Below are 264243 nucleotides of genomic sequence, written 5' to 3'. Positions count from 1 at the left end.
TAAAAATAATACAAAATAGGTTTAAATATTTTTAAAGTCAAATATTGCATTTAACTTGAAAGCAAGGTTAGGTCTTATCACTCTAATAATTTTAGTTCAATCTCTTTATTACTGTATTTGTAAAACATTTGATTGTGTTCGTGGTGTAGAAAATGTTAGTAAACATGCTTATGCTGTATGCTTGTACCTGCTCTACAGTCTTTTTTGACAAAAATTTCATTTTTTTATGCTGATGTCTCTAAGGTGTCACCAGTGTAACCGTAAAAGTGGAGTAAAGCTTCTTTGCTTTTTTTAAGCGTTAAGATAATAAATGTCTATGGTAGATAAAAGGTAAAATGCTGCTAAGGTATATTTAATTTAACTTAAATCTAAAAGGCTTTTAGACATTTTTCAGCTGGTTGGTCATAATTATTGTATTTGTAATGATGACTAAGAAACGCACGACTGTTGATGGTACTGAAAGTCATCCAAGAACAGAGTGAGGAAGAGAGAAAGAAAAGGAAGAAGGGAAGAACAGAACGGCATAGTTGGGCACTGGGTCAATCATACATGGTGTTTCTTTTCACAAAAACACATTGATGTGTGCAAATCTACTGCCGGCACACTTTTAATTTTGTGACTTAACTCAGTGTTTGCTTCTTGTGTTCACTCTTTTATGTGAACTAACCCATTTAAGGTGTTCTGATAAAAACACACAGATAAAGTGCTGCACCTTCTAATGTTTATTTCTGATAGTAAAATCAATAATAGAATTAGACTATCATGGTTACAAGCAGAATTGTGGTACCAACTCCCGGCTGATACAATGCAGTGACATAATTAAGGGTAATACAAAAATGTAAATCAAATAATAAGAGGCACAGTAACACAAACTAACACATTTAGAAGATCAATCACAACTGCTTTTTAGCCTGGACATTAACGAGGCTCAATGAGACCTTGCTACTCTCCAACTAGTTGTGCCGAAAAAAGAGAAAGAAATAAGTGGAAGTAAATGTCATAAGCATGTAAAAAAAAAAAACAGCACAACACTGAAACATAAATAGTAAAAACCACTGTCAAGATATTGTATTTGAACAAGCATATAAGTGAACTACAAATATAGACATGTCTAATAGGATCAAGTAACTGTTAGTTTCAGTAGGATACACTTTTGCAGAGTTTTGCTTATATCACCAAGAGATCTATGACAGAGCACTTAGCAATGAAATACAGCCTTTCTACTGTGACTAGGAAAACAAAAGATAGATTTTACACTTGGGGAGTACACACACAGTACTAGCTACTGAAGATTCCCATGCTAAATTATCAAGTAGAATACCATACAACATTAGAAGCACAAGTTTATGTATTGTGTAATTTTTTCGATTTTTAATTTTTTTTAAATGGGTGACCATTCCTCAATTGTTGTAAATTGAATGTTGCGTGTATTAACACGCAACATTCAAAAGAATAAATAAAGAACATAATCGAAATAAAAACCTTTTGGTGGCCCAGGTTTAATTTCGCAAAACGCTTCCAATGTTGAATGTCAATTTAATCATTGAATGTAAATTTGGCAAAGTTTGGAAGGAGGTGTAAATCATTGCAGTGTAATGATTGTGAATGAGTGCAGTGATAGGATAGATACAAGAGTTCGTTGTTGATGTTTTTGGTAGCATTGGTTGTAGAGTAGAGAATCGAGTGTGTCCACTGCACATCAGTGCAAACTAAAGAGATCTGGGCCCACCAGTCCAAGTGACCCTACTAGCTCGCCATGTCTTCCTTAACATAAAAAGAAAAACAAACAGACATACAAACAAACAATCAAAATTCGCTATCACCACTACATTTACACGCCCCTTTTTCCACCCGACCACTGGTTCAGTCCATGTCCAATATGACAACCCAGTATACAGGGCCATGTCTTGGCACAGGTGCTGCAGTGGCTTGAGCAGATGTCATAAGAGCAACGTTTCAGAATGGTTTCTAGCGCAAGATTGAGGTGGGAGGGGAGTTCATGACCCTGACAGCACATGCCAAGTCACAGCTCTCACGTCACTGAGGGCGTTCAAGTACATATTTTGAAATCAGCACCATGGGCGGCAAGACAGGACTCCTACCCAATGTCCGAGGTTTTATTAACCCAATAAAACGAAGAGCTTCTTTCCTCCATCGCCGTGAAAGGAGCCATGCAGCAGAAACCAACTAAAAAAGACTCTGAGGGAGTGACTGAGCGCAAGGTATGCATGTCCATCCCAAAAAACTGAAGAGGAACATCGCTGCTTTGTTTATCCTTTAGTGGTTTACTATGCCACCGCCAGATGGCTTCCCACCCTCCATGACCGCATTCCATCACAGAACGATCTTGAAGCTGAACAATGCACACGTCTGTTTGTGTCGTTTTCATGTGTTTTTGGAAAACCATGATTATGTTCATTGGAGAACAACTGCTGAAGGCCATTTCTGTTTGTTGGTGAGTGACTCTGCTCCAAGAAAAGTCATAGCCAGCAATCTGAGGAACAGTAGAACCAGAAGAATCAGGAGGCACAATAATCTTGAGCATTGGTGAGGGGACACAATATTGACAAGTTCGACATTGTCTTTGCAAAGCATCTTCTACTCTGAGGGCTTCTGTAGAAACTCCTTATGCACCACTAGGTATCAGTTATCTCAGATAAAGTTACAAAGCATCATGTTAAAATGGAATAACCTGCTTCTACTAATAAACATCACTGTTGGGGAACCAAGGAAAGGATGTATGGCAAGTACAAGGTAAAAACAAGGAACAAAGACAATTCAAAACATGTGCAAGAACCTACTGTTTAGAGCATAAATACAAAATAAATCTCAAGACAAAAAGAAAACAGTACACATATATTGATATAGATATTGATGAGATTAACATTTAAAAATGAGCCTATGATTGCAGCACTCTTTGGATAGTCTCTATGTTTTGACTTGTTTAATCATATTGAACTCCACTGAAGGAAGACTACATTCATCTTTAAATGAAAACTGTATGAGGACAAAGCAGCTACAGTTTTCATCTGAAGCAAGCTCAATGCTCGACACAGCAGAAAAAAAGAGAGGAAACTTGCGTTTTAATTTCTTGGCATATTGGGTGAAAATCTTGTTGCCATAAAAAAGGTCAATAGGTCAAGTTTGGATTTTCATGTTTGAATAAGGCACCTGATTCTGCAGGCATTGTTTCAAATATAACATTGGACATTTTGTAAAATCAAGTGCAATGCGTGTCATTTCAGCTTTTTGTACTAGCAGACAGTACGGAGTGTGATGGCGATTACATCAAAGTACGTGTACAACAAAGTTTTCACTTGTGCTCATTGGTTCGAATAAAGACAGTATGAATTCTTCTGCCTCAAAGTCCATCGCAGAAGCTCCGTGAATAGTCAGTTACACTTTAAAATATCAATTTAGCAAGGTTTAGCATGCACGATAGTCATGCCGTGTATATGCAAACTCCACAGTGCTCCATTATTGGATCCAAATATTACTACGAAAAGGGATCAAGTGAGGCATACAGATGTGTAAATGTAACATTTACAAGCAAAAGTTAAATTTAGAGTTATGACAAAGGAATGCATTTCTTAGTTCAACCTTAAAATCAAATCAATGTTATGCAAGATCTAAAGATTTCTCAGCTTAGTCACCACGTTGACTATATCCATCTATAAGAACAAATGTTAAAATCCACTTGTACAATACCAATCATTCAGGCACAATTGTTAAAAAAAAATAGCAGTGCTGTAAACTAAAGCAACATCCTGTCTTACTACAGAGTAAAACCTGCATAGTGCACCAATAAGAGTAATCTTTCTTATTTACATCGAACACATTTCTACACAAAGATGCATACTTTAACCATATAACAAGGAAAGGTATAAATGCTTGTTTGCCTCCTTTTGGATATATACTGTAATTTTTGCAAACTTTGAAAGTAAGTTACCCATTGAAATCTAACTCTATTGGATGAATTAGGGGTAAACAGATAGTGGCTTATCTATTATTTATCTTTTGATAAATAACAGTTCAAATAAGCATTGCTTGTAGCTTGTGAATTGTGTATGCATTTGCTAAAAATAACAGGGAATGGTATTTGAGTCTCTATACAATTTTACAAAGATTTAGCAGCTTTGCGTCCAAAATTATTGAATTTCAACAATATGCAAACAATAAAAACAATCAAAGAATGGATTAATAGCTAGCTTACTCTTTGTTTTTCCGTATAAATTGTATGTATTTTAAGAGAAATATTAAATCATGGTTTGAGTGTCTCTAAATAATAATGTGCAGAATCCATAATAATAATAAGCAAATGTAAGTGCACTAATCAAACCAAAAGAACACGCAAATATTTCAGAAATAGAAAGCTACATTATTTCCCTTCGAAAAAATTATTATGATATAATATGCTGGAATATGCAAAAACAACAGTGAACAATATTAGATGTTAAATAATATTTACATAACAGATTTGTACTTTTTGTGAACTTGTATTTGTAAATGTTCATTTTAAAAATGTCAGATTACACTAATGTGATGTTGAGAGCCTATTATGGATGTTAATGTCAAATCAAGCTATATTTAGCTAAACAAACACACCTTTATAAATGTGCGTGTACGTGTGGTTTTTTTTCTTATATATATTTATATAAAACATGATCAGCAAAAAAAGAAAAAGATAAAAAATACTGGCTTTAAATAGCAACCTTTTCCTTAACTGCTTAAATGCCACAGAGTCCCCTTGTTAAACACTACATTGCACAACTCACTACCATGTTGAATGTCAGAGCTTGCAACAGCATTCTACAATAACTAATAAATGCTCTAAATACAGCAGGCCACCAACAGAAGGACAACATGCATTTCCATCTCCATATGCTCATTGTCACCTGCCATTAAGTTATTATACAGAACAATGGTCACTTTAGGCTAATGCCACCAAAATGCTTTTGAAAGTTTAGATGGCACAAGAAAGGCCAGTCTTTGCTTTGTAGCATTGCTGTTGTTTTGAGAATGGATGGGTTTTAAAAGACGAAAACAGCTAAAATTAAAAATGAAAAAGAAAACCCTAGTCCAATTGATTCCCCACGGCATATGGAACTGCCTTACAGTACAGCGATATAGATATACATTTTTTTTCTGAGCTACTTCAGAAATACCTCAGAAGTATTTTTTTTTATTTTATTTTAAAATATCAATGACGACAATAACCATATCTCTAGCATGAGAGAATGTGTCAAACCTGTACATCGACCTGAAGAAAAATCCAAAGCAGAATTTGTATTTTTCCATAGGAAATGTCTACTGAAGGCAAATGAAGATTACAACGTCAGAGTCCTCACTACTCATAGACAAAGACTGTCTTCATTCAACGCCTCTCGGTCACACTGCCCAGGTCAAGATGGTAAAAGTCAAGTACACACCGCAGCATTCAAACAAGATCGGTTTAGCAGCAATTGGAAGTGGGGAAAATATTTTTTTATTTTTGTCTAGACAAAGTGCTTCTGCTTTTTTCCATGTAATATAGAACTTACTTTACATTTTTATAATAATATATATATATATATATATATATATATATATATATATATATATATATATATATATATATATATATATATATATATATATATATATTCAACATTTAAAATAAATCTAAATTTTTTTCTATGTAAAAAAACACACACAACAACTGAAATAACTACACATTGGACGGTATATAGGATCTTTACTATGCTACCAAAAGCAAATAAAGAAAAATATCTTTACAAAACTCTTTTGATGTTAAAGGAAAAAATATCCTCCCTTCTTTAATCAAAAATGATATTGGAACAAATTTCAGGATCAAGAATAAAGTCACTTTAACACACATTTAGCAAACTATACAACTGCACCAATAGGAGATTTTTCAGAATGACCCAAGTCATCGCAGCAGCCAGAAAAATATGTCGACAAGGTAAAGCTATCCCTTCAAGATGTTTACACTTGTTACCTGCGAAAGTAACTCCCCACTAACTTTAAGTTTTGGGGCTATAACTGTATTTCATTTTCGTAATAAAAACTTTTTGGGATGAGAATTTGAACTGACCATTCCTCTTTAAACAACAAAGAATTTTCTTTGAAGGGTAAGTGCTCTCAAAAATCTTCTTATTCCTACGGACAACGCAGAATGGAAAGATTAAGGCAATCTCAACAACAATATACAGAATTAAACTTTTTCTCTTTCAGTTTTTCAAGAATACTCAAAAGTAAGAGTAAGAAGACAGACCATATAAATGTTACATGCGAAGTAACATAATTTAAAAACGTGGCATATCTTAATATTGATGTGCACACGGATAAATGCGTATACAAATTATAAACAAGACAAGGACTCAATTTCATATATGCATTCTCCTCTACAAATGTAACTACTTAAAGAATGGTACACCGTTTGGTTTGTGATCAAGTCTTAAATGGGCAAAAAAGAAGCATCTCCTTTAACTTAATAGTTCATTTACTTTTTAAATTTGCAACAAATCTTCGTGGAGGGGAAACTGAACTGCCAGAACTAACTAGGTACTAACTTTTCCAAGCAAGATATCTGATAACACTAGAACAGTACAAAATTCTACAAGGATGCAAATCAATGCTTCTTTCTGAAGAGAATTGGACCCAAACAAATTTCACAGTTCGGTAAAAATCCCTGACCCTACCATTTGTCCTACATTCAATACGGTGTCAGGTAAGCTGTGCAAAACCTTACTTAGACTGGCTAGTTGCCATTTTAAGTTGCATGTGTCTTTGGTACAAAAACAAAACAATCAAAATATAGTGTGCAAATCTTGTTTCTTTTTTCTGTATTTTATAAGATAATATTTCCTCGCATCTTAAATGAAGTACCGAAAACCAAAGTAAATATTTGTCAGAGCCATCTTATGATACAAAGCACAGACTCTGTGGCATATTTCTATTTTTTCCATGTTCCTATGTACATTCAGAGTATCTTTAAAGAGCTGAAATACATTACAAACCCCCAAGTGCGACTTCCCCCTGTAATGACTCGACTTCTTGCCTTCTGCAAAATGGTCCATTTGCTTTCGATTGAGTTTTATTAACTCTGCAATTACAAGGCACAATGAATCTTACTTTTATACAGTACAAATATAAACAGAACCCAATCTAGGAATCAATTTTAAGCCCCTTTCACTGAATCTTTGCAAAATAACATCAAGGGTGATTTGATGCGAGGGCACTTCGACTAAAGCTTATAAAGGAAAAGGTTTCTTATGGTTATCTAGTTATTCTGTCTATTTACAATATGGGGTTGAACTGACCATCTGCTCTCTCTTTGTCTCTCAACCCTGAGACAATCACAAGACTATGGAAAAGGGTGCCCAAGGCCAATTTCCGCACCTAATACCCTCTTGACTCATCCATGTCCTACTTATATACACAGAACATCAGTAAATACAAGCTGTTCTTGGTTAAACATTGATATTTACGTAATTCATTATTTGCCTCGCCATTGTTATAGTTGCCGTGTAAAGGTCTATCTAGATTGATCCACAAAATGCCTCGGTACAACAGTAGGAAAAACAAAGCCTTACAGGAATTCCACCTGGACACTTCTGTCCTTGGTTGAGTGTTTAATAAGTGAAAAAGCTAGGCCGAACTAGGGTGAAATCGTACGTGCCGTGTTAAACAACTCAAAGTCTGCATTTGCACCTATTTTGACAGCTAAATCAAATGCCTCTATTATTTGTCAGCAGAGTTCGCCTCTGCTTTATACAACTCTAAAAGGGATAGTTCACCCAAAAATGAAAAATCTTGGTTTCAATGTTCACATTTTTGGCCGAACTATCCCTTTTAATGGGCATTTGAGAGATTTAGCTGAACTCAAAAGATAAATGACTACAGCAAGAACTGGTGCTCATCATTTTGCTTGTTTTCTCTCTCGTTTTTTGGAGGTATGTTGTATATTGGCTTTCATATTTGCAACATGGCGGCCTGTTGATGGAGATACCAGCCACATCCACACATGGTAGGAAACAGATTACTAAGTGCAGAGCTTAACTACTAGTTTCATTTCCATCGGTGTGCAAGAGGTGAGTATATGCATACGCATACACAATCGGGCATTATCGTATGCATGTATTCACTTAACATGAGAGGATTCGTCTCCAAGTGACAAGGACATGCAGAGATTTGGGCCGTTACAGTGTTGGACAAGAATGGCGCAGATGGCTTTGTGTGTGCTCCGAGGTCGGCCCGACTCTACACCTTCGATGTTGGCACACGCAACCCCACCAGGCCTCCGGTGGGATCCCCTTTGCCAGTGTTATCCAGGATCTGATTCACGAAGTCTGAAGTCTGGGTGGCCACTGGTGGCTGCACTGCATGAACAAAACAATTGAGAAGCCATTAGTTTTTTTAGTTTTCAAAACTCTTATTTTGCCAATTTGTTTGTATCAGACAAGAAGCTAAGTAGAGTGGCACAGCACAACACTGATCCCACTGTCAACAGTGTCTGTCAAAATGATTCTGAATGCATTTATTTGTTTTGCATGCTTGCTTGCTTGCTTCTTTACAATTTTGGAAAGTAACAATAACAGTATTACCATTTCAGAAAACTCTTCTAACCTCTTTAAGAGGTTTACTATAGTTTTGTTTTGCCTTTTAGTTTCAAGCCTTGGCAAACTATGCTGAACAATGGGTTTTCAATTTGTGTGGCTGCAGATATCTGTTTGGCCCTATTTTGAAGAGTGCTGACTCTAGGTATTTCCTTTTCTTTCCAAGCAGATGATGTATATAAGATGGCAATATGACGGTTAATAATGAATTGATTACTTTTGAATTAAACAACAAAATGCTGTTTCTAAGTCAAAATATGTCCTATTGATCTATTTCTGGCATGGTGGACTATGTGGTCGTTGCACGTTTTTACTCTTGAGAACTGCCCTTTGTAAAGCAATAATTTTTAACCCATTGCAAAATATAATTCAAATCTGTTTGAGTGAACTTAAAAAATGTTAGTCTTAAAACTCATTTGGGGACTAGTCTATTATGCTTGAATACACTATTATTAAGCATTGTTCATTAGTGTTTTTGTTTTTGTAATTTTAGTATGCTGGCATGCACAAAATGTGTAGTCACACTTTTTTACTTCAAATAAATAAATAAATGAATAAATAAATAGGATTAATTTCTTTCCATTGTCAAACAAGTTGTTATAACTTACATTTTAACTTAAATTCAGTAAGATCAAGGTAAACAATTTCAAGAGCAACCATGTGGTGAAGTATTGGTGATTTTCCCCAACAAGAATTACAAATATTTTCAATAGAACAAGGCTATGGCACAGAGTGAAACAAAGCTCTTAAAAATCTTGAAGACAAAAGGATAGCAGCTGTTGGAGAAGACACGGCTTGATCAAGCTTTTAAAACATTGAAGACTTCTTGCAACTCTGCTTGTAAGAGGCATCAAGTTGCTACTTGTGTCATAGAAGATGTGATTTCTGAATACATAAAAAAAAAAACACCTGAAATACTTTGTGAGAAACTTGTCAACTTGATGACAAACGTGTACAGCAGTGGTTCTCAAAAGCATGGGGCATACTGAAAGGGGGCACAGAAGACTGCACCATTCTCAAATTGTATTCACTTTCACAATCAAATGTTTCGCGAAAACGGAATAACAGTAGGATCAATGATCGCGTTTCCTTCGCCCTTTTCTCCTCATGCGGTGTCAGGTTCGCTCACTTAACTGTATGTAAACAATGATGTTAACGTGTGCGTGACATATTCGAATGGGTGAAAAGGAAGATTTGAGTGTATTTACACTTACATTTCGGTCTGTTCTTCACAAAACTCTATCGAATGGCTTCTGTAGACTTGAAAAATAGTGCCTATTAGCGTATGAGTGATATTATGGACAACCTTTATGGTGGTCTTATGTGCTTTTTGAATTTGACAGATACAATCTATTATCCTCTCATCCTTCAATCTTGTGTTTCACGGATTAAAAATGATTGGAACGAGAAGAGGGAGTAAATTACTTTACTACTTAAATTTTATTTTATGGTATGGTGTGGATTTTCAAAATATTAACATTGCTCCTGCAAACACATTTTGGGATGTTCAAAAAGTATATTAGTCTAGTTAAAATAATGTATTTATTTATATGACACAGACAGTAAACTGAAAATAATAGATGAAGGCCTAGTGACAAATTATATTATGATTTTTATATCAACATTTTTATTTATTTTTTAATTATGAGTGTTACTTTTTTAGATATTTTTTTCAATACATTTAAAGGGTGTTTCTGGTAGTGGGATGGGGAGTTTTCTAGTTTCCAAGGGGGGTGTGACAAAAACAAATTGAGAACCAGTGGTGTACAGGACCATTTTATACTAATACAAATCGCACTTCAAAATCTTAAAATTCAATCTTCAAAATGTCAAAAACTAGAAGACTCATTATTGATTTAAGTTTGTTTAAATTCTAATAAATTTGGTCAAATATGATCATGAAGCTATTTTACAGTAATTATATGTGGCCAGCCAACCATTTACAAAAATAAGCAAATAAAGATTTGCTTAATGGTTTAAGGTATCATTTTCATATTTTTGGTTTTATTTCCACTCATATACAAGTTATAGTTAGTTATAATAAGTTATATTAGGTGGCAGCACGGTGGCTCAGTGTGTAGCACTGTTGTCTCACAGCAAGAAGGTTCGAGTTTCGGCTAAACTGGGCTTTTCTGTATACAGTTTGCATGTTCTTCCCATGTTCGCGTGGGTTTCCCCCACAAGTCCAAAAACATGCAGGTTAAGTGAATTGGTGACTCTAAGTATTGCCCTGTAGGTGTGAGTGAGAGTCCCCCAGCCACTGGGGGATGCATCAGGAAGGGCATACAGTGTAAATCCCGTGCCAAGTCAAATATGCGGTTCACGGATGGTTCGCTGTGGCGACCCCTAATGGGAGCAGCCAAAACAAGAAGATAAGATATATTAAGTTATATATTATTCCTTCACAGAGCCTTCCAACAAAACATATTCAATAGTGACCTTGAACTTTATACCAACACGTTGCAGAACAAAAAACAAAAAAAAGACATTCTCTGGAAAACATCTGATGCAAGTTTGTCTGTACATTTTTGTTTAATAACTTGGTAGAATTACAACTTCCTATTTCCGCCTGTGATATTGCAAGACACGGCTGTGATGAACAAGGTGGCCCCCCGTGACAGAATAATGAAAAACAGAATAAATGGGGGGGGGGGGGGGGTCTTTAAATTCAAGTTGGTATGTTTTCATTATGAACAAGAAGAATTTTCCTACCTAGAGTTTCCTCAATGAGTTTGTCCAGCTTCTCGGTCATGCTTGTTCCTTTGTCATGTGAGATATCCTGAACTCTGTTGACTATTTCCTCTTTGATTGCATTGATCACAAACAACAATCGATCTGAAAAAAATCACAAGAGTCTCTTTTTCGGTAAATATGGACATTTGATCAGTTAACGCAATACATCATAAATCATGTTGTTTCAAAGACTCATAAAATAGTTTACGTCAGCTCTGTACGAGACTGTACCTGAGAGATTCTATCTACAACAAACAATCTCAAGCATGTGCTTTCATGTTTAGTTTACATTTCGAAACAATGTACCGTATTCAGTGCCAAGTCCCCATAACTTGACCTTGTTAGCCTCATACTGAGCTTTCTTCTTCAGTCTGCAGGCCCTGCAGGAGAAAACAAGCATGCAGAAGAATCAGGAATTGTGGTTTTTCTATTTTTCTGGAACAAGAACATTTTAAACTTCATTGATAAAGCTTTCACATTATCTAATGTTTTGTCCAACAAGATATGATCATTGTGATAAATGAACAAAGACCACAGATACATGACGTAAGGACATAATGGTAAGATGGTAATGATGATGGCAAGAATAAGTTGAGATGGTAAGTGTGCAATTACTACATTAGAAATGAAATGCCCAAAATCAAAAGAGCCAACCCCCATGTCCAGATGTTGGGGTGTTGAGTTTGAGAAATAAAAGCTGTTCAAGCAGGAAGTGATTCAGATATGGCCTAACCTGGATGCAAGCTTATTCTTCTCCTTTCGAGAGCGAGGGCGAGCAGTCAAGGGCAGCTCACTAACAGGCGTCAGGTCACTAATGACTTTATTGAGCTTCCGAAGTTCATTGCCAATCTGGAGCAGCTTTCGTGGGTTTGGAGTAAGATCTTCCACATCAGTCCGCCGTGATTTCTTCAATGCGTATTTTCCTAAATAAGTCATTCAAACATTGTTGTTAAACATCAGGTTTAAGAGGAGTCAAAAAGACATGTTACTTGTTAATGTAAAGATGAAAGCTATGATATAGACAGTAAATGTCTCACCATGGTGCAAGCCATTCTTTTGGTACATGTTGCTGGGCAGAGTGTCTCTATCCCACTCGGAGGGTTTGAGCATGCGCTCTTGTTTGCATGGAATCAGCTGCTCGCTGTACTCCCAAAAGTATCGACGCTTACCCCTTTTCCGGGAAATCCCAGGCGTAAGGCTTTTGACATCTTCTGCCATATCAGTATCACATCCTGTTTGAAGGAGAGGACAGTAACGAGATAAAGAAAAGAATAAACAATGAAATATTAACTGTCCTTAACCTGCATTGAAAGCATCACTAAATATTTTTTTTAATCTATCAAATTCTCAATTCAACCATATTTAGTCACAAGCTTGATCTAGATATACTATAGGCAGCTAAACAAATACACTTGTGTGCAACAGAAACAAAAGTTTTTCAACAGGGATGCACGCTAAAACAAATTTATAGGACTGAGTTCAAGTACTGATACTTCGGCTAAAAATATGTTTTAAAACAACATAATTTTCAGGTACAGTACAGCAAGACTGATTTTTACAAAAACAGTGTGTTATTAGCAAATATATACACCACTGGTCAAAAGTTTTAAAACACTCATTCTTTATTATAATATTTCTTCACATTTTAGAATAATAGTAGTCATCAAAACTATGGAATATCATAAATGAAACTATGGGAATTATGTTGTGAATAAACAAAATCCAAAATAAATCAAAACAGTGTTATATTTTAGCATCTTCAACGTAGTCACCCTTTTCCTATATATATATATATATATATATATATATATATATATATATATATACATATATATACATACATACACACACACACACACACACACACACACACACACACACACACACACACACACGTGTTGCATAGTGAGGATGTCTTCAAAATTAATACCATAAATAGTTTTCATTTATCAATTAATTTTATGCAAAGTCCAGTAAACATAAAAAAAAAAAGGCAAATCAATATTTGATGTGACCACCTTTGCCTTCAAAACAGCACCAATTCACCTAGGTGCTCCTGGACAGTTTTTCAAGCTTCTTGGATAATTTGCCACAGTTCTTCTGTTTAGGCTGTCTCAATTGCTTCTGTATCTTCATGTAATCCCAGACTGACTCGATGTTCAGTAGGGGGTCTGTGGGGAACATGCTATCTGTTGTAGGGCTCCCTGTTCTTCTATTCTATTTACAAAGTAATGTTTGTGAGTCTCAAATTTAAATTTCCTATTGACACACTAAAGCTGAAGATATACATAACAATCATAAGATAAATGTTTTTGTGAAAAACCTTATGTGCCTAAGACTTTAGCGCAGTACTGATATATATAATAGCTGAGCACTAACATATCATAACTTAAATTACAATGTTTGCAAACAAACCTTTTGCAACACATCTGGATTATTGAGACCAACCTGTTTCTGATTCACGCTTGATTCAAACTGAGCTGGCTAACTAAAAATAAGTATACATTAACCAAAATGTGTTGCTTCGGGCCCTTTTGAATTTGAAAGTAGTTTTATCATTAGTTTTGAAAATAACCTACATGTACTTTACACTATAAACAATTTGTTCACAAACTTTCAAAAAACTTCCAAAGGCACCAATTTGCTGAAATTAATTGAATTTGCCAATACTACTGGACAGCAATGGTCTTCTAGGAGTAAGTATATGATTTATTTGCTCAGATATAAACCTGTGTGCACTCTATGTACTTTGTGCACTTGCTTGGTGGCACTAAATTGTATACCTTCAAGCATCTGAAGTGTCTTAAAGCTAAAGTATGCTTTAGTTTTCCATTTGCTATTCCATCTCATGCCTAGTGCACATGGCGTTAATTGCATCATCAGCACAGTCTGTGCGGACTGTACGCGTACAGTTTTTATAAAACTGTGCCCATCTACGTGCCTGTGCTTGTCATCTGCACATGCATCTGGAGTTGACTGTACTAGGGATTATCAGACAGCAGTCAAAGCGCATATGCATTGACCACATCCATATGGGCTTGCAGTCAAGAGTATACTTTGAAAGCACTAGACTGTGTGTAATGGTTCATAGAAAAGGGAAGCACACCATAGCATATAGCACGGCGATGTTTAGGAAATTTGCGTACGGATGTCGCTTGGCATTATAAAATTGTTCAAAGCTACCAGTACTTGAACAAAGTATCAGACCTATACCTGTATCTGTGTTGCTGCATCCCTAGTTTTTAACCATTAAAAACATTAACTACATCAATCATTTTTTTTATAAATATTAAAATGTGTACTTTCGCACCTGGCTCTGAGAATGCATCGCTAACATAATCGTCTTTGTCACCCTCATAGTCCTCATCATCCTCATCCTCTTCCTCGTCATTTTCAGAGAGCTCACGTTCACTGCCGAACCCTTCATCATGGTCTTCATCATCAAGGTCCAGTGCCTCCTCTTCTTCCTCTTCTTCCTCATCTTCCCCTTCATCTTCCTCTTCTTCCATGTCAGCAGTTGCTTTCCCTGCCAGCCTGGCCCTGTTTAAGAATGAGTAGTTGTGCTCTTCCTCCTCCTTTTTGTCAGCAGCAGAAGCGTCGACTCCAAGGGCACTCATGGTGAGCAAGGTTTCACTGCCGACAGCTGCAGGAATGTGTAATTTGGGTGGCACTTCCCTTGGTGACCCTACCTCAGGGACAGGGACAGCGGGTTCCACTCTTTTAGGGGTCTCCAGTCTTTTTTCAGAAGCCAAGGAGCTGACGGAGGAAGCTGAGTTAGTGGTGGCGACCAGGTCCTCATGGACCAGTGAAGCAGTTGACTCGTGCTCCTGGACTAGAGGGGAGATTGCAGAAACACTAACCTTCCGGATAGAGCTCTCCATGAAAGGTTTGCGTGGTACGCTGATCCGAACCTTGGCTTTGCGTACATAATCTATATTGTCCAGCCCAGGCAGGGCTTTGCTAGGCCCCTGCATCTGGGCCATGGCCATTGTCTCAGTGCTGGAGGGAACAGGCCAGGTGGCTTTCTGGGATCCCTCGGCAAAGTCTGGCAGAGGGTTGCGACTCATTGAGGCGCTGGTTGTAGAGTTTGTGAGTCTGTTGCTCTTCTTGGCCATGTTAGAAGGTGGAAGCAAAAGCTGCTTTTGACCCACCAACAAATCTGGATGGTAAAGAGTTTCGCAAACAGGCTGCGAGTCCTCACTGTTGAGCTGGGCCAGGGTGGGGGTCTGTCCTATGACCTCCTCATCCTGATAAGGGCTGGAGAAATCATCAAGGCCCAGGAAATCTACTTCCTTGGTGCCCCAGATATCACAACTAGTGAGACGAGTGTACTTGGTCAAGTCTTCCCAGTATGTGTCCCACTGCTCAAAGTTTGAACTGTAGGCTGGGTCATTATCTGCCAGCTCAGGTAGATTATCCATGCTGTCCAAGTCTCCTCTTGGGCTCTGGCGACAATTAATATCCCTGTCCTGTGAACAATTAAAAAGATCACTACTTTTATATATAGTAGCCGACAAGAGAAATGAAAGAAATTGTTGACACATGGTTATTTTTATTCTTGTTCCATGGTTGACACTCAGTATATTTGCATGAAAGTTTGATTTCAGTCGCACTAGAACAATAATATATATATTTTTAAATGTCATGTAAAAACTTTACTCTGACTGAAATCATCCGATTTTTGCATCTAACTAAAAAATCTAGAAAATCTGATTTCAGCTCAGCTTCATCCAGAATGTATACAAATTATTTGGACCACAATTGGCCTTGGGCCAAGTCACTTTCAAGGCAAGTGAGTCCAATCAGCAGTCATCTTGAGAATGGTCCCAAGCAGCTGTTTTCTGAGGAAACAAGCGGCATAAAAGTACAGCTCCTATATATTGAAATGGGGAAAGCCCGAATCTCTCAAATGGTTGGTCAAGATTATGATCAAAGTACTGCTGATTTGATATTTCATATCAGCAGTAAAATCTGACTTCAATGGTATCATAAATTGTGCTTCTTTACACCAGATCAAACAAAAAATATATATATATATTATTCAAAACAATTTATTTTTCAGGCTGGTCTAGCTAATTCACATGCGCATTCTCAAATGTACAGTGTGAAATCTCAAAACCGGAGATGTTTTTATTTGTATTTTTTTGAGGAAAATGTGAAATGACAAATGTGAAATACAAAATTATACGTTTTTGTAGTTATTGCCAAACCAGGGTTTAAAGTGGCCTTAAACTGGAGTTTAAAAAGATGTTAGCCCAGGGTCAAGTGAAGTGTATAAAGCCTTTAGGTATGAATACAACCAACAGTAGTGTTCTGGCTATGAACTCACCGGTTCATACATGAAGTCTGGGTCAAAGCTGTTGGCCAACTGGTCTGTGCTGGTCAGTGCCTGGTCAGCAAATGTGCAGTTTTGAAAGGCATCCCCAAAGAGAGGGTCCATTCCGCTAATGCTGGGCTGTAAGAGGAACACAAGCAAAGTTGTACCACAAACCACCTACACCTATTCCACAATGTAATAAATTTGAGTGACAGGGCCCATACCTGAGGCATTGCCAAGCACAGATCTTCAGTTTGTTGATGGAAACGTTTCTGCCACTTCTCCTGTCTAAGCCGCCTGTTTTTTTCTGTCAATCTCTGGCAGATAATAGATTTTAAATATAAAGAATAAGAGAGTTTTCGTTTTCAATATGGAGGCTTCAGCAGCACATTTAAGTATGGTTGGGTTGTTCTCTTCTGTTGACTGTTGTTTGTGGATAGAAGGTAGAACAAAGGGGAAAGAGAGGTTAGCTAGCTGAAATGTTACATTAACCCACATTATCGGCACAAGCAGATCAGCAGACAAAAACACATGACTAAGCCTGCTCTGTCTGGTAAACTAGCTCTGTGTAAACAAACTGTCACTTACAAGCTGCGAACTGGCACAGACTATGAAACACTGAGAGGAAACAGCTGTCAAAAACAACTGTTTGCTGCCATTAGAACAGCAACGGGCAGGTTCAACACAGACATCAATGCTGTTTGCATCGGCAAACATCAACAGAAATAGTGCAGTGTTTTCCGGAAAGGCCCGAAAAAGTCCAGCCATGGACAAAAAAGTTGTCTCTGATCCATAGAAGAAGGGAAGGGAGCCCTAAATTGCATCAGTTTGATGGGCAGCAATAATGCAAGAGTGTCGAACACAGTCTGGAGCTATTTTTAAACAACCTCAGCAGCACCCTTTCCCCTCGGCTGACAGACAGCCATAGGAGGCGAGGCACGAACATTCAGACATGCTGGAGCATATGAGGCTTCCACTGGCCAGTTTCAACGCGGAGCAAAACAAGCCTACCTCACTTGTGCTTGATGAAATCATTTCCTCCTAGTGCACCAAGGTAGTCAACAAGCATCTTATCACCCTTTGGCTTTGTGCACGGCAGGGTTTGCATACAGCCCACAGACAGAGTGAGAAGAAAACACAGAGAAGCATTTCCCTTTAGCGCACCACTCTTTTACTGCTTACTCACTGATAGCTTACAAACCAAAATTATGTAAGTAGTTGACAGGGTGTTGTTATGCACTTCCTAAGTTGTTCTGAGTGTAATTTAGCAGTTGCTAGAATGTTCTGGTTGTTTTCACTCACCATTCACTTTCATTGCACATTTTTCCATAAAATTGAATGGTGATTGAAGCAGTCAGTCCCTTACGTTCCTAACGTCTTCATTTGTGTTCCACAAAATAAATATCATACAAAGTCTGGAATAACATTTGGAATGTATTTGATGACAATTTTCATTTTGAGTGAACAATACCTTTAAACAGTTCAATGTGAGAGAAATTACAAAATGTGTTTCTTTGCCGTTTTGTGCACGTGGATATTCCAGCTAGGTTATTCAATGCAACTATTATGTCAAAATCTGCTATCATATTTCTTGTGTATAGATCAATTACTTCCAGATCATGTTCACTTGCATACATGACAACAATGTTTGCTTGTTTACTACACATGAATATCAATATCACAGTCTTTTCATCTTTTTCTGTGTGGTATGTCTGGCTGTCTGTCTTTCTGTATTTTCACAGCTTGCATCATCCACTGCGATGCTATCAGGATAGAAAATCTCAGGCTCGCCAATCAAAATGTATAATTGTAAATAACATACACGTGAAAACTTAACATTTCAGAGTTATTGTCTTCCAGAGACATAAGTGTGTTAGATTGAGGTGTCACCCTATTCTTCTCCTCTAATTGCAGCCCTGCTGAGATGAGTTCACAACTTTCCATGGATATATTATAGCAGGATTGCTCATATTGAAAGCCCAGGTCTCTTTCTCATTCTAGTTGTCTGATGAGTCTTCCAGGCACAAATACAGAAATACAGCAGGTCATCCAAAGCATACTGAATTGCCCCTTACACAAGTGTCCTAACACTAACCAGACACAATCCAATGCAATGAATGATTCCAGTAGCAAAGAATTCAAAGTGTTCACACTGAACACAAAACAGCTGTGACATGGCACAACCACAGCCAATCAGAAAGAACGTGGCCGGATCTTTAACGTGTTTTGCCATTTTTGGTCTTTATTAGATAGGAAAGCGGAGAGGACAACAGAAAACAACAGGGGAAGAGGAGAAATGGGACCTCCAGCAGGAACTGAAACTTATGTAACCAGTTGCACTACTGCATCAAATGTTGGAACACTGCCCACAAGGCTACAGCTACGACAGAAGTGGGATTTTGGACCAATACGAGTTAACAGTGGGAGGGGCAACCTGAGAGTTAACAGTGGCTCAGTAACTTCCTGGCACTCATCACCTGTCCAGTAAAGGATGGAAACTTCACGCCATGCAAATATGGGACACGTGTGCATTTTGAAGTTTCCCTCTCAAGCGATTCGGCACTTAAATATGGGACATGAGGTTTTTGGGCATCTTCATTTCAGGCAAATTACGGGATGGCTGGGCTAATATGGGATGGTTGGCAACCCTAATTGCATGCAAAGCTGGTTAGGACAGAAAATCTGACTAACATTGAAGAGGTCACTTCTTTTGCTTGCCACTTTATCATGTTGCATCAGATTAGTACACTGTGTTAATGCAAATCAAGGCTAAATTAAGAATTGATCAGTGTGCTCATACTGAGGGTTAGGGATTTTAACAAACAAAAAAGAACTTTGGTGTGTAACTTATACACACCTAAAATACTGACGCCTATGAAAGAGCGTTTGTTTATGCCTGGCTGAGAAAAAACAAGGTGAAAAAACAATAGATTTACATTGAAGGAGCGACAAGTAAGCAACCACTAAGAAACCACAAAAAAAAACTCTAGTAATTACTTAGTAACTTAATAGAAAAACACATCGAAACACCCAAGTAATCACATAGCAATGCAATGAAATCCATTCTGAACACCTTAGCAACACCCTGGCAACAACCCACAACACTCTAGCACCGTGGCAGCGAATTTTGCATGAGCAAGCATCACTCACATTTTCTTCTTCTAAGGTAATAATTAACTGACAGCTACTGGTTAGTATTAACCTTTTTATGTGCATTAGGTTTTGGTCAATTATTATTTTGTACTTGGGTGATATTCAAGAAACCTGTCTTGGTATATTTAACACCAAATCAATTAAAATAAAATTGTATCTTGTATAAAGAAAATGAAGCCAACATTTTGGACCATAAGATTTTTTACATTGTGATATTATTTTCAGGACACTTAAGCACATTTTACCCCAAATTCTCATTACCGTCACACATCCAAATGTTTTACTTTTACTAGGCCTATTTCAACTGATTTTTGCATTGCGGTAAAGAGAACTGGGTTGTAAAAAAAAGTCAGCATGTACAAAAGTCTTAAAGGCCTCAAAAATAGGCTTCATTTACTATTTGCTAAATATAATTTCTTATTTTTTTGTCTTTATTTTGGGATCAAATAGGACAAGTTTTGTGAGAATCACCCAATTTTTTTCTGAATAATTACAGCTTTAAAAGCTTCAGCACACCCCATAAAACTATTTTGAATAAAATATTGACTGTGCTGACTAAAGGGGCTCAGCCTAAATTAATTTGTGCAAATATAACCAGCAATTTAGTAATAAATTCTGTAAAACACAAACCAGACTGATGTTAACCTTAGACTACAGAACACATAAAAACAGTTATGAGCTTGTAAAATGAATTATAAGCCTGTAGACTCACTTGAACAATTGGATTTTTTGTTGCATAAATGTTCAGATATTTCTTAATTAAATCGTGCTATGGTTGAATAAACTGCCAAAGACAGAAACCTTATAGGTCTTTATTTTAAAATAATAAAAATCAATGCACTTGGAAAAAACCTTGCTCTAAAAAGAGTCATGCTTGACCAAACTTGACCAAATTTTAGTCCTGATGAAGGCCTAAATGCCAAAGTGCATTGGCAAAATAAAGTTTGAATTATTCTCTGCTCCATAACTGCTTTTGGATTTGCTTTTCAATTGTCCTCTTCTTTCTTTTTCCAAGCACCTTGTTGGTTTTGTGAAGCTGCGCCAGAATCCACAAAAAAGCCTACATATTAATTAAAACGTATTGTCTCTCATTCTATTCACTAGAACTTCTCTTTGCCACATATTTGTTTTTTGCAATGTGCATAGATGCCACCCGTTTGTTATGCACAAGCTGAGGAATCTTAAGCGTAGGCGTGCCGTGATCAAATTGGTGGCTTTTGCGCTAACGCTACAAACACACTGTGGCTAATAGACAGGAAGTTTGAATGATGACAGAAGAGTGCTTATTTCATATTTAACTCTGGCTGCAGTTTAGACATGGCTTATTAGCTCCAAACCTTGTTTCCAAAACTGTTTGCCAGCACTGCAACCTCTTCACAGGACAGTCTGAGTTCATTACAAACGCGCTTGCATTCTGAAGTCCAGGCTTCAAATGCAGAGACTACACTGCAAATATCAAGGTATCTGCTTGCTTTTCCCTGCACTGATGCAAATGATCTAGCACTTTATGGAAACTGAAACTGTGACAACTAGGTTAATGGTTATAACTTAATGATCCTTTTTGAACACACATGCCCTCATTTAACAATAGGTAAGTGAGCAAATCAAGCCTTACAGGAATGTTCCGGGTTCAATACAAGTTTTAATCGACAGCATTTGTTGCATAGTGCAGATCCCTGCTTTATTAAAAAAAAAAAAAGTGGTTACAGTAAAGGAACTTACAATGGAAGTGAATGTGGCCTGTCCATAATCAATAAAATACACATAGTTTCAAAAGTATGCAGTTGAAGCCAGACGTATACATACACCTTAGCCAAATACATTTAAACTCAGTTTTTCACAATTCCTGACATTTAATCGTAGAAAACATTCCCTGTCTTAGGTCAGTTAGGATAACTACTTTATTGTGTAATGTCAGAATAGTAGAGGGAATTATTTACAGTTTGCTTATATTCAATCTGTGGAGTGGTTAAAAAATGAATTTGAATTACTTCAAACTAAGTGTATGTAAACGTCTGACTTCAACTGTAGCTACTACATGTAAACATTATACATAATAACAGGTTTTAGTGTGATTAAATCACAAACCTAACCTCTGTCAAGTTAGGCTATATCCAATATCAGGATTACAGGGTTTTGTTTTTTCTATAGCATCAAAGTTGTGATATTAGATACAACTTTACACAGATATGGTCAGAAAGCAATTTTATCACACTAAAATAATGTTAATACATATAATATTTACATATTGTTGCTATACTCTTGAAACAGTGTGTAGTTTAGCATTTATGGACAGGCCCCCTTCACTTCCATTTACATTTATGCATTTGGCAGATGCTTTTATCCAAAGCGACTTACAGTGCACTTATTACAGGGACAATCCCCCCGGAGCAACCTGGAGTTAAGTGCCTTGCTCAAGGACACAATGGTGGTGGCTGTGGTGATCCAACTGACAACCTTCTGATTAACAGTTATGTGCTTTAGCCCACAACGCCATCATCACTCCATTGTAAGTTCCATTGTAAGTACATTACTATAATCACAATTTATTTATTTTTTTAATAAATGAGAGGGGAGCCAAAATTGTGTGGAAAACAACATTATCCCACAATTGCTTTAAACTGATCAACTTGTACTGAACAAGGATTATTCCTTGTTTAGTTTGTTATAACATAACATAATTGTACACTTATTCAAACTAGGGTGAGATTACCAGTACTCCTTATAATACAAATAATTAAAGAAGAGCAGGTCCTCTATTAAAACCTTCATCTTTTATAAGACAAATATTAGATAAACCTTATGAGAGGGGAAGTCAAATCCACTGCATCCACAATCAGAGGCCCATAATTGAGTTCCCATACAAATCTGCTGTCATGTTCTTGTGCTCTCACAGTTGGTCTGTCTGTGCTGCAAGCTACATGCGCATTCATAATAGTAATGAATGAATAATAAGATCAAAGCCCTAAAGCTAACAGATGTAATGTTCTCCCTACAATAGGTGACCACCACCGCAATGTTTAAATGAAGACAGAATGACCTACTAAATACATGCATATTTCTGAGAATTTGCATATTAAAGAAATCCGGAGAAAATGTATTACACACACAAACTGATCGCTACTTTAAATATTAAAGTAGCATGTGATAAATGGGCGAGAACAAATTGCAGTCTGACCTACTAACACTTTACAACACCCTGAACTCAACATGGCCCCCTTCGAAAACAAATAGCGTCAATTGAAATGCTGCGACAAGCGCCAACGCCCACACTTTGTCTTTCTGTGGTTGGCTAAATGCAAATGCTTAGCCCGCCTCCGCGTAGAAAAGGTTGCTTACGCTCGCTGTCAATCAAGCACAATTTTCGCATGAACGCCCGACCAACGGCGTTCGGTTGAAGCGACAAGCAATAAACAACATTGAACACCTCCCCACGTTACGTAAACAGATGGAAAGCAAAACAGTATTCCATCATAAACTTTTAGTTTTCAGACACACACTCAATTCTTAACGGTACAAATTGCAAACGGACAACATATCGCATTTAACTGCCTCGGTCAATAGGCCCAAAGATCATTAAAAGAAAATCACATTTAAGGGTTCAGGTTCATATTGCTGCATAACTGAAACACACTCATTACAAACAGTTTGGATTGTTGTTGATGTGCCATAAGCATTCAGGATACAGCAGAAACTGACATGTTTGCTTCCAAATTCGCATCGAGGTGAAGGGGGCGTGTCCCTTCTAGAATTAATGGTGTTCATTCTAGTCAAACGCCGTAAAGTCATCATGTTAGAGAAAATAATTTACCAAAACAAAATGCCACAAATCACTTAGACTGACATATCGTTTGTGTTTTTGATAAACAGGTGGATTCAACTTTTAAACAACATTACAAGTGCGTATGTCTGTGATTTAAGCCTAATTTATTGCTGATAATTTCGCTTCATACATCAACCAAATGATTTTGTGGCTGTTCGATAAAACTAGCAAGCTTCTGTCTAAATCTTTATGTCTGATATATAAATTGTAGTTTCAACAGCAAATGTATTCTTCTATAAGTGAAAGCTAGCAACCAGCATGTGCTCCCCTTACTCAGCACTAGTGACTAGCTATCTAAACAACTGCAGGAAAATATATTGCTCCGCAATGACAAGCGGGCACCTAAAGCACAGATACCACACACAATATCGCTCTGTATGTGAAAGGAATCGCTAAGAATAGTTTAGTGTTGAAAGAGGAACTGGAGAGCTGCTTTCACACTATGGCCTCCGTGTCCCTCCCCTCTGCTAGCGAAACTTAGCCCAAGAGCTAACTAGAAGAGACAATGTTTTTATCATACTTAAACCACTATCTTTCCACACTCCACAACGCTGCTATATTTAAAAAGACAACTCACCTTTAAGTTACCCATATACTAGTAAAATAAAGATTGCAACTCCGAATTTATTCGTGTTTAGGAAAACTTGATGTAATTTCTTCTCTATCTACGCAGTCTTCCTCTTCGTTTTGTTTTGTTTATCTTCTTCCTGACGGGTTCCTGGAAAGCGCGTGACTCCCTAGTCACATGCTTTTCGGCTGGCCAATCAGGGCGAGCGCTCCGTTCTGCCCCAAAACATGTACATTTTATGATTGTACAGTATATCTTAAGATGTATGTATTTAAAAAGACTGGATGACAAAACAAATACAACGTACATAATTTAACTTCAAAATTCTGATTAACCCTCTAAGACTCACATTTTCGACATAAAATAGAACCAATAAGAAGATAGAAACAGTTTATTTAATAAAAAAAAAAGTGAAAACACTACCATGATGCAAAATATTATTCTATTAAAAATACATTTTAATAGAAAATAGAACTATTATTTGTAAGCTAAATTCCAAAACTTCTACTCAAACCAACTCAAAGTTGTTTAGTTCTTACTAAATGATGTGGTGCAATAATTTTACATTTCACCTTTTTTATTCTAATTTAATTAAATTTTACAAATTTGATTTAATTTTAAAAGCTAAAATTCTCAAACCAATTTTTTTTGGTTCTTACTACATATGATGCAATAAATTTACATATCACAAATATTTTTTTAAGTACATTTTTAATTAATTTTGAACATTTTAAAACTAAAATGCTAAACTTTTACTCAAACCAGCATTTATTAGTTCTTACAATATGATATGGTTCAATAATTTTACATTTCACAAATCAGTTTTTGATTTTTAATTTCAAATTAAATTTAAATTAAAATAGATTTTTAATACAAAACTTCTGCTCAAACCAATTTTTTTTTTACTATATGATATGGTGCAACAATTTTACATTTCAGAAACAATCTTTTTAATAAAAAAAATTATATTAATATTTTAAAGCTAAAATGCAAAACTTCTATTCAAACCAAAAAATGTTAGTTCTTACTATATGATATGGTGCAATAATTTCACATTTCATAAATACATTTTTAGATTTTTAATATAAAATTTATATACATTTTCAATATTAAGTTAAATTAATATCTAATTAAAATTTTTAATCTAAAATGCAAAACTTCTACTCAAACCAACATTTATTACTTCATACTATATGATGATAAGGTACAATAATTTTACATTTCACAATTTATTTTTATTAAAATATGAATTAATAAAAAAAATGTAATTAATATTTTATAGCTAAAATGCAAACCAATGTGTATATGTTCTTACTATATGATATGGTGCAACAATTTTAAATTTCACAAATCATTTTTTTATTTTTAATTAAAATTAATTAAAAAAATTAAGATATTTTAAAGCTAAAATGCAAAACTTAACTCAAACATTTATTGGTGCTTACTATAAGATATGGTGCAATAATTTTAAATTTCACAAATATTTGTTTTTAATTTCAATTTAAAATAATTTTGAAAAATGTAATTTATATTTTTACAAAACTTCTACTCAAACCAAATTATTTTACTTCTTACTATATGATATGGTCCAATGATTTCACATTTCACTAATACATTTTAACTTTTTAATATTACATTTCAATTAATTTCAAATATTAAAGTACTATTTAATTAATATTTTAAAGCTAAAATGCAAAACTTCTACTCAAACCAACATGTATTAGTTCATCCTATATGATATGGTGCAGTAATTTTACATTTCACAAATCAATCTTTTTATGAAAATGTAAATATTTTTTTTTTAATTAAATTAATATTTTAAAGCTAAAATGCAAAACTTAACTCAAACCAACATTTATTGGTGCTTACTATATGATATGGTGCAAATATTTGGCATTTTAATATTAAATTATAATCAGTTTTAAACATTAAATAAAAAATGTAAAGCTAAAATGCTTATTAACCTCTAATTAAACCAACAAGCATCAGTTCTTAATAAATTATATGGTGCAATAATTTCACAAATCAATTTTTAGCTCAAAACCAGTGTATTAGTATTATTGTCTAATACATAAAAAACATTTTACACAGCATATGTGTGCGTATATAGTATATATATATATATATATATATATATATATATATATATATATTCATATATAGGATAACAGATCTTTACATGACTCAAACCTTTAAGATGATCTTGAAAACACTTTTTGTTCATCAGTTAAACCTAGTATAAAATATAATACACTTTTTCTCTATTTAATATAAACTAGACAAGAATCCATTTGAAAAATCAATTTTAAAATATTGTAGTTCGAAAAAATGTCTGTGTTCAAAGACAAATATGCATAGGATTCCATGAGAAGGAAGGGCCTGATTGCTGGTTTAAGGCTGTGTGTGCATGGCCTTGGGTCCATCAGCTGGAATATGAGATGCACTGCAGCTCGGATCTTCCCAAGGCCCAGGCTGCTCGCCAAGCCTTTTAATAAATAAAAGCATCTATTCCAAGAAGGAAACAAAAGTAAATGCTTACAAGAAGATGAAAGAAGCTTTTTAGGACTTGAGCAATTGTTTTTAGTGACCTTGCACTCTGGAGGAACAGGACATGTAATGGGGTATACTAAAGTATATACAACACTTCTCATACAAGTGTTAGAATCAGTTCACTTTGATAGCACATGTCCTCTAAAAGTTTCTTGCTCTGTTGTTATCAACAGGTCTTGAAAATCTAACCAGCTGCATACTGAAAGTTTGCCTGTCTTCCTCATGCGCTTTTGTCATTGTCCTTATAGAGGGAATGAGCCATCCGCTAGAGCCAGCATTGCTGCAGGTACCAAATAGTGTTGTTGCTCAGAGTTGGTCCAAATAAGGGGTTCTGCTGTGAAGGAACAAGAACAATGATGTCAGAATACATGCCAAACTCTGCTTTCTTTGGGATTCCGAAAGACTGAATGGTCCATTTTGTCATGGCAACAGATTTCACACAAAAATGAAAGGACAAAATGTACAATGTGATTAGTATCAAGTATCAATGCGCAAACAAAAAGCAATCCTTCAGGGCATTTTGGTCAGTTACATAATAAAAGAAGGATCTCCAAAAAGTACTTGGAAATTTAAGCCACACATTAAAAAATAATAAATGTCTTTATATTATATACCATTACATAATGTCATACTAAATCCATGATATAATAAATGATCAAACCACGTGGCATTTACAATATACAAGTAACAATTTTAACGCTGATTTAAAATGATGAAAATTATATATTGTTTAATAAATTATAAAATATATATTGTTACAAATTAAAATAAAAGTATTGTGACGTTTTTTGATTGTCTAATCCTAGTGGATTTTTTTTTAAATTGCAGTTACAGTGAGGCCAGTCCATAAACATTAAAATACAGTACACACTGTTTCAAAAGTATAGCCACAAGACATACATTTTAACATGGTTTTATAGTGCTAGAATCTATGTTCTACATCATTTTTGTGTAATAAAATAGCTTATTAGCTTTACAGGCGTTCCGTCATCTTGACAACAAAGATGTAATATTGGTAATAGCTTTACACAGAAAAGGTAAGAGATTTTATCACACTAAATCATATTAACACATACAATGTTTGCATCTTGTGACTATACTTTTGTAACAATTTGTATTTTAATATTTATGGACCAGCCTCATTCACTTCCATTGTAAGTGCCACACTAACCACGATTTTTAGCAACATTAGACAAGTCATAATTGTGTTGTTTTTAAGTGCCAAAATACTTTTTGGGGCCACTGTTATGCAAAATGATAAATCACAAATGTAAATATACAGGTGTAAATTCAGGGAAAAAATTAAATAGCTTTACATGCTTTGGAAAATTGGTACAGAGTTTTCAAGAATGTCTACCTATCCCTTCACACAGTATGGTTGCACACTGAACATTTGTTAGAAATCTTCTATTCTTGCACCTCTCCTGGCTTTATAAAATAGATGAGGAGATACCCACCATTCAAACATCAAGTGTGACATTTAAACTGAGCCTATTTATAGAACACATTTCCCAAACGTATTCCTGCACAAAGGATATCTCTCTTTTCATGTCTGGACTCAGTCTGCCGAGGAGTTTGTGAACACTCAGATATGCTTTTGAAACGGGCTCAATATTTATGAACAGGTTGCTATGTAAATAGATTCTGCACACAAGTAAAGAGGGAAAAGAGTTTGTCCATGCTGTTTGTCCATGCCATTTCCTGGATCCGCTTGTGCAAGATGGGCTGTTCTTTAATCAGTTCAGCTGTCAGGGTCTGCAGGATATCTGCTTGCATTTGAAGTTTTGATGCATGGTTATCTATCTACCTCAATGCATGCAGAATATCAGCACAGTTCAAGATAGAAAAGAGCAGATGTGGTACAGAAAGTGCAGGGCAATGTGAACATGGAACGCAACAAAAGAATTACAACATATTTGAGAATAGTAGAATATTAAATGTATTAAACATATACACTGATCAGTCAAAACATTAAAACCACTGACCAATGAAGTGAATAACACTGATTATATCATTACAATGGCACCTGTCAAGGGGTGGGATATATTAGGCAGCAAGTGAACATGAACAGTCAGTTCATGAATTTCATGTGTTGAAAGCAGGAAAAATAGGCCAGCGTAAGGATCTGAATGACTATGACAAGGGCCAAATTGTTATGGCTAGACGACTGGATGAGAGCATCTTCAAAACGGCAGGTCTTGTGGGGTGCTCCCGGTATGCAGTGGTTAGTATCTACCAAAAGTGGTCCAAGGAAGGACAACAGGTGAACCAGCGACAGGGTCATGGCTCATTGATGCGCATGGAGCTAGCCGGTCTATTCCGATCCCACAGAAGAGATACTGTAGCACAAATTACTGTCAAACTTAATGCTGGCCATGATAGAAAGGTGTCAGAACATGCAGTGCATCGAAGCTTGCTGCGTATGGGGCTGAGTAGCCGCAGAACGGTCAGAGTGCTCATGCTGACCCCTGTCCACCACCGAAAGCACCTACAATGGGCACGTGAGGGTCAGAACTGGACCATGGAGCAATGGTAGAAGGTGGCCTGGTCTGATGAATCACGTTTTCTTTCAGATCTTGTGGACGGCCGGGTGCGTGTGCTTCGTTTACTGATGGCAGCAGGATGCACCATGAGAAGAGGGAGGCAATGTGATGCTATGGGCAATATTCTGCTGGGAAATCTTGAGTCTTGGCATTCATATGGATGTTAATTAGACACAAATCATATATCTAAAGATTGTTGCAGACCACATACACCCCTTCATAGCACAGTATTCACTGATGACAGTGGCCTCCTTTAGCGGGATAATGTGCCCTGCCACACTGCAAAATTTGTTCAGGAATGGTTTGAGGAACATGACAAAGAGTTCAAGGTGTTGACTTGGCCTCCAAATTCCCCAAATCTCAATCCAATTGAGCATCTATGGGACGTGCTGGGCCAACAATTCCGATCCATGGAGGCCGTACCTCGCAACTTACAGGACTTAATGGATCTGCTGCTAATGTCTTGGTGCCATATACCACAGGACACCTTCAGAGGTCTTGTGGAGTCCATGTCTCGACAGGTCAGAGCTGTTGTGGTGGTACCTACACAATATTAGGCAGGTGGTTTTAATGTTGTGGCTGATCGGTGTACTTATATATATATATATATATATATATATATACACACACACACATACACACATACACACGTTTGGTTTTTTTACACACAAATTAATACCATAAACCCATTAAATAACACCGAAATCATGCTGTTATTATTTTTCATAAAAAATAGAAGCACTGTGTAGCATCCTCCGAGTAAGAATTGTTAATGCTCCTGAGAATCACTGTCGTTTTTCACAGCACATTAACACAAAAGGCCTTCTTGTTTCCCAAGAGCTATAGGGAGGCTTCACGTTTTAAAACGGCACCCTCTTCTTTTCTTGATACATGAAAATTATGTAAGTATCTATTTCCATGCACCTTGCCTTCATCTCTTGTCATTTATTTTTTCACCCTTTCAAGTGTCCAAATTAGGAATGTAATCCCTCAAAGTATGAATGGAACAAGGGTACTATAATTTGGATTAAAGCAACAGTAAACACATTCAAACAATTATATGAAAACAGATAATGTAATGATGAAAATCTTCAAACTTTATTCTCTTAAGCAATTGGACACAAGATCTGCAGTGTTCCTCGTAACACAATGTTTGAATAGGTTTCTGCGAGGAGAAAGATTTTTAGGTCAAAGATATTCATCCTTACAACAAGTAGCAACAAACTGCCGTTAAGACAAGCATGGTTATGATGACACTGTGGGAGATAAACAAACACGTTCAGATCATTATGACTATAATGGTAAATTAATAAATTCATCTGTATAATATGGGTGCATAATATTGAACAGTGCATGCTCAATTCTTATATACACACAACAGCCAATAACAAGAAAAGGTAATTAGCATATATAGACTTTAATATTTAAGTGTATTTCAGTATAACTATATTTTATTATATTAATTATATTTAAGTACTTTAATGTAATTATATATATCAATTAACATTACTCCATACAACACATTACAATAAAAATTAATATTTCACATAATAATTGTGTCCATGTTGGCATTTACATTTATATTTTTAGCACATGAGCGCTCCATATACAACTCTGAATCTAAAATTCAACTTTCACTAAATATTTTGCAAGCATGATCTCTTTTGTGTGTACATTTGGCAAGTTATTATTTGGATTCAGTATTTTATATGGATGCATCCTGGCATCACAACAGGAATGTTCATGGAATTTAATGTTATGAAGTCACAGTGACGTAAAAATGCCTCAGACTCACCTGAAGGTCTGCTGGATATTTTAACACAAATTTGAAATTGTGTTTGTCATTGTACATCTTTCATGCTGACATGCGCAAGAAATTTAAGTTCAAATTACTTTATTTTTCATGGTTGAACTACTGAAATCCTCATGAACATGCTAGAATTAACCCTTGTGCATCAATATATAAAAGTTACTCAGAGGTGCTTAGAGGACAAAAATGTCTGCGTAAAAAAAACTGGCATAATAATTTTTTATATTAATATTATTTTCCACTTTCAATTATAATTTTTTTTTAAATCAACATCAGTCCTTATCATAACTACCAAATAATCATTCATTTTCAGGATTTTAACCTTTTAAATGCCAGTATGATAACATAATGCCACATTAGTTTTTTTTTACACACATACACAACACACCCACACAATTTTAGCTGCATCATTTATGCAATTGGCCTGCAGTGCTCTATAATAAAGCAAAACAGAAAATAGAAAAAAGTCATGTATTTGCTCGTCTAAACATGAGAAAAATGGCGCCATCTGGTGGAAAATATAAAAAATTAATATTTTGAAGCCAGGGCTCCGGAATGAAAGCATAATATCATAGAATTCATACTTTTATGCTTTAATGGCACTGGGATCAAATATCGCCGTTTTAATGGGGACATTTTTGTCCTTAAGTTCCTGAGTGTAACTATTTTGTGTTCACAGTGTATTATAGACGTAGCCTACTTTAGGAACGGAGTTTGACATATCAAACTCCTCCCAAAAATATCCACCTTTGGCAAAAATTATGCCGTTGCATTAACACAGCCACAATTATCTAAAAAACACAAATTAAAATGAAAAAAATACATAAAATAAAAATAAACGTCCTGAAGGTCGCACAAGGGTTAAGACAAGTTTATTCGGGAAATATGTTATAGTAGGCTATGCTAAATAGATTCCCTTTCCACATCATCTTTGAAATTACTATCAAACACTTTCAGTAATAGCTTTATTGTTATTCAAAAGCTATGAAAACAACTAGAAAACTTTTTAAAAAGAAATAGACAACTTTCACTAGAGATTCAACAACACATTCCCTCTGTTCGGCCCTTTCAGAATAAACTCCACCAACATATCCCCAAAACAGTGTGACAACAGCCATTGTGATTCCAAAGTATGCTGGTCCGTGTCGAATTGTTCACTGTTTGTCAAATGCAAAAGTTGAGTTATTGGTTGACGTATAGGCTATCCATGAGCAGCGATGAGGAAGAGAACGTCTCTGTTACGTACGTAACCTCTGTTCCCTGAGACGAAGGTAACGATATATATATATATATATAAATGCATACACACATGTATGGCCAATGAATAGCAAGTGCTCTAAACAGAGAGGACTTGTGAATCAAGAGACATTACGTCTAAGTTGTAAAACCTTGCGAACGCATTTTGCGAGGACCATCCTGCTGCAAAAGATATGTCTTGGAAGGACACACCATTCGTCCGTGCCCATGAGGAGGCCATGCCTCTAGTTGAGTGTGCTTTAACACCAATTGGGCAAGTCTGACCCTGCGATTCCTAAGCCAGTGTAATTGCATCGACAATCCAGTGAGAAAGTCTTTGCTTGGAGATGGACATTCCTTTTGTGCGTCCTCCATAGCATATAAAGATCTGATCAGACAGTCTGAACTGGCAAGTACGTTCAATGTATGCATGTAGCGCACAGGGCATAACAAATGCAATGATTGTTCCTCATCTGAATTAAATGGGGGAGGGAAGAATGCCTGGAGGTGAACCACTTGCACTTTGAAGGGTGTGGTCAGAACCTTGGGTACATAGCCTTTCCTGGGTTTGACAGTGGCTCTTGAAAGACAGGGGCCAAACTACAGACAAGAATTGTTGACTGATAACGCATGTAGGTCACCGACCTGTTTTACTGAGGCCAGAGCCAGCAGTAGTGTGGTCTTAACGGAAAGCATGCGTCCAAACAGATTCCAAAGGCTCGAAGGGGGCCCTGCGAGAGCTTTTAGGACTAAAGTTAGGTCCCAAGTCAGGATTGTAGCTGGCCGAGGCAGGTTTAGTCGTCTTGCTCCTTTTAGGAACGTTTTGATGAAATAATGCTTGCCTACAGAGGCGCTGGCTTCATGTGCGTGATACACAGCTATAGTTGCCGCACACTTGGAGCGTTGATGGGGAGAGTCCTGCGTGTAATCGCTCTTGATGAAATATTAGAATTTCATGTATGGGGCAGTTTACTGGGTCCTTACTACGTGAGAGACACCAGTCAGTGAAAACCTTCCATTTTAGTGCATAGAGGCGTCTTGTGGACGGTGCTCTGGCTTGTAATATGGTGTTCAAGACTGAACTCGTCAGTTCTGGTGCATGTAGTGCGTCCCGTTCAGTGGCCACACATGCAGGTTCCACAGCTGAGGCTGGAGGTGCCAGATTGTGCTGTGCGCCTGAGAGAGGAGATCCCTCCTCAGCGGTATTTCCCATGGTGGGCTGTACAGCATCTGTATCATTTCTGGAAACCATGGCTGGTTGGGCCATCTCGGCACAACTAATAAAACCGTTTCCTTGTCCTCCCGTACTTTGCATATGACAGAGTGGATCAGGCATAGCGGACGAAACGCGTATTTGCCTTTCGCCGGCCATTTGTGTGCCAATGCATCTGTTCCCAACGGGGCTTGGGACTTCGAATATGTCGATTACTGCTTTGCCAAATATTTCCCAAATTCTCAACACCGTCTGAGGATGAAGTCTCCAATCGCCCGGTATCACCCCTTGACAGTAGGTCCGTGCCTTAATTCAGGCAGCCTGGGATATATGTTGCTCGCAGTGAGAGGAGATGATGCTCGCTCCATAGGAGGAGGTGCCGTGTCAGTCTCAACAGTGGCGGTGAATGAATTCCACCTTGGCAGTTTATATATGCCACAACTGTCATGTTGTCTGAGCGAACCAGGACATGCCAGTTCGCTATTTCTGACTGAAAAGCCTTCAAGGCTAGAATTACAGCCGATAGTTCTAGGCGGTTGATATGCCACACCCTCCTCAGACCTGTCCAGGTGCCGAAAGTCGGGCACCTATCGCACACCGCCCCCCAACCTGTGTTGGAAGCATCCGCAGTCACCACTTTCCACCTGATAATTTGTCCCTGCGCCACACCTCGCTGGTAAAATACAGCGGCGGGATACAGTGATACGCATGCGCCAAGCATGTTGTGGCACACGGCGCTTCAGCCAGTACTGAAGTAGTCTCGTGTAAGAGACCTAATGGGATGACGGCCGATGCCGCCGCCATATATCCCAATGCTTTCTGAAACAGCTTCAGAGGAAGTGTTCTCCCCAGTTTGAACTGAGACAGACACTGTAGAATGGCCTGTTTGCGCTCGCTCGTTTGGTGTGCGCGCCCGCTCGTGGAGTAGAGGCAGACTCCCAAAAAGGAGATATTTCGGCTGGGAGAGAGCGTGCTCTTCGCCCAGTTGAGTGCCTTATGGCTTGTGACTGCTGCTGCTGAGTCGTGACGTAGTGCTCAGCAAACGTACTCACTGCACCAAAGAGGCCGGCTGGAGACACTGGGGCAGCCAATAGAGATGTCTTCTCTCTGTCACTCATCTCTGTGAGGGTCAGCCATACATGCCTTTCCAGAACGACTAGGTTACCCATGGACTTCCTGATGGCCTGCGGCGTGAATTTCGTGGCGCGCAGCACCAAGTCTGTAGTGGCCCGAAGCTCTTTAAAAGTCTCCGGATCAAAGCCTTGCTCATCGATTTATCTGAGGAGCTTCGCTTGGAACACCTGGAACTGCCACTGCATGGAGTGCTGATCCAGCTTGTCCTGCCATTGAGTAGGCTTTTCCCGCCAGTGTGGACGTCTGCATACATGGCTTAGAAGGATGAATGGGGCATGATTTCCATGCCCTGCTACTCGTTGGACTGAATCGTGAGAGGCTGAATCGTTCCTCAGACTGTCCTCACAGTGAGGACAGTCTGTCTCCATGAGAGCTGATTCTGCGTGGGCGCGGCCTAGACAGAAAACGCAGCTCTCATGCTTGTCTGACAGCGGGATGTGTCTCTTGTACAAGGAACATTTATGGAACAACATCTTGAAAAAGACGCGAACACGTAAGTGGCTCTTCTAGATATGTCAATATAAATATAGATTTATATAACTTATATTTATAAAACACAAGTATTTGCTTAAAAAGGATACTCTACACCTTCCGACGCGCTGCGGAGAATCAGGATGCTGAGGTCCGTTCACCAGTGAAGCGTCAAGCGGCGAGGCGGAGTGATGTTCGCCGGAGCACTGCAGGGGAGCGGAGATTTTTCTCGCTGCTGTGAAGATTCCGTCCGCTGACTGGTGTGAATTGACGGCGAAGACAGAGGGCTTCGAGACAAGAGGTGATCGCTGTCTTGAAGGAAGAAATTCTGAGGTGTGTGTGTACCTGTTTTATAGTGGTCAGTTTGCGCAGAACCGAGCGGTCAGTTTCGTGTCAAAACAGGTGGGGCTCAAACACCATAGCCAATATTAGAATATTGGCGTTATTGTAGAGAGGTTTCAAATAGGTTGTGTATGAAGGCACTCCCCGTATGCGTTAGTAAACGCAATGTCAAGTGGACTGAATTCGTAAGGGAACAAATTCATGTAGGCTTTAGTGAGGGCATGCCTATGTGACGTCACCGTTGACGTTTATGCTAATTATTCTTTATTAATCGATTGTGAAAGTTAAAAGGTTCTTAAACTTAGAATCAAATATGATTTCCTGTCTGACACAAATATAAAAATATATGTAATATAGATTGTCTCTTATCTACTATTCTTACTACACTTCACATACTATTGCACAGCAATCTGGTAATTTGAGTGTTAACAGATTTAAGAGATGTTGCAACTTTAACCTACATAAAGTTTCAATCTCTAAGAGTAAGATAAAGGGTACTAATGAATAATATTCCACGAGTCCATGTCTAAAAAAAGAATATTATCCAGTGCAGACCAATTCATTTGCTTTCAGTTATTAATTCTATATTTAAGGAAAAGGCACATAATAAGATTACGTATTTTTAAGGATCACACATTATTTACCAATTCATTTCCATGATTTATTTTTCAGTCATTCTGATTACTAGATAAGAATTGTTTAAAATGACAGAGGTGACAATCAGGAAGAGCGGTTTCTAGCCAATACAAATACTTCAGAGCATAACTAGAAAAATGTATATTCACTATAGAAGTGTCCATGACTTTCCCCATTTTAAAATTCCATGATATTTCCATGTTTTTCCTGTATTTTGTAATATAAAATTATTTTTTTAAAGCTCAATTTACATTCTCTATTCCACTTTCTGCTTCTAATTTAGTGCATTCAGCGCACCAGAATATTACATGTCATGTAATGGAAATATGATAACTTTTGTGGTGCGTTTCTTCCAAATTACAACAGGATTGTTGTGCACCATTATAGGCTCTATTATAAGAAATGGAACATGGAAAAAAGTAGAATCAGTAATAAGCAACTTCACTATCATTTCAAAAGACAAGAAATTGACTTTGGTGGCAATCAGCCATAATTTATTGAAATGAGAAAGTTAAGCAAGCCATCATAATTAATAAATACTTCATTTTAAGATTCATTGTCCAGTGTTGCAAAACACAGTGCTTGATTTGGTGTAAAGAGCTTTTCCATAATCAATGCTGTTACAAATAAAAAAGCATGTAAAAACAAATAATAATAATAATAATAATAAAGATAGAATTTGTGGAATTTTGAAAAACTTTTACAGCAAGCATTAAAATAAAAATCCACATTATCCAGAGTGTAGAAAAAGAATGGGCTATCACTTTCACATTTCTCCACAAGAGTGTTCCCTTGACCCACACATTTCTGCTGCCAGATCGCATTTGGCCTGAGACCACACTGCTGTCCGTTTTCTCCACATAAACACTTTGTTTTTAAATTTTCTAAATAATTTTAATAAATTGTAGATTTACTTGACAACCAAAATTACATGAGATTAAGTCTAATTTATCAGACTGATCTCACAGTGAAATCGCAAACATAAGGTTGAAATCACTCTGAGCAACTGAAATGCGAAACACTGCCCACAGTGGCCAAAGCCACAAGTGTCGTTGGGTGTATGGGTTCTATTTCCCGAGTGAAATGTCCACGGAGGTGTGCTTAAAGAGTTGTAAAGCGAACTGTTTTCAGCTGTACAGGATGCAATACAGTGAAGAGGAATGCAAATTGTAAAAACTGAACCCCCAAACCTAACCATCAGTGGAGTAAAAATTTATTGTTAGAGGGAAAAATGCAACCTCTGAATCACACTCGTCACCGATTATCCGAATGTGATTAGGGGAAGGTTAACACGGTGGAGCCAATGCAAACATGTCTGATAGGAGACGTTGCTTGTCGGTACGTCAGCATACTGTTGCCGATTCAGGGTTACCATAACTCTTTAAAAAAATATGCAGACTTTCCTTGTGATAATGTTGGGTTTTAAGAGAAATCGAACTAATTTTGTGATGTTAATGCTTAAAACAAGAAACACTATTTTAAAGTGGGATACCATTTTTTTTTTTTATTTCCTTCGTATGAAGTAAATTTTTCTTAACACATTGGCAAACAGCTTTTAATATCCTGTCATTTTGCTTCTCAAGTAAATGTCTCGTTTTAAGGATGTGAAAAAACATTCTATAAAACAAGACAAAAATGAAAATTAGGTCAGAAATTGATTTTTGCAGTGTACTAAGTATTTACGTGGCGTGGAATCACAGATGGAGAAACAACATGCTTTTGTAGAAATCCGTATACTTGATAAATCTGGCGTCAAACTGGTGTAGGCTGAGAAGCACATATAAAGCAACTGGTGGCATCACTCAGTCACTCACAGTTTTCTACTTCCGCTCACGCCGATCCAAAATCAGGCTAGCACATAAGAATTTCAACAATACAGTCCTCATAACACCGAAGAATGGGTCTATCACAGTTCTGTCTTCACCTTGTGCATGAGATCTTTCTGGTCAATCATTTCGAATTGTCTATTCCAACGGTGATAAGCCAACAGCGCTATGTTTTTAGCGGCCACAGAGCTCATCTCCATTGCACTCCCAGCCCATTCAATGCCATTAAGGTAGTACAAGCTTTCATGCAGTACCACCGGTGGCAACCCTTGTGTGCTTCCGTAGTGAGGGTATGCCAACCATTCTGTGACCTGCACAGAGTAGTAAGACTTAAAAAGTGTTTTCAGCTCATTCTTCTCCAGAGGTTTAGGAGAAAATACCTTGTATACTCCAGCCTCCTGAGGCTGTTTGCGGCGGAAACCAGAGGTTATGTTGACTGGACAGACACTTGCGGCGCTGTTGAAGAAGAGTCCAGGAGTATCTGTGGTAAGTATGCTAGCAAACGGGAAGAGCTTAGGGTCAGGGAAGCCAAAGTAAGAGCAATTCAGGTAGCCATGGATGATGGAGGCAACAGTTTGGTGATATGAGCCCGCCATTTCTGGCAGCTGAGGCTCAAAGCCATGGAATGAGATGCCGGAGTTAACATTATGTTGGAGAGGTGTAGCTAGTACTACGATGTCATAGAGCTCAGATGTCCTTTCATTTTGAGAGTTGTAGGTAATCTCATATTGGTGGTAATCTCCTGATAAAAAATACATAAAAAAACACTTAAGTATTGTTCCATGCCATTCAATAAGCTCAACTCTTATTTTAGATATTAAAGGTGCATTCATATTGGCAGAAATGTGCAGCAACAAAGTGACTAAACATCATTCATTTTAAATAAAATTGGTATTTTAGGAGACAGTAATCATTGCGACAAAGTTGAGCAGAGTTTAAATTCATGCAAATGAGCAGTCACATGATGTGGCGACTTCCAATGGGATTGAAGACAGTGGAGCTCACCTGATCTACCAACAGCATGCTTGAGCCCCATTTATCCCCATTGGCTTTAGCTCCAAATATTATTATTATTTTTTTTTTTTAACAGTGTTTTTTTGTTTGTTTTCCTAAACGAATAATGAAATTGGTTATTGGAGTACCTATAGATTGGAGGGCAATGGTTTTAACCTGACTCTGGATGAGATTAGCCTTTGCCAGTTTTAGCAGGCCTGAACAAACCAACTTGTTCCCTCCCTCCACAGCCCAGAGATTGGCCTGTGCACCAGCCAGAGACACAGCACCTGTCAAAGACAAGTAGATGCATCAGCACAGACATGAAACCAGGTGGTTAGAAGAACACTACTGGGTTTTAACATTGCCTTACTGAATGTGATCACTATACATTTTCACATAACAAAATAAAACAAGATACTTCACTTGTAGCCATCTCACAAGACACGGTGATTCTAAAAGGTTTTTGATCACTTTTGGACACTTAAATAGCCTAAAATGGCATCTGCAAACAAATATGTCCAGACCTTTTCTACACTTTGAGCCATTTTTAAATGACCTTTAACCAATCAAATTTTTGTGGATGTACAAATTCACAAAAAAACTATATTTTCTACCAACATTTGACAACCAGAAAATGTCCAAATCCATTTTGTCTTAATTTTGAACATTATACAGTAACATAATTAGAAACCTCAAACTTCTTTTTGATCCATTTTTAATAAAAATTCTAAAATTACATTTGGATTGACTGTTAAAAACCTTTTCAAGGATGTCAACAGAATAAAACTATTTTCTCCATGGAGTAAAAATACTACCCCCCCATAAAATTCGTTTGAGAGACAGTGAGGCCACGTCCACATTAGAAAATGTAAATTTTTCTCTAGATTTTGTCCTTCCACCACACTGAAACTGTGTTTTTGTCAGCAAAAACTGAGATTTTAGAAAACGCACTCCCAAGTGACTCGTTTCAGTGATGTCACTTTTCCCCCAAAGCTTCCATATTTGTGACCATCAGCAGGAGGAAACAATGGCGGTGAATGGAAAAACTCATGAAATATTATAACAAGAAAAACGTAAAAAATTGCTTTTGATCCATGCAAAGTCCTAGGAAAGGTTCATACAGGTCTGAAGACAGCACAAATGTAGCCAAATTGAACATTCGCAGACATTTAAAGATATTTTATCCACGATTCCTCTCCGTATGCAGCCGAGAAGTACACACACCCACCGGTACATCACCGTAAACAGGTCTCGTTTTGAAGATACAAATGTTTTTGTGTTGTTTTCTGGTCTGATTTAGTCACAGTATCTCAAAACGTCTGTGATGATCCCGTCTGTATGAATGTAGGAGCTTCTTTTAACTCCTGAATAAGGCTTTTGTCATGTACACAGCGAAGCACAATGAAGCTATATGGAATATTGGTCACAAACATGGCGGCGCAGTCATACAGCGACATCACATGAAACGTGTAAATAGTGGTGATGTTGTGCATGATATATGCTTTGATAGTGTTGTTAAAGTTAAATTTTACTTTGAAGGAATGCAATGTGAATGTTGTACAAAGGCGACGGGAAGTTAACCTGGAATTGTTGTTCGTTGATGGAACACAAGTTCAATTGCGTTATCAAACCATACATACAACTGCTATTTTTCGCATGTGTAGTAAGGGGATTTAAGCGTTTTCATAGGTTTCTGTGTGGACGAGCAACTTTTGGGAAGCTCTTGAAAACGTGCAGTGTGGACTGAAAGCGTTTCAAAAATGAAAACAGTTTTCATGTATCCGGATTAATGTAGAAATAGCCCGTTAAGACATGATGCACACATTGTAAAAACTTTCAGAACTTAAAACCTTACCAGGCCAAGAAGACCATTCATTGATCCTAAAGCCATGTACAGACTGTACGATTTTTTCGGTCCATTACGATTGTTGCTTGTCAGACTTAAATATATGATGCCAGGGAAATCTTGTGTAAAGGTCATGGCACACTGTCCAACATTTTAGACAGACTGTACGATACACATCCTATCAAAGACTTTGGTCCCAATCGTCCAGGTTGATAGAACAAAATGTCAAACACAGCCAGTGTCACTGGCTTGGATTTATTTCAAAGGCAATTAAACGGCCATTGGTGACGGCCAACAACAATCCCTGAAATTTGTCTTCTTGTAACATCACATGAATGGCTAGATTTACGCATGGCCACATTTAAAATACAACACTTATTTGTGTATTCAGAAACTTTGCTTGCCCATCACGGTGAGGTAATAAGGAGGAAGAGTATATAAGGGCTTGAGCAAGATCCCCCCCTGGGCAAGTTGACTAAAGCAAGGATTAGAGAATTAAGAAATACTAATTGATTTAGGAGATAATTTTCAAAATCACTGATATTTCCAGGATTCCATGACCGTGGGAACCCTGATTAATTTCCAACATCTATAAAAAAAATAAAATGTATTCATACCTACAAATTCTGGGATGCTGATGTTCTGGCCATAGTTGACCCTCATGATTGGTGCTATGACTTCATCTATGAAGCGCTGGGAGACGCCCAGTTCTAACAGAGACTCAGAAAGAGAGCGTTGGGTCATGTTGATAAATCCTGAACCCCCCAGAGAGTGAAGCAGCTCTTCTACTGAACTGAAGGCATAGCCATGGGCTTGGTATTTATAGATTCTGGCAAGAAAAAGAGAGCAAAACGTGTAAAGCGATAAAGCAAAGAGAGAGCGTGTGAGTGAGAAAAGGAGGATGATTGCGAGACAAAATATATATAAGATATTAGATAACAACAAGAGAATAAGATAATGCAAGCATCCTAATGTTGAAAAAGGAATAGTAATTCTGTGGAACAAAAAAATAACACATTTTGAAGAATTTCCTGGTCACTTTTACATTTATAAGAAGGATGCAAAAGATCCATAAAAGTATCATAAAATTGGTCCATGTGACTTGTGTACTACATTCCAAGTCATTTAATGTGGCATTGGTTTTAATGGGTCTCACTCACTAATAAATTGCATTCTTATGTGCACAGAAAAAGTTCCATGCGCTCTCTCTAAAGATGCACTCTCACCAGAAAGCACATGCTGCAACAAAAACTTGTCAAGTGTGACATTTTCATAGCCAGTTTAAACACTAAAACACCATTTACACAGGCCTACACTACACGTGATCAGCTGCATTTTTATGTCGAGCCAAACCCCGATCTAGTTATAATGCACATTTTGGCTCAAACACATCATATTTTTAGGGGCTTGTGATTCTGTGATTTATATGTGCGATCTCTGTTGGTTCTTAATTTTATCTAAATTTTAAAGCGCAAACTTATTGATGAATCGTAACTTGTGTGTGAAATCTTTCTCACACACGTTTTAAATACGTGCATAGGCACGGTTAGTAAATGAAACCTGGTGTTCCTAAAGTCATGCCCACACTACACAAATGTCAGACTACCTGAATCCCTGTACTGCTCACATTACACAACAAGGACTGTGTCTCATTTGGAAGGATGCGTTATCCAAAGGTCGCATTTCTCGGCCGCATATGTCATCGATGCTGTCTTGTTTCATAAAAGCAGTTAGGAAACTTCAAATGCAGCCTTCGAATGCAAACTTCTTTCACGTGAATTTGGAGGATTCATAAGGTGCTTCCTTCATGGGTAGTCACAACCCACAATGCTTTGCTTCAAACGGAAAGTCTAAAAAACTATAACGCCAATTTGCCCATAAACATGATGTTCAAACGCAAGTAATATTAATTCCCAGTTTAAAGTACCTCAGTAGACGGGTGCAGAGTATATAATATGTATTATTATATTAATATATTAGTATTAGACTAAAATTACAACTGTAAAAACTATTTTCTTTTCTCTTTACATCTTTATAACTCTCCTAAAATTTACCTCAAACATTGCCTTCCAAAGAGACTTTGTTACCTTCTCACTTGAACCCATCCCGCTTGTTAAAGAGTGCCATGCTGTCATAGCAACCATGTTACACTGCGTTTACGTTTGAACTATGAAGGCCGTCTCATTTAAACTAGGCTTTTTAAAGGAGGATGCTCAGTGTACTGCAGCCTTCAAAGGACGTGTCCTACCTAGCATTCAGCCTTCAAAACGAGACACAGCCAAGGTTTCTTGTCATCTCTAGTCGTCTTTTAGCAGCACTCATACTACACAACAGAACGCAGACAAGGTGCACAAATTACGGGATCATTGGCAAAGAGGCACGAACGTTTTCTCATAAATTCACACAAGAAATTAGAGTGATCACAATATTTTTCCAGGAATAGATGCTCAGGATCAGCTCACTGTGCAAAAGTTGTTTGTGTAGCCTACTGATTTTGTCTGAAAAACAAAACAGACTAAAAAACATGGCAGAAACAATAATTAGGAAGATGGGGGCAGGCTGTCTGTGTCTGTTTTGGAGAGAGTTGAAGGTAAATAAAACAGCACAATGTGAAGTAGAGTGCTCACACCACTTATTAATTTGTAAAAAAATAAAATAATAAGTTTCATAAGTTTATTACAATAAAACACAATTATGATTAAATTGTGGCTTTCATTTCCCATACATAAAGATGCATGATACAACGTCATTGGCTGGAGAAGTTTGTTGTTGTCACTGCATCTTACACAGTACAACATTATGTTGCAATAATATCAAACATGCTTGAAAATATTGCAGTCAGATCAAGAAAGACTCAGATTACATTGCCGACCGTAGCGAGCACCAATTTGGCTGTGATCATGGGTTGTCGAATACCTTGGAAAACAGTTAGCGACAGCAAAATCATACCAAAAATGTTGTAGTGGGAGTGTAATAGGAGCCAGCTGGTATGTGATAGCTGTGCAGTGTGTGTAAACCTCGCTCCCCTGGCCTCAAGAGGCGTGCTAGTGACTGACGCTAGAGGCTGTAGCCTTTAGCCTCCTCGTTAGCATGCTGGCCTCCCATGCGGGTTGAGCAGGAACGGTTACAAGAGAGTGGCTTAAATCTCCACCTTACCTCATGAACTTTTCCATGATCTCTTCCACCCACATCTGCAGACGGATGAAGCTGATCCCATAGCGCCACCACAAACGAAACAAATCCAACAGATACCAGTCGGTTTCCTCCAGAATGAACTCCTCTCCATTGAAAACTGACGTTTTCCCAGCCACACTTTTACGGTATTTCAGACCTACGGGTGGGGGATGTGTTATGCACTTAAGTTTTGGGACTTAGGGTTAGGGTTTTGTTCAAATCCTTAACAATTTGCTTCTCATAAAAGCATGAGCAATAGTAATTGTAATGCCTGAATTAGCTATCACAATTAAAGAAATAGTTCACCCTCTCATTCTTTACTCACCCTCATACCTTCCAAAATGTCTGAAATGTTTTGTTCTGCAGAACACAAATGACGACATTTAGTCATATGTATTACTTTTTGCTGCCTTAATGTGCTTTTTGGAGCGTCAAAGTTCTGGTTGTCATTCACTTGCATTGTTTGAACCAACAGAGATGAGATATTTATCTATAAATCTCAATTTGCGTTCAGCAGAGGAAAGAAACTTACACATTATTATTTATTTACAAAAAAAAATAAAAAATAATAAAACATCTGGGAGTAAATGATGAGAGAATTTTCATTTTTGGTTGAACTATTCCTTTAATGACTGAATTATAGATTTTATGCATTCATCTAACCCAGTTGTTGGACAAAGTCCTGCATGTGCAGGTTGAGGGAATGAATGATAGATCCACCAGACTCATAGTCTTGGTGGTTCACTGAGACAGTCGCCAGACGACCACCGACCGACCCCTTCTCAAACACATCAATTCTCACTTCTGGACCGAAATGCTGCCTCAGGAAATGAGCTGTAGCGGTTCCTCCAATTCCAGCCCCCACAACAGCTGGGAACAAACAACAACATTAGTGATTTTATACTGTATGCTGAATACATAACGTAAGTGGGCATACAGTATTAAAGTATAGACTGTATCATGAATAATCAATATCAGTGATCAGCTCTATAGATGTGTGAGCACACTGTATTATAGATTAACAACATCTATAATACTAATCAAAATAATAGATACAGATCATGAGTTCGAGTACTGTATCATGAATACACAACGTAAGAGATGCGCCACATGCATGATCACGAGTGGTCATATCAATGCATAATTCATAGCAATCATACCAATGCATGATTAATATGATAAACAAACATCAGGCCTACCTATTTTAGAGGGAGCGGCACCATCAAATTTAGCTAAATCCGAATCCGCCAATATGTGCACAAAAGCAAGAACAACGTATAAATACTGATGCATGTTTATAATAGCCGAAACGACATTAAAAGGTCAACGATAAACGGGATCATTCCACGATCAGAGAAAATCGCAGATGATGCGCCTGCGTTCACGCCAAATGAATGCCAAGTCTCAACGAATCTCTTCCCATCTCTTGAAGATAATGAATCACAAATAAACATATATTGATATATCAGAACTTAGATGATTTTGGTTAATTATGCTACAGTAATTGCGTATTTATTCCCTCGTGAACAATCTGGCAACAAGCGGCCATGAATCGTCACACACGCGCACGCCTCTGACCAATCAGAGAAGGAGAAGCGCTCCTCTGCCTCTGACCAATCAGACTCATAGAAACGCTATACTGAGCAATCAGACTCAGGCATCCCTCTCCTGACCAATCAGACTCATAGAAACGCTATACTGAGCAATCAGACTCAGGCATCCCTCTCCTGACCAATCAGACTCACAGAAACGCTATACTGAGCAATCAGACTCAGGCATCCCTCTCCTGACCAATCAGACTCACAGAAACGCTATACTGAGCAATCAGACTCAGGCATCCCTCTCCTGACCAATCAGACTCATAGAAACTTGAGCAGTAGACGTGTGAGCTGAGCTCATGGCTGAAGTGGGCTCATGGAAACAAACCGAGAAAATGTTATGATTGAGGATTAATTTTGTTTCTGAGATTACAAGTGTTTCTGATCATTGTTTTTATTGACTGGAGGTAAAAGGAAAATGCTAGTCATATTGCTGACTCTTTAAAAAATCTGGTAATTTATCATAATTTGTGCACTTGCAGAATAAGCATTCCCATAAACAATTATTTTTACTTCTACTCTTCATACACTCCATATACATCACTTGGAATGGAAAAGAACAATACATCAATCATTCAATTTGAGAAAAGAGAGAGGTAAATAAAAATATGGTTAAGAGAGACAAATCAAAAGATTTTATTGGAAGTGCAAGGAGGCAAACTACTCATCTTTTGGCTAAAGTCACCGTTTTGACGCCATTTTGCAAATATTTTGTATTTTTAGTTTTACATTTTAATTATCGAAAACAATTGAAAGAGGTATTTAAAGGGATAGTTCACCCAAAAAATTCAAATGTTCTCATAATTTACTCACCCTCATGGCATCCCAGATGTTTATGACTTTCTTTCTTCAGCAGAACACAAATGAAGATTTTTAGAAGAATATCTCAGCTCTGTAGCTTCATACAATGTCAGTGAATTTTGACCAAAACTTTGAAGCTCCAAAAAGCACAAAGGCAGCATAAAATAATACATATGATTCCAGTGTTTTAATCCATATCTTCAGAAGTGATATGATAGGTGTGGGTGAGGAACAGATCTGTGGACCCTTTTCACAGAGTGTGATGACGTGTTTTTGCTTTATTTAACAGCGTAAATCTAGCAAACGTATTATATTTGCACTTTAGAAAATATTTAGTGTAAATTTATAACCTTATATCACCCTGGAATTTGTTTTAAAAAACGAGTTGTCACAGATGCGGTGAGGTTTCTAATACAACTTCTGAGAGAGTGACAGTAAATTTGCAATCTTCTCTCTTCTGACTTTCGCAATCTCAATTTATTTCTTCGTTTGGAAAATTGTGGAAATGCAGTAGTGGAATCTTTATTTTGATGTTGGAGCAAATGGGTAATATATATATATATATATATATATATATATATATATATATATATATATATATATATATATGTATATTTGGCATGATCAACCATACTATTAAAGTTTGTGGTCGTTTCCTTCCGCATTCCAAAACCTGGAAGTGAGAAAAGGGTTAATATTTAAGTCATTCTTTCCTATAAATTCCTGCCCAGTATGTGGCAATATGCATGATGAATCGCCAAAAACAAAACATTTAGAGTAAGGACTTAAATACTCATCTGTTTCTCATCACATCACATCACTTCAGAAGACATGGATTTAACCAATGTCTTATGGATTATTTTAATACTTCCTTTATGTCCTTTTGGAGCTTCAAAGCTCTGGCCACTGTTCACTTGCATTGTGAGGACCAACAGAGTTGAGAAATTCTTGTAAAAATCTTTGTTTGTGTTCAGCAGAAGACAGAAAGTCATACCTAGCCTATCTGGGATGGCATGGTGTGAGTAAATGATGAGAGAATTTTCATTTGGATGAAGTAATCATTTAAGTTTAAACACTTAAATAAGCGTTAAATGCAATAAATAAAATAAAAATATAACCCTGGAACACCAGCACTGACTTTCTCACGTTTTCCACCTGCCATGAGTTTACATCCCTGGAAGTGGTGTGTCCTGCCAGTGTAATGCAGGTTAAATAGAGTGTTACCGAACTGATCTGGCAAATGTGTTAGTTTTAAGTCTAGGTCAGGCAGAAATTTCCCTTTTGCCACCTGTTTTGTTTGGATTTTTCCAAACACTGATTTATTTATAAAATTGCAATTGCCAGTGCCAGGAACAGATCTGATGTGTTTGTGAAAGCATACCACCAAGGGTTTTCAAAGATTACAAAAACCAATGAGGCACTTGAGAGTTTAATTGGACAAATAGTTTTCTTTCTAGGCCTATTTATAGTGCAGAGATTAACAGATAAAACACTTTACAAATACCTTTAAACTCATTAAGATTTTTTTGTCCTATGTCTGGCATTTAATACTTTTTAAAATACAATACATAAAGAGAAGAATTGTGTGTATTTTTAAAATTTTTTGATGGATAGTGAATAAACACGAAAAATACATACATACCATGCATGGTTCATTTGGCAATAATTAGTATAACTTTTTTGGACTACTGTAATATTTGATACACAATGCTTTAATTGAATATCAGCAATTTTTTTTTTTGTTTTTGGAAACATTAAACATTAACTTGTGATTTTGTAAATTCTAAAACATGATCACATTCATACGCTTATGCTTGCACTTTTAAAGGCCATTGATTAGAATTTGTATAGATTATTTTCTCCTCATGAGTGGTGACTTTAGGTCATCTGTAGCCTTTGAGAATCTGACTCACTTCCTCTGTCATGTGAGGAGAGAGAATACTGTGGCGCAAGATGGGGCTTCTGACATAAGATGTATAAGATATATATGATAGATACATTGTCAGACACACACACAGAAATGCAAATAAACCTTATTGAAACTCAGTGCACAATAGTTTTTGACAATAGTGCTTTTGTTTTTAGTTAAAAGTACAATGCAATACAAGATTGCCCTACTTTCAAAGAGAATGTACCTCTAGGTCAAATATATAACTCATTTGGGGAAATAATTGTACCCATATTGTGTACATTTAAATGTCCATTTATATATGTTTAGTTCCTCTTGGAACTTTCTGTATGCATGAAATGTGGCAATGGGCTTGAACATTAAGGAAGAGGGGAAGTAGATTCAGATAGCATATCATTATAATAAACACGTGTTAGGATGCACGCCAGTATAAAAACCTCCATTGATCTCCACATACTAGCTAAACCAGGTGATTGCTCGCGCACATGTCTGATCATTTGCACTGTTCTGCAAGTATTTAGCACTTTCGGAAACTAAGCAAGTACAAATGAATCTCTCATTAATAAGGAAAGCGAAAAGTATGTCTAACGACCATATCACAGTTAGCGAGGACGAGATCTCGCGCTGTTGATTGGCAAACCGAATAGGGTTAGGATTTCCCCGTCTCAGCCCACGGACTTTACAGAGCGGAAATGGTGCATCAAATACTTAACCAACATTTCCTCCTCCTCTCGCGGTTGGGGGTTTCTCAACACCAGCGTTGCCTACACGTAGTCTAGTCTGCAATAACAGGCTATTAATGGAAAAACAAAGTTATTATATCAACCTTGATCCATTAAACACGATTGCAACACCATTTGATGTTGTTGGTGTGACGTGGGTCTATTTTCATTGGTTGTTTGTGTTGTGCAATTAGGCCTATCTTTGCACTTCAAGCAACATTTACAGCAGTGGGACTTTCCCATGACTACATGTGTGTAGTGTGGAACGAACGCCCATGCAAATGAGCGCTAATCGATCGGTTTATATAGAGATGCTGCAGTGAGCGAGTAGGCGGCAGTTGTTCTGCACGTCTTATCATTAACTGCAGGTGCATAACATAAGAGACATGATTCAGCATCCTTCATCTGGTACTGGAACCGAAATGACTCACCAGCAACAGATGATGTGGACCTGTGGAGAAAAAGGGGGAACATTAAGGTAGGTTTAAAGAGGTGAGTGAGTGAGTAATAAAACGCAGATTAATGACTGACAGATGCGCACGTGGGTTGATAGACACGAATACGTAGAAAAGTGACATGAATGATTTAATGGTAAAACCTACAATCAACAGTCTGGAAGATTCAACAGCATTTCACTTTCGATATATCTTTTCTTCTTCTTCTTCTTCTTCCTCCTCCTCTTTCTTTTTTACCTGAGATGTTCTAAATTCAGAGTTTTCAAAATGTTATGCCACTTGAAGGCCTTACAGTAAAGCTATTTTAAGATGATGTGATCAATTAATGTCGGCATAAATACATATTTTAGCTACATTTTGCACAAGGGAAGCGTTTTATAGCCTGAGCTATTTCTGTAACACCTTTTTATTTCCCTGAGAGCCTACAAACTTTCTTTAAAATTGTAAGATACATATTGAAATGTGTTTTCAGTGCTGTTTTAAACAGAATTACTATCAGTTGTAATGTGAAGTTAGGCTTTAGTAATAATAGTCAACAACAATAATGGAACTTGTATTACAATTCTTATTTAAATTTTTTTATTATTATTTTGTTTTAGTTTTTTTGTACATAGTGGGTTTGATAATTTCATTGTTAAGTTTTTATGACTGGATAAATTCATGGAGTATTTAAAAAAAATAATGGTTGAAAAAAAAAACATATATATATATATATATATATATATATATATATATATATATATATATATATATATATATATAATTGTTTTTTAAAAATGTTGTGTTCTATGTAGTTTACTTTAAGGAAGTTAAATGAACCTGAGAAATATTAGGCCAACACACTTGAGCATGCAGAAAATATTCTTGAACAAACATTATTGGAAGTTTACTGTAAATCATACCTAAATGAGGAACAAGGAAATGAAAACAAAAATCCCAATACCCAGGAAGACAAAGAAGCCTTTTAACCAGTTTTACTAACCAAATAACGTTGATGAGGGCTCCTTATGAAAATGTGATATGATCTGATTTTATTTATTTATTTTTATTGGATGATTGAAAATACTCTGTTTATTGACATATTTACCCATTTTCATTTCTTTCTTTTTCCTTTTTTTAATGAACTTTAATAAGTCATATAGAACCATATATTCCTGCTTGATGGATGGATACTGATTTGTAAGGTCTTGGCTTTGAGAACTGAATTCCAAGGGTGTATGCTTTATATTCAGCCCACGGAGCTCAGTTCTTAAGTTTGGATGCTCATGACATCTGCTCTGACCTACGACCTGAACAAAAATTTCCTGCTACAGAAGTTTTGCTTACACAGTTGACCCATGAACATAAGGTACTGACAAAACAATTTAGAAGGGCACTGGGTCAAGAATTGTATTGTGCTGAGAAGAGACAGTTAAATGTCTGCTCTATAAAGCTATATGTAAAAATAATGCTGTTGTTGAATTATTAATGTTGTCGTCACTACACCACCTTTGTGTTAAGCATGCGTTTTTATCTGTATGTCACTGCATTTTTTTCCCTGTTCTATTACTAAAGATTAAATAAAAGAAGTTGGAGAAGATTTGTATTTCTTTTTTTGTGGAATGCTGCTGATGTTTGTATCATATTTTAACAAAAACAAAATTTGCCTAGTTTTAATATTTATGCATTTCAATTATATAACACATTTCCATCAAATTTTATTGAGTAAAATGTAACAGATTTAAGTTAATAAAAATTTAAATATTTTTGTTTTTATTTTGTTAAAGATTACTCAATAAAATTTGATGGAATTTTGTTATGAAAATGAAGTGCGTAAATGTTTAAAAATTTTATTTTTCAATGAAGTATCGTCATACTTAGTTGCTGTGAAGTCAGGACAATTACATTTTGTTTTTCTTGCATTAAAAATGCTCATTCTGTGTTGTATTATTGTTATATAAATTTATTATAATTAGCCTATATATATATGCTTATAGTTTTTTCCTCATTTTTTCACTTTTTAAATCTTTTTTCATATTCTTAAATACCTGCATCATTGAGATGTACCATCAAGATTAATGGAAAATATGTTAGAATGATATTACAACCTCTTTTTAGATTTGAAGGACAACTAAGTTTCAAAACATTTATTTTTATTATTCATAAAAACATTGAAAATCAAGGTATTGATTTTTATTGCAATATTGCTATTGTATTGTTGTTTGGCAATGTTATGCATATGAACAAAAATGTGGCATTTTAATTCTGAAAACATTTATTTTGTATATTTAAAAAACTCCTATGTTGAAATTCAAACAAGCAAAATGTAAACTATTTTAAATGAGAAGCATTACGTTGTTACTAGAACAATAGACAATAGATATTGCCCTAGTCATGCCCAAGTGCCATCACATAAAAAAAACCTTTACTGAAATAGAGGTATAACCACTGTTCTTAAAAAAAACACTCGGGGTCGGAACTCAGGTCCTAGATTTTGACACATGCGATATACATGAATGAACATGGATTTATGCTGTATTAAATATAATAGCAGGGAATAGAGACAGATGTTTTATCAAAACGGGTTTCAGGAAAAGGTGCTGCATTTGAAAGTAGAAAATAATAAAAAAATCGAATGCATATGGGCAATTTATTTACTAACCTCATAAATATTGAAAAAGTTATTTTTAGATATTTTAAATGATTGATGATTGATTATACATTTATTGCATTCATAACATACTGTATATTGTCCCATCACTGGGAATTTTTTCTTAGACCCTTGTGTTACCAACATAATAAATTTTATATATATATATATATATATATATATATTTTTTTTTTTTTTTTTTTGTATTAGAATAGCAAACTTGTTTTAAACTTGACCATGACCCATGACTGCATGCAAAAAAATATTTTGCCGTTTAGTTAAAATTTAAAGTTAGAGTAACTTACCTGGATTGATCTTGTTGAGATAACTCAGTTATCCAAGTTTTTGTTGGCTGAAATTGTGAAGAAAAAAAAACTATAAGTAAAAAAAAAACTATTCAGATGAAACCCCCCCTACACACATCACACTCAGTATTCAGATTCCCAGTGTGCACTGCTGCATGAATAAATTATGCAAATGGTAGTTCTTGCACTTGTTTGCTGCTTTTATTTATGATGTTGGTTGTTGTGTTGTCACTTTTAGTTATTTGTCATGTAGCTCATTGTTTTACTTGATGTGTTTCTTGATTATCAATATCAATGTGATTTGCGTGTGATGTGTTGAGACCTGTGTCTCTTTGACAATGTAAATCTAAATATGTTTGAGGGATTAGATGCTGGTTTCTAATCATCAACTGGCCATTTAATATCAAATAGCAGTTCATTTCCCCCTGAAATTGAGATGACCCTGGCAAATATATGTATATGGTTAAAAATTAAAATATGTAATTGAACTAAGTCAAGTTTACTTAAATGTTGACACAACTTAAAATTTAAAGGCAGCATGATCACTTACATTTATTAAGTTGAAACAAGATTTTGTGTTAGTCAAAGGACAAATAAATATTTATACTGTATATTCCGCTTCTTTTTTTCTTTTTTAAATTAACATTTTATTTATGGAACACAAAAGCAGATTTTTTTTTTAGGCCGAATATTTGGGACCGAAAGCCTCAGTCACCATTTGCCTAAAGTAAATTGAAAACTAGTCGTTCTGCCCAACATTTTCTTTTGTGTGCCAAAGAAGAAAGAAACTAATGTGGGTTTGGAACATCATGAGGGTAAGTGGTGACAGAATTTCAATTTTTAATGAAAAATCAACATGTGTGTTCTGCTCATTTTGTTGTGGTGGCACCAAGTGGAGGAACTGGCACTATGAGTATTAGGCTTTTCATATGCTGATCCATGAGAGGCACAGATGGGCCCTTTTTCTCATATCAAGAGACCCGCTATTGATTAAGTTCCTGATGTAAAAAAGACTTAATTACATATGAGACAATCCCACAGACAGTGAAAGAAACAAGACATGAAGGCTCAGCTATATGCTATCCTGTAAATGCCTTCATCAATTAACATATCTCAAGATGTGAGTTTTTTTTTGCATTTTTATGCTTACATGATGAGGTCCCAGACGCCCACATGGCATTTTGTCGCAAAACGAAATAAGACAAGCGTGACAGGCTGCTTCCTGGCAGTGACCTCATCAAAGTTCATGTTTACATTATTTTTGTGTGCGTGACAAAACTGGTTTGTTGCATAGGGAAGTTGATTTAAGAATACATGCTGATAAACAGTGTGACTTGCTGTCATTTAATCCCTTCAACTTGCTGTGAACTTGTGCTCTTTTCAAAATAAGCAACAAGAACCTCTAACATTATAAAATTTTCTGAGCCAGTTAGAAAGGTTTTTTTTTTATGCAAGCTTAGAAATATTTACATTATTTAGAGACTGTGGACAGTTTAACAATTCATGGTACTAGTAACCTACATACAGTAGTGGCTAAAAATATTGGCACCCTTGGTAAATATGTACAAAAAGGGCTGTGAAAAAAATCTGCATTGTTTAGCCTTTTGATCTTTCATTAAAATAATCACAAAAATCTAACCTTTAATTGAATTAAACAATTTAAACAGGCAAAATATCTCATTATTAAAAAAATATTTTTCTCCAAATGCATTGGCCATAATTATTGGCCCCATTTTATCCAATACTTTTTGCTACCTCCCTTTGCCAAGATAACAGCTCTGAGTCTTCACTTATAATGCGTAATGAGGTTGGAGAACACCTGGCAAGTGATCTGAGACCATTCCTCCATACAGAATCTCTACAGATCCTTCAAATTCATGGTTCTATGTTGGTGGACTCTCCTCTTCAGTTCACACAACACATCTTCTATGGGGTTCAGGTCAGGGGTCTGGGATGGCCATGGCAGAACCTTGATTTTGTGATCAGTGAACCATTTTGTGTTGATTTTTATGTTTGTTTTGGATCATTATCCTGTTGGAAGATCTAAACGGGTATTGTAAGATTTCTGGCAGAGGCCAGGTCAAGTTTTTATTTTTTATCTGTTGGTATTTGATAGACTCCGTGATGCCATGTGACCCGGGACACGTGACTCCATGTGAGAAGCAGACGTGTGAACCATATTTTCATATTATAATCTGGTGAGATTCGATAAACCCAGTTACATACTTGCTCTTTGAGGTAATTATGGCAAAGAAGTCACAATCCTCAGACTCTGGAGACTTTAAATGACACTTACGTGTTCAAGCTGAGGCCTCTGACGGCACTGTGAGCCGGGGACTCGATTTGCAAGGCACGTCAGGAGAAGAAATTTAGCGTCAACTGTCTAGCTTCTCGGTGATGCTGATGAAGGTTGTTGCTGACTTGGAGGATCTCACTGTAATATGTCAATCGATTACGGCAATGGAAACAAAATTCTCTGAGTTGGTCACAAGAGTGGCAAATGTTGAGAAACGGATCGATTATCTGTTATCTGGAGTCATCGGAAAGGGAATTATCCGCTAATCTGCCTGCATCCAAAACAGACCTGGAACACATTTTGGAAAAACTGGAATATTTCGAAAATATGAGCCGAAGGAAAAATATACAGATTGCTGGAAGCACTTGCATCAATGGAAGATCGCTTTTGCATTGATGTTTCCGGCCAGACTGAGAGTAGAAAAAAGGATGGCCACAAAGAATTGACACGTCCCAAACTGGTTCTCTCCTTCATAAATGTATTGGAGTGAGTAAACCATTTGATGTTTCTTATATTAGTGGGCTGATTTTCTGTTCAGTGACTCGATTGTCTGAGGAAGCTGGGTGCCAGAGCCGGCCTAAGGCATAAGCGAACTTAGCGGCTGCTTAGGGCCCCCGTGGCCACCAAGGGGCCCCCAAGAGCACATGAAATGTCTGCTTGATTTTTTTATTTTTTTTTTGTGATATACTATGTCAATGAACAATGGTAATTATACAAAAACTATTATTTTACGCAATATTAAACACAATATTATGTTAACAGGCTGCAGGATGCAAGCACATTCAGACAGCAAATCAGCAATGTCACAAAAGAGGACTTATCCTCTGGTTCAGAGAAAAGGAAAAAGAAGAAAACAGAGGAAGAGAAAAACAGCAATTTAAAGGTATGTTAAGTAGCTAGGCTATGTTGCGAGCTAACGTTAGCTGGCTAGTTAGTCAACATAGCCTAGGTAGCATATCTTCTTGTTTTAGGAAAGTACATGTTTAATCAAACATCCGTAAATAGCCTTGACATCTTAATATATTATAATACAACCTATTACTTAGTTTTAGATTAAAGGTTTTGTCTTCTGTGTAAAAATACCTATCCTGAGTATATATTTTTGTAGTAAAAATAAGCTTCTGTTCCATAAACATGGTACTGATAACAACTTTATTTACATTAGTCTACCATTCTGGGGTCTATGCTATTATATTCCAGTATCATTATGCCTCAATTAGCTAGTTATAGATTAAGAGTTGTTGTTTTAGGTGTACAGATGGCTTGCTGCAGTGTATAATAATTTGTGTTGAGAAAATAACATTCTGTTTCATCAAATATGTACTCTTATGAAACTTCCCTAGGAGCACTCTTGAAATATTTTGGAGGTGGGGCACAACCAACACCACCTGCCCCAAGTGCCAGTGCTACAGCTGATGAAGATACAGCGGGTGAGTTTCCAACAATCCCAGATCAATATATTTATATGGATAAACCATGCCATTTGTGAGACCTTTTTTTGTTTTTGACAGACAGTTGCATTACCTTCTAATATGACATCTAACCAGGCTAGCTTTTATTATTATTATTTTCATCTTTCATCAGGTCCATACTCTGCAGGCGAGGAGCACTTCCCAGTACGTGCACATCCACTGATCCTGCTGTTCCTTCCATGTCTGTTTCAACCTCAGCGGATGTGGCAAATTAATAGCACAGCCTTTGTATTTGCTCAGTTTACTGTTGAATATCCAGATATTAATATTTCTCATAATTATTAATGTAATTTCCTTATAGGTCCCTCTACTTCTTTGGTCATTGGGATTGATGTCACATCTACCCCGTTAGCAAATTCCAGCCTACACCATGGATCAGCAGCTCCTCCAGTTGACCCAGCTGAGTGGTCATCTATCCTGTCCGACTCAGAAAGGACTGATCTGGTAAGCAGAGGGCCACTACCTGTAAAGGAAAACTTCACATTCCCTGAAAAACCTGATTGCCGAAGCTTCCACTACCACTACACCTACAGAAAATTCATTAATGGGGAAAATATTCAAGCGGAGCCGGCTCACTTATTCAAAAAGTAATGATGCAGTCTACTGCTTCTGCTGCAAATTGTTCTCTAGGAGTATTTAACATGCTCACATAAAGGACGTCTTTTATAAAGTCGATGGGCTGAGTAATTGTTAACGATAAACAGGTGCGAACAATGACACAATGATGGCAGTGATGAGGGCAGGGAACTATGGGATATGTAGTGCATGACAGTGACATGTGAAACGCGGGGCAGACAACAGGGAATCGTAACAGTAATACACATGGTGTATTACCCATTGTGTATTTTTTTTTGCATGGCCTCCGAATGAGTTTGGCTTGGCAGGGAAGCTTTTGGCTTGATATATAAAGCCTCTGCTTTATATATCAAGTCTTTTTCTACCATTCCCTCATTCCCAAATTTTTACCTCGGCCATTGATATTAATAATGCCTTTAAAGAGTTCTATCTTGGTTTTTATAGTTTCACTTCTTCGTCTACCGATGAAGGTATTAGAAACTTTGTGGAACCATTAGAACTCCCTAAATTGACGACCAAGCAAAAAAATTCCCTTGATTCTGAGATAACCTTGGAGGAGCTTGATGAGGTAATTAAGGCCCTGCCTACTGGCAAGACTCCGGGGCCAGATGGCTTTGTTGCTGAATTGTTTAGATCTAATACTACAGAATTGAAGTTTATACAGAATCATTAAAGAGTGAAAAGCTTCCGTCAACCATGACACAAGCCCGGATCAGTCTTATTCTTAAAAAGGATAAAGATCTAAGCGAGAGTAAAAGTTACCGTCCAGTTTCCCTGATCCAGCTAGATGTAAAAATGTTGGCAAAGATTCTGACTAACTGATTAAGTAAAGTTATGACATCTCTTATACATATAGATTAGGTAGTGTTTATTAGGGGCCACAGCTTTTCTGACAACATTAGGCGTTTCATTAATATCATGTGGTCAGTCACATGTGTCTGTGACGAGTGATCAGTCTCCGGTCACTGCCATCTCACTTGACACCGAAAAGGCATTTGATATGGTAGAATGGGATTATCTTTTTAAGATTTTGATAATATGGGTTGATTAAGTTACTTTATAGACAGCCGGTAGCGGCAGTACAAACAAACAGATTAATTTCAGATTATTTTACTCTGAATATGGGCACTCGGCAGGGTTGCCCTCTTTTCCCATTATTGTTCTGTCTTGCCCTGGAACCATTAGCAGCCACGATAAGAAAGGAGAATGATTTTCCAGGGGTGACTTTTTTTACTTTACGCAGATAATAATTTATTATTCGTCTGTGACTCAACTAGATCTATGACTTGCCGCCACAGAATTATCAATTCCTTTTCTACATTTTCAGGATTCAGAATTAATTGGTCTAAATCCAAAGCTTTAGGTCTGACTGCATACTGCCCAGTAACAGCTTTTCAACCGGGTGCCTTTCAATGGCCCAAACAGGGCATTAAGTCTTTGGGGATTTTAGTCCCAGCAAATATATGTGAGCTAATTTTGACCCTTTAATAAAAAGTTTTTCGAGCGATATGGGCAGGTGGGCTTCATTAGATTTATTGATGATTGGTAAGGTTAATTTTATTAAAATGAATTGTATTCCAAAATACAACTACCTACCACAATCTCTACCTGTAGATGTCCCCCTCTCTTATTTCAAGCAATTTGATAGTATAGCGAAGTCCTTCATTTTGAATAGAAAGCATCCCAGGTTACATTTAAACAAGTTACATAGGCCGATGACAAAGGTGGGATAGGCCTACATAAGATTTTGTTTTATTATTATGCATTCATTCTTAGACATTTGGATCATTGGTCGCTTCCACCTGAGAGAGCCCCTCCCTGATTTTGTAAAAAAAAGAAGGTTCTTTCCCATATTTCGCCACTGCAAAGCCCTTCTATCAAACTAATTGGAGAAGTTAAGTCACACCCCTTTATTTTACATTTGCACTTGATATGGACAAAAGTGTCCAGAGTGTTTAACTTGGATATTTATTTAAACATATCCTAGTTAGGCTGAACCCTAAACTTTGTATTAATAAGTCCCCTTTCTGTTGGTCAGATTGGATTGTGAGGGGGGATAGTACACTCAGTGACCTTAATGAGAGTGGAGTATTGAGATCTTTTGAAAATTTGTTTCAACATTTTGGGATTTCCAGATCACGATTTTATAAGTATTTATAGCTGCGCCACCTGCTCTGCACTTTTTTTGGGAGTAGCACAAACCCCCTGGCAGATACTCTGCGAGTGGTGATTGCTGCTTTTGGGAAGAGTCATGAGCCTTCAGTGTATTACTCTCTGCTTATTCAGAGTCTGGGGGACGGAGCTTTAAATTCACTCAAAATTTAATTTAAATTAAAAAAAAAAAGATTTAAATTTGGTATTGGAGGAGGGAGTGTGGGCTAGGATTCTAAAAAACATCAAGTCTGCATCTATAGATGCAAGGGTTCGCCTTATGTAATTTAAGATTTTACATAGATTTTATTGGACCATTTCTAAATTGTATAGGCCTGGTATTAAGGACACACCCATCTACTGGCGATGCCATTCAGAAGATGGAGACACCACCCATGTTTTTTGGGGGTGTCATGAGTTCCAAGAATTTTGGCTGAATGTGCACAGTTTTGTATGTGATGTGTTCACAAATCTCGTTGCCCCAGACTCTGTATTTTGTGAGATGGGGAGGTCATACGTTTGTAGGATAAGTACAAAGTACATTGGGTTTTGACCAGTGTGATGATTGGTAGGCAGATTTTTTTGAGGGAATGGAAGTCGGATGGAGCGCTCTCGTTCCCAGAGTGGAGCGCGGAGATTGGGAGGGTGGCTGCCTTCGAGGAGGGGTCAAACAGAAGGATGGGAGTTAGGGATTTTTTTCAATAAGAAATTGGGCAATTACTTAGTATTTTGGGGGGAATCTTAAGGAGGGGTGGTGGAGGGAGTAATTTAGAGTATTTTTAATAATTTAGAGTGAGGTGGGAGTTTGGTAGGGGATATAGTTGGGGTTTAATGTTAAAAGTGATTGATTCACTATATGTTATTTTTTTCTTTGTTAATTTATTAATTAAAATGTTAATAGCAAAAAAAAAATAAAAAATTATAATAATTAAAATAAAAAAGATGTACAGGACCTCTGGTAGAAAAACAGCCCCCGCAACATCCAAGATAGAGCACCAGATTTAACCATGGGCATTGGATACTTCATCTCTGTGTGCACCAAACCCATCTCTGGAGTTGTTTCATCTGACCATAGTCACCTAGTCACATTCGGAGTTCCAGTAGTGTCTGACAAACTGAAGATGCTTGAGTTTGTTGTTGGATGAGAGCAGAGGCTTTTTTTCTTGAAACCCTCCCAAACAACTTGTGGTCATGTAGGTGACGTCTGAGATATATATATATATATTTACTTACTGACCCCAAGACCCAAGACCCATTTCTGCAATTCTCCAGGGGTGATCCTTGGAAATTCTTTGGCCACTTGAACCATCCTTGTGCATGGAGACAGTATAGAGACGCATCCTTTTCCAGGCCATCTCCAGTTGATTGGAACTTAATTATTGTCCTGATGGTGGAAATGTGTATTTTCAATGCTTTGGCAATTTTCTTATAGCAACCCTTTGCTGCACATCAGAACTATATTCTTTAGTCTAACACACTGTGATTGATGATTAAGGGAATTTGGCCTGTGTGTTACCTCATGTTTATACCCCTGTGAAACAAGAAGTCATGGCTGAACAATTTAATGTTACTAGTCACCCAGGTGCAATAAAAATTTAAAATGGGAATGGGTATATTCTTTAGATATATTTTATTCAAAAGAATTTCTAAGGGTGCCAATAATTGTGGCCAATGAGGAGAAAAATATTGTACATGTTTTGTTTGTCATTAAACACACTGCAGTTGGGCTCACTCCAACTCCTGTCTTCATCTCCTATCCGAAGCATGACAATATGACATGTTTTACTTTGGTCAAAGTTATTAATACACTGACTAATATTATTACATAAACATGTACAGTTTACACGGTAATAGAGAATGATTTTATGGAGCTGCTTGCAGCTTTTTGTTAGTATATTTATATGAACATTTTACCATGTTTTGCATGTGGGACATTGTAATAAAAGTTACTTCTATATTATTGTAATGAGGCAGATGAGAAGTGGGATCTAAATGCAGCTTTAATGGAAAAACAAAAGGTGAACAGGGTAACTCGGTGAATACCAATAACACAGGGAACAAATAAAACCTCCACGATGGGAAACCAAAAATATAAACAAGCGAAAACAACCACGGAGGGCACGGACAGGAACACATTCAAGGACATACATTACATTTAACAACTGACCATGAATGAACAAACAACAGGGCTTAAATACACAAAGGATAATGATGAAATGAAACACAGGTGAGAACAATGAAGCTGGTGGTGATGAGGGCAGGGAATTATGGGAAGTGTAGTCCAGGACAGATGACAAGGGAGAAACACAGGGCAGACAACAGGGAATCGTGACAATTATACTAATGCATATGATAAATGTACATAGTTGTATTTAGCAAAAAATTCATGGTCATTTCCTCTGCCTCCACCCACAAGGGATGATCCCATATCTACTACTATTGTGCCCAAGACACTTAAAGGGACAAAATTAATTACTTAATCCTCATATCATCCTCCTTAAAACACAAAATATATTTTTCAGACTTTTCTGGCTGCCATTTTCCATACAAGTTAAGTTGGCTTATTCTAATTTTCTCTTTAACATGCAGTATAACAAATCTGACACATATTGTACATGTCTCAAGTGAGGGGATGGGGGCTTTTGCACTTCAAAAACCACATAAAAGTAGTCCGTACCAACATGCATACATTCAATTATGGCGCATCAAGATGAGCCACATTTACGTACCAAATATAGTATGTTAAAATGTAAGAACAGATTAGATGTCTAATCTGTTAAATCCACACCACTATGTGTCACTTTAAATCCAAGATGACACGAGCAAAAAGTTACTGAGTGCACCTGTAAATTTGCAACCAGTGCAAATTATGATAGAAGTTTAATTTTCTGTTTAATCCAGTTGGGACTGTGCCTGTAATAAGTGCACTGTAAACCAGTCAGTAAGGACTGTTTTATTGAGGTCTCGAAGTTTTTACACTATGTGACCCGGTGAATTCGAAGTCGGCCAGTAGGCGGACAGATGCGCGAGCAGGTGCTCCCTTTAAACGAACACCCCACCCACTAGACTGGGCAGAACAAGCCATCTGCGCGTCCTCCAGCAGCCAGGCGACGGGAGGAGGGTGAAGTATGCTCAACCCGAGCACCACAACACGGATGATGATGAACGGAGTTCCATACTCCTGTGAGACTAGACTGAAGTGACGCTGTGGATTCATATACACATTCATGTCTCCGTGTGCTGCACCGAGGACCATATGAAGTGATGCGCAGACTAAACACAGTCAAAAGATGAAATGCTTCTCCCGGTATTTGCCTTACATATTCAGATCTCCTCCGAGTACCATCCTCTCCTCCAGCTGTTACACTGAAGGTAAGTGCACTCAGTTACGAGTTCAAATATATGAATGGGGGGATGATTCTAGTGGAATACACAAGCACACAGATTCTGCTGTAAAGTGCATGGAGTGCTCACTATTAATATTTCACAGTCAGCCGAGCTCACAAAAACACATCTGGAACTCCTATGATGCTTATGCTGTCTTGGTTGCCCGTCATTTATATTTTGATTGTGCCATATTGTAGGCTATATTATAGTTTCAATGTTTGTTTGCATGAGTACAGAGAAACAGAGTGAATACAGGTTAATGGGGGCAGTCTAGTAGTCATTTATCATAATGTTTTATAGGGGGAATTAACCTAAAAAAAATGTGCTTCATGTAGTTAAATTAACTGGGTTTTATTCATCAAAATTTGTATTTAACATCACTAGCCTATATCAACCTGAAACTCATTTGAAGGGTAAGATCTGGTAGAAATAACTCCTTATAATAATAATAATAATGGCACCGAACAACTGCTCAGCTTACACCTTGTCATATATTTCTGTCATATATTTCATGTATGATGATAATTATAAAGTATATTTAGATCATGAGAGAATATTTTGTGGTTAGGTGTTTTTAAAACAAGCATATTGAGGTAAACCAGGGCCACCTGTTAATTTTTGTGACATAACCCAATATGGGGCATGTTGTCACTTTTTATGGGGTTAGTTGTCACACTGGAACCTGCCAATAAACAGCCTATTATAGAAAAATGTAGGCTTTTTTCATGAAACACAAAACACATAACACTGTTAAATTGAATAATAATAAAAAAAAAACACACAGTTGACAACCTGCCCCAATAAAAATGTCAGCCTGATCTCATGAAAGTAACGTGACCATGGAAACATTTTTGCAAAACTCATTTAGGTGCTTCATTACACATTTGGTTGCATTTTCCCAGTGAAATGTCCAGCAGGGGGCGTCAAAAAGTGAAATGGTGTCGTAATCAGACAAGGTTTTGTATTAGATGGAGATATTAATGAGTAAAACATTCCACCCTAACCTATAACTTAAACCTAAACTTAACCAACAATGCAAATGAGTGGTAAACAAAACAGACATCCTTACCCTTAACCAACACCTAAACTTAACTGAGAGTGTCCTAAAAGCAAATGCAACATGAACCACATTTCCTGCAGCAACCATGTCATTTCCTGTTGCTTTATATGACACTTTCATCTCACATGTCAGATTGCGTGCTTGGCTGTGCTCAGCACAGTCTTCCAAGTCCAGAGTTGAACACTATATCGGGTGAGCAACCGCAGAAGCTAATCTCATTGGGAAAAGTAAAAGTGTTTTGATATAACATAGCAGGGGTGAGTAATAGTGTGAAAAATAAGTGTTTATAAAGTCATAATCAGCCGTTGTAGTCATGATTTGTGTGAAAGTGAATAAAATGTACAGTTGATGTAGGGCCTCTAGTGTTCATTTCACTGCGGCAAGTACAAGTCAGTTAGCAGTCCTGTAGTTATAATAATATTCATTCTACGAGACTAGGTTGCAAATGTCCCCAACTTGACAGTTATGAAAAATCCACTTCTCTTGAGAATACATATAAAGTGCCCACGGTGACAAATTGAGCTACTTTGATCAGTGAACCTCATCTAAGCTGTTATTGCGTTGGGAATGAAATAGGGGTCAAATAGGGGTAAAGGTGATCGTGCGCATGATAGGTCCCTTAGTGCATCTGTGCTTCCTTTCTAATAAATGTGCATTTTCATATAATATATTGTTGATGTTACCTTACCTTTCTAAACTGATTAGGAATTTGAAGATGGCATGTTTGTGTATCACATCATTATTAGAGGGTTCCACTGCATACATGCATAATTCTATTTATTTCAGATTGATTTGTGGCACATGTATCTTTGCTTGAAACCAGTGCTGTCAGGAGTCTGTTAAAATTGCAACCTATTCAAACAGCAGCCTATATGTCTTGCTATAAAAGCACTAAACTACATGTTTATAGCACTGAATTTGATTTAATTGTTCCAAACCCAAAAATTAGGTATTTGTCGGCCAAAACAATGGTTTCACATTTTTGTATATTACCTGTTCACAAAACAGCAAAATGCAATGTGGTTTGTGTTACATAATTGTTTTACTATTTAAATTTTGCTTAAGAAACCTCCATTACAAACTCTGCTCCAACAGCTTCTTTCATTAGCTGACATATTGGACTTGTATTGCAATTCAACACCTACAACTATATGTCCTTTTCTCTGATTCTTGTTCTTTCACTTCTCGTTATTCCTTTTCATTTAATCTCCCCTTTTTCCTGGAGGATGTAAAAATGCTGGTTATCATTACATGCTTCACTGCAATTCTTGCCACTGGTCTGGTGAAATATTTCATTTCGTTGTCTCTCCATATACCTGATTCTGTGCTCCTCTCTTGCTGCTTTCATCTGTGTTTGCTGCCCAGGCTGCATCGATCGGCTCTTGAAAGGTTACAGTTCCCTTGCTGCCGATGATGGATTCTAATATTACGCATGCAAGCCTATTACTAGTTTATATTTGTTTTGAGGACCATCTTTAGGCCAGGGAGTTGTTTTTTATTAGACAACTAGTCTTTGAGCTGCTCTACTACCATGGATTGATACACATGTGACTCAAATGGGAGACAAAAGAGATCAAATCAATGTGAAGAGACAGATGTCATCAATTCATCCCACTGCTGGAATCTGTTGAATGACTGAAGGTATTGGTGGTTGTTGAGTGCGTGTGAAATAATAAGAAAAAAGTAGCCAAACAGCCACTTTTTAATGCTGCACAATAGGGCTGCATGATTTGGGAAAAATGTAATATTGCGATTATTGAGGCTAATATTGCGATATGCGATTTGCGATATAATAAACAAAAGGTATTATGAGTCAACTTGCTTGGTTATCAAGGAAAATGCACAAATAGATTACTGATAATGCTGAAATGTGTATTTCTCAACTCAAACATACAAACTAGCAACAACAACAACAACTATAAATGCATTGTTTTCAAATTAAAATATTATTACAAAATTAAATAACATCTATTGAATTACTGCAAACGTGTTATTTTCTCAATATTACACCTAAATAAAATGGAACAATAAATAAGAACATACAGATTTTCATGAAAATAAGATTGTCCAAACAAACAGGGACATTTAAACAGGATGTAATGTACTTTCTGTAAACTCTTTTGAGAAGGAAACTGGATATAAAAGTGTGGTTCACTCAAACCACTAAAACTGCTGTTTTTGTGTGTATTTGTATTTATATATATATATATATATATATATATATATATATATATATATACACACACACACACACACACACACACACACACACACACACATATTTTATTGTTGTTGTAATTTTAATGTTATTTTTCACATAAGATTGATCTTATGATGATCTCATCAGTGATGCAACACGTTGCAAGCTGCAGACAGCGGGGGTGAGGTTGGGCGTCTCCTTGTTAGAGGGCGCATCAGCCGGTCTCGAATTCTGCTCAGATTGTGTCTCTTCCGCGTCTGGTTAAAGTGGCTCTGACTGCACCGAGAATGACAGTTTTGGAGTTTGTGTTTATTTACATGTCACGCTCCCATATAATATGAACTTGAATTAAGGATGAAAGAAAGATATATCGCAAAGCTGTGATCTGTGTTTCCATCAGACACTCGAGCTGCTGACAGAGGGGGTGAGAGACGAGTGTCTCAGTGTTAGCGTGCACATCAGCCGGTGGACTTTAAATCTCTCCCGGTCTGGACTCCCGCTCAGATTGGGTCTTTATCGCGACTGGTTGAAGCGGCTCTGACCACACAGAGAATGACAGTTTTGGAGTTTGTGCTTATTTACATGTCACGCTCCCGTATTATATTAACTTTAATTATTGATGAAATAAAGATATATCGCCAAGCTGTAATCTGTGTTTCTGTGTTATTTTTTTCTGGCCACCAGTTCAGTGTCGGTCTGCTCAGCATCTATCTTCACCTGATTTCCATGCTGAACACCGGAAGCTCACATGACATGACCACGTGTGCCACTCCCTAAACTGAGACTGACTGTTCATTTTATTAGCGGTGTAGAAAATGGGCAAACAGCTCTCAGAGAGAATGGGCTGTCACGTCCACACATGCACTTATTTATTTAATAAAATTGCAGCATTTGCCGTCATATAATTACACAGGCTGACATCGCGATTGCGATATGATTAATCGTGCCTCACTACTGCACAAGTTAAAAAGAAACTCACCACCAACATAATATCCTTGTCCACTGCAAATATTCTGTGAACGAAGCACAGCCCACACAGAGGGCAACTTCCTATTGGTCAATGCAGCAAATTCACCTGTCAAACTTGAACTCCACATGAAAGCCGCGAGGGGAAATTCTGTGCCACCGGAGGTGCGCAGATTGCACAGATTCCCATTGAGATTGTATTTCGCCCATGGAATTTCGCCATGTGAACATAATGTTTTCAATATTTTATAATGTATAAATGCTATGAGTTTAAAGTAACCCACATATCTCCATTAAAGTGAGTCTCTGTGATTTTCCACCATCAAATTAAACAGTTTTGAGCATGGTGAGTAAAGGTTCCAGAAGCATTTTCACAGTTCTTCTCCCACGGTAACCAGGATGTAATCGCGTTCACATAACAATGACAAGCGTGATTTGGAAGTTCCATTATCTCTCTAAGATTATATTTTTACTCTGCACTGATGGCTAGGATTAGGGTTTGGGTTAGGGTGTAAGGTTAATAATAAATGCATTCCTGTTGGTTGTATTACATCATCTAAAACTAAAAACAACTTGCTTTACAACTCACTTTTGGTGCCACTCTGTGGAAATTTCACCCTGAAACTTGAGCTCATACATGTGCATTCATTCAACAACACGTCTAGTGTCTGCCACTGGGGGCAGTGAATCAAATTTAAAAAATAAATTAATCTGCAGGACAGAGAGGAAACATTTGCTAAAGAGGAAACAGCCTTTGTTGACAGATTTAGGTAGATACGTTACTTTAGGGCAAACTGGGAAAGTCTGTCTATCAGAGAATCCCCCAGAGTGTGTTGAGAGAACAAATGTGTGAGACAGAGAGAGCAGTGGATATTGATTGACCTGTTGAGTCTGGAACAAATAGAAAAAAAAACATGTTTACTCTGGTTTAATTGTATAACAAACATCACAGGTTAAGTTAAGCTCAATCAACAGCATTTGTGGCATAATATTGATTATCACAAACATTTATTTTGGCTTGTCCCTCCATTTCTTTTTTGAATAATAATTTTTGCTCCCCAATTTGGCATGCCCAATTCCCAATGCTCACTAGGTCCTCGTGATGGTGCAGTTGCACACCTCGATTCAGGTAGTGGAGGACGATTCTCAGTTGCCTCCGCTTTTGAGTCAGTCAGCTTATCATATGGCTTTTTGGGCGCGTTACCACAGAGACTTGGAACGTGTGGAGGCTCACACTATTCCCGCGATCTCTGCACACAACCTACCACAGGGTGAGAACCACTATATTGTGACCACGAGAAAGGTAACCCGTGTGACTCTACCCTAACTAGCAACCGGGCCAAACTGATTGCTTAGGAGGCCTGACTGGAGTCTCTCAGCACACCCTGGATTTGAACTTGCGACTCCAGGGGTGTTAGTAAGTATCTTTGCTTCTGGAGTTACCCAGGCTAAAAGTTACAGTGAGGCACTTAAATGGAAGTGAATGGGGCTAATTAGTTTGTTAAAATACTCACTTTTCCAAAAGTATAGCTACAAGACATTAACAATATGCATGTTTACAGGATTTTCGTGTGATAAAATCACTCACTAACCTTCTCTGTGCAAAGTTATAGACAGTTTTATAATTTCGTTGCCATAATGATGTAATGTCAACAAAGACTAAAACGACCGTAAACATTTTTATTTAAATAACTTTACAGCTCAAATAATACATGAATTTAACAGAGAAATTAATGTAAGTGCTTTTATAAAATTACAAGCTTCACATTTCTGACTTTAAACCCACCAAAAATTGGCCCCATTCATTAATTTCCTCAACATTCAAGTACCTCACTGTAACCTCTATTTTTGCTTTTTTTTTGGCACAAATGCTGCCGATTGAGCTTAACTTGTATTGAAACCAAAATATTCCTTTAAAGTTCAGGACTTTTAACTGGAAGGTTGCTGGTTTGATGGTGACCCATGACTTAAACTTCAGTCTATTCCTGATACAAAATTAGCATATGTCTTCAGAAGACTTGTAATATAGCACACAAGTCATAAGGACCAATTTTATGGTGCTTTTTTTTTTTTTGGAGCTTATGGCCCCATACCATTGCATGCTTTCATCGTATGGAAAAAATCAGCATGATCATTATTCCAAATTTGTCAATAATGACAGTAAATAATTACATAAAGTTTATTTTTGGGTCAACTCTTCCCAGTACACCAAGTAGCTTCGGGAGGATAGACTTTTTTGAAAGTTGCCTTACATAAAAGCATCTAATAAATGGCTAATTGCTGCTAAAAGATTATATCTGGTAGTGGTTATTACAAAGCATGCCACATGCCATGAGCAGAAGCAGAAGAAAGACTCTTTATTCAGGCTTCAGTAAATATACAGTATACATACAGAATATGATATGAGCACCGCATCACTTGTGACTGATGTCTGGAATGACTGACGTGTGTGTTTACTGAGCAAATCACAAACTGGAGCATGTTAACACTTTTTAGTCTGGCACTACTGTAAGTGTATGAAAGAGTGGATGTAACTGGAGTGCAGGGATGTAAGGGAAAATGGGTAAGGGAAATCCGAGAGTACAAGCTGAACCATCTCTGTGTCTGGGATACACTGTATTAGTGTCAGCAACTGTGAGGAAAATCAGGGCAGTAAACAGAGTTTACATTTTATGGACATATCCTGGATCACAAATCATTGATTTGTATGCTGAAAAACAGATTTTTTGTGAGCTATTGAGCTTCATTGTTTAAATTGAGCTGCTATTTCTTTTCATATGACACCTCATTTAATTTCTGTCCCATCAACCTTCATTTTTACCTTAAGTGCAGAACATTCTGGAGTATTAGAATCAATCATACACAGATGCTCTCCTCCTGGGATCTGTCACGGAAATCTGGGGCCATTTGTGTAAGTTTACAAGTGTTCAGGGACATCTTTGAGAGTGCTCTGTTTGATAGCCATTCTTTACCATGCTATTATTCAGTCACAATACTTTTGTGATGCAAATTTTATATTCATAATAAATTCAATAAGAGTTTATTCAGTAAACGTGTTTCCATAATAGTTTATGTGTATTTCTCAAGCGAGCGTATATGTTTTTTATATGTGCATTTTGTAGATTTTATTTGCATCTTGGTTTCCATCCAGCAGTTTTTATGAGAAATCACACAATTCACATAAAAATACATGGATGGAAACCCAGCTAGTGAAAAACCTAAAAATCTATTTCCTACTCTCATAATGTTAACACACTAGTTTTGTATGTTAAGTAAGTGATAATGTACAGTCAGTAATAAACCCCAATAGTGATCAGGTTTTGTATCAGCCTGAAGGAGTATATTTTGCAATAACAGCAACCTGACTGTACATTATCCTGATTATTGTATGGCTACTAACAAAATGAATGAGTACATGGACATATAATATTGATTTATGTAATTATGTGAGAAGAAATAAATCACGGAATAGCTCAACCTCCAGTTGCTTTGGAGTTCTGTTGTTGTTTACTTAGTGAAAATGATCATCTGACTCCTCATTATCCAGGCTTTTACAAAACTGCTTGCCAATGGACATGAAACCATGATTTGCATAAAAATTATGTAATAGTGTGAGAAGAAATAAATAGCTGAACAGCTGAAATCCACCTCAGTCGGAGTTCTGTTTTTGTTTATTTTGTCATTAACGACTGTCTGACTGCTCATTATCTTGCTTATTATACTACTACTTGCCAGATAAATAAATAAATAAGTGCACATGAAACATTGATTTGTTGAAATTATTTTATTAGCTTACTTGTAGAGATCTCACAATGATCCGAGAAGCAGAAAAATGGCTTGCAATACCCAGATGAGCGGTCTGATACGTGGGTTGGCAGTTGTTACTGAGCAATATCAGACCGCTAGATGGCGCAGTTGACCAATCAGAATCGAGTATTCCAAAGAGCCATGTAATGAAATGTTTAAAGAAATGTGTTTAAAATGAACACATTTAATCAAGTCCCCTGATCCATGTGTAAATAAAGGGATTTTTCCCACCATCTAAGCAATTCAAGTGTTCACACAAAGCATACTTTTGTTGGTCACACAGTACACATTCATACATTCAAAAATAGATGGAGAATCAAACAGAATGCATTGATTTTTAGATGGGTTTTTGAAAGTTACTGTTTTTAGCAGTAGCACACAGTTTAGAATGAACATTGTTTAACACTACTTGAAATAAAGCACAATTAAATGCCCACTTTTCAGCCACCTTGGTTCTGAAAGTATTTTTTTCATATACATTTTCTCCAACAGGATCTAAACTAACCAGCTCCAAAATGAATCACAATATTGCAAACTTTAAAGCAAAAAAAAAAAGGAACACGAATGCGTACATACATTTTTTTACGAGGCATTGAGCTACAATCCTATAAAGTGAATAGAATAATGATGATATTCAAAATAAACAAATATGTCTATGATAGCTATTCTGCTACTAATCTGTTGAGGCACTCCCCTTTTGGAGCACATACCTTGAAAATGGCTTACCTAAAGTTAAATGGTAGCTGTATCTGAACACTTTGGGCTACAGCCATACATTTGGTATCTTCTTAAAGAGGCCTTTATCTTCCCAATGTAAAAAAAAGCTACAAAAGTTAGAAAAGTCTACGTATATTGGAACTGAAGTGTTTTATCACATTATGTGCACTTTGTTTTTAAAATATATAAACATTATTGCAGTCGATTTAACGCGTTAATTCCGTGTTATTAATTTGATAAAAAATAACGTGTTAAAAATGCTATTAAAAAATTCAATTAATTGCAATGCCACCGGACCATAACAAGGAAGATTCCTGAGAAATGAAAGCTTGTAGATCCACCTGTTTACTCCAGAGGGCAGTAAGTGAAACTTCAGCTGTGTGGTAACGCGCAGTTTATACAGTGAAGAAAACAACCATCCAGCAGCAACAACACAGATATGCGTTACGTTCTTGCATTCAAAACACTTGGAGCGCAAATCTGAACTAAGAGATATCAAGCTGTGTTCTAAGTAGTAAACTATATTTAACTTGACACAGTGACCTAAAACATTTATGTTTCTGACTCAATGCACCCGAGACACTACACAAGCATGTCTGACGCAGGTGTACATTGACGAGCCCTTAAACAAGCCCTCATAATAAATCTCCAACTGATTGAAAGTTTCACTTGTGAAATGGATTGCTGTGAACTGTGTGCCAATGATTGACTTATGATCAATAATATGGTAGTAAACAATACATTGTCTTATCAATTATTATTAACTCTTAACTTTTTTTCTATATATATATGTATTAGGGCTGTCAATCGATTAAAATGTTTAATCGAATTAATTACATGGTGTCCCGATTAATTAATCAATCGCATATACAAATATTTGCTGAGAAAGCCCCTCATATATCAATAATTCAATATATAATGATTATACATATTTATATCAATATATAATTATGCATAGTTATCTTTAAATATATATAAAAAAAAAAATATATATATATATATATATATATATATATATATATATATATATATATATATATATATATGTTACGTTCCAGGCCGTATCTTTCTTTTATTTCCTTGTTACATCTGTGGATGTAGAAGTTGCATGTATATTGACTATACATTGTTTGTATGTTTTCTGTTGTCTCCCTTGTGTTCTCTGTCGTCCCAACCAGGTTAATTTACATCAGCTGTGAGTGATTAAGATCGAGTGCTGAGCAGCTCTGATTGGTGCACTACCAGAAGAACATGGGAATAAAGCTGAGGTTTAAAGTCTGCTAGGAGAGACTCTTTCCTATGGCCCCAGCGTTGATAGCTTTTGTGTTTTAATGCTGTTGTTAATTGGAAACTACAAGTTGTTCTTTATGTTAAACTTACCCCAATTTAAACATTGTACTATAAGTTCCTTTGTTGGGTGTGCGTCCACCTGTTGGTATCTACAGAAGCGGTAGAGAGGTGGGTGCCATTTTCTTTGTTGTTAAACCTGTTTTCTCTCGTTTATGGCAAGGTAGGGAGTGAGGCAAGATTTATGTTGTTGTTTTCTATTTCTTTGTCTGTAAGGGTAAGTAGTTTGTGCCTCCTTTCATCTAGACTAATTTTTGTTTGTTATTTTGGCCTGGTCCCCTCTTGAAGACTTTATGCTTCCCTTTTGTTTTGTATTTAATAGAGGACAATAAACTTGTAAACCGTTTTTGTAACCTGTTGTGGTTACTGTTGGCTGGGACAGGAGTGAATTCCTCCAAAAAATATATATATTTTTTTTTCTCTCCTATCTTTAAGTTCCTTTTATAACTTGTTAGTTTTCTTCCCAACCCCTAGACGGGGAGGAAATGTAACTTTTTTTTTTTTGTTTTTTTTTTTTTATATATATTATTAAAAAGGCTTTACATTCTTGTAGCAGAAGAGTTCATCGTTGATAAGACAATACAAAAAGAAGCTTTAGAATACAATTTATTGTTTACTACCATATTATTGATCATAAGTCAATCATTGACATACAGTTCACAGCAATCCATTTACAAGTGAATCTGTCAATCTGTTTGAGATTTATTATGAGGGCTTGTTTAAGGGCCCGTCAATCTACACCTGCGTCAGACGTCTCGGGTGCGTTGCATCATAAACATAAAATATTTAGTTCACTGTTTCAAGTTAAATATAGTTTAATACTCAATCTTTAAACACATCTTGAGATCACTTAGTTCGCATTTGCTCTCCTTCAAGTGTTTTGAACGCAAGAACGTAACGCATGTCTGTGTTGTGGGTAGTTTTCTTCACTGAATAAACGGTGCATCGCTCATACAGCTGAAATTTCACTTACTGCCCTCTGGAGTAAACAGGTGGTATTACAAGCTTGCATTTCTCTGGAATCTTCCATATTATGGTGCGATTTTTAATTGAGTAAATTTTTTATTTTTTTTGGTCAAATTAATCGCACTGAATTAATGTTAAATCAACAGCCCTAACATATATAATTTTTCAATATTTAAAGATAACTCTGTATAATTATTTCATCATTATATATTGAATTCTTGTTATATGAGGATTTTCTCAGCATATGTAAATGCGATTAATTAATCGGGACACCATGTAAATAATTTGATAAATTGTAATTGACAGCCCTAATAAAAATTGTGTGTGTGTGTTAAAAATTATAGTTAGCGATGGTCTCAGTATATTTCTAAAAATAACCACTTGGGGAATCCAAAAGGCCACTTGGTACAGAAAGCTATTATTGGTCCTTTTATAGTTACCACATGTAATGAACCTTTAATATTTTCAATTATAAAATATATATAGTCACAATTACATTCCGTTAATAAGTGCTCTTTATTCAAATGTGTGAATAAATGCAATCAAGATGTGTCATAGCCTAGGATGGCACACCGCATCCTGACACTTACAGTTGAGCATGAATAAACTTTACCTGTGAGAATTCTATAGACAACCCCACATAGCGTTGGAATCATCCTTTCATTTGCTACATATTCTCTAATTACAAAATTGACCCAAAAGACATTGGTTGGCTGTGCATAAGACGTCAGAACAGCCAGCTGTGCAATTTGGCTATTTTGAAAAAAAATACCTTCTTTAAAAAAAAGAAATAAGTTGGAGGTGGGCTAATTTTGTTTGTAAGACTCTATTAAAATAGATCATATTCAGTTTTATAAAAAAACCTCTCGGGGTTCATTATGTGATGGAGAACGTTTATGCAAGATTGTTCTCCTTAGAATTCTGATGTAAACAAACAATTCCATCAATATTTCTCTGACTTATCACTTTTTTGGACCAAAAGTACAATGGAAAGTTTAGTCATGAGGGACAAATTGCATTTATCTGTATGAAACAAGGTTTAAAATGGGCAAGAGGAGGCGGGAGCCGGATGAAGCATCAAAGTAATATTTTAATGAAAACTTAAACACAAAAACACACACAGCAGCTGGGGGTGGCTCTCGCTCTCCCGAACTGCTGAATACAACTCTTTGGCTTATTAGCCCAATTGGGGCCGGCAGTGCGCATTCACGGTCCGGCCCTGCCCCCCTCCTCGTCACACTGTGACTCGATATTTCATAATCAGGGTTTTCATTTATACTCCGCTCATTAAGTAAAGACACTGAATACCACCCCTGGAGTCGCAAGTTCGAATCAAGGGCATGCTGAGTGACTCCAGCCAGGTCTCCTAAGCAACCAATTTGGCCCGGTTGCTAGGTAGGGTAGAGTCACATGGGGTAACCTCCTCATGGTCGCTATAACGTGTGGTTCTCGCTCTTGGTGGGGCACGTGGTGAGTTGTGCGTGGATGCCGCGGAGAATAGCGTGAGCCTCCACATGTGCTACGTCTCCGTGTTAACGCACTAAACAAGCCATGTGATAAGATGTGTGGATTGACATATGCACATATGTTAACAAAGTGACACAGCACCCACAGAAGGAACATATCATTGCTTAATCTTGGTGCTCATGATAGGTCTTTTTTTTATGGTTTAGATGTTATTGCAAAAAATAAATAAATCTCAGTGGAGAAATTGAATAAAACTATTTGACATCCTATCATGCATATGATTTGATTATTTGTTTTGAAGTAATCTTGGATTTTTTTTTTAAACCATCCATATCTAGCAAGTAGTACTTAGTTGTTAGTTTTTTTTTTGCTGAGATTTGCTAGTAAGTGACCCGGTGTGAAAAAATCAAGCCACAGTAACCAGTTCAGCAAAAATGTGTCATTATGTAAGCTGTAGATTCAGCTGAGCTGTAATGGAACCGCTGGACTATTTAATACAGAATGTCATTTCACTTGAGGTCTGGTGTATGAGGCATATTTAGTCAAGTATCTCCTTTATTACTTTATAAATCCTGTGTCAGTGCTGGCTTTGATAACATAGAGTCAATGCATTTGGGGCACAAATGTGTCTTCTATACTTATTATGGAAAGAGACAGAGTCAGGAGGTGAGCAAAGCAGACATTGAATATCAATAAGTAATTCAGGTTTCATTATGGAATATGTGTACGTATATAAGCTGCTACCCAAAGGTGAACTGCAGTCCAAAATTGAATTGTTAATGAAAGTGAAGTTGCATTATGCACACAGTGCTTATCAAGCATATAGGAGCAAAATCATAGACTTACTGTTTGCAGGAGTCAGATTTGGCACCATTTTGGCAATTATTAGGGCAAATTCAAGAAGCATGCCTTTCCAATAATACTGCAGTGCCAGTGAGTTTGGCACTCAATGTAAGTACATACTGTACAACCATCACATTGAGCAAAACTTTGGCTCAAAAAACATGTTAAATTTCTGCAAGAAATTAAAAAATATATATTTACTCAATGTGATGGAGAGCCTGCGAGTCGGTCTCCATCAACATGAAAACACTGAACCCAAGTTGCTCCCAATGGCAGGCTAGCGCCTTGCATGGCAGCTCTGCCGCCATTGGTGTATGAGTGAGTGTGAATGTGTTTGTGAATAGGTGATTGGGACACAGTGTAAGGTGCTTTGTAACCACCAAAGTTAAAAAGCTCTATATAAGTGCAGACCATTTACATATAATTACTATATTTTTAATTAGTAACACAATACATAATTTAAACTCAATATGCAAGATAAGATTTGATTTATGTTGTTAATAACAAGAATACAGGACAAATGCCTTCTGGCTACATATTCATGTAGTTAAGAACTTAATTTGATGTGCAGTGTATTTTGGAATTAAAGGCATAGCTTGTAATACCTAGTTCTGCTAAGAACAAAATGTAGTGTGTGTGTGTGTATGTGTGATATATATATATTATTAGTCTGAAACTGGTTAGATGGGATGCATGTTGTTAAGGCATACATGTATCTGAAAGAAGAGGTTGACTGAGTGAATTTTGCCGATACCAATAACTAAGGTGGGGAAAAGGGGAGATAACTGATTAATCGGCCGATATTTAAAAAATAAATAACTAGATTTAGATGTTAATTTTATAGAATGATGGGCACAGACATAGAGGCTTCAAGAGTCAAAAATAAATAAAATCCCAGATGCAATTTTTTGTGCAAACAAAATTCCAATAATGACCAGAACAAAATGAAGATAACATGGGACTTTTAACTATAAACAAGCTCTAAACCAGGATTCTTAATTTAAAATGATGCAGACTTGGCTCTGTTGCAATACTAATTCGGTTTATTATAGTCTATTCAACAGATTAAGGATTTATTTATTTTTGTTATATTTTTTTCACAAGAAATTAAGTTGGAGACACGATGTATGTGCTGATGATGTGTGTGTGTGTATTTTTCAATTAGAACACTTGATTTATCTAACCAAAAAAGTTAAAGTACATTTAAAAATATGTATGAATATTGGCAATAATGAAAGGCTGTAGAATGCTCCAGAGTAGGAGCACAGAGGAATGATAATAATATTAATAATAATAAAACAAAAACTATTGTCATGAATCGTTGTTGATATTTGATGATAACCGACTGTTCCAAAATGCAACTTTCTGCACCGATTAATCATTAAAACCAATATATTGGTCTACCTTTATCTGAAAGTTGGCCAGCATCTTGTCTTGTGTAGTGCATTGACTATATTGGGCATAAAGTCCGGTCCACTTTCTAGCTTATTCTAGCCAAGAACCGCCCACTTTGGAAGACATAGGTTAGGATTGACAACCACATTTACTTACAGGTGTATTTCTTGAAATGTCCAGTTCATACAACATCTTACAGTTGAGGCTTGAATATTGTCTGTATGAAAAACTAACAAAGCCAAGCCTGTATTGTAACAGCTGTAACCATAGTGACAGAGGCTAAAGTAAATGTCAAAGATGGCGATGTCCGTAACACCAGCATTGATGGCGTGTTAGTAAATAAACCAAGTCCAATTGAGGCATGAATTCATCCATCAGATCATAACTAACAGACAGCGGCACTGAATGCTTTTTAACCGCGTGCAGCATTTTTGTTGCACATCTTGTTCTCAAAGCAGCTCCGTTGGAGGACAGTGTCTGGATCTTCGAAAAACATGCAGCTCATTTTTCTGTCTCCATGAGTTAACAAACCCCCACATAAAAGGCTCCTAATGTTTCTGTTTGCTCTCAATGGTTTGGCTGCAATTGTTACTGATTTTTTGCAGCAGTGCTTGTCTGGTTCTAGTCCCTAAAGGATACTATTGATGCTGGATCCTGGCTCATACTTCAAACTGGAGTACTCTTAAATGGTGATTCATTTGCACAGAGACCTAAGGTCTCATTTAGATTGAGAATTCTTGCAGTGGAGTTGTGGAGGTGCCTTATACCTGTCATAGTCTGACACTGTTGTGCCAATGCATCAGTTCCAGTGTGCATAGACCAGTGGATATGCAGCCCTGGATTTTTGTAAAAGCTAACAGGAATGACAGTGAAGCAGCTCAAGTTCTTGATAAAGCAGTGAGATCAGGATTGTGGTGGAAATGTGGGTCAAAAGGAGTGGGCAGTGGAGAACCAAGGGATTTGGCCAGCATGTATATGCGCATCTGGCTAGCATTATATATGCATGAGGACGTGGCAACCAATGATAGACAGACGTGTTGAATTCAACCGTGGTCTTACATCAGGGAGAGGTTTTGTCTAATCACAGGGCTTTACAATAATGTCTAGAAAAGTGGTTCTCAACTGGTGGGCTGCAACCCCCCAAAATGGGTAGGCGGTGTATTCTGTAGGGTTGCGTGCGGACTGCAGAGAAAAAAGCATTGCTACAATGCAAATAGTAAAATACAAGTGACTCAAGTGGTTTAAAGTTATTTTTTGTGAAAAAACAAACACATTAGGCAATTTCATATTTCTTTCTCCCGTTTTCAATTTCTGACAAAGCTGGGAAGATTTTGTGAGCTGGAGCAAAAGATATTCTTCATCAACAGAACCCAAAATATATACAAACTAATTATACAGTCAACACTAACAACTACAACTTAATCATGTCCAAAACCAATTTGCTTCTGTCATGATCAGTGTTGGAAAGAGTACTGATTTTTTTTTTTTTACCCAAGTAAAAGTACTGCTACTGAAGAAATAATTTGATGCTGTAATATGCTTACAGCTTTCTGAAGGTCAGTTTTCTCAGTGGTATATAGACATCCAAGTGGGGTATTCCTCTCTATTTCTGGGTAGCCGGTGCGCAAATGTCATTCACTATAGAAACAGCAATGTCCTTCGCCATTTTAAACAGTATGTATCCCATGTGGAAACTCACAGAGCACTGTTCTATGTAAATAATGACTAACTGATTCACTTTACAACGCCAACTCTCATATTACACAAAATTATCTTTTGCCACCACCTGCTGGCTAACATATGTAATTTCAAAAATAAAGACTCCTAACACATGCACTATGCTTACACTTTAGTTTAGAACAGCACAAACACAAGCGGAGGGATACACACAGTGAAGCATCGGAGTGCTGATGCTGTCACGCCATCAGTGCTCATGGAACGTCTCTCGTCCAATCAATTTGAGGATTGGAACTAACTGTGATATATATATATATATGAGTATATACTCTTCCATTTTTAGAATCCAAAGACATTTTGACAAATGTATGCTTCCTTTCACTAAGGATGCATTAAATTGATCAAAAATACTGCCAAAATCATTAATTGCAAATTATAATTACGGTTGAAAAAATTGTTTTAAGTGGCATTTATTTTTCCAAAAAGAAACACATTTCTCCTGAAATTCTATTTTCTCCTAAAGTCTATTGATTTAGAGAGATAAAGGCTATTCCATGGATTACTGTTTTGAGAAAATTATCTCTAACCAGGATAGAGAGGGAGGTGGACAGTCAGATGCACATCAAAAAGACAAGTAAATCACAGTCTCTAGTTTGAGAAACAGACTCCTCACAGGCCTTCAACTAGCAGCTTCTAAATGCTAAAGACCTGCATTGCTGCAAGAGGATTCTTGGACAAACGGAACATTTTAAGAATACAAAATTTCTTTAAATAGAAATAGCAATTTGTAACATTCTAAATGTCTCTAAATCATCTCTAAAATACAGAATGTGCATTGTGACTGAAACACATTCCTATTTCAGGTTTATTCTCATTCACGTATGTCCAAGTATTTTGGCAATTAGGTTAACATACTGTACAAAACTAATATAATGCAACATCATAGAGGAGGAAATGTATCCTGTATGATATTGCAGCAATTATCCAGATATGGAATAAGATTAAGCAAACTGTTATCGACTCCTACATGCCAACTGAATAAAAGAAGTAAAACCTAAACATTTCACAGTGTTTAGTGAGAAATATGATTGATTCAAACATTAAAATGGTTGTTCTGTGTATATATATTATTGTATTACAGTTGTAATAATAAAGTCTTAATTAACATTATGGTTATTTAACACATTGAGACATTATTACTAAGTAAATTGTAGCATTTGTTTACATTATGTTTTGTGATTTCTCATACTTTCTTTATATAAAGTCCATCCGTTGCACACTTTTGGCCTCTAGTGAGTGAGGCTTTTCAGACAGATAAACGGCAGTAAAGTACAATACCGAACTGATGCGGATTGATAGAAGCAGATAGCTCGTCTGTGACCGATGGTGCCGTGAACCAGACGGCAGGAAAAAAAAGAATGTTCAGTGAAAAGTCAAAAGAAGATCAGAATGTATGTAATTGTAACTATATCAGATACTATTAACAAAACAAAGGAACTTGTTGTATGGGCATTTCGGGGACATTTTTGTCAATTTCAGTGGCATTTTTTGCCCCAAGTCCTCATTAATTTCTGACACAATTGGCATTGTATCTTTCTAAATTATTTAAAAATGTAGCAAGTAAAGAAGATATCCCCACATATATGTCAAACTATATTGTATTAATGTTTGACAGTTAAAACATTGTCTACCATAAAGTTACGTTTGATCAGTGGTTAAATGTGTTCTGACGGTTCCCTCGTAGTGAATGAACGGCACCTTTACAGAATAAAATGAAATATGCTGAAATTTACACACAGTATTACAGTTCTTGTATTGTGACCGGGCAGAAGGTCTTGAAGCTTGAGAAGCGAGAACACTGGTGGCAGATTATGCAAGCTGTTGTGCTCCTGATGCTGTGTCTGCCGGCTTCCGTCATGAGAAGGACAGATAGATAGATAGATAGATAGATAGATAAATAGAATGACTGACAGACAGACAGCGTGTTTTAGTTTATAAACAGATTTAGCACTTATAAATTATTTCTTCCCAAAAATTCACATTTTTTTTTTTTACTTTATAATTGTGGTTTATTTTAATCAACTCAGGCTAAAGTAAAAGTATTATTTGTTTATACTTAAAGTAGAAGAATTTGAAAAATGTTCTCAAGTACTGTAACAAGAGTAGTTGTAATTCATTACATTCCACCTCTGACAGCAGAAAGATAGATTGACCGACAGACAGATAGATAGAATGACAGATGGAACAATCGACCAATAGACAGATAAAACGACAAACAGATAGATTGGCCGACCGACTGACCAAACAACAGACAGATATAATGACAGAATGACTGACAGATAGATAGAACAACATACCGACAGACAGATAGACTGACTGATCGACAAATAGATGGATAGATTGACAGACCAACCTAGATAGATAGATAGAATGACAGACAGACCGACCAACAGACAGAGGTAGAATGACAGACAGATAGATAAACCGACCGAGAGAACAATAGATAGATGGATCGACAGACAGACAGATAGATACACCAACCAACAGAAGGACAATTAGAACGACAGACAGATGGAACAACAGATAGATTGATTGATTGATTGACAGACCAACCAAGATAGACAGACAGACAGACAGACAGACAGACAGACAGAGGTAGAATGACAGACAGATAGAAAGATGGATCGTCAGACAGACCGAATGACAGGCTGACAGACAGACAGCTAGATACACCGACCAACAGAAGGACAATTAGAATGACAGACAGACAGATGGAACAACAGGTAGGTAGATAGATAGATAGATAGATCGATCGATCTGTTGGCACTAATGGACTAATAGTCTTAGATCAGTGTGAATGATCCTACTCAACAACCCACTGCCATTAGACAACTCTAAAGCACTTAAATAAGACACAGAGATGGAGATCAATCACAAGAAACTGCATTCATGAGGGGAACTTTAGTGCACATCTATACTTAGACACACTGAATGCCACCGCGCTACAGGAGGGACTGCAATTATGCTCTCAGCAATGAACAGAATAAAAGACCCTATATACAACGATTACCTTTATAAGCACATGTTCAGTTTTGTTACTATGGAATGGGAGCCAGGCATTGTCCTCTTTATGGATTGCATTCACCAAAGCACTTCAGTTGGCTCTGTAGCACAGCTGATTGAACAAAGCAATGATTTAGTCTTGACATGAGCACACATGAAAGCCAGCACAATGTCAATTAACAGTGGGTATAGTGTTTTCTAAAGCCCAGATTTTCAGAGTTTCCATCCAACACATCCTGCCCCGGCGTGTATCATGGTCCCGCACCCCGCCTGCTCATCGCCAGGAGTGTCCCCCGGTGGCCCGGCCCCGGCTTAGAAACCCCCCCGTCCCCACAGGAAGCCACCAAGAAACCAAGAAAGCCTTCGAAGCACCCCTGAGACAGGCAACCCAGGGACATGGACACCCACTACAAGACCACTCCATCCCCCGGTGGAGGGCCGGGAGGAGAATCCTTTGTTTCCTTTGATTTTGATTTCGCCACATGCCCGAGAGGCTGTGGTACCCAAATTTTCAATGAAAGAGTGGTTTCCTAATTCCCTGGGTCACACATGAGGCATTCACAGCCGTCCTTGTTATGATTGCCGGACACCGCAAATTCACAGCAGGCACAGCACTGTAGAGGTGGGCCCCCCACCCCTGCATGCCCATCTGGGCACACACACACCCACGCCCAAGAGGTTTTGAGCAGTCTCCCTCCTCTCCCGTCGCTGACTGGTCCTGTGGTGGGTATGCAGAGCAAGGTAAATGCTTCAATGTTCCCCTCAGCACAGCCATGAGCCCAGGACGTGAGGCTCCTCGACGTGGCGTCTCCTGCTCCACCCTGCCATGAGGCCCCACCCGTAGGTACGTTAGACGTGATTTTCCCCTTGGTTCCCCTTGCTCAGAGCTTGGAGGTGTGGCTAGTGCTCTCACGATGGTTGGCCAGGACCATCCGACTCGGCTATGTGATTCAGTTTGACAGAACGTTGTTGCCCTACATGTGGAGAACGCATTTTGTGCGTCCGGCATCAAGATTGGTTCATGGTGGTAAACCTGAAGGACACGTACTTCCACATCTCTGTTTTACCTCGGCACAGGCCCTTTCTGTGGTTTGCCTTCGAGGGCTGGGCATACCAGTACAAAGTCCTCCCCTTCGGTCTGTCCCTGTCACCTTGAGTCTTCACGAAAGTCGCAGAGACATCCCTTGCCCCGTTAAGGGAAATGGGCATTTGGATCCTCAATAATCTCAACAATTGGCTGATTCTAGTTCATTTTTGAGACTTGTTGTGTGCACACTGGGACCTGGTGCTCGGCACCTCAGCCAGTTGGGGCTTCGGGACAACTGGGAAAAGAGCAAGCTCTCCCTGGTTCAGAGCATCTCTTTTCTCGGGATAGAGTTAGACTCAGTCTCTATGATAGTGTGTCTCGAGCGCATGCGCGCAGTCAGTGCTGAACTGCCTGAAGTCATTCAAGAATGGAGAACTCTAGGTATATCAAGTGCCTGGAGTTGCTGGTGTTATTACTCACCCTGCAGAGGCTTCAGCTGTTGATCCAGAGCAAGCATGGTGACAGCAGTGTATATAAACCGAAAGTCGATTTGGCCAAGCGCAAGTAGACCTGTTCACTTCCCGGGAATCCTCCCACTGCCCGCTCTGGTATGTCCTGACTGAGGCTCTCTTCGGCACAGATGTGCTGGCACACAGCTGGCCCCGGGGTCTGCGCAAGTATGTGTTTCTTTCAGTGAGGCTGCTTGGTCAGACCTTGTGCAAGGTCAGGGAGGACGAAGAGCAGGTCGTCCTGGTTGCGCCCTACTGGCCCACCCAGACTTGATTCTCAGAGCTCAATCCATGTAACACAATTCAGCAAGTTGTGGAATTTCATATAGGGACCCATAGTGTCACTACATCAACACAACGTAGAGTGAGTGACAGAAAGGGAACGTCTTGGTTACTGTTGTAACCTCCATTCCCTGATCTTACATAGGGGACCTTTTAATAGACAAAATAATTGGACATACGTGAATGAAAATAAACCTGAAATAGGAATGTATTTCAGTCACAATGCACATTATGTAACTTAGAGATGATTTAGAGACATTTAGGATGTTTCAAATGTCTATTTCTATTTAAATAAATAAAATTTTCCAAGAATCCTCTTGCAGCAATGCAGGTCTTTGGCATTTAGAAGCTGCTAGTTTATGGCCTGTGAGGAGTCTGTTTCTCAAACTAGAGACTGTGATTTACTTGTCTTTTTGTTGTGCATCTGGCCATCCATCTCCCCCTCTATCCTGGTTAGAGATCATTTTTTCAAAACAGTTATGTGTGGAATAGCCTTAATCTCTCTAAAACAATAGACTTTATGAGAAAATATAATTTCAGGAGAAATGTGTTTCTATTTGCCTATTTTTAAAACCAAAATATGACTTGCAAGTGTAAGGCAACTTGTAAGAACTAAATACCTCAGCAATCAGTGAAAAACCCCCACTGTATTGTGATTTCTGCTTGGTAGCACAACAAATTTTCTTGAGTACCAAATTAGCACTTTAGAATTTATTTGTATGGAATAGTTATATGTTTGCCATCACGGGTAATAAAAATAATGAATTAATATCACTTAAAACATTTATTTCAAACCGTAATAATAATGTGCAGTTAATGATTTTAGCAGTATTTTTGATCAATTTAATTTTCCTTGGTGAAAGGAAGCATCAGTTTATTTTCAAGAACAAAAAAATCTTTGTTTTCTAAAAATGGAAGCGTATATACTATATATAATACAATTTTCATAAAGTAACTTGTAACATAAATACTTGTAGTTTTTTGACAAACTACTTATTTACTCTTACTTGAGTCATATTTCTCAGTATTTCTACTTGTACTCAAGTGAATTATTTCTTCAGTAGCAGTACTTTAAGTAAAAAATGTTTCTGTCAGTTGGTTAGTCTGTCGTTCTATCTGTCCATCTGTCATCTATCTTTCTGTCTGTCGTTCTATCTATCTGCAAACTCCCTGCACTCGAGATGGTGATACACAAAGTCCCAAAAGCCCAAATGCCTGAGAGACTGATCGAGGCAGATGTTAAATACATCCTTAAGATCAGTCTCATCATAATTCAGCTTGTTAAATGCAAAAAAATAAAAATAAATATGAAGGCAAAATCACTCACATAAGTTCCCATCTGACAGACGTTGTGGAGGTGGACGAGCTGGATCATGCACTGACAGATTGAAAATACCATGGGTGGAGATGGAAAAAGGAAGATATTGTGCCTCAGCTGGTTCCAGTAGTGGCTGGATCATTCTGTCACAGAATGGGGTGTTTTAAGGAAGGACCAAGTGCAGATGGCATCAATGAGCTTTTATTAAAAACAGAAAATAATCATAACATAAACTCTCTTGAGGATAAAACAACAAACAATAGCAACTGAAATAAATCCACGAAGAACTGAACTGTCAGGGAAGGAAACCAACCAATGAATGAAACAATCCAGCACAGGACAGCAAAGAAGATGAGCGAATAAAGGGAGAGAACTCAAACAGGTTAATGAGGGACAGGTGAAACCAATAAACTAATAATGAGCAGACAAGGAGGTGGGGTGTGACGCAAGACTGAGAGACACATGGCAATACAGAAACTAAACAAAACCACATGCTCTTTCAGACACAACACAAGAATGATACAAACGCATATCGCCAGAGACAAAAACAACATGCACCCATGCCAAACGACAGACAAGACAGGACATTTGTGTGAGTGTGAGGGTTCGGCCACAAATAAACGGGCACCTAGACTGAAGCGGCCGAATCCCAGCAGAACATGACAACGGATTGTGACCCGGACACGCAGCACATAGCGAGCACAACACAAAGCATGACCATGGTTGCGAGAGACAAACACAAAACAATTGACATGAGTGCATGCCGCTAGAATGACTTAAGAGCAATGACAACAAGACAAGAGGATCCATGAAATCTCACATTGACTAGACAAGACACTAAACAAGGTGTCAGAGCTCAGCCACAAAGACAACAAAACACAATCAACATAAGTGGTTGAACTCTGACGTCTGTCTGTCTGTCTGTCTGTCTGTGTGTAAAGAACTGAAATGTACATACGAATGATCCCCACAATCTTGTGTAGTTTGAGGATACAAGAAATGTGCTGTTCTAATTGGGCTGTAATTCTATTGCAGTTTTTATGCACTTTGATCAGGCGAGGTTCATCAATAACTGAACCTCACAGCAGTAGGCCGTCTGACTTGCCTTTACTCATTGCAGATATTAATTTCCTATTCAGCTCTGCCATGAAAACCACGTCTGTGACTGTGGGTGAGGCATTTATGCTAATTGAGTGTGCACACATTGAAATGTTCCTGATTCTGTCTGCCTTTGACATGGGAAATCAGTACTGTGATTTGGGAAAAAAAAAAAGTTTAATTTTGTGCTTAGTAAAATGGTCTATCTAGACCAAGTTAAGGAATAAGAGTTAATTAAATGATTTCTCCTTGGGGCATGCACATTGAAGTTATGGGGTCTCTTTTTTCCAGCAGGGCTTACAGTTAAATAACAATGTACTGCTGAGTCTGTTTGAATTCCCCTTAATGTTTCACTGACTCGAGCATGTTAATGAATGCACTTTAAAAAAACACACACATACACAAAACCACATGGATATGGTAGGGTAGGGTACGGCAGAATATAGGATATGATCACATATAAAGCCTGTATAAAGAGGAGCAGTAAAAGAGAATAGAATACATCAAAATATGAACACATTAAGTGTAAGTGATTAATATATCAGCCAGGCCTTTTGAGAATATCAGCATCTTGTGTCAGTTCTGAAATCTAAAAAACAACAATTGTCAATAGAAAATTTGTATTTGGTAGCACTTTACAATAAGATTGTATACATTCAAAATAGTTAATGCATTAAGTATCATGAACCAACAATGCATTGATTAATCTTGATTAATATAAATGTAATATAGCTTCGCTACTTTTGTTCATTGTTAGTAGTTCACGTTAGTTCATAATGCATTAACTAATGTTAATGTAAACAACTTCTATATTAAAAACATTATCCATGATTAACAAAGTAATGTTTCTTGTTAGTTCATGATAACTATTACATTAAGAAGTCTAATGTTTATATAAATTATATGTTATTATTATGTTGTTAATATGTTAATTCTGACGTCAACCTTATTGTGAAGTGAAACAAAACATTAACCTTTCACTAAATATTATTTTAGTGAATTTGAATACTGTAGAAAATAACTGGCCATTTCAACAATGTTTTGTATGTCTCATTGGTTATATATGTTGGAATTATATATGTTGGAATTATATCTGCCATTGGTCTTCCTGTTCTCTGAATATTTTCGTTGGTAGCAGCCACTGAAAAACCCATATCAGGTAATATTTTGACTTCTAAAGGCAAATTTTTTCTAAATGGTACAGTATGCTTGTCTGCTGCCGAAATATACATTATGTATTTGATGTAATATATTTAAATGACATTACATTATATTTATACATTTGAATTATTATATAGTAAATTATCTTCATTTTATGGCATTTCACTGTAAATAATCATATATGCAATAAATGTGATTAACTCTCTCTAAATTTGTACATGTATTAATTCAATAATGCATTTTAATTGATTGGAATTTTTAATTGGTATATGAAAGTAAATTATTCTGTCTGTAAATAGTGCTAACGTGTAGTAATACCCTATTACTTCATTAGCAAGTGAAATATCTCAAGACCTGTCAACTTCCCTATGACCATTAAATGTAAAAACATTTTTATTTTTGCAGAAATAACATGTGTACAATGTGCATCACTGCTATAATACTCTGTAAGAATAATGCATATTATGATCAATCATTTATCCAAATGACAGAAGACAAAAGTAAATGTATCACATGCATTTTAGTGTTCCATAGACAAATTATGTAATGTCTAAAGCTGGTCAGTGGGGGGCGCTACATGAAGTGTTATAATTGTTGAGGAGGATAGAAGTGCACTACAATAGTGATGGACAGCAGTGTGTGAAACCAGGTGGTCTTGTTTCTGCATCACTGCCTCTGTCCTTTTACTCCCATCATGTTAGGCTTTAATGAACATTCAGACTGCCAGATCTGTGACTCAATAAATGTGAATTAGACTGGATGTGTGTGTGTGTACATGTGCTTTCATACAGCAGTATCACCATCTTCCATTTCATATTGCACATATGGCCATTGTTTTTCTGTCTAAATGTTTTTGCTCAGACCAAAACACTGCTATCTGCTAAACTATTCTCCATGATCCATAGAGACACATTAATTATGTATAGTCACAACCCATGGGAGGAAGACCCCACATTGCTGGGTTAAAGCATCTCACTCTAGACCATATCTAAACCTGACTCTGAAAGTGGCAAAGGTCACCACATTAATATTTAAGCACCATTAGGGTCTTCACCCATTTACTCACCCTCATGTTGTTCTGAACACGTATTACTTCTCTGGAACACAAAATAGTCTCAGTCACCACTCACATTCATTGCTTCTTTTATCGATACAATCAATGAAAGTGAGTGGTGACTGAGGGTAACATACTGTTTAGCATCTCCTGTTGTGTTCAGTGGACGAATACAAGGCATATACTGTAGCTTTGGAACAACACGAGTCAGATATTGGATATCATATTTACTTAAGGACTCTGACCTCATGTTTCAGACAAATTAAGAAATATTGATGATATTGTGCTCTGTAATGAATGCTTAATGATGTAGAGATGTGTTTCCTCATCGTCATGGTTACACTGCCTCAGATGAAGTGGGACCAGTGGGGGAGCGTAGTTTCCCGCTATGAGCCGTCTGCCTTATTCATGGAAAAGCCTTCTCCGCATTAAGCATGACTGATGTTAAGGACAATAGGTCAGTGTTTAGGAGTAATGGCTCTGTGGGGCGAAGGCCATATGGTGCTGCTGGTTGGCAGAATGGCTGATTCAGGCTCACTTAAGAGACCTGTTCATGTAACTCAACTGGTAGTTCAGTGCCATTGTCATGGATTTGATTACCAGGGAACAATCACAACCCCAATTCTGAAAAAGTTGGGACAGTATGAAAAATGCTAATAAAAACCAAAAGGAGTGATTTGAAAATTACATTCACCATTTGCTATATTGAAAACACAACAACTACACATTATATGATGAATTTCATTTGTTTTTTGAAAAATGTACAGTCATTTCAAATCAGATGATTGCAACATGCTCCAAAAAAGTTAAGACGGGCAATTTAAGACTAGCAACAATTTGACGGTCCGATCCCTCAGACATCACTCTTTTAAAAACCATCATTTGTCTATAATGATATCATAACATGGGCTCGGTAATACTTTAGTAAACCTTATTAGTCAACACCACTCGCCACTGCATCCACAGATGCAAGTTAAGGCTTTATTATGCATAGCAGAAGCCAAACATCAACACTGTCCAGAAGTGCCGCCGACTTGTCTGGACTTGGTCTCATGTAGTGATAATCACTTTTGACACAAATTAAAATGTACACAAGGCTCAGGACACCAAAGCATGTGGTGTCACTCAAGGTGTGTATGAGCTTGTGTGCGTGAATGTAAGGGGCCCCTCCCTCCATCCTCAGGGCACAAGCTAAAGAATTTCATTTAAACAGTATAAAAAAAATTCCAGTTGGATCATTCAATAAATTAGAAATATGTATTTCTAAGTGTATGGAGTTAGTCATCTGATTAATCTGAAGGATTTGTGAAATTCACCCTAACCTTTAGAGCCCCTCTGTATCATCAACACAAGAAAGACACAGGTATAATAAAATGCATTGTATTTATAAAAAGATAAACAAGAATAACGAACAACTACTATATGGTATTAATATGCTACAAGATTCTACTAATGGATAAGAAAAATGCACAGGATAGAAAGATGCAAGTGGTTGAGATGGATAAAGCTCTGGCAGAGTATTGGTTATCTTCTGGAAAGAAAAACTACTGATTCTCAGTAAACTAATAAGGTGAAGACCTTATCTCTAGTTAACCCTCTGGAGTCTGAGGCATGCCCTGATATTTGTGCTTATTTCAGTTACTTACACCATGCTGATAGCAAAAGTGGCATTGTACTCAACACCAACCAAAAATTGTGCTACAATTATACTGTGTGTGAGGAACATGTATGTACCTGTTTTTATTTTTGAGAAAATCAAGTTTAAACTTTTTAGTAAAAACAAAAACCAATTAAGGACACTGGATTAGGGCCATAAACCACATACTAAATATTTTTACACAAGAGTCTTTGTTACAATATATTGTGAAAACCATCCTGTTCATTCATTGACATAAAACACTACATTAATTTTACTTTTGTATGACACCTTTTGTTTTAGGACGTTTTCACACCTGGCTCTTTTGGAGCGTTTGTTTTGGAACCGGGTGCATTTTCTCCCTTGGTTCAGTTTGTTTAGGTTTATATGAACAATCGCACTCAAATCCATACCAAAATAATCGGTCCGAGACCGCCTGATCGAGGTGGTCTCGGACCAATTACAAACTAACTTTGGAGTGGTTCGCTTGTGGTGAGAGTGCAAAATTGACCCAAATGACCAACGAACCAAACAATATCCCTATTAAAACCATGAACATAACTGAGGGATCTTTGGAGAAGACACCTGTAGATTAGCACTTCTCTGTAATTAATCATCAAAACGTGGATATAGCATTTTAGCAAATATATTAGATATAATAATTTAATATAGGATTATATTTCCTGAGGTAATTTTGGGACGATCATTTCTCTCTTTTGGATAGCGGAAGTACAAGGGTAGGACGGTGTTAGCGTTTTTTTTTTTTTTTTTTTTTTTTTACATAACATTACTCTGCTGTTTGTGTGTGTGTATATGTGAGAGAGGGAGAGATTTGTGAGAAAAGGCACGTTTCAATTCTAGAAATAATGCTAAAGCAACTAATGACGGATAAAAAGAACCATGAACTCATATCCATCCGAGTGAGGGATAATTTGTTTTTGGAGCATATCTTCTAACAGGCGACGCTCAAAAATTCTCTTAAAGTTGTAATGGTACATTTTGAAATGATGCCTTGTGAAAACGAACTAAACCAAGAAGAAAATGCAACATTTTAACAATTTAGTCTCTGTTTCGGATCAAAGGAAACGGTCTACAGCTCTGAAAATGCGCTTAGAATGTCTATATTCAAGGTAATGTCAGTTGTCATGAATTTTGATGTACTTTACACCTAGGGTTATAATGGTCCACCCCCTAATGGTACTTTCAATGCAGAATGCCACTGTGAGGTTTCTTCAAGGAATATGTAACATTTATTGTAGTTTATTTACAACATAGTTCAAAATATAATTTATATAACTATTACTAACAGTGTAACTTTTTTCCATGATAAATATTAGGGAAATAGTTATATGGCATAGTTTTTCAAATATTGCAAATACATTTGAGACAGCAAGATGCATTTAGAGTAACAAAGGAGATAATGCTTGTTCGAAATAAAAACTTCAGAAAAGGGTGCACCAGTTTGACATTTCATTATCTCTCAATTATTCTATAAACAAATACATCTCCGATGTGATTGGAATAATATATTATATGGAATAAAAATAATGCTATTTAGTGTTTTGGGAGAAATAAAATCAAAGGGGCATTTAAACCCACAGAGCCTTTTGCCCTGTTGTACCCTATTATCACACAATATGTAAACAATGAATAGATTAATAAATTACTGTCTTATCAGAAATGATATCCTCCGCTGGATCAAGTCGCTATTTAAAATGAAACCATTCATTATTAGAGTCACACTCTTCTTGAAATCTTCCTCACTGTCCAGGATCCTCTAGGAGTGCTTCATTTCATATGTAGCGTTCCACCTTCTAAAAGCAATGGAAAATCAATGACTCTAATAAAGCTTTTTGCCATTTTTTTAGCATTGATGGGGTTGTTTATCATATTTGTATGGCTCATCCTAGGTAATTATAGTATGTATAGCATGCTCTGCTAATGGGTGTGTCAGGAACAGCGCAAATGAGATGAGACCGAAAACTGTACCTCTCGTGAGTTTCATACGCATTGCAAAATCTGAATATATTTGTTTTGGATTTCAATTGGTTCATTGATTTGATTTAGAAAATCATAAATTGATAGTATACACTAATTATAAACACTGATGACAAAATATCTGGAAAGAGGTTTGGATAGTGATATTTACGTTCTGCTTGATTGATTGATGGGTTTGGTGATGGCGACTTCCACTGGTTTTGCTTGGATACAAAGTGGAGAAGTAGCAGGATTCTGTTTCAATAAACTTGAACATGAACGCTGGGGAATATTGATCTCCTGGGGCACCGCTAGGGTCCTTGCAATCTTTAACACACATACTGTATGTGGCCCTGATTCTGGCACAGAATTTTCATTATGTCTGGAACTTGCATACGACAGGAAACTTGGAAAAAAGAGTTTGCTCACCAGAAATTAACCTTGTTGCTGGTTGTATCTGTCATTTCTCCCTGGTGTGGTTGACTCCGAACTTTGGATGATCTGATGCATTTTCCTTCCTTGCAGACGGGAGTTACAGAATGTTGAAGTGTTGTTCTGTTAGTGTCTCCTTTCTCTTTGGAGTGGAGCCATATTCTGTTTTTTATCCTGGAGTGAAGACACAGAACGAGTTACTGAAGATGTGTCACCAGGGAGGACAGCATGCGCTGCAGCTGATGGGCTAGGCCAGGGCGCCTTCCCCTCACTCTTGCCATGGGCATGGGAATACAGGCTGCCAATGACGCCACCGCCACTCACACCCCGGGAAGTAGGGGGCCGTCGGACCCAGCTCATGCCCTGGACCATTCCATGGACTGTTTCCCGACCTTCACTGTGCCCCATTTCACCATGAGGATCCCAGATCCCCCCTTTTTGGACATTTATCTCCCTTGGCCATTTTATTTTCCTATTCTTAACATTTTATGTTTTTTATTATTTCCAATAAACGCCTCTCCGAGGCCTGACACCACACCCACTGTGTCTGTGTCTTGCTCACCTCGCCACACAATCTGTCTGCCCACACTAGACCCAACAAAGCACCACAATAATCAAATGAAATCAAAAATCAGAACAGTCAGTTGGAACAGTCTGTTTAATTGAATGTATCTTATTTTCTTACTGAAGCTGCATATGGGCATACGCTTTCTACGGCAAGCCCAGAGGAAATATACTGTATACAATCACACACATACTCAGGGCAAAGTTACTTTATGAATTGCATCCTAATTCAGGTACCATTCATAACCATGTTCACACTGTAACTCCTTTTCCTAGATAGCAAAATACACTCAGGCCAGTTCCGGTTAGGTCCTCACCTGCTTAAAACGTAACCCTCGTCACGCTTCCAACTTTTGTAGTCATATTCCACACTTTGGTGATGTTCTGTCATAAAGAGGTCTCATCATTGCACATTTGGCAAAAAGCAGTGCTTTTGAGCACCCTTCTGAATCATAAAATGACAAATGGTACACCCTACGGTTTAGTGGACTTCATGGCCAAGACTCTCTTAAAGGTATGAGTAGTTTGTGTCTCTACAGTGAGGGGAAAAAAGTATTTGATCCCCTGCTGATTTTGTATGTTTGCCCACTGTCAAAGAAATTATCAGTCTATAAATTTAATGGTAGGTTAATTTGAACAGTGAGAGACAGAATAACAACAAATAAATCCAGAAAAACACATGTCAAAAATTTTATAAATTGAATTGCATTTTAATGAGTGAAATAAGTATTTGACATCCCTCTAAATCAGAGATTTATGGCTCCCAGTTGTCTTTTATACAGGTAACAAGCTGAGATTAGGAGCACACTCTTAAAGGGACAGCTCCTAATCTCAGTTTGTTACCTGTGTAAAAGCCACCTGTTCACAGAAGCAATCAATCAATCAAGGACAAGATGTCAGGGACAAGATTGTAGATCTTCACAAGGCTGGAATGGGCTACAAGACCATCGCCAAGCAGCTTGGTGAGAAGGTGACCACAGTTGGTGTGATTATTCGCAAATGGAAGAAACACAAAAGAACTGTCAATCTCCCTCGGTCTGGGGCTCCATGCAAAATTTGAAGCACTGCCCCCAGTGGCTGAAACTGGTAGTGTTGTTGAACATATGGGCATGTGTGATCTCCAATTTCCAGGTGAAATGTCCACAGAGGGGCACCAAATGCGAGTTGTATTTGTTTGTTTTAAATAATGTAATACAGTCAACAGGAATGCTTGATTTATTTACTCTGCCCTCTTACCCAAACCCCAACACTAACCCTAACCATCAATGGGGTAAAAATGTAATCATAGAGTGAAAATGCAACTTCAGAATCATGCTCACCATTGTTTATGTGAACACAAGCGCTTCCTGGTTTTAATGGGACCTGATCCCATGTCTCTGAAGCTGCTCACATTATGCGTTATCAGCAATGCCACAGGAAATAGGAAATACATTTTAATTGATGCAGAAATATCTGATCGGGGATGACGCTTGTCAATATCTTGGCAGAAAGGGGTCGATGTCAGTGTACCGGAATATTCGGAAGCAATATGTCGAGTTTCATGTGATCATGTAGGTAGATTCTAAGCCAGGACATCTGAACTGTTCTTTGGTAGTTGACATGAAATTTCAAGCAGTGCCCTGCATTGACAATTTTAAACAAAATGTCTTATAATTCTCCTATAATTATTGTACATGCAATTTGTATTACCACAATGTATCTGAAGGACTACATAATATTTGTACATAATATGTGTACTTTTGTAATTCCTTTGGCACACTGCAGGTCCATTAAAATAAGATTTAAATGTAGAAAAGGGAAACGTGAAATTTGTCTCTCTGCCTAACTCGTACATACACGCCCACTCATAAAAATATATATAATCATCCTGTAATAATTTCTAAATCCTCTTACTTTAAATTTTAGCATTCAGTTCTAGTATAATTAGTCCTGCGGATCTTTTCTTGTGCTCACTGTCTGTTTGAGTTCCATTGATTTAGCAGTATTCATTATCTCTTTGTCCAGCCCCTGTATCTAAGGCGTCCTGTATTTGTTTACAACACTTTCTTATACCCTCCTAAATAGATAAATTGTCTCACTTCCTATAACCACTATGTGGAGCGTAGCAAGGTGTCGAGGGAGAATAGAGTATGATGGTCCAGCCTAATCTTGCAATATCTGGGCATGCAGTGTACCCTGGTGTAACTCACTCTGACTACTTCATACTGTATGCTCTCACCAGTGAGTTTTTAGGCTTTGTGTATTGTACTGTGACTCAAGCTCAGTCCCAGTGGATATCGTTTGTGCTGTAGTCATGGCTGATATGAAGGTCAGCTCAATAGTGTCAACTGCAGTGCTGCTTGGAGCATATGGTGAGGTGTAAGTAACGCATACACACCAGTCATGCTCTATGTGGGTCGGATTGGTCATAGGGAGAGTTGGGATTTCATGACTTTCTAATAATCCGCTATACATATAAATTGGCTACATCACTGTACTTTTCTCCTTTCCACCAATGGCTAGTGTGTGGTGGACATCTGGCACACTGTCCAGTTGGATGCTGCACACTGGTGGTGGTTGAGGAGATTCCCCCACTTTTAGTGCCTAGAAAATTATGACATGCTGTATATAAAAAAGAATAAAATTTAAGAATAAATCTGTTTTAAAATGTTACATTATTTCTGTACAATGTATTTCATTTTGAAAATAAAAATGACCTCCAGAATGCTTCATTCTTCAGTGTTTCACATGGACATCTGCTATTAATCTGTTCTCGATCCTGCTGCATAAAGATAAGCATGAGTAAATTAGTTTGTGTGTCCTGTCCTGTTATAACAATTTCAATGCGTCGTCAATTACATCAGGCAGTGGGACGTAACATTGATCGATCTGTTCTAGTTATGCACAGCATAGCCTATGAAACCATATATAAATCAATAATATATACATATATTAGATACTGTATTTTAGATATCTAAACTTATGTTCAGTGCTGCAAGAATCCTGAAATTCCTGGTAAAAATTTGTTTCCCAATTCGACTCTGATATGTAGTATATGTACAGTACATGCAATAAGGAAAGAAATAACATAAAAGATAAAAAGATCAATATAATTGTTATAATGCTTTTCAATTGTACATTAATGACAGTGAGCATTTATGATGTTTGTGAAGGAATAGTTCATCCAAAAATGAAAAGTACCCCCCCATGTTGTTCCAAACTTTTATGACTTTCCTCTGTTGAACACAAAAGTGTCAATTCATTATTTTTTTTTGTCCGGACCTATTAAATAATTCAAAAATGCAATTAACACAAAACAATTACTTCAATGTCTCTTCAATGAGTTCAAAGTAATTTTGATATTTTTTTCAAGGCGTTAAAGTAAAAAACGTAATCTGGTGTAACTATTCGGAGACAATGGTATCATTGAAAAAAGTATCATTAAAAGCTGAAATACTTGAAGCATGAAGATTGCAGAATAATATTTTTTTAACAAAAAATAAACAGTGAAATATTAATATTTGAAAAATATTCACCAAAGTGTAACCAGCATGTAGGTTGCCTTTTAAAAAATAAATACATAAAAAATAAGTAAATAAATAAATAATATATAATATAATAAAACACCTTCAGACCCTCAAGACTGAGTGTGAAGTTTAAAGAAATATATAAATATATTTTATGAAAGGCATATTTTGTTCAGGAGATATGGTGTAACCCTGAGAAAATGTCTTAAGATACTTGACAACATTTTTTTTGATAATAGTAATAACAAAATATACATATATATTAATCTAGTTAAGGAGTGGTGGTGGCGTAGTGGGCTAAAGCATATAACTGTTAATCAGAAGGTCGCTGGTTCGAACCCCACAGCCACCACCATTGTGATCCAGGGGGATTGTCCTTGTAATAAGTGCACTGTAAGTCGCTTTGGATAAAAGCGTCTGCCAAATGCATAAATGTAAATGTAAATAAATGTAAATGTTGGGTTCAAATCCATCTTAGTTGAGTCAGAGTCAAGCCCGAGTCATTAAACAATTGAGGTCAAGTCTGAGTTAAAAATGGGGCCGAGTCGGACTCAAGACCGAGTCCATAACAGGCCTGGGCCGGGTTCCCCAATAACGATGTTATTATCTCTTAAGAGTGCTCTCTACGTGCAAGGTTACGAACACTCGCCGCAATTCCATGCGCGTTTCCCAAAAATGCACTTAACATGAACGCGCTAGAACGCGCTATACGTGCTACTTAAGAGTCGCTGTCCATTTGAGAAGTGCTGAAATATAACCTTATATGGAATCGTATTCTCAACGTTTAACCTAATAATTGTCATCTGTTGTGGATTAGCAATCAAGACAAGTCTATATAAAGCACCTACCTAATACAGGCACTGACAAAATGGCTGAACAAAACAAATCAAGAAAAGATACCTTTCAAAAAGATGAAATTAATGTCCTTTTAGAGGAGATAGAGCAAAACAAAGATGTTATTTTTAACAGATTTAAAGGACACCATTCAAATAAAGAAAAACAAAACATCTGGGAGGACATTGCTACCAAACTAACTGCAACCAGGGGTGTTCAAAGATCAGGGAAGGAGGTCCGCAAGAAGTGGCAGGATTTTGCAAGCCTGGCAAAAAGGAAGAGGGCACTGCAGAGGATTGCAATAAAAAAAACTGGTGGTGGGACCAATGAGTCCCCCCTTCTCACAGCAGAGGAAGAAAAGGCATTGTCAATACTTGGCACAAGTGCTTCAGATGGCATTAGTGGGGGTATTGACATCCATGGAGGAGTAGGGATAACTCAACCTGAGCCTGAGCCTGAGTCAGGTCCTTCATGCTCAGAGGAACCATCAGTTTCATCTGCCATCTCCCAGCACCTACCATCTCCTAGTCCTCCAAACAACCCTCCCAGGCCTCAGCCTCCATCTTCAGTGTTCCAGACTGCAGCCACAACACCTCAGCAGTTTGAGAATGTCTGTAGCTGTAGTCAGGACCTAGTGCAGCTGGAGAGGGAGAAGCTAGATGTCTTGAAAGACATTAGGCAGTGCCTTCAAGAAGCCAATGAGAGAGACAACAACTTTCAACAGCAGCTCATTGAGCTCAAGAAGGCCAAGCTGGCCTTAAAAGAGAGGAGGCTTGCACTAGAGGAAATGAGTTTTGCAAGGCCCTCAATTTCTGTGCCCATTATCTTTCCAGAAGACACAGGTAATGTGATTTATTGTTCAATGAGGATTCATGAAGTTTCAGTCATTTCTTGTGCAATGTGAAATGTTTTCTATATGTAGTTATGACTCATCCCACTGTACAATGTCTTTTGCAGGTCATGGGGAACTGAATAGCCCAAATTAATAAAACTATACAATGTTTTTTATTAATAAAGCTAGATGCAATGTTTTTTATGTCCATGTGTTTGTTGAACCATGCACACAAGGCCTAAGGCCATATGATATATGACTATAATAATTGTTATGAGTTCTTCCAAGTGTTTCTGAAGTAAATAGCTAATGGTTGATGATTATTTTCAGACATAAGCATTTAAGTTTCAATATTATTAATATATAAAGTCTATATATTTAGCGTGACAGATAGCACAAATATACGTACAGTATGTACTTCATCTAGCCAATACATTTCTACAGGTATAGACAAAAAAGACATGTTTTACCAGTACTGTAATGTATACATATTTATAAGAAGCACAACTTTTCATCATTATGAACAGAGGATAGATTAAAGGAATATGTAATCTATACAATTTCTAAGCATGCCACACCTTCACTTTCTTCAATGTAGGGGCTAATGTCATTACTGAAATTGATGATAGGCAGTGGGATATGTGAACATTATCACAGCCTGATAATCATCACATGGTTCCTTCAATTAAGCTAGGATTAGTATAGAGTTTACACCTCACTAGACTTTCAGAGGAAATCATGGCTGCACTACAACGTGTTCTTCAATTGAGGGTCAGAGAAAGACAAAGACAGAGACGACCACGAAGTAGATTGGTGACTTTAAATGCCTTCGTCAGACAGCATCAAAACCCCTTGGATATCCTTGATGACATGGCTATAATTAGGCGATACTGTCTGCTAAGAAGACAAATAGCCCAACTGCTAAATAGCATTGGACCTCAGCTGATGCGTGCCACCAGGAGAAATTTTGCCTTGTCCCCTGAAGTCCAACTCCTATCAGCTTTGAGATTCTATGCAACAGGCAGTTTTCTCCAGGTACTTGGTGATGGGCTTGGACTAAGTAAGTCATCAGTTTCAAGAGCTGTTCAAGCGGTCACCAATTCATTACTTCCACTTGCTGCGGAACACATTAAATTTCCAGCATCAAGACAGGACATCACAGAAATACAACAGTATTTTTTAACACATCATCACATCCCACAGGTCATTGGAGTGATCGATGGTACCTTGATCCCGATCCTTACACCATCTGTGGATGGCCATGTATATATATGCCGAAAAGGCTATGCAGCTATCAACTGCCAGGTGATCTGTGACCATAAGGGTTTGATCACAGACATTGTGGCAAGGTGTCCCGGAAGCACACACGACTCCTTCATATTCACCAATTCATCTGTGGGTCAGGAGGCACAAAACTCACAGGGACAGTGGAGGCTGCTTGGGGACAGTGGTTACCCACTGAGGCCATATCTCTTCACGTCTGTGGCTAATCCTATGAATAACAGGGAGACAAATTTCAACGAGTCACACCGTATTGCACGTAGTATTGTGGAACGCACAATAGGGAGGTGGAAGATGCGCTTTCGGGCAATTCACCAGTCCAGCGGTGGTCTTTTGTTTGCTCCACAAAAGTGCTGTGCAGTAATAATAGTAACAGCTATGCTGCACAACATTGCAGTGCAGATGAGAGTGCCCTTACTAAACAGGGAGGAAGATGAAGAGGTGGAGGAGATGGAGGAGGTGGAGGACGAAGATGGCATGGGACCACATGACCAACAAAGAAATGCCCAATACATGGCTGGTTTTCATGCACGTCAGCAAGTCATTGACAGATTTTTTTGAAATCATCCCTATTTTGGCCAGCCTTTGAAGCATATTTTCCACATTACTTATTTTATAAAAATTTTTTGTTCATTCATTTAATTTAGATGTGTATTTCTATTTTTTTCTTCCCTTTTTAATTATTTCATTTATAAATTAATTTAAACAAAACACGATTACAATAAAGTACAATCAAAACCTTATATTATACTCACGTTGCAGTGTAGTCTGTTAAATCTAGATAAAAAGTGTAATCTGCCGGTTGTCCTGCAGGAGACCTCATAAATCTGTCTTCTTACGATGCACTTGGGGATTAACGATTACTCCAGAGCACTCGTAGTTCTACGAAGATTTTCAAGTGCTACGTAAGTTACGATGCTTTTGGGAAACAGACCATAATATTAAGATCAGTCGTACGATCGTTTTTGCGAACTTCTTAGGCTTACGATGCTTTTGGGAAATGCAGCCCTGGTCCGAGTCAAGTCTGAATTAATCTGTTTAAGAATCTGAATTAAAATTGTAACCATAAACTCAACGTCAATATTTTAAGCTTATTTTAATCTTCACAACTAAGAAAAACAATTTGTCAATATCAATGCAACAAAAACACATCAATTTTAAATTCAAGATTAAGAAAGAAAGCATATGCTTTAGTGTATGAAAACAAAACTGTCCTGCAACACACTTCTTATCGCGTTCTGTTGACATTTCAGTTATTTGTTGCTTTTTCTTCCACTCAAACATAGACTGAAGAAAGTGAAAGCTGTGTTAGGCATTACAACCAGTTATTTTTTCAAATTTTAATTGAGTTTTTATTTCTACTTCATTTTCAATTTGTTCTTTCAATTTCGTTTTATCTAAAATTATGGGTGAAATACATGTAATTAATTGAATGTGTTTAATATATTTAATAAATTGTAATATTAAAACATTTAAAAATGCCCTTAAAATTAAACATAAAATAAAAGCAGAAAAGATCAGATAACATTAGAAATACATTTTTAATCAGCAAGTTAAGACACTGACTACCACACCTGGAGTCGCAAATTCGAATCCAGGGTGTGTTGAGTGACTCCATTCAGGCTTCCTAAGCAACCAATTGGCCCGGTTGCTAGGGAGGGTAGAGTCACATTGGGTAACCTCTTCGTGGTCGCTATAATGTGGTTCTTGCTCTCAGTGGGGCGCATGGTGAGTTGTGTGTGGATGCAGTGGAGAATAGCATGAAGCCCCACATGCAATATGTCTCCGCCATAACATGCTCAAGTCACGTGATAAGATGCACGAATTGACATTCTCAGACACAAACTCAAACTTGAGGCAACTGAGATTTGTCCACCTCCACCTGGATTGAGGTGAGTCACTACGCCACCATGAGGACTTGGATCATATTGGCATTCCAAATTAGGGACAAAAAAAAGGCTACATTAATACATGTACTATAACTTTTTAGGGTTACAGTATAGTGCAGTTTTTTTTCTTCGGCAGGAATACCAAGTGCAAACAAACAATTTGTCATCAGCAACATATGTTGTGCCTGGTAATCGGCCTCCTCGCCAGTCCTGTCTTCCTCACATTTCACACGATATGAAAAATAATTACTGAAAAATTTGCTCATTTGCATGAACAAGACCTATGTGTTGGATAAATGTAACAAGTGGGAATGTTCTCCGAGAACATTTTGGACAACAGAATGGGTGAGGCATTTTTGGTAGATGTTATTATAATTGGTTAATGACTCTGGTCACAGTAGGCAGAGGCTTGTCACCATCCAAAGCAAGTTCCAGAACATACCGCTGAAGAAATATCAGAGTATTCTTTAAGTGAGATGGATATGCCAGATTGAAGACAAAGAACAAAATGCAGCAAGAGCCCCTTCATCCACACCTCTAGCCCTGCAGATCTCCAACCCATCAGCGCTGACCACTGCAGTGACTCTTTGTGTAAACACAGACTTCCAGTCAGTGACCTCTTGTAGCTGAACAGTTGGATATGGCGATGATGATTCAATCTAAATTAAAGAGCACACATAAGAATTTCAGTAAAAACATTTTTACTTAAGGTTACTCAACAAATTATGGACAGACACAATATATATGCTTGAAAAGTAATTGATATTCACCTTGTATAAATGTGGCAGGACTCTAAATGCAGTTTTAAATTATGTTTACTTTTTAATTATCACATACATAAAATTAATACAAACAGAGGTCCATACACGCACCTCCCCAAGCACGATTACATTTTGGCAACATCAGGAGAGCTGCTTTGAAATCAATAACTAAAACATAAGATACATATAAACATGTATGAATTAATCCAAAGAAAGACTAGAATTAATTAAGAGGATAAAGACCGAGGTCAATAGCCAATTACCGGAATCAATTGCCAGAATGATCTTCTGTGAGAGATTCTTCTCTAGTCTCCTTGTGCAGCTTTGCTAAGGGAGATTTATCTTGAGCAAGCCATAGCACACTAGATGCAATATTTCCAAAACCTTCTCGAAAGCAGCGGCACACATTATTGAGATTTATACATGAAACCAATTTCTTGATAAAGCTGCAAATAGTTAAGAAAGACACAAAAAGCATAGGGAATTTCCTGTCAAATTATGTAATTTTATACAGTTTCAATGCCCCATAAGTCAATGCTAAGGCTACATCTATATTAAAGGAAAAGTTCACCCAAAAATGCAAATTCTCGTATGGTTTACTCACCCACTTTCCATCCAACATGGTTTACTCATCCTCTTCTCCTCTCACATCAAAATCCAACGACATATTTGTTTTGGATTGTTTATGCTTTTCCATCATGGTCTATTTTATCCATCATGTTAGTTTTGTCCCTGATACATAGTAAATTTTATTTTGTCTGGATATAGTCAACATTTTCAGTTAGAAATAGTAATGTGAGTCTGATAAAACATTTTGTTCTATTTAATAATTTGCAGAGTTGGGGAACGTACTTTCAAAAGTATGCTTACGTTATTATTGTTTCTGGATGAGAGCGGCCGACACGTTTGGTGATCTCTTTCGTGCACACATATAGAGCACGCAGGTGAGTGAGAGAGAAAGAGAGGGAGAGAGAGAGAGAGAGAGTACTTTGAAAGAGTGTACGCTGCTGCTCTCAGCCAGAATAATCACACTTAGGGATATATAAGCGTGAAAACTGATGTGCAGAATCAAATACATAGAATGTATGATAGTACTAACTGTAGAGAGCACATCATTATGAAGTCAAAGCCAAATCCCGGACATATAGATCTGAAAAAGAGGACATGTCCAGGAAAAAGAGTATGCATGGTCACCCTATGTTACGTTATTTGTTTGTTTGATTGTTTAAAAAAAAAAAAATCCTGAGTCCAAAAGGCTCGAGTCTGAGTCAAGTCAGAGTAAAAATACACCCGTGAGCAGTCCAAGTCCATTAAAATTGGACTCGAGTCCGAACTAGAGTACCCCTCTAATGTATATATACATACATACATTTACCTTGAAAAATAAAACATTTTATACACTCACATGTATAATTTATTTTGATTAAATATACAGTATGAGACCAAATTGGACATAACGATTATACTTCTACGAGTTTGACATGTTTTAAACTACCTTTAAAAAGATTTAAATTTTTTTTTTTTCCCGACAACCTTATTTTTCAGTGACCAAAGAAAATAGATGTTTAGCAGAATGTTCAAGCTGCTTTTTTCCATACAGTGAAAGTGAATTGGGGGTGGGGATGTTGAACTAACATGAATAACACAGTCTTATAAAAGTTTAAACCTTTTTAAACCTTGCATTCTATGATTTGTATTAAGGTTTAGATAATAAAAAGTTTACATTTTTGGATGAACTATTTTGTAAACTATTTGATTATTGAATATTCAAAAAGATACTATTTTGAAGAAGAAAAACTGAACAGACTAACAGTCAGGCCATTTTATTAGCTTATACATGAAGTACAGTTGCCAGGAAGCTCTTTATCTCTCTCCCCATCTCTCTTTTCCATCTCTCTTTTCCATCTCTCTCCCACACATGCAGACACAAAGAGTAATGATAAAGCTGGCTCGCTGCTGCTGGTCTAGCTGTGTGCCCTGAATAGATGAGTGTTAATTAAAGCAGGAACACTATTGATCTGACCCTCCACCAGTATGAATATATGCGCGTGTATGAGAGTGTGAATGAGAGAGGGGGAAAAAGGGACACTGGAATGCAAACTTTGGGTTATTGCATTATGAATAGATCCATAATGTATATTTCCTTACTAAGTGCAGTACTGTAAATTCATTTTTAGCTTGTTTTTACAAAATGAGGGTTGAGTCAAAATTATTTTCTTTAATAAGTCAGCATGATATCGAAATTGACCCAATTTTCTTCTTCAATAAGCATTCCTGGTCTAATTATGCATGATTCATTGGTGGATATGTTCCAAAGAAAAAAATATTTGTCTTTGTAATCCTTCAACAAAATGCCGTAACTGCAACATCTCTGAAACTCATTTTTATATCAGCTGACATCGTCCAGGCCGAGTGGGCACGGAAAATAAAGTTAACTGATTTTCAAATATATTTTAAGGATTGCTTTAGGCTACTTTTGTGAGTAATTAATAAATTACGACTTTTAGATTTGACAAAAAAGTGCTACTTTGTAATTATAATTATGTCAAGATGATTTTGGAGAAAAAGCCAGTTCAAAAGTGGGTACCGGGAGGGAAGTAGTCATCCACAATCGAATCACATTTAGGTCAGGCTCAAGTGTAGTATGGATTGTCCACTATTCCTAATCCAATCAATTCACATTTTATTTTCTCATTGAGAGATTTTTACATTGATTATGCTTAATATGCTGCCAACATGCAAGGTCATGTAAACGCCATAAGCATCTTTATTTTTTTGTGGTAAGGTCATAAATGGTAAAAACAATACAAAAATCTGCACATATCGATTTTTGCACATTACCTTGATTTTGCACTGCATGTAAACACCTTTACCAGCATTCCTCACAGCTTATCCAATGTGTGCATGTGTTGTGCATTTACTTTTTGACATCAAAATCATAGAAAAACCCTATCAAATCTCATATAAAGGGAGTTTTCTTGTGTTGTCCGATTTTTTGAATAGTCTGGTTTTTGGTAGTTGTCAGCGAATTAGTGTGCATGTAAATGCACTTAGTAAGGATTTTGTTTTACTCAAAATATTTGTAACATTATTGTAGTACAATGAGTTGTGAATGCTGTTTCATGTTGACTTTTAGTTGTATTTAAAAGAATGCTCTGGTTTCAGTTCAAGTTAAGCTCAATCAACAGCATTTGTTGCTTAATATCGATAACCACAACATTTTATTTTGACACGTCCCTCCTTTTCAAAAATCTTGTTTACAGTGAGACACTTACAATGGAAGTGAATGGGGGCCAATTTTTGAATGTTAAAATACTCACTGTTTCAGAAGTACAGCTACAAGACATTAACAATATGTGTGCTAACATGATTAATGTGATAAAATCGCTTACTTCTATGTAAAGTTAAGGTGAATTTTACAACTTAAATAAACAACCAATAAACTCTGAAACCCTGAAATGACTGTAAAAATGACCATTTAAATGACAGCTTAAATAATACAAAAATAAATAATAATAAAGTTTAAACAGAAGAATTAATGTCAGTACTTTTATAAAATTATAAGCTGCACATTTCTGCTTTTTTTAAAGAGAAAAGAAAATCTATTTTTTGTGGTAATCAACATTATGCCACAAATGCTTGTATTTCGAGTTTTCTTGAATTGATATGCTTTGTATTGAATATTCCTTTAAGCCGTAATATCCCTTTAACCATGAGCGACCCCACAGACACATGCATGGACATTGTATTTTGGCTTTGCTATATGCAACACATAATTTAAATTAATTTAAGTTGATTGATCTCAGTTCAGAAGACTCTGTGTTGTCAGTAAAGGAGTTTTTGTCATGAGACAAAACAACATGGTGTCGAACACAATGGAGTTTGTCTTTGGGAGAAATGGCAACAAAACTACATCTGGTAAGAAATCTCAAGTTTTTACATTTAAACTTAGTTTGAGTCAAAAGATTAGAGTTTCTAGTTTAATCCGATATGCCATTTTTTTTATTTGAGCGATTTATCGTGAAACACCACTGTTAAACACAATGTACACTAATGTGTACTGTAGCATAGAAATATATGTTTACATTGCATTATCATAATGAGAATCAATGTATTAATCCAAAAGCTGAAATATATTGCTTTCAGAGGCTTTATATGGAGTTAGAATGAAAATAAGGTGCATTTCAAACTGTTCTGAGACCAGTGCAGACAGACAGAACACTGGAGGTTAAGTTGTTCACTAAATAGGGAGCAAGGGTGCATCCTTTTGCTTTCTATGTAGTTAAGTGCATTCACTCCTAAAATCCAAAAATTTATTTTAAGATGGTTGGCAGTGATTGGATGATGCCTGTATCAGAATGAATTATGCAAATTTTCTGATTGGCAAAATGCTTCAGCTCTGGCTATCTTTTGTTTCTTTGACTGTGCAAAGAGAAAATTGAGATTTTGTTGCCATAGTAGAAAGAAAACATTGTAACATAAAAGTCAAAACATTTTTATTTGTGCTTCTCCCAATACACATTGTTTCAAAGCAGCTTTACAAAAAATAAATCAAAATCAGCTGTAATGTCTCAAAAACATGAATAACCAACACTCCTGGAAATATATTAAACCATTTGACTAAAAAATCGGACTTTCTATCGCTTTGTATTATTTAAACTTTAACCCGCTGTACATAAATGTTTACAATTTGCTCTGGGGAAAAAAAAGAAAAGAAATATATATGCATGTTTATTAGATGCTACTAGTTACAAATAAATAATGGAAATGAAAAATACACAAAGCAGCCATGCTGAGGTCTCATGAGTTTAAAGGGATAGTTCACCCAAAAATGAATCATTTATTCACCCTTGTGCTATCCCAGATATGTTTGACTGCTGAACACAAATTAAGATTTTTAGAAGAATATTTCAGCTCTGTAGGTGCATACAATGCAAGTAAATGGTGACCAACACTTTGAAGTTCCAAAAAGCACAAAGGCAGCATAAAAGTGTGTGGTTTAATCCGTGTCTTCTGAAGAAATCCAGTTGGTTTTGGGTGAGAACAGACCAAAATATAACTATTTTTTTTCTCTGTAGCATTTTAAACCACATTAAACCCTTGTAGTTGTATGGGTTACTTTTATGCTGCATTTATTTCCTTTTTGGGGCTTCAAAGTTCATATCACCATTCACTTATACTGTGAGGACCTACAGAGCAGAAATATTCTTCTCAAAATCTTAATTTGTGTTCTGCAGAATAAAGAAAGTCATTCACATCTGGGATGGCATGAGGGTGAATAAATTAGAGATTTTTCATTTCTATTATTTAACTGTACAATTCTTATCCTCAGGTTTTGTCCCAAAGATTATGACTGAATTAAAGACTCCATTTACTGTGCAGAAAAAATATCTTATGTAATTCCACCAGAACTAGTATCAAGATTACTCCAAGGGTTTTCCCTGCCCTGTTATCTTCTAATTAAAGGGATTTGATGCAGAGAGGATTTCATTTGCCACATGTAACACGCAATAGGATTGGGATATGAGGATTTTGAAGTGGTGAACGGTAAGACAAGAAGGTGAATGCTTTAGCAGTCTGTATTATGGAGGAAAAAAGATCATTGTGTGTATGACTTACTTCAGCAGAACACATATGTAGAATAGAAAAATATCTTATCTCAGTAGATCATTATAATGCAAGTGAATTGTGATCCACCTTTTGAAGCTCCAAAAATCACAGACAGTCCGCATAAACGTCATCAATATGACTCCAGTGGTTAAATGAATGTCTTTTAAAGCAACACACTTGCTTTTGGTGCGAAAAAGATCCATATTTATGTACTTAGCTTTAAACTATCGCTTCCGGTCAGCAACAGTATGCACATGTGACGTAAACACGTTGACATGTTCACATTTATAGTTAAAAAGTACTTAAATATTCATCTTTTTCAAACCAAAAGTGATCGTGTTGCTCTAGAAGATATTAATTTAACCTCTGGAGTTGTATGACATTTAAGCTGACTGTCTGTGATTTTTGGAGCTTCTGATCGACTTGCATTTTAAGGTCCTACTGAGCTGAGATATTTTTCTAATTTTCTTCAAATGTGTTCTGGTGAAGAAAGAAAGTCATACACACCTGGGATGTCATGAGGGTGAGTAAATAATGAGATTTTTCATTCTTGGGTGAACTATCGCTTTAAGTAAATGTTGATATCCACAAATTGTATTAATAAAATAAGTAAATAAATAAATAATCAAAAAGTTAATATTTTGGACATGTACCATGGTATACTTCGAAGCAGATTAGCATCAACCATTGAAAAATCCATAATGTTCGACCACTAATTTGACTATTGGACTATTGGAGCTTATTGTCTGTGGTGGTTACTGCCCTGTTTTAAAGTACCATGGTAAATGCCATGGAAGTACCTTTGATATACATGAGTATAGTAATTATCAGACCAGACATACAGGTTGTTGACATATAGGTCGTTTTTAATGACAGGTAATGTGTAGCTATACAGTATTCACATTATGTTAACAAAAGTGTTTTTTGTCACGTTGCAAAATGACTATTTGTGCACAAAACTGCAGTAAAATATAAATATAAAAATAGTCATTTTAATAAAACAAATATATAATAAATACTCTGTAATTATCAATGTCATTAGAGTACACCCATATCAAAGTACCATCACTGTACCATGGTATCGCTACAGTACGTTTTTTGTAAACAGCAGTCCTCGTCATCATCATAATCATAAAATTGTTTCAGATGAGCATAATTTAACAAGTCCTGATGGACCATGACACATCACATCATGAGCCAGACTGAAGTCATCACAAGTGGTCTCCGCCAGCACATTTGCGTACACTCTGGAGTGATGCTGACGCAGGTGGACAGAGGCGAGCTGTCGGGGAGGAGTCCTCATGTCACGCGCCCTGTAGCGCCAGTTTCCTCGCGCGCGCACACAACCGATGCGGCGTGTTGACAGGAGCGTTCGCGTCAGCACTTCACTCAGCGAGCTCTGTATGCTGGTAGTCTGTGAGGCATCATCGCCGGTCACGTCTGACACTCCTCAGTCGCTGAATGACAGTTAATTTCGAAGTATGAATTTGGACGCGGCATGTTGTTGTATTCTTGGATGACGCCCGTTCAACTTTAAATGACCGCAGACAGCCACGCCTTTTGACACTGCGAACCGGCACCGGCTTTCTCCCGTCTTTCAGTCCTATTATTGTTCATTTGTTCGAGGATTTAAGTGCGACTGCTTTTTAATAGGCCTATTCGTTTACACCATGACGCCGTTGCGCGCGTGTCTGGCGCGGCGGACTCTGAGCTGATCATGGATTGCGCGTTCTCTTGCTGCGTTTCTCACTGTAATCAGAGCCTTTCTCAATGGATGAGGAAATAGACACCCGCAAGATCAACAACAGCTTCCTCCGAGACCACAACTATGCAACTGAAGGTAAATAAGCATCATATGAGCAGGTGCACATTAAGTCAAAATCCTAAATGATGTGTACAGGACTGCTGAATGACTTCTCTAATAATTTGGAACCAATTCTGCATGATCCTGATGGGATAAACTGGAATATTGAAAAAATAAAAAAACAAACTGAAATGTTTCAGTTCATCCAGCATGAGGTTCCAACCTAAGTACCAATCCTATACATCCTTTGACTATAGGGATCCACATATCTGTGTTCCTTGATTATAGCCTATGCATGCAAGTGATGCTGGCATCCTGTATCTTTAACACAAATATAGTCTGATGTGTAATACAGATTGTAGTGTTTTATTGTGGCCAAAAATAGCTGAGCAGCAGTCTAACACCTTAAGAAGCTTTCCTGCTGGTGGTTTAGTCTGCCTGACTCCATCAGTATAAGAGCTGACAGTTTAGATCCATCCATCCATCCATCCATCCACTCATTTTTATAGCTAATTATCCTATGTAAGTTTAGATCTGTGATACAATTGAATGTGGTCCATATCAAATGTAGGATTCATGCACATTTAACAAACCACAGTTATCCAACTTAAAATGTCAACCAATCCTGAAGGAATGTTTGCAGGGATTCTGTTGGAATTTCTTTAATAGTTTGGAAATCTAAAGCGTCCAAATGGGAAATTTCTTATAGTATTCCAACACAACACCAAATATAAACTATACAGTTTAGAACAAAGTTCCAAAAATGACTGTTATGATTATCAATTGGATATAATCCCTGTAGATCATCTAAAAGAATGTAATGACTTTTTTTGAGAATTTTAAAACTCCTTTCACCCCCTGTCTTTTATAGTCATTATTAAAGTGCGATACAAGGGTAGTTCTAATAAAGATGACACAATAACAAATAGAAATCTTAAGAATCAAACAAAATTTTTTTTTTTTTTTTTTTTTTTTAAATCATCTTATTTGATTTTAAAAGAGGATTTTGATTTGATCCTATTAGGATCGAAAAGGAATCCAGTTCACATTCATTTTAGAAAACTATCAGATTAACAAATAGTTTGTCACCATTCCTCTACTGTCTTCATAACTGGAAAGTTTACAGTGAAAATCTATTAATTATGCTTTTTACACAGTTTGCAAACACTGTAAAAAAAAAATAATCTGTAAAATTTACAGGAAATAAAGCAGTATTGTCTTTTTAAATATATTATAACATTTTAGCGTATATTTCAAGTTAACTACCCATTAACCAACTACATTTTTTTTACTGTAGCATTTTTACAGTCTTTTACTGTTAAAATTACAGACATTATAAAGTTCTCTCTTCTTGCCACTTCAGTAGAGTGCAAACTCTAGAGATCATATTGAGAGTATAAAGGCATTCTTCTTCTCTGTCAATAGACAGTTGATGAGTTTCACTAAGCCCAGGCACAGACAAGAAGCCTTCAACAGGACTGGTGTGATGCATTAATGAATGGGGGGTTGGTTGGAGACAGAAATGGAGAAAGAGAAAGGGAGAGATGGAGGGAAGGGAATAAATCAGAGATTAAAGGCAGAGAACACAGACATATGTGATGTCATTCCAGTTGCGAAAATCCACATTTCAGGCCTCTTCCCGTCTCCAGACTCTGCTCAAATCCAGCCTCTGGGAGGATCTTTTTCCTCAGTATTTTCCTCAGGATGGGATGGTTGAATCTTGTGTAGGTTACATTACACTATCACCACTGTACTTATAAAAATAAATCTTATGGAGATAAAAAGTATCTCCAGAAAAATGATTCAGATTGTTCTTAAAATTGATCCTGAATGAAAACATTAAGTAAAATAGTGCTGAACTTTATTACAAAAATAAACAGTAATGACTGAACCATGAAAATGTACTTTTTTAAATGAAATAAATGTATACATATTAATATATATTAACTAATATTCAGATTTTAAAGTCAGTTGATTTTTGTTGTTTTTTTGGTCCACAGAGGGTGCAATAAATACATAAACCATTCAGCATGTTATATTATTGCATAGAACATTCCTATCCTGGCTGTTAAAAAAAGACCATTTCATTTTCAACTAATTTGCATAAAATAAATAAATACAAAGTTTTATTCGGTCCATATTCTCAAATGTTAAGTCAAAAGTAAAATGACGCAGGAAAATGCTTCAATAGACAGTTCACATGGTGTTACACTTTCACTGATTCCTACTACTCCAGACTCAAGCTTAATAATAACAGCGAAATACCACATTGGTTTTTATTGAGAACAGTTGTATGCAGAATAGCAATATTCACAGATAGCATTGGTATTTGGCTGAACTGGGTGGTGAAGTGGCTCAGACAATGAGCCCAGGCCAGGGGCTTTTCAAACAGATGGAACAAAACAGACTGGAGCCGATCTAGAGACACACATTTCCAAGTAGAACTTCTTTCCTGACAGCATTTAAACAACTCATTGCTTAATCTGAGAAACATTTATTAAGAGAGCAAGACGCAACAGCCAAAGACCTCCACCAATGCTGTTTTTTAGATGATGCGTCTAATTAAAAAAAACCTTTAATAGCATATTGAGACACCTGCTTTCTGTTAAACTGTATATGTCGCATGCAGAGGCAAAAATTTCATCAAAATGTTGGGGGGGACAATAAACATAACAATTCTCAAGAGCAATTTTTGAAGTGGACACCAAGGTTTTTTTTTGTTGTTGCCCCGTTTGCAATTGTATTATTTTATTTCTTAAACAATTATTTTAAGAATATATCCTTATATTATTTACAATACACATATTTTAATGATATTTTAGGGGGGGGGGACAACCCTCAGATAGGGGGGTCCTGACCCCCCGACCCCGTGATTTCCGCCTATGGTCGCATGGTGTCTTGCCTTTTTTAGCGCAAGCATGTGATTGATCTGAAGTCATCGTATTAAAATATAAAAAAATCGCTAAATAAATGTAATTGAAATCAGATGTGTTTCTGATTTGTTTATACGTTTCTCTCGGCTGCATAAAGCTATTAATTTCCTTTCTAACATCACTAGCTTTAAATATGCAACTTAGCTGGCTAAAGAATGCATAAACGTGACCCGCTGGATATAAACTAATGTAAATAGATGATAATAAATGCCAACAATCATGACTTTTAAACATGCAACTGTCCTCTCAGCCTTGTCATCAAACATACTGCTGTTCTCTACTAATGCATCATCTAGTCAACAAATGAATTACTTTATAGTGATATGACAACGTGTACTGTAGTGTACTGTATACATACCTTTTCGCTGCTTCTGAAGTGTAATGAAGAGTGTAGTCTCATGTGTCAAAACAAACCACAAGGCATCAGTGAAGTGATATTTCAATAAGTGATGTTATTTAGCCCCTAGAGGCTGCTCTCATACTGTATAATGCAGAGGTGTGGACCTGAGTCGCGTGACTTGGACTTGACTCGGACTCGAGTCACTAATTTGATGATTCGTGACTCAACTCGATAGAATCAAAAAAGACTTACGACTCGACTTAGACTTTGACAGCAATGACTTGCAAATTTACTTGGACTTCAGCCCTCTGACTTGGAAATACTTATACTTTTTAAAACCAAAGATAAGAGTTGTATAATAAAAAAATTTAAATCAACGATTAATTTCCCAAATAAGGATTCATTTGATTTTCAAATCTGCATTTCAATGCTCCATATTCAACCAATCAGACAACCAACCAATCAGCTGCCACGGAAGCTGGACCAAGTTTGAAAGCTGTGGCATGCATTTAAGGACTAGGACACAGCAAAAATTATACCAAAGCTGATATAATTGAGATATATTTAATACAGCGTTAAAGGCAACAAAAGGATTGCAACATGTAGAACCTGTGGTTCCAAAATTACAGACACCTCGTCGACAACGTCCAATTTTGTGAGGCAGCTGAAAATACTCAGACAGATGTAAGTTGTTAACTAATTTACGTCAGATATGGTTCAGTAACATACATGTCTATGGCAGCACATGGAAGATTTACAGGCTAACAAAGTCTGAATATCGAACCGCAAGCAATTTTTTACTGCAGTCAGTAGCATTTAACGTGTTAAAGCAATTGGTGTAATGAAAAAAATCTACCCGGTGTTTTATTACGCTGTTGTATGACCTCGATAAAGGAACGCCATTTATTGTGACCACACACGTTGGTGCTTTTTGAGCATAACTGGTTAGAACGTGCATGCACTCGGGACTTTAATGCAATGACTTGAGACTTACTTGTGACTTGGAAAACAATGATTATACGGGATATGGGGGCGATGAGAAAGCGAACTTTGTCTACCTCCCACATCTCGACCAGGTTCAGATATAGGTGAGGTTCCTGCACCACGAGGGTGGCCATCGCCTGCTCGAGTTTCCTCGCTGTGATCTTTTTTTCCGGAGGGCAAGGTCGGTCGCAGAGCGCAGTTCCTGCAACACGTCGGGGTCAGGACTACCCAAGTGCAGATCTTTGAGTGGCTTGGCCTGGTGAACCTGCAGGAGGGCCATGGCATGCAGGGTGGAGGCGGCCTGTCCAGTGGCGCTGTATGATTTGACGGTCAGTGATGACGTCATCCTACAGGCCTTGAAGGGGAGCACCGGGCGATCCCACCAGGTAGCGGCGTTCTCAGGACACAGGTGGATCACAACCGCTCTGTCCACCTGGGGGACCTCCGAGTACCCTTGGGCCACCCCGCCATCAAGGGTAGTGAGAGCGGATAAGCGAGGAGGTCTGTTGCGGGCAGTGAAAGGTGCCTCATCTTCCACCTCCGTAAAGGCTGTGGGGAGGAAGGAGGGTTCCAGTCCAACCCCACGCTGATGGCGGCCCGGGCAAGCATGTCGGCCATCTGGGCGTCAGCCTCAGACTGGGCGTGCCGACCTGGAGGCGGCAGTCCAGTCGAGTCTTTCGCGTCATATGCCGGAATGCTCTCCGATGCAGCAGCAAATTCATCATCCAGCTCGGGAGGCTCGGACGGAAGTTCGGACGGAAGTTGAGAAATCGACCGCGTCCAGGAACTACACGGGGGCAGAAGGGCATCTTTACAAAGATGTGTCCTGAAAAGAACATTCAACACCAGCTGTGCATTGCTCTGTTAGAGAAAATAAACTCTTTTAGCAGCACTGACGAAGCGCCCAGGGGCAGAGCTGCACAGCCATGCAGAGAAGGATAAAACCACTGATATGCGCCGTAGATCCAACAGCATACACTCTGCAGAGGTGAGTGGAACAGTAAGTGATCTCAGCTCCCTGATCTCACAACCGCTCTGCTTCTAAGAAGAAATCTGGATGAACAGATGCATGATTCCCTCCCTTTATACCCGTATGTCCGGGGGAGGGACATGCTAATTCTGTCTGCCAAATTCTCATAGGCCTTTTCTCAAGTTCAGAGGTAACCGAGGCCTTCAAGAAAGTCCCCTAGTGTCGCTTTGCTCGACACAACCTCGAAGTGAGCAACAGACGGGGAACACTTACTTTTCACCCTGTTCAATAAATTTTAGCATTTGCATTATATTAGTGTTGTCAAAAGTACCGACTTCGGTACCAAGTCGGTACTGAAATGTAAAAAATGTGACGCTTTGAGCGCTGTTGAGCGGAATCGTAAACACCTCTGATTGGCCATTGTGTTCACGCGCTCATCGGATATGTCTGTGATTGGCTACAATGATCAACGTACGGGAGCGTTTGAGAGTACACAGAAGTGTTTGAAAGTTTTTTTTTTAAAGCTTTTGGGAGCTTTTGAAAGCACAAGCAGCCCTCTATCAGCGGACCGGTCCTGCTTTCAAACGCTCCCGTGTGTATCTGTGCAAGCGCTCGGTGAAGAGCGTCATTGATGTATATTTACAACATGTTTTTGAAGCGCTGATCATTTTAGCCAATCACAGACATATCCGATGAGCGCGTGAACAAAATGGCCAATCAGAGGTGTTTACGAAATTTCAGTATCGACTTGGTACTGAAGTCAGTACTTTAGACAACACTACATTAAATAAACAACTACATTTACAAACTTGTTCAAGTGTGATCAGATTGTGCAGTAGCTCAACTGAAAGAGTGTTGCACTTGTGATGCAATGGACTGGGGTATGAGTCTTGAAGCGCAAGCAAGTGAAGTGTGAGGCAAAAGTGTCATAAGCACCACAAAATTATGCTTTGATCTCACATTTTCTATTGTTTAAGGTTAAGGGTAGGGAGGTATGTTTTGTGTATTTAAAACTCAATAGAGCATTGACTTTAAAAGCCTCATTTGTTTGGGAGAACAACTTGCTTTTAGCAACACACAGTGGACATTTAACTTTGGAACAACTGCAATACGTGTCATGAACCAGGTAATATAATTTTGTAAAAATATAGCCATAGTCATGTAATTTTCATGCTCAAAAAGATCACTGCACTCTTCAAAGAGCCTATTTACTGTCTGATTAGTCACTTCATGCGTCTTGATTGATCGACTTGCAATCCAATTGGGTATACCTAAATGTGTTTCATATAAAACAGATATTAATCTGATGAAGTATTCCCAAACTACATGCAAATTTAACTTCTGTAAATTAACTTCAGCGATGCTGATAATGCCGGGCAGTGACAATTTTGTTTGGAGAGTTTCTGTTGAACCCTATATGGCAGTTCATGAGTTTGGCTGTCCATCCAACTTGTAGTGGAATTAAAGGGATGTCTCCACCCTGAATGCATCTTGAAGGATATATACACTTTTCACGATCACATGTAAATACCCCCAAAGACATTGGCTGAGAGGTTGGGTATTTTTTTTTCTGATAATATTACTAAAAGAAGTGAAAATCTGTTGTATCATGAGGTGATCTTCACTGAATACCGGTCAGAGTGAAAATTGACCTATTTACATTCTGAAACCCTTTCCTGGTCTTTCTTTAGCATGATTCACTGGTGCATGTTATTCCAAAGAAAATAACGTTTGTCTTAATAATCTTTCATTAAAATGTAATACTTGCTATGACTCTGAAACAACTTACCTTATACACTCACCTAAAGGATTATTAGGAACACCATACTAATACTGTGTTTGACCCCCTTTCGCCTTCAGAACTGCCTTAATTATACGTGGCATTGATTCAACAAGGTGCTGAAAGCATTCTTTAGAAATGTTGGCCCATATTGATAGGATAGCATCTTGCAGTTGATGGAGATTTGTGGATGCACATCCAGGGCACGAAGCTCCCGTTCCACCACATCCCAAAGATGCTCTATTGGGTTGAGATCTGGTGACTGTGGGGGCCATTTTAGTACAGTGAACTCATTGTCATGTTCAAGAAACCAATTTGAAATGATTCGAGCTTTGTGACATGGTGCATTATCCTGCTGGAAGTAGCCATCAGAGGATGGGTACATGGTGGCCATAAAGGGATGGACATGGTCAGAAACAATGCTCAGGTAGGCCGTGGCATTTAAACGATGCTCAATTGGCACTAAGGGGCCTAAAGTGTGCCAAGAAAACATCCCCCACACCATTACACCACCACCACCAGCCTGCACAGTGGTAACAAGGCATGATGGATCCATGTTCTCATTCTGTTTACGCCAAATTCTGACTCTACCATCTGAATGTCTCAACAGAAATCGAGACTCATCAGACCAGGCAACATTTTTCCAGTCTTCAACTGTACAATTTTGGTGAGCTCTTGCAAATTGTAGCCTCTTTTTCCTATTTGTAGTGGAGATGAGTGGTACCCAGTGGGGTCTTCTGCTGTTGTAGCCCATCCGCCTCAATGTTGTGCGTGTTGTGGCTTCACAAATGCTTTGCTGCATACCTCGGTTGTAACGAGTGGTTATTTCAGGCAAAGTTGCTCTTCTATCAGCTTGAATCAGTCGGCCCATTCTCCTCTGACCTCTAGCATCAACAAGGCATTTTCAGCCCACAGGACTGCCGCATACTGGATGTTTTTCCCTTTTCACACCATTCTTTGTAAACCCTAGAAATGGTTGTGCATGAAAATCCCAGTAACTGAGCAGATTGTGAAATACTCAGACCGGCCCGTCTGGCACCAACAACCATGCCACGCTCAAAATTGCTTAAATCACCTTTCTTTCCCATTCTGACATTCAGTTTGGAGTTCAGGAGATTGTCTTGACCAGGACCACACCCCTAAATGCATTGAAGCAACTGCCATGTGATTGGTTGATTAGATAATTGCATTAATGAGAAACTGAACAGGTGTTCCTAATAATCCTTTAGGTGAGTGTACATCACCAATCCCTACTCTCACGTTCACCAATTCTGTCATTCTGGCCATTTTTACTGTCTAACCAGACATAGGAAAAAAGGAATCTAATCATTTCCTAATTGATAAAATTAAGAAATTTTTTTCTTGTTGAAAATCCTGTTTCACTCAGAAATCTGTCACACAACAGAAGTAAATGAGTTATGAATGCAGGTTTCATGTTATAGTTAAGTCCTAGGTCAGCTCACATGCAAAACAGATGCATCAAGTAGGCCTAATTAAAATAACATGACCTGATCTCATGAAAATTACATGACAGCGGTGACAGTTTTGCGAAATGACATTCAGCAAAAGTCGTTCCGAAATGAAGTTCCGAAGTGAAATGTCCACTGTGTGGTGCTTGAAGCAAGTTAAATAAAACCCTAAACCTTATATGTAAACCTAAACAATAGTGTCATAAAAAGGAAATGTGAGTTAAAAAAAAAAAAAATGCAATTTCTGAAGCAACTACATAATTTTTTGGTGCTTCTATGACACTTTTGGCTGGCATGTCGACTTGTACCCCAGTCCTTGCAACGCTATCAGTTGAGCTCTGAGCAATTTCATTGTGCTATGACAAACTTGTAAATATCGTTAGTTATGTAATGCAGATGTTAAAATGTGTCACTGTACTAGACATTTGACATAGTAAAAGCATTTTTATGTCCTAAGATTGCATTTTGTGAGGAACAGGGCAAAAAGTAAGTGTTTATGAATTGATAATCTGCCGCTTTATTTGTGATTTGTGTGCAAGTGTAGTCATTGGTTTAGTGCCTCTAGTGTTTATTTCACCAGAAAACTGCCGCAATACTTGCAATGAGCCACATAAAAAATATTTTGCACAAACTTATTAGGGTTGTCACAAGACCAAAATTTTAGTAGTCCGTACCAATACCAGTAAAATTTCAAGATTTTGGATGCCAATTTTGATACCACAGAAAAAAGTAGGTAATTTTTTTTTTTTTTGTAACCTCAGCTTATTAAAAAGTAAAATTTCAATGTAAATAATAAATTAAAAGAATTGCAGTTTTCTTTCAAGTGTTTCTCAATTAAGTGAACATTGCTTCAAGGACCCTATGACCCTTTATCATTTTCCAAAATGCAGTTTTACTTTTTTCTGAATTCCACATTTTAAAGTTTAATACATTTTATCATCAAAATGAATACATAAAACAATGACTTTTCAAAGTACCATTGTTTTTTTTCTTATCAAATGAAGTGATTCAGTAAATCAGATCCTCACAGCATTATCTAATACACAACATTGGTCTTATTTTTTTGTCAAATGAAGTGCTGCACAACATTCCTTACATTATAAATTAAAACATTGATGAAAAAATCTGAAGTCTTGCTTATGAGAAACTGGTTCAATCTAATAATAATAACAACAAAAATAGTGATTGTAACAATATAAAGTATAATTAAATACATATTACTATACAATAGTAATAGTGGTTGTTGGGGTTTAGCAAGGTGTGGTGCGAATAAGCATGTGAGCATTTGAAAGCAGCCGTCTGTCAGTCAGACAGTGTGCGGGGACAGAAAAGTCTGTGCTTGGTACTACAGAAACACTCGTTTCTTTTTTTATTTTAGCATGGATTTGTTACAGAAGTATTGGTACTTCTGAAATCCCTAGTTGGTATAGTAACCTGATTCTATGAGATGAGGTTGTAAAACAAATAACAAAATAAAAGAAGTTCTTCAGAAATTTTGTGAATTCCAATTTGATCCTTCAACATGAATTTGGATGGCTGGATGAATGAAAAGAAAGATGGAATCTATATGTGAAGATATTGTATAAAGACTCAAGTATACCCACCCCTCCGGCTTCAGCAGAGGCCTAAAATAGGGCTGCTTCCTTTGGGACAACTCATGAGTTCAAAGGCAAGAGAGATGCTGAAAAACAGAGGGGGTGTTTTCTACAGAGTATACTATAAATAAAGTACACTGTGATGTGTTATTATCTGTGGATGTGACATGCCTGAAAATCATGCTTTTCTTTGTGCACCACTGTGTCATGAAGAAATATTTAAAAATCACTGTTTTTCTGTGAAGTGGAATTAATGCAACTTGCATTAAAGGGATTGATCACCCAAAAATCCAAATTCTGTCATCGTTTACTCACCCTAATATCACTTTCTTTCTTGAATTTAACACAAAATGAGATGTTAAGCATCAAAAATGTTAAGGACTAACAGCCTCACTTTTTTTGAATTGGTGTTTCATGGAAGAAAGACAGTAATAATGATTTGGAATGACTTGAGGGTGAGTAATTTAACCTTTTCATGAGTAGGGTCTAAATTCCCTTGCAGTGCCCCCTGGAGTGAGTTATTTTTGGATGTGTCACTGCACAGCCGGTAGAGGGGGCAGAGTGACATTTGGTATACATATATATATATATAAACGAAAGGCTTTTGTAATTAAATGTGCACATGTAATTTATTTCTACACTTGCCTTTATATTTAAATCATATCTATGAATTTCTACTCCCTATTTGCTGAATTATAATTGTTGTTGTTTTTGTTATGCAACTATTGATTGTAGTAATAACTATAAAACCAAAAATGATAATAATGATGATGATAATGATAATAAAAATAATTGAATCAGAGTAAATATTAATTATGAATTTTATTGAATTAATCCATCTGCTCAACAGCAAGGTTTGGTAGCAAACCTCAGAAAAAAATTCACAAAACCAACAAGATTAGTAACTTTTTTCAAAGCCTCAGTTGATTTTTTTTTTTTTATCTTCCTCTATGTCTCAAGGGGCTGGGTGCTTTGACATTACAATTCGTGAGTGCCTTCTCCCATACAATGAACATTGCGTGACTGGCAATTTGCTGAATACAATTAATTGGTTCATTACACATCTCTGAAATGAAATATCCACTTTGTGCCACTAAAAAAAAGAGTGAAATATTCTTCCGAACAGATTAGGGTTTTAAGGTTAATGTTCTATCAAGATTTAAATTAACAAAACCTACCTCCCTACCCTAAACCTTTAACCTAAACCTAACCGATAGTGTCATAAAAAGCAAACACAATTTCTGAAGCAACCACCATTTTGTGGTGCTTCTATGACACTTTCAGCTCACATGTCGACTCGCATGCTCTTCAGGACTCGTACCCCGGTCCTTTGTATTGCATATGCAACACTCTATCAGTTGAGCTACCAAACAATTTGATGACACTTAGGGGGCTTTCACACTTGGTTCGATTGCCTGTTCCGAACCCGAGTTCGATTGCTCCCCCCTGCCCCCGATGGACTGTGTTCACATTATATATTTGTATCCGAACCGCGGTACGCTTGCGCAGCTGGTGCGTAATCGTGTTGCTTGATAACCGTGAAATGAAAAGGCGTCAAAATTCAATGAATAGACTTGCTCGGTTCACATTTGTTCTTCTTTTTTAACCTTTGGTTTTGTTTTCAACATCAAGATACAGAAACACACTTGCGTCTGTCTGCCGCAAAAATACTGAAATCGTTCAAAAGACAGCGGACTGTCCGCCGAAGACAATTTTTGCGAAGGCAAGCAGAAATCATCTCTCTGCTTGCAGTGCGTGTGCGTGTGCGTCAATCCCGCTTTTCGTCAAGGTAAGTGTATACACACACGCACGCACGCACGAACGAAAGTAAATTCTTTCCGCTCATTTTGAAAGTGACGCGTGTGAGACTGACGACCACATTATACGTCATCAATAGCGGTTCACTTCCGTGGTTTGGTTCGAATGCGTTCATATCAGCAGCGAACCGTACTGGAGTTCACATGAACCGTACCCCAGACCACCTTTTTAAGCGGACCCGAGTACGGTTCGCGGGTGCGCACCCGAGTTCGGAAGACAGCGTTCACATCATCCAAACGAACCGAACTCTGACGTCATTCGAACCGGGGTGCGCACCAAAAGTGCTAGTGTGAAAGCCCCCTTAAACAAGCTTGTAAATGTAGTTGATTAAGTATTGCAAATGTTAAAATGAGTCATGCGTTATAGTGAAGTGTTTATGTGTTATAAGTAGGGCTGACTATTTACAATTTTTACCCAATTAATCGCACCATAATATGGAAGATTCCTGAGAAATGCAAGCTTGTAATACCACCTGTTTACTCCAGAGGGCAGTAAGTGAAATTTCATCTGTTTGAGCAACGCACAGTTTATACAGTGAAGAAAACTACCCACAACACAGACATGCGTTACGTTCTTGCGTTCAAAACACTTGAAGGAGAGCAAATGCGAACTAAGTGATCTCAAGATGTGTTTAAAGATTGAGTATTAAACTATATTTAACTTGACACAGTGAACTAAACATTTTGTTTATGACGCAACGCACCCTAGACACTTCACAAGCATGTCTGACGCAGGTGTAGATTGACGGGCTCTTAAACAAGCCCTCATAATAAATCTCAAACTGATTGACAGATTCACTTGTAAATGGATTGCTGTGAACTGTGTGCCAATGATTGGCTTATGATCAATAATATGGTAGTAAACAATACATTAGGGCTGCATCTAACGATTATTTTTGTTGTTGATTAATCTATCGATTATTTCTTCGATTAGTCGACTAATCTAACGATTATTTTTCCGATTAATCTAATGCATATTTTTGGGATTAGCCGATTTATCCATTGGCAAACTTTCCAATAAATAATAAGTACAACTTCTACATTAGTATTTCAAATTTTATTAATTCATTTTCTGAATTTTTTTTTGTATCTGTCCCTATTCAAATAAACAATAAATAAATAAATACATTAGATTACAGCCTAGGCTACTGTTAATATGTAAATATAACGTTATTGTTTGTTTTTAAAGTCTACATTAGAGACATGCGTGGACGGATTTCTCCCTTAATAATTCCTAAAAAGCGGACATCTCTGTTATTATCAATGAAACTGACTGCACAATGAATCTTTCATTATATCGATTTGCCAGTATGCAGAATTCAGCACTGAACAAAAAGTCCATTTTGAGGGGTGAGGAGATTCCATCTTAAATGCTTCTGATTGGCCATTGCGTTCAAGAAATCAACACATATGTCTGTGATTGGCTACATTGTTAAACGCTGCAAACATGTTATACATAGAAAAGATTTACAGGCCAGGGTCTATCTATTTTGTTTTAGTTGTTGTTGTTGCTTTTGTGCAACAGATGAATGACAATTTATTTGTTTTGAGATGTTCAATTTATAGATTTCTATTTTGCGGGAGTCCCGCGAATCGCTTTATTCTCCCGCAACCAGCACACACACGAGTGCATTACCGCCAGCGCCGCACTCGGCCATCAGATCCCGCGCCGCACTCTGTTGTGTTGGGTCCCGCGGGAGTGCATGTCTCTAGTCTACATGTGCATACACAACTTTTAAAAACGGGCAATTTAAATGCACTGAAGGCTTCGTTGACAGATTTAAGTTGAAGTTATAAATGAAAGTCCATTTTATTGTCGCGAATGGGCCAATAAATTACATCTGCACCGTTAGCAATTAACACTATTAACTAGCACACAAGCTGTAATAGCTGAAAAAGAAGGTATGACCGCAACAACAACTCCAAAAACTCACTGTAATAAAGCCTACTACTTACCCAGCTGGCTCGTCGTTTTGAGTTCAGCAGAGTCACAGGATGTTTCCTTTTAAGATGCTCGTTCATAGCAGTTGTGCTGCCATGGTATGACATTTCCGCTTTGCATAGTGAACAAAGCACCTTTCTGTTCGGCTGTAGTTTAAAGTATTCCCATACTTTGGATGATCGTGGTCTGGCTTTATGTGATAAAGCCAGATTGTCATTTTCACCATGAGCTGGAGCAGAAGCCGCCATTACTCGATATTTAAACGTAAATAATGAATGTGACGCGTCGACGCATTTCATTCGTGTCGACGTATTTTCATAGTCGACGTAATCGATGACGTCGACGCGTCGTTGCGGCCCTACAATACATTGTATTCTAAAGCCGCTTTTTGTTTTGTCTTATTAATGATGAACTCTTCTGCTACAAGAATGTAGCTTTTTAATTATCTGAATATTTTTTATTATATATATATTGATATAATGTTTTAATATTTAAATATAACTATGTATAATCTTTATATATTGAATAATTGTTATACGAGAGGATTTCTCAGCAAATATTTGTATATGTGATTAATCGTGATTAATTAATCGGGACACCATGTCATTCATTTGATTAAAATTTTTAATCGATTGACAACCCTCGTTATAAGATATCATTGTGTGAGGAACAGAGCAAAAAGTATTTATGAACTGATAATATGCTGTTTTACTCATAGTTTGAGTGAAAGGGGATAAAAGTAATTGTTGTTTTAGCACCTCTAGTAGTGTTCATTCCACCAGGAAATTGCTGCGTTATATACAACAGGCCACATAAGAATCGTTTTGCAAAAATGTAGTTATTGTAACATGATTCTTTGACCAGGTTGCGAATGCCACTGGGTGAGAAATTTGACAGTCGTCAAATACAGTAAAAAGGTGACTTAACAAACCAATCGAATTTAACAACATCCTCTCTCAAACAATCTCCTCTCTTGATTTCATTCTAGCTTGGAAAAAAGTTACTTTTCTCTTTTTTAATACTTAAGTATAATTTAATTTGAATACTTTTTTATTTATGTTTTTGACTAGATACTTGGACTTTTAATTGACAGTTTTCACTCAGTATCCATACTTTCACTTAATTATAATTTCTGAATAGGCTACTTTTTACACCCTGACCACGGTCCGACAGTAGGAGGAAACACAAACATCCTCAGTAGTATTTCACTGTACAGACAAAACAGCAGAGAGTTCACAGCTTGGACGTAGTTGCGCAAAAGAATGTATGAGACAAATGGTCCATATTTCTATAATTCTAATGCATAACATACAGCGCATTTACACAACAAATTTCTTATCAATAGGCTGTCTTCATTTACATCGACGTTGCTTGACAGGGAATTATATTTATAATGGGATGCATATGGTGCATTAACCAGAGAAAAACTTCCAAATTAAATTGCACTTGGCCCAGGCCATTAGCACTTTGTGCACACAATTTTCACCAACCCACTTGCGCCTACACTTAGCGCATACTTGCACAAACATATCAAAACTTCATGGCCATGCACAATGATTTTGCAGGGATGACATATCACATAGCACTGCGCTTAAGGCATAATGTTCTTAAAATAAACCCCTTCAGATGCTTGTTCATAAATATTGTTATCCTGCTCCCAGATTCATCTGATTGGCCCATTTGTTTTAAAAAGTGTCTTACAAACATGGAGCTTGTGGCACATGGAGACACAGAAAAACAGCAAGGTGCACCATAACATGCAAATATTGGCCATCACACAGGGTGTTTTTTTGCATTCCATGTATGCAATTTTATTTATCATTATTGGATTATGTAAACATGCATGCAAAATATGCACACACACACACACACACACACACACACACACACACATATATATATTTATGTTTGGCTTTATATTTTTTACAGAAGCTGTGCTTAAATTACTGTCATATTTAAAATAATGTTACCTATACTTTAAAAAGAGGATATCTGGGGGGCCAAGTCACATTGGGGAACCGCCTCATGGTCACTATAATGTGTGGTTCTCTCTCTCGGTGTGGCGTGTGGTGAGTTGTGCGTGGATGCCACAGAGGATAGTGTGGGCCTCCACAAGCTCTACGTCTCAGTGATAACATGCACAACAAGTTATAAGATGTGCGGATTGACTGTCTCAGATGCGGAAGCAACTGAGATTCCTCCTCTGCCACCCGAATTGAGGCGAGTCACTATGCCACCACTTAGGCCTAAAATTACTGTTTATTTATCTTTTATTATGTGTGCACGTCATGTTTAGATATTAGGTTTATTTTAGGCTACATCAAAGGCCTATATTTTTCTATCCTATTCCATTTTTTATTTTATTTTTTGTTCATCGTAACTTTTTGGTTAACGTTCTTTACAGAACAGCAGTCATATTAGATTAAATGGGGCCGCATACATTTTTTTTTGTTACTGGTTTTTGAAAGTTGGTTTATTTTTAGACTAGTCGACTAGTCAACTTCAGTGAAATTAGTCATTCAGCACATCCCTACCATTTACAGCATATGGGCACACTAAATCTGTATTAGAGATGCATATGGACACAGATGTTGCCTATAATAGAGACAAATAGTGCCAGTGTGCAGGGTGCCACTGAACGCTGATGTGAAAGCGTTTATAAGCTACTGCATGAGCAATAACAGTCAGACCCATTAATGGAGACCAGATGTTACATTCACAGATGTGCTCTCTCGCTCTGGACTGCTCAGACACACTCAGAACTGCATATATAACTGCAAATCCCATCAAGTAAAATGCTTTTTAAAGGAATGAAGCACCCCACCCCCTTTAAAAAAAAAAATAAAAAATCCACGGAGGAAAAAATAGTAATTTGAGTATGGAACAACATGAAAGTGTGTAAATGATAAAATAATGACAATTATTTGTATTAATTTTTTTACTATCCTTTTATTTCTGCTTTTTGCTCCTTTGCATCTTTGTTTAGTGCTGGTACATAGTCATAAATCAGGATTGATTTATTTCCTCCTGTTGTAGATACCTGTGGGGTTATTTATATAGCCTTATAGAGTGGGTCTTTCTCCAGTACCGCAGTGGAAGGGTAGTGCTGCTTCAGTATCTGAGCTCAGCAAAACACCTCTTTATATTTACTGCAATCCTCCCAGTCAGCATCAAGCCTCCCAATACAAAGCTTCCCACTGGCCCCTAACAGTCAACAATGGAGGGCCAACACTGCAGGGAATTGAATAGTTAAATGTCTTTAACTTCTGTATACGGAGTGTACAGTGGCTTCTGTAAATCTATGCATTTAAAATGATAGTTCAATCAGGAAATGTGTAGGGGTCTTAAAAGAGATTCAAAGCTGTTTTTTTCCATACAATTGGAAAAACAAACAAACAAATAAAGTGAATATTGATTATCCATCCATCCATCCATCCATCCATCCATCGTCAACCGCTTATCCTGTGTACAGGGTCGCGGGGGGCTGGAGCCTATCCCAGCTAACATTGGGCGATAGGCAGGGGACACCCTGGACAGGTCGCCAGTCCATCACATAGACAGACATACACTCACACTCACCTCCACATCCACACCTAGGGCAATTTTTTTGGAGACACCAATTAACCTAGCCTGCATGTCTTTTGGATGGTGGGAGGAAGCCGGAGTACCCGGAGAGAACCCACGCAGACACGGGGAGAACATGCAAACTCCACACCAAAAGGCAACCAGGGTTTGAACTCACGACCTTCTTGCTGTGAGGCGACAGTGCTAACCGCTGCACCACCGTGTTGATTGAATATTGATTAGTAAAATCAATTTTTTTTAATTGTGATTGGTAACTTGGCCAATCAAGCTCCAAAAATAACCATAATACATACAAGTCATCTACCATAATCCATGTCTTCCAAAGTTTTACAATATCTTAATTTGTGGAATATATAAGTTATTTTTCAGTGAAAACCTTTTCTTCTGACATAGCTCTCAAAATTTCCTAAGACGTACACACATTCAAAGCAGGCACATTCACGATGTGAGAACCAGTTAGGTATGTCTGGTTTTATTCTGCTCCTAATTCTTCTTCGGGGTGTCTTATGCTTCTGTTTGCATGCAAACAAATTTCTTGCATGCATAAACAACACACTTGAACTGGCAGAATGCAAGATTTGAACGTCTCTTTTTCATACAAAACTATTTTTCAGAAGACTTGAAATATAGCACCATATATGCAAGTCATGTGGACTGTTTTCATGTTACATATACAGGCTTTTGTGTTATTTTGGAAGCTTGACCACCCCAGTTATTATTCTCTATATGAAAATAGAAAGAAAAACACTACCACAATTCAATTGTATTGCGTGAAGGGTGCCTACATTAAAAAAGCAGCTTGGACATTGTGCATGGTATGGGCTGCTTTCATGATGTTTTGGAATTTTACCGCTCTAGTTACTATTCACTTTCATTGTTTGGAAAAGAGCAGCTTAGACAAATATTTGTTTATAATTAATCTCATAGATGGTTCCATTTGCTTTGCATGGAAGAAAGTCACAAGCGTTTAGAACCACACGAGACTGAATAAATAATAATAGAATTTCATTTTTAAGTGAATTATGCCTTTTACATGCAGTAGTAATTTACATAGAGCTGAACACTGGGTGAACTTAAAATGATTAGACAAAGTCTAGAATTTATTTTCTTAAAAATTAAACATCAGTCAATAACTCAAATCGTCTAGGTTACTGTTGTAACCTCCGTTCCCTGATGGAGCAAACGAGACGTTGTGTCGAATGAAGCGACCCTAGGGGACTTTCTTGAAAACTTTGGTTTCCTCTGAACTTGAGAAAAGGCCAATGAGTATTTGGCAGACAGAATTTCCATGTCCCTCCCCCGGACATACGGATATAAAGGGAGGGAATAATGCATCTGTTCATTCAGGTTTTGCACTGAGGAGCCAAGAATAAGGTTTGGCCAATGCAGTGGCTCGGTTCAGCGCCATGGCTGGGGGGGACACAACATCTTGTTCCCTCCATCAGGGAATGGAGATTACAGCAGTAACCTAGACGTACCCCATCTGTCACTCACTTTGACGTTGAGTCGATTGAAGTGAACCGTGTACGTGAGCTGCTGATGCAGGTGCGGGCAGGCAGTTGCGTGCCAAAGCAACCATAAGAACGGCGTGGGGGGCACCAGTTAGGTGACCAAAGGAGTGAGGGAACCGCTGTCTTTTTCCTGGCAATGTGGGTACCACGGCCCGGGCAGGGTGCGGCAAGAGGTTTCCCTCCCGCCCATCCACCGGGGGATGGAGTGGCCCAGATACCAACTCCGTAGCGGCCATCTCGCTCCTTGGTTTTTATCATCTCAGGAACGCTTGGGAGCCTTCTGGGTCCTGGTAGGGGTTTGTGAGATGGGGGCGTCAGCTTCCTGCAGGGAGCTCTGCGCTGTGGCTGAGAGCTGGGCCCAGGTTGAAGCGGAGCTGCCTGTTGTTTAGAAGCCGCAGGGGGAACACCCTCAGTGAGCAGACGGAGCACAGCTCGCACTGAAACGGAGGCGAGGCATGATGTGGGAGATGGCCTCTGTCTCCTTCCTCACTGCCATAGACTGCTGGGTAGAGTCTTCAACGGTGTCGCCGAATAAGCCGAACTGGGACACGGGGTGTTGAGAAAGCGGGCTTTGTCAGGGTTCCGCATCTTGACCAGGTTCAGCCACAGATGTAGTTCCTGGACCACGAGTGTGGGCGTCGCCTGTCAGAGTGCCGGCGCTGTGAACTTCTTGGTCCGGGGGGCGCGATCGGTGGTCAAGCACAGTTCCTGCAGCACATCAGGAACAGGACTACTCAAGTGCAGATCTTTAAGTGCCTTGGTCTGGAGGATTTGCAGGGGAGCCATGGCATGCAGGGCGGAGACCGCTTGGGGCTGCTCCGCCGTTGAGGGTAGTCAGAGTGGAAGTGCGAGGAAGCAGGTTTCGGGCAGTAAAAGATGCACTCTACACCTTCGTCAACTCGTCATGCAACTCGACGCATCTTTAAAAAGACGTTCAACGCCAATATGTATACTCTTTTTAGAGAAAATATACTCTGTACTCTTTAAGGAAACGCTATTGATGCGCCCAGGGGAAAAGCTGCACTGCCGTGCTGAGAAGGATAAATCCGCTGATATGCACTGTAGATCCAACAGCAATGCTCTACAGAGGTAAGTGGAACAGTAGTGATCTCAGCTCGCTGATCACACAACTGCTCTGATCCGAAGAAGAAATACGAATGAACAGATGCATGATTCCCTCCCTTTATACCCGTATGTCTGGCAAATCTGCCAAATTCTCATTGGCCTTTTCTCAAGTTCAGAGGTAACCGAGGCCTTCAAGAAAGTCCCCTAGTGACGCTTCATGCGACACAACGTCGAAGTGAGCGATAGACGGGGAACTTGAATTTCTATTTGTAGTTTCTCCATATTTTTTACCTGAACCCTACTGTATTGTACTAGTTCCCTTAGGCCTTTGGCCTCTCTATCAGAGAGGTGCATTTTGGGTAAGCTGAAAGCAAACTCCAGCAGTCTACTGCTCTATCACTGTTAGCATGTAATCTCTCTGGATCATTAAATTCAGAGTGGGGCCAGTGTGTTATTGACTGGTTCTCTGTAAGCGTTGCTGCCAAGCCAAACACCCCCCAGCCATTCGATTCAATTTATTCATGAAAATAAATATTTTAGCTTCAGCCCCCAGGGGTATATTCAGTAATCCCAAAGAAAATCTGCCCATATATTTGGCTCACAATACGATGGCAGGAGGGCAGTTCAGTTGATTTAGATATTCACGCAGTAGTTTTTATTTCTTGCATTGGCATTCTACTCTGTTATTGATACAAAAAAAGGTGGTTTTATGTTTTTAAAATGTAGTCAAATCATTTAACACAACATATCATCTTCTTATTTTTGTTGTTGTGCATTTTTATATTATTTATTTTGTTGGGCTTTTCAAGTATAATGTTGCTCATACTGATAATTGAGCTTATGTGAAAAAAAAAAAAAAAAAAGACTTTTAGTGTGTTCGTGCTATGGACACTGTGGTTTCCCCGTCTGTCGCTCTCTTTGACGTTGTGTCTGAGAAGCGACACTAGGGGTCTCTCTTGAGCACCGAATATACCTCTCTTGAGCACCGAATATACCTCTCTTTAGCACCGAATATACCTCAGAATATACTTCTCATTGGCCTTTTTTATGAAAAAAGGCCAATGAGAAGTTGGCAGCTAGTATTTGCAACCCAGACATACGGATATAAAGGCGAGGAAATACTAGATTTCATTCAGAGCCGATGGTTGTGCATGCTGTTCGCGTGAAGTCACACCAGTTCCAGTATTCCTCTGATGCGCTGCATGCTGTTGGATTGACAGCGCATTACAGCGGTGATTTCTCCTTCTTGCACGGCAGTGCAATTGCCCCTGGGTGCTTCGACAGTGCAGAAACCAAACTCTAAGAGAGTTATTTAAAAGAGTGATTCCTCTAAAAGAGTGTATTTTCTCTAAAAGAGCAATACACAGCGGCGTTGAACAGTCTTTATAAAGATGCCTTTCCACCCCTGTGTATTTCCTGGATGCGGTAGAGTGCTCTCCGCTTCAGACGACCACAGGCGTTGTCTCGTGTGTCTGGGTAGCGATCACACCGAGGCTGCGTTTGTGGATGGTTCATGCTCTCACTGCGAGGGCATGACCATGGCAACGTTGCGGTCGCGGCATGCTGGACGCGGTCCCAGACCGCCTTCAGCCCCACGACTGTCCCCCTGCCGGCAGGTTCTGACGAGTCCAGAGGACGCCACTACAGAACCTCCTCCTCAGTCACTAACCCTCCCCTTGCCGGGTGTGTGGAGCAAGGTAAGTGCTTCGAGTCCTTTCTCAGCACCAGAGCCTCGGGACGCGTCCTCGGACCATTTCCGGCTCCTCAGAAAAATCCTGAATGAACTCTAGTATTTCCTCATCTTTATACCCATATGTCCGGGGGTGGGGTATGCTAATACTAGATGCCAACTTCTCATTGGCCTTTTTTCATAGATCAGAGGTATATTCGGTGCTCAAGAGAGACCCCTAGTGTCGCTTCTCCGACACAACGTCTCGTTCGCTCCATCAGGGAATGGAGGTTACATCCGTAACCTAGACGATATACTTCAGAATGAGCAACTTGTTGACTTGTACAGATACATTTCATGGTGTTCTGATAGAAACTGGATTAGTGATCTGTGAGATGGATATGCCCCAGGGGCTGTGTGATCCATCCATGCTTCTGCGATTCTCTTGTTAACACAGGGCATTAGTTTAGCCATTGCTCGTTTCTTGCAAACAAAGGCAAGCATTTGTTTTCTTTTGATGGTTCATTTGCAACGAAAGGGTTATTTAGCTGCATTTAGATCAGACACTCACAATGATTCATCTATTTAAAATGTAATGCATTTGGGAGGAACCAAAATATTTTGTGTTGAGTTGTTTACACCAAGTACCGCTATAATATCTGGAGAGAGCTATCTGTTAGCATTCTCATTCATCTCAATGGTAGTTGCTCGCCTGGCACATGTATCACCCCTCCATGATTTGAATGCTTCCATCTATGCTCTGGAGACTTATTTGAGATCTCAGTTATGTTTCATATTTGTTTAAACTTTCCTGAAATTACTTAGAAGAAAAATGCATAAATGAAATCACTAGGCCTATTTACATTCAGTAATATAGAGCTATAAACATAATGCTGATAGAATTGCTCAGATCATTTTTTCCTTGAATAATTTGATGACAAACATTATCACTGAGCAAAGCAATAATGTAAAAATCTCAAATGTCTAAAATCCCAAAATACGCTGTAATTATAGAATAAGCGACACATTTTGACTCTTCGGTTAGTGCAATACTATGTGTAGTTTGTGGATTTCAGAAATGTACATCTGCAAAGCTCTGGAATGCATCATGGAAAAAAACTCTTTGTACATTACTGGTTTCAACATTATATGTACTTAAAGGGATAATTCACCCAAAAATGGGAAAAATATAAGTCCCATTTCACAATGTTAAGGCCCCTGTACACTTCCTACGAAACGGGTCAGACATAATTTAGAACAAAATCTGGTCAGAAAGAAGGTGCTTTTAAGTTTGTTTTGGTGGTTCGAAACCGCTCGCCAGGAAGAACATTCAGGAAAACTTCTTATGGCTGCTAAACTCCTTCTTGCTACCTTTGGTCCACGTCATCATTAGGTGTGACCTGTAGCTCCAGCTACTTTGAGGCAGACGGCTTATTCACATTTAGTCAGTCAAGATCAGTCAACATGAACACACTGGCGTTTAGAGTTATTAGCGAGCTGGTGCAAACTTACCTACATCTGTATGATCGTTTGCATGTATGATTTTTCAAGAGCATGTCATGCTTTTATTTTTTATTAGTCTACAAAAGGAATAAAAGCTACTTAAAATACTCTTAAGTGGCCATTAACTCTTTTGTTTTATATTTTCTTCACTTGTGCCATTTGCAGCGAAAGCCATTCACGCATCTGCGCAAAGTTAGGTATGCCTATCATCCTTTTGTCTGCGTTCTATCATTAACACCCCTTTTTTTACACCCATCTTTGCAATAGCATCAGTGTTATCATAAATTACTATAACAGAGTGTAATCAGTGAATATTATGGCAATGTATAGCGTGTAAGCGCATTAGCTACATGAATTCAGAATGTAAATAAAACAAATTACACATTATCTACTGCATATACACTACATTACTTAAAATCATCATCGAGTAGTTAAAACAGCTTCTTTTACTGATCTTGTGTGAATTCTACGCATAGAATGAGGCATGAAGTTATTTATATTACATTTTAATGTCATATAAGTTGATTTTGTACATGTTTTTGCCCCATATAATGGTAAATAGCAGCATGTCATAACTTGATCATGCTAACCAGCCAAATCCGAACCCCTTTGTTTACAGCTGCACATCTGAAATTTTGTGCATTTACTGTTCTGTTGATATGCCATCATGCCTGGCTGACTGAGTTCAGGTTTAGATCAGATTGTCCCGACCAATACGTGCCTTAAGAGATCTGTGATATGGCCATCAGCTAGCATGGACCAGTTATATATAAACCTAGAGAGAATTTTGAATGGCTGTGTTTGTTCATTGCCACAAGATTAGCAACTCCTATATAAGCTTCTTAGTACTGCAGGTCAAATCAATAGGAAACAATGACAACCTCAAATTAATGGCATAATGGCCATGCTGTAATGCGTGCTGAACATCGTGAAATCATTGAGTTTATATTAGTTATGAATCTATTGGCATATATTTCCAGAAGTACATATTAGATAGGAGTATATTCATAGCATCTAGCTTGTGTAATTGTAACCAGGTCAGGGTGCAACCTGTACAATTATCTAGTCAATCCTTGTGACGCACGTAACTTGTATACCTCAGAACACTAATCTCTATCCCATGCAGTTGTTTCGCATTTACCTCTACAAGCTGTCAATCCTATGTCATTTTCTCTCCTCACAATTCCACCCTAAAGTTATTGAAAAGTTGCATTGCACCTTTTTAATTTTTTCTATATTTTCAATATCCCCCAAAACTATGTGCATGCTAATAAATCTAAACTGGTGAAATGGAGGCATGCAAGCTGTACCATGTGTCTTTACTATGGAGAAATATTTTCTGAAATGCAAAGGCTTTGAAACTCCTTAAAATGAATTCACTTCACCTCTTTTTCATAATGAAACATCCGTCTCCCCTCTCTACTTTTGTTCTGCTCACCCTCTGCACTTCAATTTCAGCACAGCCTCGAATCCAGCACTATCTGCATCCGTTCTATGCTAATTTTAGCCTTTCATCTTCTGCTGATACATCCAATCTCACCAAAGACAAGGAGTCAAAAATGGCCACAAAGCCAATATCTTGCATTCATATTTAATTATATGAGACATAACACTGTCTGCTATAAGGGTTCGAGGGTGAACTTGCTTGCTTTATTGCAACCCTGGAGTCATCTGTTTGTTATTACGAGAAAGAACTGCAATTGGAGACAGTCTGGTTTCAAGTATCATGGTGACCTTTAACCCAGCTGTGTTTGAAGGTTCAACTTGCTTTTTAATTTATTTTTTCACTCCAGATCCACCAGGCAAGATACATTTGGTGGGTGAATTGATAGATGTTATTCTAAAAGAGAACAAAAAAAACATTTCTGTGAAACTTATGGTAAAGAATACATATTTGCAGTGGGAACAATCCTGAATTCTTTCACTTATAAAATTTCACCTTAAAATTATGCTTGCGTATGTTGCTTTCTAGGTTTTGCAACAGAGTCAGGAAGTCAACAATTAAAAAATGATCTACATGTAAAGCAGTTATAGGCCTCCAATTTCATTTTATATTTATTGAAAAGCAAAGAAAAACCATTGGAAAACCTCTTTGTACAAGAATTATTCTTGTATTATGAATTATATGCAATCATTGACAGCACAAAATCACAGCACAAAATCACAGGAACAAAACAATTAGCTCACAGTCATCCAATTTGCTCCATTAATTAGCTTTTCTATTCAGTTCCTCACTTTTCTAATGTGTTAATAATGGATACAGCTTAAAACAACACTTCACTGCCAAACTGCTACCCACTAACACACAGCAGCTCTGTGAACCAAAGCACCACCACTATTATTACACACACATACCATTACTGTTTATCTCACGTCATCTATCTTGTATATTTGATGCCTCTTCCTTACAAAAACACATATTTAACACAACTGGGAATTTGTAGGATGTAAAATGAATACGGGGTGGAATCAGTTATGTCTCAGCTAGTCAAAAAATCTGACTGCCCGCAATCTGTTCCCTGATCCTTGCATTTACAAGGTACCATTTTGATACAACAAGTTCTTTTGAGGATGGAATAATCACTGGATTAGTGACTGTTTAGTGACATTGAATCTTTGAAAGATTTTCTGTTTTTTGAGCCACTAAGTAGCAATTAAATTAGATATCCTCAAACTGATATTTTTAGTCTCTACACATTTGAGCTATTTTTACTGTGCAACCATTCACAAAATGATCGTTGTGCGTATCGCTGCAGATTTGTGGTGAAATGAACATTAGAGGCGCTACAACAACAACAGCCCTTATTCACTGTCACAGAAATCACATGTAAAACGGCAGATTATTATCAGCAGATTATTAACCCTTACTTTTTGCTTTGTTCCTCACACAATCTTATGACATCTTTTACTATAGCACATGACTTTTATGGCAGTACATTTTAAAGTGTACATTATATAACCAGCTACATTTCTGAGCTAGTTTAAATTTCACTGTAGCTCAACTGATAGAGTGTTGCACTTGGGACAGAGTTGTTCGACTTTGTGAGCCGAAAGTGTTATAGAAGCACCACAAAAAGTCTTTGTTACTTCTGCCATTTCTAGGGCTGCCTGCTGATAGTCGACCAGGTTAGGTTAGTCGATGAGAAAAGTCTTGGTCAAACAATTTTTGATTCGACAGTTGGTCGCAGAAAAAAACAAACTACACAGGAAACCGACTAACACCGGTATTACTGCTGGTTGAACGCTAGGTGGTACTATGGGTTAATTTTCTTTAAGCAGGGTTAAGTTTAAGCTACACAAAGCAATACACCTTAATTTCAAATTTTGAACTTTATTTTTTATTTATTTTAACTGGAAGTGCAATTAAAATGTGTGTTGTTCAACTTTTTGAAAGATGGCTTTACAACAGTTATCAACATCTCTCTGGCAAAGAACCTACTTCATCTGTGCATTCTATACAGGTCAGGCATTTTTTTGTCCGGGAAAAATACCTCATGTGTGTGAATAAATTCGTTTTGTTCCCTCCTTCACGATATATACACTCACCTAAAGGATTATTAGGAACACCACACTAATACTGTGTTTGACCCCCTTTCGCCTTCAGAACTGCCTTAATTCTACGTGGCATTGATTCAACAAGGTGCTGAAAGCATTCTTTAGAAATGTTGGCCCATATTGATAGGATAGCATCTTGCAGTTGATGGAGATTTGTGGGATGCACATCCAGGGCACGAAGCTCCCGTTCCACCACATCCCAAAGATGCTCTATTGGGTTGAGATCTGGTGACTGTGGGGGCCATTTTAGTACAGTGAACTCATTGTCATGGTAAAGAAACCAATTTGAAATGATTCGAGCTTTGTGACATGGTGCATTATCCTGCTGGAAGTAGCCATCAGAGGATGGGTACATGGTGGCCATAAAGGGATGGACATGGTCAGAAACAATGCTCAGGTAGGCCGTGGCATTTAAACGATGCCCAAATGGCACTAAGGGGCCTAAAGTGTGCCAAGAAAACATCCTCCACACCATTACACCACCACCACCAGCCTGCACAGTGGTAACAAGGCATGATGGATCCATGTTCTCATTCTGTTTACGCCAAATTCTGACTCTACCATCTGAATGTCTCAACAGAAATCGAGACTCATCAGAGCAGGCAACATTTTCCCAGTCTTCAACTGTCCAATTTTGGTGAGCTCTTGCAAATTGTAGCCTCTTTTTCCTATTTGTAGTGGAGATGAGTGGTACCCGGTGGGGTCTTCTGCTGTTGTAGCCCATCCGCCTCAATGTTGTGCGTGTTGTGGCTTCACAAATGCTTTGCTGCATACCTCGGTTGTAACGAGTGGTTATTTCAGGCAAAGTTGCTCTTCTATCAGCTTGAATCAGTCGGCCCATTCTCCTCTGACCTCTAGCATCAACAAGGCATTTTCGCCCACAGGACTGCCACATACTGGATGTTTTTCCCTTTTCACACCATTCTTTGTAAACTCTAGAAATGGTTGTGCGTGAAAATCCCAGTAACTGAGCAGATTGTGAAATACTCAGACCGGCCCGTCTGGCACCAACAACCATGCCACGCTCAAAATTGCTTAAATCACCTTTCTTTCCCATTCTGACATTCAGTTTGGAGTTCAGGAGATTGTCTTGACCAGGACCACACCCCTAAATGCATTGAAGCAACTGCCATGTGATTGGTTGATTAGATAATTGCATTAATGAGAAATTGAACAGGTGTTCCTAATAATCCTTTAGGTGAGTGTATATATATACTGTGTGCCCAATTATTAGGCAAACTGTATTCCTCACGATTAATTTTATTGTTCAACAAACACAATGCTCTCAGTCAATCCAAAATGTTATTGAACCTCAAACCTGAATGTTTAATAAAGAAAACTTACTTTTGTCTTTCTCAGGAGAATATATAAGTGTTCACAATTATTAGGCAACTAAATTACAAAAATAATTTCTCCCAACTCAATTTTTTATTCTCAATTTTTAGATTAGGTGCAACAAATAATTAACAAAATGACAATTAAATAAAATTTTTGGCCTTTCAAAAATATTCAGTGACCAATATAGCCACCCTTTTCAATAACTGCCATGAGCCTTCCATCCATGGATTCTGTCAGTTTCTTGATCTGTTCATGATCAACTTCTGCTGAAGCCTTACAAATGCTGTTCAAAGAGGTATATTGTCTTCCCTCACTGTAAATCTCATGTTTGAGAAGGGCCCACAAGTCCTCAGTAGGATTTAAGTCAGGCGAGGAAGGGGGCCCAAGTCATTTTTTGGGCATCTTTGAGGTTCTTGCTGGCTAGCCAAGCAGTGGAGTACTTGGATGCATGTGATGGAGCATTGTCCTGCATAAAGATCATGGCCTTCTTGAATGAATGCTGAGGACTTCTTCCTGTACCACTGCTTGAAGAAAGTACTTTCCAGAAACTGGCAGTAGGTTTGAGAGTTGAGTTTCAGTCCATCTTCATCTCGAAAAGGTCCAACTACCTCATCCTTAATGATAGCAGCCCATACTAGTACGCCTCCTCCACCTTCCTGGCACCTGACTCGAAGTGGTGCCCTGTGTCCAATAGTGATCCAGCCACGGGCCCATCCATCTGGTCCATCAAGAGTCACTCTCATAAAACCTTTGAAAAATCAGTCTTCATGTTTTTCTTTGCCCAATCTTGACACTTCAACTTGTGAATATATTCGTGTTTCAGCCTTCTTGATCATGTCTCTGATCTCTTGGCACCTTGTACTTCTGGACACTCCAGGTAGGTTGCAGTTCTGTAATATGGTAGCACTGGAGGATAATGGGTTCCTGGTAGCTATACGTTTAATTATTCTCAAGTCTTTTGCAGTTAATTTGAGCCTTTTTTCTCCATGCGTTTTTTGTGCCCCAGTTGACTATTCGCAACAAAAAGTATGATTTTCCGGTGGTCATGCCTCAACATTTTTGCCATTTCAAAAGTGTAACATCTGTCTGAAAGGCATATATTACATATCTGTTTTGACCCATTTTACCTGAGGTAATGAAGCTGCCTAATATTATGCCCACCTTGATATAAGGTGTTAGTCACTTTCGCACCAACCTCACTCATTACACAAATTCATATCACCTGAAAATTATTGAATCCAATAAGCATTTAAGTTTATATGGTTTGGAGTTGGAAAATGTGTATGGAAATAATAAGATCAGAATACTCACTTGCCTAATAATTGGGAATGCAGTGTGTGTGTGTGTGTGTGTGTGTGTGTGTGTATTTATTTATATATTTATATATATATATCTCACACAATATCCAATTACATCAGAAATCTGGGGCTGAGGGATCGATGAATATTCATGCTTTAGTGATTTTGCATTGAAAATTATATTAATTTATTTAAAAAATGAAAAACTTAAATCAAATACATTTCTAAATTCAAATTGCACTCCAAACGAAACTCAAAAGCAAATAAAATAAGGAAGTGATAAAAATAACATACATAATTAACCACCTTTCCATTTATCGTCATTCAAATATCCATCTAAACATGCAGGTGGAAAATTACTTACACAAATGAAGACGTAAAAATAATAATTATAATGATGATAATAATCACTGAAATTTAATAAATGGTTCGAGGTGAACGTGTTTTTTATTATTTTATGTTTTCATCACAGATGTATAGGCTGCAGAATTGGTCACAATGAACTGCTCTGTTGAAATATAGTGAACTGATCTCATAGCATACAAAAAATGTATTCAGAAGACAGAAACAAAGAAAGAGTGAGAAACTTTTAGCCGGGCCGCCATCAGGATTTATGGACAGGGGGACGACATTTTCCAAATTGGGCTCCCCATCCCAATATCTCACTGGAAACAAAACTAAAATGTCAATAAAATAATTGTATCCAGTGGCTGTGAAGAATGCAGGGAAGGCTATCATCAAGGGGCCGTGTTTGATGTCAATCAAACTGCACACACGTGGGTCAAGTGCAGGTGGACCTGTCACCGTCTTTGCTGCCTAATAGGGGTGTAACGGAATGATAACCATCACAAAAATGACCATGGTATTACAGTTTCACTGTATTTAGGTGCATTGACAGTATTAAAAGCAGTTCAATATTTGGTTATAAAATAGGCTATTTCTGATAAACACAGATAAATATTTCTGTTATAACCAATTCTTGAACTTTATTTTGGATTTCTTCAACTTTAATCCTTTAGCTTTTGATCTTGAACATCAGGACACTCTCTTAATCCGACAAGGTAAAAAAAAGAACAAGAAACAAGTACAGTAGTCAGATGATTATAACGAAAAATATTTTGTTATTGATATTTTATATTGATAATTTGTAATGATTATTGCCTACGTTAACACTTCAAATATGCATTTGCATGTGCAGTTTATTTATCGGCATTTTGTCCAAAACTGACAATTTCTGCCACAATTTCACTGTCAATTCTTGCATGCATATTGTGAATGTCAATATCCTGAACACCAAAAGCCATGCATTTTGTAAACCCTGTTTAGTACAATGTTTTACAAATAAAACATATTATTAGTATTATCAAACACATTGGCCTTCTGTTGCGCTGCACTTAGGCAAAAGAACAGTTGGTGCATTGTAAAGTTGAACGAGGGTTTAAATCCATTTGCTGCATTTGTGAATTTGACAGAAAGCATAAACCTAACTTTAGCCTAACTAGTCATTGCAAATCATGTAAAACTAAAATGAATCTTGTATTTTTATGAAACGGGCTATAATTTATTATCCCGTATACTGTATTTCCACATAATTCATCTCCGCAATTCCGAGGGATGTTGCTCATGGAGATGGTGCTTAAGGTTTGAAGTGTTTCCTGCCTGAGCCGATTACAGACTGGGTAGCCATCAACATTGATGGTGCTTCATCTGTCTTTTACATAGCCAAGTAATCCCAGACAACAGAAATAAAGGTTCAGGCTCAACCGGACATATCTGTAAATGACTTCTGATGTGGTGATGTGGTGACTTGTGATGATGCACAGCGCTCGCGACACCTGCATGTCACCTTTAAAATTGAGTGACAGTCAAATGCAACATGAGGAAGTTAAATATTTGAAATATTTATTTTATCCAAGTTTATATGATGATGTGTAATTGTCGCAGATTCTGTCTTAATTAAACTGATTAGGATTTTCATTTATTTTATAAATTACATTTTATTTATCTTCATGCAATGAAGGGTCAATGAGAAGATTTCAACAGTATAATAACCATCCATTTTAAAACCGATGTATATAGTGAAACCTTGAAACAGTTACATCCCTACTGCCTACATGGCAGGAAAATTGCGATGTTTATTTTTTGTTTTAATTGGATAGATGGTGAGGCATTTTTACTCTCCAGTCAGTCCTCGCTTTATATTAGCTGCACAATCCACATTGTGTGTGTTCCGCACATCAGATTGGCCAGATTTCCCGCACCATTTACACAATAACAGCGGGGGGATGGGGATCAGAATCAGATGACAAGGTGAAATGTGTTTTAATGATAACAATTCATGTATTTATCATGTAAATACATATACATTCTATTTTTGATGATATAAGTCAGTACGTAAATTGTACTTTATCCCATTAAGGGGCAAACACAGGCCTTTGCATGAGCCTCCCTGGGCCTTGGGTCCGGGGTCATCTGCACCCTTTGACCCCCCCTGACGGCGGGCCTGTCGGTGGGCCTGTCTTTTAGATGCGCGTGTTCCACGAGACTGCACACCTATGGTCAAACTTCGTGTTATACATGCGCATAGACGGCTTTTCTGTCATCTGTTCTTAATAAAGTGTTTCTTCAAGCGGGTGTCTGTGTATCTGCGGTTAATATTAATTTGATAATAATAATAATAATAGCCTAATAATAATTTGATACATTAATGGGAAAACAAGCCAAATATCGTCTTGACATCATCAAACCCAGGCACAACCCTAATGTGCACTTCTCTCTATAAATGAACAACATTTTCAGACAGTCTTCTTGCTGGTTTTTCTGACACATTCAGAATCATTACTGCTTTTGCCGGTGTTGCTGCGGCTCGCTTCATGTGTGCACTTGTAAAATGTATATTTTAAAGGCTCATTATTACGGTTTAGTGTTTCTCTGTAATGTAGAACAGTGTTTGCAATGTTACTTATAACATTCTTTCTTAGCCCTGGAACGCAAACCAATTTCTGATCCCCCAAATAAATATATATTTAATTAATAAAATTAATATCATAAATGTGCAACTAGTCGATTAATGGCTTAAATTAATTAAATAAATTAACACCGCAAAATCTTTGGTCGGGGGCAGCCCTAGCAATTTCATCTCACATTTGCTTTTTCTCACACTGTTGGTTAGGTTTAGATTTAGGGTAGGAAGAATGGTTTTATTTAATTAATTATTAGGGATAAATTAGAGTAGATAATTAACCCTAAAAACCTCTTCGGTTTTTCATCCTACATTGGCTTTTATGACAGTTGTTTAGGTTTAAAATTTAGGGTATAAAGGTATTTTTATTTTTTTAACTTAGAGCTTAACCTTAACTTTATCTGTTTGGGACATTTCACCTCGGAAATGCCAAGATATGTGTGAGCAACCACACAATTTTATTTTTACTGGTGCAAAAATGGCACCACGGTCACATAATTTTCACAAGATCAGGCGGGTTCACACTGTGATTTAAGAAAACAAGTATCCTGTCAAGATCCAAACACAATAATGATTTTACATATAACAATTTGACCTTTCCATCTTTACCTAGATGTTCAGGTGTGTTGTTTTCTTTGTCTCTTGCCATATTCTCTGCTGATAATGAGAGAAAAGGAAATGTAGATAAGTAGTCAAAAATTGGGTACTCCAGGGGACTAATTAGGTCAGCGTGTTTTGCTTCTCTGAAAACTCATTTGAAATTCTGCTTCCGCAAGGAATCTGAATATGATTTTGATGTAATTATTTCATCCCCTCAACCCCACTGCCACCTTTTCACTCTAGCCTATGATCCTGTGTTTGCTCTGATATGGTTGTTTAACGTATTGTTTTAACAATGTGGGTGAGTGAGGTTTTCCAGCCTATGTGTGATCAATGATGTGTAGAAATTTAAAGAGTTCTGTGGCACATCTGTCCATATTCACCCTGTAATGAATTCCTTTTTGTTTAGTTTTTCTTATAATTTCTGATGGATTTCTTACAATTTTCTTAAAAAAAAAAAAAAAAAAAGCTGTTCTTTTCCATTTTCTTTAAATGTGGTTTCCAAAAACACAACTGAAATCTCAAAATTTACATTTTGTGGATATGTGTGTTCCCTGCTGAACATTATAATCTTAGCTGTATTAGCTGGTTTTAGCTGGATTAAGATGCTCTAGTCAGTCGTCCTGCCTAGGCCAAGCTGGTATTCAGTTGGTTTTAACTTGATTAAGCTGGTCTGGTTGGTCTCCAATCCTGGCCAAGCTAGTATTCAGCTAGTTTTAGCTGGTTTAAGATGATCTAGTTTTTTCCTCACTGGCTGGTCAAGATAGTTTTCAGCTGGTTTGATGTCTCAGCTGGTTTAAGCTGGTCTAGTTGATCTTCCTGTCTGGCCAAGCTAGTATTAAGATGGTTTTAGGTAGTTCAAGATGATCTGGTGGTTTAAGCTGATCTCTTGGCCCTGCCTGGCACATTAGGTATTCAGCTGGGTTAAACTGCTCTAGTTGGTCCCCCTGCCTGGCACAGATAGTATTTAGCTAGTTTAAGCTATTCTAGTTGGTCTTCCAGCCTGGCCAAGCTAGTATTCAGCTAGTTTTAGCTGGTTTAAGCTGCTCTAGTTGGTCTCTCTACCTGGCCAAGCTGGTAGTCAGCTGGTTTCGGCTACTCTATTTGGTCTCCCAGCCTGGCCAGGCTAGTATTCAGCTGGTATTCAGCTGGATTGCTGCTCTGTTTAGTCTCCCTGCCTGGCCAAGCTGGTATTCAGTTTGTTTGCTGGTCTCATCTGGTTTAGGCTACTCAAGTTGGTTTCCCAGTATGGCCAGGCTTGTATTCGGCTGGTATTCAGCTGGTTTAAGCTGTTCTAGTTTTTCTCCCTGCCTAGCCAAGGTGGTGTGCACCTGGTTTGCTGGTCTCGGATGGTTTAGGCTACTCTAGTTGGTCTCCCAGCCTGGCCAAGCTAGTATTTAGCTGGTTTTAGCTGGTTAAAGCTGCTCTAGTTGGTTTTCCTGCCTGGCCAAGCTGATATTCAGCTGGTTTCCTGGTCTAAACTGGTTAAAGCTGGTCTAGTTGGTCTCTCAGCTTGGCCAAGCTTGTATTCAGCTAGTCTAATGCTCTTTCAGCCTGGCTAAACCAGAAGTTAGCTGGTTTAGCAAATCAACAAAGCCTGACCATGCAGACAAGTGCCCAAAACCACTTTCAAACCAGATTAGGCTGGTATAAGTATATCAGCAGGGTTTTTGTAAGGACGTTTGTGAGCCAACTGAAGGCTGATGGCTTAAATGTCCATTGATAATCTGAAAGAACGGCCATTAACTCACTGCACAATGACTCTGATTTTTGTCATGAAGGTCGAGAGTTTTCCAAGCTTTACCACTTTTAGCACAGCAATGTGAAGTTCTTCTTTCATTTAAAAAAGTTGTCCTAATTTCAATGCAACTCACAAAGGAGTGACCACTCTTACTTTGATTTATGGATTTTGCTGGCATGTGGTAGAGTATAGGCTAACAGCTTCAAAGAGCTTTCCCTTTTCTCTGATTAATTCCATCAAGAACGTTGTTTGTGCAGTAGATTATCTGCAAGGTCAAGGACCATAAGCATGCGTACACTTGTGCTTTTATTTGTATAGCAAATTGGATATTTGCTCTGTTTACAGACAATCTATCTTGTTGCTTGTTTAGTAGCTTGTTAAATCAGAGCAGGGCACAATTAGGTGAATTGTATGAAAACCTGTCTGGGTCATATTTTATCACAAAATCATAAGAAAAATATGAGAAATTATATTTTGCATTAAGAAAGTAAAGCCCATTTTAGGACCATTGACATTTTTGTAATGTGACATTTTTGTGTCAGTTAAGCACAATTTCCAGCCATATTCCCATTACTGTAATGTAGTATTTTAAAATCAACATAAATTAAATGTGGTACAACAAATTCTACAAACAAATGCATACATTACAATTTAAATGATATAATATATATATATATATATATATATATATATATATATATATATATATATATATATATATATATATATATATACTGTTTAGATGTTGTGAGATAAACAGATTAGGTGCATTTAAAAGTTCTAGACGCTATTAGATGTTTGCTTTATCAGTTCATGAGAATCTGACTATAAGATAATAACTAGTTAAAGCCAAGCTTAGCAGGGCGCGATTGCTCTAAATTCACTCCGTGCGCTGCCAGTTCACACCACAAGAACAAAGTCTTTGCAAGAATCCCACACAACCCTTGTTTTAGTCCAAAGAAGTGTTGTCATGGAAACGCTGCACTTAAATTCTCAGTGCAGATGAGATAAAAGCCCACTGAGGTGTATTGGTGTGAAAAAAAACAACAAGCCTTTTCAATTCCTGTTTATTTTCTTAGACTCTCTCTCTCTCTCTCTCTCTCTCTCTCTTTCTGTGTGTTTCATGTTATCCCTCTTTTTTTTAATGCAAAAAACAAATATTTAGAAGTCATATCATCTTTGTTTGTTTGGGATTTATGCAAATGATTCCAAGCAGATTTTTCAGGGGTTCTACTGGACTCATTTAAGATTGTGAGCCGAGAGTGGGCGAAACATGAGACTATACAGTATCGCCAATAGAGTTACCTGTGCAAAAGAGAGAGAGAGAGAGAGAGAGAGAGAGAGAAAGAGAGAGAGAAAGAGAGAGAGAGAGAGAAAACTGCAGTTAGTGCAGCTGAAACAACCCTTTTCTTTTCACATTAAGGATCACATAGCAACAGTGCATCTCAAACCTAGAGAAACAGATGCATATCCTTGAAGAAGACCAAGGAAGATGTGTCAAAGGTAGGAACTGATCTGCATCTGCACAGATGAGGGAGTTAGTGCAGTGTTTGCTAATGCACTTTGACTATAACGCCTTTCGCCATTCATCCATATGTGAGATTGTATTCTTGTGGCAGCCAGGGAGTGTGCGTAGGGTGTAATACTGTTGTTGTGTGCTTGCTCGGTCAGAACAGGCTCAAATCTGCAGTTTATTTTGGTACTTTGACATATAAGCTCCAGGTAAGGTGAGGATACCTAGAAATATTCAGAAAACGTACAAAGATACCTAGGTGTCTAGTCTACCTACTAGAGGAAGATGTAAACAATATAAATTATTTTGTTTTGTTAATTGTTGAACTAAAATGTGCAGGTCTTTCATATGCTATTATATTTTCCATGGACAGTTCAAAATCTACTACAATTTTGAAACTATTTAACATTTAAAGGGATAGGGCTCCTCAATATTTTGTCATCATTCATAAACAAAAAATGTATTTCCTCTATTACACAGAAGAAAATCATATGTTTGAAACAAAACGAGGTTGCATGAGTACATATTTGTTTTTGTTTTTTTGGGTGACCTAACCTTTTAAGTCTTTTGCTGGCAGACACATTAAGCACGTTGATGTTTAAGCTACCAGAGACAATGCTGTACAAAAAGAATCCAATTTCCTGGTTTTCTGGATTCCCTATCGTTAGAGGGGCTGCTTTAATTAACTGTCCCAACCTGGCCCACTTTTCCCCAGTGGTGGGCTGCCAATTAGACACAGTATCATCTCACAATGGGAGCCATTCAGCTATGAAGCTCTTTTGAAGTGCTCTTTCAAGTTTTGGAAGTGGGTCACATATTGTTCAGACCATGTTGGGTATTTAGAAGGGTGCTGTATGTTCTGTAGCACAGGTAAGGCCCTGGAAGACAGGTTTAACTATTTAGGTTGAAAAAATTGTACATTACAGCTTTAATGTGCCATAAACTGGGTGTTCAATGAGAAAATGAGGGTGGGACTTGATTTTGTCTGTCTGAATTTATTTAATGTGGAATTGATTGGAATTATGAAAAGTGGGTGTTTCACACCAGAATGGAGCCAGACCGAAATGCAAGTTTGCAGTGATTGTAGAGGAGTCTTCCCCTCCTGAAACCAGTGTGGGCATATTATAAATGTAAGTTACACATTCTGAATAGCATGTAATTCAGTTTAAGTTCACTTGTTTATTGGCTTAATTGTCTGTGCATATGTAAGTTGTAATATTACATATATGTTGTGGATACATATGCGTTTGTGACATAATTAACCCTTTAGTAAAATCCATTATACAGGTGTTCAGCACTTTCAGCTAATGTAGCTCAAATAGGGAAATTTCTAGATTTTTCTTTAAAATTGTTTAAAATAAAATAAAATAATTATCAAAGTTGCTTTGGATAAAAGTTTCTGCTAAATGACTAAATGTAAATGTAAAAACAGTGCTGACCAATAAAGATTTTCGAAAGACTGCATTACCTAAAATGGTAGCAAACCAGTGGTTGCAAATAGCATCTTCCAAATAAAAAACTTCGAACTTGCTTTGAACAAGCCCCACAATACATTGGGGACTCTTATTTTGAAATGTATGTGCTCTCAGCTCACACAAACACATGCAGCTCACAAAAACAAACAAAATATGGACTCTTACAAACATCTACAATGTCTTACAATATAACATCATAAGGTAATCATTGTCATAGGCTAATAAATACATTATAAGCAGTAATTAATTAACAGTAATCATAATTTATCAATACTAGTAGTCACATGGCACAACAAACTCTGAGAGTCAGTGATTGTTTTTATTGTACTGCAGAACCAAGAAGTTCTAAATGTAGAACCCCCAAGCTCCCAAAACGGAGGAATAATAATAATAGCTATCGGTATTGATTTTTGCCGATAACCAATAGTGCCAAAAAGCAACTATCTGCATCGATATATCGGCCAACCTCTTGCCATTTAAGCAAGATTGCCTTAAAGCAGTCTTTCCTGCTATAATGAATTAATCTATCAAATTTGTTTCGTACTCATCTCCATATGTGCCATTTGCTGTGTTGGCTGGCTCTTGAGGTCCAAATAATTAATTTTGTCTGAAAGCAATCAATCCACCACATGCTACCATAATCTTATCTGAGTGTATGCAGACAGGAGCAAGAGTTCATACCTTTTGTGTGTCTGATCTTTCATCTTTAATAATGACTTCATGAGCACCAGGGATTTTGTCACACTAGTGGATGATGAATTGCTGATGATGTCACACCCTGAAATCTCTCTGTGAGTCTGATGTCATGCATTCATCCCAGGGACAACGTGACAGGTAGGGGTGTGGGGGAAAAATCGTTTCAGTGATGCATCGCGATTCATACTCAAATGATTCTGAATCAATTCTCAAAAGAATCAGAATCGATTCTGAGTTCAGTTTAAATCACGGCAGAGCAGTGGCGCGCGCCAAATACAGATGTGTTAAGTGCATACACTAAATTCAAGTGCAAAAACAAGACTGTTTGCAGACCAGCTGTATCAAACACATGACCATTTTTCCCGAATGAAACTACGTTCTCGAAATTCTTTCAAAAAACCCACACAAATAGCAACAGGAGAGTTTATTAATGATAAGAAGCCAACAAACAACACGAATGAGCTCACACCCATTATTGCACTGATTTGCACACAACGGGGGAAAACACAGAAGAAAATATTGATGAGGCAGTGGTTCGGGAGATGATGTTTTCATTTAATTATTTTTCTCTGCTCTTGCGTGCTCTCCATTTCATTGGCTTTTGCTTTATTGCTGGTCACTCGCTTGTCAGGACAGTGCGCACACCTGATTATAAAGGTTTGAAATCGTAGCTTTTGCAACAGGGTCGTGTGATCTTATACTCGCAGAGCAAACAGATGGAATAGTGCATACGAGAAGCTTGATACATTTCAGAAGCAACAACTTTGTTACTTAAACTGCTCTACTATCACCTGTGCTGGCGAGGAGAGGAGAAGCTGACAGCTGTATTCTCATTGAAGCAGATATATCTCTCATCCTGGACCAGCAACTTCCAGTTGTGGTTAAAAATGAAAATTAATAGCATGGCAAAGATTCATTTTAAATAATAATTAAATATATTAAATGATTTACAATGCTTAAACAAAAATAAAAAAATATGTATAATCAGTTGAATTAATAGTATTCAGTTGGTTTTGATGGAGAACCAATATTTTATTTCTTGTGCTTTTTAAGATATTTTTTTAGAAGGTTCTAAACCTATACTGAATTTAAAAGCAAGGGCGGCTGTGGCTCAGGTGGCAGAGCGTGTCGGCCGCTAATCACAGGGTTGGCGGTTCGATTCCTGGGCCACATGACTCCACATGCCGAAGTGTCCTTGGGCAAGGCACTGAATCCCAAGTTGCTCCCAATGGCAGGTTAGTGCCTTGCATGGCAGCTCTTCCGCCATTGGTGAATAAGTGTGACTGTGAATGGGTGAATGGGACACAGTGTAAAGTTTTTTGGTAACCTATAAGGTTAAAAAAGGCACTATATAAGTGCAGACCATTTACCATTTAAAAGGCCAGTTTATGTAATGTGACTCGTTCTGATTTTTTAAAACGGCTGTGAAAGGGAACATTTTTTGTAAAAAATACATTTTGAAGAAAATTTAAAAAGTACGAATTTGAAGGACAAGATGCATCGTGATACATCGAGAATCGTTTTATAATCGAATCGTTACCCTTTTAATCGTAATCGCATCGTGAGGCCAGTGAAGATTCACAGCTCTAGTGACAGGTGAATCGTTACCCTTTTAATCGTAATCGCATCGTGAGGCCAGTGAAGATTCACAGCTCTAGTGACAGGTGTGTGCTACATCTCCTACATGTCTTGTACAGTCCCCTTATCAACCTAGAATCTCTAATTGTTCACTGTTTCTGGCATTTCAAAGGTCTAGCTAGCATCTTCCTGGCTTAAGAAGATGATATTTGTTGGCAGAATGGTAGTGGATGATATTCGGTGGGATTTACATATCAATGGAGTGGTGATGGATGGGGGGATGTGGGGAGGTGAGACGGGCTTCTTTATGATGGGGGAGCATTTGGAGAGATGCTCTTGGCATCAACCTGGATGAGCGTGTAATCATATTTGAAATGAGATGGTTGGACTGGTCTCAGAACAGCTGTTATTCAGGCCCAACATGTTTTTATTGAGATTGGCAACCAATCATAATGCTGTGCAATGATAAGCTTACCTTTTAAAGATGTAAAAAATCCCTTTATATTATTACTTTTTAATATTTGTCTCATTGCGGAGTATAAATCATAAATATTTTGAGTTGATGCTTTAATATATGATCTTCTTTGTCTTCTCTTACAGCTGACATCATATCCACGGTTGAGTTCAACTCTACAGGAGAGCTCCTGGCCACTGGGGACAAAGGCGGACGAGTGGTGGTCTTCCAGAGAGAACAGGAGGTAATTTTGCCCAGATAATATATTCTCTTTTTAAACTCAAGATCCTTCTAAAATCTGATTGGATGAGCCATGTTCAAAGCCATTGTAAAATAGCCAATATATGCACACCAGTGAACGCACATCTTTTAAATTCTATATTAATGCGGCAGTGCTTTAGTTATGCATGGCCTCCTGTCACTAAGGTAGTATCGTGTCACCCAAAACTCAAAATAGTAGTTTTGTAAATGCCAAGATTGTTACGTCTAGAACTACATAAAATAATATACAATACATGATAAGGTAAGAATGTGCCACTGTGGTCGACTAATCAACTAGTCGTCCAACAATTGACTAGTCGATTAGTGTGGTCGACTAACATTAATATTTTTAAAGGTGGTGGTTTTAATGGGAAATGCAGTTCTCAAATTGATTGAGAGAACTTCTTAAAAATAATTTTTGTGTGATTATAGTGTGCTGTGCTTGAAGATGAATAATAGTCAACACAGTAAAACATTCTGCTATAATTATTTTGTCTTTATTGCTTTAAATATACACCGCTGCTGTTTCATCCATCAAAACACTGCATCAACAATACATTACAAGACAATCACTATCGGACTTTAAATCCTCTGCTGAGTAATGTTTCTGTTTTTGTGAGGTGCTTTGGAGAGATTAAAGTCTTTTGCTGATTCTGTCTGACACTGCTTATATAAATAGTTGCTGTTAAAAAGGGTTTAAACTGATTGATGTCGTGAACTAGATGTCGTGTACCCGCATCATTATCTTGCAGTTCTGCGCTTTTGAATACACAGTGAGGATCAAGATTATCAAGTGCTCAGGTTACATTGAAGCACATCATTCTGCATTCAGGATGTGAATAAGCGGTGTTGGAACATTTCTTATTTCTAACATTTAATTTGATAGTATTCTGCAATAAGATGTTATAGTTATTTAACCTATATTTTGGTGAAAATCCTTAGCATCCGTAAATCCCTCTGAAATGTGCCTGATCGGGGTCAAGTGATCATAACAGAGCCTAATTATACGTACATTATCATCCTTAACACAGACTAGTCGACTGGTCATTCAAACAACCAACCTACTAACCAACCTACTAATCGATTATGAAAACTGATAGTTTGTCACATCCCTATTATAAGGACTATATCTTTTTGTCATACAAACTAGTCTGAAGTATGGCTGGGCATTGCCCCCTACATTTTCCTTGTGCCCCCTGAGTGAGGATGGCGAAACAAACAAGGGGGACCCGGTCAGACAACAAGAGAAAGATTATTGCCTCATGATAGAATTAAATCCAACTTGTAGCATGAAATTTCTTGCAATTTTGATATGATGTGATTAAGGTATTCTGACAACCCTCCTAAAATCAGTCGGGTAAAATCAGTCAGTACTTTTACATGCACTTTAAAAGTCTTATTTCAATTTGACGGAAAAAAAAAAATATTTTTAAGATGTCATGTAAACGCTATAGTCTGACTGAAATCGTACTAGTCGGATTTTAGTGTAGTCGGATTAACAGACGTCGATAATGCAATTGTGGCTGGGCTTTGATCAGCATGTATACATGTTATTCAGACCACAGTTGGTCCTGAAATTGCACACTTGCTCCAAAAGACATTGGTGATGAGTGCCGTGTATTACCTGCACTTTCTCAGCTGACATATACAGTATTTGATTACGCATTATGTCTTACTTGGGACAGACATATGAAGATTATTCATATGTCATTCATATTATTGATTATAACTGTGCATGTAAATATGCATATTGTTATTCACTGTCACTGTCCTTTGTGTTTTATAGATCCTAAAATGGAAGATTATCTTTATTCAACTGTCTTCTATTAACTGAAATAGCTTTTTTGTGTGTTGGTAGTGAACCATCTACGTTGTTGTGTCTGAGAACTGTTCAGATCTAAAACCCCCTCAATGTTTTGTCTAGCAGCACAAGGGTGTAAACCCTGCCATCCACCCCACCTCTTTGCATCATCTTTAAAGAGATTTCATGGTGTCTGTTAATCCTCACACCATGATTCATGCCCCACTCTGTTCCAGACCTCCTTTAACCCCTTCCCCTCCCACAGAGGGGAAATCTGTTTCCATTAATACCCCCGTCTTCTCTTGGCCGGTTTGAATTCTCCTTATTGATTTAGATGCTTCCCAAGGTGAGAATTGACCCTGAAGGTTTGCATGGTCTGATCGGTATTGAGATATTCCTTTAAACCCGGACCACCTTTGTGCTTTAGATCGCAACCTGCCTCACTTACATCTTACAGCCTCCAGGAACAAAGAAAATGGAAAAATGTAATACTACATTCTATTATTGGCTCTAAAATAACTACAGACAGTGGGATATGGCTTACACAGAGGGACTTAATATGAGCCAGTGTTTAAGCTGAAATTTCCAATTAACATTTGTTTGTGCTGCTGCTGATTATGTCTTATATGCATAATTAAGTTCAAGCATTTTAATGTGGAGCGCTGTATGAATTGTTTATGTAGTCCTCTGACGATGTGGGATACATTTGTATTGCATGATAACATGCAGTAAACAAAAGCAATGCACAAAATACCCAATTTAGCCTCAACAAACCTTTTGAAGTTTGGGAATCTTCTTGATTCATCATTTCTCACAACTAAAACGTCTGTGTAAATGCACTTCTTTTTTTCTTTTTTTTTTGTATAATACAATTGATTTCTAATTTGTTATTGGGTGTTCTTCAACTTTAGTTAATTTTATGTCCCAGGGGTTGATTCTCAATCACGTGAACAGATTTCTTTTTTGTTACATACAGGTCACATTCAAAACTGACTTGGACATTTTTACCAGGCTATCAAAATGGATCTTAGATACCTTTTACTTTAAATGCCATTTATGTATAGATTTGTACTTTTTTCGGGTTAGGGGTTCCAGATTCAGAAATTGAAAATCCATAATAAAAATACAATTGATTATATTTTTAAAACTATCATAATTTAAACAAAGAGTGAAATAAAAATAAACCCTTTCAATAATTATTGTTTACATTTTCTTTTTTCAATTTCTCAAACATTACTACTGTCCCACAGTTGTGACGTACTTTCCACCACAGTAAACAATTTAGCCAAAAATAAAGTTTCTTTAAAAGTTACTTGTTAACCAAGTCATTCAGACTTTTTATGTTAAAGTAAAAAAAATACCATAAATACTTACTTCATTGCAGAGCAAGAACCATCCTCACCGTCGGGGGGAGTACAATGTTTACAGCACCTTTCAGAGCCACGAGCCAGAGTTTGACTACTTGAAAAGCCTGGAGATCGAGGAGAAGATAAACAAAATCCGCTGGCTGCCTCAACAGAATGCTGCCTATTTCCTCCTCTCCACCAATGGTGAGCCAACCACTCTTATATGATTTATCTGGAAGTTTTCACATCCACTGAACACACCACAATGTTTTGAAAGCTGGTCTCCACAGTGTGAGTTTGGTGTGCTGGTGTCCCTATTAGTCATCTTTAAAGGTAAAGTTCACCCAAAAATGAAAATTCTGTCATCATTTACATATACTGTATGTAAATGAGAGACACAAAAGGCACCGATTTTGCAGAATGACCATGTTGAAAAGTTGTTACAGTTCTAAAGTTCTACAGTTCTTACACAGTTAAAATATATATTTTCAGAGGGGTCATTAGATATAAGATGAAATGCAGTAGAAACATGTTCCATGTGTTTTCTTTTTCACTCCACTTTTTCATTCATGCTAGTCCAAACTAGCATTTCCAACAAAGTTAGCCATCTTGACTTGAAAATACAGGTCTGCGAGTTGTGATATAAATCTCAGATGAACTCAAATGTAATTTTTCTTTTCATTTGCTGTGTCTGTTGAAGTTGCTGTTAAATGGCTTAAGATGATGTTTGATGTGTATGCAAAGCGGCATGATATTAAAGTACAGTATGAAGCTCTAAGATACAAACTCACATCCATCAGTCTTCTGAGATGGATGGTATGCATGTAAGTATAGTACTGTTTTTGGACACATCAGAGCTGTTAGGGATAAAGGCAAAAGCAATGTTTAATCAGGTTAATTAGGGAGATATTTATTTTATTTGATGTATCTCCTGTCTGTTTGTGTCATGCCAGCTAAGTTCACTACCTTTGCTGGCTATTTGCCTTCCAACGGATCAGCAGATTGAGTTTCTCTCTGTTCCTGCCACAAACACTGTTTCCCCCTTTCCTTGTTGTCAATCATGTCATGTCTTCTCCCAGATAAAACTGTGAAGCTATGGAAAATCAGCGAGAGAGATAAGCGACCAGAGGGCTACAATCTGAAGGATGATGATGGAAGGATACGGGACCCCACCACCATCACAGCTCTAAAGGTTAGTCATGTTGTAAATGACTTCCACAATATTGTTTAGAGCCTCAGAAGGCACATTCACAGAATACAAGTGGAAACAATGCCCAAACGAAAGTGCAAATTTACAGAACATTTGCACCAAAACTTCCCATACTTTTGTCCAGGTCGAGATCCGAGGGAAGCAGAATGTTTGACATGTAAAGCTGGCACTTATGTGTCAGTTGCTAATAAAGGCACAAGTGATTTAGAAACACACATTGGCTCTGCGATGCATAAAGTGTCAGCAAAAGGTGAAAGTTCATCAGATAAATTAACAGCCACATTTTTGCGACCAGGTAAAATTGTTATAACATTGCTTCATTTTCCATGGCCATTCAAAATAGTTGTAATAGTAAATGAAGGTACACTCATGGCATCAAGTATTACATTTTAGACATTCAAAAGAATGTTGGACATTTTTATTTATGTATATATATTTAATGTTATGCTTATAGAGTCCACGCATGTGGATGCAGGGTCGCATAATGTTAACAGTCCGCCTGGAAACAAAGTTGTGTTTACAAGGAACCAGGCTGATACAAAAAGCACTTTTGAGGATGAAATAATCACTGGATTTGCCAACGTTTTCCAGGTTTTTGCATCAAATCTTTTAAAGATATTCAGAGTTTTGTTTGAGGTGCTAAGTAGCAAGTTACCAAGATTTCCACAAGCCAAATTATATATTTTGCGAGTTATGTCCCCACAAAGTTATGGCTGAAATCACCAGTTCAGATCTGATGTAGTCAGGATGTGCACTTATTAACAATCCACTTTCTTCCTTTAAAGTGGGTGGTTCTTGGCAAGAATAAGCTGCAATCTGGACCAAATGACTTAACGCCACTAGCCAAAAGTCTGAATTTAAGCATATGGAGAAAAGGAGCTGTAAGTCTTAATCCTTTGGCTCTAGAATGTGAAGGAAAATAAGGTCAAGCTCTGCTGTAATTTCGCAGACATTGCTTGCATGATTGAATCCCCATAGTGGAAATGTGCACCCCCTGCGCATCATAGGAATATTATGAGTTAAAAGAGTTTCATATCTCACCAAATGCAGCTGACAAGGTGTGAGGTAGTATGGTGGAGGAGGTCAAATTTATTGTAAAATGTTTGTTGGATGCTTGATGTTGTTTGAGGCTCTAGAGTGGAGAAAGACCTGTGCATCTGTCAGTGCAGACCCTGAGGAATATACCCCCCTACATACATATATTCACACCGTGAAAGTGAAAAGTGTCCAGGGGTGACCTGCTGCTACAGCTGGGGGCAGCTGATAAATGTCAAATGTTAATGCTGTGTTGATACTCTGGACTTTTCTTCAGGGAATCAATAGATTGATGCCATTTGAGATCTTTTTTAGTATTGTTCCTCAAAATACTAAATTTTCCTGTGAGTTTCACTGAATAAGACTGTAAAATGCTACAGTCAAATTAAAATTCTGTCATCATTTACACACCTGTAGGTTGTTCCAAACCCATATTACTTTTTTTTTTCCTCCATAGAACACTAAAAGCAATGTTAGGTAGAATGATAGTTTTAATTGCATGGAAAAAGATTAAATGAAAGTAAATTGTAACGGGTGTCTAAGAATTTAACAATTAATTAATTAAATGAATTGCTGTTGGTGCAGATAGATTTAGCAGAAGATTTTTAAGTTCGTAAAGGAGGTAGTGGGTTGTGGTGAGAAACAGACAACACAAGTTAGATATGAACTGGTATGTAATTTGGTTTCCAATGAAAATAAATAGAATCAAAAAAAGGTTATGTCAGTCAATTATACACAGTTCAACCATGAAAATTTCCCCTAGAGTGCACTCTTCTTTTACCCCAAAACATACACAGATAATTGCAATGACAAAATAAAATAAATAAATAAAATAATAAATAATGGAGTGGTGTGTTTTCTTAAACACTCTTTTCTCAAAATATCACAACTGTCAATCGTTTGATTGAACAAGAACCTCAATATTAATCAAAAATGGATAACCATACACCATCACGAGTGTTCAATGCTTTTCAAAACACATATCAGTTTCTTATCAGTCTCTGTATTCGTCTGTCAATCTTGATGAAAAGAAAAAAACTCAATAGTCTCTAAATTTGAATTGTCTCGCTACAGCAAGACTGGAGAAGGAAGGAAAGGATATTGTCCTCTTCGCCACGAGTTGTTGCCCTTTCACCGTAGTAGATTCTTTCACCGTAGTAGATTCTTTCACTGTAGTAGATTCTTTCACCGTAGTAGATTCTTTCACCGTAGTAGATTCTTTCACTGTAGTAGATTCTTTCACCGTAGTAGATTCTTTCACCGTAGTAGATTCTTTCACTGTAGTAGATTCTTTCACCGTAGTAGATTCTTTCACCGTAGTAGATTCTTTCACTGTAGTAGATTCTTTCACCGTAGTAGATTCTTTAGTAGATTTTTTCACCGTAGTAGATTCTTTCACCGTAGTAGATTCTTTCACCGTAGTAGATTCTTTCACCGTAGTAGATTCTTTCACCGTAGTAGATTCTTTCACTGTAGTAGATTCTTTCACCGTAGTAGATTCTTTAGATTTTCACCGTAGTAGATTCTTTCACCGTAGTAGATTCTTTCACTGTAGTAGATTCTTTCACCGTAGTAGATTCTTTCACCGTAGTAGATTCTTTCACTGTAGTAGATTCTTTCACCGTAGTAGATTCTTTCACTGTAGTAGATTCTTTCACCGTAGTAGATTCTTTCACTGTAGTAGATTCTTTCACTGTAGTAGATTCTTTCACTGTAGTAGATTCTTTCAATCGTAGTAGATTCTTTCACTGTAGTAGATTCTTTCACCGTAGTAGATTCTTTCACCGTAGTAGATTCTTTCACCGTAGTAGATTCTTTCACTGTAGTAGATTCTTTCACCGTAGTAGATTCTTTCACTGTAGTAGATTCTTTCACCGTAGTAGATTCTTTCACCGTAGTAGATTCGGGTGGCTCGCCATCAAACTTGAAATTTCTCACAGGATATCACAGAACATCACAATCCGCAGCACCAAAGACAAAATAGAAATACAAAGAAGAAAAAGAAAACAAAAAAACTTGGCCTCTATAGTAATCATCTTTTGCTTTCACCCAGGTGCGTCTCACAGGCCCGCATGGCCAGCAATGGCATCGGTGAACGAGGAATATCCACACGATTCACTATAATCTCGGAGTAAAATGCAACTCAACACTCACTCAGCTTCTCCTTACACTGCACGGTATGAATTGAACTAGATTAACGTTTTTTCTACTTTTCTTTCAAATATATACTTTTAACTTTTATCGCGAAGATCGACTCACGTCTCCTCTCCTCTATGCTCAACTCTCTTTTTTTTTTCTCGTTACGCAGGCGCGTCCACATGCACAGCGCATGATGTTGAAGCGTTCTCATTGGTCAATCAAAATTCAACTAATAATAACTGCTTTTCTTAAATCGCCCACTATTTTTCTTAAATCGCTTTTACACATCATTATTTTACCTTTATTAGGGAAATTAGATGTTAATAAATTGCGAATAAATTAAACTTAACTTCCTTTATTTAACCAGGGTTACAAAATGGTAACTGAAGCTATCACAGAAATGTATGGCCAACGCAAATGTAGTAATAACTGAAGCAATATTATGTCACCCAGCAAAACCAACAATTTCCCTCCACCCATGTGCTGAGCTAAAGGATTCTCTCAGTTCAAGAAGTCCACTGGAAATATGATATTGATTTATGCCAGCAGTCATCCACTCAGAGAGGTATCAAGAGTTCAACCTCAGCATTACTCAAATCATGTCATTTCACATTGATGATAATTTTCTTCACCGAGTTTGGATCGATCCCTTGCGTAATGGGTGACTTAGTAGATCGATTTAAAATCTCATTATGTGAGTGGGAGATGGACTTCTCAGACTTCACTGAAACTTAATAAATATCCTAAAGCTTAAAGACAGTTAGTTCTCATACCATTATTGCCAGTAGAAGAAATGTCCAGGACGACATAACACTCTTAAGAAAACATCTGGTATTTAGGGAAAAGCTATTGTACTTACAGTATTAAAGGTATATATTATACATTTCCTATGGACTCCTTTTATGGCGCTTTGTTTACTTTTTTTGGAGCTTGACAGCCCCTGGTCCCTATTTACTTTCATTGTGTAGAATAGAGCAGCCAGAACTAAAAGTCTTATGTGTTCCACGAATTAAATGAGGGTGAGAAAATGATTTTGGGTGAACTATTTCATAAAACGGAAATGTAATATGAATTAGATACATTTTACATATAAATATTTGGGTTACCAAATCTGGGACAGATCCAGGTATCTACACCCACATCCATTATTCATTTTGCATTGTTTTATCCCTCACGGTTTCTGTTGATGATACAGTAGTGGCTCTGGATAGAGGATTTATTAAGGATTGTGTTCTTGCAACATCTGTAATGTGTTCAGGGCTGCAGTTCTCTCTTAACTAAGACTGCAGTGCACTGGAGAGCAGAGCTGGAAGAACAGAAATACAGTCCCACGCGTGTGCGTGTGTGCGTGTGTGCGTGTGTGCGTGTGCGCGTGTGCGCGTGTGTGTGCGCGTGTGTGTGCGCGTGTGTGTGCGTGGGTGTGCGTGGGTGTGTGTGTGTGTGTGTGTGTGTGCGCGCGCACAAAAACAAGGCATTTATCACTTTGCACAGGCTGAGCAGAGTGGAAAAGGAGATAAAGGGGGAGGTGAGGTCGGATCCCTCACAGGGAATCCACAGGATACATGTGTCCCCACCGGCAGACTGTTATCCATGACGAGTGGCCTAACCCGTGTTTAATGCCTTCATCTGCAACTGCACCTCCAACACCAGGGGATTCACCCTGCAAAATTGTTTCTGTGGGGCGGGGGGAGGGAAGGATTAAGTCGTCACTGCCAATAAAATAGTCAATCAAAGATATCTTTAGGATGGTGGAAGATGTGCTCTTTTGTGGTTGACTTGAAAACAAAGGAAGGGATATATGCGTGAATCTCGCCAAAAAACAAAACAAAACAAAAAACATTTGCAGGTCATATTTCTCCACAAAATCAAATGAATAAAATGAGAAATTATGTTTTGCATAAAGACCTTGAAGCCCATTTGTAGGACCATTAAGATATTTTCCTTCTGACATTATTTTCATGACAATAAAACGTATACACATTCCCCCCCAAAGTCTCATTACCACAATGTATCAGGACACTTTCCTTTTGATTTTTTGTAATTCCTTTTATTCTCAATGGTGAATATCATTACAGTAAAAATTTAATATTTATTTATTTATTTTTACAGGCAGCGTAACAAACATTACAGGCAGTACATTAAATTCTACCATGACTTAAATTCTTTAAATTTGAATAATGTAAAGTATTGTTATGAAAATGTCACAATGCAAAAAATCTTAATGAATCTCACAAAAGTTTGTGGCAGATCATATTTCTCATAAAAATAATAATTAAAAACTTTAATGTAATGAATAGTTCACCCAAAAATGAAAATTCTCTCATGATTTACATGATTTTACCCAGATGTGTATGACTTTCTTTCTTCTGCAGAACACAAATTAAGATTTTTATAAGAGTATTTCAGCTCTGTAGCTTCATACAATGTCAGTGAATGGTGACCAAAACTTTATAGCTCCAAAAAGTAAATAAAGGCAGCATAAAAGTAATATATATGACTCCAGTGTTTAAATCCATGTCTTCTGAAGCGATCTATTTGGTTTTGGGTGAGAACAGACCAAAATATAACTCCTTTTGCACTGTACAGTCTCTAGGCATGATCTGCTGTCAAAACGTACAGTGAAGGAGTAAAATTTTTGTTCTTGATTTTTTTTTCACCTCAAACCAACTGGATCACTTCAGAAGATGGATTTAACCACTGGAGTTTGATGGATTATGTTTAAACTGACTTGATCTGCTTTTTGGAGCTTCAAAGTTCTGATCACCATTCACTTGCATTGTATAAATCTACAGAGCTGACATATTCTTCTAGAAATCTACATTTGTGTTCTGCTGAAGAAAGTAAGTCATACACATCTGGGATGGCATGTAGGTGATGGGAGAATTTTCATTTTTGGCTTAACCATCCCTTTAGCACATCTAACAATATTTAAATCAAATGCATTAGAGAAAAAAATTTAATGATCTCTGAAAATATCTTTACAAAAATTCCTAAAATGTCCATAGACTGTGTCTGGGCCTGTCGACATGTATGAATAAATAACCCCAAATAGTCTCTCAGAATCCATGCAGATTAATGATTAAGCTTTCACACACTGAAGTAAAATCTGCAATGTTAGATATATGAATAATGAATGACATGTGAATAAAGTGTACCCACATATCCAGCCCCTCTTATCATTAGTGGCTGAACATCCCAGCAGTCAAACTTAATTAAGGCTTGATTGAGAGATAATTGAGGGGCTGGATTGAGAGAGCTTCAGTCAGTCTTGATTGCTCCTGTCAACTGAATTCATGAGGCTATGCCTGAAGTGCAAATTTGATTATTGCAGGCACATGTACTGCGTAGTGTCTAGTAATAAGCAAAAAACTGCTGACAACTGTATGGCTGTAAAGATGTCAGTGTTCAGAATGAATTGTGTCCTTGCAAAATATAGGTAACATTTTGTTAGGTTCCAAAATTAATGCATTTTTTTTCATGAACAAACAATGAGCAATATTTTAAAACAGCATTTACTAATCTTGGTTATTTACTGTAATAAAAAACACTTTTGTTTATAGTTGGTTCATATTGCATTAAAGGAATATTCCGGGCTCAATACAGCTCAGTCGACAGAATTTGTGGCATAGGATTTTTAGATATTTTAAAATATTTGTATTTTTACAATATAATAATATTAAATAATATAATATTCTTCCTCGGATATCAATTTTATTCTGCAGTATAGCTGCTAAAGAAGATGTACATTATTTTAAATGAGTTTTAGATATTTATACTGCCAAAACAAAAACAAATCAATAACGTATTTTGTTGCTGTGTATAATGGGGTGAAGACTACCCTCTATCCCGTATTAATTAAGAAGTGTATTGCCAATTTTCTTCATGATAAGAAATTCACAGTGACACATATATTATGATTCAATAAGTCACGAGCCATCACGTTATAATCTAGCTGCATTAATAGTGCACGCTTGGAGTGCTCACCCTGCCAGTGTTTGATTCAACAACTTATTTTTGTCACATTTCTAAGAACAAATTAGGCCTAGTGTAATGTTTTACTGTAGAACAGAATCATGAAATGGTATAGGCAGCTGAAGATATATGTATTTAAGAAATGAATACATAAACAATAGGGCATCCCCCATCCCACCTCCACCTGCTAATGAAAAAAAGTTGGAGTTCCCATGTGTGTGGTGATAATGACCTGCCTTGGCAGAGTGTTCCCCTCCTCCACCCCGACTACTGGGTGATGAGCGTTCCTCATCTCTGTACTGATTGGAACATGTCTTCCATGCTTGATCTGTCATTAGTGAAGGGCTGGCCCATAAAACACATCATGGGGCACTGACTTTGATGCACTACTCTTGCAGTGAAACACATGTAGCATCTTCGGCTTTTAGATTATTCATCATTAAAGAGACGGTACCCCGGTGCGTCCTATTACTGCACTGTATTGGGAGCCAGATTCCATATATCATTAAATGTTGACATACCATTTTGGGGGCTGGTGGGTGCAGGTGTGGGCAGGTAATTAGGGAACAAAATGCCACCTCTGTGATTTCAGGTGCTGGATGGTATCTCAGATTTTTTTGGAGGAAATGGCACAATTCCCCACACACATTGTAGGGCTGCAAGATTATGACCAAAATTATTTCCTTCAAAATTGCATTTGCGATTTATTTATGTTGATTTACACTACCGTTCAAAAGTTTGGGGTCACTTGCATGAAATGTTTCTCATGATCTTAAAAATCGTTTGATCTGAAGGCATATGCTTAAATGTTTGAAATTAGTTTTGTAGACAAAAATATAATTGTGCCAACACATTAATTTATTCAAGGGTGACCACTTTAAAGATGCTAAAATATAACACAGTTTTGATTTATTATGGATTTTGTTTATTCACAACATAATTCCCATAGTTCCATTTATGTTATTCCATAGTTTTGATGACTTAACTATTATTTTAACATTTGAAAATAAATAAATAAAGAATGAGTAAGTGACCCTAAACTTTTGAACATCCAAAACAAGCTGAGAACTGTGTTCATGTGAGACATAAAATATGCATCAGACTGCATTAAACTTGCTCTTTAGGTCTGTAAATGGTAGCCATATGGAATGGCAGAATTACACATTTGACCACGTTTAAATCTATTTCTCAAAATGATGTAGATCTTCGATTTACACACAGAAAATGCATGTGATGGATGTGGCTACTCTCAAATTTGATAAATTCTGCCTTATATCGATACGGACCCTGCTGCATCTAATGTGACGATGTTTCATTGTATCACTATTTAAAATCACCTTATTATTTTGTAGTTATAAGCCATTATTTTTGTATGCCACATAGGTGGGAAATCTTTCAAAATTGCCTACAGGGTTTAAGGGGTTAAAAACAGCAATTAGACATCAACCAAACTGCTGAAGTGAAATGACCACTAATGTTATGCAATATTTGCACCAAATTATCTAAAAAAACCAATTAGAAAATTGTGTAAAATGTGGATTATCCATTGACAAGACTGATATCTCAAAATGGCAAGATTTTGATAGATTAATGAGTCTGGCCAATATAACAGTAATTAGTTAGACTTCATTTTGGGGCAATCCCAAATCTTAAAATGTGTTGCAAATATTGACATTGTACCTTTTCTTTTGCCCTTCTTTTCTCCCCCCGACCCACCTGCCTTTTTCAGGTGCCTGTGTTGAGGCCCATGGATCTGATGGTGGAGGCAACACCTCGTCGTATTTTTTCTAATGCACACACCTATCACATCAACTCCATCTCGGTCAACAGCGACTATGAGACATATATGTCCACAGATGACCTGAGAATCAACCTGTGGAACCTGGAGATCACGAACCGAAGCTTCAGTATCCTTTCACAATTACCCAACTTAAATGTGAATGGTTTCATGTCTGAAAAATTTGGGTCTGTATATATGTGTGTGTGTGTGTGTGTGTGTATATATATATATATATATATATATATATATATATATATATATATATATATATTCAATTTTATATTTTTGTCATTGTACGAACAAAAATTGGGGTTTGATGCTTTTGATTGATTGTGCTTTAGCATAGCGTAGCCTTGTGCCACTTTAAAAAAAAGGTTACGCACAAAAATTTTATTGGATATGTCAAGTTTGAAGCCGTTATAAAATTGCAGATGTTCACGTGACCGGGAACATACATCAAATAAATGTTGTATTAATGTGCCAAGTCAACTGACTTCTATACTAATAATTGGTCTTTTAATTGGTGGATACGTTTAACTTTAATTAAATTAAATTATTATATATTAAATTGTGGTGTTGCAAATGGTCTCTACAATCAACTTGCAATGCTGTTGGAAAATGCAGCTCAGGATGGTCCAATAACCAACTAGTCAACTTACGAGTTTATCTAGTTTTTTTTCTTTTAGCTTTAATATTTTTAGTGCCGGTACTTTAAAGGAGATGAATTTAAAGACACAATGTCTCTGAGAGAGTTGCAACATGCCAACAGCTTGTTGTGCTTTAACACTATAACCCTCTCTGAGAATTTGCATCCCATACAAAGCACTGCAGCCATCAAAACAGCACTTTTTTTTAACCAATCCACTAACTGAAATTTCAAGACAAAAACTGTTGGACTCAAATTCTTCTGATTGCTAAAATTACTTTAAGTAGCTTTGCATTCCTAAAAGCAATAAGCTATTTTTGATTAAATCTACACTATGTAACTTTTGCCCCGCTAGCGATTGAAGCATAAAACTGCAAGATACTTGTGGAGAAACATTGTTTTGGTAATTATGTGAGGCGGGATTTGGCTCTGCTCTTCTGCGTGGATGAATCTGATGGCTGGTGTGTAACCATGGTTACAGGTGATCTTATATCAGAGTGAAGGCCACTAACGACGACAAAACTCTCCCTTAAAAAAAATTATTAAATAACGAAAGAAAGAAAAAGACAGTCAGGTCTTAATAGCAGGTAAGTAGCATACCTTCCACTGTTTTGACTTCTTGAAAACAATTGTTTTAAAATAAATAGCATTACAAAAGTTGGGCTGATATGACTAGCAGTCGTTGTCTAAAGTTAAATGGTGGAAACTATTATAACTGAGCAAGCAGGCAAATAGACCAAGGTAGTAACTGGTTTAGAGATTGCCATTGTTACTAGCATAAAGTAAAAAAGATTCCCCATTTTCCTTCCTCGAAAATGAAATCAAGCATTGCAGAACCACAATCCATAATAAAATGGCCCACTAGAGTTGCTAACGCTATCTAATGAACTACTGCACTAAGAGAGCTTCCTGGCTAACTATCGGTCCAATAAAATATCTTACCTGTTGAACAAGAAAAAGCCATCTCTGGGTCAGTTTAAAGTCCTTTCAGATCTCTGAGTTGTCTGAACAGCCTCTGAAAAGCCAAGCCGATGTTGATTTGTTTTTTTTATTATGGGCTCTGTCGCTTTCCCTTTTTGCTTGCAGACTGTTCGAGGTTTCTTTATTTTAAAAATGGGTGATCCCCCAGAGGGTTGCCTTTTTGAATGGTCCATGGTCAATGTTGCTCATGTGTTGTGACTACAAGCTTCCAGCTTCAAACTAATGCCACACCTATCACCACACATTCATACGTGCTGTAGTAGCTTCGGACATTCTTTTCTTTATTTATGGACATAACGTAATTACGCATGGACGACTGACGGAAGTATGCAATGCCCCACCAAATCTGTCCCGACAGCTCTAAAATATAAATCAGTATTATAGGCTTACCATTGTGAATCAGCAAAACATAGTTTGGAAGGCAGATTGTTGGTGTATTTAATAATTAATTAACTTTTTATTTAGATTTTTCAATTTTCAATTAAATTAATTTCTAACAAAACAAATCTTACATAGTGCAGCTTTAACACCCCTCAACCATGATAACCATACAGAAATGCATGGCCGCTCATGGTTTATTGCTTTGTTTTGCTGTAAGTTATTCTGGACCCAGACACTATAAATACTTGCATGCTTCTGTTACTAAGCTAAGAACAAAAGGATTCTCCTAAACCAGCGACAAAACCAATAACCACCACTGGACTGTCACTGCTGTCACTTAATTCTGACAGATAACACCTCTGTGATGTACATTACGCCCATTACCCTTTATCAAGTTTCTGCCACTAATCTTGACCTTTGCCTAGCCCTCCCAAAGGTAAATAGTGTCTGGCTTACTCAGACACGCGTCCCTATCGATCATTATTGATTTCTGTTTTCAAGGACCCTGCAGCGCTGAGATGAGAAGCTCTGTAGACAGTCTATATGGATGGTTATGGGCAAGTGTTTCTCAGGGGGCTTGGAGAGAAGACAAAGCCTGTATTTACCAAAGCTCACACTGTAAACGTATGATCTTCACCATGTCAGGATGAATAACTTGTCACTGCACAATACCAACAAATCTATATGATGCTATATTTATTGCTTTTTGAGCTCTTTTATCAGGCTTTTCTGATTTAAGAAAATCAGAAAAAACAGGTAGTGATAGTGTAGCAAAATATCAAATGCCCCTGGGAGAAATTTAACATGAGAGATATTCTCAGTTGCGGATTTACTTCTTTGTAAGCTGATTTATCTTTGTCTTTTGGGAAATGTAGAAGACATTTCTTTTGCTTCTTCCACTATATAAGCAGTGTCTCATTTGGAAGGCTGCGTCCTCCGGAGGTCGCATTTGTCGGCTGCATACATCATCGAGGCTGTCTCGTTTCATAAAAGCGAGTAGGACACTTTGAATGCAGCCTTTGAATGCGACCTTCTTTCATGGGAATTTGGAGGATGCATGAGGTGTATCCTTCGTGGGCACTCACAACCCACAATTCTTTGCTTCAACGGAAATGTCTAAAAGAAATAATGCCAATCTGCCCGTAAATATGATGTTCATATGCAGTCCGTCTGCGCGGACTGTCCACGTGCAGCCCAGTTTTTCTAGACACGTGGACAGTTCTCATGTGTGTGCGTTGTCTGTACATGTGCCTGCTGTTGACTGTACCAAAGAAGTCCTGTGCACATGTCATGTAAGAGTATACTTTGAAAGGCTGAGCACTCGACTGTGAGCGAGAGAATAGCACGCAGAAAAATTAAGAGACTTTAGATAGGATGGGTCTGTCTGATTGACATATAATCTGACCAACCACTGAAAAACTTGAGGATATCCAACATCCAATTTACTTGCTTCTAAGTGCCTCCAACAAACAAGATATTAACTTAACTGAAAGGGATTTAATGGTTTATGAAGATTCTCTGAATTCATTGTTCATTTCAGTTTGCTGTAACAGACATAACTTTAACCAAATATTTTGAGAAATGTATTAACAACTTTATTTAAACAGGAATCAAACATTGAAGATTAATATTTTTAATATGTTAGATTTAACAACTCAAGAAGCCGGTCATGAAAATCGGAGCTCTTGAAATAATAGCAAATAATGAATATACTTAAGTATTTTCTACTTTTTAAAAGTCACTCCAGTGTGAATTCCTTCATTCTTTAGACAGATTAGGATATTGCAAGTAACGTTACACATTCGGAGTAGTTCATAATTTAGTTCAGGTTAATCTGTTCATTCGCTTTACCTGTGCAGATGTAAGTTGTAATATGTTTATGTTGTGGATATAGTTGATTAGTCACATACATGTATTACATATATAATTTATATAATTTGTATCAGTAATGTAGGGTATTTTGCACGCATTATACCACCATTATATGTAAGGATATTTGGTATGCTAAATTTAGAAGGGAATTTAGGGTCTTGAAATATGTGAGCTATGAAATAAATTAAACTGTCCTTATTGTATATTATTAGGTAATGAAATTTATTATGGAATTAGTCACGCTAGACAACCATTATAAATTAGATAAATGACAAATAACTCGATTATTTGTCTTAATAGATTCTCCACGATTAAAATTGTAATACAACGTTTCGTTGTATCAGCTCACAATTTCTATTGTAAGGAATTAGCTTTAATCAGTGAATTATGATTAATTCACTTATTGGAGTGATATTATTCTCATGGCTTATTGAAAATATCACATGTATTTAGGTACAGCTTTGAAGTGAAATCTTTCAGAAACAGGGATGAGATTATTTATCAAAACATACCACAGTCACGTCATCTTTGAACACAGACAAACTTTATTACTATTCTAAACATAAATCTAATCTAACACATATATATATACATGAGACAGGTTGGTGAAAAGTGACAGAATGTGAAATAATTGATCAGTACAGTGAAAATGAACTTTATGGTGTCTGTTGACAATACCTTAAGAACCATTTCATCCTTCTTTGAGTCTACATCGATTTGCTATCGGATTACCCAAATTATTTAATTAATACACCAGCACTTTGAGCACAATATTGGAGATGTACTTGCATGTCTTTTGTGGTGTTTCCTTGCGGTCTTTGTGTTGCTTGGTTCTTGGCGCTTAGTCGAAAGTTTGTTCCGTCGATGTTTTTCACTTCTGTATGATCTAAGTTATTGTCTGTATGAATGATGATTTTAGCTGTGAAGTGAGACATTCTCATGGGTTTGTGAACCATAGAGAGTGATAAGCTTTCTCGGAACGTCGAGTCCCGAGCCTCCTTTGGACCTCACATGGGGAAAAGTCAGAGCGAAATCTGAGCAGTCAGCGGAGCAGATGATGAAACACGTTAAGGCAGAAGAAAAGAGACCGGAGAAGATAGTGTCCTTCCTGTTTGGAAATATTTTAACTGAAATTGGCCACATCCCCAAAAGTGTCCTGCATCAATCAAAAGTGACTTTTCAGATTCATATGGTTGACTGGGCTATTTTTTCCGACAGTCGATTTATGGTCCTTTGTTAGAGATTCTCACTATTTTCCCTCTCAAAAAAAGTGCATATTTAATCATGAACTTTATATCTTGCAAATGGTACAAGAGACATGATATTCGTTGTCATCAGCTTTCTCTATGTAACCAAACAAATGCTTACATACCAAATATGAATTTTTTATGGATATTATACATGTAGGTATAAACATGTAGGTATAAAGATAATAAAACATGAAAATCTCTGGTTACAAAATCATATTGGTTTTACACATCTTTGAATTTTATCAAGTTAAACCTTATAGTTACCATTCTTAGTAGAATTAGATGAATCATACAAAATTAAAGATTATATGTGATTGCACATCGCGTCACCCATTTTAAAGAGGTCCATCAGTCTATAATAATTAATTTGTCAGGTACTAACGTTACCACAATTCAAAGCGATTTTCAGCATTATCTAGCAAGGCTAGATTAAGATGAAATGTCTTAGAGTTGTGCAAATCTGATGGTCCTTGTAACCTTTCGAAAGAGAAGTCTGCTTAAACTCTGTGTGGAAGATCAGGAGGTCAGGTTGCGGAGGGGTCTTTCCTTTTTCAAAAAAAAAATAAAAAAGTATATACAGTATATATAAACCATTATTAGTGCATTCTTAATGCCACTGCATTATTGGCATTGTTAATGTCACAGTTTTTATTTTTTCCTCAACAGTTAGATTCTCATTATTTTGCATCTTTTTCGTCTCATCTTCCTTATCGTTGCCAAACACAAAAACATTTTCGGCAGTAATTTTGTTGACTAGATTAACAATGGTTCATTCGTCTAGATTTTTCTTCATTTGCCATGTGAAATTTTGGATTGTGTTGTGGTTCCTTTATCATGCTTACTCAGATATTGTGGACATTAAGCCAGCCAACATGGAAGAACTGACTGAGGTGATCACAGCGGCTGAGTTTCACCCCAACCAGTGCAATACTTTTGTCTATAGTAGCAGTAAGGGCTCCATAAGATTGTGTGACATGAGAGCCTCCGCACTCTGTGACAACCACTCGAAGTGTGAGTTAACTCAAGTTTTAAGTCCATTGTAGGATTTTTGATTGATATCTGCTGAACATTTAGTTTTTCAAAGAAAATGTAATATTTGCAGAGTTCTTGGTTGAAACTAACTGAGCCTCAATACCCCAACAATAACAAACCCTTTAAAACCTCCTAGACCCTTAAATTTACAATATCACACCCTCAAAGACTCTGACCAAGATCTGTTGGTCCAACAACCAAAATTGAGCTACTTTGTACAGTGGCCAAGTAGCCATGCAATTCTTGTGAAATTTTCCTCAATAGTGACGATACCATGCCGACATGTGATTGAGATAATTGTAACTTTTAGCATGCTGGAAATAGACTGTGGCCAAAACTCTCATCTACACCAAGACTACATTTTCAGACCCAGATTAAGACCCAAAGTAATGAGACACCTTTATGTAGTCTGAAGACCAAGACCACAAGCTGATGAAGCCAACTCTGCTCCTGAAATATTGCTTAAATATTGTTTTCTTGTTTCTGTCTGTCAGTATTTGAGGAACCAGAAGACCCCAGTAATCGCTCCTTCTTCTCAGAGATCATTTCCTCAGTCTCAGACGTGAAGTTCAGCCACAGCGGACGATATATGATGACCCGTGACTACCTCACAGTGAAGGTGTGGGATGTCAACATGGAGAACAAACCTCTTGAAACTTACCAGGTACCAAGATGCTGTTGAGATGTTGTTCTTTGAAATGTTTTAGGCATTACCAAAAACTGTGTTGCAGATCTTCAAACATTTGGCCCACTATGACGACACTTACTTGAAAGTCAAAAAATTAACCATGCTGACAATAAAACTTTCAGATGATTCAACAAACCCACTACTCAGACATATTTAGTGTGTGCATTTTACATTTCCCCTTTTGATTTGTAACTAGTAGCTAAAAGTATGTGGACAGCAGGTCTATGTTGTGGAATTTTAAATAATACCAAAATATAGAAAGTCAGCTTTTTTCTTTTTTTTCTATCAAATAATTGTGTGCAGTAGTGTTAGTAATTCGTATTTTTGAGACATTACAGATTTTCTATAAAGCTAAATTAATAATTCTGATTAAAAGTAATGGCAATTCTCATCCAATCATTGCTAATCATGTTAAAATTAAATTTAGCATTATACAATTCTGAATCTATGTACTGATTATCATTGTCCCATGTCTGCCAAACATGTAGAGTGGTCCAAATATCATCTGCAGCCTGAACCTGAACTTTTGGATTTTAGGAGTGAATGCACTTAACTGCATAGAAAGCAATAGGATGCACCCTTGCTCCCTATTTAGTGAACAATTTAACCTCCATTGTTCTGTCCTTATGCACCTTATTTTCATCCTAACTCCATATAAAGCCTCTGAAATCAACCTTTTTCAGATTTTGGATTAATACATTGATTCTCAATGTGAAGATACACAGTACAGAACAATTTGTAAGTAAAATAAGAAAAAAGAAATCAAAGCTAATAATTTATGTTTCCTAAATATACACAATAATATTTTTTACAGTTTGATTAGAAATGATGCACAAATTATAATTACCTTGATTTTTCTTTTTCATCAAACATCACTAGTCTCATATTTGATCTCAAGCATGCACAGTAAATACACAGCAATGCATTTACTAATGATAATGAATAGAACCATATTGTAAAGCGATAAAATAAAATATAACAATTTACATAAGAGAAATGACCCACAGATGTGTTAATGTTGAAAATTATTTAAAATAAAAATAAAAATTTGGAACGCGGCCCTAATTTCCGCATATGTGGACTTTATCAGCACGCTGATGTGCAAACAATATATACAGTGCATCCGGAATGTATTCACAGCGCTTCACTTTTTCCACATTTTGTTATGTTACAGCCTTATTCCAAAATGGATTAAATTGATTATTTTCCTCAAAATTCTAAACTTTTTATTTTTTTTGCATAATTTGGGAAAAATTACAGTTTGATTGGAAATTATGCACAATAAATATATTCTGCACACAAATTATATTTACTTAGATTTTTCATCCAACATCACTAGTCTCAAACATGCTCTTCTCTGACAATTTTATCCACTTTGTTAATAAGTACACTTGACTTTTTGAAATTATTAGGTGCAAAATAGTTTGTAGTGGAAATGACGCTGTCATAACATTATGCATTTAAAAAAAATATATATATAGAAATAATTTTCACAAATCTTTAAATGGTTTGTGTATATTTTACTCTGTTTATATGATCGCAGTTTTAAACATGTACTTAGTATTTATATACTGATTTTCATACCCGGAGTGGCAGATACCAGGCTTTCTAAGGGGTGCTGAGCACGTAAAATAATATGATGGTATTATTCAACAACCAATTGCTTGATCTGCACAAAATAAGGGTTGTTTTAAAGCTTAGACGCTTGTCTTTACAATGAATATAGCTGATCTGACCAAATCTAAAAGACCACATTTGCTGATAAATTAGAACGGTTAAATTTTCAGAATTTACAAATTTGTGATCAAAACAATATTTAAAACCGGTAAAAACATATTTTTGGAAAGGTTTTGATTAGTAGAATATAACAAGAAAATGTGATTTAGTCAGAGACCAAACTACAGTATTAATGTGTGAAATCCACAAACAATTATCTTAACATTTTGATTACTTCATGAAAAATAAACACGATTTAGAAAATGGCATATCACAACTTACAGTAGACACCTCTGAATCAAACAAGACCACACTTAACGTAATATGAGTGGAAGATGCTGAAATATTTCTCGAAGAGTGTCAATAGCGACGGTTTCTCTGGGATCGATTCACTGAAACATGATCCTATACGTCACAGATGTGTCAATTATCCTCATTGAATGTCTTGTGTTAGAGTCTATATTTGGAAACAGGCATGTGTCCCACATGACCAGAGCCAGACACAGAGTGCACACACCAACTGTGCACAAGAGGGTGCGCAACGTTTTTGCTCAGCGAGTGATGGAATAAAAAGCCAATGTGATCATTTTTAATTAGTAGGCATTAAGTTAATATCGGTTAGTTTAAATCTGTTAGATTAAACAAAAATCATCCCCAAAGACATAAAGTTGCCCAAAGTAGAAGAAACACCCTTGCGTGTTTAGCAGATGATTTTATCCAAAATTACCTCGTATTCTTTTCCTTGCTCGAAATTATAGATATAGTATGTCTTATTGTCGTTGCAAAATAATGCACAGGACTCGGTTTAGTGAGTGTGTTGTGGACTGAGTTTTTGATCCCCTGTGCCCGGTTCTGTCTTTTACAGGTCCATGACTACCTTAGAAGTAAGCTATGCTCTCTGTATGAGAACGACTGCATCTTCGACAAATTTGAATGTGTCTGGAATGGGACTGACAGGTATGTCAAAAATATCGAAAGTCAGATTTTGCATTATTTTGTGACTTTGACTACCAGTTCTTTTTTTTAGCTTCTTGCAACTACCAGTAATTGTCATATTCTTTTCCCTTTAGTGTCCTAATGACAGGCTCCTACAACAACTTCTTCCGTATGTTTGATCGAAACACTAAGCGGGACGTGACTCTGGAGGCCTCGCGGGAGAACGGCAAACCCCGAGCCATCCTCAAACCACGCAAGGTTTCTGTTGGTGGCAAACGCCGCAAAGACGAGATCAGTGTGGACAGTCTGGACTTCAGTAAGAAGATCCTTCACACGGCTTGGCACCCCAATGAGAACATCATCGCAGTTGCCGCCACCAACAACCTTTATATATTTCAGGACAAGGTCAACTAGCATGTAGCTAGCAAGTCTCCCATAATCATAACAACAAAAGGGACAGAATGTGTGACGGTTAGCCTCACTATTAGTGGAGACTTCAGCTTCAAAAGAAGAAATTCACCTTTTACAGCAGACTGTTTTTTCTGCATTAACAAATGTAAAACTTGAAGGTGCACCACAAACCACGGACAATGACACTGGCTTTTGGACTGCTTCCATTTTAAATTTTTTGCATATTCTCCCTCACTGTAGTTTTTGTTGGAGATGCAAAGCAATAGAGGATTGTTTTACCTTTTATTTTACTAAAGGCCCTTTCACATGACCTGCATCAGAGCTTCAAATGCTCAAATTTTGAATTCTCCACATGAAAATTGTTGCAGAAAGCGTCACTGAATCTGTTTTTAGGCAACATGAACGCGGAAAGTGTACACAGTAAAAACAAATGAAATGTATTTGAGCTTAGAACAAAAAACCTCTGCCGATTGTTACGATACTTGGCTGAAGGAAAAAAAGACAACACATTTTCTTTGTATATCAATATGCCAGATTCTGATTTTCCAAGTCCATGTAATATCATACAAATTGTTTGGCAATCATTTGATGCACTTTGAACTAGTATGAGCTTTGAGTTGTGTTGCAACACTTGACCAATGCACATTTGGGTAACACTCCTTTTGAGGAGCTCAATTAATTGGGTAACATTAAAGCAAGTCATGTGAAAGGGTTTAATATGGATAGTTCACCCAAAACTTATTCTGTCATCATTTACTACCCTGTTATATTGTTTCAAACTTGTAAGACTTGGTCATATACAAAATGAGATGTTAGGCAAAATGCTAGTCTCAGTCAACGTACACTTTTATTATATGGGAAAAAAGATGAAATGAAAGTGAATTGTGACAGACAACATCCTTTGTATTCTACGGAGGAAAAGTTACATGGTTTTGGAAGAACGTGAGGTTAAGTAAATGACAATTACATTATTTGGGTTGAACTATATATATATATATTTTTAAGGTAGTGTGAGGAAATGTTTTAACTGAAACAGTATTCAGGCTATGTCTGTTTGATTCTAAGCGTGGCAGGCTGAGGATGCTAATGGCTAATAGAATTTGTTTCATCAACGTTTCAACTTTCAGTTCTCATTTTACTTCATGAAGGTGCATGCATCATTTCAGAACCCAACTACTGTATGGTTTGATTGATGCAACAAAGTGATGGCATAAAACCGGAAGTCAAACAATGTAGCAATGCTCTGCTTGTTCTAATTTTATAAAGAAATGGGGAAAACATTTAATAAAAATCAAGAGGAACAAATATTGTATTCTTTGAGTTCAGTGACAGAAAACAAGAAAACACAACTGCTAAAAAAAACAAAAAATTTTGCATTTATTTCCAGTTAACACACACAGAAATCTAGCAACATGTCTGAATCAAACCACTTTAAGAAACATTTCATATACACATGGATTGGAAGGTGCACGACTCGATTCACTCTCTCCTGCATTGCCATGTCATATTAGCAGCGTACTTAAATTGATACTCCACATCATTGCCACAATGGGCTTCAGTACCAAGCGTGAATACATTTAACCCTGCAGGTTCAAAGATTGACATTAAAGGATTAGTTCCCCCAAAGATGAAAATGGTTATTTAATCGCCCTATTGTTCCAAACCTGTATGACTTTCTTTTGTGGAACACAAATGGAGAATGGTCACTTTTGTGTTCCACAGAGGATAGAACATCATACAGGTTTGTAACAACAGGAGAACATAATTTTCGTGTTTGGGTGAACTATCCCTTGAACAACTAGCCTACAACCAGAGGGCGTACTTTGAGCACAGTTTGAGTAGGTAACATAGATGTTTCAAAGTTACATGATGTCTTTTAACACTGTGCTATGATGAACGCAGGGCCACTCGTGCTCAAGTCCTTTAGCAGCCAGTAGTACCTCACTTTGTTGAGCGGCGGGTGGGTTCTGAGGCCGTTGGGGGCGGTGGGGGTCCCCGGCGGTCCAGATCCTCAATATAGAACATGATGAGTTTGCGCCGTTCCTCTGGAACACACTCGAGGACCAGGTAACGTTTATCATTCTGTAAGACTTTCTCAATGTCCTTCAGGTGTTGGTCTGAATCCTGCATGAGCTTCCGTGATCTAAACAGAGAATGAGAATGAGAATTTAACAAATCATTTTTAATCCTGAGATATTAAAGGGATAGTTCATCAAAAATTCAAATTGATCATTTATTCACCCGCATGTTGTTCCATTCCTGTATGACTATTTTTCCCATGGAACACAAAAGGAGTGGTTAGGCAGAATGTTAGCCTCAGTCACCATTCACTTTCATCATATGGTAAAAAGTGAATGAGGCCAAGAATCTGCATGAGGTTTGGAACAATGTGAGAGTGAAAGAAAGGGGGACCATTTTAAATTCTGGGTGAACTATTCCTTTAAGAACAGACTGTGAAACATGCATACCTGTATGTGATGAATTTTGTTTCTTTCAGGAGACTTCTAAAGTCAGCTTTGGCTGTGATGTATTTGTCCTTTATGTAATCTTCAAATTCCCGTTGTTTTTTCTAGATGGTTAAGAGATAAACAGAAGTCAAATATAGCCACATGATGCATAAACAACAACAGCATGATATAGAAACCGAACATCTCCACTTACTCGATCACTGCTGGAGAACTTTATACAGCGTGGGTCTTCTTTGATGATCTTCTTCACCTCTTTCCATGTGGTCGTCAGGGTGATCTACCATTAAACAGTGACATCAGAAGCATAAGAACATGGTCACTTCATAAACAACTACTACTACAGCAACCATTTAATGTACAACTGAGATGTAACAGTTTTTTATGCGTGTGCAGGTTTCAGAATTAACACTCAAACTGTCAAATGAGAGAAAACAAATCGACAAATAAAAGAGTAACTGGCTTTAAGTTATTTGATAGATTTTGTTCCAAAAATATGAGCCAATCAAAAGACATAAATGTTTAGCTAAAGAAGAGTGATTGCTATGCATAATCGAACAACTTTTACAATGGAAAAAAGCTAAATAATAGTCATGATGATAAAATATTTATATATATGAATGACAGTTTTTCTCAATTTTCCAACCATTGCCATGTGTGGAAATATGGATATTTTGGATATATTTTATTTTTTATATGGCTTTTAACAATCCCTTTCTCACCATAGAGGTCTCATCTAATAGCAGCCTGAAATGTTCCTTCTTCCTCTTGGTAAGAGCCTCTACATGTTCCTCGAACAGTTTCTCCTTCTCATGTCGCTCCAACAGAGAGGCCGTCTCCCACCGATGGTCTTTACGCAGATTGCGCCTTGTTTCTGACCAGGAAGCATCGGTTGACCTTACCTATGTGCAAACATGGGTATGTCAGTTTAGGACACAACATGACACACAATTTGTTATTGGAGCAATGATTTCCAAGCGTGAGCCAGCACTGACCATATCAGACATGAGAGCTCTGAAGTGCTGTATGGCCTCCTCTCGTTTGTACTGCTCTCTCTCTCTGTCAATTTCTTTTGTCTGTTCAGATCGAGCTTTCTGCACTTCCCGCTCTCTCTCCCTCAGACTGGCCTCGATACGAGCCTGTCTCTCCAGCTCCTTCTCCTTCTCAGAGTCCACACTCTAGACAACACAAAGACACTCCTGATGAGAAGAACAGCAGCAAATAACCAAGCGAACAGAACAAAACATGAATGTTGTACATTAAAAGACAACGTGAAACAACATTCACAACATCTAACTTCCATAATCTGACATTTTTCCAATTGGAACAGAAAATTCAGTGAAAGAACTAATGTAGGATGGGTAGACTAAGTTAAAGCAACAGTACATGGAGTAACCGATCGCAGTGCATCCTTCTAACCTTCGCCTGCTTCTCCACATACTGTTGGTACAGTTCTTCTCTAGCGGTTGAGCTCTCCACGGCTTTGTAGCGCTGGTCTGTCTCCAGCTTGTCCTTTACTTTGCTCCAGCGCTGTGAGATGTCCACATGATGGTCTGACAGTAAATCAAAGAAGTCCTGCTTCACCTGCAACCACAAAGTGGTATCAGTGTACTGATATATTATAAGCTGTTGGTCTGTGCATTACTCCAAGATAATAGTTGATCATGCTTAGGCTTTTTTTTGGAACTATCAATATTAAGACAAAATAGCGGTCCATACTGTGTCTAAAACTTAGTTACTTGATATTAACTTGAGCTATTAAAGTGCGGTTGAAGACCGACTTTAAAAAAAATATATATTTTAATTCCTCTGCGTTTCTCTGTGGCTGACGCGGAATGATACTACAGCAGTATAACAGCAGCCTCTAGAGGTGAAATAAGGACTGACAACTCGTGGGGATTAACCATTTCTAATTCTTTCATCATTGATGATATTCATCCATACTTTTATCCCACTTCGATGCATATTTTATTATTTTGTTAAAATGTTTTAAATTGAAGCTAGGACATAATCACATATCACACAATTATCACATACATTGGTCTCCAACTTTAAATCTTGTGAATAAATATAAAGCTTCTTATTCACTAAACCTCATCTAGTAATATATATATATATATATATATATAGCATGTAATGATACACAGATTTCACGATACGATGTATAGCCTCAAAATACGATAAGAGCACCCACAAATGTTTTCCTCAAACTTGTACAAGGATTCAACATAAATGTCTTTTAAATCAGGAATGCCACAAAAGTATCAGACATTGACAACAAAAGCAGAGCTCTAAGTATCTTAAACAACAGCATTGAATTTATTTTGTTTATTGAGAAAAACTCATATGAACTCACAATTTTCAAGTTTTTCTTGAGAAAATAAGTTTGTCTACACTCTGGTCATTTATATTTGTATAGCACTTTCACAAAACACAGTATCAAAGCAGCTTTATAGAAAATCATGCCTTGTTGTTTGAAAGGCCCCTGTGAACAAGCTGAAGTGACTGAAGTGACAAAAAACTCCTTTCAATGTTATTTAGTGGTGAAAAACAAAAACTACCTGACCTCTGTTTTTACGATATATGTACATAATCCAATATTATTTTGTGGCTTAAGCAAAAATCGATCGGCACACGTCATCTTTTTCCCCTCTTCCCCATTTCACTTTGCATGTAAACTTTACTGCCATCATTACTAGCTAATAACATATGCACAAGTGCTGTGAGTTTTGCTGTGAGACATTTTGAAGTCAAAAGCAGATAATAATAAGTCTCATGTGATTGCTGTTTTCTTATGAAGTTGGTTTTCTGAATAAACTGTTTTTTGATAGTCATGACTCGTAACTTATAACTAATAGTGTCACGCTCAGTGTCGATTGGAAGAGGTGACTTAAAATATCTGCTGCTGTTTCTGCCTCACAAATCCAACGATTTGCGTGGTGATGTCGTTGTTTGATGTACTATAGCACCAGGACATGATACCGTTGTTCAAGTGTGTTGCGCTGTTTTCCTGTGGAAGCTCAGCACCTCATCTCCGGGAGAAGACTGTTCTGCTGCTCTCAATATTGCACTATAATGTGTTTGTCTATGTATCGTACAATACATTATATAATGAGCGTTGTATGATACAATTAAAAAATGTTTACACCCCTAAAATAAATATAATAGATATATATATATATCGGCTGTCGATTAAACATGTTAAGGCCGATTAATTGTATAGAAAAATAACGTGTTAAAAAAATTAACACAATTAATCATGCACCCTGACGCATACGTAAATTCCATAATAAAAGTATGGATTTTCCTACCATAAAAACAATTCAAGCTTGCAGTAATGTGTTTTATGAGTTGCATCAGTAGGTGATAGCACGCCTCAACAAACCTCAAAAGCTGCGCAGTAACAGAATGAGAACCGCTCAGTCAGGAGGAAGCACAACAGAATACAGAATCTTAAGACCTGATTTTCTAAGTTTCCACTACTTTTAACTTGACAAAGCGTCTTAATGTGACGATTATGATGCTGAATACCAGTGAGTTGCTCCAAACACATCAGTCTGAATGCATAACAGATTGTTGTCAACTGTAGGCTTGATCAATGATATGAGAATAAAACAATATATTAAGTTATTAAGCCACTTTTTGTATTGTCTAATCAATGCTTAATTCATCTGCCACAATTATGCAATTTATTTCAAACTTTAATACAAAATTTCAAGTTTCAATCTATATTATATATTTATTATAGGCCCTGCATGTTATATTTATACATATTTAAATTATTAGGCTTCATTTATATGAATTATCTTTATTTGGGGGCCTTTCTCAGCAAATAATGATGTATGCGATTAATTGCTATTAATTCATCTGCATGCCAAGTAATTTGATTACAATTTTTAATTAATTGACAGCCCTGATATACATGTACACAAACATTTACTGTACATATACATATATACTGTTTATATACATAATTTTTCATCTGTAGTTAAGTAGACTATTTTTACCAAATTTCATCTATATTCACCAGAGCGTTGTAATGGAACCAAGTCTCTGTCGTTTCAAAATAAGAGTCACGGTGTGTTTCAGGCTTGGTTACAGTAAAAGGCCTGCATTTTGCACCAAATCTTTTTATTAGGAGTTTAGTTGCACAATAAACTGCATCTGGAATTTTATTAGTTTTAGACTATGGTTATTCGGCTGATGGTTTTAATAGATTTAAAGAATGTAAAAAAAATGGTCTTTCCTTACTATGACACAGTTATCTGCCTTTTCAACAACCTTTAGTTATCGATACTGGCAAAAACCACTATTGACCCTCTATATGAATGGCCTTTTCCTCAACTTCTGGATAAAAACTTTTGGATTAGAAACACCACAATACAGCACCTATTACCAGATACATTTAATTACCTTTAACGATAAGACGCGGCTAGTCATTTCTGAGTGGTTGTGGGAGACTGGTTACAGACCTTATCTACTTTGTTCTTGGAGTCTTCTTTTTCCTTCTTTCTCCAAGCCATCATATACTCTGTGAACATGGCTTCTCTTTCTTTCATCTTCTCAATGGCCTTGAAACGAGGATCCTTAGTATGTTTGGACGCAAACTCACTGAACGTTGTCCTACAAGTTGAAAGGAAAGTTATCTGTGGTATCTTGTAATACCTACCTGCCAAGACAATATATGTTCAGTTTACAATACAAGTCTAACTACAAACCTAATGTTAAGTTTGGCATCTTCCATCATCTTCCTGAAGTCATCCTTAGCCTGCATGAGTTTATTCTTCTTCTCCTTCCTCTCCTCTTCAGCACGAGTCTTCACATACTGATCAAACACCTGCTCAGACGAATAGAGGCAAATTCACAAAGTTGTCCACATCCAATCAGGACTTGCAGGCTTATATCTCTCATTTAAAGCTTCTATAAACCACCAAGACCCAAGTACTTGTACCTGTTTCCTCTCTTTGGGGTTGAGCAGCAGATATCGAGGGTCAAACACAATCTTGTGCAGCTCCTTGTCCCAGGTGGAGAAAGCTGAAACCTGCAGGTATGAAGTGGACAAAAGGGATGACTTACCAATGAACAGTTTATCCTATAAAAGTCAAGACACTTTAACAGCAAAGAAATAATTCAACGCTTCATTCAGCTTTTAATGCTTACTCAAACAGCTTATGTAGGTGTGCAAACTTTTGGCACCAATTTGATGATCCAATTTTCAATTGATCTCCAATTAAAATGACACATTTGGAATCTAATTCAGGTCAAGCAGGATGTTCAGGGTTTAAGAAAGTCCCATAATCCATAATATTTATAGGTAGTACAGAAATTACAATCAACTAGAAATACACTAATGGGTCATTCCGTGTCAACTGAACCAGTGGTCCCCAGCTCCAAAGATTTACTGGTGAAAGAAATACATAAATTATTCTGAAAGCCAAAATATTACATGCCACAGATATAGTGTGTGTGTGTGTGTGTGTGTGTGTGTATAAATATATATGACAATTTTCACAGATAGTTTTATGCAAAGCATGGTGGAAGTGTCACTTTTTTATTTGTATGCTTAAAATAGGTAGGTCTATTACTTAAATAAGTTTAGGGTTAATCCATCTCAAGTGGTCAAAGTTTGCTTGAACATTTTAAATTTTAAAAGTGATTACCTCTGTATCGGTATTGCAAAACCACCAGTTTTTAATTTTTATTTTACTTTAACCACAGCTGCCATCTTTGTGTCATGGTGCATGACAATTTTTGGTTAGACAGCCGTTTATGGAAACCTCACTATCTCAGCTCAGGATGGTCCTAGCTCCTTGGAACAAAAACTGATCTCTAGAGCACATTACAAGATACATGTAAATGTATAAACATTTTGCACATTCTTGCTATGTAGACTTTGAACTTACGTCAATCAAGATTTCTCAAAGTTCCACTTTTAGGGTCAACTTATAATGGGAAGGGCTCGTGTCTCAGTCCTAAAAGCTTTTTCGGGGGTACCTAGGCAAGTATATTGTACAGGTAGAACATTTCAGCTGTGAGATTTCTTATATATCTCAAAAATAAAAACGTCCCATTTTCAGGACACTGTATTTTGTATCCACTGTATCCAAATAACTTTACAGATCTTTATTGTAAAGGGTTTAAACAATATTTTCCATACTGGTTCAATGAACTATAAACAATTAATTAACATGCACCTGTGGAACAGTCGGTAAGACACTAACAGCTTACAGACGGTAGGCAATTAAGGTCACGGTTATAAAAACTTAGGACACTAAAGAGACCTTTCTACTGACTCTGAAAACACCAAAAGAAAGATGCCCAGGGTCCCTGCTCATCTGCGTGAACGTGCCTTAGGCATGCATCATGGAGGCATGAGGACTGCAGATGAGGTCAGGGCAAGAAATGGCAATGTCCATACTGGGAGACGGCTAAGACAGCAATATAGGGAGAAAGGAAGGACTGCTGATCATCCTTGCTGTGGCAGACCACGTGAAACAATACCTGCACAGGATCGGTACATCTGAATATCGCACCTGCGAGACAGGTACAGGATGGCAACAACAACTGCCCGAGTTACACAAGGAACACACAATCCTTTCATCACTGCAGAGAGGGCTTGTAGGCCTATATAATTCTGATAGCGTGCATTGTATGCTTGCTATATTAATCAGAGCATAAAGGGAAACGCATTAAAAACTAACCCCAATCATGCAAATGAGTCAGCTTCCAAACAAAGGAACATTTCCCACTTGGAAATTGCACCTTTCTCATTGGTCAAGCCAGACTCGAGAGGAGGGACCTCAAGCAGAAGTTAAAAGACACGTCCCGCGTCTTACTCAGACTCTCTTTCCCCTGACTCTCTCTTCCCTCTACCGCTGGTCGTGCCGACCCAGAGGTCGCAGGCTGGTAGGCCTCAACACCTCAAGCCATGTGCAACTACCTCGACCATAGAGTCAATGAACACCACAGTTCATCCTAATTTCTTCATTCAACATGGAAGAAATTGAGTGCAACTTGAACACAATGGACTCGAGGAACCATCAAGACGTTCTCCTGCGACTGCATTCGGGCTCTCTCAACAGCCAAGGCAATTGCAAGCACCAGTAGCTAACTGAACCTATGTTTAGTATAAGAGGTAAACCCCCTTTGTAACAAAAGGTGCTTTTAATTAAGAACTTGATGGTCCTCTCAAATCGTCAAAGGATTCTTTTCATAACTGCATTTCCCTATTCTGTTCCAGATTAATTTTATTTTCCACTTTTCCCTTTCCCATGTATGAGTGTTTCGTGTGTATATTTTTGTTTAGATTAGTTATGTGTTTGTATTTTAGTTAAATAAACTTATGTACATTCTTGCGAGTTGATTGTGGTCTGCTTGTAAATCAATGCAAATTTAAAGATTCGATCTCAGCTCCATGCTAAGAATTATTTTTGTGTGGCCACGAAAAATATCCTTTCTGAGAATTGATAAGACAATCAATACTGGGTGTTCACTGGACAAACAAATAAACTGATTATAATATTAATTAAGCTATATCAAATTGAATCTATTAACCGATCCAAATGTTCATAATTAATTATAACGAGTTATGATTAATTATTCATGTTTCCCATTAAAATTTTGACTGTGGTATAATTTGATAAATAATCTCACTGTTTCTAAAACATTTAGCTTCAAAGCTATATCTATATGTGTAATATTATTGTCAATAAGCCATGAGACTAATATTACTCCAATAAGAGAATTAATCATAATTCTCATAATCATAAGTAGAAATTGTGAGTTGATACATTACGATTCAAAAGCGGGGCAGCTGTGGCTCAGATGGTAGAGCATGGTTGGCAAATAATCGCAAGGTTGGTGGTTCGATTCCCGGCCCACATGACTCCACATGCCGAAGTGTCCTTGGGAAAGACACTGAACCCCAAGTTGCTCCCAATTGTAGGCTAGTACCTTGCATGGCATCTCTGCCATCATTGGTGTGAGAGTGAGAGTATAGGACACAGTGTAAAGTGCTTTGAATACAGCAAGTTTAAATTAAGGTGCTATATAAGTGCAGACCATTATACATTTCCCTACATAGTAATGTAGAAGTTTTTAATTCTTAGCTCACACATACTGTTTCCCTTACAAATAATGGTAATGTACACGACACTTTGCAGTGTACATTTATCATACCAAAGGTAGCTACCTATTTTGGTGTGAGAATTTGAGCACTTTAACTGATTACTGTTTATTTGTGCATTGTGGAACACGCTGACGTTCATATGCATCAATGAAACTGTTTTTATTAGTGTTGACCCAGATCATAAATCACTAGTCCTAAAGAGACCGGGGCAATTTACAGCGCATGCGCAACCTTCCGACGCCATATTGTAAACACAGTACAGCTAAGCTAATAGCATAACACAACAATGCTAAACTAACCAGTTAGCGAACATTCATTGAAACCCCTAAATATGCGACTTTAGCGCCCCTAGTTGCACTATATGCCAATGGTGCAAGTCCAAAAATGGGAATAAACACTTTTTTGTGTTGTTTTATAAAGATTAGGCGTGCATATAACCCCGGAAATATTAAAGATATCTTATCCTTTTATATTCAGGTTCAGAACAAACTTTCCTTTTTGTATCTTTATTTTTAAGGCACTCAGTGTGGTTTCATATGTTAATTGTTACATTTGGCCCAATTACAATGGTCAAATTCCAAATGTGGGTTAAGCTAGTTTTTCCAGTCCAACAAAATAAAAGTCTGATTTACAAATAATGTTCAAACTAAAACCTACATTTATTCACATACAATGATGTCAACCTTTTCAAGAGTCCCAAAATACACCATTATAAAGATTAAGCGACAAGTGTGGAACTTCATTTAGTTCAATACCTCTATTTTGTTTTTGGATGTCAGAAATATCTCTGAAATTTAACTATACAGGGCTGCTTTTCCCAAAAGGATCACAAGCTTAAGTTGATTGTGGAGACCATTGGTGCCAATGGTTTCTACAATATATTTAAGCTTACAATGTTTTTGTGAAATGCAGCCCAGGTCCTTAAGAAGAAAGATACAAAGGAGGAAAGTTTGTTCTGAACCAGAATATAAAAAGATATTTAGATATCTCTACAATTTCTGGATTTATAGGCACTCCAAACCTTTAAAAGACAACACACAATGTTTTTCCACATCACTGACAATGCAACGAGAGGTCCTCAAGTCAACTGATTTCAGTAATAGACCTACCCATATCTGTGTAAAAATAAAATGATAGCGCCACCTTTCTAATGTTTCTTTTTTGGCTTCATTATCGGAGAACATTTTCATAAATTCATCCCACTCCCCTTTACAAAACAATTCATTACTCAAATTATTCCACAGCATTTAATAGTTTGACTCTCATTAGGGCCCAAGCACTGAAAGTGAATAGAATCCTTTATTGTGGTCACACATTATACATACAGTGTTTTGCATATATACAGTGAAATGTATTAGTTTTTCACATATCCCAGCTAAGAGTGCAGGGTCAGCCATGATACGACACCCCTGGAGCAGATAGGGTTAAGGGCCTTGCTCAAGGGCCCAACATCTTGGTGGTGCTGGGGCTTGAACCCCTGACCTTTTGGTCAGTAACTCTGAGCCTCAACCACTGAGCCACCACTGCCCCACTCTGTGCAGAGGTAGTACAGAGTTCTGTAGTGCCCCCTTGAAAATGGGCTCTATAGCACCCCCATTTTCACCTACAGTTAACCAAAATTGGTCGAACAACTTTCATACAGTCATTAGCTCCGCCCAACAGAAAGTTGGTCATTTTGGCTTTTCATGAAAATCACAGGCTCTGAACTTTTAAATACTCCTAGGGGATTAATGTGACTGGCACAAAACTTGTGCAACATCATGCCAGGACATTGTAGATGTTAAATTATGAACATATTTTGATATATTGAATGGTGTTGCCATGGCGAGGCATTAAATTAATGGTGAAAATGGGAAACAGGAAGTCTCATATCTTCTGAGTGGAATGTGTGATTTAGATCTAAATTGAGATGTATGCTTAGTCTTAGTCAAATCCATGTGATTAGCCCCATTAGGTCACTGTCACAGTGCCGCCACCTGGCAGCAGGAAGTGTAGCTCTTACAACAGACCTCTTATATTTACCCAAATTGCTTCAAAATGGTTTAGAATCATGTCAAATGCATGTGTCCACTTTACATTATTTTCCGAAAGACACCGGGTGGAAATGGACCAGTTGTGCTTGGGCCCCTCATCTCTGCTTGCAACTATATTTATTATTTATGTTTATCTTGTTTCAAAAAGTATAATTGTTTTTAAATATATATATATATAAAAAAAAACAGCCAGGAAAGTTTCTAAACCTTTGGTTGATTTGACATGGAATTACCCCAATGCAAGCTCCCAATAGTCTGGACAAAGAAAACAAAAACATATCAATGAATCTGTTTCCACAGTACAGAGCAAAAAGTACAGGGTCAACAAGACCAGACCAGAGTTTTTATACAAAAGCTGAAACAGCTTTAGAGATTCCATTAAGCTCATTTTCAAGAGAGGGCACGAAGACTACTGTTAAGCACAAATCATCTAACACGACTTCACTCAAGCCCCTTTTCCACCACCTGGGTGCCGGTTACCCAGTCTAGAACCATTCCACTTACAGTATTTCCACCACAGATAAGGCAAAAACAATTCTGGGCCAGAAAAATTGGCTCAGCATTAGCCCCAAAATCTTGCTGGTCTAGTAACAGAAACCAACAGAGGTCATATGCAGTGTATATTGAACAAACAAACATATCAACTAAGCTTTCTCTGTTGGAAATGCTCAATGTATGGCACGTCAATTGACTGAAATCTCGTTCCTATGCATGTTGTGTTGCACAGCGGGTCCAGCCACTATATTTTCTCCGTCCATCAAAAATAATTGTATTTGTTGTAACTGTTAGTTGAAACTTCTGAGCATTTTATCTAAAACAGATGAATCTTGAATACTTGGACGGCATGTAAACAAAGACTGATGCAACATATTTCTGCGCAGGTTATGAGGTAACATAGTAAGTTACATCATTGTTTGTCTCTCAAGTTAGTGAAAACATGAGCTGATTCTGAAAGAGGTCTGCAGACCCCCCAAGCCACCACCAGCTTGGTAACCAGCACCGTTTTGGTGGAAAAGGGGTATAAGTGCACCGCAAAAAAGACAGATAAGAAAACTGTTCGACAGACAGAGTTGAGGAATATAAGATTCTGATAATAATAATGATAACAATAAAAATAAAGGATAGTAATAAGAATGAACTTAAGATTGTACCTTGGTGGGCTTCCATTCAGATTTATGTGTCTAACATTACAGAGCTGGTTAGAGTATTGCGTTGGATTGAAGTGTTTTACCCCTCTCTCCAGCAGCATGTCCCTGAACTGGTTCATGCGGGCCTCTAGGGGCACCAGTGCCCGATCACGAGCAGCCTTCAGCTCGGCTTCCACGGACGCATCTTTCTCTGCCTCCATCTCCTTTGCATCGTCCTTCCTGTAAGGGAGAGGAGGACAGCATAAGGAAGAGTGCTCTTGAATGACATTTCACTTTGTTTCGCTTGTTGAAAATTGTTTGTTGAAAAAGTGTTCGAGAAGAACACAACTTGAGATTTCCTTTTCCCTTTCATTGGTGTGTGTGTTTACATGCTTAATTATTATTTTTATTTTATTTCCATGACTTTAACAGGCCTGAAAAACACAATTTGAATGATTTCCCATGACTGTGGGAATCCTGTATAAGGCATAATCGGGGTAAGATTGTGCATGTAAACACACTCAATGCGAGCTATAATTCTATTAACAAATATATTTGACTTTAAGTAGGTGTGATCAAAAGCTTAAATTCTGGGGTCTACTTTTAAAGTTCTTGCATTAACCACAGTGGAATAGACTGATAATGCTATTTTTGCCCAAAACTCGCATTACATGAAATCACATATCACTGAAGTGCTGAAGTTTTTGATTTGTTCACTGGGGTTTGCCTAATGGAGACTAAAAAGAGGTCAAGCAAGGTGGGTTACCTTGGAGGCCCATGTTGGCATCACCAGAGTTTAGAAGCGTTCCCTGAAAAATAGTCCCCAGTGCAACAAGACCACTGTTTGGGGTCAAGGGGAGGCAGACATGAGCACTATTGGAAAACAGTGACTGATTCGATTTGGTAAACGTTGGACAATATGGAGTCACCACTTTTTCACAGAGCCAAACTAAAGATTACCACAACAAGACAAGTTGGCAGTAATTTGGGTGCAAATGCCAAATAAGGTTTCTTTGTGTCATAAATGGTCCAATCAACATTGGCTTATGCTGTGTGCTAAAACAGCCCAATTCCTTTTCGATTCACATAACTAGAAATACAGATTACATTTTTGTGATGCGTGTGGTTGCTTCCATAGAATACTACAGTGTGGTGTATTGCAGGGGTCAGTGGTTATCCCCTTATGGGTTGTGTTGAGGGCTGTGTTACTTACTTCCTCTTCTTAGCCTTAGAAGGCTCATCTTCCAGGTTCTCTTCTGTAAATGGCTCAGTCTCAAGACTCTCTTTGCTGATGCCTGCAGTCAGAAAAAATAAAATAAAATACAAATCCTTGCAGAAAGTTACTTGGTGTCAATTTTCAAGTCAATTCAGAAACTCAAAATAAAAAGAATAGCATTTTCTACACTTGCAACAGTACAGACAGAATTCATTAACCAGATGGTAAAAATCTCAAACTGTTTGAATTAAACAAAAAAAGTTTGAAAGCTCTACCCTGGAGAAGAGTTCCAGGCAATTCCAACTTGAAATCTTAGACTTCTATTTACACAACGCTATCGTATAGATTCAAAATACATAGAAAACACCATAAATGTAATTCATATGACTTTCAAACTAAATTCTTTGTCATTTTGGAGCTTAAAGGAAAAGTTCATAAATTCCATAAGACTCCAGTGGATTAATCCATGTTTTCTGAAGCAATCCAGTTGGTTTTGAGTGAGAACAAACCAAAATATAACTCCTTTTTACTGTACATCTTGCCATTGCAGTCACTAGGCACAATCATGATTTCAACCTCGATTACACATGCTCGTGTTTGTGGCATGTACAGAGTGCTAGATGGTGCTAGCCTAATTGAGCTTGAAATTATGATCCCCAAGGAGACAGCAATGGTAAGATTTACAGTGAAAAGGAGTTATATTTTGGTTTGTTCTCACCCAAAACCAACTGCATCTCTTCAGAAGACATTGATTAAACCACTGGAGTCGAATGTATTACCTTTTAAGATACCTTTATGTCCTTTTTAGTACTTGCATTGTAGGGACAAACAGACATATCTCATCTCCATTAAAAGGTCTTTGTGTTCCGCTGAAGAAACAAAGACTTGAGATGACATAAGGGTGAGTAAATTATGAAAGAATTATCTGTGGCACTTAAATTAATTTTCATTTTTAGGTGAACTACTCCTTTATTTTTTATTTCACCAGTATTGGCATCAGCAAATAAATGTTAGTATCGTGACAATCCTTGTTCTACAATTACTTGTTTCTTCATAATGCTGTTCATTCATAAACCATTTCAGACAACCCATTAAAATCACATACACCATGCGGTACAACTCAAAACACACATAATTATGCAGTACAAGTCAGCGTTTTACCTATTTTCTTGTTGTTATCTTGCCCCCTTTTGTGGGGGGGCTCTTGAATGTATTTGTCAACATCAGCCCGGCCCACCAGCTCCTCTGGTCTGTCCCACATGGAGAGTCGTGTGGTTGGGTTGTAGTAAAATACACGTTCATCTCCAGTCCAGACCACACACCTTTACACATTTTTTTGCATTTTACTGTTAAACCCGTTCCTTTGAAGAGGTTCAAAATAGTAACATTAATCATTGAATAGTTAGAGATAAAGGGGCTCACCAGGGAGTACCAGGAATAGGGTTTGTGGCTACAGGTTTGGCCTTCTGTGCTGCTTTTTCTTCCTCGGTCATCTCTTCCTCTCTGGGCAACTTAAACATGACAAAAGAAAATCATCCAAAAAATACCCTAATAAGGCTGCATAAAAACATATTTTAAGATTAAATCACAATCTTCACTTAAACAATAGATTCTTAAAATCCCATGATCTGTATTTATATGCACCACCCTCTACAATGGAGGAAAATCACTCACATATGCAACCAATTTCACGCTAATTGAGAAGATTTTCAAATTTCTCTTGCCAGGGATTGAGCAGTATAATGGGGTAGTTGAGCACAGTGATTCTTTCACTGCATGTTGAAAGTAAATATTTAAATTGACTCATTCTCTTTGTCCAAAGACGAGATCCATGCAATCTGTTTATCACTGAAAAATGTCTCTCAAAAACAACCAAAATTAAACATTAAATCTAATCAGGCACTGCACGGATGCAGTAAAGGAGCCATTCGACTCCACTCTCGTTAACGTGCTCATCTAAAACACTTCTGTGAGAAGCTCTCTGAACTGCAGTTAATTCTTAAAGAGGCAGTATCGTTTTAGCACTTGATCTACATAACATATCTACAATGCTTGTAAATAACACAAATTATGCATATATTATATATATATATATATATATATATATATATATATATATATATATATATATATATATATATATATATTAGGGCTGGCAAATTTAACATGTTCATTTCTGCAGTTATTAGTTGACTGTTTAAATAATAATAATTAAATGCATAAAATGCAATTAACCTGTTGATACGCAATTCCCCCACCCACGGTGGTGACGTCACTCTGCTTACATCTAATATATCATTTACAGTCTATAAATGTAATTAATGTTAACAAATTATACATCTGATATCCGATCTCTATTTCACGACAGCAATGCTCCAGAAACAGCAATTTGTTTATTTGTGCCAGGAGTACAAATGAAAACATGCAATAATCACAACAGGACTTCATGCATTTGTTATAAAAACGTGATCGCCAGATGAATCCAGTTTGCCACAATTGGGTCAGTTGTCCATGACAAGCGTTCATTGAAAAACATCCAACAGCACTTTTTGTCCCTAAAAGTGATAAATCTGAGAAATATTGATATATTCTCCATTGTTTACATGAGATCTCGCCTGAAAGAATTTCCCTTGTCATCGTTCTTCAACAAACTAAGCAATCTGAGCAGCATTCATGTTGTAAAACTGTATATGATCTTGTATATTAGAGTCTCGTAAACAAAACGAGCCTGTCGCCAAAGTCTATTTAAAAAAATGCGGCATAGTTTTATTCATAATAGCCAAGCAGCGCAGTCAGATTTTCCTCTTGAAAGGCGGAGCCTTAAATTTAAGCTGTTCACCAGCAGCAATTTTACAGAGAAAAAAGTTTGCAGGAACCTCATTTTTTGTTAGATCATCTTCAAATTCAAAACATAAATTCTTTAGACTTGTGGCTTTCAGAACATTGTACTTCTTGGCACTTTTATTCTTGTTTTTTTTACATTATAAAAAAATGTTCAGCACAAAATATTTCCATTAATTTAAACTTTAGCTTCTCTAACTTTAAAAAATAACAACATATATTAATTCTAAATAAAGCCCAAAGTGTCTTCTTTCAAAAGATACTACAACGGTGTCCATACTCCAAAGGGTCCAGTAAATACAACCATTTAAGTTTAGGTATGTCATTTTCATGGGTTGTGCTCAAAAAGGTGGTGCGTATCAACAGGTTAATGCATTTTTTTTTTTCACTTCCTGAAACTTCACTAATGTTTTACCCGACTTCATGTGGTTAAAATTTTTAATATTAAAAATGGCCTGCAGGTACATGCTCGACGGCACATCTTAGCACAGAAACTGATAGTGTGGAGCAGTGCACGCTTATTCACTACGTGTCATGCATGTCAAATGGTATAATAAAGACACCAGCGGATTTTCTGTACAGACAATGGAGACTTCACACACAAGCGGCGAGACAGGTGTAGCAGAGATACCGACAAGCTGCCGTATGTCTTCACAGTGCAAAACCACTCAAGAGAGACCCAGCATGTACGCGATAGAGATTCAATGGCTGAAAATAACAGTTTTAAGATTTAAAAGTTATGCACACTTGTGTGTGTATAATGTCTACTAAGGGATTGGCAATGTAAACTTAAGTTTCTCTAGCAAATAAAGTTTGATATGAATTGAATCTGCCCACTTGATCCTATTATTAAAAAAAGTCCACTGTAAAACACCAGAAGGTTTTGCCCAACTTAATTTCAGCATGTCCCTTGATTTTATGGCATGTATAGATACACTTGTGTCAAAGATTTATGTGTACCTGTAATGTGTAGAGATACCCACAAAAAAAACATTAACATGTTTACATTTAAATAATTAAAGTCAAAGCCCTTAAATAACTGCGCCTTAAATGGACCGTTTCCATAATTCTGAGACCAATGAGATAACAGGCAGGTGTAATACAAGTCATGTAATTTGTCAAGCACATTTTTGAGGAGAGGAGGAGAGATTATAGTTTAAAGCTGGTTGAAAGCACTGCAACTCTTTTTCATCCATCATCCTGCTGTTGTTAAGAACGTAAATAAAAAAGAATGATTTGACTGAAGTATTTAAATGGAGAGTAATCAATGACAAGAACGAGCAGAAGTGAATTACTGTAAACGTATGCAGTTATACAGAGTACGATTGCTTGTAGACTATATTTCATTATGTAAAAGATTGCGTTTCTGGAATTAAGGTGTAGCAAGAATATGGACATTGGTTGAAGAATGGTGTGGATTTACAGTAAATGCGGTCAATGAATGGATTTATTATTGATAATGGAAATGAATAACTGATGATATGTAGTTGAATTGGATTCATTAAAATGGGCAAAAACAGGTAAATGGACTCACTTTTTCAGAAAACCTTGCCGACAACATAATGAAATTCTGACTGAATGACTCCATGAATTAGTAACTTGCAAGTACATGAGCTAGTTCATGTGCACATGATTTTAAGATCAATTGTGAATTATACAAAAACCTAAAACAAAACAAAAGAAAACCACTTACAGCACAACTTTTAGTCTTAATTGCTGTGATTTGGTCACTTACTTCTTTTGGCATGCCAAAGGGGTCAACTTTGGCTTCCATGTCTACATCCTTGGATTCTGAATCATCATCAGTCTGACGATCTTTAGCGTTGTCACGCTCCTTATCTGCTCATACATATACAGTAATGTTTATGAAAGTATCACTGACTCAAAAGCATGTGTGCACAAAATCAAGGCTATTATACCTCTTTCTTTCAGCTCTGCGGGTTTGTCCCAGGTGGACTCCAGTGTACGATTGTTGTAATAGTAGATCTTTCCATCGGCTGTCTTGTACTCAGTCCATTCAGGAAGAGGAAAAGCCCTCGCCAGAGATGCAGGAGAAGCAGCGATCGTCAGTTGTGGGTGCATCATGGGTACTAGAGGAGGGACCATACCCGGCAGCATACCTAAAAAATTTTTTAAAGTAATTCACAAATGAGGACTTCGAGCCAAATGTTGTCTCATGAGAATACTGCCCTGCAAAGGTAAAAACACATCTAGTCAAACTGAGTTCAATCCAAAATTGGGTCTCTTCAGCCCTATTTCATACCTGCCAACAACATATTGTTACGTACTTTGGGGGGGGTATTTGGTTCATATGTACGAGGAATGGCAGCCGGTGGAGTTTCTGGTGCCCCCTTAAGGTAAGATAGTGCCCCTGTATATTATTGCATAATATGCGCATAGGGAACTGCAGTACTGGTCAGTAACTACATTGAAGAAGAACATTACCAAGAAATTGGCCATGTATTCATATAGTCCCTTACCACCGCAGTAAGATTATTTTAGAATTCACATTTGGCTGAACAATCAAAGAAACCAGTAAGTTGGTGCCATCTTGTGGCTTTAATGTGACCATAGCAATGATTCCATCCAAATTGCAAATGTATGCAACAACAAAAAAACTTGAAATATTGCACACAAAAAAAAAGGATCTCTCACTCTCACACACACACACACACACACACACACACACACACTTTATGTGCATGTCTTCTAAAAGAGTAAAACAATGTATTCACCTAGAGTAAGCGTTTTCGTTTTTATGCATGGTTTGGAAATTTTATTCGCATCTTGGTGTTTCCATCCAGCATTTTGTATGGAGCATCCCAAAATTTGCATAAATATATGTGGATGGAATCTCAGCCTTATGACTATTTTGATTGCACCTCCTCAACACTAACTGCAAATCCACAATAAACTCTACAAGCAAGCAATAGCCACTACAAAACACTACATACTGAAGGATTTACTATAGGATATAGCATTTAGATCTATGCATTTCTTAATGAAGAACAAGCAGAATAGCCTTTTTGAAGTGGTTCCCTCTCGCCTCTGTTTTGCTAAACCCCAAGGAAAACTATGGAACTTTGAGTATGGAATCGATCTTTCATACCTGGCAGTGGGATATGCATTCCAGGCAGAGGAACTCTGAATGGAGGTACCATAACTGAGGGAAATCCTGGGATTGCAGCAGGCGGCTGGGCCACAGGCAGGCCTGGAGGGAGACTTTGATGTAACAGTGGCATTGTCTGCACTGTAGTAACAGTAGCCGTTACCGTAGGAACACTGACCACAGCGACAGGCGTCACAGCCACACTGGCAGGCGGGGTAGAGGCCACTGGAGGCATTTCAGTAACACCAGATGCTACAGGAGGGAAAAAGCAAAGACAGGGAAGGAACGTTAGGTTCACTGCAAAATGTGACTAGGGATGCATGATATATATTTGTGATTGTAGGCCAATTTTACAGATTTCGTTTTAATGAGCAGCATCAGACAGAAACAGATAAAATCAGGGCTTATATTTCTGATAAAAAAACAGTATACTCTCTCTCTATGCTTTTGTTTTCTGACTTGTATTTCAGGATTTGGCCTTGTGTTTTTTGATTTGTTCTTTTGTTTTCAGATTTGCTGTAGTGTTTTATGATTTTTTTGTGTAGGCACTTCACAACCATCGTAGATGAAAAACATTCATATCCAAAGCTCCTTTAATACAGATAATCCACTAAAATAACAATTCTGCAAAAAATTGTGTGTTTTTGCTTAAAATTTCAGCTGCATTTGGTAAAAACAGTGTGCTGCTTTGGTTTTTGCTTTTCCTTGTCTTTTATTACTTTTTTGCAGTGTATTATCATGCTGTAACACACTGACAAAGTAATTGATGCATGTCATCATGAAACAGAGACTCTCGCCTCGAAATCTGAACACAAATGGCCACAGGAGATGCATTTCAGCGACCAGGTGTAAACAGCGACGTGTCTTGCTCAAATGTGATCGGATCACCTGAGATGCATCATAATACCAGGTGTAAATGGGGGTCATTTATGTTCCTGGGACGAGTTATGTAACGAATTTAAAACGTAGGGTTAGAGGTTTGTTTTCAAGCAAGAGTGAGCCTTAGCAGCACCACTAATATCATCTCTTGGCCTTTGTCAGTATGCTAGATTTTTCAACAATAATTATCTGTGCCAATACTCACAGTTGGAGGGCTGGGAGGTGGCAGGGGTTGGGCTGGTGCTGGGGTCAGGGCTGGTGCTGAGAGTGTGGGTGGGGGACAAGCTCTGGGTGGAGACTGAGGCAGGCACAGCTGTAGCAGTGCTGCTAGTTGCAGTGGAGACAGCGCTGTTTGGAGCTGCTGCAGCTCCACCAGACTGAGCTGCCAGAGGATTAAGCTCCGACTGCTGGATGATCTTCACGCCCTCTGGTTTCGTCCAGGCAGACTCACGTGTTCGGGAATTGTAGTAATATACCTGCAAAAGTGTAGTGTTTGAAGTTGATGATTATAAAGATTATGCTGCACGCTAAAACTGACTTCAAAACCACCACTAACCACCTTCAAAAAATGCTATAGACATTTTATTATTATTATACTGCAAATTGCCTGCAGTGATCAATGTTCCTATTATAATGCATAATCTCTACGTCTCTTTTTTGTTTTTTTTGGGAACTATAAAAGTTTTGTAAAATGAAATATTTCAGTCATTAGGCCTATTTATTTGTTGAATATCTGTAAATTACTCAGTGCTCAACAATATGGCCTGCTGTCCTAGAGCCAGTGTGAGAGTACTTTGGGCCTGTTGATGGAACATTCACAGCCACAATCAGGCCAGTAATGTGCCGTCACTACTTCTATTCATAGATCTTGTAATGGTTTTCATTCATTGCAAACTTAAACATTTGGTACTGAACATTTTTACCAAAACTTTTAATGAAAGAAAATCATTCACTTATTTTCTAGCAAAGCTAGATTTGAATTATTGATTATAAGAAAACCTAATATTTAATGAAAAATATTCATATTTCTTGCACACATACATATACATTTAAGGGTGGGAGAAAAATCAATTCACCAATGCATCACTATTCACCAGCGCGTCCTGCTGGATATTTTCATCATTACAGCAGAAACAACTTCAAATACTTCATTTTTTGATATGCAGATAAGTGTAAGACATCATTAGAGACTATAAAGGGTCTACTTTTATTTGTGTACACTCACAATAACAACAAAATCTTGTGCTTTTGTAAAATAAAGAAAATAAAAAGGGTGAGCTTTCAGCAGTCTCTGTGCTCACAAGCATATTTCAGAAACACGTCACAAAAATGAACATGCTATTTTATATAAACATGTACATATTTTACTAGTGGGACTGTTTCCAGACAGGATTCAGAGTATTGACATTTGAAATATGACTCCTAATAAGCACATTTTAGTTACATTTAAATGCTGTTTCAGCTAAAGCAGGCATTTCAATTGTATGCTGTATAATATAAATATGATATGTAATATATAAAAATAATATGAATGTTTAGATTATATTTTATCTAGTGTTTATAATGCCTCATAATCAACAAAGCTTGTGCTTACAAATATGTGTTAGGGTTAAATTGCACTTTAAATATGCCCATATTAGAAAATCAGCATATTATAATGATTTCTGAAGGATCATGTGACACTGAAAACTGCAGTAATGATGCTGAAAATTCAGCTTTGATCACAAATTGCATTTTACAATATATTCAAATAGAAAACGGTTCTTTTAAATTGTAAAAAGAGTTCAGAATTTCAATGTTGTTTCTGTATTTTGGATCAAATAAATCCAGTCTTGGTGAGCAGAAGATACTTCTTTTAACAGTAGTGTAGGTCTAAAATTAAGTAAAGTCTTTATGTAAATAAAATATATAGTCAGATTACCTTTAACTTAAAACTTGATTTGGATCATTAAGTCACCTCACATTCATTCTCTATCCCTCATTGATAGGCCCAGGGGAAGAGGCTTTGTCTCATGTGTGAATTACAATGAATATTCATGATCTTTCACACCTCCTCGCATATTACCTTTCAACACTAAAATTGTCTTACAAAAGTTAAATTACTATATTGTTTTGTACGAATGAGTGATCAGGATAGTTTTCACATCATTTTGTAGCAAAACCTCTAGGCTAGTATGTGTTTAGTATGTGTTATATGACCTTATTTCAGTGACTTAAAATGTTTGTTTTTCAAACATTATTTTCTCAAAAATACAAACCTGTATATACACATGTTGCTCACATATTATTGTAGCCCAGTTTGTGCTGAATACAGTGTTATCAGACTTTAGCCATTAATATGTTTTTAAGCAACTGAAAAAAGCACAAATGTCAAGGCATGTCAAAACTTTTCCAGGGCCCAAAATACCCTCAGACCCCAGAGGGTTAAACAGCAACAGCACATTGGCACTTATGTGTGCAGAAGAGATAGAGTGAGATGCTAGAAATAAATGGTCAGATGTGCATATATACTGGCAGCCAAAAGTTTTGAATAATGTACAGATTTTGATCTTAAGCAAAGAAATTGGTACTTTTATTCACTTTTGGCCACCAGCGTACTAAAGCCAAGAACTGATCACAGACTGGCTGTATCAACCACACGATCAACATCCCCAACTGAAACTACGACCCCAAAATTCATTCACAAACTCATGCACACAGCAACGGGAGAGTTTACTCTGAGAACACGTCAACAAACATCTTGAAACAGGCTTGTGACCATAATTGCTTTGAATAGAGAAGGGAAAAAAACTGCTGAAAATAATGACGAGACAGTGGATTGGGAGTCATGAGCGAGGTTTTCATTTTTCAATTATTTTTTGTCTTCTGCTTCCCAATGCCTCTCTCTGCACTTGCACTCTCTATTTCTTTAGCTATTGCTTATGTTGCTCATCAGGAGAGTGCGCACATGAGATGCTTGATTTCTTGAGCAGAAACCCCGCTATTTGTGCCGATTTCCATTACCCGTGTTGTGGAAAGGAGAAGCTGACATCTGAGATCTCACAGAAATAGATCACTCATGTTGCCATCCTGGACCAGCAAACAATTGTTGTGGTTAAAGTTACAGGCTAGGGATTGATTAATTTTAAATTAATAATTTAATACTGAGTGTGTGTATTGATAATACAAATTGGAGGAAAAGATGCATCGTTACCCTTTGAATCGTAATGAAATCTTGAGGCCAATGAAGATTCACACCTCTACTACATTGTTACAAATAAAATGTTTTTCTTTTTTTGATGGGTCCAGTGAAAATGTTAGTAAAAATCTGAACTACTGGCCCTACTGTGAACACACAGAGATCACTGCCAAACTAGGCAACTTCATATTGGTCAAAGCAGTGTATTCACCTGTAAAAGTACATTAAACTCCATGAAAGCGGGCCTGGGTAGCTCAGCAAGTTGACGGGTGACACCACCCAGGTCCCCTAAGCAACCAAATTGGCCCGATTGCTAGGGAGGGTAGGGTCACATGGGGTAACCTCCTCGCAGTTGCTATAATGTGGTTCGCTCTCGGTGGGGCGCATGGCGAGTTGTGCGTAGATGCCGCGTTGGATGGCGTGATGGCTCCAAACACGCCAAGTCTCCGAGGTAACATGCTCAACAAGCCACGTGATAAGATGAGAGGGTTGACTGTCTCAGACGCAGAGGAAACAGATTCGTCCTCCGCCACCCGGATTGAGGTGAGTCACTACGCCACCACAAGGATTAGAAAACATTGGGAATTGGGCATTCCAAATTGGGTAGAAAATAAAATATATAAACTCCATGAGAAATCCACCGGAAGTCCATTTCGCAACAATTGAGGTTGCACAGATTTCCATTGAAATGTCATTATTTCACCAGTGGAACTTCGCCATGCAGAGGTACAGTGAGGAAAATAAGTATTTGAACACCCTGCTATTTTGCAAGTTCTCCCACTTAGAAAACATGGAGGGGTCTAAAATTGTCATCGTAGGTGCATGTCCACTGTGAGAGACATAATCTAAAAAAAAAATCCAGAAATCACAATGTATGATTTTTTAAACTATTTATTTGTATGATACAGCTGCAAACAAGTATTTGAACACCTGTCTATCAGCTAGAATTCTGACCCTCAAAGACCAGTTAGTCTGCCTTTAAAATGTCCACCTCCACTCCATTTATTATCCTAAATTAGATGCACCTGTTTGAGGTCATTAGGTGCATAAAGACACCTGTCCACCCCATACAATCAGTAAGAATCCAACTACTAACATGACCAAGACCAAAGAGCTGTCCAAAGACACTAGAGACAAAATTGTACACCTCCACAAGGCTGGAAAGGGCTACGGGGAAATTGACAAGCAGCTTGGTGAAAAAAGGTCCACTGTTGGAGCAATCATTAGAAAATGGAAGAAGCTAAACATGACTGTCAATCTCCCTCGGACTGGGGCTTCATGCAAGATCTCACCTCGTGGGGTCTCAATGATCCTAAGAAAGGTGAGAAATCAGCCCAGAACTACAGGGGAGGAGCTGGTCAATGACCTGAAAAGAGCTGGGACCACCGCTTCCAAGGTTACTGTTGGTAATACACTAAGACGTCATGGTTTGAAATCATGCATGGCACGGAAGGTTCCCCTGCTTAAACCAGCACATGTCAAGGCCCAGTATTAAGTTTGCCAGTGACCATTTGGATGATCCAGAGGAGTCATGGGAGAAAGTCATGTGGTCAGATGAGACCAAAATAGAACTTTTTGGTCATAATTCCACTAACCGTGTTTGGAGGAAGAAGAATGATGAGTACCATCCCAAGAACACCATCCCTACTGTGAAGTATGGGGGTGGTAGCATCATGCTTTGGGGGTGTTTTTCTGCACATGGGACAGGGCTGACTGCACTGTATTAAGGAAAGGATGACTGGGGCCATGTATTGCGAGATTTTGGGGAACAACCTGCTTCCCTCAGTTAGAGCATTGAAGATGGGTCGAGGCTGGGTCTTCCAACATGACAATGACCCGAAGCACACAGCCAGGATAACCAAGGAGTGGCTCTGTAAGAAGCATATCAAGGTTCTGGCGTGGCCTAGTCAGTCTCTAGACCTAAACCCAATAGAGAATCTTTGGAGGGAGCTCAAACTCCGTGTTTCTCAGCGACAGCCCAGAAACCTGACTGATCTAGAGAAGCTCTGTGTGGAGGAGTGGGCCAAAATCCCTCCTGCAGTGTGTGCAAACCTGGTGAAAAACTACAGGAAACGTTTGACCTCTGTAATTGCAAACAAAGGCTACTGTACCAAATATTAACATTGATTTTCTCAGGTGTTCAAATACTTATTTGCAGCTGTATCATACAAATAAATAGTTAAAAAATCATACATTGTGATTTCTGGATTTTTTTTTTAGATTATGTCTCTCACAGTGGACATGCACCTACGATGACAATTTCAGACCCCTCCATGATTTCTAAGTGGGAGAACTTGCAAAATAGCAGGGTGTTCAAATACTTATTTTCCTCACTGTAAATGTGACCGCAGCGTGCCTTTACCATTCTGTTACAATTGAAGGGCTGTGCTTATCACCAAATAATTGCTAAGAAACTAGGGCTGGGACAACGTGTCGACGTCATACGCAAAAAATATGTCGACGCAAAATATGCGCGTCGATTTGTCGGACCCAAAACAAAGATGGCGGCGCCGGAGCGTAGTAGCAACACGAGTGGCTCCTCAGACTATCAGAAGTGCAAGGCGGCATGCACTCCTTCCTCTAAAGTATGGGAATTCTTTAATTTAAAAGGAAACAATTCCGTGATATGTTGTCTTCGCAAAATGGAGATGGCCTTCCATTCTAGCACCACGGCAATGCACCAGCATCTGAAGAGGCGCCACCCGGTTGCAGCTGCAGATGACAGAGCACCGCAAGTTTTTTTTCAACTCCCCACTTTGCACTCGATGTTGGAGTAGGCTATAATACGTTGTCGACACCTAAAGTTTTCGCTTATAGCTATTAATAATGCACTTATAGCTATGAATGTCGTGAAAAATACATAGAGGACACTGGATTTTTACAAATCCCTCGTGCATGCATGTCATAAGAGTTAAGACTGCATGGCTCTGAAGAATATACTTTAATATTTTGAATGGAAAAGATTTCTTAGAAAATAAATATATCTCAGTGCTAATAACTTACAGTATGTGTATTCCTAAAGAACTATGTGATGGTGGTGGTTAGCCAAAACAAAAATGAAAGGAAGCAAAGGAAATCAAAAAATCTCTTTATTTACAAACAATTCAGTACCTTTCCCTCTGGCGTGGTGTTCTCTACCCAGATATCTTCATTAGGCACACTCGAAGCTCCTCCAGCTGCAGGTGATGGAGGCATTCCAGGCGGAAAGATCATTCCAGGAGGAGGAGGCATGTTTACGATGGGTGGAGGCATGAATGGTGGCCTCTGGGGAAAAGTCAATAGGATTATTTATTGAGTCATAAACTTAGTTTCATGATATAAAAGTAACATTAAATCACATGTACTTATAGGGTACTTTCGTATTGACAGACAGTGGCTATCTTTATCCAAACTTATATCTACCTGCAGGTGTGGGGGTCCAATGGGTGGGGGCAAAGCTCCAGGCGGAGGTATAGGTGGCATATTGGTGTCAAATGGTGGACGTCCAAAAGGGGGTCTGGGGGGTGGTGGGGGTCCTCTCATAATACCGAAGGGCGGAGGTCGTAGTAATGGAGGAGGTCCTCGCAATACTGTGCTAGGCGGTGGAGCAGGGCCATGAAAACGTAAGGCCTGCTGTAGTGCCATCCTGAGGATAAATAAAGAAATTACAAAAATACTTTGCAAGACCTCCACATGGTTAAAACAGAAGAGTAAAATGTAACAAAAAAGGAAAATATGAAATTATAACATATGGTTTGATTTATAGGATTACCTTGTAGAATCACTGCAGTTTTCACAACCAAATACAAAAAAAAATAAATACAATTAAAAAAAAAAAGTACTGCAGCAGTACACTATTATGGCACAGTGATGATATCCAGTGGTAATAGCATGATCATTTTATACATCATGGAACTGATCAGTTACCATATTCAATTACCATTGTATATACAGTTGAAGTCAGAAGTTTACATACAATTATGTTTAAGACATTTAAACAAATTTTTTAACCACTCCACAGATTTAATGTTAGCAAACTATAGATTTGTCAAGTCGTTTAGGACATCTACTTTGTGCATGACAAGTCATTTTTCCAACAATTGTTTACAGACAGATTGTTTCACTTTTAACTGACTACATCACAATTTCAGTTGGTCAGAAATTTACATAAAGTTAAACATGCCTTTAAGCAGCTTGGAAAATTCCAGAAAAAGATGTCAAGCCTTTAGACAATTAGCTTCTGATAGGAGGTGTACTGAATTGGAGGTGTACTTGTGGAAGTACCTTCAAAGACCTCAGAAAAAGAAATGTGTGGACCTCCACAAGTCTGATTCAACCTTAGGAGCAATTTCCAAATACCTGAAGGTACCACGTTCATTTGTACAAATAGTAAGCACCATGGACCACGCAGCCATCATACCGCTCAGGAAAAAGACGCATTCTGTCTCCTAGAGATGAACGTAGTTTGGTGCAAAAAGTGCAAATCATAGTATCTAAACTGGTGGCCAAAAGTTTAGAATAATGTACAGATTTTGCTTTTATGGAATGAAATTTGTACTTTTATTCACCAAAGTGGCATTCAACTTATCACAATGTATAGTCAGGACATTAATAATATGAAAAATTGCTATTAAAATTTGGAATAAATGAATAAAAAAAAAAATCTGAATTTCTTAAACTACTACTAAGTGTTTCATCAAAAAATCCTCCATGTATAGTAAATGACAGCTTTTCAGATCTTTGCATTCTAGCTGTCAGTTTGTCCAGATACTCAGGGAACATTTCACCCCATGCTTCCTGTAGCACTTGCCATAGATGTGGCTGTTTTGTCAGGCACTTCTCACGCACCTTATAGTCTAGCTGATCCCACAAAAGCTCAATGGGGTTAAGATCTATAACACTCTTTCCAACTATCTGTTGTCCAATGTCTGCGTTTCCTTTTCATGACCTTTTCTTTTTGTTTTTCTGTTTCAAAAGTGGCTTTTTCTTTGCAATTCTTTTTTTATCTTTCTGCCCTTTGTCTTTGAAGACAGTAGTGTACACCCTTGTATGAAATCTTTAGTTTTTTTTGGCAATTTCAAGCATTGTATAGCCTTCATTCCTCAAAACAATGATTGACTGACGAGTCCATTTTGACATAATTATTAACTTAACACATGCCAGTCTATTGCATACTGTAGCAACTTAAAAACAAACACAATGTTAAGCTTCATTTAACGAACCAAAAATCTTTCAGCAGTGTTTGATATAATGGCAAGTGATTTTCTAGTACCAAATTAGCAATTTAGCATGATTACACAAGAATAAGGTGTTGGGGTGATGGCTGCTGGAAATGGGGCCAGTCTTGATTTGATAAAAAATGAATTTTTCAAATAGTGATGGTGCTGTTTTTTTACATCAGTAATGTCCTGACTATACTTTGTGATCAGTTGAATGCCACTGGTGAATTGAAGTACCAATTTTCTTCCGTAACAGCAAAATCTCTAGATTATTCTAAACTTTTGAACACCAGTGTATATCCACAGTAAAACGAGTCATATATCGACATAACCTGAAAGGCTGCTCAGCAAGGAAGAAGCCACTGCTCCAAAACTGTCATAAAAAAGACAGACCAAGTGCATATGGGAACAAAGATCTTACTTTTTGGCCATAATGGCCATTGATATGTTTGGAGGAAAAAGGGTGAGGCTTGCAAGCTTGAAGAACACCATACCATCCTTGAAGCATTGGGGTGGCAGCATCATGTTTTTGGGGTGCTTTGCTGCAGGAGGGACTGGTGCACTTCACAAAACAGATGGCAACATGAGGAAGGAAAATTATGTATACATACATATATATATATATATATATATATGAGCAACATCTCAAGACATCAGCCAGGAAGTTAAAGCTCGGTCACAATTGTGTCTTCCAAATGGACAAATGACCCCATGCATACCTCCATAGTTGTAGCAAAATGCCGTAAGGACAACAAAGTCAAGGTATTGGAGTGGCCATCACAAAGTCCTGACCTCAATCTGATTTGTGGGCAGAACTGAAAAAGCATGTGCGAGCAAGGAGGCCTACAAACCTGAGGTACACCAGTTCTGTCTGGAGGAATGGGCCAAAATTGTGGAAGGATAACCAAAATGACCCAAGTTAAACAATTTAAAGGCATTGCTACCAAATACTAACAAAGTGTTTGTAAACTTCTGACCCACTGAGAATGTGATGAAAGAAATAAAAGCTGAAATAAATTATTCTCTCTACGATTATTCCGACATTTCACATTCTTAAAATAAATGAGTGATCCTAACAGACTTAAGACAGGGAAGGTTTTCTATGATTAAATGTCAGAAATTGTGAAAAACTGAGTTTAAATGTATTTGCCTACGGTGTATGTAAACTTTTGACTTCAGCTGTACATGGTACTCTGAGGAACTTTAAAGAATACATTTGTTTTTAATGAGATGCCAGCTTCTATGGCTATTGTTATAATGATAGGTTAAAACAACTAAAAACCTATTTAAGAGGAAAATTCCAGTTTTAATAAAAGTTAAGCTCAAATGACAACATTTGTGGCATAATGCTGATTACCACACACACACACAAAATATATATTTTTACACATCCCCCTTTTAAAAAAATAAAAGCAAAAATTGAGGTTACAGTGAGGCACTTTCAATGGAAGTGGATAGGGCCACTATTTGGAGGGTTTAAAAGGCAAAAATGCGAAGCTTATAATTTTATAAAAGCAATTACATGAATTATTTTGATAAAACATTATTTGTAGTCGTTTTAGGGTTTACAATGTTACGTCATTTTTTAAATTGGAAATCATTTTGAAAAGGAAGGGTTAGCAAGGTTTATCACACTAAAGTCATGTTAACATGCATATTGTTCAAATCCTGTGGCTTTTTTATTTCAATGTTTTTAATGAAAATATTGGCCCCAATTACTTCCATTGTAAGTGTCCCACTGTAACCCAAGCTGTGTCCCAAATGAAGCACTACAAAATTACACTATACACCCAGCAATGTAGTTTATATTGTATTTTAAAGTGTAGTGCTTAACACTTAACAGTTTTAATACACCGAAGCATTAACTGCTGACGGAAGTCACGTTACCTTTTGCAGGTTCAGTACTCGGTTCAACACATGTCGCAAACAACGTACATATTCACACATCATTTAACTCCCATTTCTAAGGTCCTGTCGACAATAACGTTTCGCTAGTTGCTACATTCTTCATTATTTACAATTGTTCTGTCACACCAGCAATGCAGCCAGGTAACTCCACCCTTTCCGCTGCGTAAGGCACGTGCGGAGTGCATGAAGTGTTGAACATTCCACATTCCGGCTGCAACCGAAAATGTAGGAAGCGAAGTTGCTCCTTTTCTGCCTCATCAGTTAATGGCTTAATTGATAGCGTTTTTTTTAATGAATGGAACTCTAAAGGAAACTGGTCTCAGTCAGAACAGTTTGAAAACCACCTAATTTTTATCCTACCTCTCCGTATAAAGGTTCAGAAGGCAGCATTTTCCAGTTTTTGGACTCAGCATCTGTTTGGGTGGTTGAAGAAGTGCATTATCTGGGTACTAGTAGTACACTTCTTCTTGTTGCATGTTCAGTGTTAACACCACACTACAAAATGACTTTGAATAGTGCAGAAGTGTGTGGTTTGGGACGCACCTCCAGATGTTTGATGTTTTTTGACGAGTCAAAATTATTTTCTGTGGTAATCAAAATTACACTCCAAATGCTGTCAATTGAGCTTTACTTATGTTGAACCTGAAATATTCCTTTAAGATGTTTAAGATCCATTTTTTATTTTGTAAAAAACATTTACAATGGTGTCAAATAAATAATAATTTTTAAAGAAAAGTTTTTTTTCATCAGTCCTGATCATACCAACCAAATATTCATTCATTTTCAGGATTTTAACCCTTTAAATGCCAGTTTGTTAAATTAATGCCACTGTTGTTTTTTTTTTTTTTTTACACAAAACACTGACATCCATACCAACACAGCCACAAACTTTTAGTGGCAGAATTTATTCAATTGGCCTGCAGTGCTCTATAATACAGCAGAACAGAAAATAGAAAAAAGCATGTATTGCTCCATAGCCTAAACATGATATAAATGGCGCCATCTGATGTAAAATATTAAAATTTTAGATTTTGAAGCCAGGGCTCCAGAATGAAAGCATAATATCATAGAATTCATACTTTTATGCTTTAATGGCACTGGGATCAAATATCGCCGTTTTAATGGGGACATTTTTGTCCTTAAGTTCCTGAGTGTAACTATTTTGTGTTCACAGTGTATTATAGATGTACTTTAAGAACTGAGGTTGAAATGTCAAAATCTTCCCAAAAATACACACCTTTAGCATAACTTATGCCGTATTGGCATTAACACAGCCAAAATGATCGAAAAAACAAAAATGAAAGACAAAAATATCCCTATGTTCGCACAAGTGTTAAATGCCACCTCTGTGTTCAGAACTCAACGACTAATAATCATATGGTGTTTACTCTGATACATATTAATTATTAATATTAGTTCAGTACTTTCGTGCCAAGCTAATCAGATTTAAACCCAAACTAGAACAAATGTATCAAACCTCAAAGGCGCATAATAAACACAAACTCTAAACCACTTTCATGGCTAGCCTCTAACTCAGTATTAACCATAATCAGATGTATTGTAGTCACTGTGGGCTAAAGTTAGCTAGCAAAGAAAAAATGTCCAACACGTCAGCTAGCAATTAGTTAGCTATACAGGAACAATGAGCAGTGTATCACTAATTTAGCTTTGAAGTCGAAATACCAGATATCTGTTTGTGCCTTCTATGCGTTTGGCCAAATGCGCATTACTTAAAGAACGCTGTGAATGTTTATGGTGACTGAGCAAAGCAGCTCAGCTAGCAAACCAGCTAACTATGCTAACCCTATGCCAGCGGCATTTTTCACACAAAAGCACAGCACAGGTTAACATAGGCCACCTCAGTCCATAATAATCAGATATATGTCCTCACTGTTAGCGCATTATAAAACTAGAAGTCTCCAGTTATAATCAACAACGCTGTTTACTCTTCACGCGCGTAATTCGGCGACAATTATTCAGGTTCTTGTTTTGTCGCGACTAACAGTGTAGACACACTTGAAGTAAATGTCTTCATTAATCTACATACAACAGTCATAATGCGACTTTTAGTGCACTTTCTGACCTGTTCTCTCCGAGACCAGTGTTCTCTCCATCTACGTTTTCCGCCATCACTCCAAAAACTAAACATACGACAGTTGTACTTCCTGCTAGTGAACCACTTCTTCTTCTTCTTCTCGTTTTATGGCCGTTCACTCCTTTGGAGTATTACCGCCACCTACTATATAGTTTGCGCACATGAGTAATGGATCTGATTTATAAAAAAAAAAAAAAAAAAAAAACTTTTACCATCCCAGAGTATCAGAGCCCGAGCTTCAGCTGACGCTGCGTGTTCAGCTCCTCCAGCTTCCACACTGAGCTCCTCAATCTCCAGGATGATCTGAGCTTGCTCTTCCTCCTCAGGCTCTAGATCCTGTGATCTAGACCTGTAAGCTCTAAAAATGTTATCACGTCCTTAAACCTCTGTCTATCACTCAAACCATTTCCCAATAGGTCCATGATACTCACTGGCCTGTTCTTTATATTACTAAAAAGACCACTACGCTGTTCTTCATATTTACTACAGTTAAAAAACACATGTTCTACTGTTTCAATAATACCACATTCATCACACATACCATTTCCATGCTTTCCCATTAATGCCAGTGTTGATTTTAACCCTGTATGACCCATCCTTAGTCTAGAAATCATTACCTCTTCCTTTCTATGTCTTCCATAGCACGATTCTTTTTTTCCCTACTGATTTTACAATACTATAATACCACCTACCTGTACTGCTACTTTCCCATCTTTGTTGCCATAATCTTATTATTTCTCTATTAATTATTGATCTAACTTCATTTCTTCCTAAAGGTATCTTAATATCTACCAAGTCTTTCCTTAACGCTTCTTTTGCTAATTTATCCGCAATTTCATTTCCTACTATCCCAATATGTGCCGGCACCCAACAAAAGTATACAATTATACCCTCTATGTTCAGCCTATATAATAATGTATAAATTTCTACTATCAGGTCTTCTCTGTCAGTTTTTGTTGACAATATACTTTTAAGTGCTGATGCAGAATCTGAGCAAATTACAGTCGCCATCCTATTTGGCTTAGTCTGCTCTAACCACTGCAGTCCTACTATTACAGCTGTTAGTTCTGCTGAATATACAGACATTTTATCACTCAACCTTAAACTTATTTTTGTCTCAAATTTTGAAATATATACTCCTACTCCAACTTTTTGTTCGACTGGGTCTTTAGATCCATCTGTATAGATCTGTATACAAGAATAAAAATGTTCTCTCATAAAACCATTGATTTCATAACTATTAGTATATCTTCCTTCTGCTTTCTCCCGATCCTCCAGCAATCTCATTTCAACATTAGGTTCAGGAATATTCCACACTGATACCCCTTTTAATGGCATATTGGGACAAATAACTTCATTTTCCAGACCACATTCCTTAACCCATTGTTTATACTTCCATCCAAAACTATTCCCATTATTCTTCTTATATTCCCAACAGTCATTTAAAATTGCTCGTGTACAATGACTCTTATTACAACCCTGCAAATTAACCCAGTACATCATTGTAAGCTTTTCCCTTCTTAAATCTAGTGGCATCTCCCCCATTTCAACCCTGATGGCATCTAGAGGGGTTGATCTTATTGCTCCACAACAGATTCTAAGTGCCCTAGCCTGTACGTTGTCCAACTTCTTTAGCTCTGATTTTGCTGCACCACCATACACTGCACACCCATAATCTAAACTAGACCGTATTAAGGCTTGATATACATGTAGTAGTCGCTTTTCCTTGCTCCCCACTCATATTTGGCTATTGAAGTCATGCAATTTATTACTCTTTTGCACTTGTTCTCAATTTTCTTAATATGTCTATTCCATGTTAATTTTCCATCAAATATTAGTCCAAGGTATTTAAATTCTGTCACTCTTTCTAATAATTGACCATATAATTCCAAAGTCAATTGTTCCATTTTTCTTTTCTTAGTAAAAACCATATATTGGGTCTTTAATACTGAAAATTTTAGACCCCATTCCACTGACCACCTTTCAACTTCGTTTATTGATTCTTGTATTCCTTTGACTACATTCCCTAAGTTCCTACCTCTTTTCCACACTGCACCATCATCTGCATACAGTGCCTTCCCTATACTTGGTTTAACTCTTTCATAAATATCATTAATCATTATGTTAAATAAAATTGGACTGATTACACTTCCTTGAGGAGTCCCATTTAGAATATCATGCATTGTTGAGATTTCTTCCCTATCCTAACCTGAAATGTACGTTTAAACAAGAAATCCAATATCCAGTTGTACATTCTCCCCTACTCTGATTTTATCTAGCTTAATTAATAGTCCCTCCCTCCATAAAGTGTCATATGCCTTTTCAATATCGAAGAAAACAGCAACAAGAAATTCTTTCATTGTTAAAGCTTTTTAACCTCACTTTCGAATAATAACAAAGCATCCATTGTAGATCTTTTCCTCCTAAACCCACTTTGGGCTGATGACAAAATCTCATTTTTCTCCAAAAAATAATTTAATCTTCTTACTATCATTTTTTCCATCACCTTACATAATGTAGATGTAAGAGCAATTGGCCTATAACTACTAGATTTTGTTGCATCTTTACCTGGTTTTGCTACTGGTATCACTATTGCATTTTTCCACTCTTTGGGTAAGGTGCCTTCACTCCATATCTGGTTATATACATCCAGTATTACTTTAATAGTGAACCACTTCTTCCATCATTTCCTCTTTACACTTTCCGTTTACGTTATTGGCTGGATTTTCTATTAAAATCTCAATTGGAAAAACGCATTGACTCAATTTAACAAATACTTTATAACTAACACAATTAAAGAGGTCACATACAAGATTATTTGTAGAATATACCGTTATACATTTTATTTTCAAAAGATGTCAAATTGAAATGAATGATAAATGGGCATTCTGTCAAGATAAACCAGAAACATTATACAGGTGTTGGTCATATAATTAGAATATCATCAAAAAGTTTTTATTTCAGCAATTCCATTCAAAAAGTGAAACTTGGATATTATATTCATTCATTCATTCATTTATTTCACACAGACTGATATATTTCAAATGTTTATTTCATTTAATTGTGATGATTAACTGACAACTAATGAAAATCCCAAATTCAGTATCTCCGAAAATTAGAATATTACTTGAGGCCAATACAAAAAAAGGATTTTTATTTTATTTTTATTTTTTTATCATTTTTTTTTTATTTTTTATTTGTATTATTTCTTTCACACATTCAACATAAAACAAATAAGAACAGTAATTGACAGGACAATAAAAAAATATAGTGCCCTTTTTTTTTTTTGGATAGATTACCAAGAGGGTAGAGAAGGAAGGCTATGTGTGTGCGTGTGTGTGCTAGAATGGACATTACCATGCGTGTAAGTTTGTGTATGATTGAGTATTTTGTATTGAAATGTTGGAATCAGCAGGATTGGTATAGTATGAATTGTTGTAATTAAAGTACTGTGTCCTAGTTATAAGAGGGAATGGGTTGGGTTGGGTCAGGCTCAACGGATCTTTCCTCTGACTGCTCCAGCCCTCACCGGGGCCAAGGAGCATATTAATCCTAGGAGATAGGGGGAGTGAGGCTTCGAACGCGTGGGGGGTGGGGGGCTGGGGACCTGATCCAGAGGCACACAGTGCCAGAACCCCTCTCCACTTCTGCTCTCCTCTGTCCCCGCCGTCAGTTGCTATTCTATTGACGGGCCAGCTCATCTACCCACCTCACTATCCCTGTGTTATGTCTTCTAGGGTCTAAATTAAGTCTAAGTGCATTAAAAGAGGTGCGGCGCAAGGGGTAGAACTTATTCAGAACCACCTCAAGCACCACCCATTTCCCTACCTATTGACTGATTGTGTGATTAAGTGAATGATATGAGATGCATTAAAAAGAAGTGGGGGCAAAAGTGCAGGACCTCCTAATTCTTAAGTAGGAGTGTGAATGTTGGCCATTTAACATGAGGAGCATTAAAAAGTGAGGTGTACAGAGTAGAGCCAGCCCCAGCAGTTGCAGTGGAGGAGAAGGTCTGTGGAGGCACGATGAAGAGGGGAGGCATATTCTCCCTCAGGGTAAGCACCCCCCCCCACACACACACACACACACACACACAAGGGAGCCAGTCTCAGGCCCTTGGAGGCAAAAGCAGCACAGAGTAAAATTGCAGGTTGGTGGTGAGCCATTCTGGAGAGAAGATATAGGTGAGCGTTTTGAGGCTTGTAGTAGAGGGTGAAAGAGTTATCCACATCCTGCTGATTTGTCCCTAATGCTGTAAATATGTAATGTTGTGAGAGATGAGATATCTAAGTGGTGAAGGGGTATGGCAGACGATAATAAAGCAGGTTTGCTAAGGTTGATGATTAATAAATGAAATCACGAAAACTGAATCTCGGGCAAAGGGGCCAGCGGAGCTAAGAATTTAGAAATTTGGACAGTACTAGCCAAGTGGATGGGGAACTCATTTGAGTTCTTTCTAGAGGGGTTATTTGATATTTCTATTGAGATGTGATCCAAAAGTAAGTTTTTCCAAATAGTGATATCGATTTTGTTTTTTGTTTTCCAATTCATGAAGATGGTTTTCTTGGCGACAACTAGCGCGACCAGCAGAATTTTACTGTTCATGTGATTCAGGTTGATTGTGGAGATGTCTCCAAGTAGACAGAGAGATGGGGACGATGGGATGGGGCAGCTGAAAAAGGCAGATAAAATCCTTGTAACCTTTTCCCAGAGTTGTTTTATAGGGGTGCAGTGCCAAAGTGCATGAATATATGTGTCCCTGCAGTTTTGAGTGCAGTGTGGACAGATGTCTGAGGTGGAGCCCATATGAAATAATTTCCGTCCAGTGAGGTGAGTCCTGTGGATAGTCTTGTATTGTATTAGCTGTAAGTTAGTATTTTTGGTCATGAGAAAAGTATTTTTGCAGACTTGAGTCCAGAAATCGGCATCAGTGTGAATAGATAAATCCGAATTCCCAGTTAGCAGTGGGGAGACTTATGATAATGTCGGTTTGTATCACTATTTTGTAGATTTTGGATAGTAGTTTTTTGGAGGATGGAATATTAATTAGTTGTGAGATAGTTGGGGCGACTTCTAAATTGACCATTGGAGTGTTAGTGGTTGGTTTAATTAATGATTTAATCTGTAGGTATTGTAGGAATTGTTTGTCGGTGATGCCAAAATGTCTGGACCAAGTCCTCAAATGTAGCGAAATTGCCATTGACGAAAATATGTTGCAGGTGTGTAATACCTTTATCTTTCCAGGAATTGAAGTTAAGTGTTTTATTATTACAAGTGAAATCAGGGTTATTCCAAATTGGGGTGAGTTTCAGATGTGAAAGCTTTGTGTTAGTAATATTGTGGAATTTCCAAATGGCTGTCAGACTTGAGCTAATTGTGGGTGCTTTGAAACAGGAGTGTTTTTTAATTGTCTGGGTAAAAAAAGGCAGGTCTGCGATCTGAATGTTATCACATATATTTTGTTCCAAGTCTAGCCAGGTGATATCGGATTGGTTGAGGAGTGAGTCCATCTGTGTACATATTGCAGATGATATGCCAAACAGTATAATGCAAAATTTGGTGCTTCTAATCCTCCTAGGCTCTTAGAGTTTTGAAGGGTGGATAATTTTATTCTTGGAGTCTTATTTTTCCAATAGAATTTTGTAATTGCTGAATCTAGGGATTTAAACCAGGCGGTGGATTTTTAGAAATGTTGGCCAACTGAAAAGTAGGAACATGAAAAGTATGAGCATGTACAGCACTCAATACTTAGTTGGGGCTCCTTTTGGCTGAATTACTGCAGCAATGCGGCGTGGCATGGAGTCGATCAGTCTGTGGCACTGCTCGGGTGTTATAAGAGCCCAGGTTGCTCTGATAGTGGCCTTCAGCTCTTCTGCATTGCTGTGTCTGGCGTATCGCATCTTCCTCTTCACAATACCCCATAGATTTTCTATAGGGTTAAGGTCAGGCGAGTTTGCTGGCCAATTAAGAACAGGGATACCATGGTCTTTAAACCAGGTACTGGTAGCTTTGGCACTGTGTGCAGGTGCCAAGTCCTGTTGGAAAATGAAATCTACATCTCCATAAAATTGGTCAGCAGCAGGAACCATGAAGTGCTCTAAAACTTCCTGGTAGATGGCTGCGTTGACCTTGGACCTCAGAAAACACAGTGGACCAACACCAGCAGATGACATGGCACCCCAAACCATCACTGACTGTGGAAACTTTACACTGGACTTCAAGCAACGTGGGTTCTGTGCCTCTCCTCTCTTCCTCCAGACTCTGGGACCTTGTTTTCCTAAGGAAATGCAAAATGTACTTTCATCAGAGAACATAACTTTGGACCACTCAGCAGCAGTCCAGTTCTATTTTGTGTTCTGACGCTGTGTCTTGTTCAAGAGTGGCTTGACACAAGGAATGCGACAGCTGAGACCCATATCTTGCATACGTCCGTGCGTGGTGGTTCTTGAAGCATTGACTCCAGCTGCAGTCCACTCTTTGTGAATCTCCCCCACATTTTTGAATGGGTTTTGTTTCACAATCCTCTCCAGGGTGCGGTTATCCCTATTGCTTGTACACTTTTTTCTACCACATCTTTTCCTTCCCTTCGCCTCTCTATTAATGTGCTTGGACACAGCGCTCTGTGAACAGCCAGTCTCTTTAGCAATGACCTTTTGTGTCTTGCCCTCCTTGTGCAAGGTGTCATTGCTCGTCTTTTGGACAGCTGTCAAGTCAGCAGTCTTCCCCATGATTGTGTAGCCTACAGAAATAGACTGAGAGACCATTTAAAGGCCTTTGCAGGTGTTTTGAGTTAATTAGCTGATTAGAGTGTGGCACTCGGTGTCTTCAATATTGAACCTTTTCACAACATTCAAATTTTACGAGATACTGATTTTGGGGTTTTTCATTAGTTGTCAGTTATAATCATCAAAATTAAAAGGAATGAACACTTGAAATATATCAGTCTGTGTGGAATGAATGTATACATTATACAACTTTCACTTTTATATTAACGAAAACCACATAAACACATATTTCAAATATGTTTCACATATATGGTATCAGAGTTATTTATAGGTTTCCATCCAATATTTACAAAAACAAAAAAAGCAAAAAAAGATTTTAAAATTAATAGACCACCTGTCTGATCCCAAAACCAAAAGAAAACATTTTTGCCTATAAAATAAAATGTGACTGTATAATTAAGATTTACTAATATTTTTAATGAGATTTATAATGTTTCATGACAGTTAAGTATATAATGTTGTTATTATAATTATACGAATAATAATAATTATTATTATTATTATTAATGAATTGGCCTGGCTACCTCAGCCAGTAATGACATTGACGCGAGTTTGAATCCAGGGTGTGCTGACTGACTCCAGCCAAATCTCCTAAGCAACTAAATTGGTCTGGTTGTTAGGGAGGGTAGTGTCACATGGGGTAACCTCCTCGTGGTCGAGATTAGTGGTTCTCGCTCTCAATGGGGTGCGTGGATCGTGGAGATTGATCCATTTAAAAAAATAAATAAATAATAATACAAATATATATTCATAAATTGTTAAAATATGTATGCATCATGATTGATTTGGAATTTAACTTATGTTGATTTTAATTAATACAAATCATAATGTCCAGAATGATTTGCATAACTGTATGAGATTACTCATATATTTGCATAGTGATGAGAAACATCGACAACTATGACTACTAACAAACTCAAATTGTTACCCAGGATGTGAGATTTACCAATTTACCCACTAGAGGGAGACACATAACCTTAAACAAAATGTTTTTTGCAGAGCTGAGCTAGCTCCTTATTTACAATAACTTAATTCAGATTATTAAAGATTTAATACCACCAATATAACAACGGAAAAAACTCAAATGTCTTTCATCTCAGAGTACCTCGATGGGTCCTCTAATTCACTCCAAAATTGTTTAGCTTTAGTGTAAGCAATATCTAAACTCCTCTTTGAGTAAAACTATAATAGAAAATATTATGATTCATTTAATGGTCACCACTTCCTCAAGTGAAGGCCAACTCCTGTGTGTGTGTGTGTCTGACCTGCTAATGTCTTGTTATGCTCAGCAATAAAATATCTCACGACTGGAAAATTCATGAAAAAATAACATGAATAATATTGATAATATGATATGTTGCCACTTGATTGGCCAATGTCATTTGCTTAGGTCAAGCATGTCAAATAAAATGTGGCAAAAGAATGTGCATCAGTTCTTTGGTGGCAATAGAATATTTTCCATGATAGTCCACAAACACTACAAACTATCCACTACTAGGACTACCAAGAGTCCTCATCCACTAATCAATGCTAAAACACTGGACCCAACACAATCAGATTAAAGTCTCAAGACAGATTTTGATGAATTTATTTAAATGGTAAACAAAGTTTCTGAGTACAATATAATCCAAAAACTAAATCTGAAAAGAAACAATGAAACAGGTGCTTGCTCTCATGTTCTCTTTTGCATACATTTGCATAAACTAATAGGTGTTCACTCAATAGTTTGCCCATGCCTAAAACAATATGTATATGCACAGGATCTCTAATGTTACGTATTAAAATAAGAAACTAAAACCCTATGGAATACATTTAAATAGTAATAAAATAAACATTTGGTCATTTTTAATATAATGCCTCAGTGCCTGATGGAGGGCCTCCCTGTTTCTATAAAGCAGCATATGGGGAAAATTGACAAAACCAAAAAAACAAAAAGTGACCGTCAACTTCATTTGGGGTTCACAATGCCTTCAGCGATTCTGTAGCCATCATACAATCTTGTAACAGACATTCCATAAATGTAACATTGACCCGCAACAATGCTCGAAACTATAAACTTGACACTTCATTCATGCAAGCACAAACAGATATGATGGTTATTATGAGGCATCATAAACACCAATTCAAGTAGTTACTGGAAATGTGTAACAGCTCCTGTTACCATGACAAATGCATTTGTGCGGCTTAAGTCGAGAAATATGGGACCCTTAGAATCGAACCTCTGTTCTCACCCAAGTTACTCACAGTAATCGTCGCACACCTTCTCTGAAACTTGAGTGGCATCTCATGATTGTTGCAAGATGGCAATTCCTCAAGTATTGTTTACAAGCTTCACATAGATCACTTTCATTATAAAAAGGCAGCCAGTGCATCTCCAGGCACACTTAAAATTATGGTGAGGCAGCTTGCTACACAAAAGTACTGAAACTATACCTACAGATATAGTCTGTAAAAAATGTTGACCATATTCTTTGACTCGCTGTACAAGCCAGAGAGGCTGTCGCAAACCCAAATAGAAGATTTTTGGTGTGATAATGGAATTCAAGGACTATTTCTCCATAATAATTCAAACTGAAAATAAAAACAGCAACCAAATATTAAGGGCCAGTCGTCATTTGTCCCATCTTATACATTTGAGAATGGAGTCAAATAATAAATTTTTTGCACACTGCCATATTTACACTGTCAAACCCTTGCAGTCTCAATCACAGCATGAATAATGTAAATTATGAGGTAATTTCTTAAATCAATCTTAGTTAAAATAGTGAATGGGGGCATGACAAAATACATAATGTGTATGAGGTTTCGGTTTTAAAACAGTGGAAAATGTACCAAGCTTCAAAAGGACACCATCTGTTTTCCTTTAAAAGTACATAATATGCTTTGCACCGTTTACAAAAAAAAAAACAACACCCTTCGATCACCTATCCCACATGAAAGAAAAGCAGATACTTGTATGCTTTGTTAACCTATCAGGACAGATGATTGAAGAGTCATGACAATGGCTAGTTCTGTCCATTTTACAGGATGCAGCTCCTTCCTTCTCGAATGTTTATTGGACCGAATCACCCTTCACTTCCCAAAGTTGCCAAAGTTTGCGAAGGCATCTTGTTTAGGCTGCACCATGGTGGGGTTTATACCCTGACCAATGACCATGCTAGGCATGCCAAGGGCACATTGCAGGCCTGTGCTAGTGGGTGCCATGTTCATGCCCATTAGTCCTTGATTGACGGGTATTCCTCCAATACCCATAGAGTTAATCCCCATGGTGCCCGTTACCATAGCAGGAGGCATTCCCATGCCCATGGTCCCTCCAACCATCATGGGGTTCATTCCTGCTCTGGCAGGAAGCGCTGAGGGTTGGGCATTGAGTGTTATTCCGGCAAAATTTTGCGTGACCATGTTCAAGGGTGGCTGAACACCTAAATTAGAAACCAAACAAATCCTTTAAATTATAGGCCTGAGAGATTTTTGTTCAATTAAAAATTCTGCCATTACGATGAATATATCTAGAAATTTTAGATTGCTCTTGACATTATCCATTGCTATTTGATATTGCTTATGAATGTAAATATCATCTCATGTAAACACATTTAACTGTCTAAAAATGACTATCAATGTAGAGCTTTGTAAAAAATAGTTTATGTTGGAGATATTTTGTAACCTTGCTGCATCATGGTGTTGAGTGTGGGCTGTGTAGGCTTGGAAGGGTTCAGGCCTGCGGACAGGAAATCCAGGTTGATGTTCACGCTTGGGTCGGACCAGGTGGTGGGCATTGATAGCGTTCCCCCTGACTTCTGTAGTCCCATCTGATGGGGCAATAATGGACCCCCTATTGTCTGCAACAAGAAGAATAATCAATCAATTACTGTAATTTACTGCTTCTGATCAGAGCAATTCTATTAGGGAAGTTATTTCCAACACAATATATTTTATTGGCAACATAATATGTAAAAGGTAGGGATGGGTATATGGGGTATATTAGTATCACCTCAACGCATTTTCATCAGGATATTGGAAGAATAGGGACTGAGGTCAATCACTGGCACTTTTTTTTCATTTTATTTTAAATGGTACACTATTATGTTGCTGGTGCAACTGGCACTTTATGTTGAACTCTTTATTGTTTTGGCCAAGGTTATTGAGAATTGGACTTAGTCTGTTATGGCCTCTGAAGCAACAGATGTTTTCTAATAGTCAGGGTTTCCAATGTTCTGAATGTACTTGAAAGTATTGTGTTTTACTTTAAAAAAAAACATAGTTTACAGAAGGTCTACCTACCTATAGGCTACCTGAATTTCTGAAATGTAATATATTTCTAAATATGCTATTGCTACACTTAATGGAAAAAATTGCACTGGTCTACTGGACTTGGTTGAACAAAAATAAACAATATTTTGTTGCTTAAGCTTATGTATTCAGTCATTATTCAATGGTATACTAAAAATCCATGTGAAAAAAAATTACTTCTCACTGTTCTCAGGTCAAATATTTATGCAATTAAAATGCGATTAATTTCGATTAATTAATTACAAAGCCTCTAATTAATTAGATTAATTTTTTTAATCGAGTCCCAGCCCTAATATTATTATATGGCCAAGTTTAGTTCGATGCGGTCGACAGAATCGCTGTGTTTTGAATATGTGTGTTTAAGCAGCTGCTGTTTAACAGTACTCACAGTATGGACTGTAATGTACAGGTCACAGTACATGAGAGAATCTACAGAGGAGAGAGAGACTGGAATATATGAACGAAGACACAAACCTGTTTTTATGATGGGCATCAGAAGACGGAAACATCTTACATGCGCAATTGATCATGTCATTAACAACTAGTTGTAGAGGGCCAGAGGGCTCCTAGTGGCTTCCGCAGGCCCGAGCCTGGGGAACACTGGTGGGGGCAATACGCCACCCCCAATGCGCACCGACGGGCACAACTCGGGAATCGTAAGGCCCAGAGCCTCAGGACTTGCACCCTCGAAACGTGGCTCATTTGCAGGTGGCTACAATTAGGGACCGTTGTGCCCTACCAGACACCTGATTTTTAGGACTCTGAACCTTACGGTTCCGGAGTTACGTCCCGTTAGTATGCATACTTCAGAGGCTGCAGTATTGCCTCCCATGGGATAAGAGGGGTATTAAACCAGGGTTTTGGAGGCCAGGGCCCTCGGTATACCAGAGATCAAAATAAATGTACAGACTATGTACCGGACCATACCATAGCCCACATGAATCCTGGACCACAGTTTCAAGTGGCCTCTGGTGTGGTTCACTGGTACACACCTGAGTTTGGAAAACAGTCTTCACACTAGAGGTCGACCGATAGTGGATTTTACCAATACCGATGGTGGTGGGAAAGGTAACCAATAACCGATTAATTAGCCAATAGTTTTTAAAATTATAATATATTATTATTTCCTTACTATGACGGGTGCAGACAAAGAGTCCTAAATGAATAAAATCCCAGATGCTGTTTATTGTTCAACCAAAATCCTCAAAGTTCGTAATGATGAAATGTTGAAAATACTATTGTCAACTATCGCCATAGATTTTTGCAGATAATGATATTTCCAATAAGCAACTATCGGCACCGATAAAACCGATATATTTGTTTACCTCTACTTCACACCACCCAAACGAACTGAACTCTGGTTGACAACTGGACTCTGGTACACACCAAAATCACTAATGTGAAAACATCCTTAACCTTAAAATGCGCTGGTAAATATTTACAACGTTAATCCAGTCATAATTCCCATGGAATTCCTTGAGGCACAGTTCTTGGCACTCATATAATTAGCTCAAGCCATGGTCTAAACTCCAAACCTGTAATTGTCATGAAGGAAATCAATTCGTAATCATTCAGAACTTTGACTTCAGGTGTCTGTTTACCTGTGATCTGGACATGGCTGCAGTATACGGGCACATATTGAAGGTCATGCTTTGGGATGCGCTAAGGTTGCTGTTGTTGGAGCCTATCAGGTCAAAGAGGTCGGCAGAAGGTGGTTGGGTGGATGTGGGTGCAGGTGCAGCTGGAGTGGACACGTCACTGAATAGATCTGAGATGGCAGATGGAGCAGCAGAGGCAGGAGGACTGGTGGAGGCAAAGGCGTTCCAGTCACCAAACTCACCGTTACCAGTGGACAGCGAACCTGAAGAGACAGAGAACACAAACAGTGTAAAACTTTACATTTGAAGTGCACGCTATAAAACAGATAGTTCGGCTCTAAAATCGGATTGAATGAGCCATGCTCGAAGAATCTTTAAAATAGCAGATGGATCCAAACCTTCCTTGCAGATAGATACACAACTTCAGTTTCCAGTGAAAACGTAGTATCTTACGTATAGGACTAACTGACAATACGTATAGGACTTACGTATTGTCATTATAAAATCTTGCCATTAGATTTGAAATATGTTTTTATACACACATACATGCTTATTATTAACAAGTTTCTTGCACTGTTGTTGTATGACTGTTCAAGAGCACTATAACTGGATCCACACACACATTGCTCTTAAGAGTGTGTCTCTGTCAGGGGAGATGGGGCGTAAATGATGGGAGCTGATTCGTGTCTGTGCTCATAACACTCAGCAGGTAGCTGCTCCATCTGGACCCATCTATTACTCATCAATATTTCACTGTGCTGTGTGCACTACAACTCCAATCACATTTCAGACAAGCCTACGGCATTGTCATTCTACTGCCCACAAGTAAAGTGCTCCTCACTCTGCATTGAGCGGAGGCCCAGAGAGGAAAGAGCATGAAAGGTTCAACGCAAGCCCAGCTAAATAAATCCTTCGTCAAAGGGACCAAAGATAATGCAAAATGTAAAACATTTTAATGGTTGATAATTGTTCTCAACTCACAAGCCATTTGCAAGAAAGGCAAAAAGTACATTCTGAACGGTGTACAGTTGTGTATTGTGCATGATGTTCGATTGAACATGCTCTAAAGTGTGCAGTTGATAATACATACCAGCAGCTGAAGGGAGACTGGCAGAGGCAGCAGGTGAGGAAAAATCTGCAAACTCACCAACAAGGTCTGAGCTTCCACCTGCAAACCATTAACTGGGTTACATGACACATCGACACTCTTCAGAAAGCAATTATGAAAATTCTTATGGAATATGCTGAGAAACACAACAGATAATATAGCCCCTGAAGTCATTGTTCACCCAAAAATGTAATATCTCATTTTTTGGTGAACTTACCCTTTAAGATTACTAACAGCGTGCATGCACTCACAAAGGGATGACAAAAGTACAGATACATTGGCAACTAAAATTTTAAAAACGACAAAAAAATACCAAATACCAGTATTTCTATTGTATCAATAATAGTACAGAATCAACGAAGTACCCAGGTACTATCAAGCATGGTCCGCCTATTGGTATAGGCGCAATTGGTGTGCGGCTATTACTAAAATATGGCACTTTTCTGATCTCTTTCTTGTTTAATAACTTGGTTGGCTTGTGAGTTTTGTAGGCAAGTACATATGCAGTAAATACACAGAGACTTGGAATATGATGGACAAGTTGCATGGACTACTTTTATGACTTACTTTTTTATGCTTTAACCTCGTGAGACCTTGTCTTCTGTGTGGATATTGTATTTTGGCTTCACAATATGCAAAACATAATTAAATTCATTTACACCAACTAATCTGAGCTGTCAGTAAAGGGTTAAACTTTTGGCGTGAAAAGTAATGTGACAGAACAACTTGGCATCAAGCCCAATGGAGTTAGACTTTGGGAGAAACGGCAACAAAACTACATCTGGTAAGAAACCTCATTGAGTGTTTACATTGAAACCCGTTTGAGTCAAAATATTAGAGTCTCTAGATTCATCCGATATGCCATTTTTTTTTAAATTGAGCAATTTATCGTAAAATGGCATGCTGTTAAATACAGTGGACAATCGCGTTCATTTTTCTTTAGAAATCCTGTGCTTTTTCACATTTCACATATGGAGTTAGGACGAAAATAAGGTGCATTTCGAACTGTTCTGAGACCAGTGCAGACAAACAGTACATTGGAGGTCAAGTCATTCACTAAATAGGGAGCAAGGGTGCATCCTATTGCTTTCTATGCAGTTAAGTGCATTCACTCCTAAAATCCAAAAGTTCAGGCTCAGGCTGCAGATGATATTTGGACCACTCTACATGTTTGGCAGATATGGGACAATGATAATCAGTACATAGATTCAGAATTGTATAACGCTAAATTTAATTTTAACATGGTTGGCAGTGATTGGATGATGCTGGCCATTACTTTGAATCAGTATGAATTACGCTAATTTCTGATTGGTAAAATGCTTCATCACTGGCTATTACTTGACAGTGCAAAGAGAGAAAAAAAACATTGTAACAAAGTCAAATAAATTTGATTTGTATTTTTTTGTGCTTTTCCCCAATACACATTGTTCCAAAGCAGCTTTATGGAAAATACGCTGTATGTCTCAAAAACTTGAATAACCAACACTCCTGGAAACATAATAAACACTTTGATTAAAAAAAAAAAAAGAAATCTGACTTTCTATAGCTTGGAATTATTTAAAATTTTACAACTTAGTCCCACTGTTCATATACTGTATGAAGACATACATATTTAGGAAAAAAATATGCTCTAGCACTTTTATTTTTCTGCATGTTTATTATGTGCTCCTAGTTACAAATCAAAAAGGGAAATGGAAAATACACACAGCAGTCATGCTCTGGTCTCGGGAGGTTAAAGGTAGGCACTAATCAACTGCCATTATACTGATAAGGCAGTCTGCATACAAATTAAGTAATAAGAGTTTGGAACAAGGGTGAGTAAATTATGACGGAATATTAATATTTTGTACAAACTATCCCTTTAATGGCCAAATAAAAAGTGCATTCAATCCTTTGCAATCTTTACCATGTTGCTTAATTTTACAACATCTGCGATCACTGCAAATTAATATTCAATATATCACCCACCCCTTTTGACTACTGAATCTTTGTCCATTCCAACGCACAGGCAAACACACGTTTACACACATGCACAAACAATAAGGTTGTGACAGCTCATGACTTCCTGACTGATGATAGCAGACACAGCACAGCTGTCGAGTTGGTGACAGGACCTGCCTCTGCATCTGTGCCACTATCCCCTGTTCTCTCTCGCTCTCTCTCTCTCTCTCCTACACACACTGATGCCTATATGGGGCACTCAGACTGCTCTGAATACATCTCTGAAGAAGTTTTCCCACGAGTTAATGATCTCTGACCATAGCATGAAAAGTTGCATCAACTTTCTGATAAAAGTTTCTAGGGTTGGGAACCGAGAATTGTTTCTTATTCAGAATGGTTATATATATATATATATATCTCAGAGGTGGGAGCAAGTCACAAGCAATTCTCAAGTCTTAACCATCAAGTCTCTAGTCTCAAGTGCAGTGAAGCGCAGACAAATCAAGCAAGTCAAGTCGGGTCCGGATGAGTTTCAAGTCGAGTCAAGCCACAGAATTAAAATAAATAGAGGTTAATTTTTTAAATAGATTTATTTTTACTCTGAAATGATGAATGTATATACATATCTTTAGCCATTTTTTTTTTTTAAATGAATTGTATAACATTACTGTGCTAAAAAAATGAAAATAATAATTTATATATTGGCACTTAAATACTGTGAATACTCCTAGATACCTTATTATCCGAATTGTTTAGATTTTTTAAATTAACCAGTTAAAATGTATAACACTGTGTATGCTGTGTAAAAAATGCGGTCAGATTTTCACATTGATCTAACAAAAACGGCAGACGGGCTGAATGAAAATGCAAATTCGCTCCCTGACAGTAAGTGGTGCTTATGGAACAGCAGAATTATAGCAGTTATACCATTTTATACCATAACCATTATGGTATACCATACCATTTTAAACATTTTAATTACTGACAACCCTCAAACATTAGAACAGTAATTTTACATATTAATCTTTCTGGATAATTAAATTATTTACTTACCTTTCCTTGTGGTTTTTTAAATGTCTGATGAAATTTGAGGTTGTGGTGTTGGTATCGGATATTTTTGCATTGCATATTGTGCATCTGGCAAATCTTTTTTATTCACACGGTCCAATTCGAAATCTTTATATCCAAAGGAGATTATTTTTGGGAACTTTACAATCATTTATAATTTTGGCGCGTTGTGAGCGCAGCGTTATGCGCAGATGCAGATAAGTGGTGCTGGCGGGCTTACATTTTTGCATATGAATTAATTGATTTCACAATATTTATTTTGGGTTCTCAAGTCAGTCAAGTCATTTTCTTAATTTAGTAAAGCAAGTCCTTAAATTTGTAACTCAAGTCAAGTCATGTAACTTGTGTAACTCATGTAAGCAAGTGAGATCATACCTGATGAAGACACTCGTTGACTTGAGCCAGACTCCACCATCAACAGATCAGCCAGCCCTATGCTAGATGACACACTGACTATTGTCTGAAAAGAGACAAGAAGAATGTCACACCTCACTTCTACCACATGGAGTAAGCAAAGACATACTTTTCTACCCTGAGTCACTTCATAGAGAAGACTTCACAATGAACTCTCAAGGTTTTCACACCATATTGCCACTTTTAATGATTAGTTATAAAACATAAGCAATGACTAGTAGAGGCCAAGAAGAGAGGAGAAGGAAAAAAAAAAAGAAAAAAAACATTCAGCCTCCTTTGGACAGTTAGGGAACTGGCTTTTTATATATATATATATTTTTTTTTTTTTTAAAGTCATTGTGTACTGTAATAAAGCAATAAACTTCACTTTAAGAACATGCTTTAGCAGCGTGCTGAGTGACCCCAGTCAGGCTTCCTAAACAATCAATTGATCCGGCTGCTAAGGTAGGTACAGTCATGTTGGGTTAACCTCCTCATGGTCGCTATAATGTGGTTTTCGCTCTCGGTGGGGTATGAGGAGAGTTGTGCGCGGATGCCGCAGAGAATAGCGTGAGCCTCCACACGCACTACGTTTCAGCAGTAACACGCTCAACAAGCCAAGTGATAAAATTCATGGATTGACGGTCTCAGACGCGGAGGCAACTGAGATTCGTCCTCTGACGCCCGCGAATAGAGGCTAGTCACTACACCACCACAAGGTCTTAAGAGCGTATTGGGAATTGGGCATGCCGAATTGGGGAGAATAGGGGAGGAAAAAAGAAAAGAATGTACGTTAGTCATTTTTACCAAAGTAAAAGCCTGTTGTTAGTCACAATGCAAAGCAACAGTGGAAACAGCAATATGTTACAAGTCACAATGTTCAATAAATTGTAATTATATTAAAACTAATCAATATTCCACCAATTAATACATATATAACATTAATTGGTCTATGAATAATATAAATGCACATTTTCATGTTATATATGTTGCTTTAGATGCTGCTTTTGTGCTGCCTTTGCACAAAAGGCAGCTTTAGACAAATAGCTTAGCCTCACATTTTTTTATGCATAAGTAATCTAACGGGCTATGGTCCATAAAAAATAATAATGGTACATAATTAGCAACTTTTATTAGCAGTAACATTATCTGTTTACTTTTTAAAACTATTGTTCCAACACTGGTCAAAGGTTTCTGTATATCTACTATTTACAGACTATGAGCCAAATGTGGCTCATCCAATGAGATTTTAGTCCTAGAGTCATCGGTTTCATAATTTATAACGTAGTGTGGCATAAAAAGAGGGCTGTTTTCTACCTTTGTGTTGTCAGCATCTGGACTGCTTTTACCACCAGTGTAATGAGCAGCAGCACCCAAGTCAACAGTTTTTGACGGGACTCCGCCACGTTTGCGTGTGGAGATGGTGGTGGTAGAGGTGATGCTGTCTGTGGTCTGTGTGATCTGGACGCATTTGGTTGTTACAGACTCTTCATCATCCTTGAACTCAGACTTCGCAGGCCGTCCATTGCGTGAAACTTTGTCCTCCTCGTTGTCACTGCAGGAAAAGGCATTAGAAAGACAAAACCCTCATGTTGTTTCAGATTCAGCAAATAGATAGAAATGCATTATCTCAATTCAGGTAATTCTGTAAGTATTCCACAGGAAAAAGACAACGTAATAAAAAGGCAACTATTCAAAGGAAATGTACCTGATATGGTCTGGCGAGTCGTCCTTCTCCTTCTTGCGAAATTTATTGATTGTGTCATCAATAGTACAACCAATTTTATCACTTATCTCACCGAGTTTTTCACTGAAAGGGAAGCTGCTCTTGTTTTTGTCCCAGTCCTCATCCCATCCGCTTTTGGATTCGGGGTCAAACCGTTCTCCCGCTGAGGATGTTAATTAAGTTAGGGAATTTATTTAATTCATTCAATGAACAAGACAAATATAAAACACAGTTGACCAATACTGTTTTTGCAGTATTGTGGCCGATATGAATTGATCATCATTACACTATAATACAATTTAATGATGGTAAATTACACTTTTTTAAAGTTTTTTATATTGCATGAAACAAGAGATATTTATCATATACATTTATTAAAAAATAAATATTTATTAACGAAGGACAAAGTCACCACTACTGTTCATCGACCAATGGCGATAATTTCAAAATGGCCAGACATCGCCTTTACACTATCAATGAGGGTGTGAGGATATGCTTTGGTAAACTTTGAAAACTGTGGAAAACACACCTGACTAAATCACGAAAAATATAACTTACTAAAATCAGAGCTCTCTACCCCCTCTGACCCCATGTTACTTTGATCTTCTGCAGCTAAAACAAATCCATCACTGGCATGCCATCGTTAATTGGCAATTTGAAACTTTAGTACAGCTAATAAAGTGAGAAATCAAGAGTGCCAAATCAAAGTTGACTAAAATCAAAGTGCAATCCCTTGACTTCTCACACACGCTGAGAAACAACACTAATGACATGACAAAGGATATGGCATCTCAACTTGATTAGACACATCTAACAGAAAACATGTTCTATTACAAAAAGCAGAGATCTGATTATTTCGGCATGAACTTGATCGTAACCATCCCCAAATGATGCAGGGAACAAATTTGAAAAAGTGGTAGTCCTGAAATCAAAACAGCTCTAATCAAAACATCAGTTGTGGGAAGAAAGGAATCCAGGGTGAACTGGTTGGATGTGAAAAATCTTCAGAGGGCCTAAGACAGGTCCCTGTGGGACACCTACAGTGCTGAGCCAAAGCAGCTATTGTTTTGTGTGAATCAGTTTCTACAGATACAATAAGGCCCAAAATATCTGACCCGAGACCAAAGGGAATCTCATGCTTCATAATACCCAATGGACCAAAGACCTCAACATTGCGCTAAATTTAAAAATAATTGAATAAAACAAAACAAATTTGGCCTGACAGAACAGTACTCTGCATTGTTGCCCATGCCCAGTCTAGTATGCGCTTCAACAAAATTACTCTGTTGTGTAGCAGTAAAGACCACAAAGCTCCCCAAGAATGAATTTGGCAAAACTCTGTAATTTGCAGCACTTCATCACTTACAGTTACTTTGTTTCAAGCCTCCTCCCATGCTGTCTGAAGAAACTCCAATGTATTTGTCCTTGTTCTTCTTTGCCTTCTTCCTCTCCTCACGTAACCGGTCATCATCCTGGACAAACTCTACCATTTCTTTGACCTTCTGCCGTACATTTATGCCCTGATCTTTCCCATTTTCATCTAGCAAAAAAAAAAAAGAGCATGTCAAATCATATGGGGCTGCTTTGCCCATTTATTCTTATTTATTTGTCAAAATGTCAGTAACACTTCAAGCCTGACTTTGAAGGCTGGGTTCCCACACCTTTTGATCAATAAATTTCCATGAATTTTCCAGTCATTTGTGATTACTGGACCATTGAAATAATGTATAGCTATAAACATTGAGGTACTGTATATTCAATCTGTTTCCAGATTTCCCATGATAGTGGGAACCCAGTACAGGATCTATAAATGGGCTATTGATGCAAATCATAAAAATAACAGTTAATAAAATAGCTGGAACAAGGTGATGCCATGTGAGGATCGGATATGTGAACGACGAGCTCTGCGCACTTTGCTAGTTTTACTAACTTATGATATTAAACTGGTGAGATTCGATGCACTGTTCCATAACTGTTCTAGGAGGACAATATGTCAAAGAATTCAAAATCCTCGAGCTCTGGAGACATTAAAATGGAAGGCCGCTTTTGCACTGATATTCCCAGCCAAATTGAGAATACATGCTAAGGATGGCCATAAAACATTCTAATGCCCACAGCAAGCGATGTCCCTCATAAAGTCAATTAATATAATTAATATTGTGGTACTCCCGTTGCAGCCAATTGACCGGCTCACTGAACATTCCCTTGACTGTTTGAAGATTCTGCATGCTCATTTTGTGCTGGTTCCACCTAGCAGCTGGAGTTCTGTAGAGCAACATACATTCAGGATGGTTTTGTGGAATCTACACACTCTGTGCTTCTCTAGGGATCTCTAGAACACATCTTGAGATCCCTTAATTCGAATCTTCCTTATTACAATCCAGGGGCATTGCGATTGATTAATTGTGTGTGTGTGTACGTACGTACGTATGTATATGTAGTAAACAATACATTGTATTCTAAAGCCGTTTTTTGTATTGTCTTATCAATTATTAACTCTTCTGCCACAAGAATGTAATGCATTTATCTGAATATATATATGTATATCATTTTTTAATATTTAAAGATAACTATGTATAATTATTTAATCATTATATATTGAATTATTGTTATATAAGGGGCTTTCTCAGCAAATATTTGTATATGCGAATAATTAATCATGTAATTAATTCGATTAACAGCCCTAATATATACACTCACCTAAAGGATTATTAGGAACACCATACTAATACTGTGTTTGACCCCCTTTCGCCTTCAGAACTGCCTTAATTATACGTGGCATTGATTCAACAAGGTGCTGAAAGCATTCTTTAGAAATGTTGGCCCATATTGATAGGATAGCATCTTGCAGTTGATGGAGATTTGTGGGATCCACATCCAGGGCACGAAGCTCCCGTTCCACCACATCCCAAAATGCTCTATTGGGTTGAGATCTGGTGACTGTGGGGGCCATTTTAGTACAGTGAACTCCAAGAAACCAATTTGAAATGATTCGAGCTTTGTGACATGGTGCATTATCCTGCTGGAAGTAGCCATCAGAGGATGGGTACATGGTGGCAATAAAGGGATGGACATGGTCAGAAACAATGCTCAGGTAGGCCGTGGCATTTAAACGATGCCCAATTGGCACTAAGGGGCCTAAAGTGTGCCAAGAAAACATCCGCCACACCATTACACCACCAGCACCAGCCTGCACAGTGGTAACAAGGCATGATGGATCCATGTTCTCATTCTGTTTACGCCAAATTCTGACTCTACCATCTGAATGTCTCAACAGAAATCGAGACTCATCAGACCAGGCAACATTTTTCCAGTCTTCAACTGTCCAATTTTTGTGAAATCTTTTTCCTATTTGTAGTGGAGATGAGTGGTACCCGGTGGGGTCTTCTGCTGTTGTAGCCCATCCGCCTCAAGGTTGTGCGTGTTGTGGCTTCACAAATGCTTTGCTGCATACCTCGGTTGTAACGAGTGGTTATTTCAGGCAAAGTTGCTCTTCTATCAGCTTGAATCAGTCGGCCCATTCTCCTCTGACCTCTAGCATCAACAAGGCATTTTCACCCACAGGACTGCCACATACTGGATGTTTTTCCTTTTTCACACCATTCTTTGTAAACCCTAGAAATGGTTGTGCGTGAAAATCCCAGTAACTGAGCAGATTGTGAAATACTCAGACCGGCCCGTCTGGCACCAACAACCATGCCATGCTCAAAATTGCTTAAATCACCTTTCTTTCCCATTCTGACATTCAGTTTGGAGTTCAGGAGATTGTCTTGACCAGGACCACACCCCTAAATGCATTGAAGCAACTGCCATGTGATTGGTTGATTAGATAATTGCATTAATGAGAAATTGAACAGGTGTTCCTAATAATCCTTTAGGTGAGTGTATGTATGTATATATATATATATATATATATATATATATATATATATAATAACAATATAGCTTAATAAAGAATATCTGGTGGCTTTAGAAAGGTGGTTTTTAAATAATTTTTGCTGCTTCCAATTTAAAATCTCTTGTCCACAGAAGCATATTAAAATTTTTGTTCAATCACATTCTCATTAAAGCGAGAATGTCCCTCCCCTACTACCAACTGCGTATACTTAAGGTTATTGGTAATTTTAAAAAGGGACAATCCCTTTAATATGTCCTGGCCAAGCTCCCCGTTTCAACAGGAAATACATCAAACCAGGGAAGAAACCTGTGTTCGTCAACCTACAGTATGTCATATGGACTTTAATGTTGGCTTTATCATAAGTGGCACCCTTGTTGAGACAAAATCTGTGAATGAGAGTTTGAGTTGATGTCTGGACAATTTCTTGCATTTCAGCAAGACATTTTTGTGCAATAATTATTGTAAAACCAATAATTAAAACAATTGATAATCGAGTCCAGATTTACATTTTCAACATAATTCTGAACCTGAAGACAAAAAAACATTATTTAAAAATGATAGAGAATTAGCTCTACAAAAATCCCATTTAACAATGCTATAATTTAACTTTGCAATAGAATGAAAAATAATCAATGCACAGTGAACTACTAAAACTAGTAGTTAAAAATAGTAAAACTACTATGAGAGTATTTCAAAGTTATGTCTCAATTGTAACATTTTTCTGATGCAATTACATTTGTAGACATTGTGATTACATATGGCAAGCACTGCAGGCTATACAGACAATACAGATGTTAAACATCCTGTTAACTGAATCTGCAGAAAAATGTCAAATATCTCACGTTTACTAAAACATTTTTAATAGCAAAGATCTGCATTTGCAAATAGTGAAGTGAAGAACACTATGCCAAATTATTAAAACACAACACACCCCTTTTTGCTCATGTGCCCTATGCATTTACTTTTACATTTACAATTTTCCACAAATTAATTTTCAACAATGGTATTGCAGAATGACTATATTGTATTATTTATTCATTTTAAACCTGGTAATCTTGCCATCAATTTAAACTTACCTAAGAAATTATAATTTTCCAAAGAACGCAGGTCATAGATATGTTCTCTGGTGCTGGTGACCACCCGTTCTGACCCATTTCTGATGAGGTACGCTAATAGTAGTAAGGCCTGGACACATGGAAGAGTGAATTATTAGATCAGATAAAGCAAAAAAAATAAATAAAAATATATATATATATATATATATATATATATATATATATATATATATATATATATATATATATATATATTATTTTTTTTTTTTTTTATTATTTAAAAACAAATCTGAATACAAGTTATAAAGCATTAATTGTCCTAATGGCAAAACAAATTGTCACTGAGAATCTTCTTGGGTTTTGTCTTTATCGAGAATGATCAAATATGGGATGGTTGTGTCAAGATCAATTCATATTGCATCTTGAGAGAGAGAAACAAAAAGGCATAATGTACAGTCAGCCAGCCCAAAATGAAACACAGGGGTGTTGTATCACCCTGTATGGATTTATTTTGTAATAATGACCTGCTGACAACACATTACCCAGTTTGTTAAATAGCTACTTTCCAAATAAATAAATATACATGAAAACTGAATTGAAAATATTTTAAACATTTACTAAATTTGACATTATTACGGTTTCATTGTGTTTTCTAATGATTACAATATAATAATTAATAAAAAGTAAATATATTCAATTTTCTCTGTATGTGAAAATCAATTGCTGTCTCTTATTTTGGAAGTGGGTCCTTCGCGAGTAGATCATGTTTGGGGAGTCTTGGCATCAAAATGTTTGAAAACCCCTGCATTACAGACCTAAAAAATAGGTTTACTTTCTTAAATGGACAGTACAACATTTTATTTTCTTTCTTTTGATTTGGTGAATAAGGGAAATGTGACCTGAGCAGTGCTCTGTACCTTGTAAACTCTCCTCCAATTCTTCTTGTTGTCTTTAAGCATTCTGGTCCAGAGCATGTTCATCACTTCAGGGAACTGCTCATACATAAACGTGGATCTGTGGCATGAATAAAGCAGACAAATCACGGCTAATGTACTAATGTACTATTCGGCAGAGTACACATCATTGTTTGAATACTAGATCTGAAAAGCTTGGATCCTCAAAGCCCTGAAAAACTGTAAATCAATAATGTTCAAAACCTTTCATAACTTAAATCAAAAAGTTTAAACATTTAATAACTTTGGTTTAATAATCAGTAGGTTATAACAATATAAATGTAACAACTTTACATTTCTTTAAACTCCAATAAAATTAACTACTTTTGAGAGATTTGCAGCAGCATCAAATTAGACCATCCTAAAGTGACTAAATATAAGGGTTTGGAGGCATAAATCATTGTGTGACAGGTACAAATCTCAAAATAGCCCTTTTCAGACAATAAAAAACATACACTAATAGCAGGTTCACATTTGTATTCAAATTAGTTATTCAAAGCCTTTATACAATGAACAAAATTCATTTAAAAAGAAAACAAGCTTTGTAGACAGACACTTAAGACTGTATGCAGACTGTCTTTGAAGTAATTTAATCCCAGACACTACATTTGTATAAAACTAGGTGGAGAAGGTGATTAATCAACTTTCAGAACAAGTTCTCAAGTCTAAGGTATGATGCAATGAGGCTGAAATCATCAGCTATCAATGATGAGATCAATGTAATTTTCTGCAGTAATTGCCCTACAAAAATGCCCAGGGGTAATTCTGAGTGAATGAATGTCTGAGGACTCAGACAGAACCTCAGAACAAGCACTTACTTGGCAATCTCACCCATGAGCTGACCCGATGGGCCCCAGGGGTCATCATTGGTAGCTTCTCGAACCTTGGACTCTATCTCTGAATAGTTCATCACCACGTTGGTACTGGGAAAGAGCAAAAACCATGGAATCACAAATAAACTATTAATAAATTAATAAAATTAATTTCCAATTATTTTGTGATTTTTATTTGAACAATCACAATATTGATTCTTAAAATAACAAGATAGATCATTTACTTTCTGCTAGGGACTTAATTACATCAATCGCATTCCAGCAGTCAATTGCAAAACAGCCATTGGTTGATCTTGATAACAGGCCAAAAGAAAAAGAGAGCCAAACGAGAAACTACACTGGTTTATTTGTTCTTACTTTATTATTAAATGTTCACTTATACAGATTAATTACTTAACTTGTTTGAATCAATGTTTACTCAAATTAGCTTATATTATTTGTTGTTGAAATTGATATTGAGGAGTCAAATTGCTTTTATACAGTCAAAATTGTAAATCAGTCAAAGGTTTGGAATGACATGAGTAAGTTGAAAACATTATGATAAAAGATACAATTTTGGGTGAACTAACCCTTTGGACCAAATTTTAATAATCTGTAAAACAGTCATATACCTAGCTACTACAAAGTCAGACAAAGGGGAGACAAGTACATTAGGAAGAATAGGAAGGTGCATCATTAATCTACTTCTCATGTAAATCCTACTTATTTGTGAACATTTTCTTGCAAAACTTAAGATGAGAGAAAGCGAAGGACGACAAAACAGTGATCCCGGTGATTCCCCCACCAAAAAAAAGTCTATAACTAGTACACTTGAGTCCTGGTTAAAAGACAGACTGAGTCAACATGTAGGCCAGTTTGACTATTTGACCCAGACTGATAATTTACCTCATGAGACATATGCACTGTTTATTGTTTAGCAGGAATGGAACAGGGTTGTTTAAATCGTTTAATATCAAACCATTCCATCAGAACTGACAGGACTTCCACATCTTTAGAAATGTTTACAGTACACAAGGTCATGCATGTATATCTCTTCAAACAGTTTTGAGAGGGACATATGAGGTCAACAATCCTTCTTTTAGGATGGGCAAATGTCCCAATTATTGTTAATTCGTCACAAATCAAAGTCAAGCTTCAGGTCTTTTAAGGCCAAATCTAAACCAAGTCTCAAGCCTAAGTCAAGTTTCACCAACAATTTCAGACACCTTAGTCCACGCATCTGTTTTTATTATTAATTATATCCCTGTAAGCAAACAGGCACAGATCATACATTAAGGGAAAACCCACCACGGCAAAAATCAGTTTATCCTCAATTTTGTTTTCGGAACTAATGTTTGGTGGGAACCAAAGTTTACACTATTGTGTTCTCTAGACTTAGAAGTGCTCCGCTCTAGCAATACTTGCCGCCGAACCACGTCAAAGCTCATTACCATAATGTTGCCTGCACTTGGAACTTTCCTCTGACGCCCACACTGCTCAAGACACGCTGCTTCTCGCCACCGAGAGACGTTGGCTGCCATAGAAAATGAATGACTTCCGGTCGATTTGACGCTCTCAACGCCTCTGGTCTGAACGCACCATAAGCCTAAATCAAGTCTCAAGTCTTGTCATAACCCTAACACAAGTTTCAGGTCTTTCAAGGTCAAGTCTAAAAGTCTCAAGTATTGCAATATTGACAGACAAGTGTGACGCACACTTAAGTTTAGAAGTTTCTAAATCTGATAGGTGGCGCTGAGTGGACGAGATTTACCCTGCTAACTCTACAACAGCTGCAAACACTTTTTTTAAAATCATTATGAATTTGAAAAAGTGGATTTTCTCTCTCACTCTCACAATCCCACAGGGAGGGAGAGTAAAGGTGAATTCTGGAAGTGATTACATTTACATTTATGCATTTGGCAGACGTTTTTATCCAAAGCGACTTACAGTGCACTTATTAAAGGGACAATCCCCCTGGTGCAACCTGGAGTTAAGTACCTTGCTCAAGGACATAATGGTGTTGGCTGTGGGGATCGAACCAGCGACCTTCTGATTAACAGTTATGTGCTTTAGCCCACTACGCCACCACCACTAGTCTACAGACAGTCTAAGGCTGTTGGTTGATGTGTGTAAGAAACAGGAACAATGGCAGGTGAGGAACTACATCCCAATGGAACGATAATGCAGGTGGTTTGAGAAGATAATGTAACCGATTCACATTCATTTGAAGAGTGAAATTCTCAGCCAACTCGACAAAATCTGGCTAAAGCACATCCACAGAACAAGGATACCAATCCCGTTAGCTACGTCACTTACAAGCTTTTTGGGGGGCTTGATATTTCCAAAGATCAGCTTGACTTAATGGTAGAGCAATTGTAATCTGCAAAAACTTTCAAAAGAAAAACCTCCATTTCTTAAGGAATTCAGATGGCAGCACTGCACATATGGTCTTGATGAGTGAAAGATCAATTTAATTGTGTGGCAAGGAGGGATTAAATTGTTTAAGCAGCACTCCTCCATAAAACCAAATTGACATTCTTCTAACAGCCTCTTCACAGTGCATGTGTGTGTATATTGAGCTGGAAGAAATCAGTGCGCTTGACCACTTCACATCAATATTTCAAGCATGTCTCTCTACTACAAGTATAGGCAAGACTCTTATTTGGCAGTTACTTTTAATATATCATTAAAAAAAGACTCATGAACCATAATGTTATCAATTTAAATTATTCTGGCAAATACTTTACTAAATCTGTCAAAGCGGTTACAGAATTAACATTTGACTAACTTACTCAACAGAAAGACATCAGACATCATTCATGTTCCACATTTAATGAATCCAGATTTTTACTGTGTTATGTGTACTTAAGGTTCATGAGAATTAGAGCAGTATGATTACTGACTGTAGTTATAGGCTAATAATACAATTTCTATTTAGTAAAACAATCTTACATTTTCAAGATTTCCTAAATAAAAGGTACAAAATCACTAAACCTGCTAGCTTGACCACAAACAAAGATGTGGCTGAGGTAAATCTTTTGACAGTAGTTTAAAATAACAAGGAGAGCTTACAATAGAGGATGTGCTGATAGACGTGGTTCACACACATAGGAGAGAGTGCTACAAATTTGGCCCAAGATTACAAGTAAAATCTCAGGCAACTGAATAATGATGTCGGTTCATGCAAGCAAGGGGCCTGTAAACAGCCAAACTGACAGAAATTCATTCCAGGCGCATGTACAGTGCTGCGTACTATGCAGTGCATATTCCACTGGAATATTCAATATGCAGGGAAGACAAAAGAAGAGGCATGCTTTCTTTCGCACAAAGAAAAGGGGCACAGACAAGCATATGGGCTTCTTGCCATCCTTTGCATCCGCTGCCTCTTTGTTCTATAGGCCTGCCGAGATTTACTCTGAGCTTTTTCTCTCCTCCGCTGTTTTCACGGGCAGTGGATGGGCATACTTACACATTCACTGTGGAGCTATGGCCTGCAGGAAAAAAAACCCCACAACAAACTCAAAACACAGAACATGAAAGCTCTCAGAGTGGTTTCAGCTTCCCTGCTCCTCCACCTCAGACTAAAAAGACTACCTAGAGCTTCAGAGGTAAGCAAAGGTCCAGATGAAGCTTTACAATGGAGATGAGGATGATGGAAGTTTATAATAAGTATGATAGAGTGGGAACAAAAGCGATGTGATGAAAGGTATGATACCTGGACAAGGGAAAGTTTGCTAGGGAAAGAAATCCCTTGGGATGTGAAGTATGGAGATAGGTGATTCTGAGTTGGGGTTTTGACGGAGTTCTTTTAAAAAAAACAATATAAGCAATATCACACAAGGAAGTGTGCGATATGGCCCTACATCAGCACTACTGTGATTCAGCCACAGGCAGAGTGCTGTAGGGACATATAGGACAATTGTGGGTGTGATATTGCTTACAACAGTTCAATGAACAAATCAATTAAACATTTTTTTTTTTTAAATAGGAAAAACGGAGTATAGTCATAAAAACGCATTTGTGCATGGAACTAATTTATTTAGCTTCTGTTGGTAATTCAAAAATGTCACTTCAGAAATAGCATCATGCTTGTGCTCTTTTTAACAAGTTATTGGATAAACAAAGATGGATGTGTTTGTGTGTGTGTGTGTGTGAGATAGAGAGATGAAGCGTGTGCGATCACCTGTTGCCCAACCCAAGCAGAGATACAGTCAGCTTTCTGAAGATCGGCTTTCACAAATCTCATTCACAATAGAAACAGCAATCTTCTCTGCCATTTTAATCAGCACGTCCTTTCCAATGTGGAAAGTCCAGTAAGAGGCAAGCGCCTTGAATTGTGTAATTAATAAGCCTGTGGTGTCTCTCAGCTGTGATGAGCCTTAATGCTGAAGTTATTTGTTTAAAGCTATTTTCTAGCTTTAGTAGTGTACTAGTAATACGAGCAATCACGTAGTGCTGCTGTATGTAAAAAACTAGCTGACCTAACTGGCTCATATTACATTCAAAAATTTTCTTTTGCCAACACCTGCTGGCTAACATATGTAATGTAAAAAATTTTTTTAAAAAGTGTAAAAAGACACTGTAGCTCTTCACACATACTGTATGCACTGCTCTTACACTAGTTTAGAATGGCAGGAACACAAGCGGAGTGATACACACAGTGAAGCCGAGTGCTGATGGTGTGAGACAATCAGTGCTCATGGAACATTTCCGTCCAATCAGATTTGAGGACCGGAACTAACGGTTATGTTACACACACACACACACACACACACACACACACACACACACACACACACACACACACACACACACACACACTTTATTATAATTTTTTTCTTCACATTTTAGAATAATAGTAAAGTCATCAAAACAATGGAATAACAAATGGAACTATGGGAATTATGTTGGGACTAAACAAAATCCAAAATAAATCAAAATGGTGTTATATTTTAGCATCTTTAAAGTAGTCACCCTTTCCCTAAATTTTGCAGACATGTACTCATGACATTTTCTCAGCCAACTTCTTGAGGTATCACGCGATGCTTTTTAAACAGTATTGAAGGAGTTCCTATATATGTTGGGCACTTAATGGCACCTTTACTTTATTATTTGGTCCAAGTCATCAATTTTAAAAAAAATAATTTAAATAACATTTTAGTTTTATAATGAAATAAATTTATATTTTGGCGCAATTATATTTTTGTCTACAAATCCAATTTAAAAAATGTAAGCATACGCCTTCAGATCAAAAGATTTTTAAGATCATGAGAACCATTTCAGTCAAGTGTTACAGTATAGTATGTGTATGTGTAATATATATATATATATATATATATATATATGAGAGAGAGAGAGAGAGAGAGAGAGAGAGAGAGAGAGAAATTCAAAATTCCACCCTGGTGAAACTGGAGATTTGTGTACAACTCACAAATCTCCAGTGTCACCAGGACTGAATTTCTAATACCTTATCAACAGAGCAAAGTGGTATAACAAGGAGCTGATACAAGTAGTGGTCGAAAGATATGGCTTTTTTAATGGCCGATATCCAGAGAGCAGGGTGGCCAATAGGCCAACATAATGTTGATATATCACACAATTTAATATAGTAAATAACATACAAATAAAATAGCTATAAACCCTTATAACATATATAATTTTATTTAGCAATATATTTAAAATTTCACACAAAACTTTGTGTAAATAATAAAGAAAATCTTGAAAAAAAAAAAAGATTTTTAAATGGTAGCAAAGTCCCTTTCAAGGCAAGTTAGTCCACTCAGGGATTGGTGCAGAAGGGCGGCATGGGGTTGTAGCTGCTGCCTGAAAAATGAGCTTTGCCACCCCAATAACTAGCTTTTTGTTTATCATATCACAATACAAATCGCATTATTTTTTTTTGTCTATACCGTGATGCCTAATCCAGGCTCATAGAATATGTGCTTCAGAGACAGACATGAGCACTCTGTAGGAAGAAATGCTGGATATGCTCAAACTTTGTAAGATTCGTAAATAAAATCTGTTTAAACGAGATAAACTGTCTGCAGAAATGCGTATCTGATAAACAATTTATTGATATTTGCCTTTAATAGACAAGACAGTTTAAAGTTAAAGGGAGCTGATGAGGAAAGAGAGAGAATGAATCAGGCATGCACTTTAAACATTATGAGCTCCATTGCATCTGTCACGGCTTTGACACGCAACACAGTTAAAATTAGATGCTGTTATTGTGGTAACACAAAGGCACGAAAACAACAAAACAAACTGTGATTGGTTATTTACATGTTTCAGATGGATGTTTCAGAATTCATATGCTAGCAGGTGATTCTCTGCACGCTTGCGGCTAGAGAAACAAATCAAGCTCATGCGAAAATGTATCGGGCAATGCCAATAACTAAATTCTGAATATCGTCTGATTTATCTGTCTTGGCAATATACCAGTCAAGAAGGCAAAACTCAAGGCAAAAATACACTGAAAGTGGAAAAATTGCCCCCATATCTAAAAATGTGGGTGCAAAATTACCCTTGCAGAGAATTTCTCTGTTCCTTTTTAACCTTGGTATTATTTCATTATGTTCTGTTCTAGGAATTAGAAAAACAAGTCTTGAAATCCCTGCATTCAGAGTTGTGCTATGTTTAAACGCAAGAATGTGTTTTCATCTTGTTCTGTCACTAGTGTCAATCCTGAGTTTGGTTTGCTGTCTGTACAGCTGTACGTTGCCCAAACAGCTGGCATGTTAAATCTAACTTGGGCCAGAGAAGAAAGACAGTAAGAAACTATTAGACTGCCCCATGTTGAAAAAAATGCTTTCGTTTACAAACGAAACAGGTCAAGATGAGTTTCCTGTCAGTTAAAAGCTTTCAGATTTAAAAAATTGTAAATTAGCTAGAAGCATGTGCCATTTATGTAGTCTTAATGGAATTAAACTGTACTCCAAAGTGTCTAAGTGTTTGCATCATAAAAGGCCAGTCTTTGCAGTGAACAACTTGAGCTATCAAATATAATAGCAGAAAAACAACTCACAAAATTGTTGAGCAATTGTGTCTATGGCATGTGCATTATTCTCTGTACATGTACTTCTCAATTAGACAGAAATGGACAGCAAGGCAACAAACATAATAAACGTTGGATTATTTTCTTATTTATTTCCTTGGGAGCCACTGCAGGAAAATATAAAGAAGCCTAACCGAACAAAAGCCAGTGAATGCCCATGAAAAGGCCAACTATATCAATATCCACCTCCTTTTAACTGGATTCATGCATGCTTAAATGGTCCCTTAAGCTGTGGCATCCATTACAGTAACCTGACTTGACTGCAGGACTTGTTTTGTACAACAGGCACCTAGTAGTACAGTGAGTCTACAACAAAATACTGGGCAGAAATATTGCTTGAGTAGTAAAAACTCAAAACAATCTCCATTCAGAAGCATACATTTTGCAAAAGTGAACAGATTCTATGTTTTTCTTTGACATGGGTCTTGTAGGGGTGGGCAACACTTTGAATATTATGATACATTTGATAGTATTTTGGTGATATAAAATATACTAACATTGCAAATATCGTGAAAATAAATTAATTAGCTTTTTATTAGGCCTTTAAATTTCATTAAATGTGAAAGTAGGACTGCTTCACACTTGTTCCTCTAAACTTATTCATGAAATGTGAGAAAATAATTTGTGCAAACTGTTCTTAAAATATTTCTTACATAATGTCAAATCAATGTGAGTTTATGTAAGAATGAATTCATAACTATTTACAGAATTTTTTCCTGTTTGTATTTCATGAATACAGAATACAGTTCATGAATAACTTTCAAGTATAAGAATGTAAAGACAGAAATACTTTAATATCTCTGATTTAGGGGGCCTGGGTAGCCCAGCGAGTATTGACGCTGGACTACCAACCCTGGAGTCGCGGATCCGAATCCAGGGTGTGCTGAGTGACTCCAGCCAGGTCTCCTAAGCAACCAAATTGGCATAGCTGCTAGGGAGGTTCGAGTCACATGGGGTAACCTCCACGTGGTCGTGATTAGTGGTTCTCACTCTCAATGGGGCGCGTGGTAAGTTGTGAGTGGATTAAGGAGAGTAGCATGAGGCTCCACATGCTGTGAGTCTCCATGGTGTCATAAGTGATAAGTGATAAGATGCGAGGACTGATGGTCTCAGAAGCAAAGGCATGTCCACCACCACCACCACCCCAATTGAGGTGAGTAACCACGCAACCATGGGGACCTACTAAGAAGTGGTAATTGAGTCAGCTCCAAAATACTAAGACATTCTGCTTTTTATGCTTTCACAAGGCTTTGCAAAGGATAATATTCTCCCAGGGATGGTGAAAAAAATACAGTTTTTAAGATATTTTCAATGAATTATAAAGTACAGGATCATGGTTTAAGGAGAGTTCAGGACACAAACAATCTCAGGCAAATTGATGAGCAACATCATTGATCTTTAAAAATAAAAGTGAAATTAAAACAATACAATTTAAATCATACAATTCACACATGATGGTATTGGTGAAACTAAGAAAAAGTAGCTTTTAGGTTTCTGAAACAGCACTGAGGTTGAGTCAATCATGGTGTGTATAAAATACTTGTTACAACTTTGAGTAACATTGAGGAATATTGACGAACAATAATAAATAATAAATCCCCACACAATGCTGTTTTTAGTAAAAAATGTTTTTAGATTGGCAGGATCATTTAGCGTGTATTATATTATTAGAGGTGATAGCACATCTTGTACTTTTCAACTGCAAGATGTGCCATCACTGATATTGCTTTTGTAATGATAGATATATTTATAGATATATAAATATATAAAATATATATAGATATATATTTTGTAATGATAGATATATTTTTTATAGATAGATATATTTCATGCTGTGAAAACCATCAAATACATTAGATGAACGCTCTTAACCTTATAACACATTCAGTTTTAAGGTAAAGAGCACTTAGCATGATGTATCAAAACAAGGCCCACGGGTGATCACGCGGGAATTTGGAGTGTTCATTGTAGGGTTACAGTTAAATCGTTAAGTCTGATCTAATTTAAGTCAATGTAATGACAGTAATAAGGTTGAGTGACACAGTTATTCATCCCGGTGTACGAATATAGCTGGTGAATGTAGCTAAGCTAAGAGGCTAATTAGCATTAATAACGGATCTGTGAGCCGGTTAATTGTACAGCATTTAAATATAATTCGCAACAATACACACACAAATACACCCATACTGTACACTAACTAGATATACCAATAAAGAATCCAAAGAGCCTTCGGGCAAGAAGTGTGTTGCTCAGAATCACGATGTTGTACCGGGACAGCACTCTTTATAATATAAGAGTGTTTTCTTTCTTAGGGTGGATCAAAACCAAGGGAGCTGCCTACCTAAACAGCATCCTTGAGCATCAGAGGCACATGCAGCACTTATCTGAGCATAATTTGTGGGCAAGGTAGCGCGCCTATAATCCCAAAAATGCTACACGCTCCGATAATACCCAAATATGCTGTCTATGTAGGCAGCTGATTAGATTTGAGACAGCCCAAAGGAAAAAAAAAACAGCTAATACGGTGTGTAAACTATATAGGTTTAGAGAACATTCATGGTAAAGGCGGGGATAATGGATGTTCACTGAGTGTAAACAGTGTAATTACATAGCTCGTAATTTTACATTAATCTTGTGGCGGCGTTGATGATCATCGGAGTCTGTGACGTCACAGGCTCCGCACCGTTATAACGGGCCTCTGCACCGACACACACAAGCTCTTTAGAAAGCAAAAGGCCGGGCATACTCACGCTTTATCCACCAGCTCCCTGACTTTCCACATATTCAACATCCTGGCGCTTTAGACAGCGGCTCTCCGCCTCAATATCGCGTCGTCCAGTCCGCACACAAACACAGATGGACTCGGATGTCTGTTACAGATAATAACAGAATTCCCAGCCCCTTCCGCCTCTCCAGAGCTTATCAACACAGCTATGCAACGGATCGGCCAGTTACTACGGTGACGCGTATCGTGAGTCAGGAGCGCGTGGACGTAGCTATGACATCATACGCAGGCATCAAGGGAAGTGTAGTTTTTAGCGAAATACTTTATTATTTGTGCAGGATACCATTGACTCAGTTCAGCCTTCAATACCATCGTGCCTGATCTTCTCTCAACCAATCTGAACTATCATGAATTAACAATGAGCACTACTTTTACAGCAATTGTTAATCTAAAAGATAATGTTCATTTCTAGATATACTAATACATTATGAACTTTAAAAGTTGTATGTTAAAGTAATATTTCAGGTTCAATACAAGTTAAGCTCAATCGACAGCATTTGTGGCATAATGTTGATCATCACAAAGTGTGATAAAAGCATTTACTATCCTTTTCTGTGTAAAGTTTTAGACAATTTTACAACTTCGTTGCCATAACGATGTAATGTCAACAAACCCTGTAAAAAAGAAAATTTAAACAAATTTAACAGAAGAACTAATGTAAGTGCTTTTATAAAATTATAAGATTCACATTTCTGCCTTTAAACCCTCCAAAAATTGGTCCAATTCACTTCCATTGTAAGTGCCTCACTGTGACCTCAATCTTTGCTTTTTTAAAGAAAAGGAGGGAAGAGTCGAACTTCATTTTTGTGGTAATCAACTTTATGTCAGAGATGTTGCTGACTGAGCTTCAGTTGTATTGACCTGAACTTCAATATTCCTTGAACGTTAATGCATTATGAACTAATATCAACATTAAACAATAAATGCTTAAAAATATTGTTCATTATTAGTTCATGATACTTAATTCACTATATATTATGTTAACATACAGAACCTTATTGTTAAGTGAAACCAACCAAATTTGTTCAGACGAATGAAATTGATGAAAAATGCCCCTTTATTTACTTATATATATATATATATATATATTAATAAAAACCAATAAAATTGGTTTTAAGGTTAGCATTTTACCTTGCACTTGCTGCCTGTGTCTCTTTACTGTTTGCTCATGAAACTGGGACAAAGCTTTCCAATTTCTATTCCTTATGTACATTTCCAGTACACCTTAATGCCTAACAACTGAAGTCAAAAACAAAACTACTGCATTCAGAAAACACAGTGATCCCTCAAAGCCCAAACAGAAAATGGCAGAAAGAAATTCTGCTAATCCAGCAGCACGCTGGCAATTTGATTCAATCATGTTTGTCTTTGTGATGGACAGCGGACATCAGTGGAGGTTAGAGCACTGGCTTCCTGATGTCATCTTCAATCCAGGGTCCATTTCTCAAGAGTCTGTGTCTTATTACCTCCATGTGTGAATTCCACTGAATTGCTGAGATTTTAAAGATGGACTCAGATGGAGATAAAAAAGGCAACCTTTCAAATAAACACACTGTATAAATAAATAATTACCTGATGACAATCAAACAAGCAAGAAACATTGATTGTCTAGAGTGACAACAGACACAAGATGGCACTTAATGTCCTCAAAGTCTAGCACTCAAGGGAGCCAAAAGACCATTGTGAGCAGATTTGAAGTCTAGATGAGGACGGAGTGGCAGAGATTGACAGTTTAGGCTGTTTTTTGGCTGCCAATTAAGTATTCAGGAGTGGTGTGGCCATAGGGAGCGTTTTCCCTCAGATTTTGCTACAGGAACACACAGTTCTAATAGTGAAATCAATGTGTTTTCAAACTAAAACATATGTATCAGTGTGGATGTGCTAAATGAACTCAAAGCCTGCACAATTCCTTAAATTCTAGTGAATGGATTTAACGTAAAGGAATAGTTCACCCACAAATGAAAATTCTCTCATCATATATTCACCCTTATGTAATCCCAGATGTGTATGACTTTCTTCTGCAGAACACAATCAAAGAATTTTAGAAGAATACTGTATCTCAGCTCTGTAGGTCCTCATAATGCAAGTGAATGGTGGCCAGAACTTTGAAGCACCACAAAGCATATAAAGGAAGCATGAAAGTAAACCATACGACTCCAGTGGTTTAATCCATGTCTTCTGAAACAATTTAATCAGTTTTTGGTGAGGACAGACAAAAAAATGAAACTTGTTTTTGACTATAAATCAGCAGTCACTTTGGCGTTCATGATTGCAAGCTCAAATACACTAACAAGCACCATCTAGAGCTCTGCACATGTCAAGCACTAGAAATCTGGGATGGCATGAGGGTGAGTAAATGACAAGAGAAGTTTTCATTTCAGGGTGAACAATCCCTTTAAATGTAAAGCTCAATGCATTGTCAAAATCACAAATATGCAAGGGTGGCAGATGTGTAGAACTTTGCAAGGAAGGCATTTCAATTCTGTGCATGTAGATTCTATGTGGGTCTAATTTTTAGATAAGAAATAAGCAAATATATGAATCAATCAATCAATCAATGCTTATTTATATAGCACATTTAAAAACAACTGAAGTTGACCAAAGTGCTGCACAATATATAAAAAGACAACAATTAAGACATGTAATAACAATAAACAATAAACTTACAAAGATAAAAATAAAAATTGTCAATGAATGTTAAAAGCCAAGGAAAATAGATACGTTTTAAATTTAGTTTTAAAAGCCGAGATGGTTGAGGCAGTTCAAATATGTGCTGGAAGAATGTTCCATAGCTTAGGTCCAACAACAGCAAAGGCACAATCACCACTATTCTTAATTTTAGACCTGGGAACACAAAGCAATTCAGATTCACCAGATCTAATACATTTCGATGAACTGTACATGTGTATACTGTGGCAACTGGTTATGGAGATATTTAAATACAAACAATACAATTTTAAAATCAATTCAAAATTTAACAGGAAGCCAGTGCAATGAAATCAAGACTGGTGTGATGTGCTCAAATTTGCATTTCCCTTTAAGGAGCATAGCCGCAGCGTTTTGAACAAGCTGAAGGTGTGAAATAGACGAATGAGGGGCACCAATGTAAAGTGAGTTACAGTAATCCAACAAATTGAATATCTTTATAAAAAACAAACAAACATGTTTTTAAATTCTATTAATTTAATTTAAGTTAAAAATGACACAATTTAATTTATTGGAATGTTGTAATGAATTTGAAATGCGTGAATCTTAAAAATATGCTATTTTTTGTCTGTTTTGCTGGCAATGTTCACATAAAAACGGGCAAATCCAAAGTGACAACTTACCCAGTTTAATGTTGTCATGTTGTCACAAAAGTACCATGTTAATGCCATAGTGTATGCTTATGTGATATATTAGATTTGTACACTTAGTTTGGACCACAAGGTGAATTCTTCTCTAAGGTCTAAAGTGTTACATTCCCCAACAGAGGGCACTATGACTCCTCAAATTGTACAATATATAAACTCCTAGACCTCACTTTCCTGTTAGGAAGTACACCCTAATTATCCAGTCACACATAGTAAAAATATGACATACAAAAAGTGTTATTGAACTACATATGTTACTAATAATTTAAAACCACAGTACCTATTTAATACCATGGTCCCGAATGATTACCATATTCATAAAACATTGTAATTATATGGCACTCCACATGTACTTTCATTGCCATGGTAAATGTCTAAAAACATAGTACGTTTTGAAGCATGACAATACAAAATAAAAAAAAAATTTGTGGCATAATATAATTATATTTGTGTAACAGCTCCTGTTTTCAAAGAAATAATGCATGCAACCACATGTCTTAGCCAAGATCAAATATAGGTGGGTGTACAAGATGTATACTGCTTGGGAAAAGACCTTAGGTCTACTTGTTGTCAGAACAGAAGCCAAGAAAACATCTTTGTATAAAATATTGAGAAAGGTCCATGCAAGAACAACAGTCATAAACCTGCCAATGAATGACACAATATTAGCATGGCATAGTTTTAAACTCCACAAAACAAAGATTTGTGTGTTTGCATAAAATACACAAAAATACCAGCTTTGTTTTGTTACAACAGAGAGTGAAAGAAAATACTGCAACTTGTCCGTGACTGTGCACAGTGATTTGGACCTCATCTGCTATGGGAAGCAGAATAAACAAACCATGACCATTATCGTTCATAAAACCTGACAAATAGTTCTGAACTGCCATCTTGTCCCAACCAGAAACCCCTTCAAAACCTACAGCCCAAGTCATTTCTAATAAATAAACATTATAAATTTAATACAAATACATATTAAAACAAAAAACAAAAACAAAATCTCAACCCTGTAGATTTGACATAGTTTGTGTATATCAACACATAATTAATACATTATAAATACATCATTAAAGCACTGCAAAGTACTTATAGTTATTTTTTTCCTAACCCTAAGCCTTACCCTAAAGTGTTTTATTATTTATTATTATTACTTGATTTTTGATTTGATTTGATTTTAACCTAGTAACTATAAGTTTAGAATTTATTAACTTATAATGTCAATAGATAGATAACTGAATCATTGTAGAATAATGCCTTATCATTTCATAACTATTTATTTATTTATTGTTATCACAATGCATGATACTACCAGGATTCAGTTATCTATTCACATTGTAAGTAAATTAAGGATTTAATAAATCATCAGATTTCTCTTTTTAAAATGTTTTATGCCAGCCCTGTTCAAAACGTTGCATGGTTAAAGATGGTGTAAAAGTCTCACGATAACCTTAACTTGCGAACATCGTTGCACAACCTTGAATTATTCATAGTCAATATTCTTGTGCTCTGTGCCATTTTCTTTTCTAAGAATAAATAAATAAATCACTATGATGTTTCCCAAAACGAATGTGTCCTAGTATTCTGTTGTTGTAAAAATCTTAAGCAAAGTCTAGACTTTAGATCAGTCGTGCCCTTTTAAAGGTTGTTGTTTTTAGCTTTGTCTCCTGTTATTTAGTGTTAACGCGAAGTAAACACGGTTCTGTTTCATAGCTCCTGTTCTCCAATACATTATGAAATCACGGCCTACAGTGCTTCATGGCAGACTGCCCTCTGGATCACCCTGGCAACCCCTGTTTAGTTACACTACAAGATGTCATAGACTGTATGCTAAATTACAAGTGCTGTAATGTTCTTTATCTTACTCAGAACCTTTGCCTGAACAGCTGCACTCTTTTTCACATAAAAAGTTTGCCAGTGGACGTATTTTTCCCGGTTTTTGGTGACACCACAAGAGAAATGTCCATGAGAGAAATGGCCATTGTAGGTGGCATCTAAATATACAAGTTACAGTACCTTCAGTACCTTTACCGATCAAGGTTTACAAACAAGAGGGAGACTGCTTGTTTATTAACTGTGGCAGCATTTACTGAGATGCAAACTCTTTTATTTCAGACAAAACCAACAAGAGGGAAAGCATTCCAAGGCTGTAACCAAAATTAAATGGCTAGTAATGCAAAAATGTGTCCTTTTTTAATCTAATTTCTAATCTGGGGTGTACTGGGACATTTGCCCATGGGATAGGAGAACACATTTGAATTTACTGTCTTGTATAGTCTTGGAAATGGTTCCTTGTGAAGAGAGAAAAGTGATTTGTTATGCACTGAAGCTTATACGACTACACATCTTATCCGAGTTAGATTCTCTCTCTTTTATATCCTCCTATATTTGTTGTCTCTCTATAATTGTCAATCGCAAGGATTAGAAGAATTGCTCAGTTAACAGCAGAAAGATAGATCTTTAAAACATCACAAATAAAATCAAAGGGTTCTGGTGGAGTCAGCGTGTTTTTTTCTGTCCTGCTTTGGCCTCTTTTCTGAAGAAAAACTGGTGCCCTTAAGCATCTTTTCTTTTATGGTCAGATTGACTAAGCGATTTAGTTCATTTTAGCTCATGCTCTGATAGTAAACTCCACTTTCAATGTGTGCTTAAAAGAATAATTGGCCTTTGTTTTTGTTTTCTTCTGCAGTGCATTTCACACAATGCTGCCAATCAAGAATGATATGCCTATAAATAACTCTCATTTGTGTGTTCCTCATCTCTATATTATAAATTTAGATCAACATCAATGGCGATAAAAAAAATGGATAAATGAACATTGTTGAAAGCAACTTTGTAGAAATGAACTTCGATTAGATTATCTGACTGATGGCCTATTAGGTAAGGGTTGTTTCGTCTTATAAAACTCACCTGCGATTGGCTGAATGGTCGCTCAATCAGCCCATAGTAACAAAACGCAAAGAATATTGCATACAAATCCACCATTTGGACTTGATATGGGTTTAGCTTGAAAAAGTGTGGGGGCGTGGCTGTTCCGGCCTTGCTTGTCAGTAATTCGACTAAATGGGTTGATTTCAGGTTATGTGAACTTTTAGAAACAACATGTCAATTTCCTGCATAATAATGTTGGGAGGAGAGGGGTTGAACAATATGAGTTGTTTTTAACGTCAACCGAAAAGTCTTTATTACATTTTAAAGAAAGATTATGAAGACAAATATGTTCTTTACTTAAGAATCCCACACTCAACTAAATCATACACAATAACACCAGGAATGCGTAGGCCTACTACTAAAAGACCCTTCCTTATCATTGTGCCAAATTTCATAATGTTTACCATACAGTTAGGGTTGCTGTAGATCCCCATTCCGCAAGAAACTTAAAGCGGTTCTCTTAAATAAGGACCTAGAGAAGGTCATACATGCTTTTTATTACATCTCATTTAGATTATTGTAATGTTCTTTTTTTGGGGCCATTCAGGCTTCTATTTCACAGCTGCAGTTGGTTCAGAATGCGGCAGCCAGGTTGCTAGTAAATGTGAAAAAGAGGGAACACGTCTCCCCAATATTGGCCTTGCTTCATTGGCTGCCGGTATGGTTCAGGATAAAATATAAGGTCCAGCTGTATGTTTTAATGGAATGGCTCCTGCTTATGTTTCTAATATTATCACTCCTTATCAATCTTCTAGATCATTAAAATCAGCTAATAAATCACTTCTTACTATTCCATGATAGCACTATAAGCTCAAAGTTGATCGAGCCTTTTGTCGTGGGTCCGAAACTGTGGAACAGCTTGCTGAAATGAACGATAGTGAGACAAACAGACCCAAGAGCAGAGGAACAGTACAAAGGATTTAATAGCAGTAATAAGGAGCGGTCACTGGGTTGAGGAATGTAGAAAATCCTGACACTGGCTGCAGCTGCGGAAAGCGATCTCCAATGCCGTGCACGTTGTAGTCACGCAAGGGGCAATCCGTGAAGAGCGTGCTCGTAGGAGTGTGTCCTTTGTGGAAGTCAGATTTGTCAGATAAGTTGAAGCTTAGTGAGATGCAGAACAACAGCCAGAAGAGATGAGGGAATGTAACACCCGACAAGCAGACACAAGGTATCCTCCATTGAAAACCAGCTGGCAGGCAGCAATACTGGAAGGCAACTACTCACCTGGGCAACCAACAGATACATGAGCCAGGACCAACTAGGCAGAGCACGTGAGATTAGTTCTCAACATCAAACAACAATCTAGCAAAGATACTGAGATAAAGGCGACCTTAAGAAGGGAGTGAATTAGGGGAGAACAGGTGTTGCTTGGCCCGCTAATCAGTGACATGATCAGCTTTCCCCCGGGAACAATCAGTGTTCCCGTGGAAACGTTGATCATGCATGCCGGCCATGCCTGCGAGACACGAGGGAGCGAAAATGACAAAGCATACAAAACAAAGCATACAAAACAAACCAACAAACTCCACTATACTTTTAAAGTTATTTTAAAAACTTGATTGTTTTCTTTGGCTTTTCATTTGGATGGGTTAGTGTGATGTGTGTTTAAGTGTTATTGGTTTTATGTTTTATGTTGTTATGCTATTTTTTACTGATGGTTCTGCACTTTGGTCTAAACGTGTTGTTGGAAATTGCTTTATAAATAAAGTAAATGAAATTAAAGAAGTATAATAAGAAAACCAACATTTATGCAAGGAATAATTTATGTCAGACCTTTGAATTATTGAAAAATAATGCACACAAGAGGTGGTAATGCAAAGTGGCCGTTGTGGCCGGAGTGACCTTTGCACCTCGGGTGTGCATTCATTTCATTTAATTTATTTATAAAGCAATGTCCAACTACACTTGTAGACCAACGTGCAGAACAATCAGTAAAAAATAGCATAACAACATAAAACATAATACCAATAACTCTTAAACACACATTATTCCGCTTATACCATGGTTAACAAACCTTAAGACATCGAAAGAAGTTCTAAAACATCAGTTTAGAACTAGCAACGGAGGATAGCGAGGCTTGCATTGCTTTACAGGATAACTTGTGTGTGAGTTTTTATTTGAGCGATAGAAAGAGAGAAGGTCATAAGGTCACGTGCGATTACCTTTGTTTGTTGCAGCTCTCGTCAAAAGTAACATCGTTTCAAAATATCCAAGATGTATGTTTAAGCACTTCTCAGCAGCAGCGAGTGTCGCCATATTTCCGATGTAAACCTTAACAACTGTTTTCAACCCTACTAAGATGCAGGTGTGTGCTGACATGATGGTTCTGTTTTTCACTCAAAAGTGTGTGCATAATGTGGACAATGTATGTGTGTCCACATGTGTGGGAGTGTGTGAGAGGGGGAGGGGGAGTGAGAGGGTGTTTCCCACAGATATTTCAGATAATATAGAAGTTTGATTGATCAAGTGTTTCTAGCTCTGATACAGCTAAAGCCTTCGTTGCTAGTTTGAAAACGTCACTTTAGAACTAGCAGCACTTGTTGAGCGTGTTACCGCAGAGACTTGGCACATGTGGAGGCTTCACGCTAATCTCCGCGGCATCCACGCACAACTTACCATATGTCCCACTGAGAGCGAACCACATTGTAGTGATCACGAGGAGGTTACCCCATGTGACTCTTCCCTCCCTAGCAACTGGGACAATTTGATTGCTTTGGAGGCCTGGCTGGAGTCACTCAGCACACCCTGGTGTTCGAACTCGCGAACTCCAGGGGTGGTAGTCAGCGTATTTATGCACTGAGCTTATCAGGCCCCCACAAGTTCAACATTAAAGAAAATTACAATTGTACTTTTTAAACTGAATACGTCACCCTGCATTTTCAGAGGCTTAAATGTGATTAAAAGTGTTGTAAACCGAATATAAAATAAAACATACACTTTCACATGTATTTGTGTGTATGTGTATAAATATAGTTGCACCCTTCCCCAGTGCTGGTTGTTTTAAAATCTCCCCGCTCTGTTTCCAGTTTTTATGATACCCCCTGAACACTTTAAAATACTCATGATAACTTTTGAGAACTCTATAACCTGTAAATCCACTTCAGTAGCTAAATACACTTTGACATCAACACGATAGATATCTATATAGAGCCGCCAGAACGTAGGTTCCGAGACAACATTTTCAAGATGGCTGCGCTCTAGTTTCTCTGGCGCAAAAGGTGAATAAGCACCTAATAAAGGGTGCAGTTCAAAAATTGCCTACTTTGCTGTTTGCCTCAGTTTGAATGAGGTCAAACAGTCATAATAATTATTTCATCGCTAATACTTCTAACAGTTTGCACTGGTGTAAGAGTGACCCATACCGTATTCTTTTCATCATCCAAAATACAAAGGTGCCAACATAAGATCTTCAGACAGCAGACCTTTAAAAGCCCAATCCCAATCATAATCAGTTGTAAAACGGCTAATTTGCTGCATAAACACTGACAGTTGAACATGTGTTTCACACAGATAAATTCAAAGGCAATAACGGGAAACATAAATCTTGTGTCAAAACTCGCAAAGGTGAGGTCACTGCAAAAGTATTGCTCAATGTCATAAATATGTCATCTGCCACTCAGTCAAAATGTCCACAGTATTATCCTTTCTCAGACAAGATTAACATCTAAACATGAGGAAAGAGAGAGAAAGGGTAAGTATATCCTGCAGAACAAAACTGGCCACCAGAATATATTGTGTTTTGAATGCTGATTCCATATAAAAATCTGATATTATATGTATTGTATATGGCATAATATGAAAATTACATACAATACATATATATGTATTGTATTATAGGTTTATCACTATTTCTCTGCATGCATGTTAATGTATGGATTTCACTGATATAAAAAAAGTACAAGTACATGCAGTATATGCAACATATAGTTCAAAATATTAGAAAAAAAATTGCATGTAGAGTATTTACCTTAAAAAATTGTGGAATAAAAAAAAAACTTATTTATATGCCTAAATATATTAGCTATCATTTTATACATTTGTTTTCAGGTTTTCAACATAAATTAACCAGCTTTACAAGCTGGGCATTAAACCAGCACCAAAATAGACCAGCCTGGACTAGCATGGGAATTCTTTGAAGTCTTTTAGTTTTTTAGCAGGTTTGATGACAAGTTAACATGCTAAAATAAATATCTCCTCCAAACTGGTGAGAGGGAGAGTTTAAGTTCTTAAAACATTACCAAACTGTCCAACCATTTCTCTAACTGTTCTTAAAGTGGGCTAAAATCTCATCTTTTAAAAAAAGTGGGTTTTAAAACTGTAAACTCTAAGTGAGCTGACGTGACCCATAGCGCAACTGGCATAAACAAATGTTATTCCAGACAGAGAGGGAGTCAGCTGTGTCTGAGAAAAGGTGTTAATCGTTTTTAGGCTGTCATCTTTAAGAGCTGTTGTGATCAATTAAAGTCATCACAGAGTGGTGAACGTGTCTCATTTGGAAGGCTGCATCCTCCAGAGGTTGCATTTCTCGGCCGCATACATCAACGAGGCTGTTTCGTTTCATAAAAGCGAGTAGGGCACTTTGAATGCAGTCTTCGAATGCGACCTTCTTTCAAGGGTATTTGGAGGATGCATGAGGTGTATCCTTCGTGGGCACTCAAAACCCTCAATTCTTTGCTTCAATGGAAATGCCTAAAAAAGAATCACGCCAATTTGCCACAATGATGTTAATAATATGCTATTAAATTTGATGTTCAAACACAAGTAATAATAATTCCCAAGTTGAACTACCTCAGTAGATGGGTGCAGAGTATATAATAGGTATTATTATATTAATATGTAATTAAAATGAAGAGTTAGACTAAAATTACAACTGTAAAATCTATTTTCTTTTCACTTTACATCTTTATAACTCTCCTAAAATTTACCGCATACATTGCCTTCTAAAGGGATTTGTTACCTTCTCACTCGAAGTGCTCGCGCTTGTTAAAGAGTTTCTGTTTGTCCTACGAAATGTGATTTGAGAGCCATAGCGTAATGGAAGATTTCCAGCTATTGACGACTTAAATTTGGGTCTGCTCTTTACACAAATGCATCATATTGCTTCAGAAGCCTTGTAAAATTGTGTGCAAGTCATGTGGACTCAACACGATCACACATGAAGTTGGCATGCTGTTTCCGACAGTTTCGGTATCCTTGGATTGGCCACATTATGCCGACTCACTAACAAGTGCCTTCGCTTTTTAGATGTTTTTGCATCGGCTCAAGTGTGTTTACTTCCCCTCTGGCACTGGATGCACATTAGGTCTGGGGTTTGGGTTGGGGGTACAGTTTATAAAATAAGCATTCCTCTTAACTATATTACAGCCTGTACAGCTGAAATTGACTCGCTTCTCAACTCGCTTTTGTCATCCCCCTGTGTTTCACACGGAAAATGCTCACACGTGCCCATAACAGCAGTTACAACTTTGACCACTGGGGGCAAGGTTTCGCATTTTGGTAAGCTCGATTGAAGTGAAAGAAAATTCAACCTGTTTCTGATTTCACTGTGAAATCAGTCTGGTGGATTGCTTTTTCGGTACTTTTATGGTGCATGTTTTATATTTTTGGAGCTTGATCATCTCACCTCCCAACCTTCATTGTATGGAAAAGAGCATGTCAGAAATATAGCAAAATATTTGCTTGTGTGTTAATTGGAAGAAATAAATAATCAGCAACCAAACGGGACAAAGAATATTTCAGTGTATATAAATGCTTGAAGAAAGTCCCTAAAAACCCAACACATTTAATCATAAAGCACCACCAACCATAAGACTGACAGTGAATCACTAGAAACTCAAAATTGGGTTTTGTGGATATGAGATGGAAAATAATTGCTGGCATTAGAATTTGAAAGCCCCTCAAAGAGACCCTATTACTATTACTAGTCGATCAGCACCTTCAGCCTCCAGAACTCCACACCAAACTCAAAATACTGATCGCTGTAGAGCCGGAAAGAAATTAGGTAAAGAGACAGAAGATTGACAAAGGCAATAAGAAACCCTGAAAAGTTGGATAAAGGCCCCTCGGTTTAACTGTGAAATCACCTTTTTGGCTTGTCCACCTGTCAGAGTGAATAAATGTTGAGATACTGTATGTGGAGTAAAAGACATTACTTTTACTGTACCCTTCCAATAATTAAGCATATTTACAATACCGAAATCACTTTTGCATTATGCGTTCTGTCTTGCCAAAGATTATACCATAAATATACCATACTCAGGAACTCAGAGCTCCGGATGGTCAGGGAGAGTTCAAGAGTTTGGGCCTGCTTTAAACAAAAAATGGGTTTGTTTTGGTATAGGTTTGGGTATAAATTATTTTAGAGTATTCCGGTTGCCGACTTCCAATGTGCATCAGATTGGTGGCAGTTTCTACAACACAAACCACAGAGCATGAATTTTTCATGACCCATTTGCATGGGCTGTCCTGGCCAATCAGGCATCCCATTCATAAAATCTGCCTCCCACTCTCATGGCAACAATGAGTGAGGCTTTTTCACATGAGGAGGAACCATGTCCCTGCCCCATCAACATTAATTGTCAGCAATCAGGAAAAGTATTATCACTAATGCAAGGAGAAACCTGAATGCGCACAGTTGGGTCTGTGAGCTCAGTCCACCTACCAGTGATGATCCTTAGAGAGTTTATTACAGTAAATTAGGGCTGTCAGTTAACAAAGACAGCCTGTGCTCCTCCACGGATCCTTCAAGACTTCCTGTAGACATTCTTGATGGTATAATTACAACCAAGGTGTTGCCAGTCTGTCTTAAAGTGATAATTCACCACCAACCCCTTCAAAAAAAAAAAAAAAGTAATAATTTTCTCAACATTATTATGGTGTTTTAAAAAAAAATGCATTTTTAAAGTAAATTGTCACAGAGGCAAAATTTCTCATAAAAGCTAGTCCCCGATTACTTGTCTAAAATTATAATTAGATTACTCTTTTCATGAATAAATCATTAAAGCAATCACATTGATAATTAAGTTACTCTCTAAAACTCTTTACAGAAATTTTTCAGTTTTTCCAGTTCAAAAAATTCAAATAATGTATTTCCCCGTCTGTCGCTCACTTCGACGTTGTGTCAAAGAAGCGACACTAGGGGTCTCTCTTGAGTGCCAAATATACCTCTGAACTATGAAAAAAGGCCAATGAGAAGTTGGCAGACAGAATTTTCATGTCCCGCCCCCGGACATAAGGGTATAAAGGCAGAGAAATGTGTCTGTAAGTGCCTCGAGTCTTTTCTCAGCACCAGAGCTTCGGGACGCACTTTCGCCTCCCGACGCTGTACTACCTGCTCCGCCCCGCTGCGAAGCCCCACCGGGTACGTCAAAAATAATCGTCCCTTTAGTGCCCCTAGCACGGAGCTTGGATGCGTGGCTTTCACTTCCCAACCCATCTCGCTGGCTGGCCAGGACCATCCGACTCGGTTACACAATTCAGTTTGCAGTCACCCGCCCCACTTCACGGGTGTCCGCTTTTCCGCAGTACATGGCGAACATGCCCTTTGGCTCAAAGACGCGATAGAGCCTGTCCCTCCAACCGAGATGAAGAAGGGTCTCTACAGCCCTTACTTCATTGTACCCAAGAAAGGTGGTGGCTTACGACCGATCTTGGACTTGCGAGTTTTCAACCGGGCCTTATACAAACTCCCGTTCAAAATGCTCACGCAAAAACGTATTTTAACTTGCGTCCGCCATCTAGATTGGTTCGCAGCGGTATACTTGAAGTACGCGTACTTCCCCGTCTCAATACTGCCTCGACATCGACCCTTTCTACAGTTTGCGTTTGACGGCAAGTACAAGGTCCTCCCCATCGGCATGTCCCTGTCCCCTCGCCGCCCCGCTCCGAGAAGCCGGCATTCGCATACTCAACTACCTCGACGACTGGCTCATCCTAGCCCACTCCCGAGAGTTACTATGCGCTCATGGGGATCAGGTACTCAGGCACCTCAGCCGTTTAGGGCTTCAGGTCAACTGAGAAAAGAGCAGGCTCGCCCCGGTTCAGAGCATCTCTTTTCTCGGCATGGAGTTAGACTCAGTCTCAATGTCAGTGCGCCTCACCAACGAGCATGCGCAGTCAGTGCTGAAATGCCTCGCCACCTTCAGGCCAGGCACAGAGGTCCCTTTAAAACTTTTCCAGAAGCTCCTGGGGCATATGGCATCCTCTGTGGCGGTTGCGCCGCTGGGGTTGATGCATATGAGACCGCTTCAGCACTGGCTACAGACTCGAGTCCCGAGACGAGCATGGCGCCACGCCACGCACTGTGTGAGGATCACCCCTGGCTGCCGCCAAACATTCAAACTCTGGACAGACCTCTGCTTTCTGCGGTCAGGAGTCCCCTTTCAGCAGGTGTCCCGACGCGTCCTGGTCATGACCGACGCCTCCAGATTGGGTTGGGAAAAGGGAAAGGGGCCCCGCTGCACTGGCACATCAACAGCCTGGAGTTGCTGACTGTTTTCTTTGCCCTGCGGAAATTTCTCACGCTATTGATCAAATCAGACAGCACCACCGCGGTAGCGTACATAAATCGCCAAGACAGAGTATGCTCCCGCCACATGTCACAACTCGCCTGTCATCTCCTCTTTTGGAGCCAGCAGCAACTCCTGAGAGACCTCCCACTGCCCGCTCTGGTATGCCCGAACAGAGGCTCCCCTCGGGGCAGACCCACTGGCACACAGATGCCCCCTTGGCTGCGCAAGTACGCATTTACCCCAGTGAGCCTTCTTGCACAGGTGCTATGCAAGGTCAGAGAGGACTAGGAACAAGTCACTCTAGTGGCTCCCTATTGGCCCACCCGGGCTTGATTCTCGGATCTCATACTCCTCGCGACAGCCCCTCCCTGGCGAATTCCCCTGAGGAAAGACCTTCTTTCTCAGGGACGGGGCATGCTCTGGCATCCGCACCCAGACCTCTGGCCCCTGGATGTTACGCGGAAGATCTAGCTGATCTACCACCTACTGTCGTAGACATGATCAACCAAGCCAGAGCCCCTTCTACCAGGCAACTTTACGCCCTAAAGTGGCACCTGTTCACGAATTGGCGTTCTTCTCGGGGCGAAGACCCACAAAGGTGTGCAGTCAGATCTGTGCTCTCATTTCTGCAGGAGAGGTTGCAGGGGAGGCTGTCCCTGTCCACCTTGAAGGTGTATGTAGCTGCTATCGTTGCCCACTACGACGCAGTAGACAGCTAGTCTTTGGGTAAGCACGACTTGATTATCAGATTCCTAAGAGGCTCCCAGAGGTTAAATCCTTCCCGGCCAAGCCTGTTCCCCTACTGGGATCTCTCAGTGGTCCTCTCGGGCCTTCATGGGCACTGGCCAGAGGCACCTCCCTGGCAGACATATGCAGAGCAGCGGGTTGGGCAACACCTAATATCTTTGCAAGATTCTATAATCTCAGGGTAGAGTCAGTCTCGTCCCGTGTTTTCTCAGGTCCGAGACAACCCAATCCACTGCGGGTACTCAAATTTACCCTATACTGGAATAGGTGTTCCACAAATTAGGTCTCCTACATGGACTTTCCACCTGTGTGTTTTTTCCGCGGTACAGTCTCCTTACGAGTGGACCCGCGTCTCCCTTCGGCAGTTCCCGCTGTCCCCCGGTTGCCGTGTCTGTAGCAACTCCTCCCTCCAAAGAGGCGGGACATACCACTGCGTCACTTCCCACATGTGACCTAAAAGCCCATGTGGTGTATTTCGCCACTTTTACCTCCCCCTCTCTGGGCAGGTGCGGTCTCCGCAGGGTCTTTTCCCCCTGAAAGAGGAAACTGGATAAGACCCCCTTCCCATGATGCATGTAAGGGCCCCAGCTGTTTTGCTCTATGCAAGAAACATAGAGAGAAAAGAGGCCCGGCTAGGCTCGGCCCGTTCTCATGTTGGCAAGCGTCGCCTTGTTCCCCTGTCTAGGGTAACTATAAGGGGGCGTAGTCTCTGGACAAGGGTCAGCAGACTGGATGGCAGCCACTGGACAGGGATCATACTGGAAGTGGGTGGCTGCTGGACAGGGATCATACTGGTAGCTTGTGTCTGACAGATGCTGACCACTGGATCGAGCAACAGACTGGTCGACGGCTGCTGGGGACTGGACGTATCATCAACGGTCACAGGAGACTGAACAGGCTCGAAAGTCACCAGGGGTGGGACGGGCTCGTCGACAGTCACAGGATACCGAACAGGCTTGAAAGTTACCGGGGGCAGGACGGGCTCATCGACAGCCTCGGGGAACTGAACGGGCTCGTCGAAAACCTCTGGGAGCTAGACGGGCTCGTCAACAGCCTCTGGGAACTGGAGCACTGGCAGTGACTGGAGAACGGCCTCTGTGGCCATGAGCGCTGGCTACGACTGGAGAGTAGGGGCCCTTCTTCTTCTCCTGCTCCTCCTCCTACTCATGGCCGGGAGCACTGCTGTGGGAATGGCCTTAGTGGCAGAGGACGCTGGCTGTGGGATGCATGAGGCTTCAGGCACTGGCTCTGGGACGCACGAGGCTTCAGGCTCTGGCTCTGGCTCTGGGACGCACAAAGATTCAGGCACTGGCTCTGGGACACACAAGGATTCAGGCGCTGGCTCTGGGATGCAGAAGGCTTCAGGCGCTGGCTCCGCACAAGGCTTCAGGTGCTGGCTTGTTGACCATGGCTGATGTGGGCACTGGCTCATTGACCATGGCTGGTGTGGGCGCTGGCAGTGCACAGGATTACTGCCAAACCCCACAGTATACGGGGAGAATGTGAGCCTCAAAGCATAGTAAAAAAATTCGACCAAGGAAAGTTTACCTGGCAGACAGGATTTCACAGGCTCATTAAGTCCAAACCAATAGCAGTCGTTGAGACAAATATCTCCCCAATTGACATACTTGGTGAGACTGCAAAACTGCTCTGTATACTGCTCGATGTTGTCACCTCCTTGTCTGAGAGCCAACGATTGCCAAGCTGCTAGATCCATAATCTGGTCAGTTGTTCTGTAACTATTGCAGGAAAGAGGTAAGAAAAGAAGGATATATGTGCAGGCTTTTTAATAAAAACTCGGGAAATATACATAAAAGAACTCAAAACACGACAACAGAACAAACTGTTACATCCATGAAAGATTAACAACTGGCAAAGACAGAGAGAGCATGAGGGCAATATATACACAAGAACTAACAAGGTTAAAAAGACACAGCTGGGATCAGAGAACAGAGAGACACCAAAAACCAAAACCGATCGTCAAACTAAGTCTTTATCCTTCTAGTGACCTCCAGTGGCCGCTAGGGAGAATGTCCAAGTGTTACACATTGTCACTTGCAAGTTATGTACAGACATACATAAGAACATAATTCACGTTTTAAATGTATTCTACAGAAATAAGACTTTTTAGAAATATGTGTAACCCAAAGAAAATTCAGTACATTTAATCTGATAACAAGAATTTAAAATGTAACACATTACACTTATTTTGACTAAAAACGTACTACAGTAGTTAATTACTTTGTAATCAGATTACACCTAACACTGCTTATGAGGCAAACGTTGTCTCTTTACAGATATTGTCCCAAATATTTGGTATTTATGGCTTGATTTATAAAAAGTTGTATTATTATTATTGTTTTCTTCAAATAATTGTATATATTGGTTTGTCTGCACTCAGAAGTCTAGCCCGTGAGAACCCTGTCAGCTCTTATATGTAGTTGAGACCTGAATTGAGGCACTTTTTTTATAGACTTTTCTTATCTCTCTCTCTCTCTCTCTCTCTCTCTCTCTCTCTCTCTCTCTCTCTCTCTCCCTCTTTCTCTTTGTGTGTGTCTGACCCCAGAGGAAAGAGCAGCTGTCAGCCCTCAGCGCACGAGGGATCCTCCAGGGCACCTGGGGACCACCGCCAAGGCATTCAGGGCCTGCTGGATCCGGTCTGTCAGTGAGTAGCCACCCTCAGGGAGCCCTGAAACCGTGGTTCCCGCCTTCCTCTTTCCATGCCTTTTTTCTCTGTCTCTTTCTTCCTCTGTGACAGATGAGGTAGGACAGTGTGAAGATGTGCACCTGTCTATACAGCGAATGTGCATTAATGTAAGAGCTGTCTGTCACACACAAGGTCTGATCTTCTGTCAGACCAAAGTGGCCGGATCACATTTACTGACACAGTACATATGTCTGGGTGAATATGGTTGTGTGTTCATATGTTTGTTACTTTAAAGATACATGCAATTCAAAAAGTGCTCAAGTGTGCACAACAGGGCTGGGCAAAATTCAGAGTTTAAGAATTGGCCCCTTTTCAATTCTTGAGTTGGAATTTGAATCGAGTTAATATATATATATATATTTTGATGCAGTCACACAACAGAGGAATTTCATTAGTATGTGTTGTAAGTTAATTTATTATACTGTACGAAACAATAATAAAAAAAGTTATTTTTTTAAATCATTATGAAATATATTTAATTTAAATACCAATTTAAAAATATGGCATTTAATTGATCATTAGTATTATCTAATGTCTCTTTAAATATGTTGCATGTATGATAACAAAGTCCCCTTTGAGGCAAATCAGTCCCCTCGGCAGCCGTCTTTGGAATGCTTTGGAATACAAGCAGATTAAAAGACAGGGCCTTCCCCTTGATCAATGATGGGCTCACCTTGATCTATTTTGCCTTCCGGGGGGGCATGAAGGGGGGTTCCCCCTTGATCATTTCAGAAATGGATTTGCTGGCGCCCCTCTTTGTGTGGTACCCTTATGCGATGCATACTTTGCATATATTGTTTTTGCTGCTCTGGGTCTTGCTAATGCGCATGCACGTTTTCGAGACCTGAACACAGACAGGCGATGTCTGTATTTAATAGGTGATTGGCTCTTTAACTTCCTTTTCTACATCCGCTAAATCGTTCAAATTTCTCCCATTCTTTTTAATGCAAATGCTCCTTCTCAGAATAAACAGTCTTTGATAATTACCTGTGTGTGTTGTTCTCTGATTACAAAGTAATTTCTTATATTTCCTAATATTCGTAATTCAGTAATATAATAAATTTTAAAAGGAAAAAAGTAGTGTAATGCATTACATTTAAAATTCTTGAGATCAGATTACAGTTACTGATTTTCAAAAAAGGAAATTACTTTTAAGTACATTAATTGGGATACACATACTATTAAAATAATATAGTTTAAAGAGAATATATTTCAAATATATATTATAGACATTATTTTGAATTCATTGAGTGGAATTTTTTTTCTGTTCAAAATGTTTAACTTCAAAGTAAAGAAATTAGTAATGTGATTACTTTTCCAATTAATTAATCAATCAGTAAAATAATCGTATTACAATTTTAGGGAAGTAATTAGTAATTTGAAGTGGATTACTTAACTTGTAACTTATCCAACATGGATGATAATATGCTTATGGGAAATTCATACTGAAAAATGAAATGTATTATCTAAAACTTTACTTAGAGGTGTAAAAAAAATTATTTACAATTTCTTCCACTTTTAATTCTAGTTTCTTTTTTTTCTTTTCTCCCCTTTTCTCCCTAATTTGGAATGCCCAATTCCCAATGCACTCTAAGTCCTCGTGGTGGCGTAGTGACTTGCCTCAATCCAGGTGGCAGTGGAAGAATCTCAGTTGCCTCTGCGTCTGAGACCATCAATCCACGCATCTTATCACGTGGCTTGTTGAGCACGTTACCGTTGAGATGTAGCGTGTGTGGAGGCTCACGCTATTCTCCGCTGCATCCACACACAACTCACCATGTGCCCCACCGAGAGCGAGACCCACATTATAGTGACCACGAGGAGGTTACCCCATGTGACTCTACCCTCCCTAGCAACCGGGCCAATTTGGTAGCTTAGTGGTCCTGGTTGGAGTCACTCAGCATGCCATGGATTCGAACTCGTGACTTCGGGGTGGTAGTAAGTGTCTTTACTCGCTGAGATACCCAGGCCCCTAATTCTAGTTTCTTAAATGAAAAGTTCATCCAAAAAAACATTTTTTTATCATAATTTACACACCCTCATGTTGTTTGAATCCCTTATTGGCTTTCTTTCCTCTGTAGTGGAAAAAGAAAATTTTAGGACAGAAAAGGAAAATAAAAACAGGAGATGTTAGTCTCAGTCACCATTCTCTTACATTCAAAGGACAAAAGATACAATGAATGTGAATAGTGACTGAGACTAACATTCTGCCTTATGTACCCTTCTGTGTTCTATGAAAGCAATGACAGAATTGTAAGTTTTGGTTGAACTCTCCCTTTAAATTCCAGTTAGAATCGCAATTTTGCATCCCGTGTGCTATCCTTGTTACATTTTCAATTTAATTCTGAAACATTGGTGCCCACATTTGCAATCGCTTTAATGCCTTTGGGACATCTGAATATTCTGATTAACACTATACTGTAAATCAGAGCACAGCACTTCCAGTGACAATGACATGGCTGAGACAACATTGACCAGGCCCACAAAACTCTCAACCAACATTTAACATAACACATCCTGCCCCTATATTCTCTCATGGGAGTGCAGAGAAAAACATCTTCACTTCCTGTTGCAGGACCATGACCTCATAATGCCATTACGCCAACTCTTATTCAGGCTGGAAAATATGACTGTAGCCTGTGGGAATACCAGCACTCCTAAGAGGGGTGTGGTTGGAGAGATGAGATCTGTGTACAGTATTTACATGTTTTGTGTGGCTACCCAAAATGTTTGGCTGCAGAAACACATCAGTATAGATCCTGGTTTATGTCGATATTATACCAATTTGTTCTCACACCACACTACACCCTACAACAATGTAAATTCACATATAAATAAATCTGATATCATAAGTCTAGTATAATTATGCTAACCATAATAGGTAATATATGTACAGTATGTGCTTAGTTTAGCATACTATATTCTCTATGTGCTCCCCAACATATATGAATGGGGAATATCAGAAGTGTTCCTGATTTTTTTTGGCATACATTTCTGCCAAATGGTTGAAATTAATTAGTTTAAAAAAAAACAAAAAAAAAAACAAGGTCAGGCAGGAAATGTATGTACAGATGTTGCCTTCATGTAAATGGTTATGAGAGTATGCAGCTCAGACAGGAAACGGGTGTGCTTTGTAACTTATTGCAGTG

At 37.7% G+C, this 264243-nt stretch overlaps 7 protein-coding genes across 8 annotated transcripts; 3 read left to right on the top strand and 4 right to left on the bottom strand.

The window, feature by feature from the left end:
• Positions 1-5692: 5692 nt before the first annotated feature.
• LOC127624758 (CREB3 regulatory factor-like) lies at positions 5693-24336 on the bottom strand. Its single transcript, XM_052099622.1, has 9 exons — positions 24222-24336; positions 16893-16985; positions 16681-16806; positions 14662-15820; positions 12389-12583; positions 12085-12274; positions 11658-11731; positions 11331-11453; positions 5693-8381 (listed from the first exon to the last, which is right to left on the bottom strand). The coding sequence occupies exons 1-9, from the start codon at positions 24234-24236 to the stop codon at positions 8263-8265; spliced, it is 2094 nt and encodes a 697-aa protein (XP_051955582.1). The 5' UTR covers positions 24237-24336; the 3' UTR covers positions 5693-8262.
• Positions 24337-36595: 12259 nt separating this feature from the next.
• LOC127625406 (prenylcysteine oxidase-like) lies at positions 36596-45559 on the bottom strand. Its single transcript, XM_052100688.1, has 6 exons — positions 45189-45559; positions 44653-44859; positions 43972-44146; positions 41433-41644; positions 39116-39256; positions 36596-38715 (listed from the first exon to the last, which is right to left on the bottom strand). The coding sequence occupies exons 1-6, from the start codon at positions 45280-45282 to the stop codon at positions 38054-38056; spliced, it is 1491 nt and encodes a 496-aa protein (XP_051956648.1). The 5' UTR covers positions 45283-45559; the 3' UTR covers positions 36596-38053.
• A 51671-nt stretch (positions 45560-97230) lies between these two features.
• On the top strand, positions 97231-98182 carry LOC127624922 (myb-related transcription factor, partner of profilin-like). The gene is made up of 2 exons (XM_052099849.1): positions 97231-98038; positions 98154-98182. The coding sequence occupies exons 1-2, from the start codon at positions 97231-97233 to the stop codon at positions 98180-98182; spliced, it is 837 nt and encodes a 278-aa protein (XP_051955809.1).
• Positions 98183-98766: 584 nt separating this feature from the next.
• On the top strand, positions 98767-99870 carry LOC127624920 (putative nuclease HARBI1). The gene has a single exon (XM_052099848.1). It carries the CDS (start codon positions 98767-98769, stop codon positions 99868-99870), a length of 1104 nt encoding a protein of 367 aa, XP_051955808.1.
• A 9063-nt stretch (positions 99871-108933) lies between these two features.
• Positions 108934-173218, top strand: LOC127624865 (serine/threonine-protein phosphatase 2A 55 kDa regulatory subunit B beta isoform). Of its 2 annotated transcripts, none has more exons than XM_052099818.1 (9): positions 108934-109409; positions 149893-149990; positions 153193-153358; positions 154234-154346; positions 163240-163417; positions 169267-169431; positions 169947-170116; positions 172722-172813; positions 172927-173218. In XM_052099818.1, the coding sequence occupies exons 1-9, from the start codon at positions 109340-109342 to the stop codon at positions 173204-173206; spliced, it is 1332 nt and encodes a 443-aa protein (XP_051955778.1). In that variant the 5' UTR covers positions 108934-109339; the 3' UTR covers positions 173207-173218. The 2 variants fall into 2 exon arrangements, with proteins under 2 accessions (XP_051955778.1, XP_051955779.1); XM_052099819.1 differs by lacking the exon at positions 108934-109409 and adding an exon at positions 145454-145533.
• A 73-nt stretch (positions 173219-173291) lies between these two features.
• Positions 173292-207446, bottom strand: LOC127624864 (transcription elongation regulator 1-like). Its single transcript, XM_052099817.1, has 20 exons — positions 207369-207446; positions 201582-201804; positions 201291-201443; positions 195207-195477; positions 194123-194374; positions 192933-193133; positions 192749-192852; positions 189595-189683; positions 189334-189494; positions 188170-188251; positions 187061-187196; positions 180620-180709; positions 180387-180505; positions 180141-180291; positions 177088-177252; positions 176664-176846; positions 176391-176570; positions 175865-175948; positions 175672-175772; positions 173292-175346 (listed from the first exon to the last, which is right to left on the bottom strand). The coding sequence occupies exons 1-20, from the start codon at positions 207413-207415 to the stop codon at positions 175145-175147; spliced, it is 2994 nt and encodes a 997-aa protein (XP_051955777.1). The 5' UTR covers positions 207416-207446; the 3' UTR covers positions 173292-175144.
• An 8297-nt stretch (positions 207447-215743) lies between these two features.
• LOC127625497 (clathrin interactor 1-like) lies at positions 215744-242982 on the bottom strand. The gene is made up of 12 exons (XM_052100816.1): positions 242812-242982; positions 233014-233118; positions 232160-232256; positions 231264-231372; positions 227656-227829; positions 226272-226452; positions 225881-226118; positions 224546-224630; positions 221144-221221; positions 220057-220316; positions 217830-218004; positions 215744-217587 (listed from the first exon to the last, which is right to left on the bottom strand). Exons 1-12 carry the CDS (start codon positions 242850-242852, stop codon positions 217238-217240), a joined length of 1893 nt encoding a protein of 630 aa, XP_051956776.1. The 5' UTR covers positions 242853-242982; the 3' UTR covers positions 215744-217237.
• Between the last annotated feature and the right edge of the window lie 21261 nt (positions 242983-264243).

The sequence above is a fragment of the Xyrauchen texanus genome, chromosome 31, assembly GCF_025860055.1.
Source record: "Xyrauchen texanus isolate HMW12.3.18 chromosome 31, RBS_HiC_50CHRs, whole genome shotgun sequence".
Classification (NCBI taxonomy): Eukaryota; Metazoa; Chordata; class Actinopteri; order Cypriniformes; family Catostomidae; genus Xyrauchen; species Xyrauchen texanus.
This window is presented reverse-complemented; position numbering and strand designations above follow the sequence as displayed.

Bases quoted from the DNA above. Each gene is read 5' to 3' on its own strand.
- LOC127624758 (XM_052099622.1), bottom strand. The intron at 16,807-16,892 runs GTATGGGCCCTG...TTCCTCTTACAG, and splicing joins TGTGCTTGGCAATGCCTCAG to CCCAGCATTAGCGGAATGGA. The intron at 12,275-12,388 runs GTGAGACATTTA...TGACTTATTTAG, and splicing joins AAAGAATGGCTTGCACCATG to GAAAATACGCATTGAAGAAA.
- LOC127625406 (XM_052100688.1), bottom strand. From the start codon at position 45,282: ATGCATCAGTATTTATACGTTGTTCTTGCTTTTGTGCACATATTGGCG. The intron at 44,860-45,188 runs GTAGGCCTGATG...GTTTGTTCCCAG, and splicing joins TGCCGCTCCCTCTAAAATAG to CTGTTGTGGGGGCTGGAATT. The intron at 44,147-44,652 runs GTTAGATGAATG...CCCCACCCGTAG, and splicing joins GGACTTTGTCCAACAACTGG to GTCTGAAATACCGTAAAAGT.
- LOC127624922 (XM_052099849.1), top strand. From the start codon at position 97,231: ATGGCTGAACAAAACAAATCAAGAAAAGATACCTTTCAAAAAGATGAA. The intron at 98,039-98,153 runs GTAATGTGATTT...TGTCTTTTGCAG, and splicing joins TATCTTTCCAGAAGACACAG to GTCATGGGGAACTGAATAGC.
- LOC127624920 (XM_052099848.1), top strand. From the start codon at position 98,767: ATGGCTGCACTACAACGTGTTCTTCAATTGAGGGTCAGAGAAAGACAA.
- LOC127624865 (XM_052099818.1), top strand. From the start codon at position 109,340: ATGGATGAGGAAATAGACACCCGCAAGATCAACAACAGCTTCCTCCGA. The intron at 149,991-153,192 runs GTAATTTTGCCC...ACTTCATTGCAG, and splicing joins TCTTCCAGAGAGAACAGGAG to AGCAAGAACCATCCTCACCG. The intron at 170,117-172,721 runs GTACCAAGATGC...TGTCTTTTACAG, and splicing joins AACCTCTTGAAACTTACCAG to GTCCATGACTACCTTAGAAG.
- LOC127624864 (XM_052099817.1), bottom strand. From the start codon at position 207,415: ATGGCGGAAAACGTAGATGGAGAGAACACTGGTCTCGGAGAGAACAG. The intron at 201,444-201,581 runs GTAGATATAAGT...ACTTTTCCCCAG, and splicing joins TTGGACCCCCACACCTGCAG to AGGCCACCATTCATGCCTCC. The intron at 193,134-194,122 runs GTATGAAAGATC...AAAATTTTTTAG, and splicing joins AATGCATATCCCACTGCCAG to GTATGCTGCCGGGTATGGTC.
- LOC127625497 (XM_052100816.1), bottom strand. From the start codon at position 242,852: ATGTTGAATATGTGGAAAGTCAGGGAGCTGGTGGATAAAGC. The intron at 233,119-242,811 runs GTGAGTATGCCC...GCTCTTTCCCAG, and splicing joins AGGGAGCTGGTGGATAAAGC to TACCAACGTGGTGATGAACT. The intron at 231,373-232,159 runs GTACAGAGCACT...CCATGTGTCCAG, and splicing joins ATTGGAGGAGAGTTTACAAG to GCCTTACTACTATTAGCGTA.